Genomic DNA, 235,446 nt, shown 5'->3' with positions numbered 1-235,446 from the left:
GAAAGCGCGCTCACAGAGGGAGTAGAATAAGACAGACGTCCCAATTGTGCAGTGCTGTCGGTCCCCAGGGCCAGTACTGAAAAACCCCATTACATAGGATGAGACATGGCAGCCGGATTTCTCCTCAGTGGGACCGCTGTTTTACCTGCTTGCAGGGTTAGCTTGCAATCTCTGCTTGCTGACTGAGCTGGGTTGGTTGCAAGTAGGTCAGGCAGCAGTGTTGGACACAAACTGAGCAGGTTTTGGTTTACTCCCATAGTCGTGGCAGAGTGGTTAAGGCGATGGACTAGAAATCCATTGGGGTCTCCCCACGCAGGTTCAAATCCTGCCGACTACACTGTTTGCTGAAGGCCATGAGGCAAACTGTCCATGCATTTTTCACTGCCCTCGCACTTATTTGCGAAATGTCCAGTCCCTCTTCGATGGACAAACACGCCACTGCTGCTTCTTGTATCCGGGCTCCAGGGGTTGTCTTGGGTGAGCCAGTGGCACGCCGTGATCGTATAGTGGTTAATACTCTGCGTTGTTGCCGCAGCGAATCCGGGTCACGGCAACCCTTTGCCGTTGAGTATACGGGAAGAATATAAAATATAAAGATTATTTTATTTTCTTGATTTTAGGACAAACACAGTGTCTGGAAATTACATTACAATAACACGAGTCTAAATCCTGAGAGTGTTGATTTGGTCCAGAAACAGTATAAATTGTGCCTAAATGAACTATAAATGATGTTGAAAATATGTCCACTGACCACTTTTGAACTAGTTTTTAACCTTGAATGGAGGTTCTGTGAACGTCTAAATCAGACGTTCAGAAGACGTCAAAAAAACAAGACATCATAAAAACTTTCATTCTGGCTCCTCAGTGGACGTCTTTTCAACGTCAGCAAAGACATGAAAAAGTTGTCCACTGGACGTAACTTTGCCCAGTGGGAAACTTTCCCCATCATCCAAGATCCTCTTGAAGCTGTAGCATCTGCCACAAGAACAACATCTCCAGGTGTAAGGTTTCTTCTTAGTGCTGTCCATTTTTGTCTCTGTTGCATCAATGGCTGGTACTCAGAAATCCATCTCTTCCAGAAGAGTTCCGCCATGTACTGTATCTTCTTCCATCTTTTTCTGACATACAGATCATTTCTGTCAAACAATCCTGGTGGCATAATTGGTTTACCTTTCAGCAACAGAATGTGATTCGGCGTCAAAGCTTCCAGGTCATTTGAATAATGAGGCCCTTGTAATAGGCCTGTCATTCAATATTGTTTATATTGGGAAGCTGATGGAGTGTTAAATCTCCATTCTATGCCATTCTGAAGAAAGTCAATTTTTTCATTGTCAGACCTGAGAGTTTAAACTGGGCCTCGTCTGCAGATGAACCTTCTCACTGAATTTATACAAGAGCCTGTATCCAATGTGTATGCTACTTCCAGGTGTACAGCATGACTAGTCATGCAGGTGAAGAGCACTCCATATCTTTTGAGAAGACCTCTGCTTCTTTTAACTTCAATGGGCCCAACATAATCAATGCCAACATGAGTGAAAGGGGCTTCATCAGGCAACACTCTTTCAGTGGGTAAGTCTGCCATTTTTTGTTCAAGGAGTCTTCCTCTGTTGCATCTGCAAACAACACAATCTGATATGACCTTTCTAGCAGCAGAGTATGCATTTATAATCCAATACTTTCGCATTAAACTGGACAACATATAATTTCTCCCAGCATGACCTATCTGCTGATGAATGTGGTGCTCACTGGCAGTGAGGCTTTGCTTAACCGAAAACCCACTCTGAGAATCTCACCATCCATCACTGGGTCCGATCTATACAGTGGACTGTCCTTCGATATGGATTTCACACCACTCTGCAGCGAGGTAATTTCATCCTTAAACCGTTGATGTTGTACATTGTTGGGAACTCAGAAATGAAGACCAGGAGACTCTTGGGTAATCTTCAGCAGGATTCTTTATTGAGAACGCTCTGCGTGGCGCTGCAGTCATCAAAAGTCTAACTTGTCCTTAAGACATTGTAGTTTTTATACATTTTAAGAGGGCGGGATATACAGAGGTGGAGACAAACCAAAACAAAGCATGCAAATGCAATCAGGAAGGTGCCCGACACTGGCATCTTCCCAGCCTTGATCTCATCAGCATAACAGTGTCATTCAAATGCATAGGTGCTAATTCAATCAGTCTGGCAAGACTGGTGAGGAAGAGCACAAAGACAAAAGGTCATTATCTCAGACTCTTGATTTTCGTGATTTGATCTTTTAGGATATGTCAGCTTTATTACCTACTATTATATTGGAACCTATATTTAACATTTTATAAATTTGTAATCCCACAGTCCTCCCGTTGAGAGTTCTACTAACTCTCACATAATAAAAATTTAAACATTTAAAAGTTCATTCTTGTAACCTGTGATCGTTACAGGCACATAGCACTTGCTCTGTGTTGATTGTCTGTAGTGACGAATGGCATGTTGACACAGAAACAAACATGCAGCTAGGGTCTGTCTAGTTCTTATGGGTAATAATCTTTTCTGGTCGGAATTGTCATTTCCTCGTGATGGGCATGAGTAAGTTGTTGAATAAAACACTTGATACTGTGGACGCATAGATAGTACACCAGTAGTAAAGAACAACAGCAGAATTGCTATTTCCTTGATCCACAGCCAGGGTTTACCTAACAGGTTTCCGAACCACGATGAATTGTCTTCAGTCATCTGGTGTAATTTTGATGAAAGTTCAAGAATGTCTTGTTGAATTTTGTTCAAGTTCTCTGTTGGATCCAGTAAACCGGTGCAGCACTCAGGTCCGATAATGGTCAGAAATAGGGTGTGCTACCCATGGGATTCCTGCTCCTACAGAAGGTGGATGTGGCATGCAAACGTTCTTTCCAGCAAACAAGGAGTTTCTTGACATATTCATCAGCTCTAAGAATATGTTGTTTCTGGAGTCTATACTTTGTGCGATGTCCATCATGATTACTAGTACAGCCATCTTGATCATGTTGATGGATGACTGAAGTTCCCGTGTATGATTCTCTGTGTTGTGTATTTAATTAATTTATTTTTTTCTTCCGTGACAGTTGGCTCGGTTGTGGGTCTGGTTGTCTTTTAAAAGTGGTGTCGTCATACACAAGTGAGGAGGTTGGTGTGTATGGGCCACGGGACAGCCATCAAGTGGTATCTGCACAGAGTAAGAAAGAAAACAAACACAACAGAGCAGCATTTGTTGTAAAAAAAAAAAAAAAAACTGTAAACACTAGGGTTGTATCCTCTGGTCGATTTGAGTCTGCTATTGTTGTTCCCTATTTCTTAATTACTGCGACACCTAAAGAACAGTGAGGTAAAGATGGACTAGTAGGTGGGGGAATGCCTAAAAGGGAATCTTCACCGAAGGATTGGCCCCCGAATCCTGTTGCATTCGGTTCTTTCCTGGGCTCCTCCCTGGTCCATGTGTCCTATCCTATCCCTGTAGGTGGAGGAACAACTTTACAGTGTGAAACATGAGTCCATGTTTTCCTTCCCTGACAAAACACTGCAGCTGCTGTAATTAACATCACTTGATGTGGTCTGTGCCACTTAGGGTCTAACGGTTTCTGAATGACTTTATCATGACCCACTGACCTGGGATGATTGTGTGTCCCCCTTCTGGTGGAGTCTGCCAACACGACTCAACTCTCTCTTTGGCACTCTGTACTGCCTTTGTGAGGTTTTCACAGTAAGTGATCAGGGCATCTGAGGCTATGTGTACATCAGCATTTCTAAGATCAATCACACCTGGCATCTGCATTGGGCGTCCTGTAATAATCTCATGAGGGCTCAGTCCTACTGATCTGTTAGGTGACGCTCTCATACTACACAATACCGCTGACAGTGCCTCGACCCATGGTACTCCTTCCTGGTGCATTTTGCTTAGCCTGGTTTTTATAGTTCTGTTTGCTCGTTCAACTTGTCCTGATGCTTGTGGCCTATAGGGGCAGTGAAGATTCCACTTAATTTTCAACATTTTATACACTTCCCTGACTACCTGTCCTGTGAAGTTTGTACCTTGATCTGAGTCAATGCAATCTGGTAATCCCCATCTGGGAATGAAATCAGTGACTAGACATTTAGCAGTATGTGCAGCTGTAGCACGCCCTGTTGGATAAGGTTCTAGCCATCTAGAGAACTTGTCCAATACTACCAAAACATCAGTTTTTCCCTTACAAGGAGGCAATGATATGTAATCAACTTGCAGGTGACGAAATGGTCCTGGTGGAGCTGGAGTATGTGTTGCTGCTGTAGCTGCTGCTGGCACATCATTATTTTTTTGACATGTAACACATCTCTTGACTGTTTCGGTTGCTACATTTCTGAATTTTGGATTCCACATTGATTTGAGAACCTGTGATTCATCGTTGCTGGACCACTGTGACCTAAATTGTGTATTTGTTGAGCCAAATATGGCAGCAGTGATTCGGGAGCGACATACTTCCCCTCTTTGGTCCAGCATCCAGATGAATCCACTGTGGCCCCTTTGTCTAACCATGTCCATGCTTCATATAGAGGAGCGTCTTTGTACAGATCAATAATTGATTTAGGAGGCAGAATTTTCTTCTGTGCTATACTATCTGAACACACTTGTACAGTTGCATAGGAACAAGCCTGTTTAGCAGCTACATCAGCAAGAGTATTACCTTTAGCTTCTGCAGTGTTAGTTGTGAGATGTGCTTTCACTTTGATCACCGCTAATTTCTTTGGAAGTTAAATGGAAAACAATAAATCTTTTACTAATCCAGCATGCTTGATGGGGGATCCAGCAGAAGTTAGAAACTGTCTAGTTTGCCAAATGACACCAAAATCATGAACCACCCCAAAAGCATATCTGGAATCAGTGTAGATATTTGCAATCGATCCTGAAGCTAGCGTGCATGCTCTAGTTAAGGCTGACTAGTTGTCAGCTTGAGCTGACAAATGATCTGGAAGACGGCCTGAAGCTACAAATTCAGTGGTGGAAGTTACTGCATAACCTGCTCATCTGTTTCCCTCAATGACTTGAGCTGAACCATCGACAAACAACTCCAATTCTGCATTCTCTACGGGAGTTTCTTTTATGTCACATAGTTGCGTATGTAAGCGTAACACAATCGTGAGTTATTTCACCTTCATCCTCTAACAAAACTTCAGTCATTTCAGACATAATACATGAGGATGGGTTTGTTACTGGTGCACGTTGTAAAACAATGTTCAGGGCTGTGAGGGTCGTTAACCAATTTCCCCAGCGAGAGGAGGTGACAGAAGTGACTTTTGCTTGATTCATTAGTGCGGACACTGCATGAGGACATCTTACATTTATAGTCTGTCCTAGCACCATTCCTGTTGAAGCCTGAAGAGCTAGATGAACTGCCTGCACTGCTCTAAGACATGGGCCCATGCCTTGAGCAACTATGTCAAGTTTACATGAATAGTAATGAATTGGGCGTAAACTGCCCCCATGATCTTGCATTAAACATGCAGTCATAAAGCCTAAGTGTTCATGTACATAAAGCACAAAGGGTTTATTAGATTGTGCAATTCCTAATGCTGGTGCTTGGCATAGTGCTCTCTTTAAATCATTGAAAGCTTTGAGGTGAATTTCTTCCATACAAACAGTATCAGAATCTTTAACCTGGCCTTTCAACAAGTCATAGAGAGGCTGAGCAATTGAGGCATATTCTTCAATCCAAGGTCTACAGTAGCCTGCTGTTCCTAAAAATGATCTGAGTGTTTTAATGGTCGTAGGTGGAGGTATGGCTTTGACTGAAGTGGCTTGATCCTGTGTAATAGATCTATTTCCTGCACCAATTGTTTGACCCAGAAATGTGACTTGGTTTTTAGCAATTTGAGCTTTGTGAAAGCTACATTTGTGTCCTCTTTTCTGCAAATAGTCCAACAATGCTGCCAATTCAGTTTGATGTACCTCGTGCTCTGTAGAGGCTACCAAAATATCATCGACATATTGAATCATAGTGGACTGTTTTACTGGACATTCTGGGTCACACAAATCACGTCTGACAGCCTGATGGTATAAAGTTGGGGAATTCTGAAATCCCTGGGGCAAACGTGTCCACTGATATTGTTCATAGTCAACTGTAAAAGCTAACCATGTCTGGCTGTCAGAGTGCAAGGGTACAGAAAAGAATCCATTAGACATATCAATTACAGAAAAAACATTACAATCTAATGGTAAGCCATTACAAATTGTAGATGGATCTGCCACTAGGGGGGTGATTTTTCAATATGTTTATTGGATACTCTGTAGTCTATGGTGAGTCTCCATGTCCAATTAGATTTCTTGATGGGCCATATGGGTGAGTTACAGGGACTGTTTGTTTTAACTAGCACTCCTTGCTTCAGCAATTTTTCCACAATAGGTTTTATCCCCTGTATAGCTTCCTTACTGATAGGATATTGTTTGGTAACAGGAGGTGGAGTTCCTGTCAATTTGACTGGTTCTACACCTGTCAAAAACCCACAATCATCTTTGTCTTTAGCCCAAATTGGATGATTCTGTAAGAAAGCATACTCAGGAGTTATTACATTATTGGTAGAAACTTGTGCTGATGAATTTTTTATGCTAGCAGATTCTGAGGACATGTCTAAAGTCAGATGTACTTGTCTGAGTAGATCCATGCCTAGAATTGCACCTGTATTTAATGGAGCACATAGCAATTTTGTAGTCAGAGTCTTTGGGCCTAATTGTACATCTATGGACGGGGTTTCATACAAAACAGAATTTTCACCTATTACACCTGTTAAACAAAGTTTAGTTTTCTTGTATGGGATGTTTAAACCTTCAGCCAATTTTATAGGAATTACTGTAATTTCTGCACCTGTATCAAGCAAAAAGTCAATCTCTTTCTCTTGTATGCTACCTTTCACAAAAAATCTTTTGTCATTGTGATGGATTGCAGGGTAAAGGTAGCTACTCACAGCCCCAACAATTAGTTTTTTTCCTGTTCTTTTTGTGCTTTTAGAAGAACCTGAGCGAGCTGTCCTAAAGTTTCTGTGGTCATTGTAGGAATTATTTCAGGATTGTAGGCGGGCTGAGAAGGAGCAGAATTATGCATAACATTTCTTCTACTATCTTTCAACTTTTTTCTACACTCTTTCTCCCAGTGACCTGATCTTTCACAGTAATTGCATTTGCCTTCTCTTTTAGGCCATCTGTGGTCATGTTTCCTTGTGCTAAATGTAGCTGCTGCTGCTACTCTCACTTTTGTCTTAACATCCGCATCTCTTTCCCATGTAGCTAAACTGCCTAGATTACTTCTGAGAGTTTTGTTAGACCAAGAGAGATCTAGGAATGGCAAGGCTTTTCTGTACTCCGCTACAAGGCCATCTGACTAGATGCGTACTAATGGTCCCTTATCATCTAGCATAATTTCAGGATCATTAACGATCCCACTGTACGTTACTGCTGACTGACAAAATCTTTCAGTGTATTCACTCACAGTTTCTTTCTTTCCTTTGCACGCAGTTAGTGATTCTAGACCAGTCTATTTTGGGTCCCATAATATTTTTTAGAATTTTCAAAACACCTTCCCTCAAATCGCCTTTACTGACTTGTTGTAATTCAGAAGTAACAGCAGACTCAAAGGGAATGAATTTAGATTCAGTTAGAATTTGTGACATTAGCTGTGTGACTTCTGCTAACGACATGTCGTAGAGACGCATTTTGCTGATTAATGCTCTTCTAAATTCAGAAAAATGTGTGCCTGCTGAGGGTAAGCTCTGGGATAGTCTCTCTATATCTTTAGGTTCTAGAACTTTGGTAACAGTTTGTACCTGGACAACAGAGGGGTTGGGAGCAACACTTTCAGTTCCCTCAATTCCCTGAGATCTCCTCCTAGCGCCACATACCTTAACAGAAGCTACAGGCACATCAGTTACTGACTGGATGGCTACATCTGTTTCAAAGAAAGTTTGTAAATCAGGATAAATGCTATCACTCTGACTAACTTCTTCCACATCAGTTTTTGCTGCAGCTTTGTTGTGGTTAAATTTCTTAGTCAAAGAGGATACTCTAGCTCTGAGCTCTTTGTTCTGTTCCTCTAGTATTGAGTTAAACTGAGACTGTTGCGTAGCTAGCGCTAAGGCAAATTCTCTGTGGCAGCAGATAATGCCTTTCAAATTGTTCTTGCGAATACATGCTCCTAGTACCTTTTTACACTCATCTACGGACCATGTTTTGTCTGGATGGATATCATATTTCTGAGTTAGTTCTTGTTTAACTTTCTCAGTGACTATTAGGTTCATTTGCACACCTAACAGTGATTTGAATTTGCTATCAGACCACAAAGGAGTCGCGAGACCACCTTTTTCAGTTGTTGGTATCAATCTAGCATTCTTTCTAAACATCTTGTGAGTTTCCTTTTTTACCACACAATCAAAACACTAAAACTTCTCTGATCAACAGAGAGTACCAAAAATTAACAATTCTTCTCTACCGACACAGAGGATAACACAAACTTCTAGCACTTTACACTAAACTTCCCTGCCGAGACACAGAGGGTAGCAAAATATTAGCATGTGATGCTAATCTTCCCTGCCTAAACAGAGGATTATTTTCATCTCTAAAATATAATTTTTAGAGGGTAACTTAGTCAACCAAACCCTACAGCTGTCTGTTAACTCTTCTCTGACGGTGCAGAGGATAACACATTTGTTCTGGTCTTAAAGGTTCTTTTGGATAGAGGTAAACTCACCAACCATTGGTTGTACAGAAAGATTCAGTCTGGAATGAAGTCAGATCTTTGTTGAGATTGCAGTTTCAATCTGGATTCAGGTGAGAAGCTCTATCCGGGTCATGGCACCAAAACCTGTTGGGAACTCAGAAACGAAGATCAGGAGACTCTTGGGTAATCTTCAGCAGGATTCTTTATTGAGAACGCTCTGCGTGGCGCTGCAGTCATCAAAAGTCTAACTTGTCCTTAAGACATTGTAGTTTTTATACATTTTAAGGGGGCGGGATATACAGAGGTGAAGACAAACCAAAACAAAGCATGCAAATGTAATCAGGAAGGTGCCCGACACTGGCATCTTCCCAGCCTTGATCTCATCAGCATAACAGTGTCATTCAAATGCATAGGTGCTAATTCAAACAGTCTGGCAAGACTGGTGAGGAAGAGCACAAAAACAAAAGGTCATTATCTCAGACTCTTGATTTTCGTGATTTGATCTTCTTGGATATGTCAGCTTTATTACCTACTATTATATTGGAACCTATATTTAACATTTTATAAATTTGTAATCCCACACATACCAGATGATTGACAGCTCTGCCCTGGTCACATCTTTAAGTGTCAGACTCTGTCCTTTGAGCGTGGTCTTAAAGCTCTGCATTTGGCTTTCCACCTGTTGATGACAGTCTGTAATGCCCATACTGAGGTCAGCAGAGACATAAAGCTCCTTTCTCCTATGTCCAAATAACACAAGAGTATCCTTGTGTAACAAAGTACAAACTTCATAATCATCTGGAAGAAGGAGGCGGGAACCGGCGGACAATCACAATGACTTTAATAATAAAATAAAGACAAAACAGCGCAGCAGCCCCTCAATGACGACTGCTGCGCACAAACAAAATCAAAACACAACTAAAATCCAGGCCTGGTCCTCTCTCGTCCTTCACTGTCATCACTCCTTGTTTTATATCCTTCCACCTCCTCTGTGGGACTCGAGACCAGTGGGTCGAGCACGGTCATTCCCACAGCTCTCGGCCCCACCCCACTCACCACATCTTGATCTTAAAAGGATCTCCGGTTAGTTTGCCAAACTGGTCTAGATATGATGTCAATACCCCTTCTAAGTAAGGCGCTTAGTTAAAAATACATGAAATGCGTTCATGATTAAGAAAAATAAAAAAGCGCGATCACTACTTTTTTCAGCTTTTCTGTACTATGGGCCGTCGATTGTTGATGACGCACGACGGTCCTGAGCGCGGCAGAGCGCCAAACTAAAACGCGGGCAGTTCGACACACTCTTCTTCTACAGTTCCGTTGGACACACCTAGAGAGATAAAATGCCACACTGTGTTGCTGTTGGTTGTGATGCCCATTCGAAGACAAACGAGAGCGGTGATTTGACCTTCCACTGTTTTCCTAGTTCTGATGCAAAGAGAAGAAAACAATGGGAAGATGCTTGTGGGCGAGTGAAACTCCCCAATTACCCGCGGCTCTGTTCTCGACACTTCAGCCCTGATTCATTTGAGGATTTTGATCGCCGACAGCTGATGAACGAGCTCATGGGGGTTCGTGGTTACAGGCGAGTACTTAAACCGAATGCAATACCCACGATTTTTCCTCACAAGAATGCTAAACGTCCGCGTATTTCAAGTGTAAATCGTGAACAGAAACGGCTAAGGCAAGAGACGCTGGATAGCATGCTAAGTAGCACTAGCGCTTGTGTCTCCACTAGTTGTGCAGAGGAAATCATGGACCGTGTCGAACCAGACAACCATGCACTTATCGAGGCTGTAATGGAAGATAAAAGCATCCAGTGTTCTCCGATTAAAGTTAATGCAGAGACTCAGACAGATTTCGGCCTATACCAATTGGATGCAGCTGTACAGTGGCCAGCTGACGCACACTACCAGGCGGCGACCGACCATAGTAGTTACGCACGTAAACATGAGTTGGTAGTGGAGGATGACAACTCTCAAGATCTGTTCTTATCAGATAATGAACCTAGCGATCTGTCTCAGTCACAGCGTAGTCTATTTGATCCGGATTACACTGCAAGTGCATCAGAGTCCTCTCAAAGTGAAAGTACACAGGGCTCACGACCTTCAATTAATTCACATGTTGAAGGAATTAGCACTAGAGTTTTTCTAGTTTTTGAGGAGCAGTTACAGCAATTGCTTCAACATTGTTCAAAGTGTGGCTCCCTTATTGTTCAGGAAGATATGAGAGAGCTACACAATGATGGATCACAATTGACATTAGAACTCACATGCATTAATGGCTGCAGTTACAGATGGCAAAGTCAGCCTCCTGGAAAACACTGCAAAGGAATAGGAAACCTGCTCTTATCAGCGTCAGTCTTCTTCAGTGGGATCCATTTTGCGAAATTTGAGCGCTTCTGTAACAATATGAACCTGAAGACAATAAGTGCTGATACATATGCAACACTGAGGAAGAGGTACGTGTTTCCTGTGATTGAAAAAACATGGAATAAAGAGCAGAGTGCTGTGTTAACCACAATGACGAACCAGCAAGAAGTTGTGCTCTGTGGAGATGGCCGGTGTGACTCTCCTGGTCACTCAGCTAAATACTGCACGTACACCTTTATGGATGCACTGACTGAGAAGGTAGTGGACTTTAAAGTTGTAAGTTGCACCCAAGTGTCAAGCTCCAACACAATGGAGATCAAGGGTTTCAAAGATGCTCTACAAACAATTGAAGAGAATGGAGTTAAGGTGAGCACCATCTCCACTGACCGCCACCCTCAAATTGTGAAAGAAATGAGGGTAAACAATCCTGAAAAACATCATCAATTTGACCCATGGCATGTGGCCAAAGGCCTATCAAAAAAATTAGCGAAGGCAGCAAAGACAAAGGAATGTGAAGGCCTGGCAGAGTGGATAACATCCATCATAAATCATTTGTGGTGGTGTGCACAAACATGTGAGGGTAATGCTGAACTGTTGAGAGAGAAGTGGGTCTCCATAGTACACCATGTTACCAACCGTCATGAGTGGCCTGGGAACAGGTACTACCACAAATGTCCACACGAGCCCCTTGACGAGGCAGTCCAAAGAGGAAAGCTGTGGCTGAAGTCGGGATCTGTTGCACACAACAGTCTTGTGAAGACTGTGACAGACAAGCGGCTTTTAAAAGACTTGGATCACTTAACGGAGTGCGTCCACACAACAACACTAGAGGTATGATCAAGTATAGACATAAGATATTATAAGTAGGCATGATTTCCATTGCAGAGTGTAATTCAATTGTAATTGTTCTCATTTCAAATTATATTTTGTTTAAGGTGTATCACTCCATGTATCTGAAATACCTCCCAAAGAGAACGCATTTTGGATATGATGTGATGGTTCATGCCTCTATGCTTGCTGCCCTGGATCATAACAACAATGTGAACAAGGAACAGGGGAGTGATCATTCCAACTCATTGCACAGTATTTTGCATTGTGACATCAGTCTGTGGCCCCATTTACACAAAGGGAAGACGCAGATATTTCCCTGTGGTTTGGCCTCTCATTTACACGAATACACCGTTTTTATCACAGAAAACTATTATTTATAAAAACTCCGGCCAAAGTGGAGATTTCTGATAACGGCGGTTATGTGTTGTTGTGTCAACTAGGAGAAACAGGGTTTAAGGTACTCAAACGTCACATTACGCGCCAGAAAATGCTTAACGTCATGTGAGCGCCCTATGTTTGGGTAGTTGACGTGACGTGGCTTTTTCACGGTAACAGAAGATAAAAATATTTTTTCACATTTTCATCATTAAAGGGATAGTTCGCCCAAAAATGAAAATTCTGTCATCATTTACTCACCCTCAAGTTGTTTCAAACCTGTATGAATTTCTTTTTTCTGCTGAACACAACAGTATTTTCATTTTTGGGCAGACTATCCCTTTAATAATACTGTAAATGATTACACATTTTCTTGTTTTACATGAATTTGTTGTTTTAATACCAAAGTTATTTTTTTACAACTTTGAGCCAAATCTCAAAATTGTCCGATGGTGTGACGGTAGACAAAATTATTTCATAAATATTTACTTTTATAAATAAAGAAAATAATGTTTTAAAATCTTAATGAATACTCCATGCATAATTGTGCAAGTGTCTATTTCGACAAGTGACCATCACTTTTCCTATACATACATTTCTTAAAGTTTGTCACAGAATGCAATATGCAATAACCTGATATTAAGTTATTTTCCCTTTTTTGTTTTTGAATAGGCTGTTTATCAAGATGGGGAGAGCGTGGGTGAACCCAAATTCAAAATCGCTTGGAGCAAAGTCCACAAGACCTTCAGAGCAAAACCTGTGATGACAGAAAAGGACTACAGCTACATGACTGCCATGATGGAAGATGTTCTCTCCTCTGATTTCGATCCAAACCAGGCAGTGGACATGAGTTTCAACCAAAGACACATCATGGCTCCACAGGTGACACTGTCAAGATCACAGATCATTTTGCAATCATTTCAGTATTCACGCTTTAAATAGCTGCGAATCTCTGGCACGTGTTTGTTTATTCAGTTATCAGTGATGTAGGAAAGCAAACCTGTATTTATAAATATCTAAACTTGTAAATATGTACATAACAACTGTGTTCAACAGTTTGATTTGGTGTGTCTTGGTATATTATATGTTGGTGTATAAACATCTAAATCTGTGAATATGTACATAACTGTGCTTAATTGTAGTATTGTGTGGACCTTGGAGGGAGGGGGAGCTACTGATTGATACACACACACCTGCTTTTGTATAGGGAATAAATTGTGATGGTCCCAAAGGAATTCTGGTCTTGAAAATTATTTCTCTTCATTTCACAGGAAACTTCTACTTTCAGTATGGGAAGTGTGCACAGTTTGTTTTTTGCAAGTTCAGTCTATGCATAGTTAAAAATTCCTCCATGCCTCCTCTACTTCTCCCTGATTGTCTGCATGTTCAAATCCTGTATAGGCTCCACTTGGTTTGGGATAGACATTTCTTATTTTGTTCACTGCACACGAGGGAATGATTCTGCGAACTCTTCTCCCCAGCCAGCCATGCATCCACCATGTAAACTGGCGATAGGAAGAATATCTGTAAGACCTAAAGCCAAAATTTTACACTAAATGTTATAAAAGGGTGAATCAAGGTTTGCCTCAAGCCAATACATGCCAGCCAATAATGTTTGCGCTGTATTATTGTCTAATGCTTTATTACTGGAAAAACTTTCAGTGTTGGCCAAACTACGTAAGGTATTATGTATAGCGAGGCGGTTTATAGCGAATAACAAACCCGACGCGAAGCGGAGCTTGAATCAGCCTGAAGGGATTGTTATAACAACCGCCTCGCTATACATAATCCTTATTACATGGCTACCTACAAAATAAATAAATAATTTGACACAAATTATAAATTTAAACGGGAGTTTATTGATTTAAAACGATTGCATTGCTTCCGCAAAAGAAAATAGTCCGTTCCGCGTCCATAGCAACGCGCTGTTTTCATGGCAATGGTGTGTTATACTTCGCAGCGGTCTGTTATCAAGAAATAACATGTTATATAATTATAAACAAATATGTTCATGTTAGACCTGCCTGTTAGTAACTGCATCGCGGCTGGGTAAACCAGCGCTCCATCTGTCATGGAGACTGACGAGGGCAGCCCACAGTACATCTGGATTGAGACAAACTGCCTCAAAATTAGGATGGGCAATGATGCATGGCAAATCTGCAAACAAGTATCCTGTTCTTAGGCTATAATATGCATTTACTGTGGTAGATTACTTCAAAATTCTTCAGGCCAATATAGCTTCCCTAGCTAGCTAGCTGCTACCTTACCCTGGACTGCTGCTGATATGAAGTGGAGTTCCTTACAGCAAACACTCTCCCTCTCAGTAAGCATCGGTAAACAATTGCCACAACCACACCAATGCGTGTGCCCTACTCTCTCTTCCTGCTCATCCTCACCTACGGCTACAAGATTATTATCATCCTGTGAACCTTCCTCTGTATTTGCGACACGTTCAGGCTCAAACTGAAAAGGGTGAACGGCAGACATTTCGCTTACGCGCCTTGTGTTTGTAGCACGCTGGGCCTGGGACCATTCTACGCAATGGGTAAAAACAACAATGGCGGCTTACAGGTAAAAACTTTATTTAAAAATATCTCGCTACAACGTAAACATCGGGTGTGTTATTATATCACGTTTGTGGCGCAAATGGTATCGCTAACCCAATAAGGCTAAGTTGTCAAACTAACCGGAGATCCCTTTAAGAAGCCAAGCTACAGCTATCTGCAGTCTCTTCCAAGATGATGAATCAGGTGGCTCATAGCATTATCTGTGTCTTTAACAACAGCATTCACTGTCAAACCCCTTTTTGATCTCAGGGTCAGCACCAGGAATTGACTGAAAATCTATATCTAATTTAGGCCACCCATCCTTGGACTTATAAAGGAATTCAGGTTCCATCATCTATCTCCTTCTATTCAGGAGATCTTCTGCCCTCATTCCTCTTGACGCTTCATCTGCTGGGTTTTCCTTTGTCCCCACATATCTCCACTGATCAACATCAGTTGCCTCTCTGATGACTGCAATCCTGTTGGCCACAAAGGTATAGAATCGCCGACTTTCATTTGATATATATTTAAGGACTGTTGTGCTGTCGGTCCAGAAAACTGACTTCTCCAGCCTAAGTTGCAACTCCTTCTGTAGCTGGTGGCCTACTCTAACAGCGAGGACTGCAGCTGTTAGCTCCAGGCGAGGAATTGTTGTCTGCTTCACTGGAGCAACTCTGGCCTTCCCAATCATAAATGCAACATGGACTTTATTATCCCTTTCCAGTCTTAAGTAAGAGACAGCTCCATACCCAACCTCACTGGCATCAGAGAAGTGGTGAAGCTGTACAGTGACAGGGTTGCCAAAGTCATTAGGCTTAATGCAACGATCAATCTTGAACTTTGCCACCTTGTGGAGATCTTCCAACCAGCCAGCCCATTGCTTAGCGAGAACATGGGGAATATCTTCGTCCCATCCAAAGTTTCTTTTACAGAGTTCCTGCAGTAAAAACTTAGCCACCATGCTAAATGGAGCAAGGAAACCCAATGGGTCATAGAGGGAGCTGACCACTGAAAGAATTCCTCTTCTTGTCTGTGGTTGCTCTTGTGCTGAGGCCTTAAATCCAAATTGGTCAGTCTCAACGTACCACTGTAATCCTAATGTACATTCAACACGAAGTGGATCTGTATCCAAATCCAGCACCATCATGTCTTTTGCTCTGTGGCCTTCGCTGAGCGCAACACTGCACGACTATTGCTGACCCACTTTGACAGAGTGAATCCTCCTTTCTGACAAAGTGCAGTTAAATCCTGGATCATTTTCCTAGCTTCCTCTTCTGAGGCAATTGAACAGAGGCAATCATCGACATAAAAAAATGTTTTCACTGTACTCACAACCTCTGGAGGAAAGTGTTATGCGTTGTCATCTGCAGTTCTCCTCAAGGCTAAATTGGCACAGCTTTGCAATGATATAGCTCCAAATAGATGTACATTCATGCGGCATTCCTGAGAAGCCTGTGCAGTGTCACCACATGCCCACCAGAGAAAGCGGAGAAAGTTAATGTGCTCATTTGAGACATGAACCTGGTGAAACATAGATTGAATATCAGCTACTATTGCAATAGGCTCCTGCCTAAATCGGACTAAAACTCCAATGAGGCTGTTGATGAGATCAGGGCCTTGCAAAAGCGAACTATTGAGCGATGTTCCTTTATATGAGGCTGCACAGTCAAAAACAACTCTTAGCTTGCACTTCTGAGGATGATACACACCGTGATGAGGGATATACCACACTTTCCCATTGCTCTGTGTCAGCTGATCAAGAGGAACTAGCTCAGCATGTTGCTGTGTTATCATTTCATTTAGGAACATAGTATATTACTCCTTAAAAACACTAGGGGTGTAACGATTCACTCGTTTTCTCGATGCATCGATTACAAACCCTGTCGAATTCATATGCATCAATCTTGAAACATGATTTTTGAATCGTGAATCACCGATCTTGGACAGTAAATGATTCAAAATGCTAAGAATCGATTGAATCGCGATTTCTATAGCGATTCAATGCTTTCAAAATGTATACACATTAAATTACTACATGCACGAATTAATGGAGACATTGAAGAGTGTTCGTGAATCGTGCCTCTTATCTGTCCTTCACGCGCTCCACTGTTTACCGACTGAGACTGTCACAGGATTCCGCTCGCGCTCCGTTCGTCTCTGACGCAGCTGACGTGTGATCTATAGGACTCGTGGCCAGTAATGCTAATGTGAAGTAGTTTTACTTTTCTGTAGTTTGTCAATGGCTCTCTGCATCTTACCGACGGAGTTACCGGAGCCGTGGACAGCTGTGTTTATTGCATGGACGGAGCAGAAATGTAAGTGTCTAAATCATACGCACAGATCCATTGAATGATAAATGTTTTTAAACAATGCGGATGAACCGAATATACGAAGGAAACTTTAAAATTAACCACAGCATTAACAACGACCTTGAAATAAGAGCGCGAGATTTATCTGATAATCAGATGCATGAAAGTAGCGTTTGTTTCATTAGCAAACAGACATCTGGCACGTTTTCCCTCAGAATCATTCGCTGATGGAGAGGAAAAGTTAAATAGCGATGAAGACGTTTTCACATTGAAAGAGAAGCGATCTCGCTCTCATAGACGTGCCAGGCTATATCTGCAGCTAAACTGAATAAAAGCAGAATGAACTGATGAAACTAAAAAAAACCCACAAACAATTTATGAATGATGTAGTGCCAATTGACATTTATTACAGTACAGAAACTATAAAGTATATTTTCTACCTTATTCTGTGCAGAAAATTTAAATAATTGCTAATTAAATCTAGCCTAGTATATAAAACAATCATAAAATTGCCATTAGGAAAAAAATATTGATTACAAATGATTGATTATTGTCCAGCAGTGTATTTGATTTATTACAGCTAATTAAAAGTAATTAAAAAAGAAGATAATTCCTTGTAAAAAAAAATAATAATAAGAATAATAATTATTATTATTATTATTATATAGGCTACATACATAAAATTGTATTTGACATTTCTGTCACTTCTGAAATTATGGCTACACCCCTGGTGTGACAAAATGTTAGCTTATACATAATACTCTTTAAGCTATTTTTTAAAACTTGGCTTACATACATTTTTACGTATGCCATGTCGCATCATTAAAGTAGCATTTAACAATGGACAAAAGTTTTTTTTTTCTAACCTATGGTTCTCTAACCATAAATGCTACTGTAATTTGCCCCCTGACTAACCATTTAAAGAATTTAGTAGAAGCATTTAAATAATCCCGTGAATGCACTTAAAGAATGCAGAATCGAATCGTTATAATAGAATCGAATCGAATTTAATTGTGAATCGAATCTAATCGAATCGAATCGCTGCCTTGCCAAAGATTCACAGCCCTAAAAAACACTGTTCCTTTCAAACTTTCTTTTCAGGCTCCATAAGCGCTGCTCCGCTATATAATGATTATCTGGCAAGGTTACATTTTCCTTTCTGAATGGCAAGTCAATACAGTAATGACCTTCAATTAGTTTTGCTGTACTACTGACAATATCCATGAACTTAATATCTTCTCTGGACATTTCAATATGCTCTTCTGATGATTTCTCATTAAAGTCATGATGATACTGCTTAACAAGCATTTCTTGGAGGTGTTCAACAGAGATGCGATTTGCTGTTACAGCTGAATAGCCACTCCTACCTCTACAGCTTCCACCATGAAGAGGACCATTAATGACCCAACCAACCCTGGTTCTAACAGCGTATGGGCCCTCATCTTGGCTATGTATTACTTCCCATGGCTCCAAAACCTTAGGGGCATCGGTTCCAATAAGCAGATCAACATTTGCATGAATGTCATGGAGTATTACATCCTTCAAATATGGCCATGTATCAATATCTGCTTGTCGTGGAATATTAAGTGTAGACACAGGTATAGTTCTTTGAGTCAAAACATCAGGAAGCTTTATGAAATCTGCAGCACCCATGCCAGACACTTCAAGACCTGACAAAACATAAGCATTCACAACCTGTTGTTGGTCCATTGTTCTCAACAAAATGCTTGTCTTCTTACCTCGCAACTTTAACCTTTTCGCCATGGTTTCTGTACAGAATGTACCGGAACTGCCAGGGTCCAGGAAAGCATATGTTTGCATGATCTTATCAGTCAGTTTGCTTCTGACCTTTACTGCAACAATAGAGAAAGTAGAATGATCTTCCACACCTGCCCCAATATGGCCACACGTCTGAAAGGTTACGGTTCAAACACTTGGAAGGCTCACATGATGTTTGGCTTGTTCTGCAGATATTCCTTTATCCTGTCTTTCTGATGACATACATAGCAATCCAATCGACTCCTACAGTCCTGCAGTATTCCTCCACTCTTCTCTTAGCCTGTAAGGAAGTTTTAAAATGATACTCCGCATGTTAGATGATGAGTCCAGTTCCCTCATATACATTACTTGATCTGTTGGTTTGAACATCCTCGGAGAAACTAAGAGAATGTTTCTAATCCTTTCACATCTTCTCCTTTAATGGGTTTCCAGTTAAATATTTTTCAGCAGATGTAATTTTATATTCATCTCCAAAATCATTCAAATATATTGACCATTTTAAAGCGAGATTTTCCTGCTGTCGATAATGAATTAAATGCTCTTGACTGGAGCACAATCATGGAAAACAGCGATGTGCATAGTTGCTGTAAAGAGGTAATGAACACAGTTGATGGGGTCATTTCTAAATTTCTTAAAAAGCAAAAGCATTTGAAGAAGAGAATACTACCCTGGTTCAATGAGGAGTTGAAACGATTAATGAAAGAAAGAGATCTGGCTTTGAAAAAATCAGTTAAGACCAAACTAAGTAATGATATAAATATTTTTTTTAAGTTTAAGAAATCGAGTTACTAAAAATATAAGAAAAGCAAAGCGGAGTATTATATTACAACAATAATAGAAACCAAGGGAAGTCCTCTCATAATGTGGAAGCAAATAAATAATATTGTGAAACCGTCAGGGAAATCAAAGACTATTCATGAGCTTAGAAATGGAGACAGGCAGATTAGAGATAGTCAACAAATAGCACTGGAATTTAATATGTTTTTTTGTTTCATCTGTGGAAGAATTGGTGCAACAAGTGAATGTAGAAAACAACTAAAATTCACTATACATCAATCGATAAACCAATATTCGCTGTTCTCAGTTCTGCGGTCTAATAAAGCAAAAGTGTTTGAAGCGATAAATTCTGTTAACAATAGCTATAGTAAAGACCTTTTCCATATAAATACAGCTTTTTTAAACAAAATAAAAACTCTTGTAAAGCCTCTAACACACTTGTTCAATTTGTCTACACTGTAAACCCTAATGTTGTCTTGACTTAAAAAATCAAGTAATGTTGACTAAACATTACTTAAAATTTTGCGTTTTGGCCCTGCCACTTAAAAATATGAGTTAATTTAACTAATTTACCTTCAAAATGCATAAACTTAAGATTTCAAGTGTTGTGAGCTCAAAATCATGAGTAATCCTTTGGAAAAACTCAACGTCACTCTGTTCTTCCTTTAATGTGATTGGCCATGGGAGGAATTCTGCCTAGCAACAAGAGAACAAAAGCACTGATTGGTGGATTACAAAATTCGTCCTTTTGGTCTGTTTGGTTTGCTGAACTACATTTCAAGATGACATTTTTTTTTTTTGTGTATTATGTTAGGTGAGTAAAGTTATGTAGATATAAAGTTGTTTTGCATGATTTCTACTAGTGAAATATGTTATCCTTGTGGTACGTGATTTTGATATGGTATGATTAATGAAACGAGAACTTATAGTATTTGAGGAAGTGGCCCAATCGTTTTCCTTTGAGAGAAAGAACATGGCAGCTAACGTTACTGCTTAAATATGTAAGTTTTGGGAGACTCCATTACTCAATTAAATTGAGGCAACGAGTTTACTCAATCAATTTAGTTCAGTCAACTTATTAGGGTTTTCAGTGTATTCAGAGTGGACAATTCCCCACAACCTAGAAACAGGCAAAAGTCATGCCATTATTTAAGTCAGGAACACCAGACCAGGTATGCAATTATTGGCCCGTAAGCATCTTACCAATATAAATAACATTCTACACCCATTACAATTTGGCTTCCGTCCTCAATACTCCACTGGAACGGCAAACTGCTTCTTTGTGGAACAACTTAAATCTGCTATAGATAGTGGCAAAATGGTTGGTGCCGTTTTTTTGGATCTTAAAAGGGCGTTTGACACCTTAAATCATGAAATTCTTATTCACAAATTGTCCAATTTTAATTTTAGGCCGTCAACTTTGCAGTGGTTCAAATCATATCTGGAACACAGAGATCAATGTGTGGTGGTTAATAATGAAATGTCCACATTTTTAAAAATGAACACAGGAGTACCGCAAGGTTTCATCCTTGGGCCCTTGCTTTTTACATTGTATATTAATGATTTGCCAGACTCATGTCCCACAGCAGGATTTCAAATGTACGCGGATGATACAGTGGTTTATGTGCGAGGGAGAAGTGTGCAGGCAGTTTCTGATGAACTTACAAAACATCTGCAAGATGTAGCGGTGTGGTTTCAAAATGCAGGTCTGAAATTGAATGTTAAAAAGACTACGTCTATTTGCTTTGCCTCAAGATTCAAGTCCATACCAGATTAACTAAATTTATGGATAAATGGGCAAAAGATCCAGCAGGTCTCAGAGGTCAAATACCTGGGCCTTGTACTTGACTCTCAACTTAAATTTGACAGTCATATTAAAAAAAATATGTTGAGTTGCCAAAGCAAATCTTTATACATTCAGACTAATCAGGGACTGCATGCCTTTTCATGCCACTCACACTTTCATGCATGCCATGATCTTCTCGCATATAAGTTACTGCATCTGTACATGGTCACAAGCTACTGTTACTACACTTAAGCCAGTTCAAATGATCTATAACAGAGCTGTTAAAATCTTAGATAGAAAAACCCATTAGGTCACATCATTGTATTAGTCTAAGGAAGTTAAATATTTTATCTTTTGCAAACTTTATCAAATTTTCTTTGTTTTGAGACGCAATACTTTGTTTGGACAATCAGTTTTCTCTGTACAAGGCACAAAGGTCTGGAATTGTTTGACCACTGAACTTAAAGGAGAGTCAAACTGGGTTATTTTTAAACACAAACTCAAAGACACTTTAATCAGAAGTCAAATATGTGACCACTGATTGTCTGCTTTGTTGATATTGTTTTATATTGTATTATTTTGTTTATTTTAACTGTGTATTGTTTGATTTTTGTAAAGGCTCACTAGGGACGGACATTGAGAATTAGCTCCGGCTAAAATATTGTAGAATGTAACATGTGTTTATGTGACATACTTGTCCCTATTCAAATAAACTTAAATAAATAAAAAAATAAAAATAAAAAAATGCTGAGCAAGAAGACTCTTGGCTCTTTGATAGCCTTGATCTGGAGGTATATGTTGATAACTTTGCACAAGATCCTTTGGCTGCCCCCTAGTGTACTGTTCAAGGAACTGCAAAGAGTCGCTGGGATTATTCGTTTTCTTTTCCACTACATCAAGTAAAAAACCATATGCCCATCACCCAGGTGTTACAGGCCACCTCCTACTTCCTACCTATATTTACCTTTACCTGTGCCCACTACTGCCCTCAGGTGTCTAAATCAAACATTGTAGTTACTAAACTAACCAAAAATAAAGACTAAACATATAAATAAAAAACAATTAACTAAGCAAACAAACAAACAAAAGAATATTACCAGAATATATATTACTAATATGAGCAAAATCATAATAGTAAACAAATTAATTAACATAATTACCACTACTGAAAGCAAACTAATGTAGCTCCAACACATTGCGTCAAAGCAACTGAACAACATTCATTAGGAAAACAGTGTGTCAATAATGCAAAATGACAGTTAAAGGCAGTTCATCATTGAATTCAGTGATGTAATCTCTGTTCAGTTTAAATAGTGTCTGTGCATTTATTTGCAATCAAGTCAATGATATCGCTGTAGATGAAGTGACCCCAACTAAGCAAGCCAGAGGCAACAGCGGCAAAGAACCGAAACTCCATCGGTGACAGGATGGAGAAAAAAAACCTTGGGAGAAACCAGGCTCAGTTGGGGGACCAGTTCGCCTCTGACCAGATGAAACCAGCAGTTCAATTCCAGGCTGCAGCAAAGTCAGATTGTGCAGAAGAATCATCCGTTTCCTGTGGTCTTGTCCTGGTGGTCATCTGAGACAAGGTCTTTACAGTGGATCTGTATCTTGGGCTCTAGCTGTCCTGGTCTCTGCTGTCTTTCAGGGATGTAGAGGTCCTTTCTAGGTGCCGATCCACCATCTGGTCTGGATACGTACTGGATCCAGGTGACTGCAGTGACCCTCTGATCTGGATACAGACTGGATCTGGTGGCTACGGTGACCTCGGAATATGATCGATATGATACCTCTTCACTCACTGCTACGAATTGATGGCGGTCATATAAGTACAATTTAAACCATGCTAATGCACTTCCATTAATGCCAACAAAGAGTTCAAGTCTATGCAAAAGAATGTTGTGGTCAATTGTGTCAATAGCAGCACTAAGATCCAATAGAACTAATATAGAGGTACAACCACCAGATGATAAGAGCAGGTCATTTGTATCTCTAAGGAGAGCAGTCTCAGTACCATGATACGGTCTAAATCCTGACGGGAAATCCTCACATATACCATTTTTCTGTAAGAAGGAATATAATTGGGATGATACCACCTTTTGTAGTATGTCGGACAGAAAAGGGACATTCGAGATTGGTCTATAATTAACTAGTTCTTTGGGGTCAAGTTGTGGTTTTTTGATGAGAGGCTTAATAACAGCCAGTTTGAAGGTTTTGGGGACATATCCTAATGACAATGAGGAATTAATAATAGTCAGAAGAGGATCTATGACTTCTGGGAGCACCTCTTTTAGGAGCTTAGATGGTATAGGGTCTAACATACATGTTGTTGGTTTAGATCAGGGGTGGGGAACGTTGATCGTGGAGGGCCTGTGCCCCTGAGAGTTTAGCTCCAACCCAAATCAAACACACCTGAACAAGCTAATCAAGGTCTTCAGAATACAGTTAGTTTTTATTTTTCAGGGTTGGAGCTAAACTCAGCACGGAGACAGGCCTTCCAGGATCAATGTTCCCCACCCCTGGTTTAGGTGATTTAACAAGTTTATACAATTCTTCCTCTCCTATAGTAGAGAATGAGTCGAACTGTTCCTCAGGGGGTCTATAGTGCACTGTCTGATGCGATACTGTAGTGGACGGCTGAATGGTTACAATTTTATCTCTAATAGTATCGATTTTAGAAGTAAAGTATTTCATAAAGTCATTACTACTGTGATGTTGGAAAATGTCAACACTTGTTGAGGATTTATTTTTCGTTAATTTAGCCACTGTATTGAATAAATACCTGGGTTTATGTTTGTTTTCTTCTAAAAGAGAAGAAAATAATCGGATCTAGCAGTTTTTAATGCTTTTCTGTAGGATAGGTTACTTTCCCGCCAAGCAATAAGAAATACCTCTAGTTTTTTTCTTCCTTCAGCTGCGCTCCATTTTTCGGGATGCTCTCTTTAGGGTGCGAGTAATCTCATTATACCATGGTGTCGTACTGGTTTCCTTAACCTTCCTTAAGCGTAAAGGAGCAACTGTATTTAAAATGCTAGAAAAGAGAGAGTCCATAGTTTCTGTTACATCATCAAGTTGTTCTGAGGTTTTGGATATGCTAAGGAATTCGGATACATCAGGAAGATAACTTAAAAAGCAGTCTTTTGTGGTAGAAGTGATGGTTCTACCATACTTGTAACAAGAAGTAGAATTTACAATTTTGGCTATATGAAGTTTGCACAAAACAAAATAATGATCTGAGATATCATCACTTGGCTGCATAATTTCAACACTATCAACATCAATTCCATGTGACAGTATTAAATCTAGAGTAAGATTTCGACAATGAGTAGGTCCTAAGACGTATTGTCTCTCCCCAATAGAGTTCAGAATGTCTATAAATGCTGATCCCAGTGCATCTTTTTCATTATCAACATGGATATTAAAATCACCAACTATTAAAACTTTATCTGCAGCCACAACTAACTCGGATGTAAAATCACCAAACTCTTTAATAAAGTCTGTATGGTGCCCTGGTGGCTTGTATATAGTAGCCAGTACAAACATAACAGGGGATTCATCATTAACATTTGTCTCTCTGGATAATGTTATATGAAGCACCATTACTTCAAACGAGTTATACTTGAAACCTGCCCTCTGAGAAATCCTGAAAACATTGTTATAAATTGAAGCAACACCTCCCCCTTTGCCTTTTAGACGCGGCTCATGTTTATAACAGTAATCTTGGGGGGTGGACTCATTTAAAATAATGTAATCATCAGGTTTTAGCCAGGTTTCTGTCAAACAGAGCACATCTAGATTATGATCAGTGATCATATTATTTACAAAAAGTGTTTTCGTAGAAAGGGATCTGATATTCAATAAGCCAAGCTTTATCATTTGTTTATCCGTAATGCATCATTTTTTTATTTGTTGAACCTCAATTAAATTGTTACTCTTAACTTGGTTTGGACAATTTTTGTATTTTCTTGTTTGGGGAACAGACAGTCTCTATAGTGTGATATCTAGGTGAAAGAGTCTCTATGTGCTGAGAATTAACTGACCTCTGTGATGTGAGGCAGCTAGCAGACGGTCGGTTTAGCCAGTCTGTCTGCTTCCTAATGTGGGCCCCAGTTATTCAAGTATAAACTCTAATACTATTTGCCATAGGAGGGATGAAGTCCATCTCTTTTCAACAGGTCAGGTCTGCCCCAAAAGTTCGTCCAATTGTCTATGAAACCTATGTTATTCTGCGGGCACCACTTAGACATCCAGCCATTGAGGGATGACAATCTGCTATGCATCTCGTCACCAAGGTAAGCAGGGAGGGGACCAGAGCATATTACAGTGTCTGACATCATGCTTGCAAGTTCACACACCTCTTTAGTGTTATTTTTAGTGATCTCCGACTGGCGAAGTCGAACATCATTAGCGCCGGCATGAATAACAATCTTACTGTATTTACATTTAGCATTAGCCAACACTTTTAAATTTGCCAAGATGTCAGGCGCTCTGGCTCCCGGTAAACATTTGACTATGGTGGCTGGTGTCTCTATTTTCACGTTCCGTACAACAGAATCGCTAATAACTAGAGCACTTTCATCAGGTTTCTCAGTGGGTGCATCACTGAGTGGGGAGAACCTGTTTAATGTTTTGATCGGAACAGAAGAGCGGTGTTTTGACTCACGACTATGCTGCCTCACTGTCACCCAGTTGCCCTGCTGCAGGGGCTCTGATGTTGGAACCGAACAATGTACAGGAATCCCTGAGCTAGACGCATCCAAAGCCGTATCTAGAGCCCCTAACATTCTTACTGTCTTCAATTAAAGTTTGGATGCGTGTCTCTAATTCTGAAATCTTCTCTGTCAACCTAACTATTTCCCTGCATTTATCACATGTGAATCCCTCATCAGCGACAAAGATAGATAAACTGTACATGTGACAAGAGGTGCAAATAACAATAGAAGGAAAAGCCATTACTCACCGTGCTTGATGAAATATTCTTACCACAGTTGTTTGATGAACTTGTGAAAAACTGGACCGAGAGAGAGGAGAGGAGAAAAGAAAACAGCGATAGGTTCGAATGAAAACACTAATGACAAGCTAACGAGTGCTAATGCAATGCAGGTGTACTGCACTCATGCATATAAAATAAAAGTGAACGATCAAAATAATCTGATAAGATTGATCTATAATATCAGAAATATGGTGTGAATTAAGTTATATTTTATCACTTTAAAAAACAGACAGTGATAGTAAGATAAAGATTCTAGAAAAAAAAACAGCTACACGGAGCCACGATCAGCTCCAGCAAGTCCAACAGGAAGCAGAGAAAACACTGTCTAACAGCGACACCAACACTGAGTCTCAGGTGCCGCTGTTAGACAATGAACATAACCTCACTATAGAGACAGGCAGACACAGACAGCCCTGGCTGCCAAAAGAAGACAAGATGAAGTGGAAACAGAACTGCACTTTTTAACAACATGCCCTAATTATACACAAATTAGGGAAACAATCTTCCCCCAATTCACAAACCAGCACAACGACTTCAACCAGATACAACAAAAGGACAAATTGCCATATATTCTGGGAGAAACCTCAACAAGCTCTAAACTGGCTGCAAGGTACGTCAAGTCCTGCCATGATAAAAGGACAAGCAGTAGAACAGAACCAGAACTCAACACTGGAAGAGCTGTACAGCACATAAACTGATGTGACAGGATCCAGTCCTTCTCCTGTCTCTTTATTAGGGCTCAAGCCCGAAGGGGCGAAGAGCCCTATTGTTCCCCTAAGGATTATTCTTGTTAGGGCTCAAGCCCAAAGGGCGAGAGGCCTATTGTTTTCCTTAGGATTATTTTTTATTATTATTAGGGCTCAAGCCCAAAGGGCGAGAGGCCTATTGTTTTCCTTAGGATTATTTTTTCTTCTTCTTCTTCTTCTAATTATTATTATTTTTATTATTTTCCAACATCTTGGGGGCTTTTGGGGCCCTTAACATGCTTAAAAAGTCTTGAAAATTGGCACACACATTGGAACCTGCGGCCATTAGGGCCGGGCAGAGACTGATACACGGGCGTGGCATAGGGGCTCTACAGCGCCCCCTGGAATATGGAGGGCCATATATCATGCATACTTGCTCGTAGACGTATGAAACTCGGTACACATATAAATCTCATCAATCCAAACAACTTTCGTATTGCATATCATAGGCTCCGCCCAACAGGAAGTTGGCTATTTAGGGTTTAGTATTCATATTTTTCGTCAAAGTTGTGGGGGCTTTTGGGGTCCTTAACATACTCAAAAACTCTTGAAAATTTGCGCACACTTTGGAATCTGTGGCCTTTAGGAGCCTGCAGAGGCTGGGACCCGGGCGTGGCACAGGGGCTCTACGGCGCCCCCTGGATCACAGTCAGAAATGTTGATTTATAGCTCACACATACTTGCACATATTCATATGAAACTCAGTACACATATAGATCTCATCGTGCCGAACAACTTTCGTATTGCATGTCATAGGCTCCGCCCAACAGGAAGTCAGCTATTTAAATAAATAAAGTGAAGTGACATTCAGCCAAGTATAGTGACCCATACTCAGAATTTGTGCTCTGCATTTAACCCATCCGAAATGCACACACACACAGAGCAGTGAACACACACACACACTGTGAGCATACACCCGGAGCAGTGGGCAGCCATTTATGCTGCGGCGCCCGGGGAGCAGTTGGGGGTTCAATGCCTTGCTCAAGGGCACCTAAGTCGTGGTATTGAAGGTGGAGAGAGAACTGTACATGCACTCCCCCCACCCACAATTCCTGCCGGCCCAGGACTCAAACTCACAACCTTTCGATTGGGAGTCCGACTCTCTAACCATTAGGCCACGACTTCCCCAGCTATTTAGAGTTATGTAAAAAGCGCATGCTCTGGAATTTGAAATACTTGTCATAGGTTTTTTTGCAGATTGCCACCAAACTCGGTCAACATGATCTCAAGACATTGGGGATGGAAAATTGCCAGGGAATTTTTGATATCTCGAACGGTTTGCTCGTGGCGAGGCGTTGAAATTATGGCGAGAAATGAGAAACAGGACCTGTCTAATAGCATCCACATACATTTCCTGATTTTAATCAAACTTCATCAGATTATTCGTTGTATGATGTCGATTGCATATATGTGACTATTAGGAGTCAAAGTTATAGCGCCACCAACTGGCAGCAGGAAGTGTGTCATTTTCAAAATGCTTTGACTTCAGCATCTTATTTTTACTCAATTTGCTTCAAACTGCATCAGAATAATGTTAAAACACAGCCGATATAAATCTGCTGGGGGGATATTGATATCTAAAAATATTGTTGCCGTGGCAACATGTCAAACTGGAATACTTCTCAGATGATTTTGAGGCATATAACATGCTTAGAATTTCATCAAACTCAGAACACATATCAGTATTAATGATAACTAGACACTGGCAAAAGTTCATAAGAGGGAGTGGAAGAGGCACTCTATAGCGCCAACTTTTGTCAAAAGTGGGGGGGTTAGTTTTAGCTACAGACACCAAACTCAGTACATAAATTGTTCTTATCAAGACGGACAACTTTCTAATTTACAGTCATCAGCTACGACCAACAGGAAGTCGGCTATTTTGATTTGAATGTGGATTTTTTTTTACATTTAGCTGTGAATTAATGCATACTGCTCAGAGGAGAGTAACACTATACACACCAAACTTTGTCTACATGATGCAAAAACATTGAGGAACTTTAATTGCGAATGGATTTTGGATAGCTTGAATGGTTTTGCCGTTGTGATTTTTTTAAATGACAGTAAAAAGGGAATCATTAATTGTATTGTATTTTTAAATTCCAAACACGTCAAAGAATTTTTTCATACAGATGTAAAAGTCATTCTGAGGAAATATGCATAGTTTCACGACTTTACAACACTGTATGGATAACAGAAAATTAAAAAACTGTCAGACATCTCATCTCACTCTGTCCCTCTGTTTGAGTGTGTGTGCTTAGACTTCCATTGTCTGAGAGAAATAGCGCCCCTACAGGTGCAATTCCCTGACTTTTAGTTTCACTTTTAAATCGGTTAAAATACAAATAAATACTTAGATTTAATTCATACTGACAAGCTAAACCAACATATCTGATTATTACCAGCTCAGGGCTCATTAATAATTGATGTGTGGTCAGTGATACGTGAGAAATACGAGAGATGAATCACCGCTCTGAGCAGGAGCGTGTGGAATGACGAGCTAAAAAAAAACAAGTTTATTCTTGTTTTATAGCTATTAAAAATAAAATTTTACAGCGATATCACACAATTCACCAATTAGAACACACCAAGAGCTAAATTCAGATGTTTTTGAACTGTGTGTGAAAATGAAATATTTGCGGCTGCCTATCTGAAATCACTGCTCCGATCAGCGCGTACAGTGTCACGAGTTCAAAACTAACGAATTTATTCTTGTTTAAGAGCTTTTTAAAATAAAATATTACCACAAATGCACACAATACACCAATTATAACACAATAAAAGCTAAATGCAGGTGTTTGTGACCCGTTTAAGTGTGAAAGACTATTTGAAAGAGCGACGGGCAGAATAACATGTCTCTCGAGCTGCAGGATTCTGCCTTTCGTCGTACGAACGAACACATCACGGACAAGATTATTTCAAAATACATAATAGCTTGGAGAATATAAACGAAAACAGCCACGTGAACATAAACTGTTGAGAAATAAATCTCAACAGTGGATCTACTGGATTTGAATATTAAGTGACCGCATTTAGTTGCTTGTGTCTTCAATTTTAATCTATATATAAAAAAAGGAAACTCATTTGTCTTGGCTGCTTTTTTTTATGTGTGTACTTATTTATTTATTTACTTTTTTATACATTTTGTATAACTTCATAGTTTATGTATTATAATTATAAAAACAAAAATAAATTTAGCCACTCACATAGAAATATCTTAGGCCTTATCCTTTTCTGACAATTTTAGGGATTTTTAAAAATCCTAAAAAACCTTATTTGTGCTGCAAATAATAATTTCAAACTCATTTGATACTAACCTCTGACACCCTGTGACATGACATGTATCTGAATTTTCATAATCTCATGGATGTAACAGTAAATCTGTTCAGCTCACAGATCAAGACTAAGCTGTAATGCAAGCAGAACTTTCACAAATGCCTATAAGTCATTAAAGGATTTTATAACACTGTAAAATAATGTCTAATTTGTTAACATTAGCAAATGCATTGATAACACTTCATAATAACTGCACTCATTAGTAAATTGTCAGTTCATGCTTTATAAAGCCTTGTCCCAATATTAATAGTCAGTAGTAAGCAGTTTATAAATACAGCTATAAATAGCTTGTTCTTGGTTTATAAGCACATTTATTAAAAAGGAGAGTAATGGGTCCGTTATCTTCCTATGAAAAATAAAAAAATTAAAATAAACAAACAACAACACAGATTAATACAGAACTCAGAAATTTTATTGTGGATTTATGATAAAATCAGCCTGTAAATGAATTCATACTCCTCCAAGAAGACACAAGTAGTTCACACCAAACTTTTTCAACATGATGCTAATATACTGAAGATGTTAAATTGCGAATGTCATCATTTGAAGGAAGCACAGAAAGTTTCATAGCTTTATCATTTTCAGGAGTCATCATAAAATTAAAACTATCATAACTTATAAATCAAGCTTGCAATTCTTAGTACCAATAATGGCCACCAGATGGAGCTATAGGATTACTTTTAAATTATTATTGTAGAAACGAGCATGATTTAAATCATTTGTAGAAATCTTTCAAAGAAAAATCATATGTATTTTATGTATTTTACTGATGAAATGACCCTCACTTAATTAGAATAACATGCTGAAGTATTGTGAAATACTCTATATTAAGAATAGTTCTTTATAGGCTTTATGGACAGATAAGTTTTGAGTGACTCTTGAAGGATCAGCACCACATCCTCTTTTACCACTGTTTAAAGAATTTATCTTACAGAACAGTTGCAAATGAATTTTGGATAGCTTGAATGGTTCTGTCGTGGTGATTTTTTGAAATAACAGTAAAAAAGGAACCAGTAAATGTCTTTAATTTTTTTAAAGTGCAGCTTCTAAACACTTCAAAAAAATGTACACATAGAAGACAGGTCATTCTGAGGAAATATGCATAGTTTCATGACTATACAACACTATATGGATAGAAAATTAAAAAACTATAATACATCTGATGTATTGTGTGTGTGTGTGTGTGTGTGTGTGTGTGTGTGTGTGTGTGTGTGTGTGTGTGTGTGTGTGTGTGTGCGTGCGCATATTTCGGATGGGTTAAATGCAGAGCACAAATTCTGAGTATGGGTCACCATACTTGGCTGAATGTCACTTCACTTTCACTAAACTGCTTACTACTCACTATTAATATTGGGACAAGGCTTTATAAAGCATGAACTGACTATTTACTAATGAGTGCAGTCACTATGAAGTGTTATCAATGCATTTGCTAATGTTAACAAATTAGACATTATTTTACAGTGTTATAAAATCCTTTAATGACTTATAAGCATTTGTGAAAGTTCTGCTTGCATTACAGCTTAGTCTTGATCTGAACAGATTTACTGTTACATCCATGAGATTATGAAAATTTAGATACATGTCATGTCACAGGGTGTCAGAGGTCAGTATGAAATGAGTTTGAAATTATTATTTGCAGCACAAATAAGGTTTTTTAGGATTTTTAAAAATCCCTAAACTGTCAGAAAAGGATAAGGCCTAAGATATTTCTATGTGAGTGGCTAAATTTATTTTTGTTTTTATAATTATAAAATTATTGCAATTGCTGCCAGTTGGTGGTGCTATAACTTTGACTCCTAATAGTCACATATATGCAATCGACATCATACAACGAATAATCTGATTAGGTTTGATTAAAATCAGGAAATGTATGTGGATGCTATTAGACAGGTCCTCATTTCTCGCCATAATTTCAACGCCTCGCCACGAGCAAACCGTTCGAGATATCAAAAATCCCCTGGCAATTTTTCATCCCCAATGTCTTGAGATCATGTTGACCGAGCTTGGTTGCAATCGGCTAAAAAACCTATGACAAGTATTTCAAATTCCAGAGCATGCGCTTTTTACATAACTCTAAATAGCTGACTTCCTGTTGGGCGGAGCCTTTGACATGCAATACAAAAGTTGTTCGGCACGATGAGATCTATATGTGTACTGAGTTTCATATGAATATGTGCAAGTATGTGTGAGCTATAAATCAACATTTCTGACTGTGATCCAGGGGGCGCCGTAGAGCCCCTGTGCCACGCCCGGGTCCCAGCCTCTGCAGGCACCTAAAGGCCACAGATTCCAAAGTGTGCGCAAATTTTCAAGAGTTTTTGAGTATGTTAAGGACCCCAAAAGCCCCCACAACTTTGACGAAAAATATGAATACTAAACCCTAAATAGCCAACTTCCTGTTGGGCGGAGCCTATGATATGCAATATGAAAGTTGTTTGGATTGATGAGATTTATATGTGTACCGAGTTTCATACGTCTACGAGCAAGTATGCATGATATATGGCCCTCCATATTCCAGGGGGCGCTGTAGAGCCCCTATGCCACGCCCGTGTATCAGTCTCTGCCCGGCCCTAATGGCCGCAGGTTCCAATGTGTGTGCCAATTTTCAAGACTTTTAAGCATGTTAAGGGCCCCAAAAGCCCCCGAGACGTTGGAAAATAATAATAATAATAAGAAGAAGAAGAATAAGAAGAAGAAATATAGCTGCAAGCAGCGATGGCGGGCTCAAGCCATCAGTGCGAACGCCACCCCGGTGGCATCAGGTAAACTGTGCCCAGCAGGCACATGCATTAACAATATCCCTCTGGCAGTGAGGTTTTAAAGGATACGGCAGTTAAAGGGTTAATCCGAATCATCTAGACTTTAAAATCACATTCACAGAACAATATATATAACTTTAGTAACACTTTACAATAAGATTTCATTTATAAACATTAACTATGTTAACATGAACAATATTTATATAGCATTCATTCATGTCAGTTAATATTCCAAACTTAAACATTAAAACATTGTTTTATTATGATTTTTTTTTCCAAGCACATTTTACCAATTCCAAACCATATCAATCTTAATAACTACCATTATTTTTTATTTAATCATTTATGAGTGATATACAATAGTCCAGGAAAGCTGGAAGAGAAAAACTCCTTATATTCATGTGTGCAGAATGTTTAGGCATATTTTCTTTTACAGATGAAATGCGCTAAAAAAGAATTTTAACTCAAACTGTAAATTATGAAATCCCCATGAGAAATATCAAACACAAATGCAATACAGAAATGGATAAATTAAGACTTGACCATTGTACAAAAAATGCTGACTGGGTCATGAGGTCAGAAAAGAAAAATAAAAAAAAACAGGTCGAGAAGAACTGACAAAAAGAATTGCAAAAGAATTAGGAATTAATGTGAAGATGAATTTTTAGTCAATTCTGCAAGACAAACTTTTCAGGAAAGGAGATGGAATAAAAATGAACTCCTAAATCTTAATCCCAGATTCTGGAAGATATATTCCTCAAACCATCGGACAAGAGGAGGTGGTGCTGCTCCTTCACGAGTCACTCTAATCTGTTCATAAAGCCTATATATAAAGTCTTAATATATAGTATTTCACAGTACTTCATGGTATTCTAACTAAATCATTTTTTATGGAATCTTATAATCACTTAAGATTCCAAAAAATGATTTAATTAGAATACCATGAAGTACTGTGAAATACTATATACAACCCGAATTCCGGAAAAGTTGGGACGTTTTTAAAATTTTAATAAAATGAAAACTAAAGGAATTTCAAATCACATGAGCCAATATTTTATTCACAATAGAACATAGATAGCGTAGCAAATGTTTAAACTGAGAAATTTTACACTTTTATCCACTTAATTAGCTCATTTAAAATTTAATGCCTGCTACAGGTCTCAAAAAAGTTGGCACGGGGGCAACAAATGGCTAAAAAAGCAAGCAGTTTTGAAAAGATTCAGCTTGGAGAACATCTAGTGATTAATTAAGTTAATTGATATCAGGTCTGTAACATGATTAGCTATAAAAGCTTTGTCTTAGAGAAGCAGAGTCTCTCAGAAGTAAAGATGGGCAGAGGTTCTCCAATCTGTGAAAGACTGCGTAAAAAAAATGTGGAAAACTTTAAAAACAATGTTCCTCAACGTCAAATTGCAAAGGCTTTGCAAATCTCATCATCTACAGTGCATAACATCATCAAAAGATTCAGAGAAACTGGAGAAATCTCTGTGCGTAAGGGACAAGGCCGGAGACCTTTATTGGATGCCCGTGGTCTTCGGGCTCTCAGACGACACTGCATCACTCATCGGCATGATTGTGTCAATGACATTACTAAATGGGCCCAGGAATACTTTCAGAAACCACTGTCGGTAAACACAATCCGCCGTGCAATCAGCAGATGCCAACTAAAGCTCTATCATGCAAAAAGGAAGCCATATGTGAACATGGTCCAGAAGCGCCGTCGTGTCCTGTGGGCCAAGGCTCATTTAAAATGGACTATTTCAAAGTGGAATAGTGTTTTATGGTCAGACGAGTCCAAATTTGACATTCTTGTTGGAAATCACGGACGCTGTGTCCTCCAGGCTAAAGAGGAGGGAGACCTTCCAGCATGTTATCAGCGTTCAGTTCAAAAGCCAGCATCTCTGATGGTATGGGGGTGCATAAGTGCATACGGTATGGGCAGCTTGCATGTTTTGGAAGGCTCTGTGAATGCTGAAAGGTATATAAAGGTTTTAGAGCAACATATGCTTCCCTCCAAACAACGTCTATTTCAGGGAAGGCCTTGTTTATTTCAGCAGGACAATGCAAAACCACATACTGCAGCTATAACAACAGCATGGCTTCGTCGTAGAAGAGTCCGGGTGCTAACCTGGCCTGCCTGCAGTCCAGATCTTTCACCTATAGAGAACATTTGGCGCATCATTAAACGAAAAATATGTCAAAGACGACCACGAACTCTTCAGCAGCTGGAAATCTATATAAGGCAAGAATGGGACCAAATTCCAACAGCAAAACTCCAGCAACTCATAGCCTCAATGCCCAGATGTCTTCAAACTGTTTTGAAAAGAAAAGGAGATGCTACACCATGGTAAACATGCCCCGCCCCAACTATTTTGAGACCTGTAGCAGAAATCAAAATTGAAATGAGCTCATTTTGTGCATAAAATTGTAAACTTTCTCAGTTTAAACATTTGCTATGTTATCTATGTTCTATTGTGAATAAAATATTGGCTCATGTGATTTGAAAGTCTTTTAGTTTTCATTTTATTAAAATGTAAAAAACGTCCCAACTTTTCCGGAATTCGGGTTGTATTAAGACTTTATATATAGGCTTTATGAACAGATTAGAGTGACTCGTGAAGGAGCAGCACCACCTCCTCTTGTCCGATGGTTTGAGGAATATATCTTCCAGAATCTGGGATTAAGATTTAGGAGTTCATTTTTATTCCATCTCCTTTCCTGAAAAGTTTGTCTTGCAGAATTGACAAAAAATGAATCTTCACATTAATTCCTAATTCTTATGCAATTCTTTTTGTCAGTTCTTCTCGACCTGTTTTTTTTTTTTTTTTTTTCTTTTCTGACCTCATGACCCAGTCAGCATTTTTTGTACAATGGTCAAGTCTTAACTTATCCATTTCTGTATTGCATTTGTGTTTGATATTTCTCATGGGGATTTCATAATTTTCGACTTTACAATTTGAGTTAAAACTCTTTTTTAGCGCATTTCATCTGTAAAAGAAAATATGCCTAGAAATTCTGCACACATGAATATAAGGAGTTTTTCTCTTCCAGCTTTCCTGGACTATTGAATATCACTCATAAATGATTAAATAAAAAATAATGGGTAGATATTAAGATTGATATGGCTTGGAATTGGTAAAATGTGCTTGGAAAAAAAATCATAATAAAACAATGTTTTAATGTTTAAGTTTGGAATATTAACTGACATGACTGAATTCTATATAAATATTGTTCATGTTAACATAGTTAATGTTTATAAATGAAATCTTATTGTAAAGTGTTACTAAAGTTATACATATTGTTCTGTGAATGTGATTTTAAAGTCTAGATGATTCGGATTAACCCTTTAACTGCCGTATCCTTTAAAACCTCACTGCCAGAGGGTTATTGTAAATCCATGTGCCCGCTGGGCACAGTTTACCTGATACCACCGGGGTGGCGTTCGCACTGATGGCTTGAGCCCGCCATCGCTGCTTGCAGCTATATTTATTATTATTTTTATATTTTATTAAACCTTCCGGGGGTTTTTGGGGGCCTTAACATGCTCAAAAACTCTTGAAAATTGGCACACACATTGGAACCTGCGGCCATCAGGACGTCGCAGAGACTGGGACCCGGGTGTGTCACAGGGGCTCTACAGCGCCCCCTGGAACACAGTCAGAAATCTTGAACCATAGCTCACACACACTTGCATGTATTTATATGAAACTCAGTACACTTATAGATCTCATTGAGCTGAACAACTTTCGCGCTCTATGTCATAGGCTCCGCCCAACAGGAAGTCAGCTATTCAGGGCTGTTTAAAAAAAGCATGCTCTGGAATTTTATATACTTGTCATAGGTTTTTTACTTGATTGCCACCAAACTCGGTCAACATGATCTCAAGACATTGGGGATGAAAAATTGCGAGGGGATTTTTGATATCTCGAACGGTTTGCCCGTGGCGCGGCGTTGAAATTTGGGCAATAAATGAGAAACAGGAAATGCCTAATAACATCCACATACGTTGCCTGAGTTTGATCAAACTTCATCGATTTGTTCGATGTATGATACCGATTGTATATATGTGACTATTAAGAGTCAACATTATAGCGCCACCAACTGGCAGCAGGAATTGAGTCATTTTCAATATGCTTTGAATTCAGTACCTTATTTTTACTCGATTTGCTTCAAACTTCATCAGAATAATGACAAAACATGGCCGATGTAAATCTGTTGTGGGGATATTGATATCTTATATATTGTTGCCATGGCAACGTGTCAAACTTGAAAATTCTGTTATGGTGATTTTGAAGCAGATAACAACCTCAGATTTACATGAAACTCAAAACACATATCAGTATTATTGATAGCTAGACATTGGAAAAAGCTTTTAAAAGGGCGTGGAAAAGGCACTCTATAGCGCCACCTTTTGTCAAAAGTGGGGGATTAGTTTTAGCTACAGACACCAAACTTGGTACGTATATTGTTCTTATCAAGACGGACAACTTTCTAATTCACAGTCATCAGCTACGACCAACAGGAAATCGGCTATTTTGATTTGAATATGGTTTTTTTTAATTTAGCTGTGATTTAATGCATACTCCTCAGAGGAAAAGTTCACTATACTCACCAAACTTTGTCTACATGTTGCAAAAACATTGAGGAACTTAAATTGCGAACGGATTTTGGTTAGCTTGAACGGTTTTGTTGTGGTGATTTTTTGAAATGACAGTAAAAAGGGAATCATTAATTATCTTGTATTTTTAAATTGCAGCTTCCAAACACTTAAAAGCATTTTTTCATACATATGTCAAATCATTCTGAGGACATATGCATAGTTTCATGACTTTACAACACTGTATGATTAAAAGAAAATTAAAAAAACTGTCAGACATCTCAACTCACTCTGTCCCTCTGTTTGAGGAATGTATGTGTGCTGACTGAGTGTGTGTGTGTGTGTGTGTGTGTGTGTGTGTGTGTGTGTGTGTGAGTGGGGGATGGGCATGAGCTGAGTGGCAGACAGACAGAGAGAGAGAAAGAGAGAGAGAGAGAGAGAGAGAGAGAGAGAGAGAGAGAGAGAGAGAGAGAGAGAGACTTAAACATCTCTTTAATCACCAGGGAAAAAAAACTGTATTTTAAATTGTTATTTTTGTTGTTGTTGTTGCTAATTGAGCTGTTTTCATTACAGCTTAAGAAATCTCTTAGGCCTTATCCTTTTCTGACAGTTTCAGGAATTAAAAAAAAAATCTATAAAAAAAATATTTGTGCTGCAAATAATACTTTCAAACTCATTTGATACTGACCTCTGAAAAAAATAAATAAACAAACACAGAACTCAGAAATATTTATTTCAAGATGCAATAAAAGAACACTGTACACTTGAATTCATATATATATATATATATATATATATATATATATATATATATATATATAATAGCATAAGTTTATATTTAATTTTTTTTATCAAGTGTACAGCTGTACAGTTTCATTTTTTGCATCTTGAAAAAATATTTCTGTGTTCTTTATCCCTCTGTGTTGTGTTTAACTTTTCAGTTTGGAAGATCAATGATTCTTTAAATCTCCTTTGTGAATGCTTTAAATGTATAAATAGTCCTCAATTTAGATGAGCTCACAAAAATAGATAGCTGGCAATTACTAAATATTATATAAAAACCTGACTTTATCATGAATTACAGCTGGAATATATGTCAATAAAGCAGTTATTAGCAAACTGACCAACTATTATCATGTGTCTAAATAATAAGATTTATATATTTACACTAAAATAGTTCATTAATCATTTAATTTCACTTGCTTAATGATCTCATAAACCACTGACCAACTCCTTAATAACTGGTTTGTAAATAATGCAATAATTTATAAATGATAAATTGATCCTTAAAGTATGAGAAAAATACAATGATTGAACTTATAATTCTAATTTACAGTCATCAGCTACAACCAACAGGAAGTTGGCTATTTTGACTTGAATATGGATTTTTGGGAAAATTCAGCTGTGAATTAATGCATACTGCTCAGAGGAGAAGTACACTTAACACACCAAACTTTGTCTACATGTTGAAAAAACATTGAGGAACTTAAATTTTGAATGGAGTTTTGGATAGCTTGAATGGTTTTGCCGTGGTGATTTTTTTGAAATGACCGTAAAAAGGGAATCATTAATTGTATTGTATTTTTAAATTGCAGCTTCCAAACACGTCAAAGAAATTTTTTCATACAGATGAAAAAGTCATTCTGAGTAAATATGCATAGTTTCACGACTTTACAACACTGTATGGATAACAGAAAATTAAAAAACTGTCAGACATCTCATCTCACTCTGTCCCTCTGTTTGAGTGTGTGTGCTTAGACTTCCATTGTCTGAGAGAAATAGCGCCCCTACAGGTGCAATTCCCTGACTTTTAGTTTCTCTTTTAAATCGGTTAAAATACAAATAAATACTTAGATTTAATTCACACTGACAAGCTAAACCAACATATCTGATTATTACCAGCTCAGGGCTCATTAATAATTGATGTGTGGTCAGTGATACGTGAGAAATACGAGAGATGAATCACCGCTCTGAGCAGGAGCGTGTGGAATGACGAGCTCAAAAAAAACAAGTTTATTCTTGTTTTATAGCTATTAAAAATAAAATTTTACAGCGATATCACACAATTCACCAATTAGAACACACCAAGAGCTAAATTCAGATGTTTTTGAACTGTGTGTGAAAATGAAATATTTGCGGCTGCCTATCTGAAATCACTGCTCCGATCAGCGCGTACAGTGTCACGAGTTCAAAACTAACGAATTTATTCTTGTTTAAGAGCTTTTTAAAATAAAATATTACCACAAATGCACACAATACACCCATTATAACACAACAAGAGCTAAATGCAGGTGTTTGTGACCCGTTTAAGTGTGAAAGACTTGAAACCGCGACGGGCAGAATAACATGTCTCTCGAGCTGCAGGATTCTGCCTTTCGTCGTACGAACGAACACATCACGGACAAGATTATTTCAAAATACATAATAGCTTGGAGAATATAAACGAAAACAGCCACGTGAACATAAACTGTTGAGAAATAAATCTGAAGTGGATCTACCAGCTGCTTCTGTCTTCAATTTTAATCTATATATATATATATATATATATATATATATATATATATATATATATATATATATATATATAAATATATATATATATAAAAGGAAACTCATTCGTCTTGGCTGCTTTTTTATGTGTGTACGTATTTATTTATTTATTTACTTTTTTATAAATTTTGTATAATTTCATAGTTTATGTTTAATAATTATAAAAACAAAAATAAATTTAGTCACTCAGATAGATATCTTAGGCATTATCCTTTTCAGACAGTTTTAAAGATTTTAAAAAATCCTAAAAAAAACCTTATTTGTACTGCAAATAATAATTTCAAACTCATTTGATACTGACCTATGACATCCTGTGACATGATATTTATTTGAATTTACATAATCTCATGGATGTAACAGTAAATCTGTTCATCTCACAGATGAAGACTAAGCTGTAATGCAAGCAGAACTTTCACAAATGCTTATAGGTCAATAAAATCATTACAAAACACTTATAAATCATTTAAGGATTTGATAACGCTGTAAAATAATGTCTAATTTGCTAACATTAGTAAATGCATTGGTAACACTTTATAATAACTGCACTCATTAGTAAATAGTCAGTTCATGCTTTATAAAGTCTTGTCCCAACATTAATAGTCATTAGTAGGCAGCTTATAAATACAGCTATAAAAAACTTTTTCTTGGTTTATAAGGACATATATTAAAAAGGAGAGTAAAGGGTCAGTTATCTTCCTGAAAAATAAAAATAAACAAACACAACACAGATTGATAAAGAAATATTTATTTCAATATACAATAAAAGGAAACCGTACACTTGAATTATATATATGTGTGTGTTGGTATTTGGGAAGCACAGTTTTTGAGTGCACTGCAGACTTGCTCTCAAGGTGGATTCTGGTTGTATGCAGTCAATAAGGTATGGCTTTGTCTGTACATGTGAACAAGGAGAGGACACAAGAAGTTTGAGATCATTTTTAATGGAGTTCAAGTAATAAAGAAAGACATTTGTTATGCGCATCTACATCCGTCTGCATGGACTTTGTTTGTACGTGTTTTAAACTTGCTTACCCCTATTATCAACGGCATTGGAAAGCCAGTACACACACACACACACACACACATGTATATGTGTGTATATATATATATATATATATATATATATATATATATATATATATATAAAATTTCAAGTGTACAACTGTACAGTTTCATTTTATCCATCTTGAAAAAATATTTCTGTGTTCTGTATCCCTCTGTGTTGTGTCTGACTTTTTAATTTGGTAGATGAATGTTCCTTTAAATCTCCTTTGTGAATGCTTTAAATGTATAAATAGTCTTCACTTTAAATGAGCTCACAAAGGACTGTTACCATTAGGACTGCCTATGCATAGGGCCCGGGATCTTGTGCAGCGCCCCTGCTGACAACTGGAATAACGTTATTGTACTTAAAGTATGAAAATACAATGATTGAACTTTATAGCTCAAGAACAAAACATTTATAGCTGTATTTATGAACTGCTTAATAATGCCTATTAAAGGAGTGCTATTATTATTTTTCACTTTTTCAACTTTAGTTATACTGTAATGTTGTTGTTTCAGCATAAAAAAAGTTCTGCAAAGTTACTAAGCTGAAAGTCCAATTCAAAAGGAGATATTTTATTTAACAAAAAACACTTTTTAAAAACTATAATGAACAAATAGTTTGGACTACAATAAATATTGTCCGGGATTTGTGATATCACAAATATGGACGAATGGGATGAGAATTGGTTTAGCTGCACTATAGAAAGCAACGAGTGTGATATACATGTAGTTGACCATGAAGCCTGGAAGAGCAAAACAAAACTCCTTATATTCAGGTGTGAATAATTATTAGGCATTTTTTCCTTTACTGATAAAATAAGCCCAAAAAAAGAGGTTTAACTCAGGTTGAAAAATGTGTTACTTAAGTTATATATATTGTTCTGTGAATGTGATTTCAAAGTCTAGATGATTCGAATTAACCCTTTAACTGCCGTATCCCTTAAAACCTGACTGCCAGAGGGCTGTTGTGAATGCATGTGCCCGCTGGGCACAGTTTACCTGATGCCATCGGGGTGGCGTTGCACTGGTGGCTTGAGCCCGCCATCGCTGCTTGCAGCTATACTTAGAATTTGTTTTAGTACTTTATTTTTACGGTATACAGATATATAGAGTCTATATGCTATATACTTCCATTCTTATGTATATTTGTGTTAAATGTTCATTTAAATGTTTCTAAGCTTTGGCAATGTAAAGATACTTTTTTTTTACCATGCCAATTAAGCTACTTGAATCTTGAATCAATAGGAGTATAATGGAAGCTTATGTTGAAATTGGTGGAGAGAGGAAAGGAAAGGAGGCAGAATAACGGAAAGATACTACTGTACTTTGCCGGTGTCGTTGCTCGGTTGCTCAAGTCAGACAGGTAGAGTTGCTGGTCTTCAGGCGAGGCCACCAACACCTCTTAAATACACAGCCTCACCCGCTTGAGGGAATACAGCTGTCTAGACTTTCTAATTAGTACAGCAAAGCCTATAGCATGCAAATGGCTTGAAATTAAATCCATCCGTATGATCTTTCGTTTCTGCTCATTTTTCTACCCTTTTATTCGTTTTGTTTCAATTTTTCTCTCTCTCTCTTTGATTTTAATCTATTTTCTCAGTTTTTTCCTTCCCTTCGCTCTAGTGCCAGCTGATTCCGCTCAGCAATCTGGGCTGCGGCGTGTCTGACGCACCTGTTCCCTCTATCCCTTTACCCACCTTATTTATTCTGCTTGATTTCACTACTCTTTGTCAGTGTGTTCTGTGATGTCTGGCGTTTTGTCTTCGGTTCCGTCCTGTTCCTCCTTTCTGGTCTGAGCGCTCGATGATTTGTCTGCCCAGTTGGTGTGACGTGTGCTTTGTCCTCAGAGGTTTTCGGACTGTTCTTCTGGTTCTCGACCTGGCCTGTTTTTGACCCTGCTGCTGCCCGCCGTTCTCAGCCCTGTCTGCACCTCGTCTGACCACAACCCCCGCCCCCTATTGTGCATTTAAACTGTCTCATGAGTTCGAAGATAGTCATTAAAGGTAATTGCATTTTTCTTTTCTACATTTTTTAAATTTGGCGTTTTATTTTCCTTTTTATTTTTGTGCAGGCTTTTGGGTGAACAGTTGTAACACCTTTTGCTATTTTTAGCAATACATAAAAAACATTTATACTGGAATTACCAATTTTTTGTATTATAAACTTTAATCTTTCAACTGTTGAAACAATGTATTTATGTGATTTTATGAAATATTTACAGGTTGCAAAATTGATTAATACCATCTCTGCACTTTTACAATTGTCCCAGTGTACAGGGACAGTTGTAACATGTCTAAAATATACATAATTAATCAATCATATACCCAAAAACTGTCAAATTATAATGCAAGCTTCTTCGGTTTGGATTTTTTGTTGTTGCTGAAATTAATTTTTCTTTTTAGCTGCAGACCTGCTTTTCTCAGCCTCCAGTTGTTTTTTCACGGGAGTATCTGTAAGAGTACCAGCTTTTTGGGTGTGGACGGATGGACACAGGTGAAAAAGTTGTGTCCATAGCGGAGGATGATGGCTCAGGCTCAGACACCACACATGGTGTGACAGGGGATGATGCTCTAAGTGGCATGGAGGATGCCACCGTTGCCACATTGGGTGATGAAGTTGTAGAGAATGATGGAACCTCTGGTGTCACTGCTGGCATTGGGCGGTCTGTGACTAGGGATGGTGCAAAGTCACTGTCAGTGAAAATATTCCTATTAAAAGGCCAAATTCCAGTGTATGCAAACCCTGCCTGAATATTTGCCGGTGATGCAGCACGGGGAAGAGCACTCTTCACAATGCCTGGCAGGTCATAAATGGTCATTGTGGCTCCTGGATGAGCTTTCATCCAGTTGTCACAGCAGTCGTATACCAGCCTCTTCAGTGGCCCATATACACTGCAATCCAAGGGCTGCAGCTTATGGGAATAGTGTGGGGGGAATGAGAGAAGGATGATGCAATGGCTCTTGCAAAAATCAATCCCATCCACAGAAAGGTGGGAGGTATGATTATCCAGAATTAGCAGCACTTTTGACTCCAGTGAGGACTTGGTGTAAGTCCCGAAGTGCTTGAGCAAGACCAAAACGTCCTCACCTTGCATCCACCCAGACCCATTTGCTGTACCGATACAGCCAGGAGGGCCATTGCTGGTAAAGGAAGGATGGATTTTTTTCTGGGGGAAGATGAAAATTGGTGGGATGGAATTCCCCAAAGCATTCACTGCACAGGCAAGTGTAATTAGTGTCCCCCATTCTGCAGAGGTGACTGCACCTACTTGCTTGACTCTAGCCACAATTTTTTCAGGATTTTGCACTGTAGTGATTCCTGTATAGAAAAATTATGTTATTTAGTGCTTTTATTCTGTAATGGTTTTATTTTGTACGACTGTGAGCCTCTGGAAGGTGTTTCTGAGGGATCTATAGATAATTTCCACCACACCGGTTTCATCCATGTTCCAGATATCATGTGCAGCAAATCTGTATTTGTCCAGGACAGAAAACAAGTTGTCAAAAAAACTTATTGACGTTTGTCTCACTGAAACTCGTAGCCCGTTAGAGGCTTGTAGCCTGAGGGCTTCTTATGGAGAGTGGGGTGCCTCTTCAAAAATGTTGTGAACCTGTCGGCTCCAGCCATCCCATTCTCTGCCCAGGTTTTGGGGTACCTGCAACTGTAGGTCTTTGCCATATCATAGGCAAACTTCCGGACCTAAATTATATAAACTGTTAATTAGTTTAATACACAACAAATGTAGGCCTACATAGCATAGCTTACTCTAGCTTATTACATATCTAGCCTACCTCCTTTGGGCTCAATCCATGATACAAATCAGATGCCTGTATCAGGTTATCTTATAAGAGGAGCTCCTGCTCTAGTGTGAAAACCCTTTTTGGAGTCCAGTATCCAACTCTGGAAAGTGTCTTTGATCCCTGGCTCCTCTTCTTGTGGAATCGGTGCCAGGTCACATGGCAAATGCCATATGATTTGGCCACTCCCCTGGCTGATTTCATCAGAAGCCCTTTACAGCACAGGAAATGGGACTCCCCTGTCTGTCTTCCTCTTTCTGATATTTGGCATGCTGTCTATCACACTGACTGATCTTTATTTAAAAAAAGATAATTACCTTAAAATGTGATTTGATGACATTATACATGTAATTTGCAATGCACATTGCACATTTTACTTTTAATTTGCACATTAAAGGGAAACTATGCAGCTTTTTAGCTTGATCCATCCATCCATCCATCTTCTTCCGCTTATCCGGGGCCAGGTCGCGGGGGCAGCAGTCTAAGCAGAGATTCCCAGACTTCCCTCTCCCTAAATACTTCCTCCATCTCTTCCGGGGGATACCGAGGCGTTCCCAGGCCAGCCGGGAGACATAGTCCCTCCAGTGTGTCCTAGGTCTTCCCTGGGGCTTCCTCCCGGTGGGACGTGCCCAAAACACCTTCCCAGGAAGGCGTCCAGGAAGCATCCGGAACAGATACCCGAGCCACCTCAGCTGGCACCTCTCGATGTGGAGGAGCAGCGGCTCTACTCTGAGCTTCTTCTGAGTGGCAGAGCTCCTCATCCTATCTCTAAGGGAGCACCCAGCCACCCTGCGGAGAAAGCTCATTTCGGCCGCTTGTATCCGGGATCTTGTCCTTTCGGTCATGACCCACAGCTCATGACCATAGGTGAGAGTAGGAACGTAGATTGACCGGTAAATCAAGAGTTTCGCCTTGCAGCTCAGCTCCTTCTTCACCACGACAGACAGGTACTGTACATCGACCGCATCACTGCAGAATCTGCACCTATCCGCCTGTCAATCTCCCGCTCCATACTTCCCTCACTCGTGAACAAGACCCCAAGATACTTGAACTCCTCCACTTGAGGCAGGAGCTCTCCACCAACCTGAAGGGGGCATGCCACCCTTTTCCGGCTGAGAACCATGGCCTCGTACATGGAGGTGCTGATTCTCATCCCAGCCATTTCACACTCGGCTGCAAACCATCACAGTTTTAGCTTGATTCGTTTTTAAAATATAAATGAAACTTGGTTGGTGATACTGGGACAGTTGTAATGGGGCATTACAACCATTCCAGTATTACCAACCATGTTTTCATCTCATGTGAGGTAGCTTGACTGCTAGTTTGACACTTGTTAGCCATTTCTATTTTTAGCTTACAAAACCGTGATTCTAATAATACATGTTTGAATTCATAGACACTTTGATAGACCTTTGATTAGACCGTTGTTGTGATAAACAGTAAAGTGTGTTCAAGTGCCAGCCAAGAGAGTGTAAAGAAATACCCTTTGTGAGAAGCAGTTAAATCAGCGGGAGTTAAAAGCAGATCGTAAGTGTATTTATTTCTTGTCTCATTAGTATTTAGCGCAGTTGTCTGTGATAGGAAACACTTGTTTGTTTACTGTGTTGAGACGTGCTGCGTTTGGACTCGTACTCTATCGCATACGTTGTCAGTGTTGTGTGCTTGCTTAGACCTTTGTTGTGATAAACAGTAAAGTGTGCTCAGCTGAATTCAATTTCCGTTTTGTCGGGTTTAAAAAAGATTAGTATACCGCGGCAGTGGTCGCGGCAGCCCTCTAGTTAAGCCCTCCTCATGTGAAGACCGAAGAGTGTAAAGACCATCTACTCTACCGTGCGACTCCACAGTGCAGGGACACCGGCAGGGAATATAAGTATTGTTTTGATTAATCTCTTTTTCTTTCTCTTGTTTCATTTCTGTTTCAGTTGTTTTTTGTTTATAACCAAATTTTACTATTGTATTTTCCGGACTATAAGTCACACTTTTTTTCATAGTTTAGTTGGTCCTGCGACTTATAGTCAGGTGTGACTTATTTATCAAAATTAATTTGACTTGACCCAAGAGAAATGAACTAAGAGAGTGAACCAAGAGAAAACATTACCGTCTACAGCCACGAGAGGGCGCTCTATACTTCTCAGTGCTCCTGTAGTCTACACTGAGAACAGCCTCTCGTGGCTGTAGACGGTAATGTTTTCTCCTGGTTCTTGGTTCTTGGTTCTAAATAAATGCGACTTATAGTCCAGTGCGACTTATATATGTTTTTTCCTCATCATGACGTATTTTTGGACTGATGCGACTTATACTCAGGTGCGACTTATAGTCCGAAAAATACGGTATGTGTTTCCAGATCCCTACTATCACTACCACTCGCGAACCACATATCACACAATGTAGACAGTGCAATCTTAACAATCTGCACACTTTGCCTATATCTGCTAATACACTACTTTCTTTTTCTGTTGGTCTCTGGAATTGCCAGTCTGCTGTAAACAAAGCCGATTTTATTACTTCTATTATTAGTCATTCAAAGCTTAATCTCTTCCTAACAGAGACCTGGATCAAACCAGAGGACAGTGCTACACCTGCAGCACTCTCCAATAATTTCTCATTTTCCCACTCCCCACGTTTGACTGGAAGAGGTGGAGGTACTGGTCTGCTCATCTCTAATGATTGGAAATTTAATTCTTTACCATCTTTGGGTATCAACAGCTCCTTTGAATCTCATTCAGTTACTGTTACCTACCCTTTTAAAATACATTTTGTAGTTGTCTATCGACCCCCAGGACCACTGGGTACATTTTTGGATGAATTAGATGTGTTGCTCTCAACCTTTTCTGAGGATGGTACTCCCCTAGTTATGCTTGGAGATTTCAACATCCATCTAGATAAACCTCTGTTTGCTGATTTCCACACTCTGCTTGCCTCTTTTGATCTCAACCAAGTGTCAACTACTGCTACTCACAAATCAGGCAACCAACTGGACCTTATTTATACATGACACTGCTCTACTGATCATGTTCTGGTTACTCCACTGCACACGTCGGATCACTTCCTCCTCACTCTTAACCTCAACATGGTCCCTGACACATCACTTACCCCTCCACATGTCATCTTTCGACGTAACCTACGCACACTTTCACTCTCCCGGCTATCTGCAATGGTTTCATCTTCACTTCCTTACCCTAAACTGTTTGCATCTTTGGATGCTAACAGTGCTACTGATACTTTCTGCTCCACTCTTACATCTTGTTTAGACACTGTTTGCCCCTTATCTTCCAGGCCAGCCCGTAACACTCCTTCTGCCCCTTGGTTATCTGATGTTCTACGCAAACACCGTTCTAAGCTTAGAGCTGCTGAAAGGGTGTGGCGCAAGTCCAAAAATACTACTGACCTTAATGTGTATCAGTCAGTCCTATCTTCTTTCTCTGCTAATGTCTCCACTGCTAAAATGACATACTACCATAACAAAATTAACATTTCGTCTAACTCTCGCATGCTTTTTAAAACATTTTCCTCACTTCTTTGTCCTCCTCCTCCCCCTCCTGCTTCATCTCTAATAGCTGATGACTTTGCAACGTTTTTCATTAATAAAATTAAACACATTAGTGCACAATTTTCCACACCACAATCAGTCAATCTCATATCACCAGCAATCTTACACTCATTTGCATCCTTCTCTTCACTCTCTGAGGCAGAAGTCTCCAAACTCATCCTTTCTAATCACCCTACTACTTGCCCGCTTGATCCTATTCCATCTCATCTCCTTCAAGCCATTTCTCCTGCAGTTGTACTTTTACTCACTCACATCATCAACACATCCCTCCAAACTGGTGTTTTTCCTTCATCATTTAGACAGGCACGCATAACTCCACTACTTAAGAAACCCAACCTCAACCTATCTCTTTTAGAGAACTACAGACCAGTTTCCCTTCTTCCTTTCATTGCAAAAACACTTGAACGAGCTGTGTTCAACAAAGTCTCTACATTTCTCACACACAACAACCTCATTGACAGGAACCAATCTGGCTTCAGAAGTGGACATTCAACTGAGACGGCCTTGCTCTCAGTTGTTGAAGCTCTAAGACTTGCAAGAGCAGAATCCAAATCTTCAGTACTTATCCTGCTTGATCTGTCCTCTGCTTTTAACACAGTTAACCACCAGATCCTCCTATCAACCCTACTGGCAAAAGGCATCTCAGGAACCACACTTCAATGGTTTGAGTCTAACATATCAGATAGGTCCTTCAAAGTATCTTGGAGAGGTGAGGTGTCCAAGTCACAACATCTAACTACTGGGGTGCCTCAGGGCTCAGTTCTTGGACCACTTCTCTTCTCTGTCTAAATGGCATCATTAGGTTCTGTCATTCAGAAACATGGCTTTTCATACCACTGCTATGCTGATGAAACTCAACTCTACCTCTCATTCCATCCTGATGATCCGACAGTAGCTATTTGCATCTCAGCTTGTCTAACAGACATTTCTTCCTGGATGATGGACCATCACCTTCAACTCAACCTTGCCAAGACAGAACTGCTTGTGATTCCAGCAAACCCATCGTTTCATCACAATTTTACCATCAAGTTAGGCACATCAACCATAACTCCTTCAAAAACAGCTAGAAGCCTTGGAGTTATGATTGATGATTAGATGACTTTCTCAGATCACATTGCTAAAACTGTCCATTCCTGCAGATTTGCTTTATTCAACATCAAGAAGATCAAGCCCTTTCTTTCGGAACATGCTGCACAACTCCTTGTCCAAGCTCTTGTTCTGTCCAGGCTGGACTATTGCAATGCCTTCTTGGCAGGTCTTCCAGCCAATTCTATCAAACCTTTAAAATTAATTCAGAACGCGGCAGCAAGATAAATTTTTAATGAGCCAAAAAGAATACACGTCACACCTATGTTTATCAATTTACACTGGCTTCCAATAGCTGCTCGCATAAAATTCAAGGCATTGATGTTTGCCTACAAAACTACCACTGGCTCTGCACTAGTGGTGGAAATTATGATTCTTTCTAGAGATTCGTTCATTTTCAGTTCGTTCACCAAAATGATTCGTTCAGAATCGTTCACTGATTCGTTCAGTGATCATTTCTTCGTATTACACAAACTATGCCAGCAGGTGGCAAAAAAAGTGTACTATGTGTTATGTCTTTAGTCAACGAACGTATTTACTTGTTACAAAAACTGATCTGGCTTTATTAAAATGTGTGTATAATCACATTCAATATATAAAGTCTAATTAAGTTGTTCAGATGAACAAAGCACAAGGTTTTCTTGCCTAATTAGCATTTTAATTGTTTTGTCAGACAGTTTGTATATTATATATTCACATTCATAAATCGGGGATTAAACGTGGAGTTGCTAAATATCAAAACAAGCGTATGTGCACAGTACCTGTAACTGTGCTTTGCATTTTCCGAGATTGACATGCTAAATGGCAGACTAACCCCGTTTACTCTCATTCATTTCGTTCATGAACAAGGTAAGCTATGTACCAGTTCATTTAATTCACAAACAACATGTATCCGTTCATTCAGCTCGTTCACGAATGACATGTGTATCAGTTCAGTCATTTCATTCACGAACGAGATGTACTAAATCATTCAATTCATGCACGAACGGCATGGGTACCAGTTCAGTCATTTCGTTCACGAATGATAAGATCTCTAGATCTAGTTCAGACTCATATGAAACTCGATCATTGAAGGGCATATTCGTTCACTACATTCAACAAATCACATACTCTGTCACATCTCATACTCGAAGGCTATTGGCTTGAGGTTGAGTAATTCTTTAACAGGATGAAATGGTTGTGAACCGGTTCACTGAGCTGTGCATGCGCTGCTTATAGCACCGTGCTGCTGTGGAGGGAGGAACTTCACTGAACGAGAAATATGAGTCAGTGGATTGCGTGAACGAGAACGATTCGTTCACCTAAAAGATTCGTTCAAAAAGAACGATTTGTTCAAAAAGAACGATTCGTTCACGAACGACACATCACTACTCTGCACACATTTACCTAAATTTGTTACTTCAGACTTATGTGCCCTCTAGAAGCTTGCATTCTGCAAGTGAACGTCACTTGATTGTGCCATCCCAAAGAAGCACAAAGTCACTTTTACGGACTTTTAAATTAAATGTTCCCTCCTGGTGGAATGACCTCCCCAACTCAATCCGGGCAGCAGAGTCCTTAGCTATCTTCAAGAATCGGCTTAAAACACATCTCTTCCATCTTTATTTGACCCTCTAACTTTAACACTCACTATTTTAATTATATTCTTAAAAAAAAATGTAACTACTTTTGTAATCGTTTTGTATTCTATTTTCTTTTCATTTATTATGCAATTGTGTGTGTGTGTGTGTGTGTGTGTGTATGTGTAAAGATCTCTAACACTAGCTTGCTCTATTCTTTTTTATTCTATCTGTTTTCTTTTTATTTATTATATTATTTAAAATCCCATGCTACATGTACTGTGTTAACCTAACTGAGACTTGTTAAAGCACTTATATATCATTGCTCTTTTTGTTGCTTTTGATTGCTTCCACTGTCCTCATCTGTAATTTGCTTTGGATAAAAGCATCTGCTAAATGATTAAATGTAAATGTAATGTAAATGTATAGACACTTGATCCTATAACAGCATCCAAAAAAGTACATCAGAAAGAAAGCTAATTTTTTTTTTACCTCAAAAACAACATTTTGTAGAGAACTCCGTCAGGAAGATTCAAATGTGGCTCCCTTTATGGGAAAATGGAGGAAAACGAACTGAGCATATGCACAGTGAGTGTCATCACTCTAGGTTGTTTCTGATTGGAGGAATTCAAGGTGTTACATCCATCCCCTGTTCCCTGGTCTCCCCTACACCACCGTGGTTTTGAATTGAGCTGTTTGTTTAGTTTCTAAACTATCGTTATTTTGGTGTTTAATGTCGCATTACTCTTAAAAGCTGCATGAAGACTAGGCATAGGTTAGCTTATGCCGCGTTTCCACCGAAATTACCCGGAACATTTGTACCAGGAACTTTTTAACGTATAGATAAACTGAATACAGACCAAAGATAACCTGTTAGATTTACCCAAAAAGATTTATATTTTATGTTTAACAACTAAAGAGACATCAAAGCCAGCGGCACATATCAGAAGGTCTAGCCGAGGTGAGGCTGCTTCTCGGCAGATATATAAGCACTGATCGCGTGGAGCTCACCGTCTCCGAGATCGGCAAAACAGATTTTTAAATAGGTGCTGTCTTTATAAATTAGCCACAGATTTGAGTTTAAAACAACTACATTCTCGCCTGAAATACTTTTAAAATTACATTTCATGACACAATAACAGTAATATTTTGAAAATGATCTGAATAAATGGTGGTTGAACTCAACGAATGCTGCGTGAACTCAACCAATCAGCATGTTTAGTGCCCAAGAGCCACCCCCGATATTTCAGGAACTTTGAAAAAGTACTACCTGGCCAGCAGGGACTTTCTGAGGGGCTTTTTTTTTTACACTGAACATTATTTAGTTCCTTGTTCCTGCGGTGGAAACACACTGAGTACCAGGTCAAAAAGTCCCTAGTTCCTGGGTAAAGTTCCTGCGGTGGAAACGCGTCATTAGTGGGCAGTTTATGAGGGGGAGAGTAGATGATTGTCTTCCAAAGAGGAAATAAATGCACTTGCTTTGTGTTTAAAAGTAACATTTTATGTAAACAATGTCGTCTATAGATGAATTTATTAAGGATCCATCAAAGGAGAAATTAAATTATTTTGTAAAACAACAATTATGGGAACTTGTAGATCATTTTAAAATCAGTGATGTAGACAAGAAAATAAGGAAAAAAGAATTGCATTCAGCTGTGAAAAATTAGTTTTGTGAAAATAGCTTTATAGTGTCCTCTCCACAGAGAAAATGCGACATTGATGCACAAGGTTCATTAGATATTTTCTCCGGCTTAATCTCCAGCGAAGAAAGAAAAGAGATTTTGCAAATGCAGCAGCTTCATGATAAAGAGTTGATTAAAGAAACTAAATGGACTGGAGATTGAAAGAATAAAAAACGAGAATCTGCTCCGACAACGCAAGATTGAATTCGAACAGAAAAAGCTAGAGGCTGATAAATCCGTATGAGCTGCAGGTGGAGTGGCTGAGATTAGTAAAGGAAAGGAAAATGCCAGAGTACAATTATTATGTTATTGCATAGTAAGTAGCAATATTTGTTAGTTCTGTATGTTTCAGGGTTAGCATCATCTGAGGTCCTCTGAGGGTCAGCATCATCTCTTCTCAGGTGTTCTGGATCCAGACTGGAGCTTGTGTAAATTTTAGTTACTAGAAAAACAGAAAAACAAAGATACATAATTAGCATAGCTGCTGTTCCAACAAAGTAAAATTAGTTTAACCTAAGCTAAAGAATAAGAATGTGCATTTGATCAGATACAACTGCAGTCACAAATTATGAGATGCATTATTCGAATGCTTGGTGAAAGAGATGTGTCTTAAACTAGATTTAAACAGAGAATATGTCTGAACCCTGAACATTATCACAAAGGCTATTCCAGAATTTGGGAGTGAAATGCGAAAAAGCTCTACCTCCTTTAGTGGACTTTGCTATCCTAGGAACTACCAAAAGTCCAGCGTTTTGTGACCTGAGGGAGCGTGATAGGTTGTAGCGTGGTATAAGGCTATCAGAAGAGGACCTAGGACAAATCCTTGTGGCACTCCATATTTTGCTGGTGATAAATGAGATGACTCCCCATTTAAATAAGCAAAATGGTAGCAATCGGACAGGTAGGATCTAAACCATCTTAGAGCCTGCCCTTAAATACCTGTATAGTTTTGTAATCGATCTATGAGTATATCATGATCTATGATGTCAAACGCAGCACTAAGATCAAGTAAAACTAGCAATGAGATGCAGCCTTGATCTGACGCAAGAAGCAAGTCATTTGTAATTTTAACAAGTGCAGTTTCTGTGCTATGGTGGTGCCTGAAACCTGACTGAAATTTTTCATACAGATCATTGTTTTGCAGGAAAGAGCTCAATTGAGCAGACATAAATGGAAGAGTTGAAATGGGCCTATAATCTGCCAGTTCACTAAGATCACACCAATAACAACTCCTGCAACCAACCCTGAATGCCTCTCCAAACAACCGTTCACACCATTAACAGCTCCTGCAACCCATCCTGAACACCTCTCCAATCAAGCACTCTCACCATTCACACCTCCTGCATCCCCACTCTCCCCCACACCTGCAATACAGATCAGCGAGGATGCGGTGCGCCAGGTCTTCCGGAAGCAGAAAAGGAAAAAAGCACCAGGCCCAGATTGCGTTACACCAGCCTGTCTGAAATCCTGTGCTGACCAGCTGGCCCCCATCTTAACAAAGATCTTCAACAGATCGCTGGAGCTGTGCGAAGTCCCTTCATGCTTAAAACGCTCCACCATCATCCCCATCCCCAAGAAACCCAAAATTACAGGACTAAATGACTACAGGCCTGTGGCTTTAACATCCGTAGTCATGAAGTCATTTGAAAAACTGGTGCTGGCTCACCTGAAGGACATCACTGGACCCTTGCTGGATCCTCTTCAGTTTGCCTACAGAGCAAACAGGTCTGTGGACGATGCAGTAAACATTGGACTGCATTATGTTCTGCAACACCTAGACAGACCGGGGACCTATGTGAGGATCCTGTTTGTGGACTTCAGCTCGGCTTTTAACACGATCATGCCAAACCTCCTCATGCCCAAACTAACTCAGCTCTCCGTGCCCACCTCCGTCTGTCAGTGGATCAACAGCTTCCTTACAGACAGGCAGCAGCTAGTGAGGCTGGGAAAATACACATCCAGCACCCGTACAATCAGCACCGGAGCTCCCCAGGGCTGCGTTCTCTCCCCACTGCTCTTCTCCCTGTACACTAACGATTGCACATCTAAGGACCCCTCTGTCAAGCTCCTGAAGTTTGCAGATGACACCACACTCATCGGCCTCATTCAGGACGGTGACGAGTCTGCTTACAGGCAGGAGGTTAAAGAGCTGGCTGTCTGGTGCACTCTCAACAACCTGGAGCTTAACACGCTCAAAACAGTGGAGATGATCGTGGACTTCAGGAGAAACCCCCCTGCACTCCCCGCACTCACCATCATGAACAGCACTGTGACTGCAGTGGAGTCATTCAGGTTCCTGGGCACCACTATCTCTCAGGACCTGAAGTGGGACATTCACATTGACTCTATTGTGAAAAAGGCCCAGCAGAGGTTGTACTTCCTTCGCCAGCTGAGGAAGTTTAACCTGCCACAGGATCTGCTGAAACAGTTCTACTCCACCATCATCGAATCCATCCTCTGCAGTTCAGCTCAGCTTCTAAATCTGACCTCAGAAGACTACAGAGGGTAGTCCGGACTGCTGAGCGAATCATCGGTTCAACTCTCCCATCTATTCAAGAACTGTACTTATCCAGAGTGAGCAAAAGGGCTGTTAAAATCACTCTGGACTCCTCACATCCAGCACACTCCCTCTTTGAACTGTTGCCATCTGGTCGACGCTACAGAGCACTGAGCACCAGAACGACCAGACACAGGAACAGTTTCTTCCCTCAGGCAATCCATCTTATGAACAGCTGATACACACTGAACACACTGAACACACTACACTTTATATTTATATACACATACACTTAATTTATCTAACACACATACTTAGTATACACTTACATTTTGCACATAATATACATGTACATACATAACTGCATTTTTGTAATATACCTGCCTACAATTGTCAATTTGTATATTGTCATTCCTTATCTACTTATTTGTATTTTTATATTCTTTTATTATGTGTTTTATGTTCTGTCGCTGTCATTCTGTTGTACTGCGGAGCTTCTGTCACGAAAACAAATTCCTCGTATGTGTAAACATACCTGGCAATAAAGCTCATTCTGATTCTGATTCTGATTCTGATTCTAGTTGTGGTTTCTTAATAAGAGGCTTAATAACTGCCAGCTTGAATGGTTTTGGGACATGGGTTCTTTTGCTACAGGTAACAACTCTTTCAGTAATTTAGTGTGTACAGGATCTAATAAACATGTAGTTGATTTAGATAACAGTGATAAGTTTATTTAGCTCTTCCTGTCCTATAGTTGTAAAGCACTGCAGTTTATCTTTGGGTGCAATGGATTGGATGAAACTGAAGTATTAGACACTGTAGAATCTACATTTGTTATTTTATTCCTGATGTTATTTATTTTATCAGTGAAGAAATTCATAAAGTCATTACTATTAAACGTGGCATCTGGTTATATGTTAATTTAGCCAATGTGCTAAATAAAAACCTTGGATTGTTTTTAGGGCCTGTCTATAGCTGGACATTCTCTTTTGCCACGCAATTCTAAAAACTTCCCAGTTAGTTTTTCTCCATTTGCGCTCAAGACTACGAGTTTCTTTCTTGAGAGAGTGAGTATTACTGTTATACCATGGCACAGTACGTTTTCTCTAACCTTTTTCAATTTGATGGGGGCAACAGCTTCTAATGTATTAGAGAAAATAGTGCCCATGTTGCCAGTCATTTCGTCTAGTTCATGTGTATTTATAGGTACACATAGTAGTTGAGATAAATCAGGCAGGTTATTTGCGAATCTGTCTTTGGTGGCTGGAACAATATTTCTGCCCCTGTATATCAGTAATACACAGCATGCACGATACAAGGAAATGGTCGGTAACATCATCACTTTGAGGTACGATATCTATATGAGTAAGATAGATTCCATGCAATATAATAAAATCTAGTGTATGATTAAAACGATGAGTGGGCCCGTTGACATTTTGCTTGACTCCAAAAGAGTTTATTAGGTCAGTAAACGCAAGTCCTAATGCATCATTTGAATTATCAACGTGAATATTAAAATCTCAGACGATTAGCACTTTATCAACTGTAACCAAAAGGTCTGAGAGGAAATCTGCAAATTCTTTTAGGAATTCTGTATACGGCCCTGGTGGTCTATACACAGTAGCCAGAGCAAGAGACACAATAGATTTCTTTTGCATATCTGACAGTGTAACATTAAGCAGAAGTCAAGTCAAGTCACCTTTATTTATATAGCACTTTAAACAAAATACATTGCGTCAAAGCAACTGAACAACATTCATTAGGAAAACAGTGTGTCAATAATGCAAAATGATAGTTAAAGGCAGTTCATCATTGAATTCAGTGATGTCATCTCTGTTCAGTTAAATAGTGTCTGTGCATTTATTTGCAATCAAGTCAATGATATCGCTGTAGATGAAGTGACCCCAACTAAGCAAGCCAGAGGCGACAGCGGCAAGGAACCGAAACTCCATCAGTGACAGAATGGAGGAAAAGACCTTGGGAGAAACCAGGCTCAGTTGGGGGGCCAGTTCTCCTCTGACCAGACGAAACCAGTAGTTCAATTCCAGGCTGCAGCAAAGTCAGATTATGCAGAAGAATCGTCCGTTTCCTGTGGTCTTGTCCTGGTGGTCGTCTGAGACAAGGTCTTTACAGGGGATCTGTATGTGGTGCTCTAGTTGTCCTGGTCTCCGCTGTCTTTCAGGGCAGTAGAGGTCCTTTCTAGGTGCTGATCCACAATCTGGTCTGGATACATACTGGATCCGGGTGACTGCAGTGACCCTCTGATCTGGATACAGACTGGATCTGGTGGCTACGGTGACCTCGGAATAAGAGAGAAACAGACAAATATTGTGGTGTCGTCTGCCAGTTCTCTGAAGAATCACACTCAGTCAGGGATTTTTCTCTCAAAGCAAAGGCTTTATTTTACAGAAAATAAAGCCGAGAGTCCTTGCAAGGAGATCTCCCGAATGTTATTTGGTATCTCCTTATATACACTAAATGGGGCGGTTCCACATAGTCAAACTTTTCCTTATGATTACAATTTTAATACCTCCCTAGAGAGGAGAGGCCCCCTGCTTGATTTATTCTAAACAAAGGCCCTGTATGTATGTCTGACCATATGTTTCTCCTCAGTTTTGTACATTCCAGCACGTACACTGTAAAACCCGACAAGTTAACTTAACTCAAACCGTTTGAGTAAACCGATTGCCTTGACTGTAATACCCGACAAGTAAACTTAACTCAAACGGTTTGAGTAAACAGATATCCTTAAGTTATGTTAACTCAAACCATTTGATGAAACCGATTGCCTTAAACCATTTAAGTTAAAAAAAACTCACAGTTATGAGTACTCTGAACTTAATTCAGTTGAGTTCACTGAAGAAGATATACATTGCAATTAAGTAATTAAGTGATTAATTGAGTGATAATTGAGCTTTAGTGATGAACACCTGCTGTTAACAAACAGAATCACTGAAGAAAAGAGAGAAAGGAACTTCAGCTGACTTCAGACACAGCCTCACTCAAACCTGACAAGTTATGTTAACTCAAACCATTTGAGGAAACCGATTGCCTTAAACCATTTAAGTTGAAAAAACTAACAGTTATGAGTACTCTGAACTTAATTCAGTTGAGTTCACTGAAAGAAGATGTACATTGCAATTAAGATTAACTAAGTGCTGATTGTTAATTAGTGATGAACAGCTGCTGTTAACAAACAGAATCACTGAAGAAAAGAGAAACACAAGAACTACTACAACTGACTTCAGACACAGCCTTAGATGAAATCAACTGAAATAAAATACATGAAATCACTCAAGATCTGATTAAACAACCCCACAAACAGCATCACCAGCTCCACTTATTAATAACCAGACTGACTTTATTTCTGTCAGACGTCTACAGAAGATCTTATTGAGAATGAACTAAGGTTTAGATGTTGATTTATTGTTTCATTTGAAGTAACCATGTTAGAGATCAGTGTTTGCTTTAGTTGGGCTCTTGACCCTTGATTTCTGTCTTAGTCTTTTCTCTGGCTGTTATAACCGTGTGTTTCTAAAACACATTTGTTGTAACTCAGAAACCCAGAAAAAATGCCATCAGGTGTTAACCTGTACCTAGGTGTAGGTTGTTATACTTTATATTTGTGATGATAGTTATTCATTATTATTCACAATTATTGAGCCGTACGGAGTCTAATATTTGAGGAAGTAGGTGTTGTGTAATTTGTAGAAGTGGTTCTAATAAAAATGACACTAAGAGCCAGTGGTTCTGTGATAATCAGTTAATATAAAAATGACTTTCTAAACATTTTGTACACATACATTTTTTCTTCTATGCCAGTAGTTGGTCAAACACAGTCATTAATAATCAGAATATGAACCTCTACAATGGTGACGAAAAAAAACATGCTGCAATGCATGCTGGGTACTACTGTAGTACAAAACTCATCCATGGCTCCCAGCATACTCTGCAGCATTTTTTTTTTATGGTCACCATTGTTGAGGTTCATATGCTGATTATTGATGTCTGTGTGTGACTAATTGACACCATAGAAGTCCAGACTGTTTGGAAAGTCTTTGTATTATCTGATTATCACAGAACCACTGGCTCTTAGCATCCATTTACTATAATCAATCAAATTACACAACACCTATTTCATCGGAGATTAGACTCAGTACAGTTCAATAATTGATGATTATCATCACCAATATAAAGTATAACAACCTACACCTAGATACAGGTTAAAACCTGATGATATTTCTTCTGGGCTTTTGAATTACAACAAATGTGTTTTAGAAACACATGGTTATAACTGCCAGAGAAAAGACTAAGACAGAAATCAAGGGTCAAGAGACCAACTAAAGCAAACACTGATCTCTAACATGGTTACTTCAAATGAAACAATAAATCAACATCTAAACCTTAGTTCATTCTCAGTAAGATCTTCTGTAGACGTCTGACAGAAATAAAGTCAGTCTGGTTATTAATAAGTGGAGCTGGTGATGCTGTTTGTGGGGTTGTTTAATCAGATCTTGAGTGATTTCATGTATTTTATTTCAGTTGATTTCATCTAAGGCTGTGTCTGAAGTCGGTTGTAGTAGTTCTTGTGTTTCTCTTTTCTTCAGTGATTCTGTTTGTTAACAGCAGCTGTTCATCACTAATCCTCAATCAGCACTTAGTTAATCACTTAATTACTTGAATGCAAAGTTTCAAAACTTACATGGTTTAAATCAAGGCAATCTATTTACTCAAACGGTTTGAGTTAAGTTAACTTGTCGGGTTTTACAGTGTAGCTTTCTATTACCTATAAGATTATAATGGAGTAATAACTAGCAACAAAAATGGCTAGATTCACATTGATTATATACTTGTTTAATTAAAATCTTACTAATAAAAATCTTCCACATATTCTCCCCTTTGAGACTTAATAAGTCTCACATTTTTCTTATCTAGAGTGCTACTCCATAATCCAGTCATATTAGTTACACTACCTAGTGACTAAATAAGTCACGTTGTATTATCACCAGTGACTAGATTATGAAATTGCACTCTGAGGGATTACTGGACCAAACATCTCTCTCCTTTTTTGACGAGGAGGGAGTAAAAGATCCAGTCTCCCTATTTCCTTCTGTAATAGTACACAATGTTATAAGCGTGAGCGTGCAATTGGTTCAGCATTTGCCTGTGGTTATCACAGTTATGTATAAAAGGCATAAAATACATACATTACATCAATAATTGAATATCACAAGATTATAAAAGTTGATCTTCAGCTCAGATACCTTATGTATCGTAGAGAGCCTCCCTGGGCCGAAGTTAAACTGGCACTTGTATCCAGGGAATGGTTCACCTTTAGACATCTTCATCATTTTCGTTAGAGTCAATAGAACTATCATCAAAAGTTTGCTCATTTAAGTTCAGTTTGTTTAGCCATCCTTCATAATATTCCTCCAGACTCCTTTCAGTGATCCTTTGTTGATAATTAGGGACTTTTATCACTTCAATTTGCTTAACAGTAGCATTGACGATTAATGATCTTAATAAAGGTAATACACAGCAAAATAATAATCCTCCTATTAATATCGCAACTCCTAAAAACATTCCTAGTTTAATAAACCACGCTCCCCATGCTCCAAATTTCACATCAGTCCAATCCCAAATGTGTTGGTCTCTTCCGGCATTTGCTGTAACTTCATTTCTTAATTTTTTAATTTTTGTCATAACTTCACTGAAAGCTCCTCCAGGGGCGGTGTTATTTGGGATAAATGTACAACATTGATCTCCAAACATAACACAAACTCCTCCCTTGTCTGCCAAGAGCCAATTAAGAGCCTGTCTGTTTTGCCATGTCATTCTACTTGTTGCATGCACTTGGTCGCCTAATAAGGTTAACGCCTCATCAGTATAATTAATGAATCTTTGTTGATTATAATAAATATAATTAATCCACTCTGTATTTTTGTTTGGTGTGATCCACACCAGGATTGACTCAAAACCTCCTTTTATTTCATTCCTTGCCTTAAATTTATTAGGAATTCCTCTTGGCTGTCCAATTGAGTCTAAATATACATTGGGATCTGCCTCATATCCTCTTTTAGTTCTATTGTCTTCCTTGTTCGTGCTCTGTTCTGTTCCCCATTGTGCCATGCTAACTTCTTGAAGTAATCATACTCTTACACATATACCTTTCCATCCAACTGGTAAAGAAGGCAATAATATTTCACTTCCGCAGATCCAAAAGAAATCTGCTATTACTAATGATTGGTCTTCATAAATTTCTATTGGGGGTAAGGCTATAGTTTGATTTTCACATTTTTCAGGTGCTATCTTACTTCCTTTTGTTGTTCCGAATGCTAAAAGTTCTGGAGCTCTAGCAGGAACTCCTGATTTCCAAGAATTTTTCTTATCTATATACCAAATAATAGCACATCTTCCTTTGAATTTACCCATATCTTGGGTTCCTTTTGGTTTATGGAAACACTCATATTCTTGTTTATAATCTATGCTATACCATTTTGGAATCTCTACTTTTTGTTTTTCAATTTTTTATATTTTGACCGATATCTGAATACTGACACCAGGATCCCCAGAGTGGTCTGAAAAAATAATCTGTTAATTTAGGGTTTCCTAAAAATCCTAGGCATTCATACAATATGGCCTGGTAAAATCTGTTAAATGACAAAGGTTTCTCCCAAACTGGGCACAGTTTCGGTAATCATATGGATTTGGTATGGCTATTACTTTGTTTAACGGAGATTTGGAGCACAGCAAGCAATTTTCATTTCCTGTTTCTTTAGCTGTAAAGGCTGCCCATCTATACCATTCATTATTTTGGGCTGTATCCCATAATGCATCAATTTGACTAATGTCTTCATCACCTTGAACATCATAATCAATGTCTCTACGATTTTTGATTATCATTGGTTCTGTTGAGTTGATTACATTGTCACTTTTGTTCAAAGGTTGAAAAGTCAATGGAAGGTAAGTCAGGTTGCTTTCTATCGGTTGAGTTTGAGTCTGCATTATGAGATGCATTAGGCATAGGATGGTCTTCAGACATGTTGTCATACTTATTCTCTGTCCTCTCCAGTTTGTCTGACAGGAGGAAAGAAGCTCCTTGTGTATCTTTTGGGGAGCTCTCGTCAGTTTGCACTTCATCATGTGTTTCTGATTTTTCCTCATTGCTCTCTCCTGCATGGTCTGGTTGACTGTTTTCCTTTCTCTCTGCCTTTCCTGTGGGAACTCTAGTACAGTGGTTTAGATGATACCAGGTTGTGCTTCCTTCCACTTGGACTGCTGTTGGAGTAGCTCTCACCACTGTGTAGGGTCCTTCTCTCCTGGGCTCATTCTATTTTCTCCGGAATACCCTCAGATAAACTTGGTCCCCTGGAACAACTGGACAGGCAGTCTCCGATTCCTCTCTGGGCTCTTTTCTTTTTTCCTGTAAATAGATAGCTGTATGTATGGCAGTTAATTTCTTCATATAAGAACGAAGTTCCATTTGTAATTGTTCTAGAGGCGGTCCTTTATAGGGACCTCTACAATATGGCACAGGCATGGGTCGACCCGTAAGCATTTCATGCGGTGTTAAATGCGTGTTCCTGTTAGTTTGCATGCGATAACTCATTAGTGCGAGCGGTAATGCATCAATCCAATTAAGTTTAGTACTTTCACATATTTTGTTTATTTTGGCCTTGATAACTCCATTAACCCTCTCCACTGACCCTTGTGATTGAGGTTTATAAACGCATCCTAGTCTCTGTTTTATCCTTAATTGTTGCAATACTTGTTTCACAGTTTTTTGTATGAATGCCGACCCATTATCTGAACTTATTTCTGATGGAATCCCAAATCTAGGAATTACCTCTCTTGTTAGAAATTTTATTACCGTTCCTGCTCCTAGATCTGCGGATGGTACTGCATCCACCCATCTGCTAAACCTGTCTATGATAACAAGCATGTATCTTTTGCCTTGTACACGCTTTATCATATGCACATAATCGCATACAAGATGTTTAAAGGGGCCTTCAGGTGTTGGAATATGGCCTATTGGTGTCACTATGCCTTTTCTTACATTGTATTTAGCACATACTTCACATGTGGACAAAAATTCATCCACCATTGCATATAAATAAGGAGACCAATATCCTTGCTGTTTAATTTTTCTTACTACTTCTCCCCTTGCACAATGGTCAAAACCATGTGCATCTGTAATAAGAATATTCAACAGTGAAGTAGGTGCAACAATGTGTCCTTCATGTGTACGCCAGATGTCCTGTGAGTCTTTTTTAGCTCCCCTTTGATGCCACATTGATTGTTCATAGGGGCCTGCTTGTTGTTGAATTCGAATAATGTCATCCAGTTGAGGATGAGGTTCGATAAGTACAACAGGTGCTAATACTGCTACCTGAGACCCTGAAGCTTTTTTAGCTTCTAAATCTGCTGCATTGTTTCCTTTAATGACATAGTCATTTCCCTTCTTGTGTGCTTGACATTTGATTATTGCTAGTCGTTTTGGTAGCATCATAGCAGAAATAAATTGCCCTATTTGTTCACTATGTTGGATGGGAGTCCCATCACTCTTTTTGAAACCTCTTTGTTTCCACACTGCTCCGAATAGATGACATACACCATGAGCATATGCTGAATCTGTAAAAATGTTAGCAGTTTGTCCTTTTGCTAACTGACATGCAGTTGTGAGAGCTTTTAATTCTGCTAATTGAGCAAAGCATGGCTGTACACAATGTTGTGATATTACAGATTCATATTCTTTTTTGTTTTTCTTCACTACTGAATATCCTGTATGATTTCCTTCGTGATCCCTAAAGCTAGAACCATCTACGAGGTAAGTAACTTCTTCTTCAGAAATAGGTGTTGATTCAAGATCTGGTCGTAATCTAGTAAATGCCAAGGACTCATTCACACACTCATGAGGTTCTCCTTCAAAAGCCAAAGGAATTAATTCAGCTGGATTAACTGTTTGGCATCTTTTAATGGTAACATCTGGATATGTGAGTAATGAGGAGTAGACTAGAATTCGAGCTTGTGTCAGAACAAATTTCCCTTGTTCTATTTATTCCACAACTTTGTGATGGGTATATATAGTCACTGGGTACCCCATAGTTATTGTGGATGCTTTTTCATGAGCATAATACACTGCAGCTAAACCCTGTTGGTAACATGGTGGGTATCCCTGGGCTACATTGTCTAACTTTGTGCTGTAGTATGCTATAGGCTGTTTTTTCCTTCCACTACAGGTCTCTTGCATCAATACAGCTGATGCATAACCATCAACTCTATTTGCCACATATAGATGAAACATTTTATCATATTCTGCCATTCCCAGGGCAGGGGCCTGTTGTAATTCTTTTTTTTATTGCTTTAAATGCTAGTAAGGCATCTGTGTTCCATTTTAATGGATTGCTTAAATGTTGTAATCCTGCTTGTTTCATCATTTCTCTCAAAGGCCCTGTCTTTACTGCATAGTCTTCTATCCAGTCGGCACTAAAGCCAGTCATTCCTAGAAAAGTCATCATTTGTCCTACTGTCTGAGGTAACGGTGTTTTACTTATACCTTCTAACTGAGCTGGAGCTATAGCTCGTGTGCCAAATGCAATTAATCTTCCCAAGTATTCCACTTGAGGCTGGCAATACTGCAATTTGTTTTTAGACACCTTGTGTCCTCCTTGTGCTAATTTTGTCAACACCTTAATTGAATCTTTGTGACATTGTTCTAGTGACGTAGAACAGATAATTAAATCATCCATGTATTGTAATAGTGTACCGTCTATTACGAGGTCTTCTAAGTCAGCCTTAAGAATCTTGTTGAATATATGTGGTGAATGTTTATATCCCTGAGGAATTCTAGAATATGTATATTGTTTATTTCCAAATGTAAATACAAATAGATATCTACTCTCTTCTGCAAGCGGTACACTGAAGTAGGCAGAGCAAAGATCAATTACAGTAAAGTATTTGGCATCAGGAGGGACATTTGTCAGTAAAGTGTGCGGGTTTGGTACCTCTGCTGGCATATCTTCCGTTATTTCATTTATTGTTCGTAAATCATGAACAAGTCGCCATCTGTTTTTGTCTGATTTGATTACAGGCATAATTGGAGTGTTACAGTAGCTAGTAGTTTCTATCAAGACTCCTGCCTTCACTAAGCCTTCTATTGTGTCTTTTATTCCTGCTTCAGCATCTGCCCGTAAAGGATATTGTGTTTTTCTAGGTAGACGTGCATTTGGTTTAAGTTGAACTCTTACTGGATTTGCTGATTTTATTAATCCAATATCTGTGTCATGTTGAGACCATAGTTCAGTTGGTACCTGACACTCCATTTCCTTAAATAATTCAGTCTCAGTTGTGTTTATTAACTCAGATGCTGTAGTCATCTGTGTCTCTTTCTTTTGGCTGATAACTACTTCCTGTGGAATTCCCAGCAAACTGGTAGCACACAAAATTTTGATGTAATTTTTGTCAGCTGAATGAAAAATTAATGGGTTTTCTGTTGATTTCCATTTGCTTTGTTCTGCCCTTTTCATCATTGGTCCTAAATCTTTTGCTTCCCAACTTTTTCCTACATATACTGCAATATGCGGGACAGAGTTATTCACATTGAACCATTTTTTGACAAATTCAACTTCTGGTATGTTTAAAGCTGCTCCCTGTTTACCTATGATGATGTACTGGGAGACTATCTCAATCCGCTGTCCTCTTTTGTTTCTTTTTGCCATTTCTGTTCTATATTTTCATCCCTTTCTTGATCATACATCATTGTGCAATGAAATTCAGACTCTAATAGCTGTGCTTCAGGTATCTGTGTTTCAATAAACTTTCCCCATTTATTGACTGTCTGTCTCACATCTTGTTCTATCTGTCCTATCCAATAAACATTTGCTTTTGGCTCTGCAACCATCATTTGTGTTTCTGTTCCTATTGCATCAATATATATTCCTTCTGGAGAACACCAAATTTGTAGTCCTAATTTACATAATGCATCTCTTCCTAACAAATTAATAGGAGTTTGATTTGATACCAGAATGGGCATTGTTATACTTTGATCTTTTGTTTGTAGACACACTGGAGCTGTTATGGGAATCAATTGCATTTTTCCCGAGAATCCTATCGTCTTTGCAAATTTTCCAGACATGGGGAGATGGTAAGCATATTTTAAATTAATGCAAGTTAAATTTGCGCCCGTATCAATCATCATCGGAATATCTTTTCCCTCTATTTTAATCTGCATAATAGGCTCTTGATCAGCTTTTGTTGATAAAATTGGAAGCTGACTCTCCCCTTTAGGATTCTCTGGGCACCCCTAATAGCCTGGATTGGGACCTCCCCAAGGGTTTACTGGACCCTGCACTGGACCCTGATTAGGCTGTTGCCAGCTCACCTCCCTTCCACCTTGAGGTTGCTGTGACCATTGACGAGTTGGAGAGTCAGCTTTATTGTGCCCGGGCTGTCCACAGCCCCAGCACAGACTTGGAGGCCTGCTTCTGCCTCTGCCTCTGCCTCTTTGACCTTGCTGTATGGGGTTTTTTCTCCATCCCATCTGTCCTGGCTGTTGAGTATAAACATTTATTATGGGCACAGAGTTCAAGTGTTCATTTGGAGGGACTGCTGTAAGTGGGCTTGACTGAAGAGTTGGTTGTGGAGCAATTACTGGAGGCATTATAGTCATTTGTTCGGCTGCTGCATTGGTTACTGAAGCTTGAATATTTTTCTTATTTTTCTTTGTGAATTCTTCAAGCTGTAATTGAGTTAGTTTACGTTGTAACTCTTGACTTTTGAGTTTTTGTTCATTTTTTCTGTGTTGTTCCACTGCATGAGACACATGGTCGCAAAACTCTTTGTGTGTTTTAGAAGTTAAACCGACCACATCCTCCAGCTTGCTTTTTACTGCTGGCGGCATAGCATCAATCACAGCTTGCCTAAACAATGTTGCCATTAATGGGTCTCCCTCGGGATCCCCCTCAGTTTCTTGTTTCCACCTTTTCAACTGTTTCTGTACATATGTGGTTGGATTCTCTGCGTCCCCGATTTCTTCTCCCTTCAGTGATTTAGGATTCAGTCTGATCAGATACTCCGCACGTAATGCCTGACATACTGCTGGGCGGAATTCATCAAAAACAATCCCATCCATATTATGAGAGTTCACTGCTCTGTTTAGAGTCGTTGTAAGGAGAATTTCATCCATCTTTGTCCCTCCAATAATTTTAGCCAGTAGAGCTTTAACATCGCCTACGGACAATAGCTTTCCCATTGTTTCCTCCTCAAACATTCGAATAAATTTGCCCGCGCCCTCATGTATATCAGGAAGGCGAGTGACAAGCCCCTCAAGGTCCTGTGAAGCCCAGGGGACATACTGTCCCTGCTCACCCTTGATTAAAATTGGGAGCTGTGCGGCCAGTGGTCTAAGTGTCCCTTTTTCTCTGCCCTGTTCCCATTTACTGTTATCAAATAACTCCTCTGCCTGATTCTCATCCTCACTACCATAGAACAACTTACTCTTTCCTCTCTCCAACTTATTTACCTCTTGTATCTTTTTCCCAGATTCTCAAATTTTCTCTTCCATTTCTTCTTCCATAGCTTGTACTTGTGCTACAATATCGCTATCTTTCCTCCTCTTTTTTTCTAATCCTTCCTCAAACCAGGTTTTATCTACCTGATTAGCTTTCATTTTTTCTAAAGCTGTACGTGCTTGCCTGTAACAATCAAGATGCAAGCTTTCTGCAATTTCCTTTCTGGGTTGCCTCTGTGTTTTTTCAGCTTGTTCCTCTCTATCATCCATCTCTATCTGCCCTTCTAACTCTAGTTCTCCTGTTACTTCCACTGTTCCCTTGAGTATTGGGAACTCTCCTTGTACTGGCAAATAGGGGGGAGGCTCTGAACATAACTTTTCTTTTCTCATGTTATCTTTCTCTGCCCCCTTCAGGATTTTCCTAGCCTGTTTTAGACTTTTCAACATATCCTCACCTTCTTTTTTAAACAGGGCAATTACTTCTTTCTCTTTTTCCCTCTTTGTTTCTCTTTTTTCTCTTTTCATATTGATGCTTTTAGTTTTATAGTTTTTTTATCAGAGTTTCCATTTCCTCACACAATGCCACATCAAATGTCCCTTCATTTGGCCATTTTGTCATCATATTTTTTGTTCTCTTCTGCCATTTTTTTGAGATTTTGTCTATTTGCTCCTTACACAGTGGATATTTTAATCCAATTATTTCCACTGGTGTGGCTGCCATATCTTTATTTATATTATTACCATCAAAAATCAACTTTTTAGTTTTATATAGTAACTTGGTTACAATCTCTTCTTTTCCTTTCACTTAATTTAACTATTTTTTACCAATTTCACCCTAATTTTTATTTTTTACTGTGTGTCATACCTCTTTGAATTTAGTTTTTTATTTTGTCTCATGCATTTACACTTTTTTTATATTATTTGACTGTCTATTTTATTTGCTCTATTTTATTATCACTTTTTGGATAACAATTTCTAACAATAATTCTTTATTTTTTACTTCTCTTTTTTTTGTCCACCCATGTAATACACCTTTAATGTGGAAACTTCATCCCTTGCTCCCACTCCCACTGCACTGGGCTCAGAGAATTTTCTCCCCTTTCACACAAACATCCAAATGCAAAAACCTATTATAGATCTTGATTCAAACTTTATTGATACTATTTTCCTAAACTCATTCACACTTTCTACACTCTTTATTGAGCCAGAGTGCTTATTCTTGCATACTTTCTCCCTTTATCTAAGGGATAATCAGTCATTAATTGTCCTTTTATTATCAAGGCTCATCATACATTCATCCCTCTCAAGTGGATCTGAGTTGAGTCCAATTGTGCCAGGTCACACCGAAGTGACGGTCCAGGAACGGTGCTCAACCCTTACCCACCCAATACGGAATTTATTTGTTCATACATTCATCATCGTTCACACATTCATTCGTCCGGACACAGTTACATCCACACAACAAAACACCGCTCTTTCTAGAGCATCTTTAAGGGCCCACACTGTAAAACCCGACAAGTTAACTTAACTCAAACCGTTTGAGTAAACAGATTGCCTTGATTTAAACCATGTAAGTTTTGAAACTTTGCATTCAAGTAATTAAGTGATTAACTAAGTGCTGATTGAGAATTAGTGATGAACAGCTGCTGTTAACAAACAGAATCACTGAAGAAAAGAGAAACACAAGAACTACTACAACTGACTTCAGACACAGCCTTAGATGAAATCAACTGAAATAAAATACATGAAATCTCTCAAGATCTGATTAAACAACCCCACAAACAGCATCACCAGCTCCACTTATTAATAACCAGACTGACTTTATTACTGTCAGATGTCTACAGAAGATCTTATTGAGAATGAACTAAGGTTTAGATGTTGATTTATTGTTTCATTTGAAGTAACCATGTTAGAGATCAGTGTTTGCTTTAGTTGGGCTCTTGACCCTTGATTTCTGTCTTAGTCTTTTCTCTGGCTGTTATAACCGTGTGTTTCTAAAACACATTTGTTGTAATTCAAAAGCCCAGAAGAAATATCATCAGGTGTTAACCTGTACCTAGGTGTAGGTTGTTATACTTTATGTAGGTGATGATAATCATCAATTATTGAACTGTACTGAGTCTAATCTCCGATGAAAGAGGTGTTGTGTATTTTGATTGATTATAGTAAATGGATGCTAAGAGCAAGTGGTTCTGTGATAATCAGTTAATCTGAATGACTTTTCACATTGTGTGGTCTTCTACGGTGTCAAACAGTCACACACACACATCAATAATCAGCATATGAACCTCAACAATGGTGACCATAAAAAAAAAAAATGCCGCAGAGCATGCTGGGAGCCATGGATGAGTTTTGTCCTACAATAGTACCCAGCATGCATTGCAGCATGTTTTTTTCGTCACCATTGTAGAGGTTAATATTCTGATTATTAATGTCTGTGTTTGACCAATTACTGGCGTAGAAGAAAAATGTATGTGTACAAGATGTTTATGAAGTCATTTTTATATTAACTGATTATCACAGAACCACTGGCTCTTAGTGTCATTTTTATTAGAACCACTTCTACAAATTACACAACACCTACTTCATCTGAGATTAGACTCCGTACGGCTCAATAATTGTGAATAATAATGAATAACTATCATCACCAATATAAAGTATAACAACCTACACCTAGGTACAGGTTAACACCTGATGGCATTTCTTCTGGGCTTTTGAGTTACAACAAATGTGTTTTAGAAACACACGGTTATAACAGCCAGAGAAAAGACAAAGATAGAAGTCAAGGGTCAAGAGCCCAACTAAAGCAAACACTGATCTCTAACATGGTTACTTCAAATGAAACAATAAATCAACATCTAAACCTTAGTTCATTCTCAATAAGATCTTCTGTAGACGTCTGACAGAAATAAAGTCAGTCTGGTTATTAATAAGTGGAGCTGGTGATGCTGTTTGTGGGGTTGTTTAATCAGATCTTGAGTGATTTCATGTATTTTATTTCAGTTGATTTCATCTAAGGCTGTGTCTGAAGTCAGTTGTAGTAGTTCTTGTGTTTCTCTTTTCTTCAGTGATTCTGTTTGTTAACAGCAGGTGTTCATCACTAAACTCAATTATCACTCAATTAATCACTTAATTACTTAATTGCAATGTATATCTTCTTTCAGTGAACTCAACTGAATTAAGTTCAGAGTACTCATAACTGTTAGTTTTTTCAACTTAAACGGTTTAAGGCAATCGGTTTCCTCAAATGGTTTGAGTTAACATAACTTAAGGATATCTGTTTACTCAACCCGTTTGAGTTAAGTTAACTTGTTGGGTTTTACAGTGCACCCGTTCAGACCTTTGAGACTTTTCACTTTATACTTTCTCAAAGCGGTATCCGTGGGGCTTTTCCTCGCGAATCCTTAACTAATCTGCTTCTCCGTTTATTACTGTCCTTCCTAGGCCCAGTTCTCCAATAAACACAGACCATTGCATACAATGTCTTTCTGCCTACACCATCTTTGTTTTAAATTAAGGTTACCTTCCAAGGCTTTCCTATTAATAAACCAAATATGTGCATGCAGTTATTTCTTCTGGAGTAAAACCCTTTTTTCAATTTAGATATCTTATTCTTTTTCTAAATTTGGAAGAGCAGATTTTAAGTGTCCTTACCACTCAGAACTGACCTCAACCAACACAAACGAATTTTATAAGCAAAAATGCTTATCTTATTTTATGGTGGCCACCTGGTTGTGTTGATCATCGGTCAGCTCAAAAGCGGTTGTCCACTCTGCTTCTCTTTTCCAGTCCCATCTGGGGTGCCAAATCTGTGGTGTCGTCTGCCAGTTCTCCGAAGAATCACACTCAGTCAGTGATTTTTCTCTCAGAAGAAAATACTTTATTTTACAGAAAAAAAAGCCGAGAGTCCTTGCAAGGAGATCTCCCGAATGTTATTTGGTATCTCCTTATATACACTAAATGGGGCGGTTCCACATAGTCAAACTTTTCCTTATGATTACAATTTTAATACCTCCCTAGAGAGGAGAGGCCCCCTGCTTGATTTATTCTAAACAAAGGCCCTGTATTTATGTCTGACCATATGTTTCTCCTCAGTTTTGTACATTCCAGCACGTAGCTTTCTATTACCTATAAGATTATAATGGAGTAATAACTAGCAACAAAAATGGCTAGATTCACATTGATTATATACTTGTTTAATTAAAATCTTACTAATAAAAATCTTCCACAATATTAGCATAGATGCCATTCTTCTAATGATGTAGCAAGTACATAGGGTGTTATGGGAAGTGTTTCCGGTTCCGGTTTACATAATTAATGAAGCCTAAAAATCCTTTAACGGATTTGGATATTAAAAGCATATTAGTATGTTATGTGTAAGACAGGTTAAAGAAATGGGTCTTTAATCTAGATTTAAACTGCAAGAGTGTGTGAATATAAGTATTTTGAATGAGTTAAAACCTGTATCCTGTTTTCTGGGTAACACTGAAAATATCAAAGAAGCCAAAAGATGCAATGGAAGCTGCAGTTTTGGCAGATGATAATGTATTAACACATAAAAAGGTGTACAGAGAAGACCAATCAGGTCAACAGAGTGGCAATTTGAATGAAAATAGAGTTGGAGCCAAGAAATTTTAACAAAATTATCCTTCAAATTTAGAGAACAATGGTCGGACAAAGACTGACAGAGATCTAGTGTGCAACTATTGTTTTAATCTTGGACATTGGGAAAATTAAGTGCCTAGTTCTAGCTGCAAAATGGAAGTCTGAAAAAATAAATCACAAACTAATTATGTTAATCCTGTGTTGATGACCGATGTTACTGACACTTTAAATGATTTTGATCCTAATACTTCCATTGAGGCTGGAATGAAGTATGTGAGTTAAAAAAGATAGCCATGAAAATCTTTGTACCATTCATTACGCAGGGTTGTGTGTCTTCAGGGTGCGATTTGTGAAAATAACAGAGTGGGGGGGGGGGGGTGTTTTGAAACATTTTAATTCATAAAAGTAAATCATGAGAACATGAACTAAATGACGTCATGCGCTAATTAGCATATTTATGCCTTAAGTACTTCGTAATGTATTGCCTCCCTATGCTCACATACTGCAATTTAATTTGTATTTCTTTAGTTTTGTTATTAATACAATATTTAAATGGGATTAACCAAGCAGTCTTCCAATTAATATTATCAATAATAGACTTCCAAAAACATTTTCCTCTAGGTGTTATTTTATTTTGTTTTTGGAAAATAGTGTAAATATGCTTGTTATTGCATTTTTTTACCAATCAGTTCAAGGCCATTTAAAATTAATTTCGGTTTTGTCCTTACTATAGAGTTGTAGTGAATATGACTTTTAACCAGATGTACAAGAGTAGGAGGAATAGCTTTAATGACCAAATTAAATTCCTTAAAATGCACAGGGAAATTGTGGATTCGCATAAATTGTTCATAAGTTAAAAGATTTCCAAAATTATCAAACATATTCATAAGATGATTAATATCCCTGTTAAACCAATTCCTTAAAAATAAAGATCTATTGGCAATCGTTATATTGATATTATCCCATATGAAGGCAGTGTGAGGAGAGAAATTGTGTGAGTTGCAAATTTATAATTTCAAGATACTCTGATATTGATGATTTATGTTCTATGTGTTGATAGGCTATTACTCGTGAGGTATAACCAATCAGATGGTCGGGACATTGAGCAAGTATGCAGAGTGGTGAATACAGAGAGGCTGAGCTGCAGCTATATCAGAGCCATCCAAAGTAGCGCATTTTAAAATTAAATTGACTTTAATCAAACCATGGATCCTTGGTAGGTTTTGTGATCTGTCTCGCCACTAGTGTAGTAGCACTGATCACTTTGAGGGGGGGATAAATTTATCCCCACCGGGGATAAAAATAATTAAGCAGAGGCAGGGATAAATTGACCAGAAAGGGGGAAATCCCTCGCATCCCCCCCGGCAAATCGCACCCTGTGTGTCTTTGCCAAACTTTGAGAGTAAGATAACAATTAAAATCTTAAGGGATACAGGCTCATCAGAATCCTTCATTCTTGAGTCTGCTATGCCTTTTTCTGAGGTATGGAGTGAATGGACGAGTGTTTTGATTAGAAGAATTGGATTAAACACTCTTTCTGTTCCTCAGCATAGAGTACACCTGACTTATGAAGAGAATGTCTAAGTGGTGCCTGCAGAATAACATAGGTTTCATAGACAATTGGACAAGCTTTTGGGGAAGACCTGACCTGTTGAAAAGAGATGGTCTTCATCCCTCCTGGGGTGGTGCCGCTTTTCTCTCTAGAAATATGGCAAATAGTATTAGAGTTTATACTTGACTAACTGGGGCCCAGGTCAGGAAGCAGACAGACTGGCTAAACCGACTGTCGGCTAGTTGCCTCACGTCACATAGGTCCGTTAATTCTCAGTACATAGAGACTCTTTCACTTAGATATCACACTATAGAGACTGTATCCGTTCCCCGAACTAGAAAATACAAAAAACGTCCAAACCAAGTTAAGAGTAATAATTTGACTGAGGTTCAACAAATAAAAAAGCGATGCAAGACGGATAAACAAATGATAAAGCTTGGCTTATTGAATATCAGATCCCTTTCTAAGAAAACACTTTTTGTAAATAATATGATCACTGATCATAATCTAGATGTGCTCTGTTTGACAGAAACCTGGCTAAAACCTGATGATTACATTATTTTAAATGAGTCCACCCCCCGAGATTACTGTTAGAAACATGAGCCGAGTCTAAAAGGCAAAGGGGGAGGTGTTGCTTCAATTTATAACAACATTTTCAGGATTCTCAGAGGGCAGGCTTCAAGTATAACTCGTTTGAAGTAATGGTGCTTCATATAACATTATCCAGAGAAACAAATGTTAATGATAAATCCCCTGTGATGTTTGTACTGGCTACTGTATACAGGCCACCAGGGCACCATACAGACTTTATTAAAGAGTTTGGTGATTTTACATCCAGGTTAGTTCTGGCTGCAGATAAAGTTTTAATAGTTGGTGATTTTAATATCCATGTTGATAATGAAAAGGACGCACTGGGATCAGCATTTATAGACATTCTGAACTCTATTGGGGTTAGACAACACGTTTCAGGACCTACTCCTTGTCGAAGTCATACTCTAGATTTAATACTGTCACATGTAATTGATGTTGATAGTGTTGAAATTATGCAGCCAAGTGATGATATCTCAGATCATTATTTAGTTTTGTGCAAACTTCATATAGCCAAAATTGTAAAATCTACTTCTTGTTACAAGTATGGAAGAACCATCACTTCTAACACAAAAGACTGCTTTTTAAGTTATCTTCCTGATGTCTCCAAATTCCTTAGCATATCCAAAACCTCAGAACAACTTGATGATGTAACAAAAACTATGGACTCTCTCTTTTCTAGCATTTTAAATACAGTTGCTCTTTTACGCTTAAGGAAGGTTAAGGAAACCAGTATGACACCATGGTATAATGAGCATACTCACACTCTAAAGAGAGCATCCCGAAAAATGGAGCGCAGCTGGAGGAAGACAAAACTAAAGGTATTTCGTATTGCTTGGCGGGAAAGTAACCTATCCTACAGAAAAGCATTAAAAACTGCTAGATCCGATTACTTTTCTTCTCTTTTAGAAGAAAACAAACATAACCCCAGGTATTTATTCAATACAGTGGCTAAATTAACGAAAAATAAAGCCTCAGCAAGTGTTGACATTTCCCAACATCACAGCAGTAATAACTTTATGAACTACTTTACTTCTAAAATCGATACTGTTAGAGATAAAATTGTAACCATTCAGCCGTCAGCTACAGTATCGCATCAGACAGTGCACTATAGACCCCCTGAGGAACAGTTCCACTCATTCTCTACTATAGGAGAGGAAGAATTGTATAAACTTGTTAAATCATCTGAACCAACAACATGTATGTTAGACCCTATACCATCTAAGCTCCTAAAAGAGGTGCTTCCAGAAGTCATAGATCCTCTTCTGACTATTATTAATTCGTTGTCATTAGGATATGTCCCCAAAACCTTCAAACTGGCTGTTATTAAACCTCTCATTTAAAAAACACAACTTGACCCCAAATAACTAGTTAATTATAGACCAATCTCTAATCTCCCTTTTCTGTCCAAGATACTAGAAAAGGTGGTATCATAATAAATGATATTCCTTCTTAGAGAAAAATGGTATATATGAGGATTTCCAGTCAGGATTTAGACGGTATCATAGTACTGAGACTGCTCTCCTTAGAGATACAAATGACCTGGGGCCTGATGTATAAACGTTGCGTACACATAAAATGGGCATAGAAATATGCGTTCGAATTTTTCCACGCACATATCGGGATTTATAAAAAATAAACTTGGCGTAAATAAGTGCGCACCGTAATGATGCTCTTGACCGTCCGTACGCACTCTTTTAGAAGAGTATGTGTTTTGGCGACACCAACTGGCCCAAATAGCAATAACTATTTAAAATGAAAAACTTCTAAATTATCCTATTACATCACCCAATAAATCAAATTGCATCAACCTGAATTATCATTATCAGCATTCTTAACCAGGTGCAAATACTTTGAATTTACTAATTTTTTTAATGAATGGGCTATAAAAAGGTATGTGCGTATATAATCATAATGGATGCTCTAGCGCTGTTAGAAGACCCTGCTAATGGCGCTCTACGGAGGGAGCGTGTTTTCAGAGACCGTGAAGATTTCCTTGCTCATGATGATGATTGGTTCATGAGCCGATTTCGATTCCCAAGAGCCATCCTCTTGGAATTGTGTTCTGAATTATGGCCAGTATTGGAAAGACCCTCGCGGAGAAACCACGCGCTGTGTGTTCCTGTACAAGTATTGACCACATTAGGCCACTTGGCCACTGGTACTTTCCAGCGAGAGTTGGCACCCCGATACATCCGTTTTCCTTGCACGCAGGCTGAACAGGCCAACATCAAAATGCAATTTGCAGCAATCGCCAGTTTTCCCAATGTAATCGGTGCTATTGACTGCACTCATGTTGCAATAAAGGCACCATCTGAGAATGAATTTGCTTTTGTTAACCGAAAACATTTTCATTCTTTGAACGTGCAGATAATATGTGATGCGCATATGTCTCTGACAAATGTAGTTGTGAGATGGCCTGGGTCAACTCATGATTCCTACATTTTGTCCAACAGCAGTGTAGGGAACAGACTGCAAACAGGAGCTGTGCGTGATGGATGGCTTCTTGGTAAGTCGGCAGGAATGCGCATGTAATTGTCATTGAGTAATGATCCAAATGTGTTTAAAGCATACCTTTTAAAATGTTTTTTCTTTTAGGTATAATTATAATCTCCAGTGATAAACAAACCCACACTTATTTTAATATTTTTTAAAGCAAAATTTCACATTAATCAATGCAAATTTTCAGGAAACAAAACATGTTTTATAGCATTTACAAATTAAGTGAAATGTTATATTGAATCAATATTGCCCTGGAAAAAAACAAAAAGCTATCTGTAGGCTATTTTACAAGCATGTACATTCTTTAAAGTATTATTATAATATTGTTTATAACTGTTACCTCTGTCTAGCACTTGAAATGTTATATTAATATTCCCATTGTATTTACATTCATTGTTTTGTTATATTTTCTTAAAAAAAAATTGTAAAGGTTTTACCTCTCAGGAGACAGTGGTTATCCCCTTAGAACGTGGCTGCTAACTCCACTAACTAGACCCCAAACCGAACAAGAACTGCGTTATAACGAGAAGCATTGCCGGATTAATGCTGTTATTTTCACAAATTAATAGCATTGTCGTTCAGTGTTGAACAACATAGCTCAAAAGAATGGTATACCTGTTCCATCGAACGCCCATACTGAAGATAATGAACCCGACCCTGGCCCTCCTAATGCAGTGCATAATGCTATGGCAATACAGCGGCGTATAAATGTAATAAATGGAATGTAAAAAGGCAAGTGAATCAAACTTTTTATTTTTTCACAAGTTATTTAAGTGAACCACTTATTTCTGACAAATTTCTTTTATTTCTTTCAGTTCGGAACACACTGCATTAACAGCATGAACCATGTGACGTTGGGTCTGCATGACTTCTTCCGTCAGTACACGCCTTGAGTTACCAGCGCTCGGTGGTGGCACAAAGGATGATGATGATGCACTGGATTGCGCACAGGATGGGGTTGCTTGGGCATTTGATGATGGCGGCACACTGGACATTGGTGGAGGCACACAAGATGCCGGTGGTGGCACACAGGATGGTGGTGGAGGCACACAAGATGCCGGTGGTGGCACACAGGATGGTGGTGGAGGCACACAAGATGCCGGTGGTGGCACACAGGATGGCGGCGGCGGTGGCACGTAGGATCTAAGCCTACATCCCTTGTCTACCCCACTTGGACCACTCACCGGGCTTGAAGGCATTCCAGGATTAACTGTTCCTTTAATAATTAAAAAACGTTTAATTAAATAAAGGTTGTATTGCATATCTGTAAATGTGTGAAATAAAATGTGCACTTGATGACTTGCTTTTGTCTTTTTAAGTTACATTTATAGCATCCCAGATAGCAACATTGTGTCGGCCCAGATCCGGCCCACATCTGGCACCCATGGAAACATGATCTGGCCCACATGCAGCGTGGAATGATGGCACTTGGGCGGACCGCTCCTGTTTGCCAGAACTGAGCCACAAGCAGGCCATAGCGATGCCATATGTCAGCCAAGAGTAAAGTAATTAACCAGAACTGGACCTTATCTGAGCCACAAAATCTGTGTGTATTAAATATGAAGTAATTTCAGCCTTAATAAGCCTGTTAACAAGCAGAATCACTGAAGGAAAGAAGAGAACAGAAAAACAAGAGCATGAAACACAAGAACTACAACTGACTTCAGCCACAACCTTAGATGAAATCAACTGAAGATAAAAGAAGACATTAAATCTCTCAAGATCTCAGCATAGGAGGATTAAAGAACTCCACAAACTGCTCTACCAGCTTCTCTTATTACTAACCAGATTGACTTTATTCATGTTAGACATCTACAAAAGTTTTTTATTGAGAATTAACAGAGGTTTAACTCTAATGTGTTTCACCATAACAGTGATTAGTGTTTCCATTAGTTGGGCTCTTAACTCTTATTATATAGTTCGTCTTTTTTGGCCACTGTGACAGTGTGTTTGTTAAACACATTTGCAGCTTCAAAGAAAGCTAGAGTGACATGATATCAAGTGTCGGCTGTTATCTGTTGATGGTTTTTTTAATCATCATGAAGTACAATGGTTCATTGATGTTATTTTTTTTTAATCGAACAATTATGTTGTTCAAGTAATAGATTCATATTACAAACCCTGTGTTTCTGCCGCATGAGATCCAGCAGTATTATAACAATCAGTTAAAATCTTTTAACAAACATGAGTTTAAAAAACTTAACCTATGCTGACACACACACAGATATAAACAATCAACACATGAATCTCAATAATGGTGACAATCAAAAATATTTAGATAAACTAATCAATTCCGAACTTCACTGAAAAGCTACTGTCACAACAAAAACAACAGCAAAATATAAGCAAATATTTAGAATTAAACATAATAATAGGACAATTCAGCTGCATAATTTATTTATGTTGCAATGCATGCTGGGAGTTTTGTACTATGCTAATACCCAGCATGCATTGCAGCAAGGTACATTTGATTGTCACCATTGTTGAGATTCATGTGCTGATTGTTGATGTCTGTGTGTGGCATCATAGATTGAATTCTTTATAATCGTTAAAAACTTCTAACTGATTGTTGTAGTAATGCCTGACCTCATGCTGGAGAAACACATGGTTTGTGATGTGAATATATTAATGAAACAATTGTTAGATTTAAAAAAAAAAATTAGCAAATCAGCCTGTTTCATGAGGATTATAAAACCATCAACAGATAACCACCATCACCTGACCTCAATTCTCTTTAGCTTTCTTTGATGCCGCAAATGCGTTTAACAAACACACCATCGCAGTAGCCAAAAAAGACTGAAGATAAAATAAGAGTTAGGAGTCCAACTAATGGAAACGCTAATCACTGTTATGGTGACACACATTAGAGTTAAACCTTTCTTAATTCTCAATAAAAACCTTTATAGATGTCCAACAGAAATAAAGTCAGTCTGGTTAGTAATAAATGAAGCTGTTAATGCAGTTTGTGGAGTTGTTTAATCCTCCTCTGGTGAGATCTCCAGAGATTTAATGTCTTCTTTTATCTTCAATTGATTTCATCTAAGGTTGTGGCTGAAGTCAGTTGTAGTTCTTGTGTTTCTGCTTATCTCTTTCTCTGTTATTTTCTTTACTTCAGTTATTCTGCTTGTTAACAGGCTTATTAAGGCTGAAATTCATATTTAATATATAAACAGATTTTGTGGCTCAGATAAGGTCCAGTTCTGGTTAATTTCTTTACTCTTGGCTGACATGTGGCATTGCTATGGCCTGCTTGTGGCTCAAATCTGGCAAACAGGAGCGGTCCGCCCAAGTGCCATCATTCCACACTGCATGTGGGCCAGATCATCTTTCCATGGGTGCCAGATGTAGGCCGGATCTGGGCCGACACAATGTTGCTATCTGGGATATGAATAAACAGGAAAATCGACTATTTTAATAAACGTATATCTTAAGGGCAGCTGCATCTATTGCTAGATTTGTCACTTGGATATTTTAGGACTTTCCACTTCCACGGAATTTTGAATTGGCTTATTTAAATTATCCACAATAAAAAAGCAGAATTTTAAACAGACAAAAACTTATGTAATGTGTAGATAAATCAATTACTTACCATCGTCACTGCAAGTCACTGCAAATCACATCCGTATCACCTTGGAATTCTGGAAGAACTCCACTTAATCCTGTTTCCCCTATAATCGCACCCACCCTTGCATCAAAGGCTGAGAAGTCAGTGATTCCTTGACCACCACCAGTTGTAACGACACTGCGCCAGTGTGGACATATTTTTTTTTTTTACGACTACTTTTAAGTCAGACCATTTTTATTTTGTCTTTTGGACTGTGCGAGGAACCGAGGTAACAGCATTGACTGCTTCTGTTACTTGCTCCCATTCTAATATCTTTCTTTTATTTGAAATGCCTGCAGAGAGCCCACCAAATAAAACTTTTTTTCGTCCCTCCACCTCAGACAGCAGTACCTCCATCTCGCAGTCGGTGAAGTTTCTTTTTTTTGCTTTTCGTTTCTGTTCTTCCATTTTTAGCCAAACAGATCATTGACAATTATCGGTCGTATTAATATGCAGGGAGATCATACATATTCAAAATAGGCGGTCTTAACCTCCAGATATGGTTATTTCGGGAGGAGATTGGGGTAAGCTATAAGCACGTGCACCTGCACCTGCGCACAATATTTAGATAATTGTGATTTATAAAATGAACCTTGCGCAGGTTCTGGTGTACGTACGGTTTTATAAATCTGAAAACTTTTGTGCGTACGCAAATTCTGCCTTATGTGCGTACGCACACTTTAAGGATGAAATCTATGCAAAGTTTTATACATGAGGCGCCTGCTCTTATCATCTGATTGTGGTTGTATCTCTCTATTAGTTTTATTGGATGTTAGTGCTGCGTTTGACACAATTGATCACAACATTTGTTTGCATAGACTTGAACACTTTGTTGGCATTAATGGAAGTGCATTAGCATGGTTTAAATTGTATTTATATGACCGCCATCAATTCATAGCAATGAGTGAAGAGGTATCATATCAATCACAAGTGCAGTATGGAGTACCTCAAGGCTAGGGCTGGGTATCAATTCAGATGTTCCAGATCGATTCGATTTCAATTCACAAGCTCTCAAATCGATTCGATTTTCTATACTTGATTCTCGATTCAACTCAATGAATATAGATATAATACGGTCTGTGTACTTTTTCGTTCATTCATTATTTTATCTTGGAATGAAAGATGAAATTTTAAAAAGGGTGCAGCTTGGTTTTTTGTTTAAAACAAAAAAAAGCAGAAATGGCTGTATTTTGTTTTCCAAATGTATTGTTGTCAGCAAATAATAGTATTAGAAAATTGGACGAAAAAACGAAAAGAAAAAAAAAAGTTTAAGAAACTGAAAACGAACATTTAGCTGTATTTTTCGTACTTTTGTTTATGGGTAAAAAATTAGATTATGCTTTAATATTTGTTTGAATGTGTGGGCGGCGCTGAAATGCCCCTTTCATCCCTTCTGTACTGCACCGACAAGCGGCAACCACGAGCTCAGTTCATTTTCAACAGGAGGGAAGCGGCAGATAGAGTTTATTAATCCTGCGGATTCTTTGCAAGTGGTGCTTGCAAGATATAATAATAATAATAATAATAATAAATTTATAAAAATAATAATAAAAAATAATAATATTATATTTTCAGGCTGCTGCATGTTATTGACAAAGCAGATTTGACAACTTTATTCATAAAACACCATTTGAATTCTACTTTAGCCTGTGATCTACAACGACATGGAATAAAATATACTACTAATTTTTAGCCTTCTTATTTTATTCTAGGCCAGTCAGAAAAAAAAATAATAATAATGGGAAAAACCCAACCCCACATTTATATTAAAATTTATTATAAAATAAGTTTTCCCCATAATTAGTCTACTTAAATTTTTGTAATTATAGGCTGTAGCCTACTTAGAATTATGAATTCACGAATTCCGTAGATGACAGTATGAATATAGTTATGGTGTGACATCATTACAGATAATGAGTTCAGATGGGAAACACTGCACCTCTCGTTGGTTTCATATGAATTACATAGGCCTAAACATACATTTTTTTTTTCTATTTAAATGGCTTATTTTAAAAGTAGACATGGACAAAAGTAGCTAGACATGGTTTGTCTGATCATGGGCGTAACTTTTGGTCTGCTATTGGGGGGTTAAACTCGCGGCATATTTATTAACAAATGTATTTATTGAATAATTTTCTTTTGTAAAAGGTAAAATGCTAATTTGCCGTTCCTGTATTAGAAATACATTGTGATACTTTTACTGATTTAGGCTACTTAACGTAAATGCAGCTGTTCACTTGACTATTTATGCCATAATGACACAGTAGTTAAATTAAGTTTTAAGAACTTTAAGTTTAACTGTTAAAATGTATTTTATTAACATCACATTTTAAAAACTTAACATCAAATAACAGCATTAAAAACTTTCAAATAGAGAAAATGAAAGTGCAATTATATCATCACTTTGCATGAAATAAGACTCAAAAGTAGATGTGGAGGTGGTAAATTTAATGTACAGTACATATTTTTTAGGTATTTTTATAAGATAAATACCTAAAATACGTTGCGCATACAGCTCAACTAACGCAATCGTTATAAAGGTGTTTGAACAACAAAGCACATCCACTTGCACATATTTGACAATCGTAATATAAAATATATCCTGCTATAGCTAACAAATTTGTGACATTTTGAATAAAGGAAATAAAAGCAGATCATCAGTCATCAGCAATGAATGACTCGTCTCCATGGGAACCATAAAGTGATACTACGATCAATAATGGTCGCCTTGAAAAACTTTTAAACTTAAGTGTGAAAAGGTTAAGGTTCACATTAAAATGTATCTTTGTTTTGTTTTGAGTGTATAGTCGATAAATAAAGGAATTACAAAGATGGGCACAAAACCTGTTTATCGCACCCCACTTATCATGTCTCTATTCCCCACCAGTGGGCCGTGCCTGCTCCCCACACTTTGAGAAACGTTGAGCTAACTTAACAGCTAACTTAGCAATAGGGATACCTCCGTTTGGTCAGGATTTTTCTCTTTTTTTTGGCTGGTGTCGACCAACAATGAATAATCGTTGTCTGGCTGCCTTTCAGTGTCCTTTTCATCTTTCCGTCAGCTTTCTCCAATCATTCATCCAAGTAACTGTGCAAAATAGTGAACGAACTTGGTAGAGAAAGCGGGTTGGGTAATATCAAGTAGTCGGAGCGGTGGGTACATTACAGATTATTTAAAATATGATAGTATCTTTCTTGCTGGCAAATTAAATTAAAAAAGAAAACAAACAAAAGTATTCATTTCAGAATATTTCATACTTATTTTAATATGAATGATGTGGTGATATTGGGGGGGTTATAGTAACTGGATCTGATTTTTGAGGGGGTCATGACCCCCGTAACCCCCGTGCAAATTTCGCGCATGTGTCTGATACATGAGCCTGGTTCATTTCTGACGTTTCAGAAAGAAGTTCATAGACCGAGATGGCAGAAAGCACATCCTGTTGAGTTTTGTTATGTTTTCATGTTATTTAGTCAGTGCTTAATTTGTAAATTGCGAGGTACCGGAAAAAAATGGGGTAACGGATCCGGCATGTGATTACAGAAGGGAGATGTAACGGAGCATTCGCACAATCACATTGGTGGACCAGTTTAAGTGAATAAGAGCGTGCATCAGATGCTTTTATGGGTCTGTAATGCCACGAATAACCTGGAAATGCCATGCGATTCTAAAACAGCAAATTCCAGGCTTAAAAAAAAGTTTTGAAAAAGTAGTGGAATTTTTATTTTACAAATCTCTGTATAATAGAGTTATATTTAGTCAGGTCCTAAATGTAGGTGCACTGTAAAACCCGACAAGTTAACTTAACTCAAACCGTTTGAGTAAACAGATTGCCTTGATTTAAACCATGTAAGTTTTGAAACTTTGCATTCAAGTAATTAAGTGATTAACTAAGTGCTGATTGAGAATTAGTGATGAACAGCTGCTGTTAACAAACAGAATCACTGAAGAAAAGAGAAACACAAGAACTACTACAACTGACTTCAGACACAGCCTTAGATGAAATCAACTGAAATAAAATACATGAAATCTCTCAAGATCTGATTAAACAACCCCACAAACAGCATCACCAGCTCCACTTATTAATAACCAGACTGACTTTATTTCTGTCAGACGTCTACAGAAGATCTTATTGAGAATGAACTAAGGTTTAGATGTTGATTTATTGTTTCATTTGAAGTAACCATGTTAGAGATCAGTGTTTGCTTTAGTTGGGCTCTTAACCCTTTACTTCTGTCTTTGTGTTTTCTCTGGCTGTTATAACCGTGTGTTTCTAAAACACATTTGTTGAAACTTAAAAGCCCAGAAGAAATGCCATCAGGTGCTAACCTGTACCTAGGTGTAGGTTGTTATACTTTATATTGGTGATGATAATCATCAATTATTGAACTGTACTGAGTCTAATCTCCGATGAAATAGGTGTTATGTAATTTGATTGATTATAGTAAATGGATGCTAAGAGCCAGTGGTTCTGTGAAAATCAGATAATACAAAGACTTTCCAAACAGTTTGGATTTCTTTGGTGTCAATTAGTCACACACAGACATCAATAATCAGAATATGAACCTCAACAATGGTGACCATAAAAAAAAAATGCTGCAGATTATGCTGGGAGCCATGAATGAGTTTTGTACTACAATAGTACCCAGCATGCATTGCAGCATGTTTTTTTGGTCACCATTGTAGAGGTTCATATTCTGATTATTAATGTCTGTGTTTGACCAATTACTGGCATAGATGAAAAATGTATGTGTACAAAATGTTTAGAAAGTCATTTTTATATTAACTGATTATCACAGAACCACTGGCTCTTAGTGTCATTTTTTACTAGAACCACTTCTACAAATTACACTACACCTACTTCATCAGAGATTACACTCTGTACGGATCAATAATTGTGAATAATAATGAATAATTATCATCACCAATATAAAGTATAACAACCTACACCTAGGTACAGGTTAACACCTGATGGCATTTTTTCTGGGCTTTTGAGTTACAACAAATGTGTTTTAGAAACACACGGTAATAACAGCCAGAGAAAAGACTAAGACAGAAGTCAAGGGTCAATAGCCCAACTAAAGCAAACACTGATCTCTAACATGGTTACTTCAAATGAAACAATAAATCAACATCTAAACCTTAGTTCATTCTCAATAAGATCTTCTGTAGACGTCTGACAGAAATAAAGTCAGTCTGGTTATTAATAAGTGCAGCTGGTGATGCTGTTTGTGGGGTTGTTTAATCAGATCTTGAGTGATTTCATGTATTTTATTTCAGTTGATTTCATCTAAGGCTGTGTCTGAAGTCGGTTGTAGTAGTTCTTGTGTTTCTCTTTTCTTCAGTGATTCTGTTTGTTAACAGCAGCTGTTCATCACTAATTAACAATCAGCACTTAGTTAATCTTAATTGCAATGTATATCTTCTTTCAGTGAACTCAACTGAATTAAGTTCAGAGTACTCATAACTGTTAGTTTTTTCAACTTAAATGGTTTAAGGCAATCGGTTTCCTCAAACGGTTTGAGTTAACATAACTTGTCAGGTTTGAGTGAGGCTGTGTCTGAAGTCAGCTGTATTTCCTTTCTCTCTTTTCTTCAGTAATTCTGTTTGTTAACAGCAGGTGTTCATCACTAAACTCAATTATCACTCAATTAATCACTTAATTACTTAATTGCAATGTATATCTTCTTTCAGTGAACTCAACTGAATTAAGTTCAGAGTACTCATAACTGTGAGTTTTTTCAACTTAAACGGTTTAAGGCAATCGGTTTCCTCAAATGGTTTGAGTTAACATAACTTAAGGATATCTGTTTACTCAAACCGTTTGAGTTAAGTTTACTTGTCGGGTATTACAGTCAAGGCAATCGGTTTACTCAAACGGTTTGAGTTAAGTTAACTTGTCGGGTTTTACAGTGTGGGGGAGTGTGTGTAGCTATATCGCATTATCGAAGCTTTCAAGTTCATAATGAGGGAAATCCTGCATTTTTTCAACATAGCATGTAGGTATGAATAATAAAATAAATCCACACAAACTATAAGATTAAATCTAAGTCTTTCGAAACCCGTCTTCGAATTCATGAACTCTCTCAGAGCGCGCTTCTCATCAGCGCATCTTGCCTGCACTACAGAGACCTGCTGCACGCTCCGATACAAGACTTTCTCTCGCATTTCGGGACAGCTGGCAAAACTGTCACTTGAATAATCGGGTCATTGTTGCATTGTCACAAAAAATATATAATTTGCACAACTTTAAGTATTTTAAGCAATACTCGCTCGCTCCAAAGGCTGCATTATGTGCCCTCACAGTCACATCTTATTTGTGCATATAAAGCCGACTCGCGAGTATTATATAAGAGTTATTTTTCATAGTTTGAGTTTAAGCAACCAAATACACACACAATATGACACACAAACAGTTATTTGTCTCTCGGAGAGTTCTGTCTCCTGCAGGCTGCGCGGCACGTCAATCTGAGTGGAGGCGTGGTGAAGTGACGAGGTTTCGCTGAGAGCTTGAGGATCCAGTGTTACGTAGATCTTACTGGCAAGCTCTTTTTAATACTTATCATTGGTTAAATATTTGCAAAACCCTCTGATTTAAAATAATTATAAACGGATTTTAATAGATATTTGAAGTCTGGATAGTTTTTTCAGGGCACATCTGACAGGGTTAGGGTATGGCAACTGTTATTGTCTGCTATAGAGCCCTGCATGGGTCTTAAATTTAGGCCTTTTAGCCCGGCCCGTGTCCGACATCAGAATTACCAGCCCGAGCCCTCCTTCTCCCTAAACAGCTTATACTAGCATTAAAATAGCCCAGTTTTATATTTAATATCAAGTGATTATATTTAGTTTGGTTTTATTAAGGTTAAGGTTCATTCGTGGCTGTGATCTGCTTTTGTGTGCAGTCACAATATCAACAAATGTTGTGCTTTTGTAAAATGGGGAAAAACAACATGATGTGCTTTCTGCTGTGTCGTCTTTAACAGGAGAACAAAAATGAACCGACACATGCCTCACAGACATGATAAATCTATAGAAAGCTTTAAATGACTACTTAACTAAATAAAACAAATAATCGAAAACAAAAAACTTTTTCATTATAATCATAATCCATAAAGGTGCACTTCTCTTTAAAGGCGCGTCTAATGGAGACGGCGAGTCAGGATCGGCAATTCATCTTTGTGACACAGAATCAGATAACACTATTAGTAAATAATTCAAATATCTCCTTACTATTTCCCCCAGTCACATTTATGATAGTTACTTTTGCCGGTGCTTTGCGGCAAGCTTAGGTTTATTGCGTGCATTTCAACACAGAACTGTTCAGCTCTTGACAGTCGCGGTAGAACGGCCTCATGTTGTTTCCACCAGGGCAGCAATTATTATTTTTTCCATCACTAATGGATGTATGTATAAAATATACAAATAAAGAGAGTCCTAAAACAGACCGGACCGCTAGTCTTCACGCTTTATATGTTACCCTTGGGAGATATCATCAGGAAACATGGTGTTAGCTTTCACTGTTATGCTGATAGTTTTCATCGGCCCCGAGCACAGTCCTCTCTTGCCTGCGGGTGTCGCTGTTGGACAGTGTTTTCTCTACTTCCTGTTGGCCTTGTGTAACATTTTGTAGCTCCGTGTAGCTGTTTTTATTTTATTTTTTTCTCTAGAATCTTTATCTTACTATCACTCTCTGTTTTTTAAAGTGGTAAAATATAACTTAATTCACACCATATTTCTGATATTATCGATCAATCTTATCAGATTAACTTTGATCGTTCACTTTTATTTTATTTCCGTGAGTGCAGTACACCTGCAAAGCGTTAGCATTCGTTAGCTTGTCATTAGCGTCTTCATTCGAACCTATCGCTGTTTTCTTTTCTCCTCTCCCTCGCTCCAGTTTTTCACAAGTTCATCAAACAACCGCAGTAAGAAGTTTCATCAAGCACGGTGAATAATGGCTTGTCCTATCATTGTTTCTTGCACCTCTTGCCACATGTACAGTTTATCTATCTCTGTCGCTGATGAGGGATTCACATGTGATAAATGCAGGGAAATAGTTAGGCTGACAGAGAAGATTTCAGAATTAGAGACACGCATCCAAACTTTAATTGAGGATAGTAAAAATGTTAGGGCTCTAGATACGGCTTTGGATGCGTCTAGCTCAGGGATTCCTGTACATTGTTCGGTTCCAGAAACAGAGCCCCAGCAGCAGGGCAACTGGGTGACGGTGAGGCAGCGTAGTCGTGGGTCAAAACACCTCTCTTCTGTTCCGATCAAAACATTAAACAGGTTCTCCCCACTCAGTGATGCACCCACTGAGAAACCTGATGAAAGTGCTCTAGTTATTGGTGATTCTATTGTACGGAACGTGAATATAGAGACACCAGCCACCATAGTCAAATGTTTACCGGGAGCCAGAGCGCCTGACATCTTGGCAAATTTAAAAGTGCTGGCTAATGCTAAACGTAAATACAGTAAGATTGTTATTCATGCCGGCGCTAATGATGTTCGACTTCGCCAGTCGGAGATCACTAAAAATAACATTAAAGAGGTGTGTGAACTTGCAAGCACGATGTCAGACACTGTAATATGCTCTGGTCCCCTCCCTGCTTACCGTGGTGATGAGATGCATAGCAGATTGTCATCACTCAATGGCTGGATGTCTAAGTGGTGCCCACAGAATAACATAGGTTTCATAGACAATTGGACGAGCTTTTGGGGCAGACCTGACCTGTTTAAAAGAGATGGTCTTCATCCCTCCTGGGGTGGCGCCACTCTTCTCTCTAGAAATATGGCAAATAGTCTTAGTGTTTATACTTGACTAACTGGGGCCCAGGTCAGGAAGCAGACAGACTGGCTAAACCGACCGTCTGCTAGCTGCCTCCCGTCACAGAGGTCAGTTAATTCTCAGCACATAGAGACTTTTTCACCTAGATATCACACTATAGAGACTGTGTCTGTTCCCCGAACTAGAAAAAACAAAAAACGTCCAAACCAGGTTAAGATTAACAATTTAATTGAGGTTCAACAAATAAAAAACAGAAGCAATATGGATAAAAAAAATGATAAAGCTTGGCTTATTGAATATCAGATCCCTTTCTACGAAAACACTTTTTGTAAATAATATGATCACTGATCATAATATAGATGTACTCTGTTTGACAGAAACCTGGCTAAAACCTGATGATTACATTATTTTAAATGAGTCCACCCCCCAAGATTACTGTTATAAACATGAGCCACGTCTAAAAGGCAAAGGTGGAGGTGTTGCTTCAATTTATAACAACGTTTTCAGGATTTCTCAGAGGGCAGGCTACAAGTATAACTCGTTTGAAGTAATGGTACTTCATATAACATTATCCAAAGAAACAAATGTTAATGATAAATCCCCTGTTATGTTTGTACTGGCTGCTGTATACAGGCCACCAGGGCACCATACAGACTTTATTAAAGAGTTTGGTGATTTTACATCTGAGTTAGTTCTGGCTGCAGATAAAGTTTTAATAGTTGGTGATTTTAATATCCATGTTGATAATGAAAACGATGCATTGGGATCAGCATTTATAGACATTCTGAACTCTATTGGTGTTAGACAACACGTTTCAGGACCTACTCATTGTCGAAATCATACTCTAGATTTAATACTGTCACATGGAATTGATGTTGATGGTGTTGAAATTATTCAGCCAAGTGATGATATCTCAGATCATTATTTAGTTCTTTGCAAAATTCATATAGCCAAAATTGTAAATTCTACTTCTTGTTACAAGTATGGAAGAACCATCATTTCTAACACAAAAGACTGCTTTTTAAGTTATCTTCCTGATGTATCCAAATTCCTTAGCATATCCAAAACCTCAGAACAACTTGATGATGTAACAGAAACTATGGACTCTCTCTTTTCTAGCACTTTAAATAAAGTTGCTCCTTTACGCTTAAGGAAGGTTAAGGAAAACAGTTTGACACCATGGTATAATGAGCATACTCGCACCCTAAAGAGAGCAGCCCGAAAAATGGAGCGCAGCTGGAGGAAAACAAAACTAGAGGTATTTCGTATTGCTTGGCGGGAAAGTAACATATCCTACAGAAAAGCATTAAAAACTGCTAGATCCGATTACTTTTCTTCTCTTTTAGAAGAAAACAAACATAACCCCAGGTATTTATTCAATACAGTGGCTAAATTAACGAAAAATAAAGCCTCAACAAGTGTTGACATTTCCCAACACCACAGCAGTAATGAGTTTATGAACTACTTTACTTCTAAAATCGATACTATTAGAGATAAAATTGCAACCATTCAGCCGCCAGCTACAGTATCACATCAGACAGTGCACTATAGACCCCCTGAGGAACAGTTCCACTCATTCTCTACCATAGGAGAGGAATAATTGTATAAACTTGTTAAATCATCTAAACCAACAACATGTATGTTAGACCCTATACCATCTAAGCTCCTGAAAGAGGTGCTTCCAGAAGTCATAGATCCTCTTCTGACTATTATTAATTCCTCATTATCATTAGGACATGTCCCCAAAACCTTCAAACTGGCTGTTATTAAGCCTCTCATCAAAAAACCACAACTTGACCCCAAAGAACTAGTTAATTATAGACCAATCTCGAATCTCCCTTTTCTGTCCAAGATACTAGAAAAGGTGGTATCCACACAATTATATTCCTTCTTAGAGAAAAATGGTATATGTGAGGATTTCCAGTCAGGATTTAGACCGTATCATAGTACTGAGACTGCTCTTCTTAGAGTTACAAATGATCTGCTCTTATCATCTGATCGTGGGTGTATCTCTCTATTAGTTTTATTGGATCTTAGTGCTGCGTTTGACACAATTGACCACAACATTCTTTTGCATAGACTTGAATACTTTGTTGGCATCAGTGGAAGTGCATTAGCATGGTTTAAATCGTACTTATATGACCGCCATCAGTTCGTAGCAGTGAATGAAGATGTATCCTATCGATCACAAGTGCAGTATGGAGTACCTCAAGGCTCAGTACTAGGGCCGCTACTCTTCACGCTTTATATGTTACCCTTGGGAGATATCATCAGGAAACACGGTGTTAGCTTTCACTGTTATGCTGATGATACTCAGCTCTATATTTCTTCGCAGCCCGGTGAAACACACCAATTTGAAAAACTAATGGATTGCATAGTCGATATAAAAAACTGGATGACGAGTAATTTCTTACTGCTAAATTCTGAAAAAACAGAGGTGTTAATTATAGGACCTAAAAACTCTGCTTGTAATAACCTAGAACATTGTCTAAGACTTGATGGTTGCTCTGTCAATTCTTCGTCATCAGTTAGGAACCTAGGTGTGCTACTTGATCGCAATCTTTCCTTAGAAAGCCACGTTTCTAGCATTTGTAAAACTGCATTTTTCCATCTCAAAAATATATCTAAATTACGGCCTATGCTCTCAATGTCAAATGCAGAAATGTTAATCCATGCATTTATGACCTCAAGGTTAGATTATTGTAATGCTTTATTGGGTGGTTGTTCTGCACGCTTAGTAAACAAACTACAGCTAGTCCAAAATGCAGCAGCAAGAGTTCTTACTAGAACCAGGAAGTATTAGCCCGGTCCTGTCAACACTGCACTGGCTCCCTATCAAGCATCGCATAGATTTTAAAATATTGCTTATTACTTATAAAGCCCTGAATGGTTTAGCACCTCAGTATTTGAATGAGCTCCTTTTACATTATAATCCTCTACGTCCGCTACGTTCTCAAAACTCAGGCAATTTGATAATACCTAGAATATCAAAATCAACTGCAGGCGGCAGATCCTTTTCCTATTTGGCGCCCAAACTCTGGAATAACCTACCTAACATTGTTCGGGAGGCAGACACACTCTTGCAGTTTAAATCTAGATTAAAGACCCATCTCTTTAACCTGGCATACACATAACATACTAATATGCTTTTATTATCCAAATCCGTTAAAGGATTTTTAGGCTGCATTAATTAGGTAAACCGGAACCGGAAACACTTCCCATAACAACCTATGTACTTGCTACATCATTAGAAGAATGGCATCTACGCTAATATTTGTCTGTTTCTCTCTTGTTCCGAGGTCACCGTGGCCACCAGATCCAGTCTGTGTCCAGATCAGAGGGTCACTGCAGTCACCCGGATCCAGTACGTATCCAGACCAGATGCTGGATCAGCACCTAGAAAGGACCTCTACATCCCTGAAAGACAGCGGAGACCAGGACAACTAGAGCCCCAGATACAGATCCCCTGTAAAGACCTTGTCTCAGAGGAGCACCAGGACAAGACCACAGGAAACAGATGATTCTTCTGCACAATCTGACTTTGCTGCAGCCTGGAATTGAACTACTGGTTTCGTCTGGTCAGAGGAGAACTGGCCCCCCAACTGAGCCTGGTTTCTCCCAAGGTTTTTTTCTCCATTCTGTCACCGATGGAGTTTCGGTTCCTTGCCGCTGTCGCCTCTGGCTTGCTTAGTTGGGGACACTTCATCTACAGCGATATCGTTGACTTGATTGCAAATAAATGGACAGACACTATTTAACTGAACAGAGATGACATAACTGAATCCAATGATTAACTGCCTTTAACTATCATCTTTGCATTATTGACACTGTTTTCCTAATGAATGTTGTTCAGTTGCTTTGACGCAATGTGTTTCGTTTAAAGCGCTATATAAATAAAGGTGACATTGACATTGATGATAATCAGCTCTATATTTCTTCGTGGCCCCGTGAAACACACCAATTTGAAAAACAAATGGAATGCATAGTCGCCATTTGTAAAACTGCATTTTTCCATATCAAAAATATATCTAAATTATGGCCTATGCTCTCAATGTCAAATGCAGAAATGTTAATCCATGCATTTATGACCTCAAGGTTAGATTATTGTAATGCTTTATTGGGTGGTTGTTCTGCACGCTTCGTAAACAAACTACAGCTAGTCCAAAATGCAGCAGCAAGAGTTCTTACTAGAACCAGGAAGTATGACCATATTAGCCCGGTCCTGTCAACACTGCACTGGCTCCCTATCAAACATTGTATAGATTTTAAAATATTGCTTATTACTTATAAGGCCCTGAATGGTTTAGCACCTCAGTATTTGAATGAGCTCCTTTTACATTATAATCCTCTACGTCTGCTATGTTCTCAAAACTCAGGCAATTTGATAATACCTAGAATATCAAAATCAACTGCGGGCGGCAGAACCTTTTCCTATTTGGCGCCTAAACTCTGGAATAATCTACCTAACATTGTTCGGGAGGCAGACACACTCTTGCAGTTTAAATCTAGATTAAAGACCCATATCTTTAACCTGGCTTACACATAACATACTAACATGCTTTTAATATCCAAATCCGTTAAAGGATTTTTAGGCTGCATTAATTAGATAAACCGGAACCGGGAACACTCCCCATAACACCCGATGTACTTGCTACATCATTAAAAGAATGGCATCTACGCTAATATTAGTCCGTTTCTCTCTTATTCTGAGGTCACCGTAGCCACCAGATCCAGTCTGTATCCAGATCAGAGGGTCACCCAGATCCAGTACGTACAGTATCCAGACCAGATGGTGGATCGGCACCTAGAAAGGACCTCTACATCCCTGAAAGACAGCGGAGACAAGGACAACTAGAGCCCCAGATACAGATCCCCTGTAAAGACCTGGTCTCACATGACCACCAGGACAAGACCACAGGAAACTGATTCTGTCACCGATGGAGTTTCGGTTCCTTACCACTGTCGCCTCTGGCTTGCTTAGGTGGGGTCACTTCATTTACAGCGATATCATTGACTTGATTGCAAATATATGCACAGACACTATTTAAACTGAACAGAGATCACATCACTGAATTCAATGATGAACTACCTTTAACTGTCATTTTGCATTATTGACACACTGTTTTCCTAATGAATGTTGTTCAGTTGCTTTGACGCAATGTATTTTGTTTAAAGCGCTATATAAATGAAGGTGACTTGACTTGACTTCTGACCTGATCTGTGGAGAAGTATCCATGGGCGTTTATCCGTCTTTGCCAGTTGATGGGGTTAAATGTCATCTTGGGCAACAATTTGGCTGGAGGTATGGTATGGCGTGATGTGATTCTGCGCTGTCGCGCAAGAGAAAATGAAGAAGCATTATGATAAGCATGCTGAGGGACGTGTCTTTACACCAGGTGATCAGGTGTTAATTTTCTTACCATCTTCTGGATTTCCTTTTTGTGCCAAATTAACTGGACCTTATACTGTTCTTTGGAAATTGTCTAATGAGAAATATCAAGTTGCAACCCCAGATCGGCGAAAATCTCAGCAGTTTCCTTGTAAATTTGATTAAAGCTTATTGTTCTAGAAAATCTGAAATTCAACCAATGAGATCAGTTGCACCTGTTGCTACTCTTTCTTTTGAATCTCATTGACTTTATGTTGAGGGAGAAGATATGGGTGTTAATGAGGACATGGTTGTTCCTGAAGATTGTATTTTGCTTCCTCAATTAAATAATTCAGAGACTCTTCTTCAGAATTTAGATGCTCTGTTTTCACATTTGACAGAGGTGCAAAATAAGGAGCTAACCCAATTGTATGGGCTTGTTCTCCGATGTACCTATTCGTACTACTCTGATCCAGCATTATGTTGATGTGGGAGACGCACATTTCGTCAGCGTGTTTATAGGGCTCCAGTTAGTAAGAGGAAAGTATTGGAATCGGAGATTCAATATATAACTGAGAATGGAATAGCTCGAGAACGAAATGGTGACACTGGTTAACGTGTATGCTCCACCCAATAGTGCAAAACAATTCTTTAAAACCCTATTTGATACCATGATTTTAGAAATGGATGGGGTATTAATATGTGGTGGTGACTTTAATATTGTGATGAACAGTAAACTGGACACGACAAATAAAAATAAGCATACCAACCCGGTTATGAGAATGGTCAAGAGAACACTTAAAGAATTTGGGATAGTTGATGTATGGAGGGAGTTACATCCTTCTAAAAGAGACTATACACACTATTCTCCCCCTAACAACAGCTATGCTAGAATCGATTACTTTTTCATGAATAACAATGATTTAAATAGGGTAAAGAAATGTGAAATTCAACAAGCAGATGTGTCTGATCACTGTGCGGTTCTCCTTACAGTTAATTTGAAAGTACAAGAGAAAAATACGTTATGGAGGCTAAACGTAGGAATGTTAAATGACAAGTCAAATGTGGAGGAACTAAAGAAAGACATCATAATCTATCGAAATGAAAATGACAATGGAGAGGTTACCCCAGTTATTTTATGGGATGCTCAAAGCAGTTATAAGGGGAAAACTGGTTGTTAAGACGGCAGCAATTAAAAAAAACAGAGAGGAGGCCTACAAAAAGGAGAAGGAGAAGCTATTTATAACCGAACAACAACACAAGACTACACAAGACCCCTCACTACTTCCAAAAATTAAAGAATTTAGGGATAATATAGATAAAATACTAATCACAGAAATTGAAAAGAAGACCAGATTTCTAAAACAATCCTATTATGAAGTGGGACCAAGGGCAGCCAAATTACTGGCAAAACAATTGAAAAAACAGCAAGCAGATCGGACAATTCAAAAGATAAGGGATACAAATACGAATCAAATAATTCATGACTCCAAAGAGATTGGAACTCAGTTTATGAACTACTATAGAGATTTATACAGTCAGCCTCCCTCCGCAAATATAGACCAAATGAAAGCTTTTCTTAATAAACTGGACTTACCATCAATTGGAAAAAATCAGAATCACCATCTGACTTCACCCATTACAAAAGCAGAGATAGAGAAAGCAATAAACAAACTAAAAACAAACAAATCTCCCGACAGTGACGGTCTACCATCCAAGTGGTATAAATCATTTAATGAACAGCTTATACCTCTACTTGAAAAATCATTCAACTACACACTTGAACATGGTGAAATGCCTCCTTCCTGGAATGAAGCGGTTATATCAGTGATCCCCAAGAAAAACAACAGTGAGACTTGTTCAGACTATAGACCGATATCACTACTCAATGATAGACCGATATCACTACTCAATGTTGACTATAAATTGTATACCTCAGTTATCGCCAAAAGATATGAATATTTTATCAGTGACATTATAGATGAAGACCAGACTGGCTTTATTAAGGGACGTCAAGCCCAAGATAACACAAGGAGAACTTTATATATTATCAACCATATTCTAGAAAAGGGAAAATGTGCAGCCTTAATAAGCCTTGATCCAGAGAAGGCTTTTGATAGCGTAAATTTGACTTTTTTATATCAGGTACTTGAGAAATTTGGACTTAACGACAAAGCTGTCAGATGTATTAAAACGCTTTACCAAAACCCGACCGCAAGGATAAGAATAAATGGCAGTCTAACTGAGAGCATAAATTTAGGACGATCTACCAGACAGGGCTGCTGTCTTTCTCCAACCTTATTTGCAATCTTCATAGAGCCCCTGGCACAAGCAATCAGGCAAAATAGTAATCTTAAAGGAATAGAGGTTGGGGAAGAGGAACATATCATTGGACTTTTTGCCGATGATGTGGTCTGTTTTTTAGAGGACCCAGACACATGCATTCCCATACTAATCAACCAACTCGAAACATCAATACTGCAATACTGCTAAAAGTGGGAGAAATGGACTGAATACATACAATCGACAGAACAAAGACCATCACATTAACATTGAGAAAGGATCAAACTGTAGAAGCATGGTGATCCAACATGTTCTTTTTCATTCCTTTGTTTGCATTTGTTTTTTTTTTTGTTTTTTTTTTGTTACCCCCTACCCCATCTGTATAATGTTTAAAGAAAAACAATAAAAAGAAAGTATCAAAAAAAAAAGAGAATGGAATAGCTGTTCCGTCATGTTCAAGTTGGGCTTCTCCTTGCTGGTTATTGAGGAAATCAGAATCAACTTATATATTTTGCACTGATTATTATTAAGCCAGATGCTTTTCCACTTCCTCAAATGATTGTGTGGATCAGGTGGGTAAAGCTAATTTTGTGAGCAAGCTAGATCATCTAAAAGGATATTGGCAAGTGCCGTTAACTCCTAGAGCTAGAGAAGTAACCTCATTTATTACATCATCTGGATTATACTCATACTCTGTTAAGAGTTTTGGTTTACAAAACGCACCTCTCACCTTCCAGAGATTGATGAATAGAGTGGTGTTTGGGCTGGAGGGGTGTGCAGTGTATGTGGATGATGTTATTGTTTTTAGTGAGACATGGGAACAACATTTAGTTAATCTACAAGCTCTCTTAACTCAGTTGGCTGAGGCATGTCTTACAGTTAACCTGGCCAAGTGTGAGTTTGCCAAGGCTACGGTAAGGTATCTGTGAAAAGAGGGTGGCCAAGGCAATGTACGGCTGGTTCAGGCCAAAGTTTGGCCATTCAGCAGTTTCAGCCTCTGTCCACCAAAAGAGAACTCATGCGTTTTTGGGGGATGGTAGGTTATAACCAGGGTTTCGGTTTAAATTTTTAAACTTCACTTTCACATTACAATGCAATCTGATCAATCAATGCAAACATATTTGCAAATACAGAACATCTTGCAGAAAATCAATCTGGTTACCATAACTTTTACTAAGTGCAAAGACTTTCTCAAGTTCGCTAGCGAGGTAAGCTAGAGAGATACCCATACAAAAAAAAATGTTTCAATGACAAAGAAAATATGTTTTGCTTTCACTTTAAATGAAAGATTTACATGATGATTATGTATTACATTGTTCTCAATCAGTTCTGAAAAAAATAAGAAAATTATATTTTTAGGGATTTTTAGATTTATTTAGCACTCAATCCCATTCCATTCTTAAACAGGAGGATAACTTTTTTTATATATAAATAAATTACAAAAAGCACTACAAAATTATTACAAATGACTCATGCTGCAGTTGAAGCTTTTGAACACAGTTACATCTTATTGAAAAGAAATTAGGTTACAATCAGTCACGAGACTTGAGAGCCAATGGCATTTCCCAAACATTCTTCAGGTCATTCATGTATGAATGTGTGGAGGGTTTGAGCGCTACATGGGGATGACTATAAGCTTTGGGGCTTTTTTTTTATTTAGAACTAGCGCCTGGTTAGGTGCTTAAATGTAACAAATTATGGTAGCTGGTTAAATTGAAAATCCTATCCCATTCTTATGATTCTAAAGCTTCTCATTGAAAGAAAAAATAAAGTTTGTTGTTAAATCTTCCAATGTAAATGTCACAATCCACAAAAACAATATGTTTGTCATTATTTATTTTGTTATTTGCATTCTCGGTTGATTCTGCTCAAAATTTTGGGAAAAATTTATAAAACAGGCGAGAAGTTTAAACACTGTTACACTAAAGATATGACATCAAATATGATATGCACCAACTTCTACATTGTACAACATTGTTCCTCCTATTATGATGAAATAAACAACATAATATGAAACAAATCATTATTTCAGTCAATGGTGGCTGGTAATACTCCTCAAAAATCCACCCCCTCTGTATCCTATAGTTCAAGACTTATAAATATCAGAAATTTTGAACAGTAGTGCCCAAAAGTCTAAGAACAATATTGAAAATGATTATTTTTTTCTTCTGATAAAAAAAAGAAAAGAAAAAAAAACTGTCATCATATAATATATAACTGGCATAACAATTTACATTTAAAAAGTAAACAAGAAAAAAAAGTACATTTCTTCTACTACGCAACATAAAATCTACCCATGTTAAATGGCATGATTGAGAATGTTCTAAAAACAACATGTGTGCTTTAAAGAGAGCCACCCCCCCTCATCTTTTAATTGGCAACCTAGAAAGTGCAGAATCTGATATATTTATACTTTGTCACAACCAATTTTTTTCAATCATAAATCTTTATTTATATAACATCTAGGCTTAAAAAAAAAAAGATTCTCAGATTTGGTCTGAAATATTTTGACCCACCCAACTGTACACCTCACTTTGATGTGTGAAGAAACTCAGAATAGGGGGTAGAAAAATTTTGAAATAACACTAGCTTTTGATGACTTTTGCCAGAAATACAAAGCACATTACAGAAAAACATGGAATGTTAAGATAGGACAGAAGAGATACATTAGTTCTGCAGACATTTTGGTTAAAATCTTAAAAAGCTGTCAGTCTCAACAATTCATGCTGGGTGACTGCAATACACTTGCATGTAACATTATCCTTCAGGGTCTTTTAAACTGATTCATTTTCATAAAGCTTAAAGCAAGAGACATCGAAAGACTCAAGCTCCAAGATTTCCTTAGAAACCTTTTTGAGCTTCTATATTCCACCAAGCTGCAACAGAAATGACTTGCAGGTGTCTAACACACTGCAAAGTTTAAGTGTTTCAAACACCTGTAATAAACACAGCTGAAGTCTCCAGCTTTGCCTGATGAGATATCCAACTTTATGTCAGAGGAGCGCATCAGTTGTCCTTGTTTGATTCAGTGCTCTGAAAGAACTCTCACTTCCAGTCCACAAACCGAGCTCAAATCACACAAAGAAATTGCACTTCAAAACAATAACCTGCACTTCAAAACAATAACCAACAATAAACAAATTATAAAAGCATATAAAACACAAAGAAGAGACAAGAAATAACAGTCACAGAAGCAGTTCAACTGCTAGCTGCCCTGGATATTTACACACATGCAAGTATATTCACGCACGCGCAGACCCAGATTTAGGGATTTTAGTCCTGACCAATATTCTAAAATATGTTCTTCTTCAAAAAAGAAAAATAGTAAACCATGTCCTTGTTTTTGATAGCAGATGTTATTTTATGTTATTTTATTGGTTGTTATTGTAACTAATGCAAAAAAGAGATGAAAAGTGTATTGTTTGAGTGTATAATTTACTACAACAACAACAACAACAAAAAAAACTCTTACACAACTAAAGAAGATATGTGTAATAATGCAGTGGTGCATGATAGCTATGAGAGATGCTCTTTGTTCAGTTTTTAAAATATGCACACATATGTTACACAAATCCAGTCTCTGCTCGACTGTCCGTACATGCAGGCAGCTCCCTTTACTGGGAAAGAGGAGGAAAAAGATAAGAGCCGATTTCGGTTCCTATGTATAGTTGCTTATATACCGTAGTTGTTTCTATTTTCTTTGTTTCAGGGTCATAAGGGGAATCTCAGAAAGGCTTTAGGTGCAATTAGTAATGCAAAATTTTGGATTGTTTTACTGTTACTGCATTAGTCTGCTGTCCCACTAGTCAATTTTCAGTTGTAGGCCCAAAAGGACAGATACAGCATTGCACATATTCATAGGGTATAATTATTCCATGAACTGGAACCTTGTGTCCTATCAATGCAACCTCACAACTCACTGGTCCAAAATCCTTTTCCTCATGACTGTACGTCACATCTGTGTCAAGTCATGCATCAGTAAGGATAGACCAGATTACTTCTCACTGGAACACTGGAAGAGGGTGAGATTTGGTAGCTATGATAGCCCTGATGAAATGAAATGTTTATGGTGTCAGTCAGTGGGAAACAGCTTTATGAGCCATTGTAACAATACTCATGTCACTTCTATCTGTAGCTATGACCCGAACAGCATTTGGCTGATCATTTTGAGACAGTTTTGGTCTAACAGTTGTCAAAATAAAAATGAGTAAGCTAGAGTAAGATGCTAAACAGTCAGCAGACCTTTAGATATTGTTGATTTTGGAGCTGGTGGATGTTTTAATGTTTTGAAAAACTGTTGAGAGCTTGAGGAAAACAACATTTAGATTGATGATTTTGGCTCTTGTTCTTCAGAGGAGCTCTGATTGAAAGAAAGAGATTGTAAAGTTGTGCTTTGGTTGGAGTAGCATTTTCTGAGAATTGTGGGTACAGGAGGCTTTGTAAGGGAATAAACTTGGATTTTATGTTTATATTGGGGCAATATTACAGGACCGACCCAGCAATTTATTTGAATGACAACACTGACTTGCCTGGTTTTATGCTTGTGGTTAATATTTATTTTAAGTGCTTATGTATGTTTTTGAGTATCAGTATCGATGAGACTGATGAGAGTGCTGAGATGAGGACGAGTATCCCATAGTGCTTTGCGACTGGGTGGAGCCTTGGACGTTGCTCTGGTATCCAAGCCGTGAGCTGGAGTGCTGCAATGAAGAAAGGAGAAAAAGGGTGAAAAATTATTATTTTTTAATTATTAAAAAATTAAGCATTTTGCACGACCAAGCAGTGTACTCACAAATCATTAACAAAATATTAAATTATATTCATAGTTAATCCATAGCTGATAAACTGTAGATAATACATTGTCACTGTAATTAACAAAACTTTTAATATTTACTTAGCTCATAGTAAAGAAATTGTTATTTGGTAATAAGAAGTAAGCTCTCACTTTAGATTAGGTCACTGAAAAAGGGAAAATGTCAGTAATTGTGTTTTAAAAGTGCTTTAAACCAAACTTTATTGAACATTAACTGCATTCATATTCACTGTCCCTTAAAATGTTTACAAATACATTAAGGACAAACACACACACACACACAGATATTGGAATTTGTGGCACTTTACATATGAGCTAATTGAACAATAAAACATTTGTTAATTAAAGTGACAATGAATGAAGAACTCAATTGTATAGTCTATTAATGCATTAACTACAGTTTATAAACTAATTTGGAAATTATTTGTAAGTAATTTATTAGTGCATACTTATAAAACGTATTAATATTTTTAGTAGCATTGCATGGGACTTAATGGGGAAAGTAAAAATGTTGAAATTAAGTACTATTTCATGAGCAAGAGCAAAAAAGGGAAAGACGTGACAGGTTTTAATGTCAAGGTATGTTGGGATATAGAACTATTTAAATTGCACTGGGTTACTCTTACAGAGGAGGCTCCCATACCACCTCCTCTGCACCACAAGAGGGAAAAGTCTCCTAAATATTAACCATTCCCAGTTGGACTCCATTTCCCATATAAGCCACTCACACACACAGACTCTTTGCAAAGTCTTGATTTGCCTAGCTGTCATTTCTGAGCATTTTACCTGTGTTTGCTTTCTGTATACTTGATCTTGGACCATTCCTTTTGCTCTGATTGCTCACTGCCTGCCCCGACCTTGGATTGTTTCACCTGAACTTTGTTTGCTAGCCGCCTGCCAAGATCTCTCGCCTGGTATTCGACTCTGCCTCTGTCCTAGCCCCTGCTGTTCTGTTGTGGTATTTGACCCTGTATTCTCTAACTATTCTAAATTAAAGCTGCAAATGGATCCAAACGCTTCTGACTCGTCACAGCAGTTACCAGATGAAAATCTGATCATAACAAAGTGATATGTGGCTCAAAATGTCAAGTCCAGTTAACTTTATTTGTATAGCGCTTTATACAATACAGATTGTCAAAGCAGCTTTACAGTGTTAAACAGTAAAATAGTTTGTCAAAAATACAAAACGACAATAACAGAGTATTTTTCTTAGCTAAAGTCAGTTCAATGATGATTCAGTGATGTCTGTTTCTAAGCATTCAGCTGCAAAATTCTACCACCACACGGTTTCACATGTGATATGTTTTGCACTGTAATGTGGAGGAACACTGCTAAAGTAATGGTAACTCTGCCTTAAAGCAAGGTTTCATCACTTTGGGTAAAATCTGGTGCTAACCCTCCATCTAAGAGTTCTTCTACATTAATCTGGTTTGAAAGGGGTGCTTTCATTTCAAAATGCTCCCCATTCACACTAGTATTTTGTGTCATGTGTCTTGGTTAGGAGCTTGCGGGTTTGGTGCTCAAGGGCTATGCTTGTCTGAGAGTTTCCAATGAGAATGTTCCATTCGTTTTCGTCCCGCTTCTCAAAAGATGAGGGACAAGCATCTGCATCCCGTGATTCAGGTAACGCTGCTGCCGAGGCACTAGGATTAGGATTGCGGGGTTCACAGCTCGAGCTTGCAGACAATTTTAAGAAGGGTATAAACCTTTTGAAAGCTTCTGTTGCGAGCTCAAGCACTTAGCCATTTCAGACACTATTTTAAGGACTATCAGATCCTGCAGATAGCACTGTATTGAGTCGAGCAGCCCCAATAGAATGTGTGCCTCCATGTTTGGATTCTAACACTCATGGGCATATTCTGGTTTTGCGTTATTGTCTCATTGTTTAGTGATACAGCTCAATGTGATGAGTCACAATGTCTAGGCTCCGCTCGCATTAGTTTGTATTCCTGAGGGATACTGAGCAAAGCGTTTTTATCTTGTGGCCCAGTTCTGCCATTGCCGCGGCACATTTTATCTCAGCTTGCAGTGAATTCAGAGTTTTCTAGAGTATTATTTTGCAAGCCTTAATTTCATCTTTAAAGCATCGAGTCCATCTGATAAAGACAGGATGCTCATTTGTCCACAGTGGTCCATTCCTAAATTCAATAGTCCATAAACAATTGGTACAGTAAAAAAAAAGAAAAAAAGGTCAAAATGTGCATTTCCTTACACAGTTAGACTGCTTATCAGTTACGACATGTAAACTAATGATCAAAAGTTTGGGGAAAATACGATTATTTTTTTTAAAGAAATTAATACTTTTATTAAACAAGGACACATTGATTCAAAAGACATTTATACTTTTAGAAAATATTTCAATTTCTAATAAATTCTTATTTTGAAGAATTATCTTAGTTTCCACAAAAATATGTAGCACAATGGTTTTCAACATTCACTATAAGAAACGTGTTTTGAGCATCAAATCAGTAAATAAGAATGATTTCTGAAGGATGGTAAAATGTTAGGTTTGTTTAACATGCCATTTTTTTGTAAATTCAAATTAATCAATCAGTTATCATGAATTAATAAATTAGGTATTTTGAATGAATCCAATGAATCTGAACAAGGAATGTCCCCTTGAGGTGCTTCTCTTACCTGGTAGTCTGTTTGAAGAACACTGGTTCCTGAGGTGCGAGGTTTTTTGTTGGGTGGCCCCTGTTCCTGTCCATGCTGTATGGAGGTGCCCGTGTTGGCCCCTGCAGTGCCTGATGTGCCATTTGTCTGCGCTGAGCTCTGCTGTGTTGGAGCCTGTTGTGTCTGCATTTGTGTCTGCGTCTGTGCAGCTGTCTGCTGGTGCTGCTGCGTCTGATTCTAAAGACAATAAAAAACAACACTGTGCTTTAAATGCCATCTTTATTTTTTAAGCAATGAAAGCTTAACAGCCACTTCCACGGGCATTACTAATTTCATGATTTTATTATTTTACAATAACAGTAAAACTGTTTTAAGACCACATTATACAAGAAGAATACAGTGGCAGAACACACAAAGTATTCAAAGATAACGGTTTTATTGTGCAATATACTGGTGAATATAATGATTTTTTTCATATATAATTTGTGTCATGGTCATGTAAAACTACACTTTATATTCAGGTCTTGATAACAAACAAGTGCATCCTCTTTGTTAAAGAACTACCCCTCCATTTAGTCCTTTCCTTTTAGTTACTTTAAGGCCGTTTCACATGCATGTTGGTCCCCGAAAATTGCCAGAGTGCCTTCTGTGTGAACGCAAACATGTCCCAAGATTGATTCCAGTATTGATTCTGGGTGGGGACCTAGTAACATTGCCGGGTTCAGTCCCGGAACAAGCTCTGTGCAAACAAAAGCCAGAACCAGCTTCGTAAAGGGTGTGTCGTAGTGATGACGCACGTTATCATGCAACTCTTTTACCGGTTGTTTTAACGGCAGACCAACGTTCACAATGAAACATATGTGCAAACTGTAATGAAGCAGAGATGAGGGAGTTCCTCACTATCCGTGCTGAAGTTGTGATCAATCGCCAGGTTAAACAGAATGAGTTACATTACATGTTGTAATGTCACGTGTCTTTACAGAATGTGTGTGAAGGTTTGAACACACACACACAGATTCCAGAAAAGCAATGGTAGTGTGAATGAACCACAGTCAAACGATCCTGGGAAAAATCCCGGGACATATTATCCGTGTATTTTCCAGAATTTATGTGTAAAAGAGGCTTTAGTTATTGTCCTGTGCCAGCATACAGTATATGGAGTGAGAAAGGATTGGTTTAAGTCAATTGTCTCAAGATTGCTTAACTTCAGGATTAACTATACATTGAGAGAGAGTGAGAGAGATGATAAAAAGGTATTGTGCCTTGCATGCATCTGTGACGTGCTGTGCAGGATCAAGCACACAATGCAGGAGAACAAACTAACAATGGGAATATTTAGGAGAAACTACAAATAACAACAACTGAAACATACAAACAATACCAGACATGGAACGAACTAAAACTGAGGGCTTAAATAGATGATTAACAGAATCAGAACAGGTGAGAACAATATGAGCAACAATGGAAATAAATGAGTAGAGAGAAAATGGGAACAGAGGAAACTGGGTCAAATTAAACTTGGAACACAAACAAAAAAAAAAAAAAAACGGATTACACGACTCAGGTTTTATTCCGTGCCTGAAATGTTGACCAATTCACTAGTTCACGCTTACATATAATTAGCTGAGGTATGGTATGCGTATTTGGCGTGCTGTCCGGGGAAGGGCTCCGAGCTCGGGAATGACCCGAACCTTGAGTACCCCCACTTCCCTGTCTATTCATAAAGTGAACTCAAAGTGAGGAGATGGGGTGGAGGAGGTATGCTGATAAACCGTCAATGGATAGAGGTAAGTCAACGATATTTATACTATGGGATTGATTACTTGATTATGGTCCACCTGTGTCGATTAGGCTAGGTATTTGACGCGCTCCTCCCGAATCTTGTTAATAAAAACATAATTTCACTAGTTCACACTTACATATAATTAGCTGAGGTATGGTATGCGTATTTGGCATGCTGTCCGGGGAAGGGTTCCGAGCTCGGGAATGGCCCGAACCTAGAGTACCCCCCAAAAAGCAAATGTACAAGAGGACAGCCCCCAGTTTAAAGAATGCCCCCGCAAAAATAGCATAGAGTACTGGCGGGGGCTGATTTTGATTTTCTGAGAAGTTGTCTCGTTGGCAGGCCGGAAGGGCCTACGTACTCTGGTGGGAGCGACTTGGAAGAGTAGGCCCTGTGGGCGCCCGGTCGGTAGTTGCCTCGACCGGAATAGGTCACGGTGTCGGCGTACAGGCCATACTGGCTGATAGCCCCTGCTATTCAGTGGGCGAAGGGCCTAATGCTAACCGAGAGGGCCCATGAAGCCTCTGACAGGAGATTGAGACTCAGGATGACGGACGTCTGGGTCCTCTCGGTTTGGCAGATAAAATGCTTTGGGCTGGCTGACAAGGAGGACTCTGGCGACATCCGAAGGGAGATCCCGACTCACGGCATCGGATGGATGAGACCCGACCGGCAAGTATAGACCCGACCGGGTCAGACGGGTAAGCCTCGCCGGACGGGGAGAGTGGAAAGGAAAACCCGACTGGGAGGACTCTCGCGGCATGCGATGGGGCATCATACTCAGAACATCAAACGGGTAAGCCTCGCCAGGCGGGGTTAAAAGATGTGAGGATAGCTGAGAGGGTTTTTTTTTGCAGGATTTGACGAGAGGTCGAGACTCATAGCGTCGGACGGTTAAGCCTTGCCTACCGTCAAATGGAAAGGTAAGTTGCGTGGCCGATAGACTCTTACCGACGTCCGAAGGGAGCACACGCATCGAACTGGTTAAGTCTCGCCGACCGTAGAGTGGAAAGGTAAAGGTTGTCTGTCCAGGAGGCTCTTGCCGGCGTCCGAAGAGAGCACACGCATCGAACGGGTAAGCCTCGCTGACCATAGAAATGGAAAAGTTAAGGTTGTCTAACCGGGAAGCTCTTGCTGGCATCCGAAGGGAGCACACGCATCGAACGGGTAAGCCTCTCTGGATGTGAGACAGAAGAGGTAACATTAAGTGGCCAGGAGGCTCTGGCCAGGAGGCTCTCGCCAGCATCCAACAGGGACTTCCTGTTCCCGGAACAACTGGGTAAGCCTCGCAGGCCATAGGATGGAAAATGTAAGTTTGTGTGGCCGTGAGGCTCTCGTCGACATCTTATGGGAGTTCGCTACTCATGGCATGAGACGGGTAAGCCTCGACGACCGTAGGATGGAAGGAGGGTTTGTTTGTGTGTTTGGTACTTGCGGCATCGGACGGCTTGCTTATTGGGTAGATCGGTTTTGCGACCTAGACCACGTGGAATGGTAGTGGTTGTCTGGCCAGGAGGCTCTCGCCAGCGTCCGATGGGAGCACTCGCATCGAACGGGTAAGCCTCGCTGGCCAAAGGATGGAAAGGGTCAGGTTGTCTAGCCGGGAGGCTCTGATCGACGTCCGATAGGAGCTTAGATCCAGGAATCGAACGGGTAAACCTCTCTGGCTGAAGGATGGAAAAGGTTGTCTAGCCAGGAGGCTCTTACCTTCGTCCGACAGGAGCGTACCTTTTTTTTTTTAATATTTATTTATTTATTTTTTAAATTTGCGACACCGGATGGGTGGTCTCTCCGGCCATCAGAGGGAAAATTGAGATTGTTTTATCTGCGAAGCACCCGTTGGTGTTTGGCAAAAGCTTAATTTGCGGTATTCGATGGGTAAGTCTTGCCATTGGAGGGAAAATTTGTTTTAGCTGCGATGTACTCATTGGTGTTCAATAGGTAAGTGTCGCTGACTGAAAGATTTTTTTTATTTATTTTTTTTTAAATCGGGTTAATCGGGCATTAGTCGGGTAAGCTTCGCTGGTGGTCGGATGGAAAGTCCAAGATTGCTAAAACGGGAAAGCTCTTGCAGCATCTGACAGGAGTTTAATACTCGCGATGGATGATATGGTTGTCTACGAGGGTAGACGCTGTGAGGCTTACTTTAATAAGTTGCTTCCGATAACGAGTCAGAAAAATCTTGGTGCAGTCATTGTATTCGAAATTAAGCGTGCAAAAATAAATTGGATTTCCTGTGCCAGTGTACCCCGAATAGGTGCCATGAATCAGCGATGTGGTTATTGTCAAATCGTCATATTGTCAGCACGTGAGATCGATGGTACATATCGACGATGTAATCGTGCATGGGTGGAGTAAGAGAAAGATTCTTTATTCTTGTCTGAGCTTACTATTTGCCATTTTAACCATGCAGGTGCATGGAAAAGAGCCTATGGAATCACCAATAATCGAAAAATATACTTTCGGACGTACTGATAAACTGGCATTAAATATAAAATACTATATTTAAAACAGCTAGTTCATGTAGTCGGCACTACTGTCATCTCGCTTGTCCTGTGACAAATTTTTATTTATTTTATTTATTTATTTTTTTGCATCTGCACACGGAAGTTATCAGTCTAAATGTTCTGCAAAATCAGTCAATGGTGCAAAAAAAATAGATTTAATTTAAAGTCCAACGATTTAACCCTACCCAGATAGCAACATTGTGTCGGCCCAGATCCGGCCCACATCTGGCACCCATGGAAAGATGATCTGGCCCACATGCAGCGTGGATTGATGGCACTTGGGCGGACCGCTCCTGTTTGCCAGAACTGAGCCACAAGCAGGCCATAGCAATGCCATATGTCAGCCAAGAGTAAAGAAATTAACCAGAACTGGACCTTATCTGAGCCACAAAATCTGTGTGTATTAAATATGAAGTAATTTCAGCCTTAATAAGCCTGTTAAGAAGCAGAATCACTGAAGGAAAGAAGAGAACAGAAAAACAGAAGAGCAGAAACACAAGAACTACAACTGACTTCAGCCACAACCTTAGATGAAATCAACTGAAGATAAAAGAAGACATTAAATCTCTCAAGATCTCAGCAGAGGAGGATTAAACAACTCCACAAACAGCTCTACCAGCTTCTCTTATTACTAACCAGATTGACTTTATTTATGTTAGACATCTACAAAAGTTTTTTATTGAGAATTAACAGAGGTTTAACACTAACGTGTTTCACCATAACAGTGATTAGTGTTTCCATTAGTTGGGCTCTTAACTCTTATTATATAGTTTGTCTTTTTTGGCTGCTGTGACAGTGTGTTTGTTAAACACATTTGCAGCTTCAAAGAAAACTAGAGTGACATGATATCAAGTGTCGGCTGTTATCTGTTGATGGTTTTTTTAATCATCATGAAGTACAATAGTTCATTGATGTTTTTTTTTAATCGAACAAATATGTTGTTCCAGTAATACATTCATATTACAAACCCTGTGTTTCTGCCGCATGAGATCCAGCAGTATTATAACAATCAGTTAAAATCTTTTAACAAACATGAGTTTAAAAAACTTAACTTATGCTGACACACACAGATATAAACAATCAGCACATGAATCTCAATAATGGTGACAATCAAAAATATTTAGATAAACTGATCAATTCAGAACTTCACTGAAAAGCTACTGTCACAACAAAAACAAAATATAAGCAAATATTTAGAATTAAAAATAATAATAGGACAATTCAGCTGCATAATTTATTCATGTAGCAATGCATGCTGGGAGTTTTGTACTATGCTAATACCCAGCATGCATTGCAGCAAGGTACATTTGATTGTCAACATTGTTGAGATTCATGTGCTGATTGTTGATGTCTGTGTGTGGCATCATAGATTGAATTCTTTATAATCGTTAAAAACTTCTAACTGATTGTTGTAATATTGCTTGACCTCATGCTGGAGAAACACATGGTTTGTGATGTGAATATATTAATGAAACAATTGTTAGATTAAAAAAAAAATTAACAAATCAGCATGTTTCATGAGGATTATAAAATCATCAACCGATAACTGGCATCACCTGACCTCAATTCTCTTTAGCTTTCTTTGACGCCGCAAATGCGTTTAACAAACACACTGTCACAGCAGCCAAAAAAGACTAAAGATAAAATAAGAGTTAGGAGTCCAACTAATGGAAACGCTAATCACTGTTATGGTGACACACATTAGAATTAAACCTTTCTTAATTCTCAATAAAACTTTTGTAGATGTCCAACAGAAATAAAGTCAGTCTGGTTAGTAATAAATGAAGCTGTTAATGCAGTTTGTGGAGTTGTTTAATCCTCCTCTGGTGAGATCTCCAGAGATTTAATGTCTTCTTTTATCTTCAATTGATTTCATCTAAGGTTGTGGCTGAAGTCAGTTCTTGTGTTTCTGCTTATCTCTTTCTCTGTTATTTTCTTTACTTCAGTTATTCTGCTTGTTAACGGCTTATTAAGGCTGAAATTCATATTTAATATATAAACCGATTTTGTGGCTCAGATAAGGTCCAGTTCTGGTTAATTTCTTTACTCTTGGCTGACATGTGGTATTGCTATGACCTGCTTGTGGCTCAAATCTGGCAAACAGGAGTGGTCCGCCCAAGTGCCATCATTCCACGCTGCATGTGGGCGCCAGATGTGGGCCGGATCTGGGCCGACACAATGTTGCTATCTGGGTAATATGGACGTAAATGAACGCCTTAAATATAAGGTATTCAAAAACAGGTAGGTTCATATATTTGGAGTGAGTTTGGTCGAACTGATGCCTTAGTCATATGTGCTCCGGACCACGTGCCTCATGAGGGGACCGACGCGCCGCCCCGGAAACAAGAATGAGATGCGTTCTAACGTAACTGTGGCATTAAACTCCGTTAGTGAGAGCTCGTTTAAAATATGGCACGTATCGGATTACCTGTTAAAGTACGATGGAATACCATATATCTGCAAACGATGTATGTCTATTTGTGGATGGAGACTTCATCGCCGCCTACAGGCTCACATCATCCTTTGAGAGCACAGGCGAGCGTGAAATGCAGTGCTGAGATGGGATAACGGAGCGGTTTGATAGCCGAAATATGGTAGGCCGCCTAATAATGATAATAAAAAACGTTGATTGGAGAATGAGCCTAATATCGTCTTGGCTATCGTCGATACATGATACTATCAGCGCAACCTATGATGCATGGCATACCTTTTAAGTGGAGGTGATGTCGATATTTGTTTTTTTTATTTATTTATTTATTTATATATATATATTTTTTTTGCGCGGTAGCAGACACTGCTGCGGCAGTGGAGATATACGGGAAAGGCTCCTGCGGGAGCAGACACTGCTGTGGCAGTGGGGAGATATGGGAAAGGCTCCTGCAGGAGCAGACGCTGCTGCGGCAGTGAGGAGATACGGGAAAGGCTCCTGCGGGAGCATACACTGCTGCGGCAGTGAGGAGACACCGGAAAGGCTCCTGCGGGAGCAGACACTGCAGTGAGGAGATACAGGAAAGGCTCCTGCAGGAGCAGACACTGCTGCGGCAGTGAGGAGATACGGAAAAGGCTCCTGCGGGAGCAGACACTGCAGCAGCAGTGGGGAGATGCGGAAAACAGAGAAGTAAAAGGGAGCATGAAAAGAGGAGGAGAGATAGCTGCTTGGGCCACCTGCGGAGCTTGCTTCGGCTGCTGTAGATGTTGGCTGCCAGAAGAGTAAAAAGGGTTAGTAACATTTGATGGGGCAAGCTAAAAATGAATGGGTAGCCTACTGTGTTGCCAGCTTAGCAATTGGTTGCCTGATTTGACAATTCCTCAAGCCTTGTCCACATTATTATGTTCCTGTTGGAAAAGCATCTTTCCTCTCATTTGGCCTCCGGCCTTTTTAGATGTTCTCCAGAGCGGATAAGTTTGGAAGGCTGTTTTCACGTTGTAGTATGGACTGTGGAAACAGAGGCTTTTGGAAACGATGAAGCATGTATAGTCTTGTAAGACATTGTACCGAAAGACATGATTATAGCAGTAACGTTAACCCCTTACCAGTCACCCCCCATTTTTGGCATGGAGACAGAAATTACATACCCAAAATAAAAATGTTTCTGCTCATGATTCTTTCTGACTAGATACATGATCAACATTTGTTCACGAGCTGACACTTCGAAGTTTACCGTTCAGGAATCAGAATCGTTTTCCTGACATCGATTACTGAATAACTGTCACTGAAATAATGTTTTATCGAAACATTGGTCAAATATCGAAGCCAGAGTCTTTAGACTTTCAATTGATGCACGGTTTATCCAGATCAAGTAAGAAAGTGATGTTTAACGTGCTGTGAAAGTGAAACGATAATAAACTGGGGCCGTTGGCAATGCTTGCAAGCAAATGGGTTAATAGCAGTTATGTGCTATTTGCTTCCAAGTGGTTTCTAAAGATATTTACTTGCCTGTTTTTCGTATTACGGTCCTAAAAAGGCAACAGAAATTTTACTCACGCATGCTATCCTGCGTCAAAACACGAGGGCAGTTGCGTTTTAGATGAATTTTGTGTGATCACACCAGTGAATGGTGAAATAGGTCCCTAAATAAATTGGTCCGGCCAGAATACTTGCATGGAAATAAAAATTTAAAATTACATTTATGCAGTTAGCAGACGCTTTTATCCAAAGCGACTTACAGTGCATTCAGTGCATTTTTTTTACCTATCATGGAACTTATGTCTGTATCATTTCAGTGAGGTTTAAACGTGCGCGGTAAGGCGAATGTAATGTCTTGGACATTTCAGTGTGGATGAAGACTCTGGAACTAATGCCTTGGCTTCGTGGTTAAAAGTGGCATCGTCATCCGACGGAACTACATTTCTGTCTGTCTTCCAAATCTATGCGCACTCCACACTCCAGATCCGCAGGTGGTGGTAATGCACCTTTACGCTGGTTTGCCAAAACCGCCATAAAACGTTAGTAGAAGAAAAAGAAGACGGAACTGCGTCATGACGTCGTTTAACAAACTTTAGCCGCGAACCTGCTTTTAGGGTCTTCGCCTGAAAATGTATTGGTTTACGTCACGCGGTCTGCGCTGCTAGAGGAAGTGGCCTCAAACTGCGCCTTGGCCGGAAAAGCGGCGGTGAAAGGCTGAGCCGCGGCGGGAAGTGAGAAAGGCTTGCTGTGGTGAGAACTGGGGTGTGGACCAGGCTGGTTGAATGCCTGCTGCTGCAATCCAGCGCTCGAGGAGAGCTCTGTCTCGGACGGCACGATCGTCGTGTCGAGCGAGGCGAGCTCGGAGTTTGCACGGCCTATTGGCCATGACGTGTGGCTTGGCGGGGAGAGCAGCTGTCGCGATGACGCTTAATGGTGCTCAACGGCCGTGTTTGGCTGGGTAGGAATGATCGCGGGTCCGGCAAAAGCAGAAGATAAATCCCCGGTATAGCTCTCTTCGTTGGTAGGAAAATTGGGTCTGTGATAAGGTGACAGATAAATAAAAAAAAAAACAAAAAAAATCTTCAGGTTCCATTTTCAGAGCGAAATGAGAATGGTCCAGCATTTAGAAATAATTCTTAGCTATTATTCTCGATTTGTCAAACTGCTGACACTTTGCAGTTTTAAATAATGCCTTTACTGTGTTACCAAAAATGGAGTATCATCTGTTTCAGCTGTTTGATTGCGCTGGTGCCTCATGCGCACATATTCATTCACAGCAACAGTCCACTTTGGCATATTTTTGATAATTAAGATTTTTTTCTGTCATTACTGCAAAACAAATGAACTACAAAGCTTATTTTACCTAATGAATAATAGATAAGCTTCAAATCGGCACGAATATGGAAACATTATGAATTGTCCTGAATGAGAGAGGTAAGCCCATCCTTACCTTATGTTTTGCTTTAAATTATTATTATTATTATTATTATTATATACTGCAATTATATTTATCCATTAGAATGATATATTTTTAATTCTTGTTCTGTTCTGATAGTTAAAGTTAAAGGATTTGTTGTAAAGTAAGGGGAACTAAAAATATCCTGTTGGTACATTATTACATTATTAGGCCTGCTATGGCAAGCCGAATTAACTTTTATTCATTCGCAGGATATGTATTCTTGATATCAACAATTAAATTTTCACTAGTTAAAATGTTAATTCTTGATATCAGGAATCGAATTTCTACTAGTAACAATTAGAATTTTTGATATCAACAATTACATTTCCACTGGTAACAATGTTAATTCTTGATATCAACAATTACATTTCCACTAGTAACAATGTTAATTCTTGATATCAGGAATTATATGTCAACTAGTAAAAATTATAATTCTTGATATCAATTATTTTTTACCTGGAAATTGCAATAGGCAAGCCATATTGACTTTGATTCATTCGCTGGATATGAATTCTTAATATCAACAATTCAATTTTCACTGGTTAAAATGTTAATTCTAGATATCAGGAATTAGATTTCCACTAGTAACAATTGCTATTTTTGATATCAACAATTCAATTTCCACTAGTAACAATGTTAATTCTTGATATCAGGAATTGTATTTTCACTAGTTAAATGTCACCATAGGCTTCCATTCAAATTTAATTGTTGATATCAAGAATTACTTTCTTACTAGTTGAAATTCTGATTTCACATATCAGAAATACAATTCTTAATAGTAAAGACCTTTATTTTTGATATCAGTAATCACACGGGTACTAGTACCGACGATTCCGTCTATACCGATTCTTGATATCAACAATTTAATTCTTGATATCAACAATTTAATTGTCACTAGTGACAATGTTCATTTCTGATATCATGAATATGATTGTTACTAGTAAGAAAGCCATTTTAGATATCAGAAATTATATTGATATCAGAAATTAATTTTCAGATATCAAAAATAACAATTGTAACATGTTGAAATACATTTACTGATATCAAGAATTAACATTTTAACTAGTAACAACTACATAGTTGATATCAAGAATTCAAATTTTTACTAGTAACAAAGTAATTATTGATATCAACAAAGGCAGTTGATATCTGAAATTGTCCTTGCAACTAGTGAAAATAGAATTACTGGTATCTTAAATAACATTTTAACTAGTAAAAACACTTTTACAGATATGTAGAAATGCCATTTTTACATGTAAGAATAGCTGTGGTAATGAGATAATGAATATTAATGAGATTTTCGACACTCCTCGTTTTTCAGCATTGGCCAAAGATGGCAGAAGAACATCCATGTGCAGAAACAGCTCCTCCTTTATTTATTTGATTTGTAATTGAAACTTGAAAATTATATTTTGGCTGGATTCATTTTTTTTATTTATTTTTTTGTTAATTGTAAAAAAGTAAAAGTTGAAGCAGCGGTGGACAAGAGGAATGATAAAGTCTATTGAACCTCTTTCTCATGTCTGTCTCAGCCATTTCAATGTTAACCCTCTTGGGCTTGGATTTCACCAGAGCGTCACATGTTGCCACTGGAGTCCTCTTTCAGATCTTAGAGACCTTGTGCTCTTCCACCTTCCGTTTGAGGATGCCCATGCTTGACCAATCCATCACCTTTCACCTCAGCTTCTTTAGCAATGCAGTGGTTCTCTTGAAGGTGTGTTTGGGGTCGTTATCATGTTGGAATACTTCCATGCGGCCCAGTCTCCGAAGGGAGGGGATCATGCTTTGCTTCAGTATTTCACAGTACATGTTGGCATTCATGGTTCCCTCAGTGAACTGTATCTCCCCCGTTCCAGCAGCACTCATGCAGCCCCAGAGCATGACACTTCCACCACCATGCTTGACTGAAGGCAAGACACATTGTCTTTGTACTCCTCACCTGGTTGCCACCACACGCTTGAATAAGTTTATCTTGGTCTCATCAGACCACAGGACATGGTTCCAGAAATCTATGTCCTTAGTCTGCTTGTCTTCAGCAAACTGGTTGCGGGCTTTTTTGTGCATCATCTTCAGAAGAGGCTTCCTTCTGGGACGACAGCCCTACAGACCAATCTGAGCACTGACAGACTGACCCCCCCCCCACCCCTTTAACCTCTGCAGCAATGATGGCAGCACTCATACGTCTATTTCCCAAACACGGGTAAAGTGTTCCGGCACAGTTCACACAGCGCTCGTCCCGGGTTGAACCCGGCAATGTTACTAGTAGAGCTGTAATCGGACCTTAAAAGTTAGGCCTGACAGGACCTGAGCCCGACAGGTTTCGGCCCGAGCCCGACAAGTACATTTTGATTGACAGCTTTTTTAACCTTTTACCTGCACCCCGACGCCCTCTTCCTGAAAGCCTCTCAACTCGCACGTGTCAGTGTTTATGAATAGATTAAATGAAACGGGACAAATTTAATCTTGACAAACTATGTATCATTATAAAGATCTAAGCCTCAAGTATGGAAAGCTTATAAAGACTGTATTTGCTACATTTGTGCAAGCAGAACACATAAAAACACAACATTAGAAACGCTGTACATACCCGATCCGTCGTAAAAACGAGTCATAAACACATCCACAGCTGTAAATCCCGGTTTAGTTAGAACGGTAAGGGTCCACTGAACAACATCTCATGAAGCACGTTTAGTCCAACGAAGCAATAACGTTGGAATATGGATCATAATTCCTTTGTTTAAGTTTCAGTTCTTCAGCGACAGAACTGTTTGTGTCCGTTATGGAATAACTCACGGTCGGAAACTGCGTCTTGGTAGTAAAAAAACGGCATGGTTTTGCATCGTACAGTGTCACAAACAGAACGAGGTGATCCACCGGAAAAAAGAATGAATGAAAGATAGGCGAAAGATAGTATATTTGAATTTTGGCACTCCCTCGTGACGCGCTCTGACGCACCTGTCAGCTGATGGAGGCGGAACTTATAGCGATCGCCTTTTTCTTTGTTTGTTTTATTTTTCAACAGTTTTTATATGTGTGAGAGTGTGTTTTATGTTGAATGTGAATGTATGTGCATGATTACCATCTGTTTGAGTGCAAATCAGCCCAAATCAGCTCGCTATTACTGTATGATCACGGCTATCAAAGTGAACGCGTCTACAGTATATGAATAGAGAGAGTGGATTATCTGTATAAGTGGCCATCAGCACATCAGCACTTATTTGCATCGTAATTCATTGTAAATACTGCATTTCTAGCAATCTCAGGATGTTCTGTAATTGGCAAAGTTAAATCTTTTTTTTATTATTATTATTATTATTATTTTTCTTACTCAAATTATTCTTATTGTATTTTTCTAGTGCTCAAATAAATCACTTATATGATGTCTAAGTTTCTGTTTAGTGTTTTATAACTGAAAAAAAACTATGCAGTGGTATGTTTACTGACTAAATAGTTTGTAGAAGCCTTCAATACTGTTGGTAAATATTTTTTTTATATTTGGGGGGTGGGGGGGTCTAGACATAGTCTCAGAAAAAATATTTGCAGGTGTCTCATTTTTCATGATATCTTTTTCAGAGTTGAAATAGAAACTCATGAGACATGTGGCTTTCAACCCATTACTTTTCTAGATTGCTCCAGGACTTATTTCATGTATTTTTATAGCAAATAAAAAAATATTTAAGTGTGGTAAAAAAAAAAATTCAAGGCACTTAAGTATCTATAACTTTTAATATTTTTGAGCATTATCAAATCTGGTTGATAAAAAGTAAAGCCCAAATGGTCTTCTTTCCAAAGACACCAAAATTATGTTTGTAACACACTGAAGTAGGAAACTGTTACAATTATAAGTTAGGTAGAGCACTTTCAGCTGTGAGTCCCATAATAGGGGGTGCTGGCTAACAGGTTAAAGCCCGAACCCGTTTACAGCCCTACATTATTTAAATGTGCGCACGCACACAACTCTTTTGCCTTTTGTCAATAATACATGTCATTTATACATGTTTTAACATAATTTATTCATAACTAACATAGACTAGACCAGTTGGAAGTTGGAATAAAGAAATAAAATAAGTCCTCTGTGACATCGTAACATCTCAGCATTCTAGACATAGGCTCATTTAGCCTATAAATAGACCAACGCACCAATAAAAACTAGTCATTTTTAACATAAATTAAGATAAATTTAAAATTAAGATGGGTATTTGGCAATAACGAAATAAAGATTTTTGCTTCTCCACTAGCAGCTGACATTTAATAAAAGAATAATGCCAACATTAGCATAAATACTCTGTCCACATTATGCATTTAAGACTCGATGAATATTTAGTTATCATTTGAAAAACCATTACTCACAGAGATTAGGCTAAGCCGACATGTTTTTGTCCAGGAAAATTATTGAATCCACTGTAGATGTATTCAGCGCGTTCTTGTGCTCACTGATGGTGCGTCATTATTCACTCATTATTCTCATTATAAACATGGTCAAAACTTTTCCACACCTCAGACTTTGCTTTAGTTGCTGGTGCAACCAAAACATAATCACCAGAGGCAAGCCTCCATTACACCTACTCAGCATCCATTTTCCCATCTTTCTCGCGCTAATCGAAACACATCATATGACCGCTTTACCTCGCAAACCGGAGCGCAAGCCCGAGCCCGACCCTAGCCCGCGTAAGATGAGATAAATTAAGCCCGAACCGGGCTAAGATCTTCAGCTCTAGTTACTAGGTCCCCGACCCGGGTTCAATGCCGGAATCAATCCCGGGACGTGTTTGCTTTCACACAGAAGGCGACCCAGTAATGTTCCGGCAATATGCCGGGTCCGACGTGCAGTGTGAAAGGGGCTAGTGAAAGCAATAACACCAAATTTAACACACTTGCTCCCCATTCACACCTGAGACCTTGCAACACTAATGAGTCACATGACACCAGGGACAGAAAATGGCTAATGGGCCCAATTTGAACATTTTCACTTAGGGGTGTACTCACTTTTGTGGCCAGCGCTTTAGACATTAATGGGTATGTGTTGAGTTATTTTTAGGGAGACAGTAAATTTACACTGTTTTACAAGCTGTACACTCACTACTTTACATTGTAGCAAAGTGTCATTTCTTCAGTGTTGTCACATGAAAAGGTATAATAAAATGTTTGCAAAAATGTTAAGGGTGTACTCACTTCTGTGAGATATTGTATATTTAATCAAGTTTGTTTCATAGGGGTAAATGATCTCCAAGCATTTCACATATTTCTATTCACACTAGAGCTGCACGATGTGTTTGTTTGTAAGAAAAAATTAGATTAGATTTCATATCGCAATATATATCGCAGAAAAATAAAATATCGCAATGTCATTTTTTCCCAATATCGTGCAGCCCTAATTCACACCAATAATATTAAACTACTGTCGCTACACTATGGTTATACACATTTATTGCATTTATTGTCAATTCAGCCAGAAACCTAGGAGTTATGATGGATCATCAGTTAAGCTTCACAGACCATATTGCTACAACGACCCGGTCCTGCAGATTTGCCTTATACAACATTAGGAAGATTAGACCCTTCCTGTCAGAGCAAGCCACCCAACTTCTTGTCCAAGCTCTTGTTCTCTCCAGACTGGACTATTGTAATGCTCTCCTCGCAGGCCTTCCTGCCTGTACTATCAAGACTTTGCAACTGATCCAGAATGCAGCGAGGGTGGTCTTCAATGAGCCAAAAAAAGCTCACTTTACTCCTCTCCTCATCAGGTTACACTGGCTACCAGTAGCCGCTCGCATCAAATTCAAGGTATTGATGCTTGCCTACAAGACGACCACTGGCACGGCACCAACATACCTAAACTCACTGGTTAAATCTTATGTGCCATCCAGAAGTTTGCGCTCTGCAAGTGAAAGACGCCTTGTGGTGCCATCCCAAAGAAGTTCGAAATCACTGTCATGGTTCTTCTCCTGGACTGCGCCCAGCTGGTGGAATGACCTCCCGATCTCAATTCGTACAGCTGAATCTTTACTCATTTTCATAAAACATCTTAAGAACATCTTTTTCGCCAGCACTTATCCAAATGATAGCACTTTTCTTTCTTTTCATATTTAATATAAAAAATAAATAAATAAATAAAAAAACTGGCTATGCGTTCTGAACTAGACTAACTGAGACTTGTCATGGCATTTGTATACTGTTGTTGTTATCTTGTTGATCTGACTGCTTCTATTGTTCTCATTTGTAAGTGGCTTTGGATAAAAGCGTCTGCTAATTGATTAAATGTAAATGTAAATAAAACTGAAAAAGGCTTAGAAGAATCCTTATAATCTGGCTCCCTCTAGTGGATAAACTTAATATCACAGCCTTTATCTTCCAGTTGAATTGGCTGATAGTTTAGAATTTGATTTTGACAGGGGCCATTTGAATACAATGAATTCTATTTACACTAAGTTAAAATAGCATATTTTATTAGCAATAGATTCTATTTACACTTTTTAATAAATATGTCTATTTTCTTACAGTAATAGTAGTTTGAAGCTGTTCGTGCTACTTAGTGCAAGTAGTGACCAATATGTGCACCTCATTATTGTTGTAGGCTACATTATAAAACAGTATAGGCTACAATAATAACATATTGAGTGTAAATTATAAATTTTATTTACAAATGATTAAATGGAAACCGCCCCTACAACTAGCCCTAGCCTTACACAATATCCACGTTATTTTCCACTTTACGATAATTTCGTTGAGTTTTATTGAAAATATATGCCTTTTAATGTGAAAGGGGACGTGAAAAGGGTGAAGAAAGAACTCGGCTAAAGGTGGAATCGAACCTGGGTCTGTCACCTCCAAAAACAATTACTTTGTGCTTTACCATTTGTGCCACAGAATGTGATAGTGTATAGGAATCTTTTTGCAATCTTGAGAGTTAAATAGCCTCTGTCAAAATATAAACAAAATAAATATTAAAAATAGCCTACAGGAGCATTTTATTTTCACGAGAGGACAATCGAATGTGCCCATTCTCTTTTGGGCTCTGTATCTTGTCGTTTATCCACCATAAACATTCATAAAGGGATGCAACCGTCATTAAATTATGCACATATCCAAAAAGGAGTTCATTGAAATGCACATATCCAAAAAGGAATTCATGATATCTAAAATAAAAATTTATTACTAGTGAAAATCTAATTTTAACATGTAATAATTAAGTTAAAGATATCAAGAATTATGTGCATTACTAGTTTTAATTTCATTTTTGATATGATAAACACATTTCAGCATTTCTGAACATCATTTCTGATATCAAGAATACGTGTCGTTACTAGTGGAAATGTAATTGTTGATATCAAGAATCGACGTCGGTACTAGTAACCATGTGATTACTGATATCAAAAATAAAGGTCTTTACTAGTAAGACCTGCTGCTTCGAGCTTCTTCTTTGTAGAAAAGAAAGACGGAGACTTAAGACCCTGTATCGATTATCGGGCTCTCAACAACATAACCGTCAAATTCAGATACCCACTTCCCCTCGTCCCAGCTGCCTTGGAACATCTCCGTGGTGCCACTTTCTTCACCAAGTTGGACCTCCGCAGCGCCTACAACCTCATCCGGATACGAGAGGGGGACGAGTGGAAAACTGCCTTCATAAACCCTACTGGCCACTGTGTGATGCCGTATGGACTTGTTAACGCCCCCTCCGTCTTCCAGGATTTTATTCGTGAGGTGCTCCGGGATTTCCTCCATAAGTTCATCCTCGTCTACATTGATGACATCCTCATATACTCCCGGAGCCTAGCGGAACATCGACGCCATATTGTGGAGTTCCTGCAACGCCTGAGGGCCTTTCAGCTCTACCTCAAGGCCGAGAAATAATCATTCCATCAGCCCTCAGTCAAGTTTCTTGGGTACAACATCAGCAGCAGTGGCATCCGGATGGACGAGGGGAAGGTGAATGCCGTTAGAAATTGGCCCACTCCTACCACCATCAAAGAACTCCAACGATTCCTTGGCTTTGCCAATTTCTTTTGACGGTTCATCCAGAACTACAGTACCATCACCAGCCCTCTCACTAGTCTCCTCCGAAACAAACCAAAATCACTCTCTTGGACTCCTGCCGCCACAGAGGCCTTCAACGCCCTCAAAGAGGCCTTTATGACCGCTCCACTCCTGGTCCATCCTGACCCCCACCCTTCGTCGTGCAAGTCGATGCCTCAACTACCGGAGTAGGAGCGGTCCTATTTCAGCAGCAGGGGAATCCCAGTCGCCTCCACCCATGCGCCGCCTTCTCCCGGAAGCTCAACCCGGCGGAGGTAAATTATGACATCGGCAACCTGGAGCTGTTGGCCATCAAGTTGGCCCTGGAAGAATGGAGGCATTGGCTGGAGGGAGCCAAACACCCCTTTCTGGTTCTCACGGATCACAAACATCTGGAGTATATTCGAGTTGCCAAGAGGTTAAATCCGAGACAAGCCCGCTGGGCACTATTTTTCACCCGCTTCCACTTTACCATCTCTTATCGCCCAGGGGTAAAGAACGTGAAGGCTGACGCCCTGTCCCGGTGTCATGCCCCCGAAGAAAATCTCGAAGAACCCGAAACCATTCTCCCAGAAAAGGTCATCATCTGCCCCATTACCTGGTCCGCCGAGACCCTTCCTCCAACCGATCCTGCTACAAACACCCCGCCGGGTTGCCCACCGGGACACCAGTACATTCCCAGGACATGGCGCACTCCACTCATTCACTCCATTCACACATCTCTTGGCACTGGTCACCCGGGGGTCAATGAAACCCTCTCGTTGCTTAGGGAACGCTTCTGGTGGCCCAACATGGCCTCAGATGTCAGAAGGTACGGGAACGGATGTACAGACTGCGCCATCTCCAAGAGCCCACACCATCTTCCATCAGGCAAGCTCCATCCTCTGCCCGTCCCTCACCGTTACTCACTCCATTCCAGTGCGTACTCGGCTACCAACCTCCACTCTTCCCCTGGTCAGGTGAACGCTCGGCTGTCCCCGCAATCGACTACTGGTTCCGGGAGAGCGAGAAGGTCTGGGACGTGGCCCACCACCAACTCCAGCGGGCCTTACGCAGAATGACAGCCGACCTTTGCCGATCCGAGGCCCCAACTTAAAAACCCGGTCAGAAGGTCTGGCTGTCCATCCAGGACATCCGCCTGCGCCTGCCCTGCCGCAAGCTAAGTCCCAGATTCATTGGCCCATTCACCATCCTTCAGCAGATCAATCCGGTCACTTAGAAACTTCAATAACCTCCTGAGTACCGGAATCACCCCACTTTCCATGTGTCTCTCCTGAAACCTCACCACCCCTCTGTCTCTCCCTCCACAGAACCTGGCGAAACTGAAGCCCCCCCTTCACTCCTCCTAGAAAACGGTGCTGTCTGTGAAATAAGAGACATCCTGGACTCCCTGCGGTGTGGTGGACAACTTGAATATCTAGTGGACTGGGAAGGATATGGTCCAGAGGAACGTTCATGGGTCCCACGCAACTACATCCTGGATCCGAACTTACTTAACACCTTCCACTCCAATCATCCTGACCGACCAGCTCCCAGGGGAAGAGGACGTCCACCACATCGTCGGGGTCCTTGGCCCTCAGGAGCGGGCCGTGGGGAGGGGGGTACTGTTACAAACACACCAGGTTCCACCTCCTCTCACTCACAACGCACGCCCTCACCGGAATACTAATAACTTCCACCTGACCCTCATCACCATCCAATCACATCACCACTATAAATACCACACACATGCACTCAGTCAGCGTCCGGTCTCGTTCGCGACGAGGTCTTACATGTATGCTAACTCTTAGGACTAACTCTACCTCTACTTACCTCTCTCCAGCGATTCATGGAGTGAGTGTGTGTGGTACACCTCCCTCCTCTGACGTCTTCACCAAGCTTTCACGGATCCATTCATCACTGCCATTCATCACTCTACCCAGCACTACCCGCTCCTCTGCTTGTGCCTTTAATAAACTATCTTTCTGTTACTCCTCAGCCTCCTGGGTATTCTGTAACAGTAAGAAAGTAATTCTTGATATCAACAATTAAATTTGAATGGAAACCTATGGTGACATTTAACTAGTGAAAATACAATTCCTGATATCAAGAATTAACATTGTTACTAGTGGAAATTGAACTGTTGATATCAAAAATAGCGATTGTTACTAGTAGAAATCTAATTCCTGATATCAAGAATCAACATTTTAACTAGTGAAAATTGAATTGTTGATATCAAGAATTACTTTCTTACTAGTTAAAATGTTGATTCTTGATATCAGGAATTAGATTTCTACTAGTAACAATCGCTATTTTTGATATCAACAATTCAATTTACACTAGTAACAATGTTAATTCTTGATATCAGGAATTGTATTTTCACTAGTTAAATGTCACCATAGGCTTCCATTCAAATTTAATTGTTGATATCAAGAATTACTTTCTTACTAGTTGAAATTTCGATTTCACATATCAGAAATACAATTCTTACTAGTAAAGACCTTTATTTTTGATATCAGTAAACACACGGTTACTAGTACCGACATCTATTCTTGATATCAACCATTAAATTCTTGATATCAACAATTTAATTGTCAATAGTGACAATGTTCATTTCTGATATCATGAATGTAATTGTTACTAGTAAGAAAGCCATTTTAGATATCAGAAATTACCCTCCCAATTGTTGATATCAGAAATACATTTTCAGATATCAGAAATGAACATCACTAGTAACAATGTCACTAGTAACAATTACATTTTTGATATCAAGAATTAACATTTCAACTAGTAACAACTAAATTGTTGATATCAAGAATTCACATTTTTACTAGTAAAAATGTCATTGTTGATATCAGAAATAATATTTCTACTAGTAAGAAATACAAAGCTCATATATGCATTTAGAATTGTAAGCGGTTATTTATGGCCAAGCGGTTATTTATGGACCCGACGGACCCGGGTTCGATTCCGCCTTTTGTCGAGCTCTTTCTTTATTCTTTTCACGTCCCGTGTCACATCGGAAAGGCATGTATTTTCAATAAAACTAAACGAAATTATCGAAAAGTGAAAAATAACGTGGATATTGTGTAAGGTAAGGGCTAGTTGTAGGAGCTCCGGAAAGATACCGTTTGGATGCCATTTAATTTCTAATTAAATAGCATCAGTGTGCATTGCATACATTAGAAATACATCCATTAAAAAAAGCAACCAGACTTATGATGTTACATTACTTAAGATTTATTTAAGACACTTTTTCGAGTATAAAACGAAAGCAATTTAGAGAGATATGGCTATGTGGAATATGTGGAATCTGTGTACTAAGAATATGTTACGACATTCTAGTTCACCCAATAGTCTATTGCGAGCGGTGTTATGCTAAATAGAGTGTGGTGCTGATGTGCATGTTTCTAATCTTTTTCTTTCTTTTTATTATTTATACAGTTGTTTTTGTATTTATTATCGTTTTCAGCTGTTTGTCATGTATTAATTATTCAGGACGATTCTTTTAATAAAACATGATTTTTTTTCTCACCGTCATTGTAAATTGTACCGTGTTTAATCGGGTCTGTGCATGACTGCTGCTTTAAAGTGACTCTGGGTTTCCTGAACAGATTTTGTGACAAAAGAAAAAAAGAAAAAAAAATATTACTGAAAAAGATATTTTTCTGTGTTCATAGGTGTATAAATGATTGTTTGTTTGTAATGGCTATTGGACGGGCTGGCTTTGAATACACTCCAAACACTCTGTCTATATTGTCTATTTGTTATACCATTTCATATGACGACACTGAAGAAGTGATTCTTAGCTACATTGTAAAGTATTTGTAAAGTATTGAGTATACAGTTTGTATAAAAGTGTAAATTTATTTACCATCCCTCTTGTCCACCAATGCTTCAAGAACCGGACAACATGTTATATAAAAATAATTCCTATTAGGACACCACTCCATGTAGCGAACGATATCCCCAGTGAACCGTTTTTTATGATGGATGCCTTATTATCTGTTATATTTTTTCTTTTAGTTGTATTTTTTATTTGATGTATTAGAAGAAAGTTTAATAAAACCAAAAATAAACACCTGAAAAAGCGACATGAAGTTATTTTTTAAACTAAATTAATGCCTTGTTCACTTTTCCTTTAATTATCCGAAGGACTTGGTGGCCAATAAAATGAAACAGCATAAATTTATTTATTTATTTTTACAATTAAGAATTAAAAATGACTCCAGCCATAATATAATTTTCAAGTTTCACTGACAAAACAAATAAATAAAGGAGGAGCCGTTTCTGCACATGGATGTTCTGCTGCCATCTTTGGCAAATGCTGAAAAAGGAGGAGTGTCGAAAATCTCATTCATATTCATGATCCTATTATTATAGCTATTCTAACATGTAAAAATGGCATTTCTACATATCTATAAAAGTATTTTTACTAGTTAAAATGTTATTTCAGATATCAGCTGCCTTTGTTGATATCAATAATTACTTTGTTACTAGTAAAAATGTGAATTCTTGATATCAACAATGTAGTTGTTACTAGTTGAAATGTTAATTCTTGATATCAGTAAATGTATTTCAACATCTTACAATTGTTATTTTTGATATCTGAAAATTAATTTCTGATATCAATATAATTTCTGATATCTAAATAGGCTTTCTTACTAGTAACAATCACATTCATGATATCAGAAATGAACATTGTCACTTGTGACAATTAAATTGTTGATATCAAGAATAGACGTCGGTACTAGTAACCGTGTGTTTACTGATATCAAAAATAAAGGTCTTTACTAGTAAGAATTGTATTTCTGATATGTGAAATCGGAAATTTCAACTAGTAAGAAAGCAATTCTTGATATCAACAATTAAATTTGAATGGAAGCCTATGGTGACATTTAACTAGTGAAAATACAATTCCTGATATCAAGAATTAACATTGTTACTAGTGGAAATATAATTCCTGATATCAAGAATTAACATTGTTACTAGTGGAAATGTTATTGTTGATATCAAGAATTAACATTGTTACTAGCTGAAATATAATTCCTGATATCAAGAATGAACATTTTAATTAGTGAAAATTGAATTGTTGATATCAAGAATACATATCCTGCGAATGAATAAAAGTTAATTCGGCTTACCATACATATCAGCTTTGTATTTCTTACTAGTAGAAAGTAGACTTTTTTATTAGTAAAAATGTGAATTCTTGATATCAACAATTTAGTTGTTACTAGTTGAAATGTTAATTCTTGATATCAAAAATGTAATTGTTACTACTGAAAATCTATTTCTGATATCAACAATTGGGAGGGTAATTTCTGACCTAAAGGGGCATTCTTACTAGTAACAATCACATTCATTATATCAGAAATGAACATTGTCACTAGTGACAATTAAATTGTTGATATCAAGAATAGACGTCTGTACTAGTATGGCAAGCCGATTTAACTTTTATTCATTCGCAGGATATGTATTCTTGATATCAACAATTCATTTTCCACTCGTAACAATGTTAATTCTTGATATCAGGAATTGTATTTCTACTAGTAACAATTGCTATTTTTGATATCATCAATTCAATTTCCACTAGTAACAATGTTACAGGAATTGTATTTTCACTAGTTTAATGTCACGATAGGCTTCCATTCAAATTTAATTGTTGATATCAAGAATTACTTTCTTCACATATCAGAAATACAATTCTTACTAGTAAAGACCTTTATTTTTGATATCAGTAATCATGTGGTTACTAGTACAGACGTTTATTCTTGATATCAACAATTTAATTCTTGATATCAACCATTTAATTCTTTATATCAACAATTTAATTGTCACTAGTGAAAATGTTCATTTCTGATATCATGAATGTAATTGTTACTAGCAAGAAAGCCATTTTAGATATCAGAAATTACCCTCCCAATTGTTGATATCAGAAATACATTTTCAGATATCAGAAATGAACAGTCACTAGTAACAATTACATTTTTGATATCAAGAATTAACATTTCAACTATTAACAACTAAATTGTTGATATCAAGAAACACAAAGCTGATATGTGCATTTATAATTGTAACTAGTTACAAATGCATTTTGATATCTGTAATAGTTTTGGCGCCGTTTTAACATCTAAACATATGAATTCTTGATATCAACAATTACATTTCCACTATTAATGACGTGTATTCTTGATATCAACAATGAAGTCATCACTCGCAGAAATAAGTTTATCAAATCAACAATGAAATTACAACTAGTAATACACATAATTCTTGATATCAGAAACTTAATTCTTACAGGTTAAAATTGCATTTTCACTAGTAAAAATTGTAATTTAAGATATCATTAATTCCTTTTTGGATATGTGCATATCAATGAACCCCTTTTGTGCATAATTTAATGAGGAGTGCAATCCTTTATGAATGTTAAGACGGATAGACGACAAGGTAAAGAGTCCAACAGAGAATGGGCACATTCGATTGCCCTCTCCTGAAAATAAAACGCTCCTGTAGGCTATTTTTTATTATTATTTTGTTTTTATTTTGGCACAGTCTATTTAACTCCGCCTACCAACGTCTGGTAGTGTTAAACAATAATATAAAAAGACCTTAGTTTTCTGTTGTAATCTGTGGCTCAGATGGTAGAGCACAAAGTAATTGTTTTTTTGACGAGATGGACCCGGGTTTGATTCCGCCTTCTGCCGAGCTCTTTCTTCAACCTTTTCACGTCCCGTAGCACATCGGAAAGGCATATATCTTCTATAAAACTCAACGAAATTATCAAAAAGTTAAAAATAACGTGGATATTGCATAAGGTTAGGGCTACTTTAGGGGCAGCAAAGGGGCTAGAAAAAGATGAGTCTTAAGATGTTTCATGAAAATGAGTAAAGACTCAGCTATACGAATTGAGATTTGGAGGTCATTCCACCAGCTGGGCACAGTCCAGGAAAAGGTCAGTGAGAGTGATTTTAAACCTCTTTGGGATAACACCACAAGGCGTCGTTCACTTGCAGAGCAAACTTCTGGAGGGCACAAAGGATTTAACCAGTGAGTTTAGGTATGTTGGTGCCGTGCCAGTGGTCGTCTTGTAAGCAACCATCAGTACCTTGAATTTGATGCGAGCGGCTACTGGTAGCCAGTGTAACCTGATGAGGAGAGGAGTAACGTGAGCTTTTTTTGGCTCATTGAAGACAACCCGCGCTGCTGCATTCTGGATCAGTTGCAAAATGATGGGAAATCAAAAATTACCTGTATTACAGTGTATGATGTAGCTGTCCATCAGTGTAAACAATGTGCAAAATAATTCAACCATAAATTACACGATTTATAAAGTTATTGGCTTCTAAAGTAAGGAGTCGACTCTGAATCGCTGAAACGAGTCGCTATAGATTTCAAATATTTTGCCCATCTCTTTGTACGTAACGAGAACACTTTGCATAATAATCTCCGCCTACCATCTTGGGAGAAACAAAACTCTGACCTGCCCCACCCCCCACACAGACGCTCTGGTTAGTAGTTGGTTTGATAGAATCATGTCGAGGAGACAGTGTGTTTTTAATTGTAAAGGCAAGTTTGTTTTATTTTCACTGCCAAAGAATGAAGATCAGAAGAACCAATGGCTAAAATTCATTTTTACCACAATACCAGAGCAGTACAACAAATCCCTTTTGTTGTGTTCACAACAGTGATGACTGCTTTTCTAATCTCGGTGAGTTCAAGGCGGGATTTTCAAAGCGTTTGGCCATAAAAGAGGGTTCATTACCAACTTTATTTGGACCAACAAGTATCTCCGAATCACAACCTGTAAGTATGATTATGATTATGATTATGATATGTGTTTGTTTTCTCCCGAGCATCTTATCAGTATGTCGCGCTAGCACTATATGTTAATGCTAACGCATTGTTTACTGTGAATTTGTGAGTTGACCAATCAGAACACAGTATGCTACCGAAAGGTGGGGTTTAAGGAAACTGAATCTTTTGAACAGCTTCGCGCGAACCGTTTGGGGATCTCTGAGAATTGAGGTAATTTTAAAATGATATTTTGACAAAATGACAATGTTTTTTAACCTTGCATGGATTTAAACCTGTTGTACAGGACTTATAAACAGTGATAGGAAGCTTAGAATTTTCATCTTACTGGCTCTTTAATTATTGATATCAACAATTAAATTTTCACTAGTAACAATGTTAATTCTTGATATCTGTAATTGTATTTTCACTAGTTAAATGTCACCATAGGCTTCCATTCAAATTTAATTGTTGATATCAAGAATTGCTTTCTTACTAGTTGAAATTCCGATTTCACATATCAGAAATAAAGACCTTTATTTTTGATATTAGTAATCACACGGTTACTAGAACCGACTTCAATTCTTGATATCAACAATTTAATTGTTGATATCAACAATTACATTTCCACTAGTAACAACAAGTATTCTTGATATCAAAAATGACGTCATCAGAAATGCAGAAATGCCTTTATCATATCAAAAATGAAATGACAACTAGTAATACACATAATTCTTGATATCTTTAACTTAATTGGTACATGTTAAAATTAAATTTTCACCAGTAAAATTTTTTATTTTAGTTTTCATGAATTCCTTTTTGGATATGTGCATAGCAATGAACTCCTTTTTGGATATGTGCATAATTTAATGACGAGTGCAACCCTTTATGAATGTTTATTGCTGATAGACGACAAGATAAAAAGCCCAAAAGAGAATGGGCATATTCGATTGCCCTCTCATGAAAAAAATGCTCCTGTAGGCTATTTTTAATAATTATGTTGTTTTTATTTTGACTGAGACTATTTAACTCTGCCTACTAACGTGTGTTAGTGTTTGTCAAAACTGCAAAAAGACATTGATGGAGTATCGATTTCTGTGGCGCAGATGGTAGAGTGCCAAGCGATTGTTTTTGGACCAGACGGACCCGGGTTTGATTCCGCCTTTTGTCGAGCTCTTTCTTTATCCTTTTCACGTCCCGTATCACATCGGAAAGGCATGTATTTTCAATAAAACTCAACGAAATTATCAAAGTGAAAAATAACGTGGATATTGTGTAAGGTTAGGGCTAGTTGTAGGAGCTCGGAAAGATACCGAAAGATATGGATTTTGGATGCCCTTTAATTTCAAATTAAATAGCATCAGTGTGCATTGCATACATTTGAAATACATCGATTAAAAATAGCAAACAGACTTATGACGTTATATTACTTGAGACTTATTTAAGACACTTTTTCGAGTATATATCGAAAGCAATTTAGAGAGATATGGCTATGTGAAATATGTGGAATCTGTGTACTAGGAATACGTTACAACATTCTGATCTTTTTCCGCTTTATATATACAGTTGTTTTTGTATTTATTATCGTTTTCAGCTGTTTGTCATGTATTAATTATTCAGAACGATTCTTTTAATAAAACATGTTTTTTTTTTCTCACCGTCAATGTGAATTGTACCATGTTTAATAGGCTCTGTGCATTACTACCATTTTAATGTGATACTGGAACACCTGTACACATTGTGGAAAACGAAAAAAAAAAAAAAATCTGTCATTGTTTGTATGATCTTAAATTACTACTTATGCGGACCGTTGGACGTTACACTCCACACTTTTTTGGCTATACTTTGTTATACCATTTCATATGATGACACTGAAGAAATGACTCTTTCTTACATTGTAAAGTAGTGAGTATACAGCTTGTATTACGCCTGTTTCACATATAATCCGTCTGCAGTCCATGTGCGTTACGTATGTGGTGCTGAAGTAGCACGGACTCATTGTGCTTTCAGACAGGACGTGTTTGCAGTCCGCTACTGATCCGCGGCTGTTTAAGCCACAAAACACAACATTTGTCCATTATTTTGATATCAAATCATGTAGTAAAAAAAAAAAACATTCAAAAAGCTTTTTCAGCATTGTGATACTCTTTCATCACATTACAGTAACAATCTTTCATAGATATATTTAAATTCAAATATAAACAACGTATTACTCATGCATTTGACTGCTAGGTTTTTATAATAAGTTGCTGAAACAAGCTGCAACACATTTAAAAACAACATTAGCCTACTTTTCTTCTTAGGATGTCACAAACATTTAAAATTAAAACTCACCACTGACAGAAACAGTCCTCTCTCGTGCCTTTTGCATTTAAATCTTTATTACCCGCAATCCAACGGGTCTTAAATAACTTTGTTATTCTGCCTCTATAAAAGTGCATATATAATGTTGCCTTGTTTCTCTTAAGTTGCTCTTTTTCTTGTTTTATTTCATTCATTTTTACCGTGAACAATGCGCTGTCACTTTAATTCAGCACATGCAGCACAGCAAAAATAGACTCGGTACGTAAATGATCGCTGCACTGCTGCAGACGCACTGCTCCTGGAACGCACTGACGGACCGCAACCGCGTGCAGTGTGAACGCTGGAATCCGTTAACGTGGGTGCATAAAAAAATTCGCAACGCATACGCACTGCAAACAGATTATGTGTGAAACGGGCGTAACAGTGTACATTAATTTACCATTCCTCTTGTCCACCGATGCTTCAAGAACCGGACAACATGTTATATAAAAATAATTCTTATTAAGACACGACTCACTCATGTAGCCAACGATATTCAAAAAAAAAAAAAAAAGTCCAGTAAACCGTTTGTATGATGCATTATTATCTGTGATATTTTTTTCTTTTAGTTGTAATTTTTATTTGATGTATTAGAAGAAAGTGTAATAAAACCAAAAATAAACACCTGAAAAAGCGACATGAAGTTACTTTTTACACTAAATTAATGCCTTGTTGACTTTGCCTTTAATTATCCGAAGGACTTGGTGGCCAATAAAAAGAAAAAGCATAAATGTATTTTTTTTTTTTTTTTTTTTTTTTACAATTAACAAAAATTTTAAAAATGAATCCAGCCATAATATAATTTTCAAGTTTCAATGACAAAACAAATAAATAAAGGAGGAGCTGTTTCTGCCCATGGATGTTCTTCTGCCATCTTTGGCCAATGCTGAAAAACGAGGAGTGTCGAAAAATCTCAATAATATTCATTATCTCATTACCACAGCTATTCTTACATGTAAAAATGGCATTTCTACATATCTGTAAAAGTATTTTTATTAGTTAAAATGTTATTTCAGATATCAGTAATTCTATTTTCACTAGTTGCAAGGACAATTTCAGATATCAACTGCCTTTGTTGATATCAATAATTACTTTGTTACTAGTAAAAATTTGAATTCTTGATATCAGCAATTTAGTTGTTACTAGTTGAAATGTTAATTCTTGATATCAGTAAATGTATTTCAACATGTTACAATTGTTATTTTTGATATCTGAAAATTAATTTCTGATATCAATATAATTTCTGATATCTAAAATGGCTTTCTTACTAGTAACAATCATATTCATGATATCAGAAATGAACATTGTCACTAGTGACAATTAAATTGTTGATATCAAGAATTAAATTGTTGATATCAAGAATAGATGTCGGTACTAGTAACCGTGAGTTTACTGATATCAAAAATAAAGGTCTTTACTAGTAAGAATTGTATTTCTGATATGTGAAATCAGAATTTCAACTAGTAAGAAAGCAATTCTTGATATCAACAATTAAATTTGAATGGAAGCCTATGGTGACATTTAACTAGTGAAAATACAATTCCTGATATCAACAATTAACATTGTTACTAGTGGAAATTGAATTGTTGATATCAAAAATAGCAATTGTTACAAGTAGAAATCTAATTCCTGATATCTAGAATCAACATTTTAACTAGTAAAAATTGAATTGTTGATATCACAAATACATATCCTGCGAATGAATAAAAGTTAATTTGGCTTGCCTATTGGCATTCCCAGGTTTAAAATAATAGATATCAAGAATTAACATTGTTACTAGTAGAAATCCGATTCCTGATATCAAGAATGAACATTTTAACTAGTGAAAATTGAATTGTTGATATCACGAATACATATCCTGTGAATGAATAAAAGTTAATTCGGCTTGCCATAGGCCTGCAGTTATTATTTCTGAATGTAATAAAATGCAATTTATACATGACTTATATATTTTTTTAATCTCAAAACTTAAAAAATATTAAAAGTTATAGACACTGAAGTGCCTTGAATTTTTTTTTACCACACTGATTTTTTTTATTTTATTTTATATAAAAATACATGAAATGAGTCCTGGAGCAATCTAGAAAAGTAATGGGTTGAAAGTAAAATGTCTCATGAGTTTCTATTTCAAATCTGAAGAAGATATCATGAAAAATGAGATTCCTGCAAATATTTCAATATGTCAAGAACTGTACTTAAGGCTTCTACAAACTATTTAGTCATTAAACATACCACAGCATTTTTTTTTTTCAATTATAAAACACTAGACAGAAACTTAGACATCATATAAGTGATTTATTTGAGCACTATAAAAATACAATAAAAATAATTTGAGTAAGAAAAATAAATGAATAAAATATTTTTTTAGCTTTGTATGCCAATTACAGAACATCCTGAGATTGCTAGAAATGCAGCATTTACAATGAATTACAATGAAAATACGTGCTGATGTGCTGATAGCCAGTTATAGTGATGGTAATCATAGAGATGCACCGTCAATAAACCACCCTCTAATCATATAGATGGCGTTCATCTATAGCCGTGATAGCTGTGATTATACAGTAATAGCGAGCTGATTTGTGCTGATTTGCACTCAAACAGATGGTAATCATGCAGATACATTCAAATTCAACATAAAACACACTCACACATACAGTATATGAAAACTGTTGAAAAATAAAACAAAAAGAAAAAGCTGATGCCTAATTTTCGCCTCCAAGAGCGAGCGCCACGAGCGAGCGCCAGAATTCAAATATACTATTTTTCGCTTTTCTTTCACTTTTTTTCTTGTGGATTGTCTCATTCTGTTTGTGACATTGTACGCTGCAAAAGAGTTATTCCATAATGTTATTCCATAACGGACACAAACAGTTCTGTCCCTGAAGAACTGAAATGTGAACAAAGGAATTATAATCCATATTACAACGTTGTTGCTTCGTTGGACTAAATGTCCTCCATGAGATGTCGTTCAGTGGACCCTTACCTTTCTAACTAAACTGGGATTTACAGCTGTGGATGTGTGTATAACTCGTTATTATGACTAATCTGGTATGTACTGCGTTTTCATTCTTCATGTTTTGCAGAGGTGGGTAGAGTACCCAAAAACTGTACTCAAGTAAAAGTAAAAGTACTTATAGAAATATTTACTCAAGTAAAAGTAAAAGTACTAGTCTGAATAGTTACTTGAGTAAAAGTAAAAAAGTATTGGATAAAAAAAACCACTCAAGTAGTTAGTTACTAGTTACTTTGGGTCATATACTGAATTTCTATATTTATTTGGATATATAGATAAAATGTATGTAATGTATATGTGTGTGTGTGTGTGTGTGTGTTGGGTGTGTGTGTATATATTTCATCAGCCTTTACTCCAGTCTTCAGTGTCACATAATCCTTCAGAAATCATTCCAATATGTTGATTTACTATCAGTGATGTTCTCTTTAGCTTTCTATTCATCAAAGAATCCTAAACAAAATGTCACAGGTTCCAAAAAATATTAAGCAGCAAAACTATTTCCAACACTGGTAATAAATCAATATATTATAATTATTTTTCATAATTATATAAGTCATCTGCTGGTGCTAGTCCACTGTGTTTTCTGAGGTCCAAGGTCAACACAGCAGTATAGCAGGAAGTTTTAGAGCACTTCATGCTTCCTGCTGCTGACCAACTTTATGGAGATGCAGATTTCATTTTCCAACAGGACTTGGCACCTGCACACAGTGCCAAAGCTACCAGTACCTGGTTTAAGGACCATGGTATCCCTGTTCTTAACTGGCCAGCAAACTCGCCTGACCTTAACCCCATAGAAATGCAGAAGAGCTGAAGGTCACTATCAGAGCAGCCTGGGCTCTCATAACACATGAGCAGTGCCACAGACTGATCGACTCCATGCCACGCCGCATTGCTGCAGTAATTCAGGCAAAACGAGCCCCAACTAAGTATTAAGTGCTGTACATGCTTATACTTTTCATTTTCATACTTTTTAGTTGGCCAAGATTTCTAAAAATCCTTTCTTTATATTGGTCTTAAGTAATATTCTAATTTTCTGAAATACTGAATTTGGGTTTTCCTTAGTTGTCAGTGATAATCATCAAAATTAAAAGAAATAAACATTTGAAATACAGTACAGACCAAAAGTTTGGACACACTTTCTCATTCAAAGAGTTTTCTTTATTTTCATGACTATGAAAATTGTAGAGTCACACTGAAGGCATCAAGGGCTATTTGACCAAGAAGGAGAGTGATGGGGTGCTGCACCAGATGACCTGGCCTCCACAGTCACCGGACCTGAACCCAGTCGAGATGGTTTAGGGGTGAGCTGGACCGCAGACAGAAGGCAAAAGGGCCAACAAGTGCTAAGCATCTCTCGGGGAACTCCTTCAAGACTGTTGGAGGACCATTTCAGGTGACTACCTCTTGAACATCATCAAGAGAACGCCAAGAGTGTGCAAAGCAGTAATCAAAGCAAAAGCTGGCTACTTTGAAGAACCTAGAATATGACATATTTTCAATTGTTTCACACTTTTTTGTTATTTATATAATTCCATATATAATTCCACATGTGTTAATTCATAGTTTTGATGCCTTCAGTGTGAATCTACAATTTTCATAGTCATGAAAATAAAGAAAACTCTTTGAATGAGAAGGTGAGTCCAAAATTTTGGTCTGTACTGTATGTCAGTCTATGTGTAATGAATGAATATAATATACAAGTTTAACTTTTTGAATGGAATTAGTGAAATAAATCAACTTTTTGATGATATTCTAATTAAATGACCAGCACCTGTATATGTATAAATAACCTCTGACACAGAGAAGAGTGAAAACTCCTCACATGACTACTAATGGTGCTTTTCCACTACACAGTACCAGCTCGCCTCCGCTCGGCTCTGTTTGGTTTTCCACTGTGTAAAAGTTGTACCTGTCCCGGCTTCCAGGTACTTTTTTTCGTACCACCTCCGGCGAGGTTCAAAGCGAGCTGAGGCGATACTATAATGTGACGTGAAAACACAGCAGACTGCTGATTGGTCAGAGAGAATCGTCACTATTCACTGCGTCATCATTACACTCCTGTTTTTTTCAGCAGTGTTTCGTTTTGCTGCCCTCAGCCTCTCCTGAAACAACGTTTGTCTTCTTGCTGTGAGAAACAGCCACATCCCGAGGATCAAAAACAACATGCACTCGATTTCCTCCATTGTCCTGTGTGTGTGGGTACACTGTAAAACCCGACAAGTTAACTTAACTCAAACCGTTTGAGTAAACAGATTGCCTTGATTTAAACCATGTAAGTTTTGAAACTTTGCATTCAAGTAATTAAGTGATTAACTAAGTGCTGATTGAGAATTAGTGATGAACAGCTGCTGTTAACAAACAGAATCACTGAAGAAAAGAGAAACACAAGAACTACTACAACTGACTTCAGACACAGCCTTAGATGAAATCAACTGAAATAAAATACATGAAATCTCTCAAGATCTGATTAAACAACCCCACAAACAGCATCACCAGCTCCACTTATTAATAACCAGACTGACTTTATTTCTGTCAGACGTCTACAGAAGATCTTATTGAGAATGAACTAAGGTTTAGATGTTGATTTATTGTTTCATTTGAAGTAACCATGTTAGAGATCAGTGTTTGCTTTAGTTGGGCTCTTGACCCTTGACTTCTGTCTTAGTCTTTTCTCTGGCTGTTATAACCGTGTGTTTCTAAAACACATTTGTTGTAACTCAAAAGCCCAGAAGAAATATCATCAGGTGCTAACCTGTATCTAGGTGTAGGTTGTTATACTTTATATTGGTGATGATAATCATCAATTATTGAACTGTACTGAGTCTAATCTCCGATGAAATAGGTGTTGTGTAATTTGATTGATTATAGTAAATGGATGCTAAGAGCCAGTGGTTCTGTGATAATCAGATAATACAAAGACTTTCCAAACAGTCTGGACTTCTATGGTGTCAATTAGTCACACACAGACATCAATAATCAGAATATGAACCTCAACAATGGTGACCATTAATAAAAAATGCTGCAGATTATGCTGGGAGCCATGAATGAGTTTTGTACTACAATAGTACCCAGCATGCATTGCAGCATGTTTTTTTCGTCACCATCGTAGAGGTTCATATTCTGATTATTAATGTCTGTGTTTGACCAATTACTGGCATAGAAGAAAAATGTATGTGTACAAAATGTTTAGAAAGTCATTTTTATATTAACTGATTATCACAGAACCACTGGCTCTTAGTGTCATTTTTACTAGAAGCACTTCTACAAATTACACAACACCTACTTCATCAGAGATTACACTCTGTACGGATCAATAATTGTGAATAATAATGAATAATTATCGTCACCAATATAAAGTATAACAACCTACACCTAGATACAGGTTAACACCTGATGGCATTTCTTCTGGGCTTTTGAGTTACAACAAATGTGTTTTAGAAACACACGGTAATAACAGCCAGAGAAAAGACTAAGACAGAAGTCAAGGGTTAAGAGCCCAACTAAAGCAAACACTGATATCTAACATGGTTACTTCAAATGAACAATAAATCAACATCTAAACCTTAGTTCATTCTCAATAAGATCTTCTGTAGACGTCTGACAGAAATAAAGTCAGTCTGGTTATTAATAAGTGGAGCTGGTGATGCTGTTTGTGGGGTTGTTTAATCAGATCTTGAGTGATTTCATGTATTTTATTTCAGTTGATTTCATCTAAGGCTGTGTCTGAAGTCAGTTGTAGTAGTTCTTGTGTTTCTCTTTTCTTCAGTGATTCTGTTTGTTAACAGCAGCTGTTCATCACTAATTCACAATCAACACTTAGTTAATCTTAATTGCAATGTACATCTTCTTTCAGTGAACTCAACTGAATTAAGTTCAGAGTACTCATAACTGTTAGTTTTTTCAACTTAAACGGTTTAAGGCAATCGGTTTCCTCAAACGGTTTGAGTTAACATAACTTAAGGATATCTGTTTACTCAAACTGTTTGAGTTAAGTTTACTTGTCGGGTTTTACAGTCAAGGAAATCGGTTTACTCAAACGGTTTGAGTTAAGTTTACTTGTCGGGTTTTACAGTGTAGCGGGTGTGTGTCGCGTAGAAGATTACGTCACGGCAGTTTCCTGCAGCGTCGCTATGACAAGCAGGTACTATTGTGGAGGTACTATCTGCAATGGAAAACGGAGCGTAAAGCGAGCCGAGCCGAGTCGAGCTGGTACTGGTAATGGAAAAGCGCCATAAGTTACCGAACATCCGAACATAACGAACCAAATGCACATTGACTGACCTTCTTCTGTCTGTTCTGCAAAATGTAAACATATGTATATTTATGCAAGCGTAAATATTCTGGAAATATCAATGTTAATTTTTGTCTAAGCAAGGCATTCCTCCTGGAACAGAGCTAATGCGGGTTTGGACAGTATTTATTTCATACTCTGTGACAGCTTATGTAATGTACACTCATGCACTCAGTATTTTTGAGGGGGCACGAGTTGGGGGGTTGTCATGTGACACACAGGAGCTACAACAGCATATTGGAAAATCATTATGAAGCATTACTATTTTTTTTTTTTTCATTTTTATTAGAAACATTCCCAGATGCATGAACTATATCATGAAATATCTCGATTCTCACCTTAATAAATTATGTTAGATAATACGCGATGGTCAAAGTAGCCTTATAATGTAATCTATTAAGCATACATAAAAACCTGTCTGTTTACTTAAATAACAGATATGGTTGTCTTACCTTAACATATTTTTATATTTTATATCTTTATATTAAATGTGAATATAAAGTTAATGTGATATAAAAACGTAAGTTAGGCTACTAATCTTTCATTGTACAGAAAGAGAGCAAATAACATTTTCATTATCAAATATTATTTTTACAGTTATATTATATACAGTTTAATCACTCTCAAAAACTCCCTTTAAAATCACTGAAACTGTTAACACTTTGAAATCAATATCTTATTGAATTCACCAGAAAGAGGTATTCAGTCAGCGAGCGAGTGAAGGAATCACCGGCATTTTAGCGATGACTCATCTGAACACCTCTGATTGGCCAATGCTTTCATAAGCTCAACAGAATCTTATGTAATTGGCTATAATGCGCAGCGCTGTAAAAACGCGTCTGTCTCTGGCTCAGCGCTAGCCAGCGAACACTGATCTGAATTAAGCAGCTGATGATATGACTCACTGAATGCTCTCACGCCGGTGTGAATGTATCAAATATAGAAAATATTAATCGCTATATTTTTGTCTTTTGGAAGCTGCATTCAAAATCCACTTGGCTCAAAAAAGTTTTGGCTCTTGGCACGTGCCTCCTCACTTTAAATGGGCATGATGCCTCTGTTATAAGTTACACGTACAACAAACTAATTTCACAGTGGTATCGCAAGCAAACAACAGCCTTTGCATATTTGCTTTCAATTCAGTGCAGATCTAAGCCATGTCTTCAACGCTCTTGATGTTCTTAAACAGGGGTGTCAAACTCATTTAAGGTTTAGGGCCGGATCGGAGAAAATGTCCCCTTGTGCGTGCCGAATTACCTTTTTGTTAAACTCTAGTTTGCTTACAATTACATTAATATTAACCATACAAAATCCAATATAATTTACAAAAATGTATACATGTGTGTGTATATATATATATATATATATATATATATATATATATGTGTGTGTGTGTGTGTGTGTATATACACACACATATGGGAAATTTATTTTTCTGAAGATTATGCTAGGTTATTTTAGGGGTGTGCAATATTGACACAAAATGACAATATATATATATATATATATATATATATATATATATATATATAAATATATATATAAAACCATATTTTGCAGAGTGTGTTTTTGAGATGATTTAAGCCTGACATGGATAAATAAATATGACACTAAAGCCAACAGTAGGTGGCAGCAAATCTCTGTCTTTATGAGTGAACTGACTCATTCAAAACGGCTGATTCATTTAGAAATGAAGTTAGTGATTGTCTTTATGATCGGGCCACTGAATAATAGATTCAAATGCTTTGTTCAAAAACTAAGATTAATTCAGAAACAAAATACTCAGTGCTGCAAAGAGACACACAATTGGTCTTACTTTGGCCTTGTTAAAAACTTTTCCTTGCTGAAACCGAGATCGACAGCACTGTGACTAATGTAACACACTTAATACTAGCATCTTTTTAGTTGAGCTATTGTATAAAAGTGATCGCACTGACATTCGGGAAAGCAACACTCTTGATATAGTTAGACATTACTTAACGATCATGACATAAATATAAAAAATACAGGGCATTTTTGCCTCATATCTTGAATTATATTGTAACCTGATAGTCTTCATCCGACACTTAAAAACTCTTAAAAAGGTTTTTTTTTTTTTCTGTGCAAAGTTACAAAATGTCAGTTCGCACATCATTAAAACAAAAGTTAGGATATTAGTAAACGATAAATATTGCACACTCCTTGCTCATTTACTTTCTCCATACGAAGCTGTCCAGAGTTTAATTTAATATCACGAGTTGTGAATAAACTTAACGTTACATGTTGGCGTTGAGATAATAATACCCTTTTCCATTTCTCCTTAAATAGCCTGTCCGTCGTTCCAGGCCAAATGTCTTCTTTTGGACATGTGTAAAATCACAAGAAAATTGCCACACAAGCATCAGTTACAACGCAGCTATCATCATATCCTCATGCTGCTCGAGATTCTGGCACCGCTTTAAAAGCACATGTTAAGTGTCCAGACTCCCGAGGCGTAATATCAACGTAAATTAATTAGTAATTTGTTCCTCTTTAAATTCAAAATAAAAATATTGTAGGGAACACATTTAATTTTCAAACTGAGGTTTAATTTATTATTTTATATTATTGTTGAAATCCTCCTGTGGGCCGGATTGGACACCTCTGTGGGCCGTGTTTGGCCCGCGAGCCGTATGTTTGACACCCCTGTTCTCAAACTTTCTGTTACAACTCTGATTGAACTGCTTCAGAAGCTCAGCGTGTGGCGGGAACTGAACTAATCATTCAAACTGATTCACAAAACAATTCACTGGTTAGCCAACTTTTTTTTCCATTTCGGAAAGCAAACACCCACTATTTTAAATCTATCATTCGCTCGCATATCTCCTACAACAGAGTTTTTATTTTTTTGGAGGAAGGTGCCACTGTCAAGGGAGTCAAAAGATAATTACATTATCATTATCAAAAAATAATGAATAAAAAGAGTAGGGGTGCTGTCCCACATAGCAACATTGTGTCGGCCCAGATCCGGCCCACATCTGGCACCCATGGAAAGATGATCTGGCCCACATGCAGTGTGGAATGATGGCACTTGGGCGGACCGCTCCTGTTTGCCAGAACTGAGCCACAAGCAGGCCATAGCAATGCCACATGTCAGCCAAGAGTAAAGAAATTAACCAGAACTGGACCTTATCTGAGCCACAAAATCTGTTTATATATTAAATATGAATTTCAGCCTTAATAAGCCTGTTAACAAGCAGAATAACTGAAGGAAAGAAAATAACAGAGAAAGAGATAAGCAGAAACATAAGAACTACAACTGATTTCAGCCACAACCTTAGATGAAATCAACTGAAGATAAAAGAAGACATTAAATCTCTGGAGATATCACCAGAGGAGGATTAAACAACTCCACAAACTGCATTAACAGCTTCACTTATTACTAACCAGACTGACTTTATTTCTGTTGGACATCTACAAAAGTTGTATTGAGAATTAAGAAAGGTTTAACTCTAATGTGTGTCACCATAACAGTGATTAGCGTTTCCATTAGTTGCACTCTTAACTCTTATTTTATCTTAAGTCTTTTTTAGCTGCTGTGATGGTGTGTTTGTTAAACGCATTTGCGGCATCAAAGAAAGCTAAAGAGAATTGAGGTCAGGTGATGGCGGTTATCTGTTGATGATTTTATAATCCTCATGAAACATGCTGATTTGCTAATTTTTTTTTTAATCTAACAATTGTTTCATTAATATATTCACATCACAAACCATGAGTTTCTCCAGCATGAGGTCAAGCAATATTACAACAATCAGAAGTTTTTAACGATTATAAAGAATTCAATCTATGATGCCACACACAGACATCAACAATCAGCACATGAATCTCAACAATGGTGACAATCAAATGTACCTTGCTGCAATGCATGCTGGGTATTAGCATAGTACAAAACTCCCAGCATGCATTGCAACATGAATAAATTATGCAGCTGAATTGTCCTATTATTTTGTTTAATTCTAAATATTTGCTTATATTTTGCTGTTGTTTTTGTTGTGACAGTAGCTTTTCAGTGAAGTTCTGAATTGATCAGTTTATCTAAATATTTTTGACTGTAACCATTATTGAGATTCATGTGTTGATTGTTTAGATCTGTGTGTGTCAGCATAGGTTAAGTTTTTTAAACTCATGTTTGTTAAAATATTTTAACTGATTGTTATAATACTGCTGGATCTCATGCGGCAGAAACACAGGGTTTGTAATATGAATGTATTACTTGAACAACATAATTGTTCGATTAAAAAAAAACATCAATGAACCATTGTACTTCATGATGATTAAAAAAACCATCAACAGATAACAGCCGACACTTGATATCATGTCACTCTAGCTTTCTTTGAAGCTGCAAATGTGTTTAACAAACACACTGTCACAGCAGCCAAAAAAGACAAACTATATAATAAGAGTTAAGAGCCCAACTAATGGAAACACTAATCACTGTTATGGTGACACACATTAGTGTTAAACCTCTGTTAATTCTCAATAAAAAACTTTTGTAGATGTCTAACATGAATAAAGTCAATCTGGTTAGTAATAAATGAAGCTGTTAATGCAGTTTGTGGAGTTGTTTAATCCTCCTCTGCTGAGATCTTGAGAGATTTCATGTCTTCTTTTATCTTCAGTTGATTTCATCTAAGGTTGTGGCTGAAGTCAGTTGTAGTTCTTGTGTTTCATGCTCTTGTTTTTCTGTTCTCTTCTTTCCTTCAGTGATTCTGCTTCTTAACAGGCTTATTAAGGCTGAAATTACTTCATATTTAATACACACAGATTTTGTGGCTCAGATAAGGTCCAGTTCTGGTTAATTTCTTTACTCTTGGCTGACATGTGGCATTGCTATGGCCTGCTTGTGGCTCAGTTCTGGCAAACAGGAGCGGTCCGCCCAAGTGCCATCATTCCACGCTACATGTGGGCCAGATCATCTTTCCATGGGTGCCAGATGTGGGCCGGATCTGGGCCGACACAATGTTGCTATCTGGGGTGAGTGCAGGCAGCATATTTAAAACCCAGTAACATGACAACACACCGTTCCTCGCAGCCAAAAAATAGACAGAATTCAGTCCAGCTGGAGGGGGGTAGTTCTGTATAGTTTGTGGGGGTTGAAATAAAAGTGTGAATCTCTTGCTCTTTATATTAACAGTGTCTTATGAGAGTTTCAAACAAAGTAGGACAAATGTCTCGTTTGGTTTGGCTTTTGTCATTTTTGCAACTGCATACAGAGTATTACATACATTACAATAGAATTTGTCTGAGAGAGAGACAAAGAAACTGGTGAAAGAGACTCTTCTGCCAAAGAGACAAAAACATTTGTTCTTAATGTATTTGTTGTTGTTTTAATTGTTTGCAGCAACACTGCAGTCGTTTTGGCAAGACAAATGTAAAAATATATTGCATTAATAAGAAACTGTCCCGAGACATCACGTAGGCCTAATTATTTTTAGTTTCAGTACTGGGTAATTCGTTACTGATGTGACATTTGCAGTCAAAACCTGGGGCCGGATTCACAAAAATCTTCTCAGAATTTATGCAAACACGTGTAAAATGCTTTAAAAACTTTAACAGAAATGTCTAGAGGGTATTTAATAGGTCTGCCCCCACGTAAGATTTTTGTAGTTACTAGTTGCCTAGTCATTCAAGTTATTATTCAATTAATCGAACGTTTATATTTACATCTATAATCCATAATGAGCATTAATATATTCCACGCTCAAGTACAAGCATTAAGTTTGCCACAAAGCACAGGCAGAAGTAGCCTAATAATTGTGAAAAAGGAGACATTTTAATTATTTATTATTAAACAAATGTTTTCTTGTTGGCTGCAAGATGAAATTCTCAGTGCTGACTCTCATCTCCACAGTACAGTACGTGCCTTTAGAGAAATGCAACCTTCACAGATTACATAATGCTTTAATTTTGAACTGATTCTTTTAAAAGTAGACATTTCAAGCTTTCTGTAGATATATTTCTCATGTATGTGAGACACCCCAATTTTAAGTTATTTTTTTTATTATCAGGAAACAAGGGCGCATCCCTGTCATGCATCCTGACACTTGAATATAAATAATATTAGAGCATATTTCTTTTTGGTTATAGTACGGGATCTGCTTAAAATAATCTTCACAAGTCTACAACCGAGACAGATGCAGTTGTAACCTGTAAATTGAAGGCTATTTGACGTTTTAAAATGATCTAAAGGTCGATGTCGCTCCAATTTGATGATCATTAGTTGTTCTTGATCAAGATTAACTGGATGCATGACTCTCATAAACTTGTTTTAATAAATCTCTTTTGCATTAAATAATAAAGATAAAAAGCAGGTTAAGTTAAATATTATTGTACAAAAAATTATAAAATGCTAAAGACTGCATATAAGATTGCAAATTCACATTTTGCATGTGCATTACAAAGTAAATAATTTTTTATTTTAATAATTTTAATTTTAATTATCCAAAATAAAACCAAACAAGATTTTTAATGAAGATAAAATATGTAGACAAATAAGAATAAATGCTGCGCGTCACACTCAACATCATGCACGCTGCGCAAATCTGGCACTCTGATATTTTAAGGAATATACACACCTGCATTTTTAAATGCGGCTGCATTTTTTTTTTTTTTTACTTAAATTGCATGAAAGCAAGTAAAGAAGGCTCCCTTTAAAATACCTGAAGTTGTCTATTAACGAAGCTCTTATTTACATTGTGTGCATTTTGTTGATTATAATGAGAGAACTTGAGTTTAAATGTGAGGACATTTATTTATCAGTCTATTCTTAAGAGTTTCAATGATTTAACTAAATTGTGCAGGTTTAATTTATTAGTTTCTTTTTTTAATTAGGCCTAAATAATGGGTGCGGATTTATACAGTGCCTCACGTTTTACTAAAATAAAGGAAATCATTTATAAATCACAAAACAATTCTTAATTAGTGTACAGACAGATATCTTTTTTTCCAAGAAGTTATGTCAAAATAAAGGACAGGTGACGAATAACAAAGTAGTGTGTGACAAAAATGCATGCTGTTTTATTAAATACATTTTTTTTAATATGAATTAAAAATGTATTTGTGACAAATATAGGCCTAATATGTGAGAATATATTGACATTTTGCATATATATCCATGTAGCCTAGCTCACTAAATAGGCTCTCACTTTTAATGCTCCGATGCAAAGTAAAGCACCATTTCTTTAGGATAATATAACACATAATTCATATTATATAAATAATACTGCACACCTACTAAATGTTTCAAATCTAAAATATGGTGTAATACTGTGTACCTTAGAGAAAATATAAGCACAGGCTCATAGACTTGACATTTATCCAGCTTGCACATAACTTCATAAGTACTAAACTTTCATCTGTGAATATTCAATATGTTAAATACCCTGAGTGCAGCCGTCAAACGTAACACATCAGTGAGGCAAAGCTGACGGCTATTTGCGGAAATGTGCTTTGAAGTGCTTGCTTGATAACTTGTGGTTAAAGCGCCACTCAGCGGTCAAAGGCTGCAAATGCACTTTGCAGCCGAGGCAGCGCCAAAAAGCTAATTTTGATTGGCCAACTATTTTATATAGAACATCTATATTTTGCGTTCTGATAACTTTTAAGACCATACAGTGTAGCCTGCATAAAACGCACGTACTCTGTTTGATTATGGGAAGAAAGAAATATACTATAATTACAGAATTTTAAGTTGTTATCTAAAGAATAAATCTAATTCTTGCACCATTCATTTATTTTTTTTTAATAGATTTTTTCTAAAATGATTTTATTGTAGTAAATATTATGTAAAAGAAATCTACATTTACGAAACTGTGAATGCTTCATTAACTAACTTTAAATTAAATAGTGTGGTATTATATATAATTCATCTTGAAGACATAAGCAAAAAATCTATATCAATCAACCACTAATTAAAAAAAGGCATATTTCTGACTTTAAAATCTAACTGAATCAGTTGCTGTAAAATATCCAAGAGTCCTGTGTAGGCTAGGAATATTTGTAAAAACCTCCTACAATCCCTGTTGACATGCTGAGCTGCAATAGTTTGAGACAGTCAAAGCAGTCATTTTTTCTTCATTAAATATAGTTTTGAACAAAACAATTACTAGCATAAAATTATTTCGTACAGACATTAATGCACTAGATATGCAATGACGAAGTCTTGTGTTTTGTGTATAAATGGGGAAATGTCCCAAATTACACCAAAACCCAACTAAAATGACACAAGTGAATAAAGTATGCAATCTTAAGTAGACTAGTATTATTAGATCAGCTTTTTGTGTGCTTTCAAGTTTTTGTACAATAAACCTTTTGTAAACCAGGCCTTTTGTGTGGTAGGAACCCAATCCGGGTCTGCAGGTCTTTGCAATAATGGATGCAAGGCTCATTCCTTCAAATACACTTACAGCCATCTTGAAATTGTGCTTCACAGAAAAGCAGCAGTTGCATGGTGTGGCCAAAGCCACTAAATGTTAAAGTAAATATTGGCTCACTCCAGCATTGCAGACAGGAGATGGTTATTTGATGGTGTGTGTGTTTGTTTATTTGCATTTGTTTGCCTTTTGCCTGGATACATTTCATCCTACAGTGCCCAAGTGAACAGCTTAACAACACTGCTATCTGAGCTGTTGCTCTGCTGCTCCCTCTTTCCTACACCTACACTCTGCTTCCTTCTTAGTTCCAATGGAATGAGTAACATTAGGATTATCATTAGAGACGATAAGAAAACAGTAATTTTAACAGATGCATTTATCAAGTAGTTTGCAGTACTCTTTACAGGGACAATCTCCCTGGAGCACCAAAGTGCATTGCTCAAGGTCACAATGTCCACTGCAGTGTTCAGACCTACAACTTTCCTAAAGTGAGCATTAAAACTACTTATATTTACAATAACCCACTGTATTAATAAACCCATCTGTAAGTCACTTTGGATAAAAGCGTCTGCTAAATGAATAAATGTAAATGTAAATGTATTAACTAATCACCTATGGCAGGCAGCAGACAGGCAACAAAATGCTGATTTTTTTCACATGTGACTCAAATGAGTTCAGTGGTTGGTAGGTATTATTTAGACCATTTTAAAGCGGAATAAATAAGCTTTCCAGTGATGTATGATATGTTAGTATAGAACAATATTTGTCCGAGATACAACTACTCTATTTGACAATCTGGGATCTGAGGGTGCAAAAAAATCAAAATATTGAGGAAATCGCCTTTGAAGTTGTCCAACTGAAGTTCTTAACAATGCATATTATTAATCAAAAATTATGTTTTTATATATTTACAGTAGGAAATTTGCTAAATATCTTTATCTATATCTTTACTTAACGTCTTAATGATTTTTGGCATAAAACAAAAATCATTAATTTTAAACATACAATGTTTTTTTGGCTATTGCTACAAATATACCTCAGCAACTTAAAGGAACACTTCCCTTTTTTTTATTAAGCTAATTTTCCAACTCCCCTAGAGTTAAACATTTGAGTTTTACAGTTTTAGAATCCATTCGGCCAATATCCTGGTCTGGCTGTAGCACTGTAGCTCCACAGTCACAGTGTCTGGTTTGTGTTCCCTGGGTATCCACTAGATGTCTTCCTTCCCCACGGTGTCTGTCACTTCATGAACCACATTCCCCATGTTCTCTGTCTAATCATTGCACTCAGCTGTCACTGGTCATTAATCATTGCACTCAGTCAATTCCCCATTAGCGTTTGTCATCTCCCTGTGTATTTATACCCTGTCTGTCTTAGTAGGTGTCACAGAGTCCTTGTTGAAGTTTTCCCGTCAAAGTCTAGTCGTGTTCTTGCTCTTGTGTCGTGTCTGTTTATGTTGGATTGCTTTTTGGTTTTGACCCCTGCATGGACTGTTTATGATTGGATTACCCCTAATAAAAGACGTACTTGCAATTGGATCTCTCACCGTGCTTTCCTGTATCCCGGTCGTGACAAGTATAGATAATTGAATCTGTTAAGACCAATAGCATCTTGCTCAAAAATGTCGATATTTTTTCATTTATTTTTTTTAAACTTGACTCTTCTGTATTTACATTGTGTACTAATACCGATGGAAAATGAAAATTCTAGGCCAATATGGCTAGGAACTATACTCTCATTCCGCCGTAATAACCAAGGAATCAGAACTTTAAATTTTCCGTCGGTCTTAGTACACAATGTAACTAAAGTAAGCAAAATTAGACAAACTACAAAAAAAAAAAAACAATCACTGCAAAATCTATTTACGGTTGAAAGCAGAACTGTAGGTGCATTAAAGGCATGAAATTATATTGAAGCCTGCACAGCTCTCCGTCAAACTCTCCCTCAAAACTTGGACTATTGTAAACTTGACATACCATAATTCCTCAAATAAAAGCTGGGGCCTTTATTTACCTGAACTGCAGACAGAAACAGGCTTTTATTTGAGGCAGGCCTTTTTTTCTAATTCCATCTGTTTGATAAGTAAGATAGCGTTCCAGTGGACAGAGATAATAACATTAGCACAGAATCAGTTCAGAATCAATCACCAAAATAATCAGTTCGGTTCAGACGCTCTGTGTGTCGGTCTGCTTCACGCTGAATCACATGTGCAGTATCATCAGCTCCTTGGTTCTTGAATCGGACGCGTCCGACAGAAACGGTTCTCGGTTCAGTGTACTGGTGATCCGAAAACCGATTCTTGACTCAAGAGCAGGGCTTGAAAACGAAAAAAAAATTCAATCGGAATTCAATTCGAGCAGAATCGATATTTTAACGTTTCTGTTCTGTGTTCCTCTGATATTATTACCGTTCCGAAACCGGTTCGGGTAGAAGAAATACCGGTTAATAACGTTATTTTTTTAAAAAACAATATTATTTGCCTAAAAATAATAATATAATAATAATAAAGTATAGCGTTTTCTTTACTCAAAAAAAAGGAAAAAATAGAGATCTAACGCTTAGTCACAGCCAATAGGCTACAGCATCATCATCTCTAGATTTTGGCCAAATGTAAGCTACTTAAAAGAAAAAAAAAAAACATTATAAGATTGCGTTTTTGAGAGTAAAAAAAAAAAAAAAAAAAGTTGCGGCTCACGTCGCATTTTATTAGCCCTATTACTTCCGAAATAATAAAGGCTAAAATGCCTGTAGTCTAAAGAAAAATGTTCTAAAACAATGTACAAACAGTTATTAGTTTAGGCTATAAAAACATCAATCCAAAAACTAATTAATCTAAGGTGAAGCTGATGCCTACCTCTCCCTTTCGGCACAAATCTTAATATTTCCATGTTCCCGACGTATCTGGATGCTATAATGTTATTTAATATAAAGAATATAGAATAATAGTAAATGTATAATAAGTAACGCTGTATATGCGTCCGAAAGTTGGACTCCAAATTTCATTCTAAGAATTATTTTGAGGTTAATATAGCAAATGAAAACTGTTCAGCTTCCGGGAAATTTGAGAAGCTCCGCTAGGCTATTTTAGTTCCCCTCACTCCACAACAAATCATTTCAGTTAACAGTATTTAGAAAAGAACAAGAATTAAAAATATAAGAAGCTATAGCAATATTAACGACAAACTAAAACTAATTAATTAAGGCTAAAACAAAACTGAAACCAGCGGGTCTCTCATTCGGCACAAAATCAAAGTTTCCATGTTTGCGATGTATTTGAATGACAAATGACAAAATAGCCTAGTTTTTATTATAGCCTAATGTTTGAAAATATTTTGTGTCTGCATTATGTCTATTTCTGAATGAAATAATAGTTTTTTCTCTCTAAAAAATGTATAGGCTATACAAGTTTTCTCTCTCTTTCTCTCTCTCTCTCTCTCTCTCTCTCTCTCTATATATATATGTGTAGCGTATTTTAACAATGCAGCAAACCTTTTTAAATATTTTGATAATTTACTGAAAATAAATAAATGACTTTTTAAACCGTTTAACTGATTATTAATCGGTCAGAATTAGCTGATACAGTTTGCTGCATTCATGCACTCAGAAACCGGTGACTGTGAACGAATCAGCAGAGCTTGTACGAGCTTTTGTCATCGCTGAATCTTTCTCAGACGTTTCCAAATGTCGAAATTGGTTAGCGCATCTATCTGTGCTTGATGATGTCCAATGCCCCCAGCGAGCGGAGCTTCTCAAAGTTGGGAATAATCAAAGGAGCGCTGCAGTCCTCAGTTGGACAGGAAAGGCTAAGCATGCTGGCGCTTGAGTGTCGAATGCACATACACCAAAAAAAAGGCCCTTTTTGCGCTGTGTCATCAGGCCTAATTTGGTCTTAATCCGGCCCTGAAGGCGGTTCATTGTCATTGAGACTTGCCTATGATGAGTTCACAGCTGAGCGGACATTTCACTCGCTCTCTTCAGCTTCACATGGAATTTGTGATTGGTTGACAGCAAATTTCAAATATTAAATGGAACGATAAAATAACGTTATTAACCGGTTATCGGCCATTTAAAGGAGTCATACCCTCGTATTACCTTGGATACCTACTGCTGTATTATAGTCTTTCAGGCCCTTCTAAAAAAGAAAATTGGAAAAAAAACAAACACAGAGCTCCTCAGACCCTTATCTCTGTAGGCATTATTGTCTCGCGAGATCTGATGCGATATTTGGGCTGTCGTGGACGGTCATTATAATAATGCAAATGAGGGGCACGTTGATTGGTTGCAGGAAGGAGAAACTGACATCATGGTGCAAGTTGTGAATGAACGCGACCGGCTTCCCGGCCAGCGCCGTTTAGGGCTTAAATCAAACTTCATTCATGCACACATATGAAACACGCTTGCATATATACTAAGTACTAGTCACACATACATGTATATGAACTATCTACGCACATAAAGTTACTCATATGAGACGTGAGCACAGCACACACACACAAATATAAGACGTGAGCACACACACACACACAAACTAGACGGCGCCTCATATATAAGCGTTAGGCAATAAATAAACAATAACCGAATTCATGATGATCACAGTCATTTGTTTTTTGCAAAGTACGTTAGCAGCCATTCCCCATACCTCGAAGCTAATACTCCCGCCAGAGTTGTGCCTGGACGCGTTCATTGAACGATAGTTCATGAACTCGTTCATATTTTGGGCGAACATGAACTGAACGTACCGCATTACTGCCTGATGAACGTTACTGTGTGAAGTCGTTCATTCTGGTGTCTGTGAACGCCACGCTCTCTCAATTTAACTTCGTTCAGTAGGATGCCAGATTTCTATAAAGCCTTCCAGGCGAAAACCCACCTAAAACCCACCGTAAACCGGCCTTAATATGTAGCAGAAAAAACACCCAATCTGGCAACGCCAGACTCTCTTGTTCAAACTAGTTCATCAAAATGAACAAATCTTTTTTCGAGTCATTTCGTTCATTTAAGGCGCTTTAAATGTTACTATTAACTGGAAGATTCCCCGAACACATCAACCTACGCAATCTTGATCATATTCTGAATTAAGAAATCATTATAATGCAGTCAAAAGTCCATTTTTGCAGTCCGTTTACAGGGAACATAAATAATTACTTCACCTCCAGTCTTTCGTTTATTTGTCTAGTGACAGACGCAATAGCATACAATAGCTGCATTAGAAGTTATGCTGTTTGTTACACACAGTAGAGCAATAAAAACACAGTCTTACCGTTTCAATTGCAGACAATTTTGTTGGAATGGCGCTTTTCCCGAGCTTCGAGGCCAACTTCGCCTGATATAGCCCCAAATTTGTGAAGGATTTCGGCGTACAATGTTTAGCACAAACACGTAACGATAAGCCAGTGGAAGGGTTGAAGGAACCGCGTCATTAAAAATGAATTTAATCCACTGGTCTCTGATAGCTAGGTCCGTTCTTGGTAGAGAAAACACATTTACATGTTGATTCTGGCAGTCAACCACAGAGCAACTCACGTGTGCACTACTCCAGCATCTTTCGCGACTGAATATGAGGGGGAGAGGGGAAGGGGCGAGCTTCATGCTGCGGTGTCCATATATGGTATATCCTGCCCCGTCTTGACGTCAAGACGGGGAAGAAATCAAAATCTCGTATTTGAGTGCGCGTGCACGTGGGCTATTTTACAAACCCTGAGGTAAACAAACGCTTCACTTTTAAATATCAGCTTCCCGGCCAGTGTATAATCGGCAATCATAACATACATTGATTCTCGTGGAAAAGTGAAAATTGTGGGTCATGACTCCTTTAAAATTTTCGATTCTGTTCGGAACTATACAATTTGATTTTGTTTCTGTTTCTGGTTCTGTTCCTGAAAATTTCCAAAATTTCGTTCGTTTCCGGCAGTGGGCGTGTACGTTCGTTATCTGGCTCTGCTGCACAAATTTCCCCCCGGCCTTTATTTAAGACCGGTCTTTATTTGTCCGTGTTGACCACGCCCCCGGCCACTATAAGAGGCCTGGCGTTTATTTGACTACCGGTTTTTATTTGAGGAATTACGGTACGTCTGTGATTGGCTACAATGATCATTGCTTCACGCTCTTCAACAAGCACTTACACAGATACACATGGGAGCATCTGAAAGCTGTGTCTATCAGAGGATCGGTCTATGAGCAGATATATTAAAAGGTATTCGGGGTGGTTCACAGGTTCGCACCTAGGCTGAACTGAACTCTGATGTCAAGTCTACTTCTCATTTGTTTCTTGTCATTGCTCTGATGCTTAAGGCATAACTTGAACAAACAATGTAGGCAGGATACTGTGACGAGTGGGGCGGGACCGAGAGCTGTGGGAACGGGTCACCGGTCTCGGGTCCCACGGAGGAGATCCGGAAGGATAAAGGAGGAGTTACGACAGTGAAGGACAAGAGAGTACCAGGACTGGATTTTATTTTGTGTTTTGGTTTTTGTTTGTGCGTGGCAGTCATCTGCGAGGGGCTGTCGCGCTGTTTTGTGTTTATTTAATTATTAAAGTTTTATTTAAATGTCCGCCGGAAAAAATTATCTGATTTCATTCTTTGCAAAATTACGGTGTGAAAAGTCAGTGCTAAAGACCACATCTGAAAAAAACTAATTCTAAATCAGCCATTGTTACCTTCTCTGTTTTCTCCTCTGGTTCATCCTCACTTAGAAACTCTCGTTTGGGGTAGGGAATCTGACATCCTGCAAATACACTAAAAGCACCACACATGCACACAAAGAAAACATTAAAGCAGTTTTTATAGGAACTACAATTGTTTCACATACAATAACAGGTGAACGACTATGGTTCATGTTTTAGCTGCTATAAAAGCTGTCCGAAAGAGGAAAAACAGGAAATATTTGTGGTATGCTACAGAATGAAAAGCAAGCAGACACCTTCTTCTAATTAAAGGGTTTGGCTAAGTTCCAGTGAAGTCCAATCTAATTGCAATGTCCCAGAATGACAATGGTACTTTTTTCTCTTACAGCATGAAAGTGCACAAAGTGACATCCATAAAAATGATCCAATGAGTCTGGTATAAAACTCTAAATCAAAGCTCAGACTTAAACCCTGCTGAATATGAATTAGATGAACACTGAATGAAAGTCAGACCCCATCACCCAGAGCCTATGCCTGAGCTTACTGATGATGTTGAATTAGAGCAACTTCCCAAAGCCTTGTCTCAACAGTGAGCTGCCATTTGAGAGGATCAACTCCCTATTAATGCTAAATGTTGAACAAGCACATATGGGTCTGGGGTTTGGGTGTCCACATACTTTTGATTGTTAAGATTTCTCCTCTGAGATTACTCGGCATGAATCTAAATGTGTGTGTGTGTGTGTGTGTGTGTGTGTGTGTGGAATGAGTCTTACTCAGATGTAGGTAAGGGGTCCTCCAGGAAATATGGGTCCTGCAGTGACTGCTCAGAAGTGATTCTTTTGGTGGGGTCCATAGTCAGCAATTTCTGGAGCTAGATTAGTTTATATTAATTACTGTGGGAAAGATGTGCAAATTCACATAATAGAGTTGGTGGGCTATACTGAGTGATTTGTTGGCTAGTTGGTGTTCAGGAAGCCACGATCAGGCAACGGATGTATGGACACGCATCCGTTTCAATAGTTTAACAAACAGATTGATGAAATAACTATTTTAAAAAACTTTAAATGTTTTTTTTTGTTTTGTTTTTTTTATTATGTAAGAAACACTCCAAAACAGTGCAGGAAAACAACAAGCGTATATATCTTCAAGTAATCCAAGAATGACTCTTCTTGGATTTTTGAAATATTTGGAAGCAGAAAGTCTAAAATTGAAATTTCCTACTGCAATACTGGAGCAAATGATTTAAATAAGTAATCATCTTAAAACTAATGTTTTTGTGAAGCATATGTGTCTGCACAGTACTGTATCCCTTTTACTGTATATAAGTCAAATTGATTGCATATACACGCATGTACAATAGACTTACCAATAGAAACACTTTGCTGTCTGGTTTGACTTTATGTTTCTCCATATATTTGATAAGACTGCTGTTGGCATATCTGTAAAACACATTTTTAAAAATCATTATAAACATATGCACATTTAAATCTCTACACAAAATATAATACCGTGTTCAAACAGTACAGAGCTGTCACACTAGAAAACACTCACATGAAAAAATATAAACCATGACATAAAAGCAACATTCATTTTGTTTTTGCTGTTGAGAATACATTTGGTGTTACTCTGGAACAGAGCCCCACACTCACGTGGTTCTTCTGAAATCTTTCTGTAGGGTCGGATATTCTGGCATTTTCCGGATATCTTCCCAGTCTTTATCTAGGAATTACACATAAACATGATATAATAGTGCACAGTGACATTTTAACAAGGCTACGAGTCCAAATAAGGACTAATAATAGCACATGGACTCAATTGTCAGGTGTCTCTAACTACTATGTACTTACATTGAAAATTATGCATTTGATTAAATTCTTATGCATTTAATAAGCTCTTTATTATAGTCTTGAATGTACATGTATTTATTATAGTAATTACAATAATGGGTTTATAATTAGGTACTACCCCTTAATCAACCACTAAACCTAACCTTAACTCATGTAGATCCCTTATATTACCCAGAAATGTCTAAGTTTCTGCGTAATACTGTATGTACAACTTATAGCATGTACTATAAAATAAAGTGCAGCCATTGCATCTGTAATTACACTGTTGACCCTACTCTAACCAGTACCCTACCTGGATCCCAACCTGGATCAAATGAGAGTATTCTTAATTTTAAATTCAAGTGCGTAATGGTGCGAGAATACACCTTGACCTAACTTACTTCTAAGCATTAATCATACAGAAAAAAAGTTAATAGGATAACATAAAAAGAATAGTGACTATAAGGCATGTATCATTCAGAACAAATCAACGGAGAGACGCACATTTATTTATACATATTCATAATTCTGTTCAGCTGAAAATATAGGATTTTGTTTGATATGTTTCCACAATTTTTCATGAAAACTACTTTTATATGATACATTTATTTTTAGAAATTCTTAACTTATATTTTAAAAAACAGAATAGGGGCCATTTTTACGGATCACTCGGGAAGCTGAGGAGTAACAGAAGAAGATGTTTATTTAAAGACACAAGCAGAGGAGCAGGTAGTGAGGAGTGAATGGGAGTTTGGATCCATGCAGGTAAGGCTGTGACTTCTTGGAGGGATCGGTGAACCACACACACGCACTTCGGGAAACTGGGTCCTTCGGAGATAATCCTTGGAGAGTGAGTAGAAGAGGAGTTAGTCCTAATAGTAAGCATACAGGAATGATCTTGTCGCGAACGTGACCGGACGAAGACTGAGTGCGTGTGTGTGGCTTTTATGGTGCAGCGCTGATGAGTGGGTGATGAGGAACAGGTGGTGGTGATCTAGTATTCAGGTAAGGGTGTGCACTGTGATTGTGTGGAGGTGGAACCTGGCGTGTTTGTAACAGTACCCCCCTCCCAACGGCCCGCTCCTGAGGGCCGGGGACCCCGACGACGTGGTGGGCGTCCTCTTCGCCTGGGAGCTGGTCGATTGGGGTGAATGGAATGGAAGGTATCCAGTAAGGTGGGATCCAAGATGTCGTTGCGTGGGACCCAGGAGCGTTCCTCTGCCAGATGGTAGGTGGCGAGGACTCTTGGACATGGCGCAGCTGGTACATCCACTCACGTACCTTCTGACATCCGAGGCCATGTTGGGCCACCAGAAGCGTTCCCGTAGCAACGAGAGGGTTTCATTGACCCCCGGGTGACTAGTGCCAAGTGATGTATGCGTGGAGTGGATAAGTGGAGTGCGCCCTGTCCTGGGGATGTACAAGTGTCCTGGTGGGCAACCCGGCGGGGTGTCATTAGGAGGTACGGCAGGAGGAAGAGTATCAGCTGACCAGGTGATAGGAGCGACTATGATGTCGTCCTCGAGGATGGGTTCTGGATTTTCTGATTTTTCCTCGAGAGCGTAACATCTGGACAGAGCATCGGCCTTTATGTTCTTTACCCCTGGGCGGTAAGAGATGGTAAATTGGAAGCGGGTGAAGAATAACGCCCAGCGGGCCTGTCTGGGGTTGAGTCTCTTGGCTGCTCTAAGGTATTCCAGGTTCTTGTGGTCAGTGAGAACTTGAAATGGGTGTTTGGCTCCCTCTAGCCAATGTCTCCATTCCTCCAGGGCAAGTTTGATGGCTAGCAATTCCCGATTCCCGATGTCATTATTTACCTCCGCCGGGTTGAGTTTCCTGGAGAAGAAGGCACATGGATGGAGGCGACTGGGAGTCCCCTGCTGCTGGGAAAGGACCGCTCCCACTCCGGTGGTCGAGGCGTCCACTTCCACCACAAACGGTCGATCGGGGTCCGGATGTACTAGGAGTGGGGCGGTCGTGAAGGCTTGCTTGAGGGCTTGGAAGGCTTCAGTGGCGGTAGGAGTCCAGGAGAGAGATTTGGGTTTCTGGCGGAGAAGGTTGGTAAGAGGGCTGGTGATTGTACTGAAATTATGAATGAATCATCTATAGAAATTGGCAAAGCCAAGGAATCGTTGCAGCTCCTTGATAGTGGTAGGAATGGATCAGTCCCTGACTGCGCTCACCTTCCCCTCGTCCATCCGCATGCCACTGCGGTCGATGGTGTACCCAAGGAACTGCACTGAGGGCTGATGGAAAGAACACTTCTCGGCTTTAAGATAGAGCTGGTAGTCCCTCAGGCGTTGCAGGACCTCCGCAACGTGGCGCTGATGTTCTGCCAGGCTCCAGGAGTAAATCAGGATATCGTCTATGTAAACTAGGACGGACTTGTGGAGGAAATCCCGGAGCACCGCATGAATGAAATCCTGGAATACGGAGGGGGCGTTAACAAGCCCATACGGTATGACGCAGTACTCATAGTGGCCAGTAGGGGTGATGAAGGCGGTCTTCCACTCGTCCCCCTCACGTATCCGGATGAGGTTATATGCGCTGCGGAGGTCCAACTTGGTGAACACAGTGGCACCACGGAGATGTTCCAGGGCCGCTGGGACGAGGGGAAGTGGGTACCGGAATTTTAGAGTTATTTTGTTTAGTGCTCTGTAATCGATGCATGGTCGCAAACCTCCATACTTTTTTTACCCCCGAAGAAGAAGCTGGAAGCAGCAGGGGAGGTAGATGGGTGAATGTATCCTTGTGCCAGCGCCTCCTTGATGTAATCCTCCATGGCCTTCTCCTCGGGAACAGATAGAGGGTATATCCGTCCCTTTGGCAGTGGTTCACCCGGCAGCAGATCAATAGCACAGTCCCACGGCCGGTGTGGAGCAGCTTGGAGGCCCGCTTAGGGCAGAAGACATTGCTGAAGGGGGCGTAGCACTGGTGAATGGTGATGGATTGGTTCTCGACAGGGCTCTCGATAGAGGTGGAGTAGACTGGTAGTGGTTCGGGGGGATGTTCAACTGGAATAGGGCAATCGGAGATGCATGACTGAAAACAAGCCTCACACATCTCTCCTGTCTTCCAGGAGATAACAGGGTTTTGCTGCTCCAACCATGGGCGCACTAGGATGACGTCAGCAGTGGAATCCTCCAGAACCAGCAGATGGATTTCGTCATGGTGCAGGAGTCCAGTTTGGAGGGAGATGGGACCCACACAGTGATGTATGTATTTCTTGCTCAACGGCTTGCCGGTGATTGTGTGGACCTGGTAAGCGGCCGGCGTGGCCAAAGTAGGGAGCTTGAGCTGACGGCAGAGGGCGCCGGAGATGAAGTTGCCGGCTGACCCAGAATCGAGGAGGGCGGAAACTGGAAGAGATACATCCGCGGCAGTAAGTGTCACAACAGTGTTGAGTGGTTTCATTTGGTATCGTGAAGAGAGAATGGCAATCACCATGGGACGAGGAGGACGGACGGGGCACACAGCTATGGTATGCCCCGGAGCTGCACAGTAAAGGCATAGATTCTGGGCAAGCCATCTTTGACGCTCCGCCATAGTGAGGCGGTAGGAGTCAACCATCATGGGTTCGCTGGCTGGTTCTGGGGAGCTGACGTTCTCTGGTCGGCAGAGTGGAGTGGAGGAATGCGCCTGGCCCTGGTGCTCTTCTAAGCACGACTGCATACGAGTGGCGAAGCGGATGGACAGCTGGATGAATTGCTCGAGGCCGATGGTAACCTCGTATGCAGCGAGATGCAACCGCACTCGGGGTTCCAGTCCTTGATGGTAGGTCGTTAGCAAAGCCTGTTCGTTCCATCCACTGGAGGCTGCCAGAGTTCTGAACTGCAAGGCATATTCATTGACAGACATTTTCCCTTGTTTTAAATTGTACAGCTTCTCACCTATCGAAGAATCCCAGGCAGGTCTGCCGAAAACTTCTCGAAAATGGTCGATGTAGCTAGAATAAGACTGGATAACTGGGTTATTTTGAGTCCAGAGTGAATCTGCCCACAGTAGTGCTTTGCCTTGCAATTGGGAAATGATAAAGGCTACCTTAGAGTGGTCCGTTGGATATAAGTGCGGTTGCATCTCCAGGACCAGTGAACACTCAAGCAGGAAACCGCTGCATTCCTCCGCCGAGCCAGAGTAGGGCGCCGGCCTGGCCATGGGACTGGCGTGCACGGCAGGTGAAGGAGTGATGACAGGATCGGCGGAAGTGCTCGCTGGTGGTGGAGATGCTGGGGCTGACATGAGTGTTCGACGGAGTGCATCTTCCAGATCTTGAAAGGGGTTTGTGAGGCTCATGCTTGTGCCTGTCGGTGCTGGTCCGGTCATCTGTTACGGATCACTCGGGAATCTGAGGAGTAACAGATGAAGATGTTTATTTAAAGACACAAGCAGAGGAGCAGGTAGTGAGGAGTGAATGGGAGTTTGGATCCGTGCAGGTAAGGCTGTGACTTCTTGGAGGGATCGGTGAACCACACACAAGCACTTTGGGAAACTGGGTCCTTCGGAGATAATCCTTGGAGAGAGAGTAGAAGAGGAGTTAGTCCTAATAGTAAGCATACAGGAATGATCTTGTCGCGAACGTGACCGGACGAAGACTGAGTGCGTGTGTGTGGCTTTTATGGTGCAGCGCTGATGAGTGGGTGATGAGGAACAGGTGGTGGTGATCTAGTATTCAGGTGAGGGTGTGCGCTGTGATTGTGAGGAGGTGGAACCTGGCGTGTTTGTAACAGCCATAGTCTGAACACACAAACATATTTCCAAACCCTATTTGTTTTCTTTTACATTTACATTAGATTTAGACATTTTGCAGACGCTTTTATTCAAAGCAACTTCCAAATATATATATAAAACATCCAGTATGCGGCAGTCCTGTGGGCAAAAAAATGCCTTGTTGATGCTAGAGGTCAGAGGAGAATGGGCCGACTGATTCAAGCTGATAGAAGAGCAACTTTGACTGAAATAACCACTCGTTACAACCGAGGTATGCAGAAAAGCATTTGTGAAGCCACAACACACACAACCTTGAGGCGGATGGGCTACAACAACAGAAGACCCCACCGGGTACCACTCATCTCCACTACAAATAGGAAAAAGAGGCTACTATTTGCACGAGCTCACCAAAATTGGACAGTTGAAGACTGGAAAAATGTTGCCTGGTCTGATGAGTCTCAATTTCTGTTGAGACATTCAGATGGTAGAGGATTCGTGGGATTTCCCCGTTTCTGGTCAATGTATCCCTGCCTCTGCTTAATAATTTTTTTCCTGGTGGGGATAAATTTATCCCCCCCTCAAAGTGATCAGTGCTACTACACTAGTGGCAAGACTGATCACAAAACTTATCACGGATCCGTGGTTTGATTAAAGTCAATTTTATTTTAAAATGCGCTACTTTGCCTGGCTCTGATATAGCTGCCGCGCAGCCTCTCTGTATTCACCACTCTGCAGAATTGCTCAATGTCCCGCCCATGGCGCTAACTGATTGGTTACACCTCACGAGTAATAGCCTATCAACACTTGAAGCCGGTCCGCTGGGCAGTGGAGTTGCCAACTTGGCGACTTTGTCGTTAGATTTAGCGACTTTTTTTTTTTTTTTTTTAAAGCATCTAGCGACAGATCTAGCGACTTTTTGGACAATCATTATTTAGTCTCTGAGACTCTCTGGTGCTGCCGCACGAGCGCGAGGTCTCTCTTTCCCAGCGCGAGCCTCTCTGTCTGCATCTGTTCTGTTCAGCGAGCGCAGAGAGGAACAGCACTTTCAGTAAAAAAAAAATATATATTCTGTTGCTTCTAACTCTATTTTACAAGCAAGTATAGCTGACATCAGTCACAGCACAACCACTGACTTTATCATATGTGTATTTGATTTCATTAGACAATGTCGTGAATAGGATTTTAGTGCAGATTAATGTTTGATAGCTGGTGATGTAGGCTAGTCTTAATGGACTTAATGGCTTAATTCCATTGTCTGACAACAGAAACATTAAAATATAGTAGTTTTATTGAGAATTTGGCTGAATTAAAATGCAGTATGTGAGCATAGGGAGGCAATACAATACGACACACTTACGTCATAAATATGCTAATTAGTGCATAAAGTCATCTAGTGACATTTAGCGACTTTTCAGTCTGGGTTTAGCTACTTTCCACTGAAAGAAGTTGGCAGCACTGCAGTGGAGATGTGTGTCAAAACCATGGTCGAAACAAAGGAAGGCAGTATATTCATCATATTACTGAAGCGGGAATAAACATCACAATCTGATTATCTGTTTCTATGATGACAAGCAGAGTTAGTGTCCCAGTCACACCAATGAGAATGGCCAAAGTTACACATACGGTGTTTCACTCAATTGAGGCTAAAGCAAAGGTTTTTTGATTACTCACTCACTCTTGAGCGTCTGCCGCGAGTGATTTTAATGTTAAGTCAATGTAAAGGTCCGAATTGACTAGCACAGATAATGCATCTGTCTTTTCTATCATTTCACTGATTTAATTCTTGCGTGTTTTTTCATTGTGCATGATCACAGTTCATATGTGTGGGGAAAGATAAGCTATTAGAGTAAAAATATTGCATTAGGCTGCTTCATGAGTTAATAAGAAAAAAGGTTTTACAATTCCTGCAAATGCAGTGATGAAGTTCATGTTCTCATGATTTATTTTTATGAATTAAAATGTTTAAAAACATCCCCCCCTCTGTTTTTTGCACCCTATATATATATATATATATATATATATATATATATATATATATATATATATTCAAGAAAAACAAGAGAAAAAAAACAGGCCAGATAAAATAATGGCCAGATTAGTACCAGTGCAAAACCCTCTCTTGTCAGGATTTACAAAAGATAAACAGTGACAAATTAGACATGAAAAGGCACATGTTTGTGCTAGTCACTTTACTGGTTTATAAGCCATTATTTACCGCCACCCAAAAAGCAGGTCTTAAAGGTTTAGTTCACCCAAAAATGAAAATTAGGCCATAAATTACTCACCCTCAAGTCATCCTTGGTGTATATTACTTTCTTCTTTCAGACAAATCCAGTCAGAGTTATAATCAAAATTGTCTTTGATCTTTCAAGCTGTTTAATGTCACTCAGCGGGTGTTGCAGTGCTTCAGTCCAAAAGAAGTTTTTTAAAAAGCGGCCATCCATTAAAAAAAAAAAAGTGTCTCACACGGCTCCGGGGTGTGAAAAAAGGCCTCCTGTTGCGAATAGATGTGTTGTTTTGTTTTGATCTCTCCCCTGTATTTCTCCGTTTGTCACTTCTGAGTGGCGCATGCGCAACGCTGACCTTCATACGTCAAACGCCCGGAACTGCTTCCGTGTACAACAGTGAGCACAAGCTATATTAAAATTATTATTACTTGTTAAATATTGGTATTTTTCTTACAAAAATGCATCGATTTGCTACAGAAGGGCTTTGTTCAACCCCTGGAACCAAGTGAGACAATTTTTATTAAGGATATTTAACTTATTTTGGACTGATGCACTGCAACACCCCCTGAGTGGCATTAAACAGCTTAAAAGATCAAAGACAATTTTTATATATAACTTGAGGGTGAGTAATTTATGGCCTAATTTTAATTTTTGGGTGAACTAGTAGATTACACACACACCTGATTATCATTGGTTCTGCTTGTTTGTGAGCTTACACTAAATTGCGCAGCTCTTGTTAGATTGTGTTGATCATTGTGGAAATTATTTGTGTCTGTATTCTTTAATTTGCTCATTGTCAGTAGATCAGCCATAGATCTTTACTCTCCCATCGGTGCATTTACGGGATTGCACTTTCCCAGCACCTTTGGATGGACAGAAAGCAGTCTTTCTGCCCATAGAAAGAGTCAGAGTCTATATATACTGCCTGCTACTTTTCTTGTGTGTTCAACTGCTGCACCATTATTGTGGTATAATCATACCACACTCAGATAAACCCCCAAAATAATATTATTTATTCAACAAATCAATCACTTTTTTTTTAACGACTTCACATTATGTAACGAGTAATGTGTTAAAGTTAAAAAAGCGACTCAAAACAATAACAATAATATATGCCGTTAATATATCAAACTTGCAACTCAAATACGTGTGGGAAGTGAACCCAAACAAGGACAGAACAATTCAGGCTTAGAAGAAAGTGAAAAACTGTTAGAATATTTAAACTTAAGGGAAATGCAAGAGGCAAGTCCTCCAAGTACAGCACTAACAGAAAAAGAAATGTAGAACTTTAAATAGTTTGTTTCTATTCTAAAGAAAAATAAATCTCAGGTCTTCCTGTGATGTAAAAATGTTTCTATTTAATTAAAATAGAATTCAAATGAATTCATGAGAGTAGAATACTGTACTGAATACAGAGTACAGGTGGCCATATGATAAGTTGAGGTCAGTCACCTGCTGGGAAGCCCATGACACTGAATATGCGATCTAACTGGTCGTGATGGAAAGGATTGCTGGTCTTTATGTCCTCTTGACGGCAATGAAAGATTGGTTCTGATGTCAACAGCTCTGCAAAGATACAGCCTATTGCCCAAATATCTAAAAAGTAAAAGAATATTTAGTACAGATAACAAAGAATGCAGACAGACAGCCTGAAATGCACATATCACATAACTTACCGATTGCTTTGGTGTAATGTCTCGCCCCGAGCAGTAGTTCGGGTGCTCGGTACCAGAATGTGACAACCACTGGGTCCAGATCAGCCAAAGGCTTCAGTGGAGAGTTAAACAGTCGGGCAAAACCCATATCAGCTAAGACACACAAACATATAAACCCATCAATACTCCACTCTGATAACAGTGACTTACTTGTTTTTAGATCATTTCAGCTTTAGGTGATCTATAATTTATTTTAGTTTAATTAATTTTTATAAAGTTTTTCATGAACATAGGAAGAGAAGACTTTCTACTAGTAATGAATAGTCATTGGTATGCATTTTAATCAATATGAAACACTGGTGAGTTTTAGAGGTCATGAAGTGACAATGTGGCATCATAATTGTAAAAATAATTGTATTATTGAAATAGTATTTTAATAACAAAAGTATTTAATATTTGTGTTATACCATCAGTACGTGAATTCATCAAATGAGAGTTGCACACTTGTAGCATATAATGTCTCAAACACTGTTTTTCGCTTTCAAGTGACAAGTTTCGCGCTCTCCCTTCTGCACCGAGATATTTGGTTCAAAAGTGATTTGTGCATCTGTAGAGGTAGTGGGCGTGACTGTTTAGAGATTAGAAAATTTCAGCCAATCAGAAGAGCTACTTTGGGTCGTTGTTGAGTAGCTGGAGGCTTGGGAACTGTAGCCGGTAGATATACGCCCCAAGCAGTTTTACTCCCTGTATATTAGGCTATAGGAGGCTGTATATTAGTATATGAGCCTAGTCATATATCAGAACAGCAGACCATTTCTATACGTATGATAGCAGCAGACCTTCTTGAATGATACGAATTGAGGTATGTTAAATAATCTGCTAAAGTTATTGTTGTTGATTGTATTGTAATGATGCAACATTTATTATTTATAAACGATTGATGTGATATCAATTCAAAAGATGGGTCAATTTATTTCGAGAGGCAAAAGTACTTAATGGAGTCAGATGTTCTGTCTGACTCAAACTTAGCTAACCACGTGTAGGTTAAGCTGCCCCTAGTCCTCTCTTTAAACTCTCTGTCTCACTCACTTTTAAAATTAATTCAATTCTTTATTTTTATCTTGTTATTTGTCTTTAGCTTGCATGGCATGGCTTCTTCTGGTAAGACCCTGTTTACTCCTTACGTGTAAACATACTCCACATGGTTTCTGGAGCAACATTAGAGTGGATTATCACAAATGTGTTATTTTTTTTGACAGTCTATGATGTGAACACACAAAATACACATTTATAATAGTATGTATGTATGTATGTATGTATGCAAATCTCAAAGTCTCTATTAAAAAGAGTTGAACTGCACACTCACTCAAGTATTTTGTCAAATAATACATACATACGTCATGCATGATAAAACCCACATTAAAAGCTTTGGTCCCATATGGTTTAAATGTATATTTTGGTTTGAGTTGTTTCTTATAAATAAGATGATCTAATTCTCTAATGTATATCTTAATATACAGTTTCCTTAAAATAGCTTACTGATCTGGACAAATGTATGTACAGTACACTTAATGTTTGTTTTATCATACTCTGTCTTTAGTTCTTTAATTTGTATCTCAAAAATCAAATACATGGAAATGTTTTTAATGTAATTTTCAATTTTCTCTGCACAGTCCATCATCAATGGACAAAAAAAAAAAAATCAAGTGGCTTGACACTTTTTCCAAGTGTTCCATCAAGAAAGTGCCTGTGCCGTTGTTCATTGAAGATAAGGAGCGAATTGATGTTATCTACACTCACATGACTTCAATTCTGGACGGCACACCTACACACACCCACAGTGACCAGATCAGATTCATTATGGATGTCCTTTTTCCAGAGGTAGGTCTTGTGTGTTAGTTGTGCTCTGCATGGTGTCATATTAAAATTGTTTTTAATGTCAAATAGTTTATCCATAATGTTAGACCACTGCTCTAAAATAATAGTTTTGTGCTTAATATAGAAAAGGCACTTTTGATTTTTTTGTGAAAAAAAAAAAAAACAAGTCATGGTGTTAATAAATATTTTTTTGTGAACAACAATATTGTCTCTTTCTTTTAAAAGACCCGTGGAATTTTAGAAAAGGGTTAAATTGTGTTTGTCTTCATGAAATGCTATGCAGGACATGTTTTGTAGCTGTATGACTACCAAATGTGAATTGTACAGCAAATATTTCATTTAGGATCCATATGATTACACAGTACTGTATGTCTAATGGCCTGAATATGGTTAATATCTAAATGTAACTTAATATAAATTCACAACATCATATATCAGTCAGTCTCCTGTATATAAAAACAGTTTATAAATAAATATAAATAATACATTTTACAGTAGGTCATAGGTCTGCAGCCTCCCCCTACTGGACGCATGAGGAACAACAGGGGAGTAAAACAGCTTGGGGCATATATCTACCGGCTCCAGGTCTGCAGCCTCCCCCCATTCAGCAACGACCCAAAGTAGCTCTTCTGATTGGCTGAAATTCTCTAATCTCTAAACAGTCCAGCCCACTACCTCTACAGATGCACAAATCACTTTTGAACCAAATATCTCGGTGCAAAAGGGAGAGCGCGAAACTTGTCACTTGAAAGCGAAAAACAGTTTTAGAGATTCATCACAGCAGATTCAAGCAGCTGTAATTATGTACTTTGTGTTTGTGTTAGAAAAATATACAAGACATTTCTGAGAAAATATTATACAAGTGTGCAACTCTCATTGGATGAATTCACGTACTGATTTGCGGATGTGCAAAATTTCTCCACGACTTCACATTTCTTGATGCGGGTGTGTAAATACGTTTTGCACCATATTCACTGCAGCAACTCTATCAAAAATGTGAGCGTACGAGTTTCTTAATTTTTGATTTGTAGATTAGGATTTGTGCATCTGCAATGAAGAATTTGAGAAGGTGAAACTGTTGTGTTGTGTTTGTGGGAGAGAAAAAAAAAGTCTACAGGTTTGCAACTCTTAAAACATTTCTCTCTGTGACTTCAAATTTACTGATACACATGTGTGGCTTTTCTCTACAACTACAAATCGCACTGTCACAGGTGTACAGTCGTTTTGACTCAAAAATACCTTCATATATAACCCATGAGAAATTAAATAATTAGTTGTTCTGCTTACGTGAAGTGGCTCCAATACTCAAGTGAGTCAAGATAACATTGAAAGCCACAGTGTAACCAAACACAATAACAAATTCCACAGGCTGGTAAAAATAGTGCCCACAGCCCTCACAACCCCCGATAGTCCTCACCCAGAATAGTGTCTCATGTAAGACAATGGCTTCACATTTGCTCAGACTGACCCTACAGCCACATAAGCTCTCTAAACCTTGGCATTATCACCTAAAATACAATCAGTTGACCATTAAATGGTTCAGCAGAATTACTCAAAATCTGATTTTCTTCCCTAATAATTTGCAACTTCAATAAAATACATTTTCCACTGAGGAAATCTTGATAATTCTATTGCAATCCACTGTAGTTAGTATGATATTTTACCAATTTTGACTCTTCCTCGTTCTGGGCCTTCCCCCATGACCAGGATATTGGCAGGTTTCTGAAACACAGAGACCACAAATTATATTGTAATGAAGGTTCAGAGGCATGCAGCATCATTTGCAGCTTTAATAACGTTATAACAGAATCAAACAGGCAGCAATCAATCACCATCATCAGTAACAAAAGAGACAACCTTGAAGAGCAAACTGTAACAGAGTGAGGGTCGAGGCAAGGAGCAGACAGGGAATAGTGAATAGAATCCAACAGTATGGTCACAAGGGCAGGCAGCAAAGAAACACACAATGTCAAACCATCCAGGGTCATACACAAGAGGTCAAACTAACAGGAAGAAATGCTCAGAAAAGTAGCTGGGACAATACAACACTTTGCAATGGTTAAGAGTCCGGAAGCAGTTTAAATAGGGGAGCTAAGGGGAAACACCTGTGCTAGCAATCAATCCCAGGCACGGGGATTATAGGAAATTAATTCCATGAACGTTAGTACTCAGGAGAGGATTCCCTCCAGTGGCAATCGGAGAGAGCCACAGAGGCCTGATTTGTAACAGAGCCCCCTCCCTGAGAGCGGGTCCAGAAGCAAAGAGGTATTCAACACCAAGGTCTTCCACGGGAGCGAGGAACTGGTTTGTGAGGGTGAGCTCTATGGAATTCAACTGTGTGTGAAGGATACAAGATATCCTGAGATCTTTCCTCGGAGCCATACCCCTCCCAGTCAATGAGGTAATGTAATAACCTGTCCCGGAGTCGGGAATCCAGGATTTTCTGCAGCTGGTACGCCTCCTCGCTGTCCACAGTGATGGGAGTGGCACTCTCATTCACTGCCTCCTCCTGGTCCCTCTCCTCTCGGACCACTGGCGGGCTTAAGCAGAAACACATGAAAAGTGGGTGAGATACGATAATTAGGTTGGAGTGCCAAACATGAGCAGTATTCCAAGTTTCCTCACTTCTCTGAAACCAGTCGTTAATGGCAGGGAGTTCTGAGGGTTGCCCGGACCAGGGAAACTGGGGTGGTAGGAATCCAAGTACACACTGAAATGATGCAAGGCCGGTGGATGATCTGCAGAGAGTTCCTGGTTAAATCACTTTACTGGTCCAATCGACTGTGGGTGATAACCAGAGGTAAGACTTTATGATCTTGAGGTTTAAGACTTTACTGATCTTGAGGTTTCTAAAGAATGCAGATCACAACCGGGAAGTGGACTGAGGACCACGGTCTGAGACAATGTCCTCAGGGAGTCCATAAAAGCAGAAGACCTGTTCCATGAGTACCTCTGCTGTTTCGAAAAATGTGGGGAGTTTACTCACAGGTATTAGGTGACATGCCATGGAGAAACAATTGATTACCTTCAGAATGGTAGTGTAGTTCCTTGAGTTGGGGAGGTCTATGACAAAGTCTATGGCTATGTGAGACCATGGTCATTGGGGAACTGGAAGTGGCTGAAGTAGGCCCTGGGCACTGGTGAGATGATTTGGAGATGTTACAAATGGTACACTAACGAATGAAAACAATGGTATCTGATTTAAGAGTGGACCACAAAGAATTTGTTGGAAAGGAGCTGAATAGTGGCTGTTATAACTGGATGCTCGGCACTGGGAGAGTTATGGACCATTGCATCACATGTTGATGGATACTGAGCAGAACATAGTTGCATTCAGGAGGACATTCTGGCAGAGAGATCTCACTGAGAGATCTTTAGGGAAGTCGTGGCCTAATGGTTAGAGAGTCGGTCTCCCAATCGAAAGGTTGTGAGTTCGAGTCCCGGGCTGGCAGGAATTGTGGGTGGGGGGAGTGCATGTACAGTTCTCTCTCCACCTTCAATACCACGACTTAGGTGCCCTTGAGCAAGGCATCGAACCCCCAACTGCTCCCTGGGCGCTGCAGCATAAATGGCTGCCCACTGCTCCGGGTGTGTGTTCACTGCTCTGTGTGTGTGCATTTTGGATGGGTTAAATGCAGAGCACAAATTCTGAGTATGGGTCACCATACTTGGCTGAAAGTCACTTCACTTTTCACTGATCTGTGCCTCTGTGATGACATTCATGATATCCCAGTGGATAGGAGCGAGAATGAGGAATTATGGGTTCATTGGAAGGTGGAATCAGAGAACATTCAAACTGCCTAGCGAGAGCGTCTGCCTTGACATGATTTGAGCCTGGATGGTAGGTTAGTTTGAAATTGAAATAAGTTAAAAACAGAGACCATCTTGCCTGTCGTGGGTTGAGTCATTTGGCTGATTTGAGTTATTCAAGGTAGCGGTGAACCATTAGAACAACAAAGGGAAGTTTGGCCCCCTCCAACCAGTGACACCATTTTTGGTGCCTTTATGGCATGGCATGCCTTCATGGCTAGAAGTTCCTGAACTTCCACATTAAAATTTTGCTCTGCAGAGTTGAGTTTATGAGAATAGAAGGAACAAGGGTAGAGTTTGAGAGGATTACCTTGTCGCTGAGCGAGTATTGGACCAATCCATGGTGAATGCCATGGTAGCAGACAAAGACCAGAGCAGACGATGTCTGTTTCCTTTTATCATGGAGGTGAGAGGGGATGCAATGATGCTGTAGTCACTAATGAACTGTCTGTAGAAATTTGCAAAGCCCAAAAAGCATTGTAGTTCCTTTATGGTTATGGGTTGAGGCCAGTTGAGCACAGACTGTACCTTTTTATCAACCATTGCTACCCCATCTGCACTGATAATGTAACCAAGGAAGAATGTTACTGTCTGGTGGAACTCACATTTCTCAGTCTTGGCGTATAGCTGATTATCAGACAGTCTCTGAAGTACTGCCCGTACATGTTGCACATGGGAGTCCAGGGTATCCAAATAAATTAAGATATATTTTATGTAGACAATGATCCATAGGTTAAGCATGTCACGGAACACATCATTAATGAAGGCCTGGAAGACTGAAGGACTGTTGACCAATCCGAATGGCATAAAAAGATATTCATAGTGCCCGGAAGTTGTTGAGAAGGCAGTTTTCCATGCTAATTAGGTTGTAGGCACTTCGAAGTTCGAGCTTGGTGAAGTATTTAGCAGTGCAAAGTTGTTCTAGAGCTGCAGGAACTGGAGGCAGGAGAAGACTGTGGTAATCAATGCATGGTCGGAGGCCTTAATCTTTTTTCTTTATGAAGAAGAAGCCCGCTGAGGCTGGTGAGGTGGGTGGTCTAATTAACCCTTTAGATGAACCTCCTCTATGTATGTCTTCATTGCTTCAGATTCTGGTTTGTGAGGGAAAATTCTACCTCTAGATGGGGTTGCTCCTGGAATCATGTCGATGGCACAGTCACTGGATCAGTGTGGAGGAAGTTGTGAGGCTTTTGTCTGACTGAAAGATTCGGTAAGGTTGTTATATTCAGGGGGTAATCCCGGCACAGGTGAGTTCACTATAGATTGGACTGCTCATGAATAAGGATGAGATCGAGTGGTAAGTAGACAGTTAGGTTGGCAGGAATCAGACCACTGAACAATTTGTCTGGTTGTCCATGAAATCCGAGGATTGTGGCTCTCTAGCAAGGGCAGACCCAGGATGATGGGATTTTGGGGAGATACGATGGCGAATGGTTTCAGTATGAAATATGCCAGTTTGAAGACACAGATCCTTGGTGATGAATTTGACTTGTCCTGAGCCCAAAAGACGTCCATCTAAGGCTGCCACTGCCACAGGTGATTCACATGGAAGAAGAGGAAGATTATGAGTATTGGCAAACTTTATGTCGATAAATTTTCCTGCTGCACCAGAGTTCCACTGGGGGCGATCGCCATGAGTGCAAAATGAATGGGAGTCGATGGGGCTAGACGGCTAAATTTGTCCTTTTCACCTGATTGCTGTTGAGAAATCTCAGATCTGATTGTAGGTTTTGCAAGTTCAACATGGGTTATAGGTCGAAAGTTGAATGAACGAGTACTTATGTCCTTTCGATTTCTTACAGGTTGAGTTGTTGTTGCCCATAACACGCTAGCATTCTGCTAATGAATGTGAATGTGTATGACGTAATTGACATATTAAAAAACTTTTTAAAGCAAATAAGTGACTCTAAAAAATCAAACACCCAGCAATGTGTAATTTCTTTGTATCTCTTTTCGAATACAACATTCAAATTACTAGACAAAAAATTATATCTTTAGAAAAGTGGATTTTAAAGGGGTATACCACCATTGACCTCCATTCATTCTGCACTCGTCCTGAGAGTGCCCTCATATAGAATCAGAGTGGAACTGCAACCAGTTCAGAAGCCGGAAGTGTAGTGAGAGTGAAACTTCTCGCCATATTAGACATTCTCTGGCGAAAACAAAACCATTGAACGAGTTTCACTGCCTCTTTAACCTGAGCCTGCATGACAGCAACCAAGGGGGACACAATCACAATTATTGCCTTGCCAGACTTTGGCCTCCCCAGTTTCTCGCTCATGATCAGTAACAGTTGATAAATGAAACTTTTCCCCAAAAAAAGATAAAGGTATTCAGAGAATTTAACTCTGTAAATGGGGTGGAGAAGTTGGCAGCTCTCACAAACACTGCAGCATGATTGAGGGCTACATTACTCCACCCCGCTCACAGACAGCACCGCGCTCGGAGAGACAGCTGTCCTGGAGCTGCCCAGAACGGTGAATGACATTTGTTCGGAAGCATGGTTTGATGCAGACAATAGCCAGGTTTCCATCCAGCTTATTTGCATTTAGGGATGTCAATATTCGATAATTTCCATGATCGATTGCCGTTTAAATTAACAATCAATTAATAACCTTAATTCTGCAAAATGTGTCAGCAGTATTATTATTATGTGCAAAAGCCACTTGGAAATTAAATTAAAGGTGTTTTAGTCTGAATAAAATGCTAGTAGCAGGACTGTAAAATGAATAGATGTGATTATGATCATTTGATAAAATGAAGAGAGCGCGCCATACGTTAGAGATCATGTTACTTTGTTGACTGTTTCCCGTCAAGGAGACCGCTGAATGCGCCTCTTTAAATGGTTTCGTGGTGCTCGTTTTTGTATTTTAAAATGCAATTGCAATGTTTTTAATGACACTATAGTATTAAAAATAAAATGATCCCAAACGTCACTGTGGCTCTTGTGGCTGTGCTGCACAGGAAGTGAACCGCTTTTTTCACATCAAACATTTTATGCAAGTATTATGACCAGTACTTTATTTGATCCAGTTCTGCAAAATGTTTGATTTAGAATTTTTGCGTTCCGCTAGGCCTATTTGTTTTTTTTTTTTAAATCTGGCATTTACAGTGCATTAGATCGTGACAGTGCATGCGTGCTTGCTTAAGAGGACGAGCGAGCGCGGGTTCGGCCAGATGTATTTGGATGTTATTGCTCACGTCTCGTTCTGCACATATCAAAATGTTTCCACATTCGCAATGTATCTGAATGTTAAAGTATAATATTTTAAATTTTTTTAATGTAAACTAGACGGAAAAGATCATCCTCTTCACATGAGCAAACACGTCCTTGGCATAACAGCAGAGTGGACCGGTGTACTACGGTCTATGTAAACTGACCAGTGTAACCTTTTAAATGTTTGGTTGACTGTACTTTATTTTAATAAAGAACAGACTGCGATGTAAGTTTGATATTAGAATGCACTTTAGATGTTCTGTGTCATTTATACCAAACACAAATGTTGTTTGTTGCTAGTGTGTTTGCAGCACTACTATTTATTTTTTTGTAAATTTATTATTATATTTTTTTCAGTTTAATTGATTTTTAATTGATTGTATTTATTTTATTTAAATGTATATTTAAGTTTACATTTATGTTCCAACCAACTTGAAAAATTCCGCTTGATAAATGCTCTAAAACTTTTATTTAAATGATTGACTTATCATATATATTACCTGTTTTATATATTTAATACTTGGTCAGTTTATTGATTTGTTTGGTTAACTTTGGATATATTTTTTATTTTAATACCGTGCAGTGCACAAAATTAAGATTCGAGAGATGGTTCAAGTCAGTGCTCAATAATTGATGATAAGTTTAGAAATGTTGTGCATCCACTTATTATTAGTGTGACATTTTAGCATGCAAACGAAGGGGAAAACTTCAAGATATCGGCCCTAAAAATCAGTAGCACATATCGGCTGACCCTGACCTCTAAACATCGGCATCGGCTATAGAAAAACCCATATCGGTCGATCTCTAGTGCCTATCCCATACCTTTGCCACTCTAGCCAGACTCATCATGCCTAATTGTTTTCACTTGTTGCTCATTTCAGTCACTCTTTGCAAAGACTTACATGTGTCACAGCTGCAGTTCTAAGCCTTTTATCCTCGTTCTCTCATGTCTTGTTTTCCCGGTTCTTGATATTCTGCCTGTTTATCTGGATTAATCTATTTGCCTCAGCCCTGAACTCTGTCATTTTTTGGTTTGTTTTTTGTGTTTGACCTTATGCCTGTTTTGACAATCAGAATGCATGCATCGTGGTATTCTCTTGAATAGTGGCAGAGACTGACATGGAAGAGAAGAAATTATTGAATAAAGTCATTAATTTAGTTTTCTTTGTGCACAAAAAACAAAAAAATTACATTTTCGTAGCTTCATGAAATTAAAGTTGAACCACTGATGTCACCTGGATTATTTTAACAATGTCCTTTCTACATTTCTTACTACATTGCCTTCAATGTGGTAATTTCCTTGCTGTCTATGCAGGGTCATGTTATTGATCGACACACCAGAGATTGAGGTGATTACATCACAGTGCAAAAAAAATCTGTGTGTGACACTTTCCACTGGATTCAATCCATATCAGTCCCAGTCTGTGTGCTGATGCTTTTGACAAATGTTAACACCAGCTGTACATTGCACAAATATTTTAGTTTAGTTAAGATAAGACTGGAGAATCCAGTGATGGATCGGGTTTGTAAACACAACTGAGTTACCAGAAAAACACCAGAACAAATCTTCTTACTTTGACTGTCAAATAGTTCCTTGCATAAACTATTTGCATACATTGTTGGAATGTGTAGCCAATGTTTTAAATTTAGACAACCTCTCTCCCCCAAAACATGCATTAATAATTATTTCTTTATTTTTGCCTTTTGTTTTATAATTTCATTGCTGAAAAAGGGATTTAAATGCTGCCCAGAGGACGAGAAGCTGAGACACTCTCCACAGAAAAGTAACATTTCTTTTTATCTTTACTGTATGTCTCCATCAAAGAAAAAGACTGACTGCTCTCTGGTTGCAGTTGCACTTTACTCTCACACTTAATAATCCACCACAATAATGTAACATGTTACTTTTAAAAGTAATGTTCACACAGAACAAGATGATATTGAAGTGTAGGTACCCTTTTCACAGACTGATGACAACTGTCATACAGTAAACTGTGCCATAACAGTAAATCTAGCAAATTTCACTAACATTAAAAAAAAAGTGCATTTAAGTGATTAAGTGACAAAAAGTAAGTTAACACTTCTGCTAAGGCAGTGACTTTCTCTAGTCTTATTTACATCATTGATTCTCTTTTGGAAAATAAGATATAAGTTATATTCTGAGGACAGTGGAAACAGTTCTTCCAAAATACAAAAGCATTGAATATCCTGCTGTTCCTGTTACATAACATTTATAATTCATGTAACCAAGGCTTAAGTGAATGTAAACAAACGGGACAAAAACACACACAAAACAACAATGGCTTCATATCAGGCTTGTGTTTGTACTCACCAGATCTCTGTGCAGGACCCAGTTGGCATGGAGGTAATGGATGCCGTCTAAGATTTGGTAAAGCAGAGACTTCACCATCCCCCTCGGTAGCTGCATGGGTTTCTTGTTGGCCTTTGATGCTCTATGAAATTTTATGATGTGCTACAACATATTAAAGTTGTGTGAGAGTTGTGTGTTTAAATTAGCTGTTATATGATCATAATAAATCTTTTCCCTCTAGTTGTTTTGCTGCTAAGGTCATGCACGACCAAATTAAGATCAGGAACATTCCATCTCTGCTGATCACTTTGCACATTTTTTCACTGATGAGGCGGCAACAATCAATTTTCACAAACAATATTAATCAATTAGAGGACCCCTGCAGATCCTGTATGTCAAGGTCAATAAGGGCCAGATTTACTAGACAGGGCAAATTAGTGTGAGAACGCAATCACATAAAAGCACAGATGGGAGTGGAAAGTTCTGCATTGATTTACTGACAATGTGTGAAACAGAGCAAACCGTAGTAAATCATGTTGCACCAAAGAGGGTTTGCACTGGTGATGCTGTTAATAAATCTTGAAATACTAGATACACTGTAAAACCCGACAAGTTAACTTAACTCAAACCATTTCAGTAAACCGATTGCCTTGACTGTAAAACCCGACAAGTAAACTTAACTCAAACAGTTTGAGTAAACAGATATCCTTAAGTTATGTTAACTCAAACCATTTGAGGAAACCGATTGCCTTAAACCGTTTAAGTTGAAAAAACTAACAGTTATGAGTACTCTGAACTTAATTCAGTTGAGTTCACTGAAAGAAGATGTACATTGCAATTAAGTGATTAAGTGATTAATTGAGTGATAATTGTGAATTAGTGATGAACAGCTGCTGTTAACAAACAGAATCACTGAAGAAAAGAGAAACACAAGAACTACTACAACTGACTTCAGACACAGCCTTAGATGAAATCAACTGAAATAAAATACATGAAATCACTCAAGATCTGATTAAACAACCCCACAAACAGCATCACCAGCTCCACTTATTAATAACCAGACTGACTTTATTTCTGTCAGACGTCTACAGAAGATCTTATTGAGAATGAACTAAGGTTTAGATGTTGATTTATTGTTTCATTTGAAGTAACCATGTTAGAGATCAGTGTTTGCTTTAGTTGGGCTCTTGACCCTTGACTTCTATCTTTGTGTTTTCTCTGGCTGTTATAACCGTGTGTTTCTAAAACACATTTGTTGTAACTCAAAAGCCCAGAAGAAATATCATCAGGTGTTAACCTGTATCTAGGTGTAGGTTGTTATACTTTATATTGGTGATGATAATTATTCATTATTATTCACAATTATTGATCCGTACGGAGTGTAATCTCTGATGAAATAGATGTTATGTAATTAGTAGAAGTGGTTCTAGTAAAAATGACACTAAGAGCCAGTGGTTCTGTGATAATCAGTTAATATAAAAATGACTTCATTAACATCTTGTACACATACATTTTTCTTCTACGCCAGTAATTGGTCAAACACAGACATTAATAATCAGAATATGAACCTCTACGATGGTGACGAAAAAAACATGCTGCAATGCATGCTGGGTACTATTGTATTACAAAACTCATCCATGGCTCCCAGCATGCTCTGCAGCATTTTTTTTTTATGGTCACCATTGTTGAGGTTCATATTCTGATTATTGATGTCTGTGTGTGACTAATTGACACCATAGAAGTCCAGACTGTTTGGAAAGTCTTTGTATTATCTGATTATCACAGAACCACTGTCTCTTAGCATCCATTTACTATAATCAATCAAATTACACAACACCTATTTCATCGGAGATTAGACTCAGTACAGTTCAATAATTGATGATTATCATCACCAATATAAAGTATAACAACCTACACCTAGATACAGGTTAACACCTGATGATATTTCTTCTGGGCTTCTGAGTTACAACAAATGTGTTTTAGAAACACACGGTTATAACAGCCAGAGAAAAGACTAAGACAGAAGTCAAGGGTCAAGAGCCCAACTAAAGCAAACACTGATCTCTAACATGGTTACTTCAAATGAAACAATAAATCAACATCTAAACCTTAGTTCATTCTCAATAAGATCTTCTGTAGACGTCTGACAGAAATAAAGTCAGTCTGGTTATTAATAAGTGGAGCTGGTGATGCTGTTTGTGGGGTTGTTTAATCAGATCTTGAGAGATTTCATGTATTTTATTTCAGTTGATTTCATCTAAGGCTGTGTCTGAAGTCAGTTGTAGTAGTTCTTGTGTTTCTCTTTTCTTCAGTGATTCTGTTTGTTAACAGCAGCTGTTCATCACTAATTCTCAATCAGCACTTAGTTAATCACTTAATTACTTGAATGCAAAGTTTCAAAACTTACATGGTTTAAATCAAGGCAATCTGTTTACTCAAACGGTTTGAGTTAAGTTAACTTGTCGGGTTTTACAGTGTATCAGAAAATATCAGTCTCTTAAAATATTAGATAATTTGACCTTTTTACATGTGCAATGTTTGTTCTGGTAGTGAAATGTGATGCACCTCACCAAAAACAGATTATGCATGAACATATAAAAATTTAAATTTGACAATTGTATATATATATATAAAAAATAATGATACATTCAAAAACCGCTGGCCCATTCACACTGAACATGATTTTGCTTTAAGAAATAAAAACTATATTGCAATAGAAAAAGAGTAAAATGATAATAACTTGATTGCATGTGTACTCACCCACAGGTCATGCTCTGCATAGTCAAAGAGGAGCCAGACTTTGCGGTCACTGTGAGAGAGAAATACTTTCTGCAGGGCGATGACATTTGGATGTTTTAACTCTCTCAGCAACTGCAGAAAAACAGAGAGACATATTCTTCTGTTCATTTCCCAATTGTCTTTAATACACATACATGTAAAGGCATTTAAACTTGAAACTTTCTATCACAAACTTTGACCCTGTTTACACCTGGTGTTAACTTCCATCTCGAGCAATCCCATCACAATTGGATAGCGCTAATAAATACACGAACAAATGATGTTCAGCATCCTGAAAGGTGGTCCAAACTTATCTCCGTTCTGCATAAATATACTTATGTGGCCAAGTGTAAGTGAAACCCGCACACTCATCCAGTCTAATCAATCAAAATGTATGTAGCATGCAATCGAAAAGGCATGTGACCACAACATTTGCAGTGTTAACACTAAGGGCACAAACATCCCAGTATTTAGACTTCTTCAGAATCCCTCCCATTTTAAAATTTCCTTAATCGAACATTAATTAATATCCCCATTCATTTGTAAGAAAAGCAAAAACAAATGTACCTTTGACAGTATTCTGCCTGTCTTTTTTGACCTTGTAAATACACCAAGAGTTGACAGTGCTTGACTTGGGGTTGTGCTTAGGACTTGACTAGTTAACCCATTAAAACACGTCATAAGAAAATGTTTTGTCTAAGGATCTTCTCTCTGCTAGTGCTGGTCTGATCACAGAGAGCATTTATAAATGAAAATAAAGGAGGTTTCACTTGTTACTACTGTATATGCAACGGCTCACACTCACAAATCCCTTTGACAAAAATGTAACCTTTCATTGAAGTAAAACGAAAGTTGAGGGAAAATTTCATTATGAAATAAAGGTTCTCTCCGGTACAAATTGGCCCCCTTTTATTAATTACTTTTTACAACCTCTATTTCCCTAGATAACAGCTCTGAGTTTTCTCCTATAGTTCCTGATGAGTTTGGAGAACGCTGAAAATATAATAACAAACAACAACATGCAATTCAATATTTAGGTTAAAAAAGGTCCTAATAAAGAAACCAAAGTGCAAATAACAATTCCCAACTGATATTAGCCATCCTCAACACCTTTTACCCAGCTCTGGAACAGTATGAATACTGTTTTTCCTTTTCAGCAAAGTAAGAGAGGTCAGATATTCAGATATGTTTGATGGTAACAACACAAGTCCAGGCAGGTAGTCAGACAGTGCGTGACATGCATATCAACAATACACTACTCAAAGAATCGCTTTCATTTACACAATTCAAACACTTTTCAATGGACAAAATGTCTGCAAGCAGCGAAACAATAATGCTCAGTGCCGTGACTCATAATGTGGCCTTCTGAGACCTCTACACCCATGGCATTTCAAGCTCAACAACAATGTTGTTATGCAGGTGTTTTCAATCTCAGGAAAAACCTGCAGCAATTGTGCTGCTACTGAATCAGCTCTATGTTAAGATACTTTGATAAACCTGGCATGCAGAGCTGTAGTAAAGTGCATAAACAAGTTCTCGGTATAGTTGTGTTGGAGGCTCAGACCTGGCACATTGTTTTGGAGAGTAACAATCACAATGAAGGACAGAACCAAGCCACATCTCAATACCAGAATATTAAAGACTTGACAGTGGTTTCTTATTTTTTACTTAGGCCAGAAATTAACTACCCATAACATCCCACAGCTCCTAAACACCTAAGCCAGTGGTTCCCAACCTTTTTCAACTCGCGGCCCACACATCCAAACATATATGTTTGCGCGGCCCACTGCAAAAAAAAATAAATAATAATAACTGACCCCGCTATTGTACGGTTAATAACTTAGTACTCAGAAGCTAGATTGTTAACTGTATTTATTGAATGAACTAGGGCTGTGCGATATGGGGAAAAAACATCGCGATTTCTTTGATCAATTTTGATATTTCAATTTTAATCACAATTTTGACGCACACATATATGCTTTACAGTCATAAATGCATTCAGGATGAATTTGAAACATATTTCCAAAAGAAAACCAATTAGAGATTTATCAAAAAGTTGTAACGTCTCTAGAACAGACATAAGTCAAAATAATCACTAAAGGTGTAACAACATTTATAGACTTATGGCAAAAAAATAAATAAAATATAAATATATACAGTTATGTGTGCGGTGCAGAAGCAGCAGAGAGAGTGCATTATTGTAACGCGAAAGCACATTAAAATAATGCACAAGAGCGAATCTCTCCGCTCGCACGCAGATTTCCTTTTGCTCTGTCACAAAACCAGACGAGATTGCTCAGATACACGCTGCTCTCACTCGGAGAGAGTGTGCGCACTTAAAACGTTTCTCATCACACTTAAACTGCGTCCTGTGCACTCACAACTCTCTCTATGCTCATGTGCTAGATATTAATTTTCGCACGTTTTTATTTAAAGCCTTTTACCTCGTGCAGTGTGAACGCTCTGATCCGTTAACATGGGCTCGGAAAAAAGGCGCATCGCAGACAGTGTGTGAACCTGGAGTTAGGCATATGCCCAGTCTGTTCTGTTCTCGCAGTAGGCGCTGCATTCTGATTGGATCAGATAGCATAATGCGGGAGGTCAGAGCCGCGGAAAATCTTGCTATAAAGCGATTTAGAAATCGCGCAGGCTCAAATCGTTATTTTATGACGATTTCTATTAATCGCACAGCCCTAGAATGAACTGGCAATGAACATAAAATAACTCGGACTGGCACCGCTCAGCAAAACGGGAAAACCAGATCCAGGCAGAGCTCGGCAGCGGGTAGACAGTCAGCGGAGCAAGCAGTCAGGGAACATGTTGACAGCATTTATGCACGTTTGCATTTGTTGTTCTGTAGCATAGGCCTATGCAGCAAAAATATCTAAGATAAATTGGCGGTTTATTCTTAAACCAATCAGCAAGCTCCAATAGTGGAAGCATAGTTACAGTTTAATATTTATTTTTTGTTATTTAATTATATATATGAAATATATTATTATTTATTTTATTAGTAATTGGCGGCCCACCTACAATAGCCGCAGCCCACAGGTTGAAAACCACTGACCTAAGCAATGTGGTCGCATTTCATTCAGAAAATGTAAAAAACGTTATTTCAGTCTGTTGCAGCAGTACTGAACTATCAAACTTTAATACGTTTATTCTCAAATGGATTTTCAGTCTGCATTGAACATTTACCCAGGGCTCTGAACCGGCTCAAGGAACGAGAACGAAAACGAAAACCGGAAACAAAAAAAACTTTGACAGGATCAGAACCAGAAACAGAAACGAAATCAAAATTTATAATTATGAACAGAATCGAACATTTGAAATGGCCATTATGGAGAAAACAGAAAAACTATTAAAAAAAAGTTACACTGCTTGGATTGATCTTATCATAGCCTAAACTTTAGAGGATTTGTTCTGGAGAGAAACTAATAACTGTTTTTATAATGTTTGTAAACATTCTGCTTTAAACTACAGGCATTTTAGCCTTCATTATTTTGGAAAGTAATAGAGCTAATAAAATGAGATGTGAGTTAAGGTTTTTTTTTCACTCTCAAAACGCAATCTTATACAAGTGTTGTTTTTTTTTTGTTCGTTTTTTTGTTTTTTTTTTTTTACAATCCAGCAAACATTTTTAAATATCTTAAAAATACTTTAATGTCTTTAAAGTGTTGATAGATATATCGCCTACATTTGGCCAAAATCTAGAAAAGATGCTGCTTTATTGGCTGTGACTAACCGCTGCGGGCTAACGATAGATCTGTATTTTTTCCTTTGCTTTTTGAGTAAAGAAAATGCTGTACTTTATTATAATTATCTTATTATTGTTGTTATTATTAGGCAAATTATAGGCAAAGAATATTGTTAATAACCGGTATTTCTTCCACCCAAACCAGTTTCGGAAAGGTAATAATGTCAGAGGAACTCAGGAACAGAAACGTTAAAATATCGATTCTACCCGGAGTGAACAGATTGAACCTTTTTTTTTTTCGTTTTCAAGCCCTGCATTTAACTAATAATCATAATTAAAAATAATAAACGTTGCAAGAAAAATGCTAATAAATACTTGAGATTGAATTTAAAATGTAAATTACATTTTACATTGTAATGTACACAGAGATCCCAAACAAATGTGTGCTTTATAGGCACATAGTAAAATAGGGAGAACTAATGCACAGGTATATTGTTAAGAAGAAGAAAAGCCTGTAGCTTTAAGATTTGCCCTCACTGGAATTAAAAGGACAGGTGGTTAAGCAAAGGAAATGTTGACATTTAATGAAAAAAAAGTATGTATATATATATATATATATATATATATATAGCAGTGCAAAAGAACGTGGGTTTGATTCCCAGGAACAAACATACTGGTAAAAAATAAAATAAAAAAAAGGTATAGCTGAATGCACTCTGGATAAAAAGCATCAGATAAATGCAGTGCATTAATATTTAAAATCTTGTCATGCGAAGAAGTGACATTGCAGTCACTATTAAAAGTGTAAATCTTTGAAGACAATGAACAGATCTTTATTCTAGAACATTCGATACATTACTGTAACAGAGATAAACATCCAGTATCTTGAATGTTTCATTCTTCAAATTTTCAGGTAATCAAAAGCTCTTGCAAATAGAGAATCAATCATACAGATTTTTAGCTGTGTTTGTCTTTGGTCTGTGGCTCTTCAACAGGAAGCCACTGAACCTGTTTCGTGATCAGTCTGTTCAAATATAGCCACACCTTAAAAGGCGTGTGATCAGTGATTCAGTCTTTTCAGAACAAACTGATTAGGACCAAGAGAAAGACAAGCAGTAGTGCTGACGTACATCGCATTTGAAAGTGAAAGATGCCACCCACATTTCAGAGAGCAGCTCAGAGGTAAGAGAAAATATCAAGCCCTGTCCATGAATTCACAGAGCACCGAATCCCATCCTTTAATCCACAACAGTCTCTTTGCAAATTAAGCTGCATTACATTGTGACAAATCCACACTTAAATGAATGCTTTTTACTCTTGATTAGGTCTTCTGTTTAGCAATAGTAGTGTTTACAACAAAACTGTTACATAATCTCCACTCAGTTTCCTCAATGTATCATTATGCCCATAAAAAGCAGCATCAACTATGATTTAAGACCCAGTAAATTAGCATAATACCAGAAAAATTGCAATATTTTAAATTTGAGAAAATCAAGCAAAAGTGTCCATGAGATTACAATGTTTAATTCAGCAGGAGGCATGAGTTGGCAGCTTTATGGACCGTTTGAGTGGTTTAGAGAACATCTGTGTTGGGATCGGTCTTGTTCTGTCTGTATCAGTTTCACTCATTTTGCACATTTAATAACTAATATATTATTCTTAGGCCTGGTTTCACAGACGGATCTTAGACTAAGCCAGGATTAGGCCATAGTTTAATAAGGACAGTTAAGTAATTTGTATTAACATTAAAAAAATAAAAAAAACATAGCTAGTGGTGTGCATCTTGAGACAAAACAAAGGCACTGATATATTTTAACATCAGTCAGTGCAAATTTCTTTCAATTGAAACAGCTCAGAATTACATTTTAGTCTGGGACTAGGCTTAAGACTTGCCTGTGAAACCAGGGGTTAGAGTTTTGTCAGTTAGTCAGATTAAATCTAATCACAATTCAAAGAAAACACTTCTTGATTGATGCATCTGAATCAACAGGATCTCAGCGTCTCCCTGCCAAACTCCTTATTGTTCCCGTAAGAGCGGCTGCAGCCATTTCTATATTTAATGTGTCGGATTCAAGTCTCATCCGCTTCCAGCTATTTTCAGCTGAACAAAAAAGCTTGTTTTGCTGCTTTGCAAACTGGTGTGTTTTTTAATGTATTATCTTAATTATGAACACACTGGTTTGTAGTGCAAATAGTTTTAGCATTTACTACTCTTTGTTATTATTCCTGTTCTTTCACTACAGCGGATAATGAACTGGAAGTCTTGCACATTCACAGAAAATGGCTTACTTCCGCATTGAAAAACAAGAATATGAAAACAGCTGATGCCCTGGATGACCTAATGTAGATTATGTAAAATATGTGGGAATGTATTCATACCACGTACCTGGATACTCAGAGAACATATTTCATTCACACTCAAGAAGTCAGTTCTTCATTTAAGTCTCTGTACTCGGACCTAAGGTATTTTTCCAGTTACACCAGACTAGTTGGTTCTGTTGTCACATCATACGTAGAATCCTTCACTACCACTGCTCATACTACACTCCTGTATCTAGTTCTGTGATCATAGTATCATAGTACATCTCAACCAAGCCCTAGGCAATGTATGCATTTTTATCGTAGATCAAATTCATTGCATTCCACTGAGAACCAAGTTCAGGATTTTACTGCATCAAGTTAATTCTTACAAACCAACAGAATGGTTGAGTCACCCGCCACATTCAAAAAACACCTCTTCGAAGAATTCACTGTTACAAGTCTTTAACAAGCATTTCAGTCATTTTTTGGTACGAAGACATAGGCAAAGAAGATACATTGAAACAAGTATTTTTAAACTTTTTGTACATGTACAGAAAGAAATGATAAAAAGTTTAGTTTTACACAAAGTTAACACAAAACTATGACAGTTTATCATGAATTCAGTCATGCAGGCCTCACACTTTCAAATAGAAAGAAAATATGTTCGGGAAAACATGACAACACAGTTTTAATTTTGTGCTAGTCATATGATAATAAATGCACTTTTGTCATGTGACTGTGGGAGAGTATAGCTGATTTGTGTGACCCAAGGAACGTCTTTAAAGGCTACTGCAGAAATTAGAAACAACGTTTTCCATTATTATGCTTACAGCTGTGGTCAAGATTTTTGGCACCCTTAGTAAATCTGCATTGTTAATCCTTTTGAAATTTTATTTAATTAATAAATAAATAAATAAATAAAAAAATCACAGAAACCTAACCTTTCATTGAATTAAAACAACTGAAAATAGGAGGAAATCTCATTATTAAATTATATATATATATATATATAATTTATATATATATATATATATATATATATAGTCTATTTGTAACAAGGAGTCGGAGGCGTTCGGATCCATATGCAGCATTTATTAAACAGAATGGTCACACAGGCAGAGATCACGAATGGCGTCAGGTGTGTCAGGGATAACCAGAATCGTAACCAGAAACAAGCAGGGATCGGGACAGGCAGCGGAGAATCCGAGTCGGAATAAACAGTACAAAGGTCAAAACACAGGAATAATAAACACAGGGAAAACGCTCGGAAATGTCAGACTGGCTAAACAAGACTTTGCAGTGAGTGAGAGTGAGTGTGCTGCTTTTATGTGTGTGTGTAAATGAGGTGCAGGTGTGGCAAGGAAATTGGCTGATGAATGAGGTGCAGGTGTGGCAGGGTGATTGTGAGGCAGTGACTCATGGGTAATGTAGTTCGGGTGTGGTGCAACAGTTTGAGAGGTGCTAGTGTCCAAGTGACAACTGGTGGTGAATGGGTGGAATGGTCCTGACTGGAGTGCCCTCTACTGAAGCTCATGGGCACTCCATCTAATGATCTTGACACTATTACACACTGGCCACAATTAATGTTACACTTTTATTCAATAGTTTTTGTAAGGCAAAAGGGAATTTTCATGTTCGTGTTCACCCTGGTGTGATAAACATTGTAAATATGAATGGGAATATACTTCAGATATATTTTAATATAATTTATTATAATTTCTAGGGGTATCAAAAATTGTGGCCAATCTGATTTAGACAAAAACATTTACTTAATAATGTGATTTTTTACCCCCACTTTCACTTGTCTTAATTGTTGAAAGGTTAGATTTATTTCATTTTTATGAAAGATCAAAAAGGAAGGATAAACAGTACAGATTTATTATCACAGGCTTCTTTGTTCATTTTTTACCAATGTGCCAAAAATTTTGACACAAGATTGTGTGTGCATCAGTTTAAAGGGAAACTCAACTACTATCTGCCAAAGTCAACTTAATCGAACTCTACTTCATCTCTACATTGCTTTTCACCACACAGAGTGCAAATAAGATTTAACAGCCATGGGTCAAATCTGGATTTTTGAAGTGGGGGAGTCCAAAGATCATGAGTTTAATCAAATGCCCTTGACAAAACTAAATACGACCCTCTTAACCTTAAAGGAAGATTCCAGGCTATTTTTGCAAGTACCAAGTAAAAGTGAAAGGCTTTAGTTGATCTTAGTTACACACAGAGCGGTGGGTAAAGTATTCTATCATTCTAATGTCAAGATAACACACACAAATATATAGTAGCCATTTAAGAATTATATTTTTGAAACAGTGTTAAAGTTGCATTCATTTATTGGCAGTTATAGTTCACAGCTCAGCTGCAAACTGTTCATCTGAGCTGCAAACTTTCTGAATTCCTCTGTTAATAAATTACTGTATACATATTTTTTAGTTTATAAAAACTGATTGTTGATAATAAAAAAAAAATGAAAAAAAAGATAAAAGTAGTTTAGAAAAAAATAGTTGCTTTTAAGTAACTCACGGCGATTTCCCTGCAGGCAGACATGGAGATACCAGTGCCTTCTATCTGTTTCAGTGCATACTCCTTCTCATCCTTCCTGTAGAAACACAAACACAACATTACTGAAGGGGAGGAAAAACATCCACGCACATACAGTAAATACACCATTACAATATTACATAACCGATAACTATTTACATGAAAAACTCTAATAAACAACTATCTATTGTATTTCAGTAAATTATATTTAAGACATGAATAAGAATATATTAATTATTTATTTTTTAAATGATAAGGTAATGAAAGTATTAACCATTAAGTATTAATTTACACAATGTTCTTTAATTTTTGCTAATATCAAAAATTTATTTTACTAACAATAATATTGAATTACAATAAATGATGGTGCCTTGATATTGATATTACAGAATTAAATAATAACCAAGCTATGCGAAATTTACAAACAATGTGATGTGAAAAGTTATTTACTTACTGCAGTAAAAAAATATACAAATAAAATAAAATCACAACTAATCTCAATACACTTTTCAGAAGTCAGCAAAAGTCAAAGAAAATTTATTAATTTAGAAAACACACACGCATACATTTTGCCTTTCAAAATGTCAAACTAATCAATATCACTTTTTTTCTCTAAACACTTTTAAATAGGCTTTATCTCATGAAAAATGTTACACTTCTCAAAACTGTATGGCCACATACGAAGATCATTAGAAATTGAAATATATTGGTATTCTCAGCTCTTTGAGCAGTGAAGCAGGTTTCTCTATCAGTGAACTAATTTCTATCTTGTAATACTGATGTCTGAAGCAATATTTGTTAATATTTCTCCTCTACTCGTGGCTATTTATTTATTTTAGGGATGTCACTTTTGTGAAAAAATATTTTTCGATTTTTAAGACATAGGCCTAAGTGTTCATTGAATCGATTGTAAAAATGTGCTGGAAACGCACAAGTCAGCTATATTTCTTATTTATTGGTATGAAGTTTCGTGCAGAATAACAAACAGCAACAGGAGTGCAGCATTCTCGAAAAAATATATGTGCAGAGGGGACGGCTGCCATAAAAAACGAAAAACATCACTGCAGGCTTCAACCCGGCTGCATTTATGTTTAGGAAATTCAAAAATCTCCAAAATTATTTTAAATAATGATTCAATCCCTTTCAAACAACTGTTCAAAAATGAAACTTTAAATGGACTCTAAAATGAACAGGCCATGTGTGTTTTGTGACAGTATCTGGGTTCAGAGCAGAGTGTTTTTTATTCACTATATGTCCAGCTTTTGAGAAGACCGCACTGATGTCCCAGGGACACTCAGGTACAGCTGCTCAAGGTGGGGGTATTACTGCCAATTTTCCATCACAAAATCCGGTCGCTGTCAGCTTGCAATGGTCCTTTTCATAACTCAGAATCTCCTGTAGATGCGCGAATGAGGCGAATTCGCGTCTACCGCGCCGCGAGACCTCCAGACGCACGTTAACACGTCTTTACATTGACTTAACATTGAAATCATTCGCGCCAGACACAGAGAGGTCGCTTTCGACGTCACCTGGGTCTTATAGGCGCGTAAAATTGCTGGTATTTTCTCTCTAGCTTTCGCAACGCCTACTGCACTTTCGAAATTCTTTATTTTCTTTTTCTGCTTCTTTGTGAGTTTTGTTACATCTATATTATTTAATTGTTTAATTATTTTAAAATGGATAGTGTACATATTTGGTTAAAATCGATTCCCTATTTTAATTTTAAAACTATTTTTGGTTGGTCCGATCGATTGTGCAATCGATTTTTAAACTAAAAGTGACAGCCCTAATTTATTTATTGCTAATCAGGCAACTAGAATTAACTAAATATTAAATATCCATTTTCTCCAAAATAACAATGATTTTAAACCAACTGAAAAAAAGATCATTTCATTAGATGTACAAAGCCCACCTCAAGTTGACACAGGTGTAGTACATTACATTAAGGAAAGATAGGTTTTACACTGTTAAAAATAAGTGTAATTTTAACTGTAAAAATTTTTAAAAGAATTACGAAAAAAACTGTAAATAGGTTAACAGTAACTGTAAAAGGTTTAACCACACATTTCATGTAATTTTACAGTAAAATGCTGTTAATCTTCATGTTAATCTTAACGAGGTAACAAATGCTTGTTATTTAACTACCTCTTTAATCAGTTTAAATAAAGAACTGCTCTCTGAACTGTTTGTCACTTTAATTAGACTGAATAAGCTCTTTAGCACTTTATCTGCACTGTTTTTAATTTTTTTTAGTTGTATTTTATATTTAATCTGTATTTATCTGTGTTTTCATGCTCTACTTTTAGTGTTATCTGTATGCACCGGGCTCAGAGAGTAACGCTGTTTCAATTCTCTGTATGTATCTGCTGTACATGTGGAAGAATTGACAATAAAGCAGACTTTGACTTAATTGTACAGTTTTTATAAGGAAAAAAAATGACAAATCAATGTATAATTTAGTTTACAGTCAAAAACTGTAAACGGATATTCCCAGAATTCCCTGCATGACACTCCACGTTTGAAAGTATTTTGTTTAAATAATCATGTTTTTAATCGTTTTTGTTATTGGTTATGTACATTTGGGCTTTATGTGACATCTATAGTTTAATAGAAGTTTATTGCATTAAGTATCATGTGTGTTGATGGGGTTTTGTGTTAGCGTTAATGACCTGCTATATATTAGTACATGCGTCTGCTTGAGGCAAAGCTACTTGTGATAAACTGTGATTCTTCATCTGGCTTTCTCTTTCACCATCTGCATTATTGTGATGGTTTCAGTATGTTAAAGGAACAAAACAGAATTTAACAGCGGTGTGCGTTGTTGAACTTACTGGTTTACATTGAAATTTTCTTGTTTGTAAATTACAGTTTTATACAGTTTTTTTGGCCGTAAATGTGTTTACAGTTTTCCTGATTATTCTGGCAACCACAGAATGTTTCAATTTGCCATAATTTCCAAAACAATATCTATACTTTTATCATTTTAAAAATAAACACAGTGAAACACTTCAAATGCAAAGCATTCTTGGGTTAACGTTCTAAAAAATAAACAACATGGAATTATTCAGATGCAGTGGTTCTGGATTGTTTCTAAATTATAATAATACATTATTATAATATCACCAGTTGTTGTCTGCCCATCGGGTGAGACAAAGCAAATGGTATTGTGTCAGACTTTATTCTGGCATTACACTGTTTACCCATCTGTTTACACATCCTTCTAATAGAAATATGCATTTGGCAACCTATCATCAAACATCTTTCTAGAAAACAAACCAACAAAAAAAGTTTCAAGAGATAAAAGCTTTAAAAAGAAGTTAAAGCAACATGTTAAAGTGTTTGTTACCAAATGCATTACGTTAATAATTAGAAGTATACGTTTTTTTTCACAAAATTGTACCAATACAATATAAACTCAAGGTGTGGTGGTCACATTTACTCTTGTTTTGAGACTTTTCACAGATTAATTAACAAAGAATCCAAACAATCTGGAATTTGAGTTGAGGGCAACATATTTCCTGAAGCAGATCTCACAACGGTTTCACACTGTTCACCTCGCTGACCAACTGAAAACTGCTTGCTCTGATTGTGATGTTAGTGTGAATTGTGATTCATACATCACAGCACTACTGACAACAGACTAATAGACAGTTCTCGAATAACACCTTTATATAAAATGTTCACCATCAAATAAATGCTGATGCAACACTGTGCATTTTGTACAATCAAGCGCACCTCATTCAACAGCTCATTACCTACAGCTGGTGTATGCTTTCACTCCTGCAGGACTAACCACTGGCCTAATCAAGCCTAACTAACTCAAATCTGTTATACTCTTCTGTATCATCTTATTATTTTCCTCCTGCAGTTCAGATATTGTAATTTAGACAACTTACACATGACCAATTGGAGCAATATCTGAACTGCAGGAGGAAAATAATAAGATGATACAGAAGAGTATAACAGAACAAAGCAGAACAAATAGATAAATCACACACATACATCACCAGCATAACTTTCATCTGTTCCTCGTGTTATGATCACAAGGATTACTTCAAAAGAGTGAGCCATTTCTAAACCGCATAATATAATGTCAAAGGTCCTCTAAAGCGGTTAAACCCCAAAATGTAAAGAGATAGACCTGCTAATGTTTAAGTGTTTCTGTAATGTTGAAGAGGCTACATGAATGAGGTCTATAGTGTATGTTGCTCCACTCAATGTGCAATAACGGAGCTTAAATCAGTGCAGTGAAATGTAACTCTTTACTTGTTCACTGCATTTACATGAAAACGCAGCGAGAACCTCTTTTAAATGTACCCCATAATTCAACATTAAAAAATACAGACCGGAATGTACACATATCTGAGCTGATGTAGCCTAGCTTAAAACAAACAAACAAAAACCTTGTGAAGTGAAAATCTGGGCAGTCATGGTGTCAAATAAGTGTCATACAGAAAACCCCTGCCTCAGAAATGCTCCTTTTAACCATATTCCTGGTCAGCTAACAAGCAATGAAGATAAATTGATTTATTACATTTACATGTATTCATTTAGCAGACGCTTTTATCTAAAGCGACTTTAATACAAATGAGGACAATTGAAGCAATCAAAAAACAACAAAAGAGCAATGATATATAGGTGCTATAACAAGTCTCAGTTATTATATTAAGATTCTTCCATCAGTGGTTATACATGCTTTTGAAATAAAAAATGCAACTAGAAAAAAAAAACTTGAAAATTATAGGAAGATAAAAGTTTTGACCTTCTTCAACTTACTGAAACAATCTGCAGATTAAACAGCAGCTCTGGTTGCCCACACAATCAAAAGACATGCAATATAGACGTGCATACATATGAGTGCTTCTGAAATGCCAAGTGCCTAGTCTTGAATGTATAAGATGAACTACTAGTCGAGGGAAGTCAACTTAAACTTCCTGATGTGAACCAGCATTCAATGTAAGCAAAGGCAGATAACTGTGATCATGTTCTTGGTTGATGGAGATCTGAAATACTGCTGCATTCACTTAAACACTAAAGAAAATTGTCATCAAGTTGTTTCAGACCTGTATAAGCTTCTTTCTTCCACGAAAGAAGAATACTTTGAAGAATGTGAGTAACCAAACAGCTGATTGTTTTTGCTGATTCCACTGTACTTTTTTCCTTACTACTGGAAATCAATATTGACCATTAACGGTCCAGTTATGCACACTGATCAAAACATTTTCTTTTGTTCATATAGGGTGCTGCCTCAGTGACAGCTTGCATGCCTTTTTTGAGAGTGTGATTAACAAATAATCAATATTAGCTATTCTGATGAAACACAACTCTTTATATTACTTCTGAATGAGTGATGTGTAGCTAAGTATGGTGACCCACACTCAAAAAGTGTGCACCCATCCAAGTGCACACACACACACACACAGCAGAGAAGAGACTCAAACCCGTGACCTTTGGGTTACAAACGCGACACTGACCATTAGGCCACGACTGCCCTGCCCCTGATGTGATTGCTGTAATAGGATTGATTCAATATCCTATTACATAACAATTCTGTGATAGTCTATGAATATTAAGCTGTGCACCACGAAATCCTTTCCCATGAGGCTTGCAGATGAAGTAGAGCAACTGAAGCATGCAATGACCTCACAGTCACTACAGTATTTATGTCAGTGGTTATTGGGTCTGTGGAACCTGCTCATAAATGCATAAATGAACACATTAACTCCTGTACAACTGAATATATGAAGACACACACTGCTTGAACACATAAGCATATGAACTCCTCTACAAGTGAGCATGCTGTGTAAACTCCAGCACACATGAACACATGAACAGGTAAACACGTGAACAGGTAAACACACATCACGCTGGTTTGGGGGTGGACCGTTTGAAGTGCGTCCACGAAAACAAAAACAATAACACAGAGCTGAGATAACGGCACGATTCAACTGATGCATTTGAACATCCTACACACGCGCACACACACACACACACATTAGAGTGAGTGAAACGCGTCCATCAATCGCGTGTGTCTTACCCGTCTTTACGCTTCGCTTTATAAACATGCCCGTATGTGCCGCGACCCACTTTACAACCTTCATATTCAAACAGATCTTCCACTCTTTCCCTCTCGGCGGCGAGCTTCGTTTTGAAGTCGTGGTCCATTTTAACCCATAAATATTTCTTAATTTACAATAAAATAAAATATGAATTATTACATGCATTAATTAAATGATCCGATCGTTTTATTACCCCACCATTTCCTTGTTTGGGATTTTGGTCGGCTCCGCTTAATGGTCACGTGTTCGATGACGTATTTTATTGTGGCGGATTGGCTTATGGGACATGTGGTGTGCTTCGATCAACCCAACGGCTTGATTTAACGACGGTAGAACGTTTGGGAACTACAACGCGAATCGGGACGTTCGACGTCGTTCCACTCCCTTACAAATTGTTGTGGCAATTGGAATATGCAACATTGACATTAGCTGTCATTTAAACAGAAGTACAATAATGACTTGTGTCCTCAAAACGTTCAAAGTACTATAACACAGTGAATTAAAGGTGTAAAATACCTGAGCAAACCATATTTTTTCTTCAACAGACTAGTAAATAAACTGGCACCAGTTCCCTATGCACTGCCGCAGCGTTATAGCAAACACAATATTTATTCGTCTAAACGAGCACAACACGCTGATCTACTGTGAACTCATATCTTTACGCAACCGCCAATTTGTATTGACAACAGTTACAGCCAATCGTTGCTGACATGAGGGCGGCTTCTTAGCCGTGATTGGCAACGACGACAATGACGTCATCGGGTATGTTATAAAAGCTCCGCGCAGGCTGCCATTCCGCGCTTACACAGTATGGCCGGCGATATTAGCTAACATTTGCCCACGGTATTCTCTGTAAAAGGGAAGACGGTTAAAAAACAAGGCAACTACATCTGGACTGCTCAAGGACTGTAACTAAGCTAATAAATTATAACAACCAACAAATAACACATTTAACTGAAATTCCATCCGACGGTTTAATTTCTGTTGTTGGAGTCTGTTTGTCTCGCGATGGAAGAGAACAGTGCACACTTCTTCGAGGGGACCGAGAAGCTCCTGGAGGTGTGGTTCTCCCGAGAAGACGAAGGCAAAGGGACCGGGGATCTGCGCACTATCCCCAGGTGGGTGACTCCGATCGACCCGCAGCTGGGACTGGATTAAAACGAGGCAGATTTAGTAATTCACGACAATCAGTCGCTGTAATCGTGCTGTACACCTGTCCGAACCGTGGCGTGGCGTTAGTAATGTCCTGCTGGTAGTTCTGAGGGGACGAGTCTGACACCCGAGGCGTGAGCAGCACTTCTGGCCCTTTTGACACCATCCCCCTTTACTCTCATTCATTTGAGCTGTCAGGACACGAGCTCAATCGGTTTTATTTATTGTTTGCTTAAACTATTCCGAGTCGTTATGAACAACGTTAACAACTCTTAATATCGCTCTGCAATTATCACTCGTCATTCGAGTCGTGGCTCGGTGTTTCGCCTTATTTGGACGAGCGCTGTTTGTCTGAATCAGTTATTGGTGAGCTGTGAGTGCTAATGGATTGATTAGCCGGCGGCTACAGCTAGATGATACGGCGCCACTGCAACCAACCACACAGTTGTCCATCAGTGCTGGAGTGCGTCTGTCCATATCAACGCATTCCGGACGAAAACATTCGTAATTGCTGCTGAGTGCACTGCAAGCGCGCTCTATTTTTGGTTGGTGTCATGGCGGTTGATCTGCGCCGCAGCCTCCATGTGATAGTCACGAGGCTGCGTCACACGTCGTAAGCTCCGCCCACGCGCTGTGATTGGTCGGGAGCTCCGGTCGCTCATTGGTGGGTATTAAATGTGCGCACTGCGCGGACAGAGCTGGTTAGATGACATACAGCAGAAACCACTGGGCATGCGCACATCAATAATAGCGTAGTTTTTCTCACACTGTGCCTCAGTAATTACTATTTTTGCTCTTTCGTAATGGGTAGGTGTAGACGTTAATTAAACACTATCTAAGAGGTAGAAAATCCGATTTTTTTTATTAGCTTCCGGATTTTCTGAGCTTGTAGATCAAAGACTGTTAGATAGAAAACGTCATTTTACAGCACAGTACAACCACAACATGCAATAATGATTGGAAATTACAATGTACTTGTCTTGATGTCTATGCATTATACGGAGCTATTATGATGACATAAAACTTCTTAAAATAATAAATAAACACTCACTAATATTTGTGCATTATGCGTCACTGCTAGGTAGAGATCTGATTAATGTAATCATTGATTGATAGTAACTGCTTAAATTTTATATAATAAAATATTTAGACAAATAGCATCATGGTGATGCCACTGCAGTTTCCAAAACAAGACATTTGTGTTTTGTTTTTTGTTTTTTCACCCATACAATTTTATGGATCTTGTACTTTATTTTTATAAGGTACAATATTTTGTAGTGCATTTATAATCTGAAGTCAGTGAAAGTCATCTTCCAGCTCCTATAGAAGATAAGATTACATTACAGTTCTGATGTATCTATAGTGTCCTGCGGGAACTGAAAGCTGAGCTCTGTGGTTCCTCTGAATGAATGATGAGGGCTATTAGTTTACTCCAGGAAAGCGCTAACACTAGTAGAAAGAGAATCGTTCGAGTCGTTTCCAAATCCGTCCTCTACAGCATGACCAAGCACTTTATGATATCAGCTAGCATTTTGTGTTCTTGATACACACAATCAAATCATAGTTTCACAGTTTGAGTGAAAAAAACATATTTTGATGACCTTTATCATTTTTTATTTTTTTTATGGCTCATTTTATATCTACAAATACACTCAGTCATACATTCTTTTGAATGGTTTAGTAAAAAATGTTCCCACATTTAGTGTTACTACAGTAAAACCGCAGTAACTTGTTTATTTGTAGATTGTGGGGTTGCTCAGTGTTTCTCTTGTTCGTCAGCGCGGGTTCATCTGGCTCTAAACTACTTTAAATCATTTGTGTTCTTCTCTGAGTTCAAGCACTTCACACTGGATCTCACAGCTCTGCTTTTCACCAGCACTTTACCAACTAATACTAGCACTTACCTTTTCATTTCTTAAAAAAAAGATTAAAACAGCCATGTGTTCTGTACTAGACTAATTGAGACTTGTCATGGCACTTGTATTATACTGTTGTTGTTCTCTCCTTGGTTTGATTGTTTCTATTGTACACATTTGTAAGTTGCTCTGGATAAAAGCGTCTCCTAAATGACTAAATGTGAATGTAATGATTAAATGTTCAGTGACGTGTGACTTCCATATAACGAACATTAACCATTATCGTTTTAATCGCCCAGCATTTGTTGTAATAGGGAGAATCATATAAAATCTGATCATTATTGCGAAGTGAACCCTGATTTTAAACGGGGCACCTGAGCTCGTGCAGTAGTGTGAAATCTGAGCTCTACGACATGAGTTCAACAGAGCCAATCATCTCAGAGACGCAACACGAAATCAATCCAATCGGGTTTTTATATAATTAACAGCCATTTATTCTTTCCAGAAAATGTGACAGTCTAAATTTGCCTTGTTGGAAAGCCATTGTTTCTGTGTTTAGTTGTTTTCTCACACACAAAAAGTTCCCTATTCAGAGTCATGTAGAAAATGTTTCCTAATAACAAAGAGATCTAATCAATTCTCTCTCTGTGCATTTTCAGATTTGAGTGGGACAAACTTCTGGAGAATGTGCATTGTTTGATTATAAGTGTGACAAAGACTGACAAGCAGGAAGCTTATATACTCAGGTGAGCTATTGACTCGTGTGTCCATCTGTCCTCCGAGCCAGTAATCAAACCAGCAACAACACAGCCCACGCTGATTTAAAGATCTGTTGTGAATATTGTGCTTTTCAGAAGTTAGATAAGTCGCAAGTATTGTTTCATGTTGTTTTACAGGTGTGAAAGCTCAAATGAGAAATGCAGCTGGCTCATTGCTAGATAGACCTGTGTACTGTTTGCCCACTGACCTTATACTCACAACTGATCCGCACACAGTAGCATTACAGCTCAGAGATGCTCGAAAGCTGATCCGATTAATATGAATGGCATTTGTGTGACTTTCACAGTCGTGGGGGTTAATGATTCAGTGCAGAGTAAACCTAAGAGTAAAGCTGTTTATTTGAACCGAGACGAAGGGTCAAAGGGGGAATTCAGAGCGATTCAGGGCTGTCTGGAGCTGGATGGATTTGTACTTTCTTAAATGTTGCTGAAATGGCTTTAAAGTTCCTGAAAGTAAAGGTCAAACAAGGAAGAATACCTAATAATTAGCACTGTTTTATTCATCATTATAGCCACACGGTGGCTTCTAGAGACACTTCTGAATGTCAAAAATGCAACCGTTTTGAGCCCATTTATTAAAATTAACAGTTCAAGTGAACGTGTTCCTAAATCATCTGAACTCTAAGCATTTTTCTTACTGGAAACTGAGCAATGGTTTAAAGTGTTAACGACTGACTCCTACATGATTCTCTCTCTCTCTCTCTAGTGAGAGTAGCATGTTTGTCTCCAAGAGACGTTTCATTTTGAAGACATGCGGAACCACCCTCTTACTGCAGGCACTGGTGCCACTGCTGGAGCTGGCTCGTGAGTACTGCGGCTTTGATGCCATCGAGGTACGACACACACACACACACACACACACTCACACTCAGGTGCATGACCAGGGAAGGATTTATGGCACATCATCTGCAGCCGCTGTAGATATGAAAACATTAAAAGCTCTGTCTACAACATTAGTTTGTTTACACATGATGTCATAGATTAATCATTGGCTGTATTCCGCTCAAAGTATCGTTATGAAAATGTGACGTGATCTTCTCATTTTCTGTTTCCTTTCAGAATTTCTTTTATTCTCGTAAAAATTTTATGAAGCCCACCCATCAAGAGTTCCCTCACCGCAACTTCCAGGAGGAAGTAGAGTTCCTCAGCCAGATTTTTCCAAGTACGGTTTACAAACAATATGCATACGTTATGAATTAAATGTTAATAAATTAGTATTGTCTGCAGGGGCGGATTTAGTGATTTGAGGGCCCCAGGCACAATATAGGAATCGGGCCCTGTGTGTTTGCACACATTTATGTAGATCATCCTCGAGGTTCCTTCTGTGTTGTGATGCTTGCTGCTGCACAATGGTTCCCCACAGTTGGTCCAATACATATTTCATCTGCATGTTATAATGGCTTTTACATGCTGAAGACCACAAAATGGCAATTAATGTACAGTTGAGACTTGAAACATTTTTTTAAGAAAAGATACGATTTGGAAGTATAAATTATGATATTAATTTAAAACGGGGTTATGTGGGTGGAATTTCGCATTGGTCTGAACAAAAACTGCAGACGGGATTATTGAAAATGCACATTGATTCTCTGCCAGCAGGGGGCGCTTCTGGAACATCAGAAATACAGTGGTTTCCCCGGCAACGGCTGTAAACAAAGCAGCGCTGCTCATAAACGCTACTTTATCAGATAAAATAAAAATGCCACCAAAACTTTTCTGAAGACAGTCGGTACCCTTCAGAGATTCTTTCATATAAAAACTTAAATTACTGAGAATGAGAAAAATATATAGCCTGTACTGAGAAAAGTCCAGTAATGAGTTACCAGAGTAAGCCTGTGTGCCAAAGGCTGTCTACTTCTAAACTTCAAAATACACCTTTTTGTTTTTTTTTCTTTTTTGATTTTTAAAAATCAAATTGAAATGAAAAAATAATGAAATATAAATTCTACATTTACCCACCTAAGGATTACATCAGCCAAATAAGTAACCGCCTACTCTGGTCCTTTAGCGGCATTTAAAACAAACATTTAATATGCACTATTTAATTACAGCTTCAGATGCATGATGTTTTAATCTGCTACAAGCAGGATACATGAGGTGTTCAACTCGAACACACAGGCAGTTGTGGTGATAAACACTGTTAAAAGCCACCATTCTCTTGTCATCTCGTATATGAAAAGCATTTTAGAGACTTTTGGGGGCCCAAGGCGGTCACCTAACTTTGACTAATGGGTAAGTCTGCATCTGATTTTAAAGTTACATGTATAGTTGTTTTTGTGCAGATGGAGCAGCCTACTGTATGGGACGTCTGAACTCAGACTGCTGGTGAGCTCTCTTACATCTACTAGACTTCCTACAATCTATATCTGACCTCACAATAATGATCATTAGTAAATGTTAAACTTTTAGTTTTTTTTTATTAATTAGTAAATGTTAGACTTTTTTTCACAGTCAGTAAGGCCACATTTTAGCATTGATAAGTCTGGTTTGTTTTATGAAATCGTTTCATAAATGATTAAATACTGCTGTTCCAATCAAACTGTTTGATTAATTTGCTTTTTGGGGGGGAAAGCCTCATCAGCTGATGTCCATTTAGACTCCATCTCCATGGTGTTGTTCTCCGTTCTGTCCTGAAGGTATCTGTTCACGCTGGAGCTGCCAGAGTTTTGGGAGAACAAGCAGGCGGACCAGACCCTAGAAGTTCTGATGAGTGACCTCGACCCAGCGGTGATGGACCAGTTCTTCATGAAAGACGGTGTTTCTGCTAATGATGTCACTCGTGTACGAATCCTCCTCAAAACTTCTGCTCTAGAGTCTCATTTGTGTGCTTTTATTTCTGAAATGACCACTAACTACCACCTTAAACTACTACTAACATTTCAGAAAGCACTGACTGTGTGGTGTCAGTCGTCTGATCGTCGTTGAAGTGCCATTGTTTACGCATGCACACCGCAGTAGTGTTTTTTGTGAGGGTGTCTTCAGTGCTATCTGTGTTGTCTTCACAGATGAGTGGAATTTGTGACCTGGTTCCAGGTTCAGTGATTGATGCCACAATGTTCAACCCTTGTGGATACTCCATGAATGGAATGAAAACGGATGTGAGGAGACATTTAATGCTGGTTGTTTGTTTGTGAGAAAGTCGCTCTGTTCTGCAGCGTGATTGGGATTGTTGTCTTTCTAGGGAACTTACTGGACGATTCACATCACCCCCGAACCGGAGTTCTCTTACGTCAGCTTTGAAACCAACCTCTCCCAGACGTCTTATGATGAGCTTATCCGCAAAGTCGTGGATGTCTTCAAACCAGGGAAATTTGTGACAACGCTTTTCGTCAATCAGGTACGTTTTTACACAATCAGTTTCTTCACTGGTCTGAAATAATTAATTATGTATATTCTATTTAGTGTTGTCAAACGATTAATCACATCCAAAATAAGTTGTGGCTTACATAATGTGTGTGTTCAGTGTATTTTTATATATATATTAGGGGTGTAAGGATACGCGTATTCGTATTGAACCGTTCGGTACGAGGCTTTCGGTTCGGTACGCAGTACGCATTATGGACCGAGCGGTTTGTTGGACTAATTAATTATATTTGGAAAATAAATAAAAAATTGTGAAATGATATGCGTTCAACAAGGTAGCCCAATAACCCAAACGACGTAACAGGAAACGCCCCTGACACCCCCGAAGAAGAAAAAAACACCAACTTATATGTTAATGTTAGGCTACTCAGTAAGGCGCTCGCTCACTCAGTAATTCACGCTGAAGGCTCGTTGCAAAATGGCCAATGCGTTTAACAGACCAGAAATAGAAGATCCTCCAATAACCAACAGGTCTGGTGTTTGGGTGCACTTTGGATTCCCTGTAAGCTATAATGGTGATGGCAAGAGAGTGGTGGATAAAAAAAACAACGATATGTCGCATCTAGGGTACACCAGCGGGAATACAAAAAAAAAAAAAAAAAACACCAGCGGGAATACTTGAAACATGTCAACTCATTTACGCCGACATCACCTTAGTGTGTCAGTATCTGGGAAAAGACGGAAAACAGGAGAAACATACACGCAACAAACTATCCCCGCAGCATTTAGACAGACATTTCCAACGGATTCAAACAGGGCAAAAGACGTCACCACGGCGATTGGTAGGCTACATTTACGTTATAGCCGCGGATATGAGACCTTACTATTTACCATTGATTCTATCATCACCATTATAGCTTACAGGGAATCCAAAGTGCACCCAAACACCAGACCTGTTGGTTATTGGAGGATCTTCTATTTCTGGTCTGTTAAACGCATTAGCCATTTTGCAACGAGCCTTAAGCGCGTACTGAGTGAGCGAGCGCCTGACTCTGTAGTGGAAAACGTAGGTTTTAAGAACATGCTTAATGTGATTGAGCCCCGTTACAATATTCCTTCACGAGCCCATTTCAGACCGTAATTCCTGCTTTGTTCCAAAAAACATAAGCCCTATAGAGAACCAATTGAGTAAAAACACACTCAATATAAAGAGTTATAGAGTTCCATATAAAGTTACATCTTTGTATTTGTTCATAACTACTACAATAATATAACATTTTCATTTTTTTTTTATAAGGAGCTGTTTTTGTTTTATACAGTATGCTGCTAAGAAAACACCATAGAAGATGGGTAAAGAATAGCTCCATCATTGTTCAATGTAAAAAATACTTTGTTAGTTTTAATAAAACATTTTTTAAAAATCAAGGAAATTTATCTGCCAATTTTTTCTTTTTGCTCTATCTAAAACGTACCGAACCGAACCGTGACACCAGTGTATCGTATCGAACCGAACCGTGAATTTTGTGAACAGTTACACCCCTAATAAATATATATATATATACATATACATATATATATATATGTTTTATACATACACACATGCATGTATGGATTTAAGAAAAAAATGTTTAAATATGAAATGCATTTATAATTTATATGAACATGTAAATATTTTCTATATGTATGTGTGTGTACGTGCATATGCGTGTTTATATATACAGAAAAAATAGACACCGTTCACACACGGAATCAAAAACCTTTATTTTGGATGTGATTAATCATTTGACAGACAGCACTAATTATTACTTGTGAACTGATTGCTCTGTGTATTCATGTCACTTCCTGACTGTTGCATTGAAGGCAGTGTTTCCAGTGCAATGCAGTGAAGGCAGTACTAAAGCATATGTGGCTTAAAATTGATAATCTAAAAGTAACTCGTGCAAAATCAGTGTTTGGTTGTATTTCTAGTTGCTGAAGCCTGGCTCTGATTGGTAGCTTCAACACTTGACTAGCCGCCAGTGGCTTCCAGTGTGGACCTTGTGATTTGGAGTATTCACACTCTTCTCATTTAATTCCCATCAGAGCTCCAAATGTCGCAGCGTTTTCACTTCGGCTCAGAGGCTGGAGGGTTACCGTCTGCTGGACCGTCAGCTGGCCAGCTTCAACGACTACAACTTCGTCTTCACCAGTTACGGCAAGAGCCACCAGCAGAAGCAGAGCTGAACCTCCCAAATGAAGAAGCGTAAAAAGAAATCCTGCCGCTGCTGGCGTGGTCTCGTAGCGGAGAGACGGCGTTTGTGCGTGGAGTCTTCTGGCTGCAGATCTTCCCTGAGTTTATCATTAATGCATACTTGTACCTGTGACGTAGATATCGTGCATGAAAGCTCCTCTCGTGTCTCTGTAGATATTCTAGCCCATTCTTGCTGTGATCTTGAAGTGCATGTAGAGCTCTTGAACATGGTGGTGGTGTGTGTGAGGCATGTCACACCATCCCAGGACATGCAATGCTCCCTTCCCTTCCTGCAGGTGTCCCCTCGCATCCCCCACAGACAGGGTTTCCGACCTCACTAGACAAGGACCCTGACGTGCTCAGATCTCTCGTCTTTTACTGATACTCACCGCCGTTTTATATAAGGTTTGCGAGAAAGTAGTTTCGGTTTATATTTAATTTCCTTTGATTTGATTTCAATACACGTTATGATGATTATTTAAACTTGAATTGCAACTCATTTTTTAAGTATGCGTTCATCTCAGCGGTGTACAGCTGTCTAAATTACTGTGACTGTGAAGATATCCTGAAGACAAACTTAAAATTTTCCTGGTCCATCTTTTCTTTAACTTTGCAGACAGCTGTCTTTATTCGGCGTGCTAGAGAAGCCAATGTGAACATGAAGTTGAGTAACTTGAAGCCTGCTCTGCTTTTAGAAACCGTTTTGGAAAACGCATCTCTCTTTGAATAAACTGATCCATTCTGATTTTCTTCCTCCGCTTTGCAAGTACCAGAGAAGTGAATGTTTCAAAAGATGAGTTACTTCACTGTTGCCTTAAGTGTCAACTACATATAGTCTGCAATATATAGCCATTATGGTGAAAGTCAACTGTTGTCTTCCTTTCCTCAAATAAAACGGCCTTTAACATGAATGTGAACATTAGTTAGTTGAAAGCTGACAATGTGTTCTATAAAAGAAGAATGGATGGATGTTTCTGAATAATGTACCAAGAGTAGAAAAAGCCATTAAGTGTGTGTGTGTGTGTGTGGGACAAAGAGGGAATGGTGTTTCCGTCCATCGTTTCGGTCATTGTGAAGGACCCTGGGGCTGTCCAGCGCAGAGCCTGCTCAATGCACGCCTTTGAATTGAAACAGTTGGACAGACACTTTGCTTTCGTGTGCCGATCGCACAGCAAAGCACTTTTCTTTTTCTAAACCAAATGAGTTCTCTCTTTGACTCTAATAAGCACACAATAGGCGCGCACTGATCTGAGCTCGTCAGGGCTGACCCGGATCATTCCACACCTGACTAAAGTGCAGTTTTAAGGATTTTGATTTTTTTTGCAGTAGATTTGTACACCTCTCCAGATCATGCCCTCTTTGTGCATTGAAAAATATTTTTTTTCATATGTGGTATTGCATGCAGCAGGATTACCATGCAGTCTTTCTGCTTCAGCCCTTTGTGAAGTCAATGCGTTTCATTTCTGTTCGTACGATGTAACCAGCTTTGCTCATTGGTCCTGAGTGTGAGGAGCAGTGGGTGTGGTCTTTAATCCCACCCCCCACCACCTTCATGCTGGTGTAGTTGAGGAGGAGGATGTTTTTGTTACATCTCGATCGGTTTGTGAAATCTTTTCTTCTAGAAGGTCATGCCACTGAGAGAAATCCCAAAACGGCAGGTCTCCCTACAGAATGCCAGTCTAGTAATGAATGTCTCTGTAAATGCGGCTCAAGGTCAAGGGTCAGCTGGATGTTTACAATAGTAGTTATATATATATAAAAAGCAATTCAATTAGATTTTACAGACAGCAAAGGTGTCAGATGTGGACCCCTGCTTGTCCATCATCACATGGTGAAAGGGTGTTAGTTTCAAACTTTTTTCTGGTCTTTATTTGTGGGATTTATACATTATACATGAGTAGAGGGGGGAGACATTGATGTTGCGGACCAAATAAATAAATTATATATATATATATATAATTTTATTTTAATCTTTTTCTGACCCTGTTCTAAGCTGAGGAGTGACCTATTCAGATAATTTGGACCTTTTTTTCCCTCGTTCTACTAGTTCTTCACAGCCTGTGTTGGTTTGTAAGAAAACTATAGAAATGATTCTGTCGTGGGATATTCACAGGAAGTTAAGGGCAAACTTTGCTGTTCCAATTCACTTGCTATTTCCTTGGTTGTTCAAGATGTGCTAAATATATCTGTACTAAGAGCTTGATGCTTTCAATAAAGATAACTATAAGCTGAGTACTTCTCATTCTATTTATTACGTTTTTGTTAATTGCCTAGAATAGGCTGCTGTATATCAATGATGTTTGTGACCCTGGAGCACAAAAGCAGTCTCAAGTCTCTGGGTATATTTGTAGCATACGTTGTATGGGACAAAATTATCAATGTTTCTTTTATGCCACAAATCATTAGGATATTAAATAAAGATCATGTTCCATTAAGATATTTTGTAAATTTCCTACCATAAATGTATTTAAATGTATTTTTTTGTTTTGTTGTATGCTTAGCTATTAATTTGGACAAATCTAAAGGTGCGTTTCTCAATATTAAGCTCCAGGGTCACATTTGGCTGGGTTAAGCAAATTCAAATTTAAAATGTAATGTTTTATTTTACAAGTTACCTTATTTTACCTTTAATAATGTGGGTCTTAAAAATGTATCTAGTTGTAATTCATCCTTCCTTAAATTCATAAAGGCCTTAAGTCTTAAACCAGAGCAGAAAGTCATGACATAAAATTATGTATACACTGCAAAAAAATAAATAAAAACAATTATATAAATTTACATACTATATATATATATATATAGTTATATATATCATTGGGGTAAGAAAAGGTTTTTCCCCTTTGAATAAATTAAGATTGTTTTTAACCCACTGGCAGATATTTGTTCGGTTTAATTGTAAATTTTTCAAACCGTGGGCTATTTTAGCGTGACTGCTGTGCTCAATGAGTTTACGCCTTCAGAGCATAACAATGATCTTAGACTTAAGGGACACGCTTCCTTTAAATGATAAAGTAGTTTTGGCTGATGCTGGATGACCCTGTAATTGTAGTTTTCTTGTAAGATGGTTGGATATTGTGCCCACTTCCATTAAATAATCTGATATTCATTTATTATTCTATAATTGCATTGTATAATTAACACTTTAAAAACAAAGGAAATTCAAGTTAGATATGGAAGAAAGGAAAGAGCAGAAGTGCAAAGGTTGGTGATGCATGAAGTTGAATCTGGAGTTAAAAAAGGAGAAGAGAAGCGAAATACAGCTTTATAAGGTTTGACCATATTACATTTTAAATGTTCCTCTTAATAGTTTTGTTAGCCTATTAGTTGCATGTGTTTCAGTCACGTTTTTAATTTGTTGTAGAGTTCACTTCCATCCAAATGCTGTGAATTGAGATGAAAATATTACAGCTGAAGATAAATAAAAGGAAAGGAATATCTGAGTTAATTACAAATTTAATAAAAAGTGGCCCCCTTTACATGAATTCACCCAAATTAACATTTTTGAGCTAAACCTTCACCGCAGTAGGATTTGTACAGAGCCAGACAGGTCACCACTGAAGTTCAGTTATAAATGCTGAAATATTTCTGTCGAAACGTCTTAACCGACAAGAAATGAGTTCACTTGTAACGACTTATGCAATTAAGCTCTACTCTTTCACTGATTTTATTCCATTTTCACCTCCTCCTTCCTTTTGACCTGTTAAATACAGTGACAGAGTAAGGCTCTCAAACCACAAGCGAACAGAGGATTTTGCACAGAAATTAAAAGCCCCGGAGCACACTTCATAAACACAAAGGGCTGCTGTCGATTCTGTCAATCCATATATATGCATCAACATCTTTACAAACCTTTTAGAACGTCACAAACATTGCCTATATTTGCAAACAAACTGCAAGATTTTACTTTACATGTAAAAAATGAATTGTGTGTTTTGTTTTTTATTTTAGCTGAAGTTTTAGGAAACCTGCTCTGTTGACACACAGTGACAGTGATGGTTAATACTTTGATCTCTTAGGGCTACGACTGCGGCTGCGATCTCGTCTGTAGCGTTTGTGATCGCTGTCTCTCTCTTTGCCTCGGTCTCTCTGTTTCTCCTTTTCTCTTCCCTTGTCCCAGCCCCTCTCGCGCTCCTTGTATCTCTCTCGGTCTCTTGAACGTGAACGCTGTCTGCCTTTATCCTTTTCTCTCCGACTCTCATCACGATCCTATAAAAGTAGGAGAAAAACAAACAAGTAAGGGGAGGGATCCAAAGGACATCAACTTGTCACTGGGGTTCCTCAGGGATCAGTTCTTGGACCTCTCCTCTTCTTCGTATACACTACATCACCGAGACTCATCATACAGGCGCATGGATTCTTCTACCATTGCTATGCTAATGACACACAGCTCTATATTTCATTGCAACCAGATGATCCAGCGGTAGCTGCACAGATCTCAGGCAGCATGGCAAATATCTCGGCATAGATGAAAGAATATCACATACAGCTCGACCTGGCAAAGACTGAGCTTCTTGTCTTCCCTGCCACTCCAACTCTACACTATGATTTCTCCATCCAGCTAGGTTCTTCTACAATTACCCCATCAACTTCGGTCAGAAATCTTATTGACCTTCAAACACCAGATTGTAAAGACTGCTCGATCTTGCAGGTTTGGATTGCACAACATCAGAGAGATCAGGCCCTTACTAACGGAGCATGCTGCACAGCTTCTTGTCCAGGCCTTTGTCATTTCTAGGCTGGACTACTGCAATGCTCTTCTGGCTGGACTTCCATCAAGCACAATCAAACCTCTACAAATGATTCATGATGCAGCGGCACGACTGGTCTTCAACGAACCCAAAAGAGCCCATGTTGCACCTCTCTTTATCTCCTTGCACTGGCTACAAGTTGCGGCTCCCATCAAGTTCAAGACATTGATGCTTGCATATAGAACAGCCACAGACTCAGCACTTTCTCTTTGTCTATTCCTTTTTCTAGCATGTATTTATTTGAACAATGTCTAAAACTTGGTATTATAAGCACTTCCTGTGTCGGTTTTGCCTCTTTATGTATCCCCAAATTGTGAGTCGCTTTGGATAAAAGTGTCTGCAAAGTGACTAAATGTAAATGTACAAAAGTACATTTTTTGGTTATCGAATCACCATTAGAGTATGCCATAAGATCCTATTCATTTTCTTTAACTTTTTGGTGGGCAGATGTGGACCAGAGGGAGCCCATCATTTGCCACTACTTGATGTCCAAAAGTAAAATCTGGCTCCTGAAGCAAAACCAGTCATCTATTCAAATCCACAGCATTGTACCTTTGACTTTTTATCCTTGGCTCTCTCATCTGAATGTCGTTTCCGGTCACTTTTCTCTCTGTCGTCCTTCCTTCTCTCATTCTCATCTTCATCTAAGAGAAGCTCATAACGGGAGCTTCAGAAGACAGTCAAGAAATACTGACTTGTGAGAAGACTGAACTTTTTTTGAGTGCATGTTGTTATTCCAGAGGAAAACTATTTGTAATGCATTTCATCAAAACGAAGTACATAGCATGTTGAATTTTTAACAACAAATAAAGCAACACATTAATGGGTAACGGTTACAACAACAACAGCAAACAACTAAGTACTAAACCTGTGATTTAAGCCAAACCATCTCTGCAAAGTATCACATATACTTTTTGGAGACTTCCCTAAATTAAATAAGTGCAGATCGTACAAAGTGACATACAATTGTCCAACTATGATTTAACTGTAAAGGATACTCCTGCTTGGCTTTGACATTGTCTTTCAAAGCCAGCTTGGATTTGTTGTCCAGGTCTTTCTCGTAGGCTTTAAAATCTTCCTTGGTATACTTCCCACCTAAAAAAGAAGCATACTGCCAATAAAACCACTCTTTGTCCAGTATATTAACTACTGCATACATTACCTTTAGTTGCATTAAAACTTTGTATTTAATTTTGATTCACTATCGCTGACATTTAGCATGTAGATAAACAACAAAGACTGAGCGGTGGAGTAAAATTCTGCAGAAATTGATTATATTTTCATTAATTCACAGGAAATGCTTTTATATAAACGGGCACAGACTCACCTTTGCCTTTCCATTTGATCTTCGACACTGACTGGCTGAAGTCCACATGAATGCGACGATCATCTATCAGGACATTGTCCATTTTGAAGAATGCTTTTTCACAATCCTCCACCTCAACAAAAAAATACACAAATGCATTCATTATTTCAAAATGAATGACCATGCTTTTGCCCTTAACTTACAAGGATTTCACTTCGATTCATTATAAAAGGAGGCCATTAAATGCTAAATAAACCCTTTTCAGGGTGATACTCTTTGATTCCGGGCCTTTAGTCTGAAAAATAAAACCAGATACAGTGATAGTGATTGAGGTCACCACTGAGCTTGATATGCTTATTAGTGACGCAATTAAAAGGAGACATTTAAAAAAAAAATTAAGCAGAAAGTGATCAAAAGATTGTTCTTTATATAATCGCTGGAACTGCGCGAGTATATCAGCAATTCGATTTCTGCCAAAACTCTGCCAAAAATGACACCAATTACATTGCTCAACGAGCCTCTTACTGACACGGTGTTATTTATGATGAAAATATTTGTGGCATTGCATTGTCGACTCAATCAACATGACTGTGTTTGTCTACTCTGCAGCACTACAACAGGAGTAGCAGCTAGCTCTAAATATAATGCTGTAATCCAGTAGTTTTTACCAGTAGTTAATCGTGGCAGCTGTTATAGTTAAAACGCTGTAAAACTTTGAGAGAGTTCCACATGTATTGATCATTTCATATGCAAAGATGTGAGCCAATCACAGCAGAGGGCGTTTCCAACTGATCCTTCAAATCAGAGGACTAAATCCAGCATAGAATATGTCCATTTAAATCTACATTATGACCCACTTGATGAAAAATATACTAAGATGAGTGCACCTCATCATTAGATAATAATAATAATAAAACCTGATTTCATGTGCCCTTCAAACTGTTGAATTTTACTAGATGTTTGATGAACTAGACGTTTCACACTTCTAGTATTTCTAACCAAGATCTTATTAACATTTGAAGGGATGCGTGGACCTGATGAAGCATTATTACACACAGCCCTTAACAACAGCCACGAACACTTGTAGTTCTGATCAGGATTCATCAAGGATATTTATCTACGGAAAAAGTGTTATATTAAAAAAAGTGTGCATGTGGATTTGGAAGTATAACTTCTGCGTAACCATTCTTGTCTACTGTTCAAAACATGGCTCAGTAACTTTGCACTTTTCTCCAAAGATGGCAGATACACAGAAGACTTTACAAACCTTTTCAAACTCAATGAATGCATAGCACAAAGATTCTCCTGTTTTCCAGTCTCTGATGATCTCACAACTGCAAATGAACATTAAGATGTCAGATCAAAGTCACACACACACACACGTATTAATGCACAAGCTGTGGTCAGAATTATACAGATACAGTCCATACATACAACCTACTGCTAAAACTATACCAGTAGAATGTGTTGCAGGATTAACCTCTCTATCTCAAAATAAAATCAACAAATACATTTAAAAAAAGTATATATATATATGTCACACTTAGTTTGGGGTCCAATTCTCACTCTTAACTAAGATTTTGCCTCAAACTACTAATCTGCTGCTTATTAAAAGTTAGTAAGATAGTTGTTAAATTTAAGTATTAGATCAGATTAAGGGATCTAAAATATGCTCATGCAGAGTAAGACATTACTATGTGCTTTATAAGTACTAATAATCAGCCAATATGCTAGTAATATGCATGCTAAGAAGCAATTAGTTAATAGTGAGAACTGGTCCCTAAACTAAAGTGCTACCATGTATATTATATACAGAATGATTGTGAAATTGAATGACAGTCTGTGCATATGTGAAAGGGGAAAAGTCCCCAGTTAAATGTTTTTTTTAAGAGAGTTCTTGGATCCAAACGTGATTTGTCAGGGTGTGAGAGTCAGACTATCACTGGAAGTAACACAGCAGGAACATCTTCTATTATCTCACCATTTAATGGGTCCGAAACGTGAGAAGATGATCTCTAGATCTTCATCGGTGGTCACTGGGTTCAGTTTACACACAAACAGCACGTCCTCTGGAGGTTTAATATCTGCATCTGGCAGATCACCCACCTTTCAACAAGAAACACGCGTTCACATCATGAAAGAGATGTCTATAGACATCATTCACTGCAGACATACTCAGTCTTTAAAGTCAGCTGAAGACACATTTTTAGTCTGGCTTCTGAAGTAGGGACATTTTGACGATGGGAACCCTTACAATTGTCTGTGTGTGTGTGTGTTTGATTTTAATTCTTAACATCTGTGAAGCACAAAGTTGAATTTAAATGCCCTATATAAATCGAAGTTATGTTTGCAAGTGATGAAATTTACCATCTCCAGTAAAATGGCTTGTGTCTTCGCTTCCTTGTCCTTTATCAGTTCATCCAGCTCCTCAGCGTCTTTCGCCCCTTCATCGTTTATCACTTCATCTGCTCCAATACGACCACTCTGAAATATGCACAAGCATGGACTATTCACTTTAGAATGAGGAACAGAGCACTTTGACATTTAACACTTACATGTAATCAATTAGCAGACACTTTTATCCAAAGCGACTTACAAATGAGAACAATAGAAGCAGTCAGACCAACGAGAGAACAACAACAGTGCACAAGCGCCATGACAAGTCTCAGTTAGTCCAGTACAGTACACAGAGCCAGGTTGGTGTTTTTAAGAATATGATAGGCAGGAAAAGAAAAGGGAAGTGCTAGTCGATTAAGTGCTGGCGAAAAAGAGGAGTCTTAAGATGTTTTCTGAAAATGAGTAAAGACTCAGCTGTACGAATCAAACTTTTTTTGAATGAATTAAAAAACAAAAACAAAATAACATAACCTGCTTATGTATATATTTTTTCTAAATATTAAGCCACTCAAGGCTATGTTACACTGAATTAACAATGTTTAAAGGGTCCTAAAGTGAATGCATAACGTGATACGTTTACTAAAACTGATGTTAAACGTTATACACATATTAATGGATTTTCCTAGGAACTGAACTGATGTCCTTGGTAATGCTTTCTGATAACACACATAAAGATCACGCACACACAACCCTCCACTTTTGGGGTCACTCATACCTAAGCTAAACACATTTTAATTATTTTTAAACGAAGACCAACAAGTAACTAATAATGAGCAAAATATAGGAAATATATATATATATATATATAGGGGAAAGAAAGAAAGACAATAAAATAATCCATGACTATGTTACAGTCACAATGCATGTCACGCACTGTAGCCATCATACAGTGCTAAATCAAATCAAATGAAGAGCTTGCGAATGAAAATTTCATTTAATCAGGAAATCATTGGCTATCCCCAGCCCAACAAATCAACCTAACAATGGCTTATAGTTAATCCTGCAAGTCAATCATTGAAAGTATTGCACATATCATCTCTAAGCTGGCAGAAATCTGCCGCCTCTCAGTGATGTAGTACAGGGTTAGGGTTATGCACTGAATAAAGACTCACATCCAGCTGCTCTTTAGTGGGTTCAGGCGACCTGTCTGGGATCGGGAGGCCCGAGGGATCATCAAACGGGTCATCCAGAATCACCGTGTGGTTAATCCTGCAAACACAGCGCCGATGTTTAGGCTATAGCCCTTATGAAACTCATCTATGAATGTGAACCAACCCCAAACCTCAAAACTATAAGACAAACTAAACTATGGGAATTATGTAGTGGTCAAAACACGTGAAACAAACTCTTATAACTGAGCTTTATTTATATAAATATGGTCCATACTCCAGCTTGCTGACTGAGAGCTGATATAAGGATATAAGTATAAGTCTGTGCATTAGGGGCGGGGATTTTTTATTAGTGATGATAAATCTTTGAGAGTCACTAAATCATTCACTCAAGTGATTGGTTTAAAACACTGATTCGTTCTGGAAGGCCACCACTGTGAGTCGTTTAAAGACATGCAACTTAATTCTGATGTGGCTTTGTTTGGTGCAAAATCAGAGAAAATGGCAAAACTGTTCATAATGTAGGCCTACCTTCTTCAATATTAACGCATAATTTCTATTAACTGCCCGCTTAAAAGTAATATTAATATATAAGTAATATATATGTTATTAACTCAAACACTATTAACTCAACTCAAGTTTAAAGCAGAAATCATGTACAAATTGTATTTGTAATTTTATTCTGTTCAAGACAACCTCAGACAGAAAGAGACCGGCTCTGACATGAAAAGCAATTAAGCAGATTTTGTTTGGTTTTTGTGTCATGGAAAAGGATTACACCAAAATAATTGAAAAAAGTTTTTTAATTATTTCATAGGTATTTCATCAGTTCATCTTGTGGATATCTAGTAAGATCCTTCTGCTAAATGCCTCAAACAAAACTAAAGGTGCTTCTCAATACTTCAACTGATGCTTCCTCATTTCCTCGCTCAACCAGCCCATAACCGGGATACTGATCAAATTCAGTCTTGAAGGACACACACAAGACACACAATCTTGAAGAAGGACATCTCAGTTCTCTAGTTGCCCCGGAGTGAGGAACCTTTTGAAGGACTTCAGGATCCTCAAAATGCAAGCTGTGTGTGTTGCTTCAAGAGAACAACCATACATGTGTGTTGTCTTTTACGTTCTTCCTTTTCTATCCTTTTTTCATTCATTAATCATTTTAATTATACCATTTATTCATAAAGAAGAAGTCTTGAGCATTGAAACATACAGTCGTGGCCAAAAGTTTTGAGAATTGCACAAATATTAGTTTTCAAAAAGTTTGCTGCTGAACTGCTTTTAGATCTTTGTTTCAGTTGTTTCTGTGATGTACTGAAATATAATTACAAGCACTTCATACGTTTCAAAGGCTTTTATCGACAATTACATGACATTTATGCAAAAAGTCAGTATTTGCAGTGTTGGCCCTTCTTTTTCAGGACCTCTGCAATTCGACTGGGCATGCTCTCAATCAACTTCTGGGCCAAATCCTGACTGATAGCAACCCATTCTTTCATAATCACTTCTTGGAGTTTGTCAGAATTAGTGGGTTTTTGTTTGTCCACCCGCCTCTTGAGGATTGACCACAAGTTCTCAACGGGATTAAGATCTGGGGAGTTTCCAGGCCATGGACCCAAAATTTCAACATTCTGGTCCCCGAGCCACTTAGTTATCACTTTTGCCTTATGGCACGGTGCTCCATCGTGCCAGAAAATGCATTGTTCTTCACCAAACTGTTGTTGGATTGTTGGAAGAAGTTGCTGTTGGAGGGTGTTTTGGTACCATTCTTTATTCATGGCTGTGTTTTTGGGCAGAATTGTGAGTGAGTCCACTCCCTTGGATGAGAAGCAACCCCACACATGAATGGTGTCAGGATGCTTTACTGTCCGGCATGACACAGGGCTGATGGTAGCGCTCACCTTTTCTTCTCCGGACAAGTCTTTTTCCAGATGCCCCAAACAATCGGAAAGGGGCTTCATTGGAGAATATGACTTTGCCCCAGTCCTCAGCAGTCCATTCACTATACTTTCTGCAGAAGATCAATCTGTCCCTGATGTTTTTTTTGGAGAGAAGTGGCTTCTTTGCTGCCCTTCTTGACACCAGGCCATCTTCCAGAAGTCTTGGCCTCACTGTGCGTGCAGATGCGCTCACACCTGCCTGCTGCCATTCCTGAGCAAGCTCTGCACTGGGGGCACTCCGATCCCGCAGCTGAATCCTCTTTAGGAGACGATCCTGGCGCTTGCTGGACTTTCTTGGACGCCCTGAAGCCTTCTTTACAAGAATTGAACCTCTTTACTTGAAGTTCTTGATGATCCTATAAATTGTTGATTTAGGTGCAATCTTAGTAGCTACAATATCCTTGCCTGTGAAGCCATTTTTATGCAACGCAATGATGGCTGCACGCGTTTCTTTGCAGGTCACCATGGTTAACAATGGAAGAACAATGATTTCAAGCATCACCCTCCTTTTAACATGTCAAGTCTGCCATTCTAACCCAATCAGCCTGACATAATGATCTCCAGCCTTGTGCTCGTCAACATTCTCACCTGAGTTAACAAGACGATTACTGAAATGATCTCAGCAGGTCCTTTAATGACAGCAATGAAATGCAGTGGAAAGGTTTTTTGGGATTAAGTTAATTTTCATGGCAAAGAAGGACTATGCAATTCATCTGATCACTCTTCATAACATTCTGGAGTATATGCAAATTGCTATTATAAAAACTTAAGCAGCAACTTTTCCAATTTCCAATATTTATGTAATTCTCAAAACTTTTGGCCTCGACTGTACACAACTAAGATTATTCAATAAACTCTGCTCAACTCCAGGGGTAAGGCTAAAAGTAGCCTAATATTAGTGTAATATATAAACTACAGACATCACAAACCAGATATGGGTGTCATGTACTGCACTCATAAACTCAACAAATCGTGTGTGATTATAATCATGTGGGGTTATAATGCACAAATCTGTAAGAATGCATAAAAAGAAATAGGATACAACATGAGCAAATCTAAGTTTAATGCAGCAATTGAAACTTTTCACTTTATTCATAATTTTAGTTTGTGTAGGGGCTTTTTTTTTTTATCAATACTTCATCTCCTGCTATAGCTCTTCACTAGCTTTGCTCAGTCAACTTCTTGACTGATAGAAGACTGTTAATACAGTTTTGGGTAGTTTTATGGTGCCAGACAAGATTTCCTATGAACAGGTTTTGTCTATGAGACAAATTTGCTGACTAGTGGTTCTGTTACCAGACAGAAGGGATATTTTCTGACAGGATCGAGCATCCAGGGCTGGCTTTTCCCATAGCAATTTAAATAAACTATACAATTCACATATTCGAACAGGACATGTGACTCGACTGATTGATGTATATATACATATATATATATATATATACAGGGGGCGATTTGTGAAAAAAACGGGGGGGATGTTTTGAAACATTTTAATTTATAAAAATAAATCATGAGAACATGAACTTCATCACTGCATTTGCAGGAATTGTAAAACCTTTTTTCTTATTAACTCATGAAGCAGCCTAATGCAATATTTTTACTCTAATAGCTTATCTTTCCCCACACATATGAACTGTCATCATGCACAATGAAAAAACACGCAAGAATTAAATCAGTGAAATGATAGAAAATACAGATTCATTATCTGTGCTAGTCAATTCGGACCTTTACATTGACTTAACATTAAAATCACTTGCGGCAGACGCTCAAGAGTGAGTGAGTAATCAAAAAACCTTTGCTTTAGCCTCAATTGAGTGAAACACCGTATGTGTAACTTTGGCCATTCTCATTGGTGTGACTGGGACACTAACTCTGCTTGTCATCATAGAAACAGATAATCAGATTGTGATGTTTATTCCCGCTTCAGTAATATGATGAATATACTGCCTTCCTTTGTTTCGACCATGGTTTTGACACACATCTCCACTGCAGTGCTGCCAACTTCTTTCAGTGGAAAGTAGCTAAACCCAGACTGAAAAGTCGCTAAATGTCACTAGATGACTTTATGCACTAATTAGCATATTTATGACGTAAGTGTGTCGTATTGTATTGCCTCCCTATGCTCACATACTGCATTTTAATTCAGCCAAAGTTTTTATTACTATAGTTTAATGTTTCTGTTGTCAGACAATGGAATTAATATGACTGAAACGCCATTAAGTCCATTAAGACTAGCCTACATCACCAGCTATCAAACATTAATCTGCACTAAAATCCTATTCACGACATTGTCTAATGAAATCAAATACACATATGATAAAGTCAGTGGTTGTGCTGTGACTGATGTCAGCTATACTTGCTTGTAAAATAGAGTTAGAAGCAACAGAATATATATTTTTTTTTTACTGAAAGTGCTGTTCCTCTCTGCACTCGCTGAACAGAACAGATGCAGACAGAGAGGCTCGCGCTGGGAAAGAGAGACCTCGCGCTCGTGCGGCAGCACCAGAGAGTCTCAGAGACTAAATAATGATTGTCCAAAAAGTCGCTAGATTAGTGAATAAATACAGAGAGGCTGAGCGGCAGAGTCAGCCAAAGTAGCGCATTTTAATATAAAATTGACTTTAATCAAACCACGGATCCGTGATAAGTTTTGTGAGCCGTCTCGCCACTGGTGTAGTAGCACTGATCACTTTGAGGGGGGGATAAATTTATCCCCACCGGGAAAAAAATTATTAAGCAGAGGCAGGGATGCATTGACCAGAAACGGGGAAATAGAATATAATAAATATAATATATATATATATAAAATGGCAGATGCCTTGAGCACAGCTGATGATGCTTCAAACTGATGTTTGAGTTCATTTTCTTTTCTTACATCCTTCCCTCACATCCTAAGCTAAATGGAGCTAAATGTGATGAGAGGAGGCAAGAAAAGGCAACAAAGACACACAAAAAAAAAATGAGAAGAACCCAAAGATGTGAAGCCACTAACCTGGCATTTTCCAACAGGAAAACATTGACTTTCTCTACTTGGAAGCAAAAACATAACTTGCTCTGATCAGCTGTACACTGCGCTCTGATCAGTTATTAAATATCGAATCTGCATCCCAGTTATCATATCTTATAAAAAATGGTTTGAGTCAGTCTTTCGCTCTCTAAAAACTGTCCTACCTGATGTCCTGGTAAGGGATGAAGTTGCTGTCGACAAAGGTCTCATTGATTTTAGAAAGCACGTCCAAACCCTCCGTGACTTCTCCAAACACTGTGTGAACACCATCCAAATAATCCAGATTCTCTGCTGTGGTGATCAGAAACTGGGAACCAAATGAAAAAAAAAAAAAAAAAAAAAAGTAAATCAACCATAATGTCAAGTCATACTTGACACTTGTGTATTAAATGTGTTCAGAGTTAACCTGAGATCCATGCTGGTCACTGCCGTTGTTCACCATAGACACTGTCCCTTTCTTTCTATGCTTGATCCTAGGCATCTTCTCCGGTTCAAAATAGTTTGCCTGATCGCCATACAGTTTACTACAAACACAATCACCATCACCACACAATACATACATGTGCATTCAGTTAGCACAAATATTTTAAATAAATGAATGAATGAGTAAGTAATTCCCACCCGAACACAGACTCTCCTCCTCGTCCCGTGCCGGTGGGGTCACCCGTCTGAACGATGAAATCTTTCTGCAGTAGAGGATGCAACAGATCTTAATATGGAAAATTCACTGGCAGCCATCATGCACAGCCTCAATTTGCAGCCATATGTGCAATAACTTTGCATTAAATTATTTACATTAAATTTACCATGAGCTTTGAAATGAGAGCATTTTGTGAATTACCTAATGATGGTTTTAAAGGAAATATTTAACAAATACATTTTAAAACATATATAACGACATCTGTATTGCTCACAGAATCAAAGAGATACATATATATATAAATAGTATATTACCTGAACATTGTGAATCAGACAGTAGTTGTAATATTTGATTTTGCACAGTTTCAGGAAGTTCAGTGATGCTGCAAATTAGAAAGACAATTATGATTATCATTCAGTACCATGCTTCATGTAAAACTGATACACAGCATGTACACAGGTCCAGACCTCGGTATTGTTCCAATAACAAAAGTTGTTAAATAATTACCTTATATTAATTCTGCTTTAAGTAGAAGATGTAAGTAGCTCAACCAAATTAATTTCAATGATTAATGATTCAACATAACTAAACCTTCCTTTGTACAAAAACATTGACTCATTTAAGAGAATATAACTGTGTATGCTACTACTAGCCACGGACTTGGTTTTAAACCTATATTGTTATCTCATTTATGAGCCTTAACATATCTTAAAATTGGTTTCTACTCTTAAAATGCAATGAACCACTGAGTAACATAACGGCGAAAACACTCACATTATGGTTATAAAGCACAATTATCAGGAATTTACCAAATATACAAAGTTCCTACGGTGATGTCTTATATTGATCACATGTAACGTTAGCGGTGTTGACTGTCTCAAATGATCATGCTTGTAACAAAGCAAGTTTGTCTAAACTCTTCGTGTGTCATTAATGTCATTATTAACTACCTTTCGGTCTCTCTTCTGTGTATAAATCGATCACGATGTCTCCTAACGTTGTTTCCAGCAACACCGCCATGTCGCGCCTGCGTCATCAACGTGCGCCGGTCACCGCGAAGAGTCGCACATATGACGTCACAGCTTGCCTTAAGGGGCCTGTTTTGGTGCCTTAATTTTTTTAAAGGGTGAAATGGTTATTAGACACTCTATAGCATTGCAAAACAGCACCTTAGGGAACACTTGAGCTATTAGGACGTCACATTTAATGATGGGTTTACCAAACATGTGCTCATGAGGGAATTGGAGGGTGTTTGTAAAATATCTGAGGAATTTTACTTGATTACTTTACTGAAGTTTTATTTTAGGGGATTTGTACTTTATTCAAGTACAATTTAAAAAGGTTACTTGAACTTTATTACATTTCTGGAGAAAAAAATAATAGTACATTTTACTCCTTACAATTTTATTTAATCTTAAAAAGTACATTTTATTTGATCTTATTCACAATAAACGTGGTAAACAGAAGTTTAAATGTGCGTGCTTGATGTGAGAACCAATGATCATTGTTTTTACGCACCAAGCACACATTTCTACTTCAGTTGTGACTTTCATCAGTTTAATGTCTGGCTTCAAAAGTTTACTATCAAATCTGAGGAATCACATTCAGGTAGCAAAGTCACGTTCAATAAATGGGAAAAGTGTTTTAATGAACATTTTATGTTAAATATATTGTAATTTATGTTTATTGATGTTGCAATTAAGACTTGTCAGTGAGTATTTTATCTTAATAATAATATGATTTGCTTATTAATCTAATTAGTAACAAATAATTATGTATCAATATTGCTGAGAAAAAAAAATCTAAATACCTCAAATAAACAAATAAAAGTTGAATTATCCTTAGACAGTGGTGTTGAATGGACAACACACAAAAGTGGCCTTCAGAATGTTAATGTTGTACAGTGTGTTTTAATTCTGTGACTCTCCTCATTAATACAACATATTGTTGTATTCAGTCTGGAATTTCTCATCATCTCATCAATTACTCACCCTCCACAAACAACACCCTAACAACAAAAAGAGCAATGATATATATCCCAGATCCCAGATGTTTATGACGTTCTTTCTTCAGATGAACACAGGAAAATATTTTTAGTCTGGATAATGCAAGGGGACAGGACCACTTCAGAAACCACACAAAGTGAACACGACGGTCAAGTTTTAATACTGGTTTTTATCCTTTCACTTAAGAATACACGGATTAATTGACTGGGGTTGTATGAGTTGTCTGTCATATTCATTTTTGGATGTCCAATTCAATTCCACTTTCAATTCAAAGTGGGACTCGAGACCGGTGGGTCGAACAGGTGTCGTTCATCTCCAATCACTCCACCGGCCTCGCTCCGTTCCCACGTCCCTCGGCCCCGCCCCACTCGTCACAGATGGCATGAGGGTTGCCTTAGTTTTTCCTTTTATTCCCTTTCCCTGTATTTGTGTGTCTGCGTCACTGTGCTGCATTTTAAATGTTGTTGCACTAGTATACGTATGTGTTTGACCTGTGCATTTTTTTCCTTTAACAAAACTTCTGTATATCAGTAAAAAAAAAAAAAAGTACTTCTGCTTTTTCAATATTTGAGTACAATTTACAGTTACTTTTTTTTTTTTTTTTTTACTTTTGCTCAAGTATGTTTTTGGTCAGATACTTGTACTTTTAATTGAGTAAAATTTCCACTAAGTATCTTTACTTTCCCTTGAGTAAAAGTTTTGAGTACGTTTTACATCTGAAAAGCTGAAAAGCTTAAATTGCAATGAGATTCTATGGGGTCTTATGTTGTTTGAACACCAGAGTTCTTTAAACTGTCTTTTATTCCACTAAAGAAGGAAAAGGGGGGCGAGGCATTCATGAGATGGCCATGAATTCCTCGCAAACAATAGGTACATTTTACAATAACATATCTATAAAACAGAGTATGTGGAAACCAGAAACATATTAAAGTACCTAATAATAAGTACCTGTAATAACACTAATGTTACATTAGCTGGAATTATAAAATGAAACATTTTTTCAAAGTTTTTATTTACTTCAAAAGTGAAATTTCAACGTGCACAAGAGAGTCCGAATGAAAACACGGATCATGCAAACATTTATAACATACATCCAACTTATCGTTACATGATTGTCACATTATATAGCCCTGTATATGCATATATAAATACATAAACTAAGTTTATTTTTCTCCAATGACCTAGCTCTGACTGTAAAAATACTCACTGCAATGAAATGTCGAGATTAAGTCATTACATGTGTATATATGTTGTTTTATCATTTAACTAGAAACTTGCAGTGCCATCAATTTCAACAACAATGGTAGCTTTCCAAAATGTAAAAAGGTCTTGGAGGTTTATGCAGAATACATAGACATAAGCACACAATTTACCGTATATATATATATATTTTCTCTGTGATTCTAGATAGTGAAAAATTGTGCAGTTTACATATTAACTCAGTAATATACCTCTGAGGGAGTTTATATACGATTTCAGAGGCGGTTTATTCATTTATCATCCCAAATATGTGGGAACACAGTGCAGTTTGATTGGTTATTGTGTTTCTTCATAGCTGTAATTCAGAATATAAGCAAATATAACTAGCTGATTAAAAATATATATATATTGTAAATTACTTGACAATAATATACCATATAAATAAAAAGATACATATAAGATATAAAATCTATAAAACACGCACACATAGACTCATATGTGTTTGGTTCCAGTGTCTTTTTCTGGAAGGAGAAGGGATTTGGGCTGGACAAGGTTCTCATGCAGGTCAAGACATGTTTCTGTAAACACATTTAAACAAATAAAACAAGCCTCCTGTATAAAGATGTCATAATGTATCAAATGTGTGGATCTTCAACAATTAACATACAGTTACTTGTACAACTGCAACTTCACAGATAAAAAACTAAGTAGTGCTGTCAAACAATTAAATCGCATCCAAAATAGAAGTGTTTGTTTACATAATATATGTGTGCGTGTGTACTGTGTATATTTATAATGTATATAAATACACACACATACATGTATATATTGAAGAAAAATATGTTTTGTTTATAAATAATCATTATATACAAACAGAAATATATATTTTTAAATATATGCATGTTTGTGTATTTCTATACATAGTATATGTGTGTGTACTGTGTATATTTATTATGTAAACAAACACTTTTATGTCCGACACATAAAAACACTTTTTAAATCACGATTAATCATTTGACAGCACTAAAAAAGTGAAAACACATGTTAACATGTGATATGTATTACATTTTACATTTATTCATTTAGCAGATGCTTTTATCCAAAGCGACTTACAGATGAGGACAGTGGAAGCAATCAAAAACAACAAAAAGAGCAATGATATATAAGTGCTATAACAAGTCTCAGTTAGGTTAACACAGTACAACTAGCATGGGATTTTAATTAATATAATATAAAGAAAACAGATAGAATAGAAAAAGAATAGAGCAAGCTAGTGTTAGAGATCTTTACACACACACACAATTGCATAATTAATGAAAAGAAAATAGAATACAAAAAGATTAGAAAGGTAGTTAGATTTTTTTAAAGAATAGAATTAGAGTAGTGAGTGTTAAAGTTAGAGGGTCAAATAAAGATGGAAGAGATGTGTTTTAAGCCGATTCTTGAAGATGGCTAAGGACTCAGCTGCTCAGATTGAGTTGGGCAGGTCATTCCACCAGGAGGAAACATTTAACTTAAAAGTCCGTAAAAGTGACTTTGTGCTTCTTTGGGATGGCACAATCAAGCGACGTTCACTTGCAGAACGCAAGCTTCTAGAGGGCACATAAGTCTGAAGTAACAAATTTAGGTAAATGGGTGCAGAGCCAGTGGTAGTTTTGTAGGCGAACATCAATGCCTTGAATTTTATGGGAGCAGCTATTGGAAGCCAGTGCAAATTGATAAACAGAGGTGTGACGTGTATTCTTTTCAGCTCATTAAAAATTAATCTTGCTGCCGCGTTCTGAATTAATTGTAAAGGTTTGATAGAACTGGCTGGAAGACCTGCCAAGAGGGCATTGCAATAGTGGACAGAACAAGAGCTTGAACAAGGAGTTGTGCAGCATGATCCGAAAGAAAGGGCTTGATCTTCTTGATGTTGAATAAAGCAAATCTGCAGAATCGGACAGTTTTAGCAATGTGGTCTGAGAAAGTCATCTAATCATCAATCATAACTCCAAGGCTTCTAGCTTTTTTTGTAGGAGTAATGGTTGATGTGCCTAACTTGATGGTGAAATTGTGATGAAACGATGGGTTTGCTGGAATCACAAGCAGTTCTGTCTTGGCAAGGTTGAGTTGAAGGTGATGGTCCAACATCAAGGAAGAAATTTCTGTTAGAAATGCTGAGATGTGAATAGCTACCGTCGGATCATCAGGATGGAATGAGAGGTAGAGTTGAGTGTCATCAGCATAGCAGTGGTATGAAAAGCCATGTTTCTGAATGACAGAACCTAATGATGCCATGTAGACAGTGAAGAGAAGTGGTCCAAGAACTGAGCCCTGAGGCACCCCAGTAGTTAGATATTGTGACTTGGACACCTCACCTCTCCAAGATACTTTGAAGGACCTATCTGATAGGTAAGACTCAAACCATTGAAGTGTGGTTCCTGAGATGCCTTTTGCCAGTAGGGTTGATAGGAGGATCTGGTGGTTAACCGTGTCAAAAGCAGCGGACAGATCAAGCAGGATAAGTACTGAAGATTTGGATTCTGCTCTTGCCAGTCTCAGAGCTTCAACAACTGAGAGCAAGGCCGTCTCAGTTGAATGTCCACTTCGAGGCCAGGTTGGTTGCTGTCAAGGAGGTTGTTGTGTGTGAGAAATGTAGAGACTTTGTTGAACACAGCTCGTTCAAGTGTTTTTGCAATGAAAGGAAGAAGGGAAACTGGTCTGTAGTTCTCTAAAAGAGAAGGATCGAGGTTGGGTTTCTTAAGTAGTGGAGTTATACGTATATATGAAAATTTAGCTGCAAATTCTTCATTTCAATAGGAATCTGTGTGTTCGGAAGTTTTATGCAAGAAACCCCATGCAGATTTAGTTTTTTTGTAAAGTTCACACTGCAAGCCTTAATACTCAGTTGCGGTTTTTGCTCAGATCTGATTTGTTTTTGTATATAGCTGTTCACATTGTTGTTTTAAATGTGGCCAATATGAGATTTCCAGTGTGAACAGATCATGATTTTGAACTGAGTGAAGTGAAAAAGAACAAAACGATCAGGGTTGCCAGGTTTCCACAACAAAATCTACCCAATTGCTTTTCGAAACTAATCCAAAACTATAGACTAGGGTCTGTGATGCCCTGCTTACCACAGTTGGTGCACTCTTAGTGTTTCGAAACACCTGCAACAAGATAAGCAACAGCTCAGTGGAGACACAAGCCAGCAGTGCTGCTCCAGAGGGGAGTTATGATGGTGCCGGACTGTACGGCCTGCCGTCTGCTGCCTGTTGTGCTTACACGTCTGTTTGTTTTAATGTGTTTTATGTTAGCCATTTTACAAAATGTTTCATCACTTTTAACCTACGATCCTCAAACACTGCTTGGCATTAAAGACATCACTGAAGAGCTATTCCATGACGTTAAGCGTGGGGCACAGTCTGCTTCTCCTCTGGCAACTATACCTGACTATCTACAGAGGCTGCCTGGTCATCTGCCATCAAGGAAGCGCCATAAAAGACGGGGAAGTCGCAGAGGTTTTGAGGTCAAGTTCAAGCTTCTATTGTCCAAATCGGATTTTCAACCTCACGCTGGCCTTTGCACCTACATGACCGGGTACGGCCGCTTCATTGCGGGGCGCAAGCTAGAGCCACTGTATGCATGGAATATACTGATTACTGGGGATTTGCTGGATCAACCGCCAAGGAGTCGCTCACCGCATCTGCGCCGAGGTGACGTTTGTAGTAGTCACCTCCGTTCCCTATCCCGGGCCTCAGATTGGACCATTGAGTCCCGAGGAATTAAGATGTCATTGATTAACGCCAGGTCAGTGTCAAACAAAATGGTTATCATCAATGACTTTAATTCATGCACACTAGAATTTTTGTTTATCACGGAAACTGGGCTTGCTCCAGGGGACCTGAGCCCATTTTCTGAACTGGTACCATCTGATAGCAAATTCTTAAACTCTCCTTGCTCTGGGAGTCGAGGTGATGGACTGGCTTCTATTTTAAAAGAGAATTATTGTTGTCGGATGTTAGTAATCCAATAATCCAATAGGGATCTCAGTCATTTATCGTCCACCTAAACCACATTAGGTCTTTAATAACAAGTTTTCAGTCTATTTAGGGGAAATCATCCCCAATTTTTTTAGACTTTTAATCCTAGAGGATTTTTACACACAAATGTGTGTTGCCCAGCTAATCTCTTAGCCAAAGATTTTTTGAATCTTATTGACTCTTTTGATTTGGCTTCATACACAAGGTCATACCCTTGATTTAGTGCTTTCTTATGGTTTGTCAGTACGTGATTTTGCACTGAGTTAGTTTACAGACAAACTCAATACCTATCTTTTTTCTCTAGCTTTTAACTGTAGTTAATTGTGTGGTGTTATCTCTGTTCTGTAATTTATGATGTTCTGAGTGTTAATGTTGTTGATTTTTGATTGATTGTAAAGCACCTTGGTCAACAATCGTTGTTTTTATTGGTGCTATATAAATATTGTTGAGTTGAGTCTATAATCACGTAAGTGGGGTCGCTTCAACCCACGCAGTAGCCCAATTCTGAAGTATAACTTGCGAACACATTGTCATACGAAGTAAACATGAAGGACATAAAGCAAGCGATTATTCATTTATTTATAGTGTGATCTGACGCAGAATCCAGACTTGTCATAAGAGAGCAGAGTTTAGAAATGTTATGATATGAGCCCTCATGTTTTGCTTGAATATAGAGTTGTCACCGTAATACTGTTGTACTTTCACTGACTACCTTTCGCAACTCTTGATAACTCTGGGTGTGTAAAATCTTTGAATTGACTCCCATGAGCGCAGAATCGTAACAAATGTTGATCTAGAGTGATGTAAAAGTTGCATGAATTCCAATATGACTGTTCACGCTGCGGTCGCATTGCAATACATCTGACCTGTATCAGATTTGACACCACTTATGGAAGTGGCACAAATCCGAGTTGAAGAGATCAGATTCATGTGGTTTGTGCTGTTCACACTGTCATGATAAAAAAAAAAAATCTGATTTGGGCCACATCTGCCTGCAGGGTGAACGTAGCCTTTGTGACCTTTAGGAAATTATTAAATGGCTTTATTAAAAACGCTCACCGCATCCTGGAAGCCGAAGAGCGCCACCTGGAGTTGGCTGATTGCTGTGCTGTCAAAGTCAAGTTCTAGTTTGAGCTGAGAGAGGGTCCTAGCAATTATGTTTCTGTCCACCATCCTCACAAAATCTCCCAGACTTGCAACCAGTTTGGAGATATGCTGATGCTTCAGTTTGGTCTCCTCAGACCCCTGTAAGACAGTAAAGGGACACTGCATCTCATTGCTTTTGAAAAAAAAGGTTACAATTAAAATGTTTTTACAAATTGATTATGACATTTAAATTCATAAAGTGTCCATTAGATTAAGTCCCTGACTCGTGTTTTACTGTTTTTCACACAAGTGTTGATGCAGTTTTTGGGTTCACCTGTGTGAGCGCTTCCAGCAGGTGAACCACTATTTTCTCTCTGTCCTCGGTAAAGATTTGGTGTAAAGTTGCTCTCCTTTCACTGTCTTTCCTCAGCATGAAGAAACCAGAGTCCTTCTCTTCTGGGGAAGGTGGTGCACTGTGGTCTTCAAAGTTCTCAGATTTACACTCAACTCAAAATCCATGGCACATAGATTTATAACATGGGTATATTATATTATAGGTTATATTACATATAACAGGGTAGGCTATAGTGAATCTTTATACTCTCTGCTGACCTCAGGAAGAGGGAGCGGTGACCTTTGACCTCTCTCTCACTGTAGCACTTGGTGCTAGGCTTGAAGCTGAAGGGGTTTGTGCAGAGCTCATTGTCAGGCGAGACAGATCCGTATTCGCTGCTGCTGCTGGTATCCTCAACCACAACGGGAACAGGAAGAGATATGCTACGCAAATACTCTACGAGACACAACCAGGATAATTTCCTATCATAAATAATTTATACATTACACACTCTCCTGAAGCATAGTTATTCTGAGCGGAGAAAAGCTCAGCTATATTCTCTTTGAAACTACTAATGCAAATGTTCATTTGACCTTGCATCTTTGTCGACCATATCTTTGTGGATCAGTAGCTGAAAAATAAAAAAAAATAAAAAAAAATACATTTTAATTAACCAATAAACATTAAATAGGCATTACAAAACTGAAATATAAAATGTATTAAATATTCAATAAATACATAAATAATACAGCAATATTGGTTACAGACTTCAAAGTAACAAAACTAAAGTTATATTAGTAGCCTAAGTTTACCAGCCACTCAATCTAGCTTAGACAGTTGGGACCAGATATCAGTAGATTCCCCACAAATAAAAGGCAATTCGATCTCAATCATTTTGGTAATTAATTTATTCAAAAATTCTGTAATTTGGAAATTAATATTTACTTGTTCTCCCATTATGTTGTCCAAATATTTTGGGGTGTCACTTTTTGGATGTAACAATTTGAAGTAGTGTAACATTTACTAAAGGGAGAAAATTAAGTTAGAAAAATGTATTAAATGATCTGAAAATTCAAATTCAATAGTTTTTCAAAATCTGTCACTACTGTATTAGTCATTGAAAACAGTCAAGAGAGTTAAGTCCAGTATAAAATAACAACAAATAAAAGCAGATGAAAGTTTAACATCGATTCCTGTTTATTCCCTAATTCATGGAATGTATCATCTGGAATTATTGCTTGGTCCATATAACACACAAACACACCTGTGAAACTGTTGTTCTTTGATCGTTTTTTGTGTGATGTAACCGTGAGGAATTCATGGGTGAGCAGATCATTGGCCATGGATCGGCCGTCTGGATCAGGCTCGAAACAGCGCAGGATAAATGCTTTGGCTTCAGTGGACATAGAGTCAAGAATCTCCGGGTGGATTTTAAACATCCCAACCTAGACAACACACACCAGCCGTAAAATGCATTTTCAAAACTCTGGACACAACACAAAGTAGGATAGGTGTATTTTCTATGTGCCCTCGTGAATTAAAAAACTTTTTTTTTTACTACTAAATATCAACTATTATTCAAATGATCTTTATGTTTAACAAAGCACACATTCCTTTTTTTTGGTGCAAAAATATTTGTGGTAAATGTTCTATATATTCAGCACACTGAACACCAAGGATTACTTCTGGACACGTCACAAAGTAATCATGCCTGACCTTGAACATCGCTGCCTGCGGTTCCCCGAGCTCGTAGAAGGGAGGTTTCCCAGTAGCCATTTCTATAATGGTGCAGCCCAGAGACCAGATGTCCGCTGGCTTGCCGTACCCACGCGGCCCTTTATCTATGATTTCGGGGGCCATGTACTGTAACGTACCTGACATACACAAACAACATGGAAGTAATTAACAACAGCTAATAATAGTAACTGCTGACTGTGTGTAAGATACTAAGGATATTATTTAAAAGTCAATAAAGCAACATATAATGGCCGTGTCCTTCAGTGTTATAGAAGCAGCATCAAGTTGCTATTGACATAAGGTAATTAAATATAAATGTCAAAACAAATAAAACACTCAGTACCAGTAAAGGTTTCGGTGCAGGGGTTGATCCCGGCCAGACGTTTGGACGTTCCAAAATCAGAGATTTTCAACACTCCACTGTAGGTGTTTATCAAGACATTATCCCCCTGTAGGTCATTGAAAGTAGTAATTGCATCAATCATTTCTGCTAAACAGTCACTTTTCTTTGCACTTTCAGAATCTAAAAGAAATGTGAATGAGATGAAAACTTTGCAGCAATATAAAGGCCTGATAATGTATATATGCCTGTAGATCATGTGCACAGCTGAGGTTCTCAAACTCTCGCACACACAAACGGACAGAGTCTCGAGATGAAGAAAACGACAACTATACAAATATCATAATGTCAAATGACTGTTTGCATGTTTAACCTCATTTTAGAATGAAGGGGTTATTACCTTAATGTCTCTGTGAACTATCTGGTTGTCATGCAGGTATTTAAGGCCCTCCAATATCTGTTTGGTGTAGAAACCGATAGTTGGTTCATTGTTTTTGAGAGGACCCCACTTTGACCTGAGCAATGCTGACAGACTGCCTGTGATTCAAAAGAATAATATATATATTTTTTTACATTTAGAATAATACTAAAGAATGCTGAGAGACCTACAGATGTGGACGTACACTATAAAGGTCTAACATGTCTGTTTCACCTCCAGGCACCTGCTCCATGAAGATCTTGATGAAGCCGTTCTCGCTGATGGAGCCGAGGTACTGCACGATGTTCTTGTGCTTCAGGTGTTTATGCAGGGCGATTTCTCCATGCAGAGGCTGTGAATATCTATCAACACAGAGCCCTTACACGTGCTGTTAGATAAACCTATGCTGCAATTGTATGCATTTTTCATGTTTCTGTTTACTTAATCACATCCTTCTAAGAACACATGAATATTGCATATTCATTCATTAATTATGAACTGCATATACCCTCAGATTAAATGACTGATGCTCTACCGACTGAGCTTTCCTGGCTTTTTACTGATAACAGCATAATAGCAAAACAGATCTGGCCGATTAAATCCCAGCCAACATACACATACACATGCACCAACACTAGAAATGATGCCTGACAAGAGTAACAATAATCAGACTTTTTTACGATGGATGTATGTCATAATGAAGATAGGTTTGCATTAGTATATAGTGATACTGGTTATACTCAGAACTAGCGTGATCTTCGACTTCAACCCTCTCATTCTCTGCCCAATAATTTTGTGCTTCTCTGCAATTTCTTGTGAAATTCCCTATTATGTCATTCTCATTGTAACATTGTGCATACTAAGGGTGTGCCCGAAGCCGAATACCTTATTCGGAAAGGCATGGATAATGGCTTCAAAAACGAATAACGGATAACGAATAATTCTGCCCGAATATTCGGCTGACGCTGCAGGACAGTCTGGTGTTTGCTAGGTAACAGGTGAGCCAGGGGATCAGCGCAATATTTTACACAAACCTCCTAAAGTCACGCAATAATGAAGTGAATGAATGTAAACTTTATAAATGAAAAGAGCGCATATCAAAAAGCGCATTGCTGTTGCCTCTTTGTGCATCTCTCAGAAATCAGCTTGGCAAGAGTAATATCAACTAAAATAATACATCATACATGTTCTACTATTTGTGTATATTTAAAAGAAAATGATTTAAACCTTATAGGCTAGGAAATTATACATGAATGAATGGAATAAGCACTGCGCGATCAATCAAACAGCAGTGCTGCAGTCTCTGCGCGTCTCTCAAAAACCAAACCATTTCAATTTCAATTTTAAATTTTATTTCTATAGCGCATTTACAACAGCCTCCCGGCTGACCAAAGTGCTTTACAGAAGAGCAAGAATATAACACATACATGAAAAATAGACCAGACAAAAATTTAAAACCACCCATCTACAAAATTTAGCGTATCACAGTAGTCAGTAGCCTACACTAAGGAAAATAAAAAAGTTTTTAGCAAGGACTTAAAAATAGACAAGGAAGGGGCCAGTCTGATTTCTAAAGGCAGGGTATTCCAGAGTCGTGGCCCAGCCACCGCAAATGCACGCTCCCCTCTACGCTTTAGCCTAACGCGAGGGACCACCAACAGAGCCTGGTCACAGGATCGTAGGCTTCTAGATGGAGTATAGGGATGAAGAAGTTCAGATAAATAGAGAGGAGCTATGTTATGAAGGGATTTATAAATGAAGAGGAGAATTTTAAAATCTATTCTCTGAGAAATCGGCAACCAGTGAAGGGATCTAAGAATTGGAGTGATGTGTTCATGTTTACGACAGTTTAAAAGAAGTCTGGCTGCAGCATTTTGGACAAGCTGAAGTCGTGCAATTTGAGATTTAGATATACCGCAATATAAAGAATTGCAGTAATCTAGACGCGATGTAACAAATGCATGAACAGCCATTTCTAGAGTTTTTGGAGTGAGAAAGTTTTTAATTTTAGACAGTAAACGAAGCTGATAGAAACTGGATCCAATAACAGAAGAGATATGTCTATCAAATTTTAAATGCTGGTCAATAATAATACCTAGGTTCTGCACCCGAGAGGATCTAAAAACGGACAAACTTTCTAGCTCAGGGCTTATACACTGAGAGTTCTCATTAGGACCGAAAACAATTACCTCGGTCTTGTCCTCGTTTAAGAAGAGGAAATTTTGGGCTAGCCATAATTTAACCTCCTCTAAACATTGGAGAAGAGAAGGGATCGCAGTGGAGTTGTTTTTCTTAACTGGAAGATAGATTTGAGTATCATCTGCGTAGAAATAAAAAGACACACCATGTTTTCTTAGAATAGAACCCAGAGGTAGCATGTATAGAGAGGGAGCTAAAATAGAGCCTTGTGGAAGGCCACAGGTCAGAGGAGCAGAGGAAGAGAAAAAATTTCCCAGTTTCACTAAAAACTTTCTGTCAGATAGGTATGACTGAAACCATTTCAGAGCGTTTGCTTTTAGACCTACCCAAGACTCTAATCTAGATAAAAGTAAGGAGTGGTCTATGGTATCAAAAGCAGCCGATAAATCTAAAAGAATAAGAACCACAGAGTCCCCGGAATCAGTGGAGAGGTAAATATCATTTAACACCCTCAGAAGGGCGGACTCAGTGCTGTGAGCAGACTTAAAACCAGATTGAAAAACCTCATAAATAGAATTACTAGTCAAAAAGTGTTGAAGTTGCTTATGCACCATTTTCTCTAAAACTTTTGAAATGAAAGGCAAAACAGAAATTGGATGAAATTTTTTTAGAACAGTGTGGTCCAGTGAAGGCTTCTTGAGAAGGGGAGTGACTGTAGCAACTTTAAAGTTGGCAGGAACAGAGCCAGTTTGGAGACACTTATTAATAAGAGACAGCAAACCTGGCCCAATCGAATCAGTAATTAATTTAAAAAAATTGGGGTGAATGATATCGCTAGAACAGAATGAGGGTTTAAGATTGTCAATCACCTCCTTCAATTCCTGGAGACTGATGGGTTCAAAAGCATCCAAAAATGCAGAGGAAGATGACATGATTGGAGAGATGGTTAAAGTTAAAGTGGGGCAGACACCAAGTCTTAAATTAGTAATTTTCTCACTAAAATATCTCAAGAAGCTTTCACAGAGAGCATCAGAGGCAACAGGCAAGGTGTTAACAGAAGGATTGGTAACAGATTGAATAATTGAGAACAAAACCTTAGGTTTAGAGTGATTAGTTTCAATAAGGTTAGAAAAGTATGCAGCTTTTGCAGACTTAGCTGCAGCCTGGTAAGAAGTAAGAGAGTCTCTGAACATTTGAAGAGAGATATGCAGCCTGTCTTGTTTCCATTTACGTTCTGCCTTTCTATAGTTTTGTCTTAGAAGACGGATATCAGAGTTTTGCCACGGTACAGATTTTGTTTTTTGCTTGTAAGGCTTAAGGGGGGCAGTTGCATACAGTTGAATTTGAGAAATAAGAGAGCTCTGGAAGAGACAGTGTGAATAATATAGGCTTATGGTCAGAGATCATAAAATCTGAGAGCACAATATCAGACACATCAAGCCCATATGAGAGTACAAGATCCAACGTATGTCCCTGAATATGAGTAGTGTCACTGATCCACTGGGATAGATTGAAAGCATCGATAATATTAAGAAACTCATGTGAAACTCATTTCTCTGTCAAGAGTAGGCTAATAATCAGCTTAGATACAGATATATTATCTACTAGGCATTCATGTTTGCTTCTTTATCTTTTGCTGGTTTGCGTAGCACACGCACATTTTTTTTAGTGAAGTTCAAAAAAGACTTAAGACTGCTTAAAGATTTATGCGTAATGAAAAAGTGCGCCTTAAATTAATTCAGTCGTGTTCAGACGATTACGAAACGTTTTTCATGAAAGTTCTCTACTTGTATGATCAATTTATAGTCGAAGCACAAATACTTTTCCATACTCTGTTCTCATTTTTTCCATACTTTTCTAGACCTGAAAATGACTTAAATAGGGAAATAGCTACTATGCGCAGGAACTGGTGAGCCAAAGGAAATCATGTTGATTTACATTAACCTCTAATATTACAATGCAGTGCCAAGTGTGTAAAGTAAATGAGTGTAGATTTTATAAATTAAATAAGGGCAAATGAAATAGCGTTGCACTTGCCTTTTTCCATGCATTTCCTGGAAATTACTTAAATTGATTTTCATATTTCTAAACTGCATAGGAACCTTTACTGTTTTAATTAGAAGATATTTAAATATTTATGGATCATGAAAGGTCCCCAAAATGGGACTCGAACTCACGCTCGAAACTTTGTCTATACAAGGGTATCAGCTTTGACTGTTAGAAGATATTTATATAAATGTTATAATCATTAAATTTTTTGTTAGTTAAACACAGCATATTTGTTCAAGCTCCGCCTACTTCCTGTTTTATCCAAATACAGATACAGATACGAATAATTTTGTGTTTGTTACAGACACAAATACAGATACAAATACTGGCTTCACTGCACACCCCTAGTGCATACTGTATTATTTCTATATGGATTTTTTTTTTTATATATATATATATATATCTATATATGACTATGCTGAATTCGATTAAACTTAATTTGTCAGTTTTGTTTTAATTTTAACTTCAAAATGTTTTAAATCAACCTAGCGTCCAACCGCACAACACTGGTGTAAAAATTATGAAATTGTGGCAAGTCTACATGCAGGTTTACCAGGCTGTGCAATGAGAAAAGTAACTTTTGTTATAGTATTCAATAGAGGTCAAAAATGACACACAAAAAAACAACAAAAACCAATCACTGCAATGATAGATATTCCTATCCAAAAGAATTAGATTTGAAAGTGCAATTAAACTTATTTTCAGAATAAAAAGAGAGAACTGTGGCTCACCTACTGTCCCGTTCAGGAATCTCTTTGATGGCTAAGCGCACCTGGTTACTGAGGTCACGACCTGCATAGACTACCCCGAACGTGCCCTTACCCAGAACCACCCTCTCTCCATGCTCATCGCATTCATAATCATACTGCAGGCACACACGAACACACAGATCACTCCCGGTCTTACCTCCCTGTTGTTCAGTACTATATATGACAATGTATATAACAATCAGTATTTTACCTCTAAAGCCTCAGATTCACACCCAGTCTCTTCTGAGCCTTTCCAGGCCTCCGCAGTGAGAGTGTTTACCAGATCACAGAACCTACGCGACACACAGACCATCATCATCAGACATGTAACACATACACTGACATTAACACCAAGTCAAATTAAATAAATGTTGGTGCACATGCTTTAAATATACAAATATGCATATTGCGATGAACTTTTAGACCTTGTTAGTATAGTATGCCCTGCACACAGTTTAAAAGAGATGGTTGATGATGTTGGTTTTTTGTAACTGTCTGACATCTGTTTTTCTTTTAATTTCTGTGCTTAAATTGTCTCTGGCACTGTAAGGAAGAATGAATGAAATGTGGGGAAAAAAAGGCATTAGCAAAAACACACACAACATACCTTTTGCTGTGCATCTCTGTGCAGAAATAGATTTGGAAGTCTTCCGAGTTGTTCACCACATACAGAAAACAGCTGCGGCTCATCGAATTTGGAGATGCTGAATGCAAAAAGAAAGAATGAAGGTTAAAAATGCTATATCCTATGTGATAATTTATATTATATACCAAGGCAAGTTCGGTCCTAGAGAGCTGCAGTCCTGCAGAGTTCAGCTTCAACCCTAATCAAACACACCTGAACCAGCTCATCGATGTCTTCAGGATTTCTAAGGCTACAG

The 235,446-nt window shown here is 38.2% G+C and overlaps 4 protein-coding genes, 1 long non-coding RNA gene and 1 other non-coding gene across 6 annotated transcripts in view; 2 read left to right on the top strand and 4 right to left on the bottom strand.

Moving 5' to 3' along the window:
- The first annotated feature begins 255 nt into the window (after positions 1 to 255).
- trnas-aga (transfer RNA serine (anticodon AGA)) lies at positions 256 to 337 on the top strand. The gene has a single exon. It is a non-coding gene; the product is annotated as a tRNA-Ser (tRNA).
- Positions 338 to 29,978: 29,641 nt separating this feature from the next.
- LOC132091967 (uncharacterized) lies at positions 29,979 to 40,810 on the bottom strand. Its single transcript, XR_009422180.1, has 3 exons — positions 40,701 to 40,810; positions 30,210 to 30,465; positions 29,979 to 30,176 (listed from the first exon to the last, which is right to left on the bottom strand). It is a non-coding gene; the product is annotated as an uncharacterized LOC132091967 (long non-coding RNA).
- A 61,188-nt stretch (positions 40,811 to 101,998) lies between these two features.
- cdk19 (cyclin dependent kinase 19) lies at positions 101,999 to 194,268 on the bottom strand. The gene is made up of 13 exons (XM_059499190.1): positions 193,991 to 194,268; positions 187,936 to 188,011; positions 179,394 to 179,504; positions 176,655 to 176,795; positions 168,960 to 169,017; positions 165,439 to 165,570; positions 165,215 to 165,358; positions 156,651 to 156,720; positions 156,368 to 156,440; positions 155,775 to 155,872; positions 155,035 to 155,113; positions 104,916 to 105,131; positions 101,999 to 102,165 (listed from the first exon to the last, which is right to left on the bottom strand). The coding sequence occupies exons 1-13, from the start codon at positions 194,116 to 194,118 to the stop codon at positions 102,052 to 102,054; spliced, it is 1,440 nt and encodes a 479-aa protein (XP_059355173.1). The 5' UTR covers positions 194,119 to 194,268; the 3' UTR covers positions 101,999 to 102,051.
- A 536-nt stretch (positions 194,269 to 194,804) lies between these two features.
- On the top strand, positions 194,805 to 204,766 carry LOC132092793 (S-adenosylmethionine decarboxylase proenzyme-like). The gene is made up of 9 exons (XM_059499189.1): positions 194,805 to 195,130; positions 197,680 to 197,766; positions 198,506 to 198,632; positions 198,859 to 198,961; positions 200,082 to 200,124; positions 200,436 to 200,580; positions 200,805 to 200,897; positions 200,981 to 201,136; positions 203,185 to 204,766. The coding sequence occupies exons 1-9, from the start codon at positions 195,021 to 195,023 to the stop codon at positions 203,323 to 203,325; spliced, it is 1,005 nt and encodes a 334-aa protein (XP_059355172.1). The 5' UTR covers positions 194,805 to 195,020; the 3' UTR covers positions 203,326 to 204,766.
- Positions 204,767 to 206,769: 2,003 nt separating this feature from the next.
- Positions 206,770 to 219,572, bottom strand: ppil4 (peptidylprolyl isomerase (cyclophilin)-like 4). Its single transcript, XM_059499188.1, has 13 exons — positions 219,433 to 219,572; positions 218,797 to 218,864; positions 218,464 to 218,528; positions 218,249 to 218,366; positions 218,007 to 218,149; positions 212,896 to 212,992; positions 211,754 to 211,870; positions 211,368 to 211,492; positions 210,654 to 210,720; positions 209,408 to 209,519; positions 209,079 to 209,175; positions 208,633 to 208,747; positions 206,770 to 207,538 (listed from the first exon to the last, which is right to left on the bottom strand). Exons 1-13 carry the CDS (start codon positions 219,500 to 219,502, stop codon positions 207,329 to 207,331), a joined length of 1,404 nt encoding a protein of 467 aa, XP_059355171.1. The 5' UTR covers positions 219,503 to 219,572; the 3' UTR covers positions 206,770 to 207,328.
- A 7,164-nt stretch (positions 219,573 to 226,736) lies between these two features.
- LOC132092005 (mitogen-activated protein kinase kinase kinase 5-like) overlaps positions 226,737 to 235,446 on the bottom strand; it is a 106,823-nt gene continuing 98,113 nt past the window's right edge. Inside the window, 11 exon segments of the mRNA XM_059498050.1 lie at positions 226,737 to 226,958; positions 227,134 to 227,306; positions 227,401 to 227,589; positions 228,407 to 228,578; positions 228,850 to 229,007; positions 229,214 to 229,319; positions 229,611 to 229,747; positions 229,863 to 229,990; positions 234,548 to 234,681; positions 234,777 to 234,858; positions 235,173 to 235,269. Of these exon segments, the coding sequence (XP_059354033.1) occupies positions 226,746 to 226,958; positions 227,134 to 227,306; positions 227,401 to 227,589; positions 228,407 to 228,578; positions 228,850 to 229,007; positions 229,214 to 229,319; positions 229,611 to 229,747; positions 229,863 to 229,990; positions 234,548 to 234,681; positions 234,777 to 234,858; positions 235,173 to 235,269 (1,589 nt within the window). The 3' untranslated portion in view covers positions 226,737 to 226,745.

Source organism: Carassius carassius, chromosome 18, assembly GCF_963082965.1.
Source record: "Carassius carassius chromosome 18, fCarCar2.1, whole genome shotgun sequence".
NCBI lineage: Eukaryota > Metazoa > Chordata > Actinopteri > Cypriniformes > Cyprinidae > Carassius > Carassius carassius.
Note: the sequence above shows the minus strand (reverse complement) of the source record. Positions and strands in the feature narration are given on the sequence as shown.

Excerpts from the sequence above, each read along its gene's own strand:
- cdk19 (XM_059499190.1), bottom strand. The coding sequence starts at position 194,118 with ATGGACCACGACTTCAAAACGAAGCTCGCCGCCGAGAGGGAAAGAGTG. Across the intron at positions 156,441-156,650 it reads AAAGATTTCAGAAGAACCAC|ATATGCCAACAGCAGTCTTA; the intron begins GTGAGTGTGGGG and ends TGTGTTTTACAG. Across the intron at positions 155,873-156,367 it reads ACAGCAAAGTGTTTCTATTG|CTCCAGAAATTGCTGACTAT; the intron begins GTAAGTCTATTG and ends AAACTAATCTAG.
- LOC132092793 (XM_059499189.1), top strand. The coding sequence starts at position 195,021 with ATGGAAGAGAACAGTGCACACTTCTTCGAGGGGACCGAGAAGCTCCTG. Across the intron at positions 198,962-200,081 it reads CCTCAGCCAGATTTTTCCAA|ATGGAGCAGCCTACTGTATG; the intron begins GTACGGTTTACA and ends GTTTTTGTGCAG. Across the intron at positions 201,137-203,184 it reads CAACGCTTTTCGTCAATCAG|AGCTCCAAATGTCGCAGCGT; the intron begins GTACGTTTTTAC and ends AATTCCCATCAG.
- ppil4 (XM_059499188.1), bottom strand. The coding sequence starts at position 219,502 with ATGGCGGTGTTGCTGGAAACAACGTTAGGAGACATCGTGATCGATTTA. Across the intron at positions 211,871-212,895 it reads CCACTAAAGAGCAGCTGGAT|AGTGGTCGTATTGGAGCAGA; the intron begins GTGAGTCTTTAT and ends TGCATATTTCAG. Across the intron at positions 211,493-211,753 it reads AAGCCATTTTACTGGAGATG|GTGGGTGATCTGCCAGATGC; the intron begins GTAAATTTCATC and ends TCTTGTTGAAAG.